General features: G+C 37.2%; 2 protein-coding genes and 1 pseudogene across 3 annotated transcripts; 1 reads left to right on the forward strand and 2 right to left on the reverse strand.

The window, feature by feature from the left end:
* The first annotated feature begins 4,986 nt into the window (after positions 1-4,986).
* On the forward strand, positions 4,987-112,651 carry LOC117721778 (putative ATP-dependent RNA helicase DDX60). Of its 2 annotated transcripts, none has more exons than XM_034520570.2 (38): positions 4,987-5,154; positions 17,557-17,664; positions 17,838-17,904; positions 18,156-18,345; positions 19,832-20,173; positions 22,843-22,959; positions 26,039-26,200; positions 27,054-27,212; positions 28,837-28,978; positions 30,411-30,560; positions 32,386-32,491; positions 32,903-33,018; positions 38,718-38,875; positions 45,413-45,665; positions 47,652-47,818; positions 49,467-49,625; positions 51,172-51,321; positions 53,740-53,859; positions 55,116-55,211; positions 55,929-56,044; positions 57,213-57,352; positions 57,474-57,583; positions 60,854-60,958; positions 64,130-64,258; positions 65,848-65,972; positions 76,174-76,332; positions 81,332-81,479; positions 83,166-83,318; positions 85,024-85,128; positions 86,904-87,104; positions 98,518-98,622; positions 99,143-99,284; positions 102,697-102,818; positions 104,292-104,439; positions 105,982-106,124; positions 108,716-108,867; positions 110,484-110,546; positions 112,382-112,651. In XM_034520570.2, exons 2-38 carry the CDS (start codon positions 17,649-17,651, stop codon positions 112,479-112,481), a joined length of 5,136 nt encoding a protein of 1,711 aa, XP_034376461.1. In that variant the 5' UTR covers positions 4,987-5,154; positions 17,557-17,648; the 3' UTR covers positions 112,482-112,651. The 2 variants fall into 2 exon arrangements, with proteins under 2 accessions (XP_034376461.1, XP_076770308.1); XM_076914193.1 differs by having other exon boundaries at positions 45,416-45,665.
* A 7,262-nt stretch (positions 112,652-119,913) lies between these two features.
* Anxa10 (annexin A10) lies at positions 119,914-186,842 on the reverse strand. The gene is made up of 12 exons (XM_034520577.3): positions 186,775-186,842; positions 161,350-161,431; positions 155,799-155,893; positions 140,445-140,558; positions 138,852-138,942; positions 137,151-137,230; positions 127,444-127,497; positions 127,259-127,352; positions 125,978-126,073; positions 123,979-124,037; positions 123,169-123,291; positions 119,914-120,769 (listed from the first exon to the last, which is right to left on the reverse strand). The coding sequence occupies exons 1-12, from the start codon at positions 186,790-186,792 to the stop codon at positions 120,701-120,703; spliced, it is 975 nt and encodes a 324-aa protein (XP_034376468.1). The 5' UTR covers positions 186,793-186,842; the 3' UTR covers positions 119,914-120,700.
* Positions 186,843-248,569: 61,727 nt separating this feature from the next.
* Positions 248,570-253,592, reverse strand: LOC117721970 (small ribosomal subunit protein eS1-like; annotated as a pseudogene).
* Between the last annotated feature and the right edge of the window lie 34,766 nt (positions 253,593-288,358).

The following is a 288,358-nucleotide window of genomic DNA, read 5'->3' on the forward strand; positions in this document are numbered from 1 at the left end:
GGAGCTGATGCAGAGGCCATGGACAAGTGTTGCTTACTGACTGGTGGCTCCTTATGGCTTGCTCACCCTCTTTTCTTACTACACCCAGGACCACCAGCGAAGGAATGGCACCGCCCACAGTGGGCTGGGCTTTCTCCATCTATCACTAATTAAGAACATGCCCTGTAGGTGTGCACTAGAGGGTAGCCTAGAGTCAGATCCTATGGAGTCATTTTCTCAATTGAAGTTTCCTCCTCTCAGACTGTGCCAAGTTGATATAAAGCCAACCAACACCACAGATAAGTGCAAGGTCCTGCCAAACTTAAATTTCTGAAAATTATTTCCTGTTGGTGGAGGCTGTCTCACCTAAGACCCTGAGCATCTAACAGTGTTCACATTGGGGCCCACAATATGAAAAGTCAAGTACTGTTTAGTTGTTTGAGGCTTGGAGATATAATGTTCTATATTTGAAATTTTACTTAATTAACTACAAACTAGCTTAAGTTAAATGGGGGCCCTGTCCAAATGTTACAAAAGCCATTTAAACTGCAACCAGTGAGCACTCAGATTAGTACCTCCAGAGAGCCTATCACTGCAATGCCAGTTACAGTTTCCTCTGGGTTCAAGGCTGATGAAAGCCCCTAGGGTGCTTCAAAATCAGGTCATTTTTCCTCAATGGTCAAGTATTGAAAAAAAAAAAATACTTATCCAGAGTATCAAACTGTAGGTAAGTACAGAGGGAAGGCATAAGACAGAAGTGTTGACTATGTTATGTAGAGGAAGGTTGAAATGTTAGCTTATGCAATTTACCCTGACAAGATGAATACTCAGGAATTCCAAGAGGTTAAAGTCCAGGCATAAGGTAAAGTGGAAATGGTATGTGTGCTTCTCAACCCACTGGGAAAGGGCAGGGCATGGCCCAGGAGCAGATAGTGCAGGTGGAGAAAAGCAAACAGAAACCTCAAACACCAAAGCATAGAACGTAATCCTCAGCTGCTGAGGGGTGTTTATGCACTATGGGCTACGATGTAGTTTAATTGTGTCACCTAGAATTATGTGTTATGAACACAATCATCGGTGTGATCAAGTGGGAGTGAGGTCCTCAATGGCAGATGTTTGTTGAACTTATAAAGTCTGTACCTTCACAAATGGATTAGTAGCAACTAAAGGACTGTGCATGGGGTTTCACAGGGGTTGCTTATCAGATATCCTGCATAACAAATATTTATATTATGACTCATAACAGTAGCAAAATTACAGATTCGAAGTGGCAACCAAAATAATTTTATGGTTAGGGGTCACCACAACATGAGGGAACTGTATTGAAGGGTCCCAGCATCAGGAAGTTTGAGAACTGCTGTTATAGACGCTACCAACAAAGACTCATTGCTGGATGCTGGCACTCTGGATTTCAAAGTTTCCAAAACTTCAATAAATACATTTTTCCTTATAAATTACCCAGGCTATGTCATGTTATTTTAGTAACACAAAACAGACTAAGCCTAGAAAATTGAGGAGGATGAATCAAAGTTTATTAAATTATTCACTGAAAAATCTGAAGTCACTAAAAGTCAAAATAACTACGGAACTTCACAGAGTTCGCCTACCCCCAAAAAATGCCCACAAGGAACCCCCCCAAATGATAACAACAACACACAAGTTTAATAAAAAAAATAAAACAGTCTATAGGCTGGAAGAATTTCAGTTCTAGAACAAGAAGCATTTGTCAGAGATCATGTAATTGAAAATCCTGTAAGCAGACTTTTGGTTTACACTAAATTTTGAATCATGGCACCATTTATTGTCTCTATATCATTTTAATCCTTACTTAACTCATCTATAAAGCAACACAAAAGTATCCATCTGGTAAAACTGTGGAACAGTATGATAATAAATACAAGGATATTCCCATATCACTGAGCTCACAGGCGTCTTCTGTTTGTAAGGGTCTTAGTTTTGCTACTAGCCAATATGGCATGGTTTTTCTACTATATTAGCTTACACTGCTGTAGTACATTTTGTTTGTTCATTCACTCTTTTTGGCTCAATTTTATGAACTATCCCACACTTAGTCGCTTACAACAAGACAAACTTATTCTTAGTTCTGAAGGTCAGTTTCACTGGGCTCAAATCCAGGTGCCATTAGGAGTGGTTTCTAGATCTAGAAAGAAACATGTTTGCTATAGTACTAGCCTGTCAGATAGGATGTGCCCACTGGTACAACAGTGGTCTGACTGATATGGAGATAACCAACCACTTTCTGATTTTAGGATTTTAGGTCTATTCTACAGAAGAAGCTCATGTCTGACATTGTAAACCTAGTCCAAAGCCCATGACTGGGGAAGTTATAGGCTCTAAAGGGGAAACTACTCCTGTTGTTTTGCTACATGGATATGATGTCAAACTTCCTTCTAAGTATTTGTATCTGTATTCATAGATTTGTGCAGCTCTCAGCCTTGATCACAGAAGCTTCTGTTTGGAGAGAAGATGATGGTTCATGCAGAGATAATCAGTGAATAAGGGACAGCTGGGTGCTCACCCTAAAATGAGACACTGCAATCTTCTCCTCCAAAGCTTAAGGAATATTATGGGAAAAAATTGAGAAAGCATGCTGTGAACATTGTATTCTGCACAGGACATGGCTGTTATACCTGTGAATTCATAGTAACAGTGACTATCTGCACAGGACAAGACTCATCAATACTCCATCATGGATGAGAAAGGGGCTCATGAGATCTCCCCTCTTCCTGAGGACCAGAAAGCAGTTAATGCTTTATGGGGTAGTCATATGGTAGCTGCAGATTTGTCCTTGCTCTAGTAAATAATAGCCATCCATGCCCAGGCTAAGCAATTGTAGTTAAATTCTGTGGAACAGGATCAATAACAAGACAAAGAACCAGATTAGGGACTTGGGAAGAGAAGAAGAAAGGGTTTCAGTGGGAGGGGAAGGAGTTAAGAGGATAAGAGGATAATATAATCAAACTAAATCATATATATATATATATGTATATGTGTGTGTGTGTGTGTGTGTGTGTGTATGTTTATGTATAATTTATGGAGTAATATATTAAAATATAATAGCTAAAAAGAAAGAATTGATTCTGGCTGTCCCACAGCTCAGGTTTGTATCTTCCTTCTTCTAACACAGTAATTTTTTTTCTTCTATAAACCACTTGAGAGTCAAATAAACAATGAAAAGCAGCGAATTATCTAATATGGCCACAATGGAAAGATTGACAAAAAGAGCCAGTGAGTCTGCAAGTACATCTCCAGAGTCTTCATGTGAGGGTAAAGTTTAAATAGGAAGCAAGAGATAATACTTGGCCAAGCAGTTTGGCCATGTGTGGTTCCTCCACCTTTCTACTCTTCCTGCTGTCTGCAAGCTGTCTCTGCCTGCAAGCTGTCTCTTCCACAAGGTCTTATCTTATAAAGTATAAAACCTTTGGAAATCCCTCGGGGCAAATCTTGGGATATCTTGTTTTAATAGTTGGATAACCACATCCAGAAGGTAAACAAATGTTATCTCCTATTTTCTAAATGAAGGGATTCCTCCTTCACTGCTGCCAGATTCGGATCTATCCCAAAGGTTCATTCTTGTATGGTGTTTGACAGATGCAAGGGTCCTTCCCTGTGTATTATGATTGCAGCTTTTTGACTTGAAAAACCTTACCTTGTTTTCTCTACCGAGTGCTTTCCTGAGATGGTAGCTTACTCTTGGTCAACTGGCTATGTCAAGAACTCACAGTGCTCACAGCTGGCTTAGTAAGCATGGTGATTTGTAACCTGAAGTAGATTATTTCAATTTTATTCCTTAGCTTGTGGTTTTCCATCATCGTCACGGACACTTGCTAGAAGACTCCATTTGTAATCAAATTATAAGCCTAGATTTCTGCCTCCGCCACCACATTAAGACCTTGGTTATTATTATTTTGGGTCCTCCTGGGATAATCCACTTACACCATGCTCCTTGGTTTAGGCTATGTGTGCAGTGTCTGTTACTACAGTTACCATGGTCTCAGAATTAGGACACTGACCTCTATTGGAGGAAACAGGAAAGGGTGGCATTTTCTCACCTAGGACAAAGCTTTCTGTGCTTGGGCCCCAACAAAGCCCAGACTACTTTCACCTTTTCAGGTGGTATTTTAATGTAAAGCAGGACAGAAAGGCTGGGACCGGTTCTTAATGTTACCAAGGAAACAGGAGGCAGGATGAAAGCAGACAATGAGGAAAGGCTTCATCCTTAATAGCCTTCAAAACAATGCATGTTTGTCAAGTTACCTCAACACATTGCATTCTGTTGCTCTTTCCCCATGGAATAGAGTTCTGGCAGTTCTTTGACAACATAGCTTTTGGTCCTACTGTTGGTCAAGATCACCCAAATGCAAGAGTCCTCTGCTTTCTAGAATTCCAATACATATTCACATTTAAAGCCCTCCTAAAGTTTGGCAAGCACGGGATACTAAGCAAGTGAGCTTTCAAACCCAAATTGCAGGTATCAACAGGTAAAAACCAAACCAAACCAAACCAAACCAAACCAAACCAAACCAAACCCAAACCAAAACAAAAACAAAGGAAAGAAACAATTATTAAGACAGACAGTAAAAGTAGGGTCCATTATCAGCTTGTTTAGTGGTGACACCAAAGAAGATCCCAAATGATTAATCACAGGCTTCAATAATAAACTCACTTAATCTCAAATTCCTACCTACCCCCACTGTGCTGTTGTTAGCATACTTGTGGGAGAAACAGGCACAATACCTGGAATTCTGTTGCTACAGTCTCTCCAATGTTGTCCTGCTTAGGTATCCCTAGATTTCCCTGCCAAGATCCCCTTCCTTCCTTACCTCAAGAATCCCAAAGCCTCCTTTTTCCCTATAACAGTACTAACTTTACAGAAGGATGCTCAAAGCTACGTTCCCCAAATCCTTTGCAATTAGTGATGAATGGAAATCGAAACTTAAAGCTTCTGGGAGCAGAAGAGAAACCGAAACTCCTTCACACATAAAAGGCAGCCTGGGTGGCTCAGAAGCTTCCACTTTCTGGAGTGAGCGATCTCAGGTCTCCAGCGGGTGATTTTGCTCTCCAGCGGGTGATTTTGCGCGCGCACTCTGTACTTGCAGCGCAGACCAGCGGCTCTCTGCACACAGCAGAGAGGGTTCCCGGTTTGGGCTTGCGGTGAGGCCAGGGGTCTGGGGTGCTTCTGGATTCTCCCGGGGATTGTAGGGAGTGCCAAGGTCAGAGTATATGGAATGAGGGGCTGGAGCGGAGCTGAGGGGACAGGACTAGGAGGTCCATGGGCAGTGGAGCACAGACCTGCCTACCCCAGTGGCCAGCACTAGGTGGACCACAGAGGAAAGGGGCGGGAAGAGGAGTGGGAGGGAAGAAAAAGATGTCTGACTCAGTCTCTTGAGCATTCTTTGTAAACAGGGATCTGGGATGGTGATCAATACGTAGGGGCATCGGAATGTGTGCACAGCCAATAAAAGTTGGGCATCCGCATCAACAGTTTTTCTCCTAGGTGCCAAATCAGGGCCCTACTCCAGACTTGCCAAGCTAGAAGCTGAATGTGAAGAAGAACCCAGATGAATTGTAGTTGCTCTTAAATTCTAGTGGCTACGAAAATTTATGTTTTACTGCAGGACCCCCTCCCCCCCACCCCAATCTCTTTGCAAGCTTCCCCTAGCAGTCTCCTGTGCTTCCTGGTACTCCCTCTGGAGCCCAGGCTGCCAGAGAAATTCGAATAACCCTATTGCCTCAGTCTCCCTGTTTTAATCACCTAAGATTTAAAAATGTACTCATGTATAAAGGAGCAGGTATTGATCGGTATTGGTTTTCTGTTTTCTCATAACAAATTAGCACACACTGAGTTGCTTTAAACACAATGGGTGTTTTATTTTACAGATTCTGTTTAGGCACAGGCTAAGTGCTTTTGTAATGCCCAACATAGAATCTGTCTGAACTCAAGGTGTCTGCCAGGGCTGAGCCAGGTCCCGGGTGCTCATTTTGATTGTCTGGAGTTCTCTGATTTCTTGCAAGTTGCTGGTTAAGGGTGACTCAGAGTCTAATACCTTGCATTGTCACACTCCAGGTCACTTCTCACAGGGGGCTGTACCTTCTTCCAAGGAGGCTTTCTGTCTTAACTAGCATGCTAGTAGACTAATTACCAGAGAGACTGTCCTGTTAAATAAGGGTGTCAGGCCGCCCAACGGAACGAAGTTATGCAAGGCCCAGCAATGGAGCAAAGTGGCCGTGAGCATCTTAAGATTTGACCCACAGGATGAGTCTCCGCTCCTCCTGCACCTTTAGAGGAACGCAGCCTTCTATAGCCACTCACACAGAGGTTCCAATATCCACTACTTTAATGTACTTCCTCTCTTCCCCTCTCCTGTTCCCCATTTTCTACCTCCTCTTATTTTACCAAAGATTTCTTTAAGCACAATCCGAAAATAATTCTGACAATACTGAGTTCAGAGGCTATGCCTTTTGAATTTCCCATTCTATCCCATTGTAATTTATAGAACTGGAGTTATGTGTGTATAATCCCATAGACATCTCCTACTGTGTCATCAATATGTCTACATTCTGATACGTCCTGTAAATGAGTCATAATCTCTAGAGTTTTAGTCAGGTTTGGGTTTTGGCTTTTTTGGAGAGAGGGTGGGTAGGATACTCACATTAGTCTGGGTGCAGACATTTGTCTCTATATTTGCTTTACTGTCATCAAGCTCTGTTCTTGCCCTGGGAGTTGTGTAATGGTGATACGCTACTGGTTATTCCCTCGTTTTATGAGCTAGATTGTTTCTAGGGAAGGGACTGTCCCTTAAGGTGTTTAGAAACTTATTTGTGTAGTCTGTTTCAGAAAGGCAGCTTAACAACTTGCTTTCAGAAATTGTTCTTAATACATTATCTTTAGATATTATATTTACTATGCTGAGGAGAAGGCACATAGCATCCTTTCTTCCCTTTTATGTATTTATCCTTTAACAATACTCCCTATGTGGTTGCTATACACACACACATATACATACATATACACATATAAATATATACACATACATATATGTATATACATATATACATACACATATATACATATATACACACATATACATACATGTATGTGCACATATATGTATATACATATACACACACACACATAGGTATGTGTGTGTCTATGTATGTATCAAGATCTACCATGTTTTACAGGATTTTGTGACAATTCTTCTGATTTGTTTTCAGAGTGAGTAAAAAAATGAGAAACTAGTTTTTAGATTTATTTTTAAGTGTGTGTGTGTGTTGATGTATGGGAATATGCATTTAAGAGCAAATATATTAGGAGTCCAGCATCATTGGATCCCTTGAGCTGCAAGGGCTGTTTTGAGCCTTTGTACTTTCTAGGAGCAGAATTTGGTCCTCTACAACAGCAGTACACAGTGTTAATTACTGTGTAATCTGCCATCTTCCTGGTCCTTATATGTACATACTTCTTAAAGGCACAATGTGCCTGTGGGGATCAGAGGACAATTTGCATGGGTGCATTCTCTTCCTGTCTCATGTAGGTCTCAAGGATGAAGCACAGGTCATGAGGCTAGGTGGCAAGCACCTTTACCCACTGAGCAATTTTATTGTCCTGGTTATATAAATATTATTCACTGTAGACACAGTCTGCATGTTTTGGCTGGAAAATATAGTTCTATATTATTGTGACTACCACTGGAAATAGACTCTTATATAAATAACTCCATTGAATCTTATCTTGCACAGTTTCTCTGTTTTCTGATTTTGTTTTTGCATTTTCCCTCCTCCTTTAAATAGAATTACAATTCAAGATACAGAGTTGGTAGAATTTCTCACTTTTTAATGACAGGTTGTATCCTTTTCCATTCTCAATGAACTAAAATGTGTATTTGATGCAGAATTCTGGCTTCAAGATATTTTCTTTTAGAAATTTAAAAACATGGTTATTTTCCTCCTAAAAGTATCCAGCAATATTACTTCTTTTTATTCTTCTGAGTGGCCTACCAGACACACTTAAAACAATTTTTTTTTATATCAGTTCATGTATGTCTATTGGTTAATGCATAGAGAAGGTAAATACATTGTATAACTTAAAGCTATATAGTATGTTTGCTAATAAGGCTTAAAACTTAGATGTTCTGTCTGCAGTATGAATAACTCTGTCCACTTTTTTATGGGTTAATTTGTAGAATTTTTGTTTTTTTTTTTTTTTTGTTTTCTTGTTATTTTTATTCTTATCTTGTATTTTTCTCCCTAATTGGGAAGGCTTTTCATATGATCTATCTATCTATCTATCTATCTATCTATCTATCTATCTTATCTATCTTATCTATCTATCTATCTATCTATCTATCTATCTATCTATCTATCTCAACATAGCTCTTTTCTAATAATGCATAATACTTGGCTAATTTTATTCCCATCCATTTTGGCTTCTTCATCTGTCATTTTTTTCTTAGTATTTTCCTCTATTTTTCACCTTTGTCTTTCATTTCTGTCTTCTAAGACTTTTCCTCCCATATTTTAATCCTCAGATTACTAAGTCTGACATGGGTAAGACACTTTTATATTTCATTTAATGGAAGTGCTTTTGTATTTCATGTTGTAGAAAAGACCTATACAGACATGTTATTAACAGCTCGCCATGCGCATACTGCTACTAATGACTTGCTTTGTATGAGTTAACAGTCTAGTCCAGTGTTACCTGAAGAAGTCCAGGGTCAATACCAGCAGACACTAAGGAATCGCAGTGTTTCAGGAGGGTTTGCACCAGTGGGGCAAGAGTGAGCTCTGGGATGGCTGTCAGCTCTGGCCTTTGGTTTGTCTCTATGAGGCCTGCTGGTTGGGAATGAGTTGTAAAGCACTTTGTTGATAGGGTGGTAACCAGCAGCGTTTTCGTATCACCATCTCAGAATGAAACACCCTAAGGATAAACTGCAGAGACATACATTTTTAAAACACACAGTAATCCCTTAGAAACACAGACCCAGAAGCCATAATGCATATGCTAAGGACCTGGAAAATGGGGAAAAAAGTTCTGACTCAACATGACAAGACAGAGACCATCCAAAGATGCCTTGAGTTTGTGGTGGCCATCTACTAGTGGGTATGAAGTCTACCCTTAAGAGTGGACCATTTCCTCAGCAAGACTACCTTGGAAAAAACAAATTTTTTGTTTGCAAATGACCGCCTATTAGAGATAGCTTCTAGGTTACTTCTTTCAGCCCTGGGGCTCTATCTGGTGCAGACCCATGTAGGTCCTTGTACACATTGCCAGAGTCTTTGAGTTCACATGTGCCCCAGCCCTGTTGTGTCTAGAAGACCTTGGTTCCTTGGTGTCCTCCATTCCCTCTGGCTCTTACACTCTTTATACCTCCTCTTGGAGTTCCCTGAGGCCCAAGGGAAGGGGTTTGATGAAGACATTCCTTTTACGGCTAAGAATTCCCTCCCTCTAAAAGGATGAGTGTTACCCTTTTTCTACATCTTCTGAAACACGAGCTGTAACTTTAAATTGGTCTCTCCCTCTCTGCATATTGTTTGGCTGTGGGTTTCTATATTTATTCCCATCTGCTGAAAGTGGAAGCTTCTCTGCTGATTGCTTAGTCAGGCACAGATCTATGAGTACAGCAGAATGTTGTTAGGAATCATTTTATTGCCTACATGCCTTTAGCAGAACACTAGTATTTGGTTTTTCCTATTTCCCTGGCCTATCTAGTCTCTTATTCTTGGCCACTCAAGTGGCACTGGGTATGGGTCCTGTCTCATGGAGTGGGTCTTACCTTAAATCAGCTATTGTTCAGTTATTCCACAAGCTTTGTGTCACGATTGTGCTAGCGTTCCTTGCAGGTAGGTCAGTGCTGTAGAAGGAAGGGTTTGTAACTGGTTTGGTGTTAATCTTTCTTCATTGGTAGCTTTCAGAGTACCTTACAGATTGATGACTACTACTCCACAGGTTCGAAGGCTCTGCAGAGGCATTGGCTTGACATCTCCACGTTCAGTGAATTGTTTAGAGGTTGTCTTTAGTAATAGTTTGCAGAGAGCCACCGACAGTTCGGGCAATAGCCAGGGTTATTTGGGTGTTCTCATGGGACTTATGTGGCCAAGAAGTAGCTGTAACACATTAGATGTAACCCATTCCTGGTACTGGAAGCTTCATTTTGAAACAGGAGATGTCAAATTGGGGCTCTAATCCCACCCTTTTATTTGGCAAATTCATTTAGATAGTCATCATTTATGTATTTATGATAGGAAGGTTCTATTGTATTAGGTTTCCATATGACCCCTTCAAATAAATGTTCCTTAGTTTTAGCTGTTCCTCTCCATTTCCTCCCTTGCCTCATCACATTCCTACCCTACCCAACCCAACCCCTCTGCCATCTACCCATAACTAGCTATTCTATTTCCTTCTCCTAGGGCAGTCCGACATCCATCCTAGTCATCCACACTATCTTTAACCCTGGTGGTTATACAGCTTGTAGCTTGCTTATCAATGACTTAACAGCTAGCATCCATATAAGTGAATACATACCATAATTTTCTCTCTCGCTCAGGATGATTTTTTTTCCCTAATTCCGTCCACTTACCTGTGAGTTTCATGGCTTCATTTTTTTTTTTTTTAAACAGTGGAGTAATAACCCATTGTGTACCTGCATAGCATTTTCTTTATCCAGCCATTGATGCTAAAGGATGCTTATCACCAATCTAGGTTGCTTCCAATTTTTGGCTATTATGAATAGAGCAGCAATGAGCTCTGAGCAATGAGCATGGTTGAGCAGTTGTCCCCATTAGTAGGATGAAACATCTTTTGAATATAGCTGGATCTTGAGGTATATTGATTCCCCGCTTTCTGAGGAACTGCCACACTGATTTTTATAGTGGCCGTACAAGTTTTCACTCCCACCAGCAATGGAGGAGTGTTCCCCTTTTTGTACATCTTTGCCAACATGAGTTGTCACTTTTTAAATTGATCTCGCCTATCCTGATTGGTGTAAGAGGAAATCTGAAAGTAGTTTTAATACAAGTTTCCCCAATGATTAAGGGCTTTGAACATTTCTCAGCTTTCTGATTTTTTTTTCTTGTGAAGAATTCTCTGTGTAGATTTGTTCCCATTTTTAATTTGTATATTTTTAAATATTCAGTTTCTTTAGTTTATATATATTGGATATTAGCTCTCTATTGGATGTGTAGTTGGTAAAAAAAAAAAAAACAAAAAACCAACTTCTATTTTGTAGGCTACCACTTTGAATGATGGTGTCCTTTGCCATACAGAAACTTCTTTAAGTTTTATGAGGTCCCATGTATTAATTGTTCTTTTTTTTTTAATTAGATATTTTATTTACACTTCAGATGCCATCCCCTTTCCCCATTCCCCCCCACCCCCCTTAGAAAACCGCTATCACATGCCCCCTTTTCCTTTTTGCATTTATACATTTTTTTAAAAATAATGTTAATCATAAGCGTTATAAGTTTGGAATTGTTCAATCAGAGGTGTAACCCACTGACCGACCTAGATATAACAACTATCTTTGACTGGTGGAGATACATGAATATCTGCCTCCCTGTCTCCCCCCTCTTTCTCTCTTTCATCGTATTAATTGTTCTTAATGTCTGTTTTTATCAGTATTCTATTCAGAAAGTCCTTTTCTGTGCCAATGAGTACAAAGCTGTTTTCTCCTTTCTCTTCTATTAGGTTCAGTTTATCTGGCCTTATGTTGAGGTCTTTGATCCATTTGGAACTGAGTTTTGTGTGGGTGATGAATCTATTTAGATTCTTCTACATGTAGCCATCTAATGTGATCAGCACTATCTGTTGAAGCAGATACTTGTTTGTTTCTATTTTGATTTCAGCCCTGAATTTAAGACCATTCTGTGTCTTTTTACTGGGAAAGTGAGAGAGACCATTGATTTTTTTATTGTGATCCTGTTTGTTGACTCCAGTTACTTCATTGTTGTGCTGTGGGCTTTCTTTTTTCTCCTTCATTTGATATTTTGGTCTGACACTGTTTATTACTTGTGTTTTCTTGAATGTGTTTTCTCAAACCTTCTGTAAGGCTGAATTTGTAGATAAATATTTTTAAAATTTGGTTTTATTCTAGGGTGTCTGGTTTTTCCATGTATTGTGATTACAAGTTTTGCTGAGTAATGTTTGGGCTGGCATCTGTAGTCTCCTCCAGGTCCTTCTGGCTTTGAGTCTCATTGAGAAGCAGGTTTTATTCTAGGTCTGCCGTTATATGTTACTTGGTCTTTCCCCCTTCCATCTTTCACTATTCCTTCTTTGCTCTGTATATTGTAACTATTATGTGACATGGGGAAGTTCTTTTCTGGTCCAGGATACTTGGTGTTCTATATGCTTCTTGATAAGGACCTCCTGCTTTCGGTTGGGGAAATTTTCTTTTATAATTTTGTTGAAAATATTTTCTGTACTTTGGACCTGAGTTTCTTCACCTTCTTTTATTTCCATTATGTATAGATTTTGAATTTTTATAGTGTTTCAGGTTTCCTGGATGCTTTGTGCCTAGATTCCATTAGATTAGCATTGTTTTGTCTGAGTATCCATTACTTCTAATTTGTCTTCAGTGACTGTGATTCTGTGTTCCATCTCTTGTATTGTGTTGGTGATCCTGGCCTCTGAGGTTCCTGTTTGAGTCCTAAATTTTTCAATCCCAGTTTTCCCTCAGTTTGGGTTTTCTTTATTGGTTCTATTTCTATCGTATGTGTTGAACTTTTGTTTTGTTTTAAATTTCTGAATACTGTCTGTGCTTTCATAGATTTCTTTAATCAATTTATGCATTTCTTCTTTAAGGACCTCTAGCATATTCATAAAGGCTGTTTGGAAGACCTTGTCTTGTGCTTCAGCTATATTGCATTTCTTGGGGCCTACTGTGGTAGGGATGATGGGCTCTAGTAGGGACATATTATTCTGGTTGTTATTGATTATGCTTTTTACACTGGCATCTCGGACAGTTTGGGATGATTGTAATTCTAGGTGCTGATATCTGGTCTGGTCTTTGTTTGGTAGATGCTTCGTTTGTTGTATTCTGTTGGAATCCCTGGGTAATGGCTCTGTGCTGCCTGATAGTAAATGCTTCTGAGATCCTGCCTAGTGTGGCCAATGGGGGGTTCACGTTAGAATGTGTTTCTTGGCATTGGTAGTTGACACTTAGAGATGAAAATGGGCTGGGGAATAGGCTAATGGGGCCCACAGGAGGGAGGGAGGCAGGGTGTGCTAGTAAGGTCTGCTTAGTCACTCAGAAATGGAGGCAGACAGGAAGGAGACGCAGCATCCTGCAGTGTACTACAGAGCTGGGTATGAGATTGGGGAATTTGATGGAGCAGAGGATAAAGAGATGATGAGAATAAAGAGATGATGATTGTCTAGCTGCTTCCCTGGCTGGCATGGCTGTAGACATTAAATTTTAAAATTAATATACCAATGCTCTAGGTCCAGCCTTCTAATACTAGACTGAATAGCAAGCCTCCTGCCAATCTTGTACTACAGAACACCCTATTGCTTTATTTTCTTAGGTCTAGAAATGGTTTGCTGTCTCCTCCAGATCTTCAGAGGAATAGATGTCTTTTGTGTCCGAAACTGCAACTACAGGGTTAACATAAAAGAATTTTTAGTTCTCTGTGTATCTCTCTCCTGTTTCCTTTCTTGCTTGTACAAGGTCATTGGAATCTTTGTTATCTTGGCCTGTTCTTGATCAAGTGAAACATTCTATAACTCTCAGACTCATGTGAGACTAGGGAAGATAAAATGTGTAAGAGTCTTTCACAACCCCAGAAACTCTGCGTAGGAATAACAACAGCCTTGTAGTGTGGTTGACTATGGACAGATATTATTAATTTGTTACATTATCTCATAAGTAAAATTTGGGTTCACTCCTACTTATAATAAATTTTGAAAATTTCCTTGTTATGTTGTTCTTTTTTTCTCATGGAACTAGAAGTAAAACAAGAAGGAAACAATAAATAGGAGAGAGAAGGCTGGAACATGAAGTGGGCACACTTCTCAATTTAAAACATAGGTCAAAACAAAAGAGCAATGTTTGTTAACTAAAGAAGTATTTTGTCACATAGTCCAATAAGATTTTGTCCTGAGGCAAAGATGAGATTCTTCCAAGATGAAAGAAGAGAGATGAGGGAGTCCCAGGAGGTTCTCAGGCTTCACAGGAAGTCAGCCAGAGAAGTTGCAAAGGCTTTGAGGAGGACGAAGCCCAGGATGCATGGATTGACGACCATTGAAGGTTATTAATTAGTAGAGTGTAGTTATAAACTTACATTCATGTATGCAAGAATTGTTGTTAAAGAATTAGAAAGAAGCCAGTGCATTTTAGAGGGAATGGAAGGGACAGAGGAGGACTGGAGGGAGGAGAGGAAGAGGGAAAGTGAAGGGAATCCCAGATTCATATATGAAATCCTCAAAAAAAAAAAGTTAAAGATTCCTAAGGTCAAAGTTCAGTCCATTCTTAAAAAACTTGGAACCAGCCCTTTGTTTAAGATTAGAATATAAGTTATTGATCGGCTCTGCTAACAACTGGTTTAAGTAAAGATGGTTAATCAAGATGATTATTTCCATTTTCTGTTGTCAGAAATTTTAGGAAAATGACTTTAAAGTAGTCAAGATTATTTAATTGTCTGTTTAAGTGAGGCCAATGAAATGGCTGAGCAGAGAACTGGCTGACAAGTCTGAGAAAACCTGAATTCTATCTCTGGGACTCACATGTGGAAGGAGAGAGCTGATTCCACAAATTGTTCCCTAATCTCCACATTTGTATGGGCACATATGCACACACACTTAAAGAAATGAAATGCAATAAATTTTTAATTTAAATCTTTGAAATGCCACTTTATAAACAACTATTTTAGCATTACTCTAGATAAGGACAACTATATTACTTTCCCAGTTATTAAGCTTTGTGCAAAACAATAGCTTTTCTAAGTCTTTCTATAACTGTGAGCCTTGCCACCTGCACCCATGAAATGGCGACTCTGAGACTGAATTATTATGAATAACTGCCTAGGCCAAAAGTTAGCTTGTAACTCAAGTAGCTTGTAATTGGCTTGTAACTCAATTATTCTGTTTATTCTATTCTAAGTCCTGTCACATAGAGGTTACCTCTCCTTAGGTTCATGTGACCTTTTCCTCAGGTTCATGCAACCTTCTCCTTCAGTGTTCTAATCTGGCTCCTTTTTCTCTGGCTTGTTCTGTGTTCTGTCTTCCCATGTCTAGCTTGTTCTCTCTATAGCCTGTCCCTGCAAAACTGCCATACACACACACCACACCACCCACTTTTCTACTTTTCTGTCGATTGCTGCTCTTAAGTAGCTTCTGTTTCCTATGCTCTTCTTGTGTGAGTTGAGTGTAGCCATCTCTGGCTCTTTCTGTCAAATCTTTCTCTGATTTGTCACTTTGTCTGCCCCTCAATTAGATGTCACTTTCGGACATAGCTGCTTTCTTCTGAAAACTAACCTTACCTCCATTTTTAGGGATTAAAAGTGTATACTAATAGCATGTCTGTATTTCAGCTAGATTATAAAGTATTCCAGGACATGTTTGCATTCTGGCTGGATCTTATGGACCTAGAAGTTATCTGGGTTTTAATCCCTTGTCAAAGCAGCCCTGTTGCTGGATTAAAATTCCTCTACACCCAAGTGGTTCTTAAACATCCTGGGCCACAGGGATTGCTTCTTTCTTCAGATTTGATCATTTTCACAGACACATATTCTTATTCATTTTAATATTTGTTATTAGTCTTTGGTTCACCACTGTATGTTCCTGTTATATTATGGGATAGAAATCTCTGAATTCTGGCTTCTTTCTCTGCCCACTGATCGATCTATCTATCTATCTATCATCTATCTACCTATTTATCTATCTATCATGTAACTGTCTAGCCATCTTTATTATCTTTCACATATTTATCTATGTATCTTTATAACTATCACATAATAAAGTGTACTTATTAACATACTTAGACATGCTATACAACAGGCATCTGAGCATTTGACTATCCCTCAAAAATATGTCATCTTGGCAGTCTCCTCTTTCCGTCAATTTACTAATGATTAGTAAATTTCAGAGTTATATATTTAGTTCTCTTCACTTCTTCTAGATGTGGACTCTCTACATCCAAGCAGCTCATTTGTCCCAGTGGCCCCTTTTATCATTAATAAGCAAATGACCTATATATTCAGATAGAGTTGAGACCTTGTGTTTGACTTCTAGTCTTTCACATTTAAGAATCTACATTACATGGCTTATTGTGAGTCTCCAAGCCAATCGAATTAAGGAGGACCACAAATGAGTTAGTGACATTTGCTTGATTTGTAGCCTTATTCCAAGATTCTAGAATCAGAGAATGCCTTAATAATCTATCTTGTTGTATAAACTACAATTATCTCTGTGTATGTATGTGTGTGTGTGTTATTGTATGTGTGATACATGCATGTGCATGAGTGCATCCATGTGCCCCTGGATATTCATTTGGAGGTCCAAGGAGGCTACTGAGTGTTTTTTTCAATTATTTTTTTATTGCCTTCAGACAGGATCTATTATGAAACTAGGCGCTTGCTATTTTAGCTAGATTCACTAGTCAGTGGGCTCCTGAGAGCTGCCTGTCTTCATCCCTAATGCTAATTACATAAATATGCAGCCATGCTTGGGTTTTTACATGGGTGCTGGCGTTTTGAACTCAGTTCCTCATGCTTTCATAGCAAGCGCTCTTACCTATGGGAACATCTCTCATCCCTGAATCAGAATCTTCAGAGACATCTTTGATAGCCCACTTCTCTACCCTGATTTGGTTTGTTGTCAAATCTGTGTCCTACTTACCTTTTAACAGCCATCAAACAACCTTTCCAGCCTATTACCTCAACCTGTGATTACACCAAGTTGCCCTTGTTATTTTGCCCAGCAGCAGCTCTCTCTGTGTCTGCTGACAAGAACATTATTTTCACCCCTGTACTGTGCTGGAGTAATCTCTTCAAAATGCAATGCCTTCACACCTTCCAATCCTCAGTAGTTAACTGTAACTTATGCTCAAAGGACCTGCACACTTTGGTGTCTCTCAAGCCCTATCTCCTGAACATCCAAGACTTTCTCCTGCTCTCCACTCCAGACTCCTGGTTTCTTACAGGCACCTGGTTTGGTGTTTATTCCTTCATGCCATAGGCTGTTACATATGTAATATATGATGTTCCTCTCTTCCCTGCCTGGACTGTTACTTTCCTTTGTTTTGCCCAATTCTTGTTTAATCCTTTAGAACTCTTTTTGGTGCTTGATTGTTTTTTTTTTTTTTTTTTTTTTTTTTTTTTTTTTTTTTTTTTTTTTGAAATGTCACACATTTTTGACCTGGTCTCCTTTACAATTTTTCCATTGCATATACAATTATGTGATTAAGGGTTGTGTTCTTGGTTTTTGTTCCTGGAGAACAAGAACACATAGAATTCTCATTCTTGTATTTTGTATTCCTAATGCTTATTGTTTTGTTAGAGATATAGTCATTCTGGACACTTCTGTTGACAGGAAAGTTGATCAGTTTTTCTCTTCCTTTGCAGATACACCATTTCATTAATAACGACCATAGAGAGGAAACAGAGTAAAGGATATTTACATTTTTAATATTTCTCAGTTCAGGTTGGAAGCACAGATGGCAGCAAGAATGGGTAATTTTTGATTCAAAATACTATTTATAGCATTATGAAAATAATATGGTGCACATATTAAATAATTTACATATTAAAATAACTGCATCATTGTTTCTTATTTCTCAAATAAAAAGAATGAGATCCCTTAAAAAAGACTCACTGAAAATGACCCATTCTCTTTCTTTTTTCAGAAAAAAAATGCCCAAGGGTTTTACAAACAATGTCACACTTAATCTTGGAAACTATGGCAAAAGCTGAGTAAGTATTTTGGCAGTAATCAAGAGTTTTGAAATCATGTGTAACATCGCCCCTTCCTGTAGAGTTATTTAGCCTTATATGGCTATTTTAATCTGTATCTGTTTCTGTGGATAAAGACATGTAATTATATGTAACTATGTATTTAATAAGGTAGGAGATTAATGATAATGAAAGAACAACACCACACCCGTTTAGAGGTATGATGTCACACATTTGGATTTTGTTATAATTCTATTTTGTTGTTGTTTTAGCTATTCCAGCTTATTCAATGATTTTGTTGAATCTGAGTTCTTTCTGATTGATGGTGACTCCTTGCTCGTCACATGTGTATATGAGATGTCACTTAAGCCAGGACAGAGTCTCCACTTCTTCTACCTGGTTGAGCGCTACCTGGTGGATGTTATTAGCAAAGGAGCGCACTTTGCCATAGTTTTCTTCAAGGTAACACAGACCAACTGGGTTTTTAATTCTCTAAAGACTAAAACCGGAATTCACTTAATTAATTGGAGACAAGGACTCTTGTTGCTGAAGCTGGCCTTGGACTCAACCATCCTCTCGCCTCTACCTCCCAAGTGAAAAGATTTTAGGTGTTTGCTACCACACCCGGCTATCGCTAATATTGGTTTTATAAAATTTTGTAAATGTTTTCACCTGTCATTGGAAAGTAAAAATATATGTTTAAAAGTGCGGAAAATGATTTGGAGGTTAAGGCCAGGAGGATTGAAGTTTGAAGCCTACCTGAACCTCACACAGTGAGTTGAGTAGTCTAGTCAACTTGAAAAGTTCCTCTTAAAAGAAAAAAAAAATCTGGACATGTAGCTTAATGGTAGAGGACTTGCCTAGTGCATGCATGACCGTGGGTTCAATTTCCAGCACCAAAAAGAAACAAGACAAAACCCAACCAGAACAAAACAAAGTGAGAAAATTTAAAGGGAAGAAGAGAAAGAGCAACAACCTAGCATTGCAATGTTCAAGAATAAACACAATTAGATTATTTTGTCCTGTGCGATGAGCTGTTTGTAGTGTTTACTGAGCAGGCACAGAGTCACAAAAATGGGTGAAATTCTCTACAGTGGCCTCAATTCTACTCCTTCATTCGAGAATTACTCTGCCTTCCAAACTCAGCAGGCAATTTATTAGAGTATGTTGTTGGGTGTATTTGAGCCCACACAAACTAACTAACCCTGCTTTGGTATTATGATTAATAATTATATTAATTTGGTATTATGATTAATAATTAGACCATATTTGGTTTAATTATTACAATTTGGGCAATTTCAAATACAGGTATATGTACCTGCGACCATATCTTCCTCTTCCTATAGTTAGAACAGCTAAGACTCTACATGAGGATTCGGGTGTGGGTTTGTTCAGTTTGGAACTCACATTAGTGTATATTTCTGAGCATTACTGGCCAGCAGAATTTTGCACAAGGAGCCAGGGTTCTGCTCTACATTTACAGTTGGTTGTACAAATTTTGGTTTGCCGAGAAAAACTCATGCTGTTTAAGAAATGTTGTTGCAGCCTGGAATTATTCTCTAGAGTATTGTGTTTTTCTTCAGCTTCCAATTTCAGAAAATTTACAATTGTGAATTACTATTTTCATAGTTTTTATCTACTTTGCCTTCTTGAAGTGGGCTAGGATGGGAGAGTAATTATAATAATACAGGAAGGCAAAGTGTGATGAACTCTGAGTACCATGTTTTCAGGGTACCCATGCTCCTAAGTCCAAAGTGTGATTTATAGAATACATTCGTGATACAGCAAAATTCCAGGGTCAATTTAATGACTATAGGACAGAAAAGAAAACTCAAAAAACAAATGGCCGTATTATATTCCTTCAATGATCTTAATACTATGTGTTAGTAAACTAGTGAAACACTATATGATGCTTTTCAAATAACATACTTTACCTCCTCTGCTATAGGATGCTGAGTATGCATACTTCAATGTCCCTGGACTTCTGACACTGAGGACTGCTTTAATTTTGCATCTTCAGAAGAATACCACCATTGAAGTTTGGACTAACTTTTCTAACTGCTTGTCAGAAGAGTGGAATATTTGCTTGGGTCAGAGTTGCCCATATTTCTTGATACTGGCTGATGAAGGCCTGAACGACCTACAAACACATCTTTTCAACTTTGTAGTCATTCAGGCCTGGGCAGCAAAGGTCAATATTGTGCTCTTCTCAGGGCAAACGTTTGACACCCTTCGTCTTTACGCATACTTTATGCAAAGCTCATATCCAAACCAGATGTTTTTCAAGAAGGTAATGTATATCTAAAAGACCATGTTCTAGAATTTTATAAACATTTCTAAATTAATTCTGGAAAGATGGCTCAGTGATTAAGAGTGCATATTAGTCTTACACCCAATGGTAGGTAGTTCACAACTGCCTATAGCTCCATCTCCAAGGGGATTTGACACCTCTGGCCTCTGTGTGTACTGTATTTACATGCACATACCTACGGACAGACATACACACACACACACACAACTAAAGCTTAAATAAATCTTTAAAAAATGACTCTCTTGATTCAATATTGACTCTACCTGCAATAAAGAAATTATTATAGATTTAATAGGAAGGAATATATACAGTTTAACAGCAAAAACAATGAACTAATATTGACAACATATAGAAATTGTCATACTGTAGTTCTTAACCCATGGGTTATTCACATTTAACCATCACCAAAATCCCTTGAGGCAAGTATAAGAATTATCTATATTTGCAGATAGTGAAATCGTTGCTTAAGCAAGTAGCCTGTTCAAAATCAACACCAAGTGAGTAGTAGAATAGAATTTAAATGTTATGAGAAGCAATATCACCCTGTCCTGTGTGTCCTAACATTGTGTGGTATGTGAAATACAAATTACTGAAGACAGAAAGACATGAAATTGGAGGCCAAGGTGTGGCTCTGTTGCTGAGATCTGCTAGTGAAATGATAGGTTATGTGGTTACCTTTAGTGAGAACACATTGGGGCAGCCTAAAGTAGGAAAGACAGAAATGAATTTATTTCTTAATAAAGAACTTCAGTTAATAAATCATTTGCTTTTCAAACAATTACAATTCAAATTCTATGATGGTATTATTTTTCTATATTGGTATATTTGAGAAATAATTTGTTGAAAATTCCAGAGTAAAGTGTATGTGCAGACTTTATAAATAAATCTAGTTTGCTTATCTTTTACTAGTTAAGGTGAATTCTGCATATGGATATTATTCCATATCTTATCAAAGTAGCTTTAGAACCAGTTGACATGGGTCCTCCATCTTTGAGAATTACATCATATTCAACATCACATATTTGCATACATGCAAATGGTTGTCATGACATGATGGGGTAGTTTATTTTGCTTTTGTTAGAATTCCTATTATTAAAGTATTCCTAACTCTGACTGTTAACTGTGAGCAGTAACAGGCCAGGGCTCCATTTTTATGCCCAGGGGAAGTATTAAATGCAGAATTTATGTTGTAGTTCATTTTTCTTTTCATAGACTAAGTCTCACTGTGTAGCTCAGACTGGCTTAGAATTCATGAATAGCCACTTTTCTCTGAATCCCTAAATGCTGGGATTAAGGGCATGTGCTACCATACTCAGCCTGAGTTTATAGTATTCTGTTCACAGCAATTTCTGAATCTGAGTTCTAAGAAAACTTAGTAAATTTCTGCCTAGAAATGGAGGACTTTATTTATAAAATAGTTTATGCCATAATTCATTAACATTCACCTTAAGTTTTTTTTTTTTACATTAACCTGTAAAAGTAACCTTTATTCACCTGTAATAATTGTCATCTTGTCTTGGAGGCTTACTGCCTCTGTCTGCTGTCCTAGGCCTAGTCCTGGAAGCTGCAAGCCCCCATATAGTATAATCTAGGCCTAGAATGTTTTCAGCCTCTGAGACATACTGTTGAATAAGATCACCCCTTCTTAGTTATTTCTCCATTTCTTCTGAATTGCTCTGATTGGACTCAAACTAATCTGGCTCCTTCAGATTCTCTGGCTCATTCTGTCTTCACCTGTGTCTTTGTAAAACTGTCCCAGTAAACCTCTCTCTCTCTCTCTCTCTCTCTCTCTCTCTCTCTCTCTCTCTCTCTCTCTCTCTCTCTCTCTCTCTCTCTCTCTTCTTCCCTCCCTGCTGCCCCTCAAGAGTCTTGCCATTCACCATTCCTCTCTCCCAAGAGTTGGCATATCCTATTCTGTCAGACCTTTTTCTGATTGGTCACTTTGTCTGCCACTCTATTAGACATCACTTTCAAACATGGCTGCTTTCACCTACAAACTAATTTTACCTCCATTGTTTGGGATTAAAGGTGTGTGCTAAGTGTCTGTCTGTATTCCAGCCAGAGGAATTAAAGGTGTGTGCTAAGGCTGGGCCACACCACAACTAGAAACTGGTTTTTCCAGTAAACAATACAATCTTGAGGTTCATAGTGTGAACAAATATCCTATAACATTAATCAATTTGAGGCCTACTTGAAATAGAATTTAAAACACAGTACCATTGAAACTGTTGTTCAAAATGGTTTCCAGTGCCACTGACGACTATGGAGAGAGACTTTAGTCTCTTCTTAGGTACTTGGTTGAAATTTTTCTTAGTGAAACACAGGGGATTTTTTTTGGAGGGGAGGTTTGCAAATACATTACATTATGGTGACGGTTGATTTTCTAAGTCATTGAATTGTACATTTTATATTACTTTACATTATTTATGCCTTTGCAAAACTGCTAAGATAAGGTGCTATTTTCAAAGGAAAGATAAACAAATATTGCCTGGAAATGTATGTGAACATTGCTGACCATCCTCAATTACACCAGTGTACATTTTAAATTGAGAACTGCATTGCAACATGAGTGTTATGTTAGATTTCTAAGTTTTTTCATTGGGAAATAATAATTTTATTTATGACAATTTTCATACTTTGTTTTGCAGTGCGAGAGAGAGATTATGGTTGCTTATAAAAGCCTGATTCAACAGTTGAAAAAATACAGAGATATGGATTTAACAGCTCTGTTCGGAGATTTAAAATTCAGTGATATGGAAGGAGAGGTAAGAGAACTTGAAAAAACACTTTTTAGTTGAACTATCTTTTTAGAAGTGTGTGTGTGTGTGTGTGTGTGTACACGTGTGCACACACAGACACATGCTGTGTATTTGAAGGTCAGAATATAACTTTGTGTATAACTCCTACTGTTTCACCTTGAGACCAGCAAGCTTCCAGGGTTTCTCTGGTCTAATGGCTATAGTAATAAGCTTACTGTAGCAGTGGAGAGTAGGAAAAATACTAGCCACTTTTCCCCTGTTCCTGATCAGAGTAAAAATGTCTCTCCTTTTAAGTAGGACTAAGATAAATGTTTCAAGACTTGATGTAAGGAATGTGACCCTGAGCTTCTCCTATTTTTCATCTTGAACATATTAATGCAGATATAGCCCAATCCTACACTCCCACAATCCCTTAGCTTTCTTTTTGTCACAATGCCTTAACACATTTTCTAATACTGCATTCCTGGTATGTATATACTTCATCATGGGATATTGTTAATATGGTCTTGGGTTCTGTTTGCTGTATTTTCTGTTCAACTTTTGCCTTAGTTGGCATTGCGATACTTAGATTTTCGTTCATTGTATTGTCTAATATTTATTTGTAAGGTTTTATGTGCCTCATGGAAAATATTAGGATGTTAGCACTTCCTTTTTAGTATTCTGAAATACTGTCTAGATCATTAGAATTATTTAGGCTTCTTTGAAATTCTCTATTTGAAACTTGCTGTTTATTTGTCCAGATGTTTTCTTAGTCATTTTATGTAGCTCATGGATATTGGTTTACTTAAGCCTACTAATTCTAAGAGAATCAGTTTTATAGTTTCTCCCAGGAAATTAGCAACTTCACTTTTTCAAGTTTGTTTCCATCAAAGTTTCTAAAGTAGACTTAAAAAAAAACTTTGCAATTGTTTTCTGACACAGTGTTAGTCTCTCTCCTATTTTTATTTCATACATTTGTCATTTCTCTTATTAGTTTAATAATGTTTCTCTAATTTCAGCTTGAGTTTGAATTAGATATATAGACTTTTATTCTCTTAGGTTATGATTTTGTCTTTTACTTTTGATTTTCTTGTTTCTTTCATCCTTTTTTTCTTTTCACTTTTGCTGTTAAAAATTGTTTAGTGTTAGGTTTTTTCTCTGAACACTACTACTGTTATATCACATAAATTTTGATGTTGAGACAACAACTTTCACTGTTTATAATAAATATTTACTGGTTTTACTATAATTTTAAAGAAATTACATAAGTTCAGTCTGTCTTTTTTTCCCCGTGTATGAATGAGTTAATAGAAAATTTAAAATCTGGGACAGGAATGGTGGGACAGTGGTTAAGAGCAGTGGCTGCTCTCCAGAGGACCTGGGTTTGATTCCCAGGACCCACATGGTGGTTCACAACCATCCATAACTCCAGTAACAGGGGATCTGATACCCCTTTCTGACGTCAGTGGGCATCAAGAACACATATGTGCAAGTAATACGCTCACACTTAAAGTAAAATGAATCAATCTAAAAATAAAAAAAGAAAATTAAAAAATATCTGATGAAATTTTTTTTTTAAAAAGGGCATTTTCATATTTAAGGCAGATTCAGTATTTCTTGCGAGTGTTGTAATTCACCCTTTAATAATATTGGTCCTTTTTATTCTTGCAAGGTTTTGGAATCTCTCCTTGGTCACTACCAAGTAAGACAGGGAATTGGACATCTTCTCCAGCTGTGCCATCTTATTTCTTCTTTATACATATTCTGCATTGCTGTTTTCCGGGACTACTATTTTCCTTTTTTAACTAATGCAGAAGAGGTGATTTTGTGCAAAATACCCATAAAAGCACTCAGTACTTTCAGAAAGTTGATTGCTATTATATGTGTTACTTTTAGTCATGTAGATTACCCACACTGCTATATGTATATATGTGTTTTAAGAAAATGCCTGGAAAGTGTGGCTGAGTGATAAGAGAACCAACTCTTTTGCAGAAGATCCAAGGTCCATGTCTAGTACCCACATAGCAGTTCACAACTCATTTGTACTCCAGTCCCAGGGGATCCAGACTTCCATGGGCACCTAGCACATATGTACACATATATACATATGGTCATATTCATAACCACAAAACGTTGAAAAATAAAGTCTAGAATGCATAAATTTTTTGTGAGTAATCCAGTGCCTTGGTTCACATGGGAATACGGGGTATTTTTAAATTTTATCAATAGAAGTATAGCATTTAGATTCAAGAATGTGATGGTCTTGACATTCTCAATACTTTTTCTTATTATTATGTCTGAGCTGTGTATAGTGTCATTACTCAGAGGCAAGACTCACACTTTTTGACTATCTTTTAAGTGACATCAATGTATTTTACAGTAGCAGGCTATGCTGGATGTACAGCTTTCTTGTTACTTTTCTAAATTATTGCACACCTGTTTTGTGACTTCATTAAAATTCTTATGAGTGTTATTTTATGGACATATGGACATATTTTTTGAGTGGCAAACATTTAAATGGCTTGAAGGTTTGCTTTTACAAATAATTCTGCTATGAACACCTCTGGGCATGTGTCTTTGGGCAGATTTTGGATTACTCTTTTAGTTTAGCTCTTTAGAATTTAAATGAGAAATATTAGTATATTTAATAGCAATTAAATATATTGTCCTATGCCTTTACCTAAACCTTTGTCTGTTTCTAACCTCATTAGGAAAGCATATGAGGAGTGGCATTCCTTAATTTCTGAAATGGTTATTAAACTATTAAAAGATGAAAAAGCACTTGCTAACATGAAAGTAAAAAACCTTGCAGTTGATATATTACTAAAGAATTAAACATTTTTCCTGTTTTCTCATTATTTGTGTTTCATTAGAATAATTATTTAAAGAGTCATGGATTTTCTAGTTGATTTATGGGTATTTTTTATGTGCATGTATTAACAGTTTCATTTAAAAGTTTAAAAATAATATTTTTGCTTGTAATTTTTTTCTTTTTAGTGGAAACAGCTGCAGTTTCCACATCAACCCATTTCTAACTATACAATAACTGATGAATAAATATAGTTTTCTATATGTCACGACCTGTTACCATTTTCTACTCTGCCAGGTATGTGAAACTGTATCTCTGCTGAAGGAACTCTGGCCAGAAGGATCTGATATTCGACGTGTCTTTTGTGTCACCTCATGCTTTCTCTTCTTGGAAATGTACCACTGCTACTTAGAAAACAGAGAAAAGACAGCATCCCCTCAGACATCTGAAGTCAAACAGGTGTGGTTGGTACACTGGGATACAGGTTGTTACACTCGGATACACTATTGATTTCTACTGTTCCTTTTTTTTTATTATTATTTTTTACCTATCATTTTCCCCATGTGGCACAAGTATTATCTCTTGTTTATATAAACTTCAAAATTAGGAAAATCCATATAATTTCTGTTATAAAGAACTATGCTCTTCAATGATGTAGAGTGTTACATATGTATATCTTACGTGATTAGACATCCTATTTTAAATCATCCCAAAATCATGATAGTAAGTCAAACTTTTCTCTTTGGAACTTCTAACCATTAGACCCTCTCTGTCATCCTAGAAACATCCCAATGAAGTCTTCTTGCTCCTCTAACAAGCCAAAAATATTTGACACTATCGAAGATGTCCTTGTCCCATGATGCTAAATATGTCTACATACTTATCCTTGTCATTCTGGAGTTGCACATTTTAGATATATCGCTAGCCTGCTGACCTCATGCTGGTAGTTCATAGTATTGCCTTAGAATATGATACATGGATAGAAGAGAGTACTTATTATGTAGCCCCAACCACTCAATGTCCTATGAAACTTTTCCTTTATTACCTGGTTTGTTAGCTTAAACATGGTGTCCCTGAAATACTGAATCATGCCATATGCCAATTGCTACAAAGCTAGAAGCTTCTTTTCTCCTTTACCTCAAGCATGTTTAAATGCAGCATAGTTTTGGGGTACATACTGACTCTGATGTAGAGAATATGTGATTGCGGAATTCTCACATAGGGAGCTTGGTTACAGAGTTTGTCCTTCTGAAAACGGAGTGTTTCATCTCCCAGCCTGCTGTTCTCGGCTCACCATCTTCATTTCCTCCAGAAAACAGGTAATTGCTTAACCCTGAAGGACATGGAAGACTTTTGTAAGCTACATTGCCTCAGCGTGGCTTTTCTGCTCCATTTACCTCTCTCCCAGAGAGCTCACTCGAGATTCATCACTTCTGGTTGGATTCAGGACCTCAAGACCATCTTAAAAATGGTAAATAGAATCTTCATTCACTTGTACTTCTGTTTGAACTATGTGATACACGAAAAGCACAATAACCTTTGAGGCAGATTTACACAGTGTAGTGTTAAATGTTGAGACCTAGAAAAGTCGACTCACTTCAATCAGTCACTTGGATTAGTTTTCACAACTATATTAGGTAGCAATGACAAGCATCATGGCATGTATCCAACCCCAGGAGCAGCTTCTAGAGATTTTCCTTCTTAAAATTCTTGTCAGGATCAAGGCTTTATTTCATTAATTAGAAAGTTCCCGGTGACCAACACATTATCCGTTGAGAAGGAGTTGAGGGCATCAATACAATGCTTTAATTTTTTTTCCATTACAGATTATGGGTAGAGAGAATATGGAGACCGTAGGAAAACTGAAAGCAAAAATTTCTCTAGAGTCTTCCATGCAAATCTTTTGTTAGAACCTGTTAATCCTCCAGTTTAATCTTTTTCATTTTAAATGCACAGATTTTTCTGTTGGAAAACTGAAACATTCAATATAATAAAAACTGATTCAAAACTGAATATGAAGTGGATGTGGCCATGCTGCAATCCCAGCACTTACGAGCTAAGGCGGGAGGAGTTAATGCTACAAGGTCTCAGCCAGTGTATGTTTACACAGTCTGTCTCAGAACAGGCTCAGCTACACAGTGAGACCTTGTTTCAAAAGAAAAAATATTTTTCAAGCTTCTTTTATTCTATTTTATTTTACTATTATTATTTTTTAATCTATTTTTACAGTCCAGTAGTTATCCTTCTCCTGGTCAGTCCTCTGACTGTTCTTCATCCCATTCCTCCTCCCTTGTCTCCAAGAGGATGTCCCTCCCCCACACCCTGGGGCCTCAAGTTTCTCAAGGGTTAGGCCTGTCTTCTTTCACTGAGGCCAGACCAGGCAGTCCTCTGCTGTATATGTGTGTGGGGGGGTGGGGTGGGGTGGGGTGGGGTGGGAGGGCCTTACATCAGCTAGTTTATGCTGCCTGGTTGATGGCTCAGTGTCTTTCTTTTTCTTATGAGTTAAAGAAATATCTATTAAAATACTATTGATTGTTTCTTCCCATTGTAGTCCAAAATCTCAAAGCCTACATAATTCTTCATCTTTTCAATGCGCCTCTGTTCTTTACTTAGGTTTCCCTGTTCACTTTTGGGCTGTCAAGAGTAGGGTTGCTAAAGGTATCCATATAAATTTTTTTCTCTTTGCATGTTCATATTTTCTTTCCAATAGTTACACCTCTCTCTCTCTCTCTCTCTATATATATATATATATATATATATATATATATATATATATATATATTCCAATGTAACATACACTGGCTGAGACCTTGCAGCACTCCTTTTGCCTTAGCCTCGTAAGTGCTGGGATTACAGCATGGTCACACCCACTTTAAATTCCATTTTTGAATCAGTTTTTATTGTATGCAACACTTCAATTTTTAAGGAACAAGGCATAATCCTTAGTCAGCTTAAATGGGTTTACATCGCTTATAACAATTGTAACGGTCCTTCCATTTTCCTTTCATTAGGATCAGAGAGGTAAATGGAGTCACTTTATATACTACTGTGGATATAAAAACTGTCAATAACTTTGTTTTACTTTTGGTTTTCAGAAAAAGTGGTGCGAGTATTTCATCCTAAGTAATGTGGATATGTTTGAATCTTGGAGTCTGAATTTACTTCACCTTTCTGACTTAAGTGATGAGCCTTTGTTAAAAAATATTGCTTTTTACTATGAAAATGAAAATACAAAAGGTATCAAAGAACTATATAATAAATATCACCGTTCTTTAGAGAGAAAATTCATAAAGAATTTAAATCTTCAAAACCATTTGGTTTTTAAAACATTTTATTTAGTTAGTTTATATCCCAATATCAGCCTCCCCATTATCCCCTTGTGAAGATCCTTCCCCCATTCCTCCTTCCCCTTTTCCTCTGAGAAGGGGGAGCCCCTCTCTGGGTATTCCCACTACCCGCCACAGTGGAACAAAGTGCCTCCTCTCTCACAAGGTGGCCCAGTTAGAGGAACAGAATCCACAGGTAGGCAACAGATTCAGGGATCATAACACTCCAGTGACCCAACACTGGGGGACCCACATGAAGACTAAGGTGCATATCTTCTCTAAATATTTGGGAGAGGGGTGAGGTGGGGTAGGGGTTAGGTCCAGCCTGTGCTGTGCTTGCTCTTTGGTGATTCAATCTCTGAGAGCCACCAAGGGTCCAGGTTAGTTTACTCTGTTGGTCTTCCTGTGGAATCCTGTTCTCTTTGGGTCCCTCAATCCTTCCCCCAACTCTTCATAAAACTCCCGAGCTCCACTTAATGTTTGGCAGTGGGTCTCTGTCAAACCATTTCTTAAATGTCTGTTATATAAATAATAATTACTTTTGAGTTTCCCAGTCTTTGTCTGTTTAAAAGTTTTATTTAGTGGTAATCAAAGTGAATATAGTAATCCAAATATTTTTCAACTTAATATTATTCCATAAGTATTTTTGTTAAAAGCACATGTTTATGTGTTCAGTGTTTCATAACAATTCATTTTCACACATGGTATATACTGTTTATTATAGAATCACTCTCATTAATAAATTATTAGATATTTAGAGATTTTTAAGTCTTTCCAAGAGATAAATGATAATCCTTTCACTTTCTTTGTTTAAGTTTTTTTGTTGTTAGAATAATTTTTCTTGTGTTTTTATTGTCAGTGGAAAATAAGACACATTTTGAGAGAATAGTACTTGAGTGTTATTGAAATATCTTTTACATCAAGATTTGGTTCCTTCATATTGTTCCATAATTATGCATTGGAATAAATTAGCTACTTATAAAGTAATGTTTCTTTGCTAATTTATATTTTAGTTTTATTTAATGTTACTGAGTGCAAGGTTATGTGTTGTATAATATTTTTATTACTTTAAAATAAATCTTTACTGTTGGTTATTACTAGTTAAAACATCTTTAAGTATTAAGTTGTCAAACATAAAAGCAAGATCAATTTTAAGACGCATCAGGGATATTGTCCACAGATTGTTCATTTTTATTTAGATTCAGTCTGAAGCCCACTGAAAATTCCACTGTTTGCCTCATATTTCAGAGTGAGGTGACTTGAGTGAAGATATGTGTGTGTATTTGTTTGCTTCTAGACATAAGTCAATGCTTCTTAACTAAGTATTTTAAATTATGATCCAGGTTTGGATGTAGGAGATGTCATCATGAAAGAGTATGTACATCTCTGGGATACTGTGTCAGAGTTGGTCAGAAAGTTTGATGTGGGAGAACCAATTCCTTTGAGAACAACAAAAGTTCATTTTCTTCAAAAGACCCCATCTCCAATCAAAGGTAATTCATTTCAATTTAATTTTTTTAGGGAAAAAATGTAAAAGCTTCAAGTAGATATAATTTTCTAGCATTTATGTGTTTGAAATAGTTGTTATGTTCATGTGTTGGTGTGTGGTTTGACTCATATTGAAAACTTGTATGTTTTTTTTTTGTAAATAAGTTTGCCAATTTAAAAATAAAAAAACAGATCTGAGTGAATTCTATTTCTAGCAATACAACCTCTGTCAACTGAAAATTTTCTTTGTGTATTAATGGTGGATGGAAGACACTCAGATTCTCTTGCGTAAAGATACTTCCACTTAAAACGATAGAAGCCAGCAAGGTAACTCTGGGGAAGCTGAGAACCACTTAAGCCAGTTTAGAGTCTAGTGTAGCTCCATATTCAGCATCTGCCCTATATAATAACAAAAGCAACCCATAGCCGTGTATTGGAGGGGAAGAAGAGAGTCTGAAGAGTAAAAAGAATCCATCAGTCACTTTAGAAAGCTTTTACCCAAATCACTGCAAGCTACAGATGTAAAGATGGTCGTGTCTTTCCTGGGAGCAGGCACAGGAGCCAAGGCCAGAGCCATGTGGTGGTGGAACTCAGCCTTCACACAGCCCAAGCCGTTAAGAACATAAGTCAAAGGTTAGCTCTCCCTAAACCAGCCTGTAATGAACAGAGGTGGAAAGGAGTCACACTGGGTCTGGAGCATAATAAATTACTCTTGAGGTCTCTACTTAGGAAGACAGGAGGTAGATTGTGTTGGGAATCTTGGGATGGAGTACACACCAGTTTGGAAGCATCTTCTGTGAGGAACAAGAGAGCTAGAGTATTCTCCAGTTCCTATTATGACTCGGGCTGAGGGATATTCTTTTGGTTCTGGCTTGATTTCTGGATGATAAGGAGAAAAGTACTTAAACTAATGGTAACAAAAAGTGTCTGGGCAAACACAGGAACAGAGAGCATTAGGAGAGTTATGATTTTGTTAAATAAAGATTATTCATTATTCCATATAATAGCCACAAAATGCTTCTGATCTATTTATCATCTATCTATCTGTCTGTCTATCTATCTATCTATCTATCTATCTATCTATCTATCTATCTATCTATCTATCTATCTATTTCATACATCTATCTTTTTATTCATCTATCTATCTATCTATCTATCTATCTATCTATCTATCTATCATCTATTGATCTATCATCTATCTGTCTGCCTGTCTGCCTGCCTGTCTTTCTGTCTCATCATTTTTGTCATCTATCTACATGTTATTGCACATAATTGTTTATAAACCAAAGGGAAGTTCAAAGGGGGTACTGTAATAATATCAATCACATAACCTTTGTTTTTCTCACTTTTCTATTTCATTATTTGACACTGTGTATGTGATCTCTCAAATTGCTATCTTTAGATTCCTTTTCTTTTAGTAGACAATGATGAAAGGTTTAAACATTTGCAAGTAAGTGCCATAGGATCTATCTATCTATCTATCTATCTATCATCATCTATTAATAATCTGTCATCTTCACCATCATCATATATCTAGCCTTATATCTATCAATTTATTTATCTAGCCACCCATCTGCCTACCTAATCTACTGATGTATTTCCTTAGATTTATTTATTTATTCATTCATTCATTTATTTATTTATTTTCTACTATGTTCCAAAAGACACAATGTGGGAAGTAGCTTTATGCGTAGGATTGGAATTAGAATATAAAATACAAATTAAGTAAATATAAAATGTTTTTAAATGTGAAAATTTGGAAAACAATTATTGTCTTCCTGTCTGAAAATTTCACACTTAAATTGATGACAGTTTTTTTTTCATTTACAGAAAGTTCCCAGGAGACGATGCCAAATTTAGGTTTTATTCCAATGTCATGTAATTTAGTTGATGAATTTACTGGAGACATTTTGAAAGACTTGCCTTTTTTAAAGAGGTAAGGCCCAAATATGTTTTAATAAATACCTGTTTGGAATGGATAAATTATTTATTAAAGGTTCTTTGAGAAATCCTTTCCTGAATAAACTCCAGAAACATGGCACATTTAAGACAGTAGATTATATGTGCAACATATTGTCTGCTGACCTTCTTTATGACATTTGTGTGATTTTAATTGGAGAACAAAGCACCTCATCATTATTATAAGTTATTGAAACAAGAAATGGTTGAGAATGTTGAAAACATGAGGAGGTCCTGGTTTCTGAAACTTCTAATGAAATGCTCTTTGGATTCTACCACACATGTTGTATCCCAGGAAGAAGAAAAGGAATTATAGTTTTCAAAGTTTCACAAGGTGTTGGATTTGGAGGTGTGAAATTTGAAATATGCTTTTCTTTTTGTCTTACAGTGATGACCCCATTGTTACATCACTGGTGAAGCATAAGGAGTTTGATGAACTTGTGCACTGGCATTCCCACAGACCCCTCAGTGATGATTATGACAGGACGAGGGCCAATTTTGATGGTGAGCTTGCAGATTCAGCCGAAAGAATTTAAATCTACTTCACGCTGCCCTATATTTAAAAGGGAAACATCTTATGAACACAGATGAAAAGTTTTGCGGAAGAACAGTCATTAAGACATTCAGATGTACAACAGGGAGAATGTTAACAGGAAATTATCACTTTGTTTCCTGGTGGTTGGTTATTCATACAGAGCTTGTAGCTGTCTTAGGGAGAGAAATACATATGTGACTTTTGTCTCATGAGCTTGTCACTGTATTGAGGAAAGATGTTTTGTAGTTTAAGGAGTCTGGATGTTCTTTGAAGTCTAATATATGAAGACTAAGCTCACAGCTCTATGATAGTAATTTATGGCCCAGGATAAGGGCTTTATATTTTCCTACATAGTAATTCAAGGAACTGGAATATAGTAGATGATCTTCTTGATTCTGCCTTCTTTAGCTTATCCATAGGGTGCATACTGGGAAATGATTCCAGTCTGTATTAAAAAACAAAAATAAAAACAAAAATCAGCCACCTGGAAGGTTACTCATGGAGCCCAACTCATCACTGCTCAACTATTAGATACTGATGGATTCTGGAGGAAAGGCAGTAATTATCTTCAGTTGTGTACCATTGATAGTTGTTCAAACCCACAGACAAACCAATAGTCATGATTAAAATGAATGGGTCATGAATCAAAATGAAAAGATATGAGTTTGGAAATGAGACTTCTAGGGAATTAGAGAGATGACAGAGTAAAAAGAATATAAAAGAGAATAGGGGTAAGTGTGGTGATTTGAATATGCTTGACCCAGAGAGTGGCACTATCAAGAGGTGTGTCCTTGTTGGAGTAAGTGTGGTCTTCTTGAAGGAAGTGTGTCACTTTGGGGCTGGGGTTGGAGATGCTTCCTTAGCTGCCTGGAAGTCAGTCTTCTCCTAGATGCAGTGAGAATAAGATGTAGAACTCTAAACTGCTTCTCCAGTGCCATGCCTGCCTGGATGCTGCCATGCTTCCTGCCTTAGTGATAATGGTCTGAATCTCTGAACCTGTAAGCAAGCTCCAAGTAAATGTTGGCCTTTATCAGAGTTGCCTTGGTCAGGGTGTTTGTTCACAGCAATGGAAACTCTAACTAAGACAGAAGTTGGTATCAGGAGTAGGGTCTGGCTGTGACAGGCTTGATCATATTTTTGTTTGAAGGAATGTAGATTTTGAGATTTTAGATTTGGAAAGCCATGGAAGGCTTAAAGTGAGACTTAATGGGCCATCCTAGTAGAAATATGGAAGATATTGGTGCTGAGGTTGATTTGAACTCTGGAGATCATTCTTATGCTATTTTGGTGAAGAATGTTGCTGCTTTTGCCCTTATCTGAAGAGTGTCTGAGATTAGATCTGAAGAGTGTCTGAGAGTCTCAGATTAACTGCGTGGACAAAGAATGTCTCACAAATGCCCAGAATAAACTTTGTCTTCTGGTTTACTCTCATGAAAAGCATTTTGAACAAGCATAGCAAGCTTAAAAAGAAAAAGTACAAAATGTATTGTTCAAGTAATAAAGGGGAACCAGGAAGTGAAATTGAGCTAAATCCCAAATTCAAGGAAATAAATAGATTAAGGGAGTGATGATGTCAGTGCAAGATCCCACCCAGCAAAGCTTGTTGTTTGTGTTTGCAGTTGAACAAAGAATAGTTATGTCATGTCAGATGTTATTACCTGGTTGTTGTTTTCATTTGGAATGAACTACAATCCAGAAATGAAGGGCACACTTGTGATCCGGATCTTAAGGCTGGAAGACACAATCTTTTGATTCAGATCTTGAGGACTAGTGGCCATGAAATGCCAGGAACCAGCCTCAGCATTAAGAGGGGTTCTGAGAGAAGGGTTATTTGGGAGCAGTGAAAAGAATGACTGGAAGTCAAATTGTGGGTCCAAGCTGGCAGCCTAGGTTCTGCTTAGATGGCTTTCCAGATTCCCCTCTGTGTGTGTTCTGCTCTGCTCTAGACAGCATTTTTTTTCTTTGCTATTATAAAAACTCTCTGGTTGAGATAGCTGTCTCTGCTAGAAAAATTCTAAAAGCTATCTGGACATTTCATGGATTTTCTCATCAAAGACAGAAAAGCTGCTTATAAAGAGTTACTGGATCTTCTGACCAAGTCAGAAATCTTGTTAGAAAATTCTTGAAGAGCTGTTTTACTTTTCAGAGATCTCCAGACAGCCTAGCTCTTGCTAGAGAAAAATTCTCAAGAACTGCTATCATTTTCTGCTAGCTCATCTCATGCAGACCAAAAGCCCAGTTTTAAATTTACATATCAATTCAGTTGTTTATTCCAGGTTCTCTTTTGCTGATTCTGTGAATCAGCATCCTGTGACCCCCAGCCCTTTGAGTCTTAGGAAACAGCAAGCACATGTTTTCTTTTAACATTGCAAAAGACTTCAGAGATCTTCTTGTCTCTGCTGAGATCGGAGGATAAACTAGCTGGGTGGGACCCAGTCCTGAAATTACCATTTCTGCCACACCAGGGCCTAACCTTGCTGTGTCAGGGGCTGACCTTGGACTCAGGAATCTGTCTGCTTTGTATCTTCCTGCCTTTGTATCTTTCTGACAAGCTGGCTCATTAATGCACCTGCCTTTGTTCCTTTTGACTGGTGAAGCCTCTCATATAATTCATATTGCATCCTTATATTTTTTGCATAGTTGAGAGATTATATATTTTCAAACTCATGTGTATATCCAGAACTCTTTCCCATAGGTTTCAGGGCTGTCCTCAAGGTCCTAGTGTTTTCTATTTTGCTGAGACATTAGCCACACTTTTGACTCCTGGATTCATGCTGTCTTTTATTATCATAGAGTCGTTATTGTTAATAGAGAAGACATTCCTCAGAGGAATGTAAAAACATGTGCATTATAGGCTCTAGGGGCAAGAACCATGTCACTGTCCCCACATGGACTTCGCAGGGCTCAGCAATGAAAAGTTTAGGCCCAGTCATAGTAGTACACACCTTTAATCCCTGCAGACAGAGACACGCAGAACTCTGAGTTAAAGGCCAACCTGGGACAGAACAAGTTCTAGGTGAAGAAAAGCTTAATCCAGACACAGTGAATCTCACCTTTAATCCCAGCATCCAGGAGACAGAGCCTTGCAGATCTCTGAGTTCAAGGTCAGTTTAAAGAGTAAGTTCCAGGTCAGCCAAGCTCAGGCAGTAAAGGAGTTGGAAAAGAAGAGGGCCATGTTTCAGCTCCAACAAGTAGCAGAACTCTGCAGCTTTGACCATGTGGCTCTGGCTTTAGAGTCAAGAATAGAAGGGTCAACTGAGACAGTTGATGCTGGTTAGCTGGAGCTAAGAAGTTAGTAGTGATTAAGAAGAGACCATTTGAAATGTAAATAAAGAAAATATCCAATAAAAGTAAAAGAAAAAAATGTCAGATACCCACAAAAATAAAATAAAATAGTCACTGAAAAATAAAGAGAGAGAGAAAGAAAGAGACCAGCATCACTGAAGTAAAATCTTCTGGGAAGTCTTTTCTGAGAGCTCAAAGAAGCTGTGTTCCAGAGATTGCTGAGGTTATACCGGTGCTTCAGATGGGCTTGATAATGTGCAAAACTCACCCAGGTGACACTGGTTTTGAAGATATGAAGGGGTCATGGAGAACAGTCGAGGCTTGAGACTGTGAAGGTTTGGGCTCAGTTGCAGTTGATGGCCCATGACTGAAGGGGTCATGCAAAGAAGTTGAGGCTTGACACCATGGAGGGAGCCTATGAGAGGCTGTTGGTGAAGCCTAGTTGCAGTTGAAGACCCTAGCATTTTGGAGATGCCAGTACCATGGGATGATCACCAAGAACAGCAGCAGCAGAGGAGTGGATCAACCTGAACTTAGAGTGCTATGGAGGGCAGAGCTGGAGAAGTGATGTCAGCCCCTTGGAGAAGCCTTGAAGATCATGTGTGGATCCTAGACACTGAAACAATAACATGTGAAGTTGAAGAACATGAAAGTGCACTGAAGACCCCCAAACTAGGGAGACCCTTACTCAAGTCTCCAGAAGTTGCGACCACCCACAAACTCCAAGACACTGTACCTGGATGCAATCAGCAGAGGTTTATTAGGGAAGAAAACTGGCACTCCCGGTCAAACTGCACACTCATGCAGGAGTAGAGTTTGACGAAGCCAGCCAGTCTGAGGAGGGTTTTAAAGGGAAAAACCACAAACCAGGGGAGTGGGAAGGAGGGTGAGGGGTTGTCAAGGATACATAACATAAAAATAGTGGAACATTCCAGAGGAACCCACCCCCAAATGATTTAGAGTCATGTGAAAATCACTCTGCACACTCATTCTTCTAAAAAATGTAGTTTTACCATGTCACTGTGCCCTACCCTGTCATTACCAACTATTTCAGGTTAAACTATTTCTTACTTGTCATAGCCCCACCTGGATGACTTGTATCTTTTTCTGTGGTCAGGAATGTTTCTTCTTGCTTTGGGCCTTTCCCACCCTGAGGCTTGAGGAATGTTAATCTAGTAAGTGTCCTCTGATTCAGGGATAATGCCCTCCACCCAGAATGTGTCTCGGGGCAGTGACAGTAAAAGCCTGAAATCTTACATCTAGTTCCTAGTTCTGGAATCTGCACTCTTTCTGCTCAGGTCTAAGGGCAAAGAAAAAGCCTGCATATATTTCACAAAATGGTCTTTATAATTTTTCACTCTACAGCACACTTTGGAATTTGCCCAGCTGTTTTTAGGTTTTGCTTTGGTACAGTATTTTCCCACTATGATGTTTTGGGATTGTCAGATATATCCTGAGAATTACAGTTAAGTGATAAGATGAATCTCAGAAGAGCTTTTGAACTTTGGGCTTTAAACATTGTTGAGACTGTTATAGACTATGGGACTTTGGAAGTTGGACTAAATGTATTTTGCATTATGCTATGGCTAGTTATGTGTTAAAACAAGCCTCTGGGTACCAGGGAGTAGAATGTGGTGTTTTGAATATGACTCAGGGAATAGCACTATTAGGAGGTGTAGACTTGTTGGAGGAAGTGTATTAGTTTTGGGGTGGGCTTTGAGACTTTTCTTTGTGCTGCCTGGAAGCCAGTCTTCTTCTGAATGCAATCAGAAAAGAACATAGAAATCTCAGCTCCTTCTCCAATGCCAAGCCTGCCTGGATGCTGCCATGCTTCCTGCCTTGATGATAATAGACTGAACCTCTGAACTTGTAAGCAAGCCCCAGTTAAGTGTTGCCCTTTATAAGAGTTGACTTGGTCATGCTGTCTCTTCACCACAATGGAAATCCTAACTAAGACAGTAAGTAATTATAGTACATTACATACATATATGAGTTGTCAAAAACCACATTTAATCAATAAAATTAAAACAACATTCTTGGTATGTCTTTTGGAAGTAGGCTATGAAAAATTGTCTAAGACGTGTTAGAGCTGCTGGGAGTTGTTGACCAATCGTAGAGCCCTTAGCCTGTGTGTGTAGAATACTTGCTTTAATTCCATAGGGAAAAAAAAGAAGTTTAAAAAACTGTCACTTTTGTAGATATGTTAAAAGTTGTGCTATGGATGAGATCGCCTAATTCAAGTTATCTTCTCTGACTAAACCAACTATATAAAATGACTGTTCTATAATAGAAAGAATACTGCCTGTATATAGAATGGTGTGAAGATTTAGAGAGATACAACTAAGAAATCATAGAAATTTTATATAAGTTTTTTTTTTTTCAGACAAAAGAGACCCCTATCGTCTTAAAAGTTTGCAGAAGTATCATGTTTTTCAACGATTTTATGGGAGTTCATTAGAATCAGTCACCTCAAAGATCATCACAACTCTAGGTCCTACGCCAAAGAAGGATTGTACTAAGTCCAAGAGCACAAAGGCACATGTATGTTTCTGTCAATTTTATTATTATAAAAAGCTCTTTTGCTGTTTCTTATTGAATTGTTACTTTCTCATCCCCTTGATGGGTTCTTTTCATAGATCTCTTCTTTTCTTACTTACATGGGTGTACTGGTTTGAATGCAGCGTCTCCTACAGTCTCAGTATTTGAATGTGTGACTCTCAGTTGACAGCACTGTTGGATGTGCTCAGGAGACTGTCCTTGCTGGAGAAAGCGTGTCACTGGAGGCTGGCTTTGAGCATTTATAGATTTGCCTCATTGAGTTGGCTTTCTGCTTGCAGTTTATGATGTAAACTTTCAACTTCAACAACTTCCTGCTTACATTCTTGGATGCCCTGCCATCATGGATTCTTTTAAGCTAAAATAACCTTTTTCATCTATAAGTTGTCTTGGTCATGGTGTTTATTGCAGTATAAAAAAGTAACAAACATAAAATTAATCATATTTGTTATCATACCTGCTTAGAAAGTCTTAACACATATAGAAATTATTATATATGATCCCCTTTATATAATGATATATCCATATTTAGAGAAGCAAATAGAGAGTTAGGCAACTAAAGGCTTGGTTTAATATTTTGCAATAACATTAAGATATAGCTTATTAGTTTATAAGAGTCAGAATGTTTTTCATAAATGTAGCAAAAATAAACATGAAACACATAGGTTTCTTGGCTTGAGTTAGATAAATTTTCTGCACCTTTTCCAAAGTATTTAAATAATTACTGCACTGACCATGTTTTTCAGGTGCAAAGTTAAAGCTGTTTGTTTCCTTTTCCTATGCAAATTACATCCCCTTCATTTGACCACTTATCTTACTGTTATCATCCTGTAGAAATTTGTATCCAAACGCCTTTAATTGAGGATAAAATACAGGGGATGAAATCTCAATTTATTTCTACAATAATATACTGATATTGTGTTTGAAAATTACTTGTTAATATTTATGATCATATTACAGTGCAATTATAGATTATTTTTTTAAAACAGACTTACTAATTTGATGACTTTAGATGAAAGTCATCATCTTTTTAATTTTTTTTTTTTTAACTTTTTACGTTTTGGGTACGGTATATATGACAGATGTTTGGAAGAATCCAGAGCAGAGAAAGTACTGAACATGGCCAGCAGACTGACTGGACCTGGCCATGAGACAGGCAGTAGGGATGGGAGGGAGCACAGAGAGGGGGAGAGGGAGAAACAGAGCAGGAAGAGCCTACACAGGATAATGAGTGGCTGGGAGGAAGGCAGCCTTTGAGCTGGGGAAGTCTGGGGAGGGGACTGTGAGAAGAGAGAGGATGCTAGCATGGATTTTGAAATCTATAACAGGTACTTGATACTGAGGGAGCCTGGAGGACAGTATGCAATTTGATATACAAATAGGTACTACAGATAGCCATTTGTCCCGTCTACCCTTTGGAATTTTGGGAAATGAAGTTTCCTTTGAACCTGACAGGATTTTTATGGCTTTAAAATATACTCTCATGCCATATACTCCCTCAGATCTGCAACCTCCATTCTTGCCTTTCCATGTGAAGTATTTACCTCTTTGCTTTCTTTTTACCTGTGTTCTAGTGTTCCTACTTTTTATTATTATTATTTTTTATTGTATTGAATATTTTATTTATTTACATTTCAAATGCTATCCCTTTTCCTGGTTTCCTCTCCAGAAACCCCCTTATCTCCCCTCCTCTCCCCCTGTGTCTATGAGGGTGCTCACCCACCCACCAACCCACTCCTACCTCCCTGCCCTGGCATTCCCCTACAATGGGACATTAAGCCTTCCCAGGACCAAAGGCCTCTCCTCCCATTGATGTCTGACACGGCCATCCTCTGCTACATATGCAGCTGGAGCCATGGATCTCTACATGTGTATTCTTTGGTTGGTGGAGTAGTTCTTGGGAGCTCAGGGGGGTCTGGTTGGTTGACATTGTTGTTCTTCTTTTGGGGCTGCAACCCACTTCAGCTCCTTCAGTCCTTTCTCTAACTCCTCCATTGGGGTCCCCATGCTCAGGTCAATGGTTGGCTGCAACCATCTGCCTCTGTAGTTATCAGGCTCTGGCAGAGCCTCTCAGGAGACAGCTATATCAGGCTCCTGTCAGCAAGCACTTCTTGGCATCCGCAATAAGTGTCTGGGTTTGATGTCTGTATATGGGATGGATTCCCAGGTGGGGCAGTCTCTGGATGGCCTTTCCTTCAGTCTCTGCTCCACATTTTGTCTCCGTATTTGTTCCCCCTTCCAAGAAGGAGTGAAGCACCTACACTTTGGTCTTCCTTTTACTTGAGCTTCACGTAGTCTGTGAATTGTATCTTGGATATTCCAAGCTTTTAGGTTAATATCCACTTATCAATGAATGCATACCATGTGTGTTCTTTTGTGACTGGGTTACCTCACTCAGAATGATATGATTTTATAACCAGCCACTTTGCTGAAGTGTTTTTTTTGTTTTTTTTGTTTTTTGTTTTTTTTTTTAAATCAGGTTTAGTAGTTCTCTGGTGTAAGTTTTGGGGTCACTTAAGTATACTAACATATCATCTGCAAATAGTGATATTTTGACTTCTTCCTTTCCTATTTATATCCCTTTGACTTCTTTTTGTTGTCTAATTGCTCTGGCTAGGACCCTGAGTACTATATTGAATAGGTAGGGAGCGAGTGGGCAGCCTTGCCTAGTCCCTGATCTTAGTGGGATTGCTTCAACTTTCTCTCCATTTAGTTTGATGTTGACTACTGGTTTATTGTATATCGCTTTAACTATGTTTAGGTATGGGTCTTGAATTCCTGATCTTTCCGAGACTTTTACCATGAAGGGATGTTGAATTTTGTCAAATGCTTTCTCAGCATCTAGTGAGATGATCATGTGGTTTTTTTTCCTTTGAGTTTGTTTATATAGTGGATTACATTTATATAGTGATGGATTTTCAAATATTGAACCATCTTTACATTCCTGGGCTAAAGCCCACTTAATTATGATGAATGAGTGTTTTAGTGTGTTCTTGGATTCAGTTTGCTAGAATTTTATTGAGTAGTTTTACATCAATATTCATAAGGGAGATTGGTCTGAAGTTCTCTTTCTTTGTTGGGTCTTTGTGAGGTTTAGGTATGAGCGTGATTGTAGCTTCATAGAATGAATTGGGTAGTGTTGCTTCTGTTTCTATTTTGTGGAATAGTTTGAAGAGAATTGGTATTAGGTCGTCCTTGAAGGTCTGATAGAATTCTTCACTAAAACCATCTGATCCTGGGCTTTTTATGGAGGGGAGACTTTTAACGACTGCTTCTATTTCTTTAGGGGTTATGGGACTGTTTAGATGGTTTATTTGCTCCTGATATAACTTTGGTACCTAGTATCTGTCTAGAAAGTTGACCATTTCATCCAGATTTTCCAGTTTTGTTGAGTATAGACCTTTGTAGCAGGATCTGATGATTTTTTGAATTTCCTCAGTTTCTGTTGGTATGTCTTCCTTTTCAGTTCTGATTTTATTAATTTAGATTCTGTCTCTGTGCCCTCTTGTTAGTCTGGCTAAGGGTTTACCTATCTTGTTGATAAATGGTTGATAAATGTTGATAAATGGTTATCTATCTTGTTGATAAATGTTGATGGTTCTGTTTAATTCCTTCACCTGTTTGATTGCATTTTCTTGCAATTCTTTAAGGGATTTTTGTGTTTCCTTTTTAAGAGCTTCTACTTGTTTACCTGTGTTCTTCTGTATTTCTTTAAGAGAGTTGTTTATGTCTTTCTTAAAGTCCTCTCTCATCCTCATGAGAAGTGATTTTAAATCTGGATCATGCTTTTCAGGTGTGATGGGGTGTCCAGGACTTGCTATGGTAGGAGAACTGGGTTCTGATGATGCCAGATAACTTTGTTTTCTGTTGCTTATATTCTTGCACTTGCCTTTCACCATCTGGTTAACTCTAGTGTTATCTGTTCCCACTGTCTCTGACTGGAGCCTGTCTTTCCAGTTATCTTGCTTGTGTCAGAACTCCTCAGAGTCCAGATGTCTCTGTGATCCTGCGATCCTGAGCTCCTGGGTGGAAGATCTCTTGGGACTCAGGCTTCTTCTGGGATCCTGAAATTCTGCTGCTCTGAGTGCAGTGGTTCCTCAGCAGCTGCTCTAGGAAGGTTCAGGATAAAGTGTCTTCAGGAAGCAGACCAGCCTGGTGTCTGCCCCAGCCAAAAGGACCAAGCAAGGGGTAGAAGGGGAGTAGTTTCCCCACAAAAAGATTTTTAAACTTTTATTTTTGGAGGCTTACATTTTGGAGAATTTTAGCAAGATTAAAAGGAAGAAAAAAAAAAACCCAACAGCGAGTGCTATTTCTTTGCCAAGTATGCAACTAATTAACAGGCAGGGAGTTCAAGCTTCACACTTCTCAAGAACAGCTCATTTGGGGGATTAGCAACAGCTCTCTCATCATAGTTAATAGAAACACACAACATTTCAGGTGCCACATGTTAATGCCAGGGGGAGTCCTCTGTCCTTGAACTACTTCACAGATCCACTGAGGAATGGTGACCAGCTCATTTTTTTTTTTTCCTGGCTCATCAAAAACATGTCTGTAAGTTCCTGCTTGCCATCACTGCCTCTTTCTCACGGTCATGACCTTTTCAGTTTCATACCCAAATCAATGAATCCTTTTCCTGTTCATTTAGGAACATCAGGAGGAAAAGGAAGAAGAGGAAAAGGAGGAAGAGGAGGAAGAGGAAGAGGAGGAGGAAGAAGAGGAGGAGGAAGAAAGGAAGAGTCTTTTCTTCCTTCTGTTCCTTTTCCTCTTCTTCCTCTCCCTCCTCCTCGCTGAGGTTGTCAACCTCTCTGTTATAAAAGTAACAAACTGGCAAATTCTCTCACTGTACAGCACAACTAGATCGAAAGAAAGTGTAAGTTTCACCATTCCCAATCTTAAAAATTAAATGAGTTATCAAAGTTATTCCACATCATTAGTACTTTGTAAATGTCCCCTATGACCAACAGGGTAATGAGTCTTCACATCTCAGACAAAGGGAGCACTGTGCTTGACAAAAATCTAAGGGTCCCCATTGTCTTATATAGAAACACTATGGCAAATGGACCAATAGGGAACACTTACTTGTAAGTTTTAATGATGGGAAACCTCAAATATTATTGATTTGGAATTAAGTAGTTTGAGAAGATGATAACTAGATGTGACCTTATTATAAGTGCATGTTTAAGTATTATTCCCATGACTAACCTGAATAATAGAGTTTTTGTCAGAATTCTTTTCCTAACATAATTTTTTAATTTGTCTTTCAAAAATTATTTTATTTATTATTTCTGTGTGTTTGTATGATGAATGTGGGGGGTGCCATGGTATGTGTATAGAGGTCAATGGGTGGGGATAGGCTATCATGTATATGTGAAAGTCAATGAGGAGAGTGTCATGGTGTGTATGCGGACATCAATGGGGGCAATGCTATGGTGTGTATGTAGACATCAAAGGAGAAGATGCTATGGTGTATATCTGGAGCGCAATGGAGAGATGCTATGGTGTGTATGTGGAGGGCAATGGGGAGATGTTATGGTGTGTATGTGGAGGGCAATGGGGAGATGCTATGGTCTGTACATGCAAGTCAACAGGGCATGCCAGAGCATGTATATGGAGGTCAGAAGAAAGATTTGTGGAGTCCTCTTCTTACACATTTACATAGATTCTGGGGATTGCTCTCCAACATCAGGTTTGCAAGACAATCACCTTTACTTGCTAAGCCATGTCACTGGCCCTTAATTTGTCCATGCAAAGTGAAATAAAACTGGTTGATAAGACCACAATAAAAGTGGGTCTATACTGTTTTTAAATCAGTCAAAATCATTTATTCAGGTAAGTCAAATTATATGTGCATATGTATTGTACACACACACATATATACACACACATAGATGTATACATGCATATGTGTGTGTAAGATCCCTATCCACTCCATGCTGTCAGCCCTGTTCTCTAATTTATTCATTAAACATTAAGGACTTTGGTTTAGGCAATCCAGACAACTTTGGTTCAATTTTATCTCAAGGATCTCAGTCTAGAGAGGAAGAATGATGCATGTATGTACAGACATAGTAAACCTTGAGAAGTTTGATAAATCCTTGGCAGAGGGATGATATACAGGTTCAGAAAGAGATCACAATAGAAATATCATACTCACATAGGGAGTAAGAAGATGACTTGGTAAGAAAGGCAGCAGAAAGTCCCAGAAAATCCTAGAGAGAATAGCAGGTATCACTGCACAGAGACATGAAGGAATCTTTGCAAAGTCTCTTTGATTTTATTACACTTACTCTTTTATCTTTAACACCACCTAGACATTTAAAAAAATTACCTAACAAAGTCTTTACATTCACTGAGTTGAATTGTTATGTTTTCAATCAATAGCATTTTAAAAACATTTTTAATGATTATTCAAGTATAAGATCAAGTCAATCATCAGTGAATTAAAATATCATTTAATTCAAGAAATGTCTGTCTGGAATAGTAATATCTCATCATGAGATACATTTCTTTTCATTTGGGCAGAAGACCAAGGCTGAAATAATTATAAGAGAAAATAAGAAGAGGTTAATTGCTGAGGAAGAACAAAAAGAAGAACAAAGATGGAATGCCCTGTCATTTTCTATCGAGGAGGAGATGAGAAAGAATTTAAACTCTGGAACGAAGAAACTGGAAGAGTTCTTGAAATCATGTAAAAGTAGCTCAGTAAAAGCTCAGGCTGAAAGAGTCGGGTTACAGGCTTGTTTGAAAGCCTGGAAGGAACATTGCCAAACTGAAGGTATGTGGTGTTCCTATCTATTGGCTTACCTTGAACTAGAGAAGTCATAGAGATGCAATGATGGTGTTTTGTCACCCGTTTAATGAGAAATCTGTATAGTAAGACTTACAAAGTATTATTGCCTGTGTTTGCAAACAATGAGCAATGAAATTGCAGAGAGGTGGCCAACAGCAAAAACACAGAACATTCCTAAGTGCAATTAACAATAAGTTTAAACAAACTGCTGACTGGGTAGAGAACACTGTTAACAGACCAAATCATTCAGGCACAAAGGGAAGATCCCATCACTCACTTTTGAGTTCTGAAGTATAAACATTTTCTTTCTGGATAAGTTGCTGTGTATGTTTGCCTACTAACTTAGTTTCCCCTTGGTTGCTGTGGTAAAATATTATGATAAAAGCAACTTAATGGAGAAAGTCGTTATCCTGTCTACCAGCTCAAAGGTATAGGGTTCATCATGAGGTGGCATATATCAAAGTAGCAGGAATTTGAATCACTGGTCACATCATATTCACAATAGGAAGGCAGAGCGGGATGGATAAATGCATACTTACTTCAGTTCCAATTATATATAGCCCAAGATTCCTGCAGAGTGCATGGTTCTACCCACAGTTAAAATGGGGTTTCCTGGGCCAATTAGTTTAATAAAGTTAATCTCTTACAAGCATGTTCAGAGGCCCGTCTTCCAGGTGATTCTAGATCCTGTAAGATTTACTGTCAACACCAACCATGCAGACTTCAACACTGATTACCCCTACTATGCAGACTTCTTCCAAGGTCAATGAGGATTCCACGGATTCTCCTTTGCAATTTCAATGGATGGAAACAGGAAAAGAACACAGAAAGAAGAAGATAAGCATAAAATAGAACTGAGTAGATTGAGATGTGTAAACTGGTTAGAGGTGCATGCTTTACCTTCGCCTATATTTATCTTTCTCTCCAACCAAGACACTGAACCAGGATTTGCAGTTAGATGACTCCAACAGAGATCAGAATTTAGGGTGGCTTAAAGAATATAATGCATTATTTCATTTAAAGGTCACCTGTAGGTGCTGTGAACTCCAGAAGCAAAGTTCCTTCTGGAAGTTTCAGGTTCTTCTGTCCAGTAACAAAAAATTGAGCAGGACTATGGTTGTTGGTAGTGTAGGAAAAAAAATGGCTGGGGAACCGCAAGGTTCCTCATGCCATGCTGTGTGTAGTTAGCTGGGATTGCTCTGGGTTCCTCCAGCTGGAAGTTAGGCCCGGGTGCTCACTAAAGGCCTTTCCACGGCTCCTCACGGCATGGCCCCAACACACAAGGAAGTCCTTGGGTTTCCAAAACTGCCTTATTGGCATGGCAGATGGTGGATGGATCTGGATGCACACCCCCTAAAACCCAGGGTGGACCTGAGTTAAATAGGGAGGGGAAGAGGGGGGAGGGGCTGGGGAGGAATGCTTAATTGACTCCACCCTCTGGCCTCCAGGTACCTCAGTAGTATGTAAATCTCTCTAGGGCCTGGGGCCTGTTTATCACGCCCACCTGGTGATTGAAGGGTGAAGGTGGAATGGAGATTAGACCTCGTGTTAGGCCCAACATGGTAGAAACAGAGGCAGGCTGTTAAGGGACAAAATGCTTCCAGGAGATCTCAGAAATCCAGTGTTCTCATTCCCATGCCCAGAGTTGTGACCTTTTATAAGTCATTTACATAGCTCAGCTTACTCTCCATATGCACACTGAATTCTTTCTTTCTTGAACATAAGAAACATGGAACTATGAGACAGAGCAAAGATGTATAATTCACTATAAAGTTCTACACATGTCACATTTTAATCATATTTTATTTTTTATCTAGTCCTTTCTGTTCTAAAATATCTATTGATAGTGAGTAAGAGTGAGTGTCATTAAATGTAGAAGAATGCTAAGCTAGATGGTTGGGCACTGTTAATTAACATTTATTATTTTGATGGCTTTTATAACCAATTTTATTATTTATATTTTGCACACAGGTGAAACCATGAAAGACTTAAGCATAGCTGTCAATATGATGAAGAGAATCCACTCCTTGTTGGACAAACACTCTGAACTTCTTCGAGAAGCAGATCAGAAACTCATTGCCAGATGTCTTGTGTATTTAGGGTTTGATGAGCTAGCAAATTCTTTATATCCATCTCAGGTAACATTTTTTGATAGCTTCATTTTTGCTGAACTGTTATTTGCTATATACAAAGCTGCCAAGGGCCAGCCTTGTCTTGGGGAGGTGTTCTGAGAGAAGGGGTGTCGGGGGGGGGGGTGGAGAAAACAAGACTCTAGTCTAAGTCAAATTGTGGGTCCAAGCGGGCAGCCTGTGTTCTTCTGGAGATGGCTCCCTAGTCAGCTCTCTGTAGATACTCTTGGCTCTATAGTGTGCTCAAGACAGCTTTTCTGATTACTCTTTCTGTACTCTGCTCTGTTCTAGACAGCTTTTTCTTGCTATTCTAAAAAATTCTCTGCTTGAGATGGCTAGCTTTTACTAGTAAAAATTCTAAAAGTTCTCTGGATAACTCAGGGGCTTTTCTGACCAAAGTCAGAAAAAATTCTAAAAGAGCTGCATTCACTCTTCAGACAGCCTTCTCTGCAAAGGGCTTGCAGACAGCAAACGTTCTGAAAGAGCTGTGTTTGATCTTTAAGTAATTCTTGGAATTTTTGACCAAGGTTAGAAATTCTATTAGAAAAAAATTCTAAAAAAAGTAAAAAAAAAAAAAAAAATTCTAAAAGAGCTGTATATATTCTTCATGGATTTTCCAAGTAAAATCAGAAACCCAGTTAGGATAAATTCTTAAAGAGCTGTGTTTGCTCTCTAGAGATCTCCAGATAGCTCAGCTCTCACTAGAGAAAAATTCTAAAAAGAGCTTTTACTGCTTTCTGCTAGCTCATCTCATGCAGACCAAAAGTACCATCTTTTATTTACATATCAGCTTAATCTTTTACTCCATGTTCCTTTTTGACCATCCCATGAATCAGCATTCCATGATCTTAGCCTCTTGATTCTTAGGAAGATTCAGCAAGCACAAGCACAGAGAAAAAGATAGCTGAGTGGGAGGGACCCCGCCCTGATATTACCTTTTCTTCTATTCCTGGACCTGGACCTAAATTCCCTCTGTCCCAGGCTGATCTGAACTCAGGAATCTGTCTGCCTTTATAAGCATAAACAAAAAAACTTAGCTGGGTGGGATCTTGCCTTGGGATCACCACTCCTTAAATTTCTGGAGCTGGCTCATAGTGCAGCTGCCTCTGTTCCTTTAGCTCTGTGAAGCCCCTCATATAATTCATATTTCATCCTTACTTTTCATCCTGGTCCAAGGGCGGGAACCGTGACATTCCACCTCTACCAAGGTCATGCCAGACATAGCACAAAGCATCCTTCAAATACAGTCATCTCTTTTAGGTTTATTTTTAATATAAAATAGTGTCTTAGTTAATACAACTACCAAGAGTTGAATTAATTAAGTGTTGGAAATATTGTATACAACTTGACTATGCACACTAAATGTCAGATGATTTATGTAGACTTTAAAAATTCACCCTTTACTTACTTTTAGCAAAACAACTCAAATCTATAATGGTTGTTTACTTATTTTAAATATGTCAGGTTGTAGCCACAAATATTAGAATACACATTTGAAAATTTTGAAATCTACTGCTTTATTTGTACTTCAGAAAAGTGGTAAGGTCTTCATGATGTTTAAAGGATGGTTAAAAAATGGTTTTCATATAGAAAAGTTCAGTCATAAACATTTCAACTATTTAAATTGCCTTCAAAATAATCTTTTAAAACAATATAGGATGCAACAAATGACATAAAAACGAAGAAAAAGAATAAATATTCAGTTGGGATTGGGCCGGCTCGGTTCCAACTACAGTATATGGGTCCCTATTTGATACGAGAAGAAAGAAAAGACCCAGACCCCAGGGTCCAAGATTTTATTCCTGACACGTGGCAGGTAAAAAAATGAATAAAAATAATTATTATATTTTGTAATTATGTATGAGTCTAGGAGTTTCTTATTGTTATAGTTGTCTCTCTTTGTGTATGTTAGTGTGTTCATATTTGTCCTTATCACAAACTGCATAATATGAGTTATTTCATTTCAAAATTATTTCCCTTAAAATACTTTGCTGTTTATAAGGTCTTGCTCATACTATTTTTTTCCATTGAAAGACATTTAAGGATTCATTTATTATGTAGATGATTTCCTTGGTGAGGTATTGCATGAATCCATATACATAGATTCAAAGCCTACAGATGTCTGTGCTATGCAGCTATTATCATTTTGTACCAGGCTCTAGGTTATCTCTCTCTGACATTTGAATTTCATATTTAAACAATGTAAATATTTACAAAGAAGTTTGGGTAGTTCAAACAGTGGGAAACTGTTTACAGACTACACATGTTATCATTCTAGATATTTTTCTGTAATATATATATATATTATATGTATATAATATATATCAATCATTCATATATATATCTATATATATATATGAATGATAAATACTATGGCTACAAAATTTGGAAGTAATGACTTCTGCACGCATAGAACAAGAACATTATTTACTTATACAAATGAAATTTTGTAGGTTCAGTCTGACTAGGTAAGCCACTTTTCATTAATGTAATGAACAATTTGAGGCAGCTTGGCTTTAATGTAAAGATGTTTATTTGCCTTCCACTTATAGGGTGTCACAGGGCAGTCAAATTCTCTCCTTTCTATGAATCCCCAAATTCTTTCATTTTGTTTTCACAGTGAAGTGTAGCTTGTGGGGAGGACTAGATTCTTTGGGAGGGCAGGTTGGGATTTGGGAATATTTTGTATCTTCTGTACTTCACATAGGGTTTTTCTTTCTTTTGACTAGTCATCATCTTGATGAATAAAATCATAGGATAACAAAGATAATGCCCCATATAGTCCTGTATAGAGGGTAAGAAGCAAAATGAAGAATTGTTGCTGTTTCTTCCCTTTAACGTTTTGCTTACAGTTGTAAAAATAGGGATTGTCGGTTTCCAACCACTCTATTTCTCCAAAACACTTTGTCCTCCTAACTATTAAAAACAACCTTCCTAATAACATTTGTATTCTGACACTATTTTGAGTGATTTCTCTTTTTTACTATTATACATTCATTGTACAAATGAACAGGTTTGGGGGGGGGTGTCTTTTCCTTCATGTATGTTTTATACTTTGGCCATACTTCCATCAAGTGATTCCCTGCCCTCTTCCATGGATCCCTTTTCCTGAATAGTCCCCTTTCTCTGTGAAGTTAATTTTAATCTTTATACTTCCTTTTCACACATAAAACCATCTCTCAGCTGCTCAGAAGACAAATTGTACCAGTTGAGTAGTCTATCAGATTTTCCTTTTAAGTTTTCTCTGTGTGTTCAGCTCTCTCTTATTGAGGTTCAGAAAAGTCACAATGGAAAATATGGCCCTGTCTGTCTTGGTAACATAGCTTGTTTGATTGACACAAATCATGCTCTGACCCCTGCAGCGAGAGCTCCTGGATGTGGTGGATAACTATGAGTCTGCAGTGATTGTTGCCCCAACATCATCTGGCAAAACTTATGCTTCCTACTACTGCATGGAGAAGGTGCTAAAGGAGAGCGATGAAGGCGTGGTTGTGTACGTTGCACCAACAAAGGTAAGGATCTGGCGGATGTAGTATTTCTCTTCATGATAGAACTTACTCAGAAATACTAGGTGTGGTTATGTGGTTGCATGAAGGAATGGACGTCATTGAGGCATTTTCATACATAGTGTTTTGAGGTTCTGATTCTCCATCACTGCTCCCCTCGCCTATGGCATAGTCCCTGTCGCCTGCTCCCCTTTGCTCTCTTGTAGCCTCCAGCTCACTTTCCTGTCACATGTATTCTGTTACCTTATCTCCCTTCCTCCCTTTATGAATATTTCCCTGCTCATGATTCATTTTCTTCTTACAGGACCTATACCCACATATGTATGCATATACATAATATACACTTATATATACACACATATATATACACTATACACATACACACATATATATATATACACTATACACATATACATACATATACACATAGTACACATACATATATACACATACATATGAATATATACATACATATACACACAGTACACATATACATACATATGCATACAGTACACATACATATGTACACAGTATACATAAACATACACATACACACTGTATGCCTACACACATACATATGTACACATAACACATACACACACATATATATATATACATAAAAATAAAATTTATGATCCAAATATGAGAGAAGACATGTCCTATTTATCCTTCTGAGTTTGTATTATCTTGCTTAATACAATAATTCTCAGCACCATCTATTTTTCTGTGAACAAGTTTTTTTATATTTGAATAGAATTGTATATTTGTGCAATATTTTCTTTATTAATTTGCTGATGGATGTTGAGGCTGCTTCCATTTCTCAGCTATTAGAATAGTGGAAATATAAACATAGATGTGCAAGTATCTCTGTAGCAAGACTGGAAGACTTTTGGTATATACTCAGGAGTGATATAGCTATGTTATGAGGTCAGGTTTTTATTTTATTTTTTTATAAAATCTCAATAATGATTTCTATAATGGGCATACTAATTTATATTTTCCCCAGTAGTGATTAAGAGTTCCTCTTTCCATATATTTCCCCAAATGTTAACATTCATTTCCTTGATTTAACCATTCTAATTGGAATGAGATGGTGTCTCAGTGTTTCTGCTGTTATTCAGTGAGTTTCTGCTACACTCAGAGGTGAGATCCACTTGTATTTAGGTGTACATTTCTCTAATTAGTGATTTGGGTAATATTGGTATGCATTGACATGCATAGACTTTTGTTCTATGGTATTTCTTTATTCATGATCTACTGGAGGATACCCTGGTCTACTTTTATAATGGAGAAGTTGGTCTTTTTATTGATTCATCAAGACATGTATAATATGCCTAATATATCTTTTTCTGAACCACAAAAAATATACAACCATGGATCATATTTTTACCTTAGCTTATTAAGGTTGTTCAGTCCAATGCTAATATTAAATTTTCGAGTAACCATTACTGTCCTCATTTTCATTTGGAGACTCTTCCTGAGTGTTTCCATTGTAGTGATAAAATACCGTGACCAATGAAAAGAAACTTGGGAAGGAAAGGAATGATTTCAGTTTATGTTTACACAACACAGTCCATCACTGAGCGAATCAGGGTAGGAGCTCAAACTGGGTAGGAACCTGGACACAGTAATTGATGCAGAGGTCATGGGAGACTGCTGGGTACTGGCTATCTTTCTAATGTCTTGCTCATCCTGCTTTGTCATAGCAGCCACGACCACTAGTCCAGAAATGGCATTGTCCACAGCGAGCTACACTCCCACCCACATCAAGTATCAATTTAGAAAGTGGACCACAGGCCAGCATAAGAGGGTTGTATGTTCAGATACATTAAAATGGCTGAAATGTTACTTTTAAATGTATTCAGGGTTATAAGATAAATTTTGCATTTTCATCTATATGGTATTTACAATGGGTGGGGTTAAAAAAGCATGAAATAGATGCTTGAAGGTTTACAGATTCCACTGACCAGACTACCTGCTGGAGAGAAGTGAGACTGTATGGAATCATGTATGGATTCAAACTTCTGACATCTGGGAGAGGTTCTGAAAGAAGAGTTACACCTCTATTTGAACTTCCTTCTGTGATCAAGTCAGATTATAACTGGTGATCCTCTGGTTGTGCTATGCATGTTAATTTTTCTGCTATAAAGGATACGTTTGCCATTTTACTTTCTGATGAATGTGTTCCATTTCTGTCTCACTCTCGGTTGTTGTTAGTCAAAGAGGTTCAGAAGTTTAGTTCAGTTGCTCAAAGGGAGAGCTTGTTTGTGTGGAGTGATTGAAGAAAAGGCTCTGTTAAGTTTTCTGGATTCATAGCAGAACAGTTTTTGAGATCTCCATCATTCCAGTAAAATTTGCTTTACAAATTACAAATAAAATTATACTTAATTAGGTAAGTAATACATCTGTTTCTCTGTCAATCAGGCTCTTGTTAATCAAGTGGCAGCAACTGTTCAATATCGTTATACCAAAAATATGCCAGCCGGTGAATCTCTGTGTGGTGTCTTTACTAGGGACTATCGTCACGAAGCCCTCAACTCTCAGGTTTGATATACTATTTGATAAACTTGTTATCAAATTATAAAACAGTATTTTACCTTTTTGACTAGAAATCTAGCATCTTCAAAAGGCCCATGAGAATAATTTCCTTGACTTTGTGAGGGACAAAACTGCTTCAAAGAAAACATGATTGTTACATTGTTAAAGAATGTGATAAATCAAGGTCATTTTCTGTAAAGATGCTTTTGATTTTAAATTTTCGGTTAATAGCTCATTCATTGTGTTGCTTTACATGGGATTCACAATGACCCAAAGATCTTTACAAGCTACCAAATCTTAGTGAATGGCAACTATAATCATAATTACTTTCTCTTGTTAAAAACACTTATTTTAGTTAAAAATGTTATGTTGTAGCAAGCAGGCCTAGTGTGAATGAAGTTATAGTTTTCTTTCTTATTGAATTTTCAGATCAGAGATTAGGATAAAATAGAAAAAATAAGACGTGCTTTTAGAGTGTTATATAGTATGCTTGGTGATGTGCTACCAGGATTACCTTTCAAAGAAACATCTAACACAAATTACGTTAGTGCTAGATTTAAAGAAATCAATATGGTTAAAATAATGACTCTTATTCTTACATCTTTGTAGAAATATTTAGTTAAAACATTTGTATGTCTTCTTTGACACCTTCATACATGCTTGAGATGTATGATGTTGCTGTCCCCTCACTTCTGTTTTCCATGTCTCCCTCCCTGTTCTCCCTCCAACCCTTCTTCCTCGCAATCTCTTTCCCAGCAGCCCTGAGCTGCCAGAAACTTCTCTACTGGGGTGAGGCCTCATGAGCCGTTTCCTCATACCTGCTGGAATTTTGATTGGTTTGATGTTCTGTAGGTCTTGTACAGATGGTCACAGTGGCTGCTGGCTCATGAGTGGAACAGCCATGTTCAGAAGACAGCGGTTCGCGCAGTACTCTACACTTTCCATTTCTGTTTCTCTTGGTTCCCAATGGGTTTAGGAAAGATGTCAATATAGGTGTTCCATTTAGCACTAGACACAGTTGGAATGCTCATGAACAAGAATATGTCTTTTGAATTTGATATTTTGCTGTTTTGTTCCATGAAAATAGAAGTTTCACATGGTTCAAATCAATACATATATCACAAGTATAACAAATCTAATTCATAGAAGCAGCATCAGATTTTAGTTATTGGAAGATACATCCAGGACCCAAGCTTTACTTCATGTAGCTTTAGAATTGTGCACATACTAAGGATTGTGTCACATGGTACTGTTACTTTCAGGTGCTTATTACCGTGCCTGCCTGCTTTGAAATTCTGCTCCTAGCTCCTCATCGCCAAAACTGGGTGAAGAGGATCAGATATGTTATATTTGATGAGGTACGTTCGATATCACTTCTCAGACTATCTTCCTAGTGTTTATATACTGTATGAAGGTCTTTGCAGTTTTGGGACATCTGCCCCTTGGATGAAGTTCAGATGAGGAGGCAATTTTCTTCCAGACATTTACCCCAGCCGAATGACTGTTTGGGCTTGTTTCTTCTGTTGTGACTCAGTAGTGTAGATTGGTATGAGGAGTGGGTCTTCACTGGGGATGCTCTTGTGGAGAGTAAGGAATTAACCTCTCATGACCCACATTTCCCCTGATAGAAAATCCCACTTAATTTCCAAAAGAAAGTTGTTTTTTTTTCCTTAACATATAATATTCTTTTAAATTTCACATCATGTATCCCAACCCCATTTATCTCCCATCCCCTCTTACTTGTTCTTTACCCTTTCAACCTTCCCCTAAGAGAGAAAACATCTTGTAGAAGCTGTAGTGTGTCACAGTGTGTTCCACAGGATACCTGTTTGTTCACACTTCTTAGCCTGCAAATGTTCATTGTAATGAGTTGTTGTTCTGGTTTGAGGCTTGATTGGCAGTGGACATAGCAAGGAATACATAGGCCTTGCATTGTATTGTAGTGAAAACAAAATAAAAGGAGTCATATTTGAATGGTTAAAAATACTTATGACCAGTTTAAGATTCCATATGTTATTTTAATTTGTCATTGTTAAAAATAACTTATCAATTGAGAACATTCCTTTCTTTTATAGGTCCATTGTCTTGGTGGAGAAATCGGAGCAGAAGTCTGGGAGCATCTGCTTGTCATGATCCGATGTCCCTTTTTGGCCCTTTCAGCTACCATTAGCAACCCTCAGCATCTCACTGAGTATGAATTTGGCTTCATTTTGGATCTATTTTGAAAATCTAAATTTCAGACATCCTTTATGGATTTTAGAGTCACTGAAATTTCTGGTTAAGTTATAGCAATCCCTGAATCTTCAAGTTACTGTCTGTTTAGTTCTTTCTGACAAATCTTATCTACTTTCCACAAAGAAATATCCAGACCCTCTTGGGTCTGATCTGAAGTTGAATAGGAAGTATCATGTTATAGCTCGAAAAGTAAAATGATAGCTGTATATTCCTTTTTCCCTTCCCCCTTTAACAAAAATCAAGGTAATAGAATAATAAATTCAGTCATAGATGCCAAGATCATAATTTTGTTGATATATTCAGGAAGAGAAAAAAGCTTCATTAGTTGAAAACCACATATCTTTCTGGTCATTGGAATGGCTTGAATATTGACTACTGATAGCAACATCCCCCATTTCTTCCTAAGTAGTTATTTATTGTAAACATTACTAGTATTTGTATTTGATGCACTAGTATTTCCAAAGTTATCTTTAGATAATGGTACATTTGCTATTATAATAATTTTAAAACATGAAAGGCAAGGCACAGAAATATTAAAGATTCATGCAGGATTCAGAGTTACTAGTAAGGCAGCTAGAATTTTATTTCAGATTATGTGACTCTAGAAGGAATTCCATTTTGTGAAAATTTTAAGACAAAATTTTTAATTATTTAATTAAATAACAATACATTTAACTATTTAATTTTATGTAACTTATGTCTATTTTCTGCTTAAATAACATGAATTAATTTTGTGTTGATGTGACCAAAAAATACCTTCGAAGAGTTATAGCTTTATTTAGATGTATTGTTTTAGAAAGATTTCAACTCATCATAGTGGGGAAGGCAGGAAGGAGAGGGTTCATCCATGGAAGTGGGAGCCTGAGGTGGCAGCTTGTTCACATGGCAACAGACAAGAAGCAGAGTTAAGGTAAGAAAGAGTGACAAGAATAAACTTGTAATGGCTAATATTGATTGTCACCTACAAAGTCCCCTTGCTAGTCCTCTATGCTATGCAGTTCCCACATTTTAATGGCTCCACAGAGTTCAACATAAAACCAAAGACTGAGAACCATGCACTCAAAACATGAACCATTGGAAGCATTGCTGATTAGAAACATAAATCATGTCTGTTTTCCTTTAAGGTGGCTCCAGTCAGTAAAGCGGTATTGGAAGCAAGTAGACAGTACCATGGAGAAAACTGTTTCCAAAGGAAGTGCTGCCTTCCGTGGCAGCTATCACAAAGACCCATCGCAAGCCAGACAGTCATACAAAGTTAGACTTGGTGCGTATGCTCTGTGTACTTGTACCACGGTGTTTTTGTTTGGTTTTCTTACTTGCTTTCCAAATAACCTACTCACTGCATTTCTCTGATCATTTGGAAAATCTCGCTCTTCCCCTTCCAGTGCTCTATGGAGAGAGATACAATGATCTAGAGAAATATCTGTGTTCTGTGAGACAGGGCGATGTTTGCTTTGATCATTTTCATCCATGCGCTTCACTAACCACAGATCACGTAAGTAACAACCTCTGCTGCAGCCATTCCAAGTAACATCACCGTCTGTCTGGCTTATAACTGAAAATAGAGCATTGTGCGGAATGTCGCTGGAGCACAGCTTGATGCTGGAATGCAGAGGAAACACTGCAGCTTGGATTTTCAAAGGAATAGCAAATGTTCTAGTTTCCTTCATTTCTTGATGTCATGTTACCAGGATCATCAAAGCTTAAAAACTACTAAATATTTTAACTTGACAATTGCATTATTTTTTTTTGGGGGGGGTTATTTCTGCCATTTTCCATCCCCTCTCTTTGTTAAGCACCTATGTCTGTAGGAAAAATATGGCTGGGGAACCCAGGGTTCCTCACGCCATGCTGTGGGTAGTTGGCTGGGAACACTCTGGGTTCCTCCAGCTGGAAGTTGGGTCCAGCTGCTCATTAACTAAAGGCCTCTCCATGATTCCTCACGGAGCGGCCCCAACACATGAGGAAGTCCTTGGGTTTCCAAAACCAGTTTATTGACACGGCAGATGGTGGATGGATCTGGATGCACACCCTACAAAACCCAGGGTGGACCTGAGTTAAATAGGGAGGGGAAGAGGGGGGAGGTGCTGGGGAGGAATGTTTAATTGGCTCCACCCTCTGGCCTTCAGGTACCTCATTAGTATGTAAATCTCTCTAGGGCCTGTTCATTGAGCCCTCCATCTGTGTATGTGACTGAAGGGTGCAGGTTGAATGGAGATTAAACCTTGTGACAGGAGCCTGGGTTCTGGGGGCATGGCCGAACCCATAACCCAAGAACCAGGACACCCTTCCATGGCCCGACATATATCTGCATGTCTTTCCTAACTAGTGCACTTCATCACCACTACTGAAGTGTATAGGACAAGCTTTAACTTTTCTCCATGGAGCTTTGTGAATCTATGGCTCATACCTGGGAACATGACTAATGTATATGATTTGTAGGTTCTTAAACTGGGAATACATGCTTTCAGTCTTCATAACCATCATGGTATGACTCTTTGGTAAGGACTCTACAGAAGAGAGACCTTGAAACAATGCCATCTGGGCTACCGAATGGTTAGAGGAGGATACCTTCTTAAATATTTCCTGCATATACCTCTCTTCCTTTCTCCTTCTACTCCCTTGAAAGGTTCATCAAAACTCTCATCAGCCCTCAAAATGACAGCCACTCCTTTCTCTTCCTTCTAAGACCTGAGAAATGAAGTATATTCGACATTCTGACACTGTATTATGGCTCCTTAATTTTAATTCTATTCTTTAAAAGACTTACTTTACTGGACTTCTTCAAAAAGGATAAATATATAACCCTTAACAACTAAAGTCTTCCAGGAGCTGGTGCTGCACTGCATGTGCCGAATGTGTTTTGCTTGGAGCCTTCATGTTACACCTCATTGGTTTCAAATGCCAAATGCTACTCAGTTGACCTTGATGTTTCTTTTGAAGCTCTTATGATGTGAAGCTTTATTTACAGTCCTTCTGTGACTTTCTCAACTGTTAGGTAAACTTCTCCATAGCACTTTATGTTTATGTGCCGGCAAAGTCTGATCACCCCTGAACCTTTGCACATGCATCTTTGAGTGTTCAGAAATAACCACTTTAGGGTGACTTTCTTGTGCTTTTACTAGCGCACTGTTGTCATGAATGCCATTGTTTACCGGCCATTTTTAGAGGATAGCTGATTGGAATTGTGTGTTTAAAATATTTTACCCATTTCCTTTCTTTTAAACATCACAATGGTTATATGATGGAGGCACGACTAGAGTTTTTATTTCACAAGTAATAGAACTGAGATGTAGACAGCTCACTCACTGCAGCAGCACTGAGTAAATGGTTCAGGCCAGCCATCATCAGACCCATTGATGGAGCTGAAAAGTTTTTCTGCCGTCTATATGAATGAGTCTTCACCATGCGATAGTGTTTGGCTGAGTGCTGCAAAGACTTCCTGAAGCAATGAAATGAATCTGAATGTGGGATTTTCTTTAATAAAGAAATCCTTTTGTTTCCTCCCTGTCTTTCTTCCTTTCTCCCTTTCCCTTCCTGATCCCCTCTCCTCTGCTGCACCCCCTTTCTGATATCTACAGAATGTCAGACATTTTCAACATGATCGTATATATTTAAAAATAGCATAGTACTTTAAAAAATGACAGGCTTTGTGTAAAGTGATCAAGGCAGGTTATCTTTAAACAGCCTCAAGTGTACGGGTTCTGTGCTTGCTCCAAGTGCCTTCGCTGTCCTCTCGGTCGCTATTAATGGAGTTGCTGGAAAGTAGTAGAGTAGCTACAGTGTGCTCTGACCTTACGTGACTTCTGAAAAGGTCATACTGTTGTACGAGTCTTGAGACTTTTAGAACTTGGTAGCAAGGATACAGAGTAAATGCTAGGCTTGGGTATTGTTAATGAATTTTAACAACTGCTTGCATGGCATGTGCCATTTCCTAAAAAAAAAAAGAAATGAGTGGAACTTCCAAATTCTAAACATTGTTTAGTATAGTTAGACTAAATGAGAGAGCTAAGCAGTTTTAAGAATGCCCCCAAACTTGACCAATTTTAGCAGCATGAAAAAGAGAAGAATCACCTATGTAGCTGTTTCCTTTATAGCTATGTCAGAGAAATGATTCCAAACGGCAGCGATGAACGGGTACAAACAAGCTGGCCTTAACCCAACAGAAGCAGGGGATCACCAGTGAGGGGTTGCCCTCAGCCATATATGTCTTGTTTCTGGCAAGCCGCAGCCTTGTTTGACCTTTGCCATCAATGATCATGCTGTCCAGGCACAGCTGCTGCTGTCTGGAGGGCTGTCAGCTCCAGGGAAACACTTGAAAGGACTGCCATCTCTGTGTGTATTGATTGATAACGTGGCCTGTGGGAGTAGGGACACTTGCATTTGCAAAATGACGTATCTCATGGTACAATGACTCAGTGTTGCTTCTCTTCCTTCTTTGCTTGGAGTGGTTCAGGTTTTAGCAGTTTGCCAGTTTGTAGTGGGAAACAACTAGATTGAATCCCATCTTGGACCACAGAATTGTTATTTCTTGAAAGTTATGAAGTGTGAATTTGATAAACCGTATTGATGGATCGTGCACCAGTGGTGTGCCAGTCATTTGGCTAAGACTCATATCTATTGTCTAATTTATTTTGCAAATATGTGCAATGCAATGTTCACCATTTTTCCACCTTTGAATGCACAAAGTAACCATTTCTTGTAAATATATACATCCTATAGATAAAATAAAATATTAATAAGTTTGATGTTATTTTAATCATAGATTGAAAAGTATGGATTTCCTTCTGATCTTGCCTTTTCACCCCGAGAAAGCATCCAGCTGTATGATATTATGTGCCAGGTCTGGAAGAGTTGGCCCCAGGCCCAGGTAAAGAATCTTCATGGACTTTGTGCTGTTTTGGTAGAACCTACCATAGCTGTTCAGAAACACTGTCACCACTTGCGTTTGCCCTCTTAGAGGCAAAGGGGATGGAGGATGAGATAGGGGGTTTGCAGAAGAGAGACTGCAAAGAGGGACAACATTTGAAATGTAAGTAAATAAAATAAGCAATAAGAAAAGACTAGAAGATATTTCCCAAAAGGATCTGTCGTCTCACTTTAATGAGCTAGAAATGGTGTTTTATGTCAATGCCAGAAAATATTCTTTCTTTCTCTAGACACTGTGGTATCTGGGTTTCCTTTCCCACACTGGGCTCCTGGCTCTTTTTTCCTCTCTCATTGTTCTGTGTCCTAAGCACTATTTGCTTTCTTCAGAGGCCTCTTGCTCTTTCTGCTTGCCTTTGGAGAGTTCCTATATAATTTATTTATTTATTTTCTTATTTTTAAAATTTTTATTGGATATTTTATTTACATTTCAGATGCCATCACCTTTCCCCAATTCCCCTCTCTAGAAAACCCCTATCCCATGGTCCCTTTTCCTTTTTGCTTTTATACAACTTTTTAAAAATGTTAATCAAAAGCTTTATAAGTTTGGTAATGCTCAATCAGGAATGTAACCCAATACCCAACCTAGATATATCAACTATCTTTGACTGGTGGAGACACGTGAACATCTGCCTCCGTGTCCCCGTCCCCCCTCACTTGTACAAGTGAGGTACAAGATAGTCCTAATATCCAGTTCATCATTTTGTTGACTAACCAGAACCTCTGTCATCTCTCCTAACTAAAGCACTTAGTTCTTTTTTTTTTCTTCTTAGCTTTAGAATGAATGTTGGCTGAAAACCATCCACTCAAATCTTTTCTCTCAATGTAAATAGCCAGGATTGGCTATGAGACTATAAGTTTTCAACCCCGTCAGAAATCCAGAATGACTGAGTTAACTGAAATTATGGGAAGCACAAAGCATAGCTTCTAAAACTTAGCCAATTTATAGAGACCGCTGAACACCTGAAAAGCCCCTATACTACAAAACGTTGAAGCATCTGATCTTCAGCCTTCTGGCCCAGGATCATCTGACAGACCTTAGTGCTGCAGAATTATTAAGGGCTGATTACTCTGTCTAGGCAGATATAATCAGTCAACTATTCTGCAAGTGTGTCCTTTTCTGGACAGTAATTTGTCTGTAGATGGGAAGAGGCAATTCTTGCCTAGTGGCTGTCTCACCACAACTGGAGTAACTCCAAAGATGCTCAATTTCTTCTTAGAATCCACGACAGGAAGCTGTCAGGAGCAGACAGGTCTCAAATCAAAATGAACATTAATATAGAAATGTTTGTAATGTCAATCCTGTGGATTTCTGAAGTTTTGAAAACCAACTATCCATGTAAGGTAATCTGGACTATTGTCTGTTAACTCCTCTCAGCTATTTCTGAATAAAATATTGGAAACCTCCTAATAATAAACTCAAAGCCATGAATTTGCTATAGGCCCTTAACTCACAGGCTAGCCATCTCAAATTAGTTAAGAACGTTAAAGAAGGACTGGGTCTAAGCCTTGTATTCCTAAATGTGTTATACAGGCACAATGCCTATGAGAGTAACAATATTAATCTCACTTTTATATCAATAAGAAGCTTGTACCAATGGAAACCTTAAATTTGAAATCAAAGTAAATTTTGTACCATTTAAGACATTATAACTTCATCTTGATAACAATTATACAGATTTCTTACACTCGGTTATGGCGATGAAATAAATCCTAGCTAATCCTCCCTGTTCCAACAGAACCACTACTTTTCCCTAGGAAGATAGCCCAGTATTAACCACTTTAGTCCCGAAGCCCAGGGCATAGGGGTGCTGACTCTTCATTAACTTCTTCAAGATAATTACGGGCGTTGAGATATTAGAAGAGGGGTTGGGGGAAGAGTAAATTGATAAGCCTCTGATGCTGTGTCTTCACTGCATCCAGATGGAATTCCAGGACCTCAGAGGTTCGAGCTGGTCTGCTCAGCTTGCCTGGTGAATAGATACACCAAGGCTGTGTATTCTGCAATATACAATTCTCAGAACAAATTTTAGTATCAAGATAATTTTTTTAAGAGGGCTGACATTCTATTAAAGATGTTGGTTCTAACAACGTTTTTTCCTTCTTTTTTTATTGGCTATTATATTTACATTTCAAATTTTATCCCCTTACCCCACTCCCTATTGTGAAGGGTGTCATTTCCCTAATTTCTTTCTCAGCCTGTTTATCCTTTGAATACAGGAAGGCTATTGATTTGTTTGAGTTGATTTTCTATCTAGCTACTTTGCTAAAGTAACTTTGGATTCTGTTGCTTATGTTCTTGCGCTTGCCTTTCGCCATCTGGTTAACTCTAGTGCTACTCGCTGTCTCTGACTGAAGCCTGCCTTTCCAGTTATCTTGCTTGCGTTTGATCTCCTTGGGGTCCAGATGTCTCTGTGATCTTCTCAAGCTGCTCTGAGTACAGTGGCACCTCTAGGATGACTCAGGATATAGTGTCTCCAAGGTAGTAGATCAGCTAGGTGTTCGCTGTTCTGGGTGCAGTGTCTCCTCTAGGAAGTCTCAGGATAAGGTGCCCACTATTTTGAGTGCAGTGACTCCTCTAGGATGTCTCAGGATATGTTGTATGTTGCTTTGAGTTCAATTGTTCCTCTGCTGCTCTGGGTTGAGTGGACCCTCTAGGATGTCTCAGGAGAAATCTGGTGTCCACACAGGAGCAGACCAGGCAAGGGTCTGTGCCAAGCCTCAGATCCTGGAGAGGGGCGGAAGGGGAGTGCTATTCCGCAGGGGCAGGGGTTTGGGTATTTTTAGGAATCTGAGCGCTCTAGCACCCAGCTATGGGGCTAGGGCAGTGTGTGGGTCTTCCTACCTACCACTCAGAGTTGAGTGGACCCTCCAGTATGTCTCGGGAGGAATCCGGTGACCACACAGGAGCAGACCGGTCAGGGGCTGTGCCAGGCCTCAGATCCGGGAAAGGGGTGGAAGGGTCCTATATAGTTTTATATACCAAAGGGTATGAGGAAGAATGAGAAGTCTAAACATCTCCAGCCATAAGAGCCTATCAAACTGTCAATGAAAAATATAATTGAGAAATATCTTTCAATTATCTCTCATTATTTGTATGGTCTTCCTTTTCCAGAACCTATGTCCAGAGAACTTCACTCCATTTAAGAATAAAATAGTCATTAAAAAGCTGGATGCTAGAAAATATGAAGAGAGTTTAAAGGAAGAATTCACGAATTGGGTTAAAAATGGGAACGAGGAGGAGGTAACTTCACACGCTTTGGACACGGCATTCTGTATTGTTTCCTTGCATTGTATCGTTCAATCAATAATACAGTTTATTTTTTCCAGTTTTCAATTTTTATCTTAGATTTTAAAGCTTGACTTGATATGTAGTGATTCTGAGCTATAAAAAAAAAAAAAAAAAAAAAAAAAAAGAAAGAAAATTGACTTTTAAAATTCTCCTCCTCAGTGTCTCCTAAAACATAGGCAAGAGGCTACCAGCTCCTCATGGATTTGATGACAGACAAGGGAGAACACAGAGTTCATGTTTGAAATTATTGATTTTTTGGGGGGAGGGGTGGTTGGGGAGCAGCATAGAGATGTGACTCAAGTAACTGAAACAAATTTTTACTTTTTTTTTGTTTTGGAAGTTTTTATTTTTTTATTTTTGTTTGAGGATATCATATACGTATGTGTTTTCAGATCCACTCCCGAATCCTCCCACTCCGATTTCTCCCATATGCCTTCTACTGTTTTCTCCTTCTAATTTTGTGGGCTCCCAGTCAGTGCCGCCAGCGTGTACATGGGTGTGGGATTATCCACTGGGCAGCCTATTCATGAAGAACACTGCCATTCTCCCTCCCATGGCACACATCCTGTGGCAGCAGCTCCTCAGCCAAGGGGGAGGCTTTGGAAATCCTTCCTCATTCAGGCTGAAATCTGTGGGCTTGATCGTACAAGCTTTTTTCCCCAGGTATCCACAGATGCTGTGATTCATTTGTTCAATGTCCCGTCATATCTAGAGACGCTGGTTTGCAACAGCCCTTGGGGTTTTATTCTTTAAGGTTTTAAATTTATTTTAAATTGTAAGAACTATTTAAGTATTCAAATCTTACTACATGCTTACACATTTATTTTAATTAAACTTACTGTCTTATTTTGTCAAGAGAAAACTGTGATTCCAGATTTATATTTTTAGGAACAACCTCCCTAATTTTGCAACCCTTTAATACAGTTCCTTATGTTGTGCTGACCCAAAACCATAAAATTATTTCATTGCTAATTCATAACTGTAATTTTGCTCCTGTTGTGAATTGTAATATAAATACCTGATATGTAGACTAATTTGCAACTCCAAAGGGGTCATGACCCACAGGTTGAGAACCACTGGTATGCATTTTATTTTTCTCATGTAATTTCCCCTTCCCCAACTTTGTACCTTGATTTGTTTTTATTTCATTTGGAAACATAATACAATTAAGTTTCATTTCCCCCCATTTAGTTATCTTGTCACTCAAAACCTCTTAGTCAGGTTTGAGTCTTATTTCCTACGCAGCATGGAGATGTCTCCTTTCTCCTGCTGTCATGGAAACAGCACCAGTGACTGAGCCATGCTTTTCTGCTGGGTTCATGCTGTCTCAGACAATTGCAGATGTGTGCGTACAATACACTGAAAGTTCGTCAACAAGTGTGTGGTGTGTACACGTCCTTGTTGTGCTTATCATGGTCCTGTGACATATTCTCATAGGACTGTATTTTAAAGGATGACAGCTATGAAAGCATTTGAGTCAGAATGCCCATTCCTTTCACTATGAAGAATTTAGTACAAATGCTTGCCGTTTGCTCTCACAGGCCAGGATGGTGCTGGAGAAACTGAGTCCTGATTACCATGACTTCTCAGGGCAGATGTTGGACTTTTTTCCATGTCTTGTTGAAAAGCTAAGGAAAATGGAGAAGTTGCCTGCACTGTTCTTTTTGTAAGTTATTTAATTTTGTGAGGTAATTTGTGTTAGGCCATTCCTTTAAGGTAAAGGAAGTCATATAGACTTTATTGCTATGATCTAGTGTTTATTATTCTCATGTGTTCGTTCATTTGTCAAGACCTTATGATTTATTTAAAGTCATACAATTTTCTAGCTCAACTCTTTGTTGTCCTGCTTCTGTCTGTTTGAGACAGGATCTTGATGTGTGTCCCAGACTGTCTTCCTGCCTCAGATTTCATTGTAAACAGAAATATGACCTAGAACCAGTGATATCTTGCCAAATTTCAGGTTATATAGATTGCAGTACTTTAAAATTGAACATACTAGTTTAATGGATCCAGTTCTGATAAAATGTGATGAGATAATTTAATTAGTAGTTAAGAGTATGTAGAGTAACCTTGTTAGGCTATGTAGCAAGAAGCAAATACTTTATTCACCGTAGATAATTGTAAATTACCCTAACACTATGGAAACATCAAATAAATAAAACTATAGAATTATAAAGTATCATACTTATTAACATGTGCTGAAACATATAGTAATGAATCATAATTGGTGATAGATACTCAAAATAATGGTGGTAGTAGATGCAGGGTCCTATGTATATAAATCGCATATATATGTGTATATATATATATATATATATATATATATATATATATATATGAGATTTAATTGCAGCAAAATTGTTCTTTTTGTTTTTGTATGTAGGACAAGAAAAAACTCTGTGATATGAATAATTCATACAGTTTATTCACTTTTAGGCACAGCTATGGCTGTTAAGAGCAAGAGTGATTCCCTGTCTCTGAGATATGTTTGCAAACTTAACTACAGTGTTGAAATCAGAAAACAAGTCTTTATTATTTATATACTCATATGTATATGAACATATGCTCTTGTCCTGTTCTTTTGAGAGAATTAATATGCTAACAGGTGAAAAGCATATACATTAATTTAGAATAAATAGTTTATGGTGTGAAAGCTTCATGAGGATATCATGACCCAATGACATTATAAATGGACACTTAACCATGAACTGAACAGAGCAGCAAGTTATAAATCTGTGACACAGTAAATGGGCATATGCCATTGAGTTAATGGAGAGGAGAAATGCCTGGGAAGACAGGCTTGTGCAGTTGTCTCTTGTTCCCAACTTCTCATCCTTAATAAAATAAGGCCATTCTCCTTCTGGTTTAAGGGTAGCATGTTTTTAACTGTGAGTGCCTAAGGTATCTGAAAAGGGTAGTATTAACAAATTATGATAGTCAGAATTCTACTTGTGGAACTCCATCTTGGAACTTGTTAAATGAATAATGGGGTATCTGTAAGACAAACTGTGAAAATCCTTTCTTACATGCAGTGTAAGTCTTTGCCTTCACTAGCACCAGACCATAAAAAGATGAAAGATTGGTTTGGGACCAAGCCTTAATTGTCAGAGCTTACTTACCACATTAATGGTAACAGCTCCAACTTTCTGTACCCTGGGTAGAGAAAAGTGTGTAGAACATGTTCAGAGGTTGGAAATGTTGATATGTGTTTAAGGTCATGCATTTCAAGGCTAGGCCAAAGCATATATCCTACTTTTCTCTTCTTTAGCTATGTCATTGATTGGCAACCACTTAATGACTGTGTGATCATACATCATCATACATAGAATTTTGGTGAGACTAAAATCAAAAGGTTATGAACGTGTAATCCAGTGCTATAAAAATATCTATTGCTAATGTGCAATTTCAAGATCACTTTCAATATGTAGTTCAGAGAGACTTAGGAGGCACAGTTATTTCCAAGTAATGTAGATTTTATAAGAGAGTACCACTCTGACGGAAATGACTGTATTTAACAAAGTATGATAGATCCTTCCTCAGGAACTTCCACATCATATAGTCAGAAACATAGATTAGAAGACACACTCTGTTATACACAGGCTGTGTGTACTCATGGGGAGGCCCCTTAATCTCTTCATATCCCCAATTTTTACCTGTAGTACAGGAATAATGGAGCTGGCATAATGCTTGGTGTAATTGTTGATGTATTGTATTCAAGTCACTTAGAATTGCACCTGAGAGTAGTAACTACACTATATTTATTTCTCTTAGTATTTTTTAATTGATGTAGTTGTAGAACATTGTCATTTCTTAGTTTCTACTTTACCAGAGTGCTTATTCTATTTATTTATTTATTTATTTATTTATTTATTTATTTATTTATAGACACTGACAGGAAAACCTTGCACATACTTGAAAACCATTTGGCCACTGAGCAATAACCTCAGCCATTTTTGTTCCTTTTTATTTTCTTAGAAGACCTCACCAATTTACCCAGGCTGGTTTAAAATCCATTCTATATATTAAGCTACACTCAACTGGTGATCCTTCTGCCTTAGCCTCCTTACTAGCTAGAATTATAGACAAGCCAGTGGCAATAGGCCCAACAGTTTTTAAAATACTGTTTTTTTCCCTTTTTTATTGGATATTTTATTTATTTATTATATTTCCCATGCCATCCCATTTCCCCATTTCCTCTCCCTACAACACCCCCATACCATCCCCCTCCTCCTTTTTGCTTTTATACCATTTTAATTACTTGCAAGTATTAAGGGAAGTTCTAGTTTGAGGAACTAGCTATACAATAGCTGCAAGGAACAAGCAAGACAATAATCACAAATAGTCAAAGAACAAGCAAGGCAATAAACAAGGTTCCATGATCACTCCCCCTTGATCACTATTTCTAAAGGCTTATCAAGATGACTAAAATGTCTGAGCCAACTTCCCTGTCCTAGCCCAAAGTCATTTTCATGTCTGAAGCCTACTTCCTTGTTCTAGCCTAAAATTTAGATCCCTGTCTGAAATTATTTCTTTGTTCTAGCCTAATATTTAGATTTCTGCCTGAAATTACTTCTTTGTTCTAGTCGAATGTTAGGTTCCTGCCTAAAGCCCACTTCCTTGTTCTTGGCCAGTGTCAAATTCTCGCCAAGCAGCCCCAAAAGCTCTCTGCCTCTCCCCCTTTCTTTCATAAACAAAACTGAGTCTGTCTTACATTGTTCTGACAAGAATGCCTTTCTTACCTGTCACGGAATATGCATTCTCAAAAACAATGCACTTATGTCTTAGGTTGGTAAGGCTTCGTGCAGAATCTTACCCACCTTTGGCTTGCCAGCCTGTTAATTTAATAACTTTGTCTGGGGGTCCATTTTTAGGTTCAAGCCATGTCCTTTGGCTGCCAACATGTTGATGTTGTTAAAGACAAGGGTTAACACAGCAGTTGTGCTAGCAATTAATGTAATTAAAGCTGTTATACCCGCAATAATCAAGCCCACTACCCTATTGCTTCTTCTTAAAGCCTCACTCACTTCTTCCAGTACTTGCAGGCTTTTTTCAATATACCAAGGTTCTGTGATACTCAGGGCAATAAAACAAAAGCTGGTTGATAGACCTTCATAACTGACATGCAGGATTTCAACACACTAACACAATTAGAAGGTGTACAATCAATGCAACTTACATTAAATACTGTAGAAGTAACAAAAGTAATTTTAACTTGACAATTGAAAGAGCCTTAACACATGTGCTAACATCTGTTTGAAATCCAGATCCTGCTCCAACTTTATCTCATCATAGAGAACTGCAGCTAACTTCCAAATGTGTCTCTCAAAATGTCCAGAACCAGACTTCCAAATGAATCCAATATTGGATTGATTTCTAGATCAGTACATGATTGAGTCTGAATAACTGGTCACCTTTAAGAACAATACAAGAGTCATTATAACTTCTTCTTTTGATTCTCTTTTCCACAAGGTCTAAAAACTTGAGGCAAGGCAGCTTGTCCCATCTGGGGTATAGGTAAGCAATGATGGGCCAGGAATGTATGTCCAATACAGCTTCCAATCACCATTGTCAGGGCACTCAGCTCACAGGTCAGCATCATTCTTTGTTCTAGCAACACCATGTCTCACCTGTCGCTCTGCTAGCCACCATGTTCTTTCAGCATCCTGCAGAAAGGAACACAAACATGCCTTTTCCCTCATATTAAATATATGATCAGGATTATGCCTTATGCCAGTAAGTGGATCCTTCCCTTTCACCTAGGCATAAGTATGCCTAGTTGTAGAGTGCTATAGAAACTCAGGAGAAAGTTCCTTGGCATCCCAAATTAAAAAACAATTAAAATAAAAAGTACATGATTTAAAGAAATTTGTGGTGTATGGAGACATACCTCTCCCTTTTTTATTTAATGAAGATATTGTTTTAAAGTTCCATGAGCCCCATCCACAGTCCCTTGTCCTTGACAATCATAAGGAATTCCAGTAATATAAGTAATATTAAATTGCTGTCAAAAGTCTTAAATGTTTGACTAGGTTAGTCAGTTCCATTATCTGTTTTTTATTTGTTTTCTTTTTTTGTTTTTTAATTATTGGATACTTTATTTATTTACATTTCAGATGTTATCCCCATTCCCTATCCCCCTCTCAGAAACCCCTTAACCCATCCCCTCTCCTCCTATTTCTAGGAGTGTGTGCCCCCACTGATCCACCCACTTCCTTCTCTCTGCCCTCGAATTCCTATTCACTGGTGCATCCAGCCTTCAAGGGATCAAGGCCCTCCTCTCCCACTGATGACCTACAAGGCCATCCTCCACTACATATGCAGCTGGAGCCATGGGTGTTCCATGTGTGTTCCCAGACTAGCTGTTTAGACACTGGGAGCTCTGGTTGGTTGGTTTTATTGCTCTCCCCATGGGGCTACAAGCACCTTCAACTCCTTCAGTCTTCTCCCTAACTCTTCCATTGGGGACTCTGTGATCAGTTCAAGGGTCAGCTGCAAGGATATGCCTCTGTATATGTCAGGCTCTGACAGAGCCTCTCAGGAGACAGGTATATCAGGCTCCTGTCAGCATGCACTTCCTGACATCTACAACAAAGTCTGCATTTGGTGACTGCACATAAGATGGATCCCCAGGTGAAGCAGTCTCTGGACCACCCCTACTCCAGAATCTGTTCCATGCTTTGTCTCATATTTGCTCCTGTGAGTAATTTGTTACTGCTTCTAAGAAGGACCAGAGTGCCCACACTTTGGTCTTTCTTCTTCTTGGGCTACATGTGGTCTGTGAGTTATATCTTGGGTATTGTGAGATTTTTGGCTAATATCCACTTATCAATGAGTGCATACCATGTGCATTCTTTTGTGATTGGGTTACCTCACTCAGGAAGATATTTTCTAGTTCCATCCATTTGCCTAAGAATTTCGTGAATTTATTGTTTTTAATAGCTGAGTAGTACTCTATTGTGTAAATGTACCACATTTTCTGTATCCATTCTTCCTTTGAAGGATATCTGGGTTCTTTCTAGCTTCTGGCTACTATAAATAAGGCTGCTATGAACATAATGGAGCATGTGTCCTTATTATATGTTGAAGCATCTTTGGGTATATGCTCAGCAGTGGTATCACTGGATCCTCAGGTAATACTATGTCTAATTTTCTGAGGAACTGAGAGACAGATTTCCACAGTGGTTGTACCAGCTTACAATCCCATCAACAATGGAGGACTGTTCCTCTTTCTCTACATCCTCGCCAGGATCTGCTATCACCTGTGTTTTTGATCTTAGCCATTCTGACTGGTGTGTGGTATAATCTCAGGGTTGTTTTGATTTGCATTTTCCTGATGATTAAGAATGCTGAACACTTCTTTAGGTGCTTCTCGGCCATCAGATATTCCTTAGTTGAAAATTCTTTGTTGAGCTCTCTACCCCATTTTAATAAGGTTATTTGATTGTTTGGAGTCTAATTTCTTGAGGTCTTTGTATATTTTGGATATTAGCCCTCTATTAGATGTAGAATTGGTAAAGATCTTTTGCCAATCTGTGGATTGCCATTTTGTCCTATTGACAGTGTCCTTTGCCTTCCAGAAGCTTTGCAATTTTATGAGGTCCCATTTGCCAATTCTTGATCTTAGAGCATAAGTCATTGGTGTCCCGTTCAGGAACTATTTTCTTGTGCCCATGTGTTCGAGGCTCTTTCCCACTTTCTCTTCTATTAGTTTCAGTGTCTGGTTTAATGTGGAGGTTCCTACAAGGAGATAAGAATGAATCTATCTGGATTTTCCTACATGCTGACCTCCAGCTGAACTAGCAGCATTTGTTGAAAATGCTGGTTTTTTTCTACCTAATGGCGTTAGCTCCTTTGTCAAAGATCAAGTAACTGTAATTATGTGGGTTCATTTCTGAGTCTTCAATTCTATTCCACTGATCTCCTTGCCTATCTCTGTACCAATACCATGCAGTTTTTAATCACCATTTCTCTGTAGTACAGCTTGAGACATGGTGATTCCCCCAGAATCTTCCATTGTTGAAAATAGTTTTTGCTATTCTGGGTGTTTTGTTATTCCACATGAATTTGAGAATTGCACTTTCTAACTCTGAAGAATTGAGTTGGAATTTTGATGGGGATTGCATTAAATCTGTTGATTGCTCTTGGCAAGATGGCCATTTTTTACTCTATTAATCCTGCAAATCCATGAGCATGGGAGATCTTTCCATCTTCTGAGATCATCTTCCATTTCTTTCTTCAAGACCTGAAGTTCTTGTCATACAGATATGTCACTTGCTCAGTTAGATTCACTCTGACATATCTGACATTATTTGTGATTATTGTGAAGTGTGTCATTTCCATAATTTCTTTCTCACCTTGCTTAGCCTTTATTTATTTATTTATTTTATTTATTTTATTTTATTTTTTTGGTTTTTTTGAGACAGGGTTTCTCTGTATAGTCTTGGCTGTCCTGGAACTCACTCTGTAGACCAGGCTGGCCTCGAACTCAGAAATCTGCCTGCCTCTGCCTCCCAAGTGCTAGGATTAAAGGCGTGCGCCACCACCGCCCGGCTTTGCTTAACCTTTAAGTAGAGGAAGGCTACTGATTTGTTTGAATTAATTTTATATCCAGCCACTTTGCTTTTCAGGGTTAGAAGTTCTCTGGTGGAATTTTTGGGATCATTTAAATATACTATCATATCATCTGCAAATACTAATATTTTGACTTCTTCCTTTCCAATTTGTATCCCTTTTATTTCATTTTGTGTCTAGTTGCTCTGACTAGGACTTCGAGTACTATATTAAATAGGTAGGGAGAGAGTGGGCAGCCTTGTCTAGTCCCTGATATTAGTGGGATTGCTTTAAGTTTTTCTCTATTTAGTTTGATGTTGGCTACTGCTTTGCTATATTTTGCTTTTATTATGTTTAGGTTTAGGCCTTGAATTCCTGTTTTTTTCCAAGACTTATCATGAAGGGGTATTGAATATTGTCAAATGCTCTTTCAGCATCTAGTGAGATGATCACAAGTTTTTTTTTTTTTTTTTTTTTAACTTTGTTTATATATTGAACTGTGCACTCTGGTTAATCTGGCTAAGGGTTTATCTATCTTGTTGATTTTCTCAAAGAACGAGCTCCTGGTTTTGTTGATTCTTTGTATAGTTCTTTTTATTTCTACTTGGTTGATTTCAGCCCTGAGTTTGATTATTTCCTCTGTCTACTCCTCTTGGATGCATTTGCTTCTTTTTTGTTCTAGAGCTTTCAGGTGTGTTGTCAAGTTGCTAGTGTATGCTCTCTCGAGTTTCTTTTTGTAGGCACTTAGAGCTGTGAGTTTTTCTCTTAGCACTGCTTTCATTGTGTCCTAGAAGTTTTCGTATTATGTGTCCTCATTTTTATTAAATTCTAAAAAGTATTTAATTTCTTTATTTCTTTCCTGACCAAGTTATCATTGAGTAGAGCATTGTTTGGTTTCCATGTTTATGTGGGCTTTCCATTGATTATATTGTTATTGAAGACCAGCCTTAGTTCCTGGTGTTCTGATAGGATGCAGGGGATTATTTCAATCTTCTTGTATCTGTTGAGACCTGTTTTGTGACCAATTATATGGTCAATTTTGGAGAAAGTACCATGAGGTGATGAATAGAAGGTATATCCTTTTGTTTTGGATGAAATGTTCTATAAATATCTGCAAAATCCATTTGGCTCATAACTTCTCTTAGTTTCATTGTGTCTCTGTTTAATTTCTGTTTCTATGATCTGTCCATTGATGAAAGTGTGGTATTGAAGTCTTCCACTATTTTTGTGTGAGGTGCAATATGTGCTTTGAGCTTTAGTAAAGTTTCTTTTATGAATGTGGGTGCCCTTGCATTTGAAGCATAGATGTTCAGAATTGAGATTTCATGTTGGTTGATATTTCCTTTGAGGAGTATGAAGTGTCCATCCTTATCTTTATTGAGAACTTCTGGTTGAAGGTTGTTTTTGTTGGTTATTAGAATGGCTACTCCAGCTTGTTTCTTGGGAACATATACTTGGAAAATTGTTTTCCAGCCTTTTATTCTGAGGTACTGTCTGTGTTTTTCACTGAGGTGCCTTTTCTCTATGCAGCAAAATGTTGGGTCCTGTTTACATATCCAGTCCATTAGTCTATGTCTTTTTATTTTTATTGTTTATTGATGTTAAGAGATATTAAGGAAAAGTGCTGTTTTCAGTTATTATTGTTATTAGAGGTGGAGTTACATCTGTGTGGCTATCTTCTTTTGTGTTTGTTGGAAGAAGATTACTTTCTTGCTTTTTCTAGGGTATAATTTCCCTTCTTGTGTTGGAGGTTTCCCTCTATTATCCTTTGTAGGGCTGGATTTGTCCAAAGATATTGTGTAAATTTGGTTTTGTCATGGAGTATCTTGGTTTCTCCATCTATAGTAATTGAGAGTTTTGCTGGGTACAGTAATCTGGGCTGGCACTTTTGTTCTCTAAGTGTCCAAATGATATCTGTCCAGGATCTTTTTGCTTGTATAATCTTGGTGAGAAGTCTGGTATAATTCATATAGGTCTGCCTTTACATGTTACTTGACCTTTTCCCCTTACTGATTTAATTTTTTTTTAGGTGCTTTGGGTGTTTTATTATGTGACAGGGGGAATTTCTTTTCTGGTCTAGTCTTTTTGAAGTTCTGTAGGCCTCTTGTTTGTTCATAGGGATCTCTTTCTTTGGGTTAGGGAAGTTTTCTTCTATAATTTTGTTGAAGATAGTTACTGGTCCTTTACGTTGGGAATCTTCACTCTTCTATATCTATTATCCTTTGGTTTGGCCTTCTCATTGTGTCCTGGATTTCCTGGATGTTTTGGGTTAGGAGTTTTTTGTATTTTGTATTTTCTTTGATAGTTCTGTCAATGTTTTCTATGGTATCTTCTGCATCTGAGATTCTCTCTTCTATCTCTTGTATTCTGTTGGTGATGCTGTGTTTATGACCCCTGATTTCTTTCCTAGGTTTTCTATCTCCAGGGTAGTCTCCCTTTGTGATTTCTTTATTGTTTCTACTTCCATTTTTATGTCCTGAGTTGTTTTGTTCAATTCCTTCACCTGTTTGGTTCTGTTTACTTGCAATTCTCTAAGGGATTTTTGTGTTTCTTCTTTAAAGGCTTTTACTTGTTTACCTGTGTTCTCTTCAATTTCTTTGAGGAAGTTATTTATGTCCTTCTTTAAGTCATCTATCATCATCATGAGAAGTGAGTTTAAATCTGAATCTTGCTTTTCTGGTGTCATGTGCTATTCAACACTTTCTATGGTGGGAGAAGTAGGTTGTGATGATGCCAAGTAACCTTGGTTTCTGTTGCTTATGATCTTGCACTTGCCTTTTTACATCTGGTTATTTCTTGTGCTACCTTCACTCACTGTCTCTGACTGGAACCTGTCTGTCCTGTTATTTGGTTGTGTCAGAACTCCTCAGAGTCCAGCTGTCTCTGTGATCCTGTGATCCTGAGATCCTGGTTGTGATAGCTCCTGGGAGTCAGGCTGCTTCTGGGATCCTGAAATCCTGGTGTGCCCAAGCTCCTATTATCCTATGTTCCTGGGAATGTTAGAGCTCCTGGGAATCAAGCCTCCTCTGGGTTTTGGGGTTTGGGAGCAGAGCTGATGCCCTCGGACTACTCCGGGCACAGGTGCAGACTGAAAGGGTACCGCTCCACTGGCCTTGATTGATTTTCTAGGTGCCTAAGGATCCCAATTACTTCCTGTGTGTGTGTGTGTGTCTGTGTGTGTGTGTGTGTGTGTGTGTGGTGGGGGGGGTGTTGCATCCTACTCATCTACAATCCTGGGTCATGAGAAATGCAACATACAATCAGAACAGAAAGAATGAATCTTGTAATATTTTTTATACATGTTCATTTGTTTCCAGATTTAACAGAAATACTGTAGAAAAGTGTGCTCACAAGGCTTTCGAATTCCTGGAGGAAAAACAGGAGGAGAAAAGACTTCCCAAAGCTGATAAAGAGGCTTATACCATTGCTAACAGACTTCGAAAAGTTAAAAAATCTCTGGAGAAACAAAAGATAATGTAAGTATTTCACTAAGCAAATTTGCTACATATGAGTTTGTACAACCCAAAAATCTTAGTAAGAAGCATGCATTGAAAATGCTATATAATGAATTAGGTTTAATTACTGCTTGGACTGTTTTTGTTTTTAAATTTCAGAGGGAGAATAGGTGAAGACAAGTGACCAGCACTACATATTTCTTATCTGCATAGATCATCTAAATTTATGATTGTTAAAAGCTGATCCAGATTCTATCAGTCCTTGTGTATTGCAGAACTTGACAGGATTATCCCACATTGTCCAGGCATTTTGTCTTGATTCACGACCTACTATTGCAATGTGAGCCATAGAATGTGTTTGCGATTGGATTACAATGCCAGTTTCACACTTGGAAGCTCATTGCTCTCAGCATAGTTCTGCCAACTCTAGGGTGATAATAATAATAATAATAATAATAATAATAATAATAATAATAATAATAATCTCGTTATGTTCCTCTCTACCTTCAGTGATTGTCTGGGCTGAAAACTCATCACATTTTTTTCCAGGTCTTTATCAACTCGAGAATCTCCAGGTTCAGTCTTCTCCTACCTAACTGTTAAGTGCTTATAAATTTGGAAACTGGTTAGATTACCTGGTATGCTGGATGGTCTTTGTCTGTTGCACAGTGGATGGTGGCTAACTTCTACTGTTGGTCATCCAATACGTGTTATTTTTGTTTTTACTTTTCCCATTCATTTTCCATAACTTCCTTTTAGGATATTTATGGCTTTTTTCACTTCAGTTATTCTTCCAACTCTTTCTTTGCATGAGCCTCACTAGCTGCTTCTTCAGTACCTTCACCCTCATTGCTCCCAAAGTATATACTCATAAATTCATTATCGATTGTCTGAATCTTGTACTGATTCTGCAGCTTAGATTTATACTTTCTTGCATGTCCTACTTTGTTTAGTTAGGAAATTAATTATTCTGTATTTTCCAAAATATCCACACTGAGCATCCCTTGTCTGAAAAATCCAAAATCATTTAAAATCTGTGGCTCTGGGTGCCCATGTGACACTCTATATAGAAATTTTTACTTGATACAACTTTGTCATATGTATAAATTTATTTCAAATATATATAAAATTTCTCCAAGGCAGCAAGGTAGAAAGCCAAAGCGAGGTAGAGAATCAGTTCTTATACCAGCTCTTGCTTTTTTTTTTCCTAAGCCCTCTCAAACTCTGTGCATGCTACCTTTTACTGCCCCTGATTTATCTGCAAAGAAGCAGCACTCTTCCTTTAAAGTGGCGCAGAGTCCTTTCTGTTGAAGGAGCATGAGATCTAGGCTTCATCTATTCTGGAGGACAACTTTAGTTAAAGAGGAAAGTGACTCACTAAGGGCGATGCTCTGCTGTCGCTCTCTAACATCTTGATCAATGGTGGCACTAAGCTCAGAGTAGTAGTGGTTGGAGAGCACAAGGAAGGAAATTCCAGTCCCAGCACCCACCACCCCCAGCCCCAAGATGACTGCAATGGTCTCTGCAATGATGGGCTCTTGCTTTTGTTGGAGGAGAACTTCATCGTGTCTTGAGGGTGAGGTCCAGGAAAGGCGCTCTTCTTGGTTCCATAAGTGGAAAAGTCATCTGAGGAGTAATGGACTAACTGCAGGAGAACCTGTACAAAAGATTTTTTGAAGCCTTAAAGGTAGTAAGGTGTATGCATGGGTTGAATCCAGAGAAGCAGGGCTACCACGTATCCTTAAGAGGGATAAGGTAAAAGTCTCCTGTAAGGTTAAAAGAGGGTTGAGTCTGGTTATAATGCAAGCAAAGGTAGGAGGCAGCTTGTTCCCAGGAGGGGTGACATAGGTACCAGATCCTGAGACCATTTCCAAAGAAAATCTTTTAAAGAAGGAATGTTGCCAATGGCAGGAACTATGTTCTGTGGAGAGAGTAAAATTATTATAGGGGATAGCAATTCCTTCATAGAAAGAAAGGGAAGAATAATAACAAAGTCAGCACTCCTGCGTGAGCTTTGTGCGAGAATCATTGATGGCAGCAAATGTCTGTTCTACAAGGGAAAAGACAAGGTGTGAAGAAGAATGATGAAAAACTGTTGTTAATGAGGGAGTTGACTCTGGCGCAGCATGATCCTGTGAAGGAGAAGCGGGAGGAGGAGGTTAAGAGTTGGAAGGTAGGGCAGGTTGGTGAAAGACCACAACTGGATTAGGTCCTCTGGTGACAGAGGAAGTTTTATGCCAGATTTCTCTGATGAGTTTGCTGTGAAGAGATGATGGATGTTAGTCAATGGCCATAAATCTACAACCTGGTGGCCTATCCGGATTGAACCCGGGATGGCCAAATATGTCAGGACACTCAAGTCGACAGTAGCTGTGGTGGAACATGCCTGGTGCTGCGGGGGTTGGGGAGTGGGAGGGTTGTTAGAAAAACTTGATCAAGACTTGATCAAGGAGAGAAGACGGATAGGGTGGCGGGGGATAGAAAGCGGGGAGAAGTTGCTTAGAGAGTGGCTCAGGATTTTGGGAAGTTGAAAGAGCCACAGTTTTCTTGAGAGGGGGGCCAGTCCGGATTGGGATATCGAGCAGCCTCCTTATCAAGGGCGGCTGCATCTTCCTGATCTAGGGGTTCCTCTCTGCCTTCATCCTCAAGACCAATCAAAGAGGAATAAAGAGGGGTAGCTTTAATGGTTTTAGTGGGCAAAGTTGAAGGTACCTTTTGAGAAATTTCTACAAGTGGGGGACTCTCAGAACAGGAATTTTGAGAGGGTTGTGAACAAGGGGATCCGGAGGGAGGGCGTCAACTCTGATGCAGGACCCTCTTTCCCTCTTCAATGACATTTTGAACATCAGGCTAATTATTGTGAATCTTTAATAGGTCATGAATGAGATTCCAGTAAGTAAAAGCTATAACAGGGACCTTTTCTGGACCAAAGGTTTTATAATAATCTTGTAAACTACCACTGACTCTCTTCCACTTCTTATGATTAATAGTTCCTTCTTGGGGTAACCAGGGACAAAGGTAAACCAAAAAAATCAAAAAATGCCTTTAAGTCTTTCTCTTCAACCCTGGCTCCCTGGGTCTCAAGGGAGTCCTTAAACCCTGAAATGAATACATCTTGCTGAGAAATAGTCTGACCCATGTCTATATAATGCACCACCTGATTACTCACCAAATGCCCGTCTCAGGGTCGGGAACTCCCAGAGTCCTGAATGCCAGCTTTGCTGCTGCCACTCGAAGGTGGGGTGGTGGTCCCCTCCAGGGGTCTGAGAGCCCCACGATAGGCGCCACTTGTCCAGGCCAGCTGTATAATCAAGTGGGACCCCCAGACCCTGTAGAGAGGACTGAGATGCGAGAGAAAATAAGGAGGCACAGCAAGTCAAGAAGTCTGATCAAGCTGGCAAAATTTTTATTGTTCACACCGGTTATATACTCTGAAAACAGGATAAGGGGAGGGGTAGGAAAGGAAAGAGGGCTTTGCAGGAGGAGGAAGCTAGCTGCAGTTGTGGGGTCTAAGTTATTCTTACAAAGCCTTTTTGTTACCAGGGGTTCTAAAAACATCTATCTAGCAGGATGTTGTCTAAATCTAGAGATCAGGAGGAAGGGTTACTAAGGTGGGTTGCTTTGAGGCCTTGTTTGAAGTTCTGAGAACTGACAGGTGAATCATGGAAGGTAAGCAGAAAGAATAGTAGATAGGAGAGCCAAGGGTGAATGTTTGCCAAGAGTAAGGCCTTGCCATGGCTTCCCACAATCAACATTCTCACTGTAAGGAGGATGGGTAGCCTGATTCAGACCCTATACATTGGAAATTAACATTCTGATTCTTCTCTATCTGCATTCATTTCAGAAACAGGGGGAACCCCTAAAGAAACACACATACCAAGAGTTCACTTTTACAGGGTCATGTTTGTTGAGCTAAAAGAATATTTCGGCTATTTTCTTCAGCAGTTTTCATTAACTGTTATTTTATTTAATAGTTTAAAAATAGAGTTAGACACTAACCTGTGTTTCTCTGTAAGTACTTTAGCAGATGTTTTGAAAACATAGGCCACAGTCATGCTGTTTCCTTCCTTGTTAAATGCTAGCTGTAGGTGGTGTATTCTGGATATACGATTTATACCACTCTATGGTAGAATGCAAGTAACCTCATCTTCTTATATTAAAAAATGTCTTATTTACATATTTAAGAGACAATTATTATGAAGGAAGTGTATGTGACCCTAGTGAATGTAAACAGCTGGTGTATTCAGGGGTCCTGGGGAATGGGATTACGTAAGAGTCTCAGCCAGGTTTCTGGAGGTGTGTCCTAGGTTTGATTCCCTCGTAGCACATGATGAGAAGGGCTGTGCTCATAATGAACTTATGAGGAGGAACAGGAGGGAGACAGGAAAGCACAGTTAAGAAGATGTGGCTTCTGCTAAGAGAAAGCCTGAACTTGGTCCTTTGAGAACTCCAGAGTATTCCCATCCCATCCCATCCCATCCCATCCCATCCCATCCCATCCCATCCCATCCCATCCCATCCCATCCCAGCTCAGCTGATTGTTTCACAGCAGGTAGTCTCTCAGAAGAGCTTTCATCAACTGAGGCAAATTCTCTAGAGGATAGTACATCTAAGCACCTTTAGCAAACATGCAGAGCAGCTCCAGTGCCCATCACAAGGAAGAAGGAGAATGGCTTGAGCTGGCAAAGCAGACTGGGAAGAAAACATTACCTCCAACTTGAGAGTCAGAATGGTTGAAGGAGAGAATATGATTATTATCGTTAGCAAGATGAAGGAAGAATCATCTGGGGAAAGGGGTTGAGTGGAGAAAAAAATCACATTCATAATGGATTTATCTTGAGGGATCCATTATAGAGGGAAAGTCTCCAGAGGCTTATGAACAAGCACATTGGGGGCAGGGCACTGAGTCATGATAATATAAATGCATGATTCTCTTTGATAAGCAGGACTTAAGATACTTTGGACTTTCTGTAGTGGTTGGATACAAATATTGATTTTCTAAAACTGTATTTTTATAAAGAGATGAAAGGGGCCAGAAATCTCCCAGAAGATTGGATCAAAGCATTATGTATGAAGCTGAACACAATTATCTCCTGAAGAGTTTGGAGAAGAATCTAGAGATTCCCCAGGACTGCACATATGCTGATCAGAAGGCAATAGATGATAAGGTCAGTACCTAGATGGGACCACTGCTACTGGAGAGTATGGGTCATTAGAAAACTTCTCCCAGGCAGGCAGTGTTGGCCACACTGTGTGTAATCTCAACAGGAGTTCTTGGGAGCTGGGAATGTAACAGACAGGACATTTTGCTTCGTACCTCCTCAGTGTTATATACCCCATTGAAAACTTGGATCCTTGTAGAACAATATATTTAGATCCTAACAGCAATTCTTAAAATTAGAGTCTTTCTACATCTCAGCTAAAAGTGTTCATCAAAGTGTCATGAAGATATACAAAATTGATTTGCCCCATCATCTTTAAACTTTTTTCTTTTTGAAATATTGTTTATAAATGACATACTTGATAATAAAAGCAGTTTCAGAAAAAGCAATTGCATACACACACATACACACTTACACATACATTTATGTGTATTCATTGTATCATGAATCTTTTTTTTGGAAGCTTCATAATCTGTTTTCATGACCAAGTATGTACACCATTGTTTTACTTGATCCTTGACATTCTGTCTTATAAAATAGCTAGGTACTAGCCTTTTACTTTTGGAGACTTAAGCTTCTCCCTTCTTTCTGGGTATTGAGATATATACATACATGTATATATAAAAATAACACTGGAAACAACTGGATTTCCTCCTTAGAACATGGGTATTTTTGAAATTTATTTATTTATTTATTTATTTATTTATTTACATCCCACTCACCACCTCCTCCCTATCATCCCCTCCCACAATTCTTTCCCCTTACCCTATCCTCTGAGCAGTTGGATGCCCCCATGGGTATCCCCCCAACCCTGGCACATCAAATATCTCAGAGCCTAGGCACATCCTCTCCCACTGAGGCCCAACAAGGCTGCACAGCTAGAAAAACATATCCAATGTACAGGCAACAGCTTTTTGGATTACCCCTACACCTTCCACATGTTCAGGACCCCCATGAAGACCAACCTTCATATCTGCTATATATGTGCATGGAGGCCTAAGTCTAGTCTGTATATGTTCTTTGGTTGTGGTTCAGTCTCCAAGAGCCCCAAGGGTCTAGGTTAGTTGACTCTGTAGGTATTCTTGTGGAGTTCCTATCCTCTCCAGGGCCTGCAATCCTTCCTACTATTCTTCTATAAGAATCTCCAAGCTCCATCCACTGTTTGTCTGTGGGTGTCTGTATCTGTCTGAGTTAGCCGCTGGGTGGAGCCTCTCAGAGGCCAGCCATGCTAGACTCTGTCTGCAAGCAGAGCAGAGTATCATTAATAGTGACAGGGATTGGTGCTTGAGATGTGGTTATTTAAAAAGTCATTAGTATGTCATTTTCAGTGAGAAATAGGCATTTCATGATCTTACACTGTAAAGGTTTTGCTTTATTTTCTAGGGGAACCTTTAGAAAATTCCACAGTCACTTTATCTTGTTCAGGTGGGAGCGGGCCCCTCTTATACATTCCTTGGAGCTTTGCTCTACTCTTTGTAGATTTTCAGTTACAGAACTGGGTGAGACTGGGTTGGTCCATGCCAAGAGAAGGAAGATTTTTCTTATGGTGACTGTTGTTGCCATAAAATGTTGTTGTTGTATAGAAGAAAGGCCCAATGGTGACATCATTTGGGCAGACAGTTATGTAATATGTTTACTATTTTCATTAGGCATTGGATTGCTCTAAGCAATACTCTAAATCTTTGGTTTTAGTCATTGCAGATGGTGTTTGATCGGCTGAAAAATAAAAGAAATGGTGAGATACTGAAGTGGTTGGCAAGAAGGGGCATTGGCTACCATCACAGCTCCATGAGTGCCAAAGAAAAGCAGGTGGTCGAAATTCTCTTCAGGAAAGGATTCATTAGGGTGGGTAGATTTTTCATTGTAAAAGCTGAGAATGTGAATATATACAGCATAGTATTAATGAAACAAGTGAAATACAGCCACGCCTTTATTTTTTCTCATGTAGCTATGTCTCTTGGGCTGCAGATTTGGTTTCCTGAATGTGACATTTTTGTATATACCTTGTGTGGACTGAAAGTTATTTATGACAATCTTTCTCTTATTCCCCATCAGTAACAGGAGAAGCAACAGTAGCTCCTGACACAGCTACAAGCTCTGTTGAGGTAGACTGAAGCCCCAAGGAGGCCGATATCTGTGCCCCTTTTCAGCTACCACATTAGTAAAAGATCTGCCCCAAACTTGAATATAAATCCACTCCAAATCTTGGAGAGAATATATGTAGCAAAACCACATCAACCAACCTCCCATATGATAACTAAAATGTTCCTCATATGTCATGGGGGAGGCTCATGACAATGATCCAGACAAATATACAGAAAACTATTAGCTCATTACTAACTTAATCTGAATCTTGACTAATATTTAAACATTGACCTTGACTACTAAAAATTATCCACTTTAAATTTTGTGTGGCATAGAGTAAATGAAGGGGAGGATGGAAAGAAGAGAGAGAAAGAGAGAAAGAGGTCTGGCTAAAATAGTATCAGTCAGTAATTTCTTAGTCACTAATAAAGTTATGAATAACCAAACTGATTTAGAACAGATACTAGGGAAATATGACAGCTTCCTCGGAGAGCACATTTTCTGAAGGTAACATAAGGCTGTTCCTATTCTATATGTAAAGCTTCTACTCATTCAATATTTGTGCTTGTTAAGGGGATTTGAAAAAAGCATTTAATAAGTAGCATGCTTTATTTTGACATATGTATAAGCCTTGGTTACAAACCAATTAGAAAACATTGCTTTGCATCCTTAAGAATCATCAGAAAACAGAGAAGAGACAGCACGAGTCAGCATATATTAACTTCATCAGGAAAAAATGAACAAGACGCTAGATAGTATGAATGAACTTCACACTCTCATGTTTCTTTTTAGTAATCATACAGTTTCAGGGCAGAAAAAGAGAATGTACTTTATTTTTATGTCATTTCTAAATGACCTTTGATAGATCAAATACTTACCAGGAAGTAGGCTTATAAAAGATTTATTGCCCTCTCACAGAGAAATTTCTCTTCTCATATTTTACGTATAATGTTTCCTGCAATACTTATCCCATGCGGGAAGTTCTTTGTGACTCTGGAAATACAACTGTCAATAATGCTTGCACTTATATATTTGAAAGGTAAATAAAACCACAACGATGTTGAGGGACACTGAGGTACTAATGCAGAGAGGTAGATGGGGGTGGGAGAAGATAATTATTTTAGATTCGACCCAGAACTTTCTCTGTGACATTTGTGGCATGCAATTAAGGTGTGTGTGTGTGTGTGTGTGTGTGTGTGTGTATGCGTGTGTGTATGCGTGTGTGTATGCGTGTGTGTATGTATGTATATATTTAAATATATATTTCTTGCAAAGCAACTAGTATTATAGTGAACTCCATTAGAGAATGTGCTGTTTGTGTTTACAAAATAGGGAGAAATACTATGTGTCTTGTCCCTTAATTTGCCCATTGTAATTTAACTGGTATCTCAATAGAGTTTTTAGCAATCACATGGAAATACTTGTGAATGCCAGCATGAAGAACCACTGTTTTGTTCCTTTTTAGGTGGTGACAGCTACTTCAACACTTGCTTTGGGAATCAACATGCCCTGTAAATCTGTGGTTTTTGCTCAAAACTCTGTCTATCTGGATGCTTTAAATTACAGACAGGTATTAGAATATATATAACTTACTCAATATATTAATACTGTATAGCTGTGAAATAGAAAAAAAAATTACTTTGTTACTAATTTCGTAACATGCTCTGGTTCCTGGCAGAGCACTAGGTGACTGTCTGTATCGAGGAAACACAGGGCTGTGGGATTATGTGAGCACTGCTAGGATGTGTGTGATCTTGGATATGATATGCAATCTCCTCTCCTATCTGCAGATTGCGGGTGACCATCTCTACCCCACAACAGTCACCCAAACTAAATAGAGTGATTTGCAAAAGAGGATCCATTACAAAGATGATTGGGAAACATTGACTGAGCATGGGTTTTCTCATCTAGATCCATCTTTAATACTTTTCTGAACACTTGATACACATTCTGTTTCCAAAACACCTTCCATACTCCCTGGTTGCTCTGCAAGCTATGCATCCATTATTGCCACACTTTGCCCAGCTCCAGGGACTGACCTCACTAGGGCAGCAAGGTAGTAAGCAAAGGACAGATACACAGACACTCAGAAGATCTGGAATCGGGTGGATTTGGCTTTCTGATGGAGAAATGATATAACTTGGAAGCATAGTGTGTTTATTATCTACAGTTGAACAGGGAAATTGGGTTATTGCATATAGCTGAACAAGGAGGCAGCTTTAACTTATCTCCTTAGGAGCAGTCTCTTTGAAAGAGCAGTCTATAGGCAAAACTATCTGGAAGGAGACAGCTACAGTAGATTGTTTCCGAACACACTATTAACATCTAAACATAAACCAGAGCAAGGATTTTCAATCTCTCTTATGGACTAAAAGGAGCCTTGCCATTCCCATGGGGCTGAAGCATTGAGTCCTTGACATATCTGTTCCCACATCAATGGTATACATTCATATAGGACTTTTTTTCATTTCCCCCAGGGCTTCCTCACCTCCCCACACATTTTCTTCCACTACAAAGTCTAGACCTTGAATATTAAAGCATTTTGCTTGCTTTGGATTCTCCTTATTCTGTTCTATTCTGCAGACAGCAAAGTTTGTCTGCATATAATTTACCTCCTCAGAAATGTTCCATCAATGTTTCTGCAGGCAGCCTCAAATTTAGAATATATCCCCTAACATTCAAATTATATAGAACATGTATAATTATTATTAACAATACATTATTGGTACTGGAGAGATGGATCAGAGGTTAAGAGCACTGGCTGCTTTTCCAGAGGTCCTGAGCTCAATTCCCAGCAACGTAGCTCACAACCATCTGTAATGAGATCTAATGCCCACTTCTGGCCTGCAGGTGTACATGCAAGCAGGATGCTGTATACATAATCAATCAATCAATCAATCAATAAATCTAAAAACAAACCCAGTACATTGTAATATACTGTTATATAATGTTATAGCATATATTATATATCATACATAGAATATTGTATCAAGTAATTGCCAGGAAGTGGCAATTATATATATTATACAGTATATAATATATCTATAGTTTTTATACAAAACTATAATTTTATAAATATGCATAATTTTATAAATATGTATAATTCTATATAGCATTATACAAATACGCGGTTTGGTTAATGATGCATGGGATGCTTGATACATTATTTAAAATAGCTCTGATTCAGATGTGATCAGTTTCTTAGATTTAAAATAGGTTAGTCATTAGTTAACCTCCATAGGCAGCATACTGGCTCAAGAGCAATGTAAAAGGCTTAATCTCTTTACACCCTCTTAGAAAAAATATTCAGGTGATTCTCACAGCATGATTCTGCTATATTTCCAGATGTCTGGTCGGGCCGGAAGACGAGGGCAGGACCTACTGGGTGACGTCTACTTCTTTGATATTCCACGGCCCAAAATAGGAAAACTCATAAAATCCAAAGTCCCTGAGCTGAGAGGACAGTTTCCCCTCAGTATTACACTCATCCTAAGACTCATGTTGCTGGCTACCAAGGCAGATGACGTCGAGGATGGCAAGGCAAAGGTGCTGTGTCCCCTGCTCGAGCCTTGGACTTCACTGCTGGCCTGGCTGAAATCAGCTAGGCTGCGTGCTTTTTTTTTTTTTTTTTTTTTTTTTTTTTGCTTTCCATGTCTTCGGCGTTCTCTGGGGAGGGATGGGGTAAGGAAAGCTGTCGAGCAGAGGGATAAATTTTGTTTGTTTCCATGATCAGACAAAGTTTATGTCTGGGTGGGCACAAAGGTTTGCCCGTGGTCAGTCTCTTCGTGTATGATTACGTTGTACCAAAGGACTCTAGCTACGATCTGTTTCTACAGTTCAGAAACAAGAATGATTTTTTTTTATAATTGTAAAGTAACAGTATTTTTCCTCACAAGACAAAATCCAAATTCATTAAGAGTGTTTAGAAAATATAGAAAACTGTCCACTCAAATCTTTTCTCTCAAAGTAAATAGCCAGGATTGGCTATGAGACTATAAGTTTTCAACCTCGTCAGAAATCCAGAATGACTGAGTTAACTGAAATTATGGGAAGCACAAAGCATAGCTTCTAAAACTTAGCCAATTTAGAGAGACCGTTGAACACCTGGACAGTCACAATACTACAAAAAGTTGGAGGATCTTCAGCCTTCTGGCCCAGGATCATCTGACAGACCTTAGTGATGCAGGATTATTAAGGACTGATTACTCTGTCTAGGCAGATATAATCAGTCGACTATTCTGCAAGTGTGTCCTTTTCTAGACAGACTATTCTGCAAGTGTGTCCTTTTCTAGACAGTAATTTGTCTGTAGATGGAAAGAGGCAATTCTTGCCTAGTGGCTGTCTCACCACAACTGGAGTAACTCCAAAGATGCTCAATTTCTCCTTAGAATTCTATACAGGAAGCTGTCAGGAGCAGACATGTCTCTAATCAAAATGAACATTAATACAGAAATGTTTGTAAGGTCAATTCTGTGGACTTCTGATGGTTTTCAGCTGACATTCATTCTAAAGCCAAGAAAAAAGCCAGGTTCAGAACTAAGTGTTTTAGTTAGGATAGATGACAGAGGTTCTGGTTAGTCAACAAAATGATGGTCTGGGTATTAGGACTATCTCACTGGTACAAATTGGTATAATTATGCTCTAATTGTATTTTAAGAGAAAAGTTTTATTTTAACAGGAAGGGTGGTATGTAGGAGAAGCTAAGGTGAGAGGCAGAGAAGGAGTAAGGAGAGGAGAAGCTAGGTGATAAGAGAGAGAAAGAGAGAGAAAGAGGGGGGGAACATGGAGGCAGTTGTTCACAGGTCTCCACCAGTCAAAGATAGTTGATATATCTAGGTTGGGTATTGGGTTATACTTCTGATTGAGTATTACCATACTTAATAAAGCCTTTGATTAACATTTTAAAAAAATTGTATAAAAGCAAAAAGGAAAAGGGGGCATGGGATAGGGGTTTTCTAGGAAGGGGAATTGGGGGAAGGGGATGGCATCTGAAATGTAAATAAAATATCCAATAAAAAAAGAAAAAACAGAAAAATGGGCGATATTAAAAACCATCCCTATAGGTTTACTATATATATCTGGAAAAAAAAAAACCTGAAACAAAACAAAACAAAACAAAACAAAAAAGTCTTATGCCTGGTTCTACCTAGAGGTCACATGGTTATTATTTTCTTGTTCTTGTTTTTCAGACATTTTTCCAAGGTATGATTGCTCATTTTATAAGGCAGTAGACATCAAAATATAATCAGAACATTGTCTTGATGCTTCACGATCAGATACCAGAGAGTCTGAGACTACTTTCAATTAGATGATTTGATTTCCACTTTAGGAACAAGACACTAAAGGACTTGTATTCATTTTCTCTCGGCTGTAACATACTACCACAGGTTGAGTGAATTATGAAGAGAGGTCTGTTTTGGTTCATGATACAAGAGGTTTGATGCTGAAGGGTAGCATCTACTGAAATTCATTTTGTTTGAGGTGTTCCAAGTCACAAAACATGATAAACAGGAAGCATGCAGGCCTGTTTGCTCCCCCGACTCATTACTGTCCGCGGTCCATTACTCTTGTAAAGTCATGAGGATTCTAACATGGGAACCCTCTAATCTTAGGACTTCTTCTGATATCAGTCTACTTGCTCAAGTCCCAGACCTCAATATCATAGACAGCATGGAGAATAGATTTCAGCATGACCTAGTGACCACATTCAGACCACAGCAGGACCTGTTCTTCCTAATTCTATGTATGAATTATTATAACCAATTTAATCAGAGACTGCTTATGGAAGTAAGAATTCCTAGATAGTCCTAATTCTGGTTTTGCAAGGCATTGTTTTGGGGAACTTTCTTTATTTTTGAGTTTTTTTTAAAATGTCTTCTTTCTCTCTCCCTCTCTCTTTTTCCCTTGCTCCTCTCTCTCTCGTGTGTGTGTGTGTGTGTGTGTGTGTGTATTCCATGTCACATATGTGGCAGGCTAGAGAACAAGCAGAGGACAATTTGCAGGATGGAACCTGTTTCTCTGATTCTTCCTTCTGGGTCCCTGGTCCTGGGTCTTTGGACCTGGTTGTATGTCCTGGTGACAAGTGCCTTTACCCACTGAGCCACTATATTGGCCCGTTTTTCATTTCTTTAGTACATCTTCTAATAAGACTTATTCTTAATTTAGTAGTAGTTTAATATTATAGAATATTTCACTTCACTCATTATTTACTTATTATAAAATAAAACATTTTACTTATTTTTATAGTATATGTATGATTGCGTGTGTACATGTAACTGTCACACAAGTGTCAGAGAGCACACATGGAGTTCAGAAGGCAACTTTTACATGGATTCAAGGGATCAAACTCTCATCTCCAGGCTTGTACACAAGCCCTTTTACCCACTGAGATAGCTTTCTGACCCATTATTATTTTTCAGACACATAATTAGAAGGGTTCATTTTCTGTGCTTTGGCCTATTTCAGAAGCCTGATATGAAACCTCTGCTTACTTGTGCTCACTTTTAAGTGTGAGCAGAAACTCTTTAGACTGAACTTTTTGTTGTTGTTGTTGTTTGGTTTTTTTTTTTTTTTTAGACAGGGTTTCTCTGTATAGCTTTGGCTGTCCTGGAACTCACTCTGTAGACCAGGCTGGCCTTGAACTCAGAAATCCACCTGCCTCCCAAGTGCTGGGATTAAAGGCATGAGCCACCACTGCCCGGCTTCAGACTGCTTTTTAAACTATTCTTTTATCATGGTGTTTCATGACTGTGTGTCATATGCTTTGAACACATACTGTCTCCATTTCTCTGTTGTATTTCTCAATTTCCTACCACTGGTCTCCTTCCCCACAGTAAACACTCTCTCTTCAACCTTCACAAACATACATGTTTAAATCTAGAGACTCAGAGAGAAAGCATCAGTTATGCTGCTCTGCCTACCACCCTTAGGACTGGGTGTTTCCTAGAGCACACTTCCATCTCCTAGCTATGGTAACCAGGAAATCTCATTCCTCATACAGTTTATTTGGCTGTATTTTTTTTCTGCCTACATAGTAATAAGAGTTGTTTGGTTTTTTCTTATTTCAAATTATTTTCCTCAAGCTCTACTTTCTGAAAAACATGACTACTTAGCTGCTTTGTCATGATCTGGTTCTGTCTTGCTTGCTGTGCAGGTTGTTTATTTTTTTTTTATTGGATATTTTCTTTATTTACATTTCAAATGTTACCCACTTTCCAGGTCACCTGTCTGGAACCCCCTACCCTATTTTCCCTCCCCCTGCCTCTATGAAGGTACTCTACCACCCACCACCATACCCTTCTTGCCCTGGCATTCCCCTACACTGGAGCATCGAACCCCCTCAGGCCCAAGGGCTATTCCTCCCACTTAGGTCCAACAAGGCGATCCTCTGCTATATATACGGCTGGAGCCATGGGTGGCTCCATATGTACTCTTTGGTTGGCGGTCCAATCCCCAAGAACTCTGGGGAGGTGTGGCTGCTTGACACTGTTACTCCCCCCATGGAGCTGCAAACTCCTTCATCTAGTTCCATCCCTTATCCAACTCCTACACTGGGGACCCTATGCTCAGTCCAGTGGTTGGCTGAAAGCATCAACCTCTGTATTTGTCAGGCTCTGGCAGAGCCTTTCAAAAGACAGCTATATCAGGCTCCAGTCAGCCAACACTTCCGGACATCCACAATAGTGTCCAGGTTTGGCAACTGTATATGGGATGGATCCCTAGGTGGGGCAGTCTCTGGATGGCCTTTTCTTTAGTCTTGGCTCCACACTTTATCTCCATATTTCCTCCTGTGAGTATTTTGTTCTTCCTTCTAAGAGGCACTGAAGCATCCACACTTTGGCCTTTCTTCTTGAGTTTCATATGGTCTGTGAATTGAATCTTGGGTATTCTGAACTTTTGGGCTAATATCCACTTATCAGTGAGTGCATACCATGTGTGTTCTTTTGTGACTGAGTTACCTCACTCAGGATGATATTTTCAAGTTCCATCCATTTGCCTGAGAATTTTATGAACTAATTGTTTTTAATATCTGAGTAGTACTCTATTGTATAAATGTACCACATTTTCTGTATCCATTCCTCTGTTGAAGGACATCTGGGTTGTTTCCAGCTTCTGACTATTATAAATAAGGCTGCTATGAACATAATGGAACATGTGTCCTTATTACATGTTAGAGCATCTTCTAAGTATATGCCCAGGAATGGTATAGCAGTGTCCTCAGTACTATGTCCAAGTTTCTGAGGACCAGCCAGACTGATTTCCACAGTGGTGGTACCAGTTTGCAATCCCATCAGCAATGAACGAGTGTTCTTCTTTCTCCACATCCTCACCAGCATCTGCTGTCACCTGAGTTTTTGATCTTAGCCATTCTTACTGGGATGAGGTAGAATCTCAGGATCATTTTGATTTGCATTTCCTTGATGACCAAGGATGTTGAACATTTCTTTAGGTGCTTTTCAGCCCTTAAGTATTCCTCAGTTGAGAATTCTTTGTTTAGCTCTGTACTCCATTTTTAAAATAGGGTTATTTGGTTCTCTGGAGTCTAATTTCTTGAGTTCTTTGTGTATATATTGGTTATTAGCCCTTTATTGGGTGTGGAATCGGTAAAGATCGTTTCTCAATCTGCTGGTTGCCATTTTGTCCTATTGACAGTGTCTTTTGCCTTACAGAAGCTTTGAAATTTTATGAGGTTCCCATTTGTCGATTCTTGATCTGAGAGCATAAGCCATTTTCCCCTGTGTTTAAGGATTTTCCCCATTTTCTCTTCTATTAGATCCCAGTGTATCTAGTTTGTGGAGGTCCTTGATCCACTTGGACTTGAGCTTTGTACAGGGGGGATAAGAATGGATTGATTTGCATTCTTCTACATGCTGACCTCCAGTTGAACCAGCACCAGTTGTTGAAAATGTTGTCTCTTTTCCACTGGATGGTTTTAGCTCCTTTCTCAAAGATCAAGTGACCATAGGTGTGTGGATTCATTCTGGGTCTTCAATTCTATTCCATTGTTCTTTCTGCCTGTCTCTGTACCAATATGATGCAGTTTTTTAAATCACTACTGCTCTGTAGTACAGCTTGAGGTCAGGGATGGTGATTCCCCCAGAAGCTCTTTTATTGTTGAGAACTATCTTTTATAGTTTTTGTTATCTTGAGTTTTTTGTTATTCTAAATAAATTTGAGAATTGCTCTTTTTAACTTTATGAAAATTGAATTGGAATTTTGATGGGGATTGCATTGAATCTGTAGATTGCTTTCAGCAAGATGGCCATTTTTACTATATTAATCTAGCCAATCTACAAGCATGGGAGATCTTTCCATCTTCTGAGGTCTTCTTCAGTTTTTTTCTTCAGAGACTTGTAGTCCTTGTCCTACAGATCTTTCACTTGTTTGGTTAGAATCACACCAAGATATTTTATATTGTTTGTGACTATTGTGAAGTTTGTCCTTTCCCTAATTTTCTTCTCAGTTAGTTTATCATTTAAGTATAGAAAGGCTACTGGTTTGTTTGAGTTAATTTTATATCCAGCCACTTTGCTGAAGTTGTTTATCAGGTTTAGAGTTCTGTGGTAGAATTTTTGGGGCCAATTATACTATTATCTGCAAATAGTGATATTTTGACTTCTTCCTTTCTAATTTGTGTCCCTTTGACCTCCTTTTGTTGTGTAATTGCTCTAGGTAGAACTTCAAGTACTATATTGAATAGATAAGGAGAGTGGGCAGCCTGGTCTAATCCCTGATTTTAGTGGGATTGCTTCAAGTTTCTCTCCATTTAGTTTGATGTTGGCTACTGGTTTACTGTATATTGCTTTTACTGTGTTGAAGTATGGACCTTGAATTCCTAACCTTTCCAAGACTTTTACCATGAAAGGGTGTTGAATTTTATCAAATGCTTTTTCAGGATCTATGAAATGATCATGTGGTTTTTTGTTTTGTTTTGTTTATGTAGTGGATTATGTTGATGGATTTTCATATATTGAACTATCCCTGTATCCCTAGGATGAAGCACACTTGATCAAGTTGAATGATTGTTTTGATGTGTTCTTGCATTCAGTTTGTGAGAATTTTATTGAGTTTTTTTGCATTGATATTCATAAGGGAAATTGGTCTGAAATTTTCTTTGTTGGGACTTTGTATGGTTTTGGTATCAGCATAACTGTGGCTTCATAGAACAAATAAGTAGTGTTCTTCCTGTTTCTATTTTGTAGAATAGTTTGAAGAGAATTGGTATTTGGTCTTCTTGGAAGGTCTGATAGAATTCTGTACTAAGCACATCTTGGCCTGGGCTTTTTTGTTTGTTTGTTTGTTTGGGAGACTTTTAATGACTGCTTCTATTTCTTTAGGGGTTATGGGACTGTTTAGATGGGTTATCTGTTCCTGATTTAACTTTGGTACCCAGTATCTGTCTAGAAAACTGTCCATTTCATCCAGATTTTCCAGTTCTGTTGAGTATAGGTTTTTGTAGGAGAATCTGATGAATTTTTAAATTTCCCCAGTTTTTCTTGTTATATCTCCCTTTCCGTTTCTGATTTTGTTAATTTGGGTACTGTCTCTGTGCACTCTGGTTAATCTGGCTAAAGGTTTATCTATCTTGTTGATTTTCTCAAAGAACCAGCTCCTGGTTTTGTTGATTATTATTATTATTATTTTTTACTGGATGTTATATTTACATTTCAGATTTTATCCCCTTACTCCATTCCCCCCACCACCCAGGAACCTCCTATCCCATCCCTCCTCTTCCTGCTTCTATGAGGATGTGCCCCTCACCTTTGTTGATTCTTTCTATAGTTCTTTTTGTTTCTACTTGGTTGATTTTAGCCATCAATTTGATTATTTCCTGCCATTTACTCCTCTTGTGTGCATTTGCTTCTTTTTGTTCTAGAAATTTTAGGTGCGCTGTTAAGCTGCTAGTGTATGTTCTCTCCCGGTTTTTTTTTTTTTTTTTTTTTTTGGCACTTAGAGCTGTGAGTTTTCCTCTTAGTACTGCTTTCATTGTGTCCTATAAGTTTGGGTATATTGTGCCTTCATTTTCAATAAATTCTAAAAAGTCTTTAATTTCTTTCTTGTCAAATTATCATTGAGTAGAGTGTTGTTCAGCTTCCATCTATCTATATGTGAGCTTTCTGTTCTTTTTGTTGTTATTGAAGACCAGCTTTAGTTTGTAGTGATCTGATAGGATGCATGGGATTATTTCAATCTTCTTGTATCTGTTGAGGCCTGTTTTGTGACCAGTTATATGGTCAGTTTTGGAGGAGGTATCATGAGGTGCTGAATAGAAGGTATATTCTTTTGTTTTAGAATAAAATGTTCTATAGATAGCTGCTAAATCTGTTTGGTTCATAACTTTTTTTTAGTTTCACTGTGTCTCTGTTTAGTTTCTGTTTTCATAATCTGTCCATTGTTGAGAGTGGGATGTTGAAGTCTTCTACTATTATTGTGTGAGGTACAATGTGTGCTTTAAGCTTTAATAAAGTTTCTTTTATGATTGTAGATGCCCTTGCATTTAGTGCATAGATATTCAGAATTGAGATTTCATTTGGTTGATTTTTTCTTTGATGAGTATGAAGGGTCCTTCCTTATATTTTTTGATAACTTTTGGTGAAAAGTCAATTTTATTCAATATTAGAATGGCTACTCCAGCTTGTTTCTTGGAACCAGGATCTTTAGCTTTCATAGTCTTTGGTTAGAAATCTGGTGTAATTCTGATAGGTCTGCCTTTATATGTTACTTGACCTTTACTGCTTTTAATATTCTTTCTTTGTTTTGTACATTTGGTGTTTTGACTATTATATAAACAAAGAAATTTCTTTTCTGGTCCAGTGTATTTGGAGTTCTGTATGCTTCTTGTATGTTTATGGGCATCTCTTTCTTTAGGTTAAGGGAGTTTTCTTCTATAATTTTGTTGAAGATATTTAGTGTCCCTTTAAGTTGGGCCTCTTAGCTCTCTTCTATACCTATTATCCTTAGGTTTGGTCTTATCATTGTGTCCTGGATGTTTTAGGTTAGGAGCTTTTTGCATTTTTTGACAGTTGTGTTAATGTTTTGTGTGGTATCTTCTGTACCTCACATTTTCTCTTCTATCTCTTGTATTCCATTGGTGATGCTTGCATCCATGACTCCTGATCTCTTTCCTAGGTTTTCTGTCTCTCTTTGTGATTTTTTTATTGTTTTTATTTCTATTTTTAGATTCTCAATGGTTTTAATTCCTTCACTTGTTTAGTTTTGTTTTTCTGTCAATCTTTATGGTTTTTTTCCCATTTTTAAAGGGCTTCTACCTGTTTACCTGTATTCTCCTGTATCTCTTTAAGAGAAGCATTTTTTATTATTTTTTTAAATTTTATTTTATATTTTATTTACATTTCAGATGCCATCCCCTTTCCCCATTTCCCCTCCCTAGAAAACCCCTGTCCCATGCCCCCCTTCCTTTTTGCTTTTATACATTTTTTAAATGTTAATCAAAGGATTTATAAGTTTGGTAATGCTCAATCAGAAGCGTAACCCAATACCCAACCTAGATATAAAAACTATCTTTGACTGGTGGAGACATGCGAACATCTGCCTCCATGCCCCCTCTCTCTTTCTCTCTCTCATCACCTAGCTTCTCCTCTCCTTCATCTTCTCTCCTTATTCCATATCTTCCTCTCAGTACTCCTTCCCACTTAGCTCCTCCTACATATCATGCTTCCTGTTAAAGTTAAACTTTTCTCTCAAAATACAATTAGAGCATACTCATTCCTAATTGTACCAGTGAGGTACAAGATAGTCCTAATACCCAGTCTATCATTTGCTGACTAACCAGAACCTCTGTCATCTCTTCTAACTAAAACACTTACTTTTGATCCTGGCTTTTTTTTTTTTTTTTTTTTTTTTTTTTTTTTTTTTTTTTTTTTTTTTTTTTTTTTTTTTTTGGCTTTAGAATGAATGTCAGCTGAAAACCATCTACTCTGATCTTTTCTCTCAAAGTAAATAGCCAGGATTGGCTATGAAACTATAGGTCTTCAACCCTGTCAGAAATCTAGAATGACTCAGTTAACTGAAGTTATGGAAAGCACTAAACATAGCTTCTAAAACTTAGCCAATTTATAGAGACCGCTGAATACCTGAAAATCCCCTATACTACAAAACGTTGGAGCATCAAATCTTTAGCCTTCTGGCCCAGAGTCATCTGACAGACCTTAGTGATGCAGAATTATTAAGGGCTGATTACTCTGTCTAGGCAGATATAATCAGTCAACTATTCTGCATGTGTGTCCTTTGTTGGACAGTAATTTGTCTGTAGATGGAAAGAGGCAATTCTTGCCTAGTGGCTGTCACTGAACAACTGGAGTAACTCCAACGATGCTCAATTTCTTCTTAGAATCCATGACAGGAAGCTGTCAGGAGCAGGCAAGTCTCTAATCAGAATGGAGATTAATATATAAATATTTGTAACGTCAATTCTATGGATTTCTGACGTTTTGAAAACCAACTATCCATGTAAGGTAACCTGGACTGTTGCCTGTTAACTCCTCTCAGCTATTTCTAAATAAAATATGGGAAACCTCCTAACAATAAACTCAAAGCCATGAATTTGCTATAGTCCCTTAACTCATAGGTTAACCGTCCCAAATCAGTTAAAAAAGTTAAAGAAGAACTGGGTCTAGGCCTTGTATTCCTAAATGTGTTATACAGGCACAATGCCCATGAGAGTATCAATATTCATCTCACTTTTATATTAATAAGAAGCTCGTACCAATGAAAACTTTAAATTTGAAATCAAAGTAAATTTTGTACCATTTAAGAAATTATAACTTCATCTTGATAATAATTATACAGATTTCTATCAATAGGTTATGGCTATGCAATAAATCCTAGCTAATCCTCCCTGTTCCAACAAAACCACTAGTTTTCCCTAGAAAGACAGACCATTATTAACCACATTAGTCCCCAAGCCCAGGGAATAGGGGCGCTGACTCTTCTTTAACTTCTTCAAGCTGATTACAGGTGTTGAGATATTAGAAGAGGGGTGGGGGTGGGGGAGTAAGTTGATAAGCCTCTGATGCTGTGTCTTCACTGAACCCAGATGGAATTCCAGGACATCAGAGGTTTGGGCAGGTCTGCTCAGTATGCTTGATGAGTACACACCAAGGCTGTGTATTCTGCAATATACAGTTCTCAGAACAAGTTTTAGTATCAAGAAAAAAATTTTTTTTCCCTAGGGGGCTGACATTTTTTAAAAGATGTTGGTTCTAACAACTTTTCTTTTTTTTTTTTTTTCCTTAAGGGAAGTATTTAAGTCCTTCTTAAAGTCTTCTATCATCATCTAGAGATGTGATTTTTAAATAATAGTCTTTCTTTTCCAGTGTGTTGGAGTATTCAGGGCTAGTAGTGGTGGGAGAACTGTGTTCTGATGTTGCCATGTAGACCTGTTTTCTGTTCTGTATGTCCTTGCTCTTGCTTCTCACCATCTGGATATCTCTAGTCTTAGCTGGTCTTTCTGTCTCTGACTGCGGCTTGTGTCTCCTGCAAGCCTGTGTGTCAGCAGTGATGGGTGTGCTCTCCTCACAGCAAGCATACACTAAATAGTTCCCTCTTGTGTAAAATGATGTGCTGTAGAATGAAGGAAATTGTACTAGATCTAATTGAATTTTGTGCATTGCCTCTGTGTTTTATAGTATTCATATACTATACAGTAGGGGACCAGAGGACAAAAAAAGAGTCTTTAAGAACATCCTTTTTTCCTTGTGTGCTGTTGCCAGGGGAGACAGCATTTGAAAAAGTAGAGTGACAATAGGAACACTCACAATATTTCATTGTTCTTTAGAGGCATTGCTCTTATAATTCAAATATATACATACACACACATTTATATTTAAGATATATAATATGTTTGTGTGTATGAGTGACATATAACTAAGCCTGTGTTATTTCTTTTAAAGAAATTTCATTCACTTAATGTTGCTAAATTAAAATGCTTTTTTTGTAGGCGTTGTCAGTGCTGAAGCATTCGTTGTTATCCTTCAAACAACCCAGAGCCACAGACATGTTAAAGCTTTACTTCTTATATTCTTTGCAGTTCCTGGTGAAAGAGGTACGAACCAACATTCCCTTTCTTTTTCCCTCCCCATCCTTTGTCTGCGTGGAATAGATTTGCTACTATCTAATTTTTTTTAAAGTAGCAGATCTTTGATATTTTTTTACATCCATTTTTTAAAGTTTATTTCTGTGTGTGTGTGTGTGTGTGTGTGTGTGCCTGTAGACACAAGAAGAGGATATGAGAAGCCTGAAACTGGAGCTACAACTAAGAAGCTCAGTGTAGATTCTGGAAAACTGAGTTCAAGTCCCCTGGAAGAGAAGAATGTGCTCCTTACTGCTGAGCCATCTCTGTAGCCCTAGATTCTGGGATTTTAACCACATTGCATTGTTGTAATCTTCAGAAGATAATACCCAATGAGTAGTGTCACTTGTAATTCATATAAATATTAAAGTTGGCCCAATTAATAGTTACTACCTTATTAATATTGTAGACTGTTTTAAACTGACAATGCATAATTGACTTGTTGTTAATTCTGTGAGTTGAGCCAAGCTAACAAATTATTTTTGTTCTTTAGGGATATATAGATCAAGAAGGTAATCCTACAGGGTTTGCTGGCCTTGTCTCACATTTGCATTACCACGAACCTTCTAACCTCGTGTTTGTCAGTTTTCTTGTAAAAGGTCTTTTCCATAAACTTTGTCAGCCAACAAGTAATGGTAAGTTTGAAGGTTGTGTTGTCTGTCTGTGAGTATATGTAGCATTAAAGTAATATTGTCACATCATTATTGTATAAATAATATATCCTTATTAGTATATGGGTATATATCAAATATGTAATGTGATATTTATGCAATATATATGTAATATGTATTTTGTACATACACACATATCTTCCCATGGTGATAAAAGATCTGGTGGATTCATAGAAAATAATTTGATGTAAATGTTTATTCAACTGTTACTTAAGAGAATACCAGTTTAGAATAATGATTTTGTATGAAAGTCTCATTATTGTGTACTTAATGTAAAAGTTTAATGATATAAAACAGAATGACATTTTTATACACAAATTATAGGCTTACAAAAATAAGATAAATGAAGTTAATTAATTATTTGTAGGGGTTTTATTTTGTGCCAATAATGTTAATGTATTCACTACTGCAAATTGTAACTTGAAAAGTACATTGCCACTAGGATTCAGAACATATTGAATGATATACAATAATTATAAAACACTTCCTTGTAGTTAAATATAACATATGATCAGTTTTGTGTAACAATTTAAGAAAGCACTGTTAAAAATGTAAGACTCAAAATTCTACCCACAGATAATCACTATTAATATCTGTGAACATTATTTACAACACCATTTTCTTTTATTAAAATTGTATAGTACAGGTCAATAACTAATATTGAATTTGTCATGTGATCTAGGTCAACTTATACATATTAAATTTTTGCCTATATTGGACAAAATCTTTAAAGATAAATTCCATAAAGTTTTTATGGAAAAATCTTTGAATCCTATATTTCAAAACAATTCTTTACACAACATCTCTGAAGTAAATATTACTCTCTCATAATATATGCAGTTAACGATGTGTATGATGCTGGCTTCCGTGCCTCTGACTTTCCCTTCTGTCACTAGCTGATGGAAGTACTTTGTATGACACTTGCAGTCTTTATGCTTTAAAAAAATGTTTCATGTTGTGGCTACTCGGAAAGTTCTATTCCTCCAAAGATGTGTAAGAGGAGAAGTCATTTCAGGCAACAGGAAATGTGGTTGTGTTTATTGTTGTTGATAGGGGAAGCTAAAATGGATAAAGATCCATAGAGAAGTTAAATTGACTGGTTCTTACTTAAACATAACTAGCCTATATGCTATATCCTGACTTACTGGCCATAATAACTTTTTAAGCTCCCGTACTGTTCATGTGCTGTTGGTATGGGGTGCCTCAAGTGAGCCGTGGCTCTGTTTGAGTGCAGGAAGGTTATCTGTGGGTTTAGTTTGGGATATTTTGTTGTTAGGTACTGAGACCTCATAAGAGGTTGTTTGAATAGATGGGAGAGGCTGTGGGGATTTGAATGAGAAGCTCCCATATGCTCAATACTCAGTCACAGGGAGTGGCACTATTTGGAAGAATTAGGAGGTGTAGCCTTGTTGTTGGACATGTGTCACTGGGGAGTGGGCTTTGAGGTTTCTAAAGCCCATGGCAAGTCCACAGTCCCTCTCCTTCCTGCTGCTTGTGGATCTGATGAAGAACGCTTAGCTACATTTCCAGTGCCTGAATACCACCTTGTTCTTCACCATAATGATAATGGGCTAAACCTCTGAAGCTGTAAACAAGCCCCAAGAAAAAAATTTCCTTTTATGAAAGTTGTTATGGTCATGATGTCTCATACAAGAAAACAGTAGCTAAGACAGAAGTTGGTACCAGAAGTGTGGTATGACCAAAAGTGACAAGCCTGACCATTCTGCTTGTGGGTTGAATGTGGACTTTGGATTAGGAAAACTGGTTAACATTTTAAGTAGGGCTTAGTGGACATAGCAATAGGAGAAGAAAAGACAATGGTGCTGATAATAATGTAGATTGCAACAGCTCAGCTCAAGAGGTTTCAGAGGAGAAGAATATTAGTAGCCTGGAGACCATTTTTGTGATATTTTAGCAAAGAATTTTATGCTCTTATTTAAAAAATATTTCAGAGACTAAATTGAACAGTTCTGGATTAGTGACATTAGCAGAGATGTCAAGGCAATCTAGTATTGACTGTGTCTTGTGGTTATTTGTAGTCACTCTTAAGCAGGTATCTAATGACAAGGGGCAAGCTGCACAAAGGAAAAGGCAAACACCAGGAAGTGCAATGGAGCTAAGTCAGGCGCTCAAGGAGATGAAGACTTTAAAGAGAGGCCTGATGCTAAATGGGATAAAGGAAGCCATGACCCCTGAGATGTACTCCACCCTGCTAAGCTTCCAACTTGTGACAAGGAATTAAAGAAAAACTTAAAGCAGTGAAGGGGACCAGCAGTAGCAGGAAGCTAATGCAGATGTAATTTTAAGAGAGGGCCACGTTGTTCCAGCTCTAGCAAGTAGTAGAACTCTGGCAACGTCACTCACATAGTTCTGGTGTTAAAGTCAAGAATACAAGAAAGGGGTTGTGGAATCTCCCTTGGAGACTAAGTCAAGCTGCCGAGGCCAGCCTTGTGTCAGGAGTCAGGGTTGTTACCACATGGAGGCTCCAGGAAACCACTGCATGAAGCTGTGAAGGCGAAGCATGGATTGTGTTGGAGCCCCCCAAGAATAGTGATAAGGCTTTTAAATTGTTTCTTTTATATTGTTTCTGATGAACATTATAGGAATTTCACTCTCCAGAATCTATAGGGCTATTCAGGGAAAGACTCTGCTGTGATTTAGTAGGTAGTAATGCTACAGATGAATCTGATGCAGCTCCTCATTAGTTTGGCAAGTGGCAGTAGCAGGTATCTGAATAGTAGTGGTATCTGAATAGGAATGGCTCCCGCAGGCTCTTATATTTGAATGCTTGGTCAATCAGGAGTAGTACACTACTTGAGAGGGATCAGGAGGTTTATCATTGTTGAAGAAAGTATGTCATTGGGGATGAAACTTGGGGCTTTAAAATCTCAAGCCAGGCCCAGTGGCTCTCTCTTCCTGTTGCCTGATCATTCAGATGTAGAACTCTCAACTGTTTTTCCAGCACCATTGTCTGCCTGAGTGTTACTATGCTCTCTACCATTCTGTTAATGGTCTAGATCTCTAAAACTGTCAACAGCCACAATTCAGTGATTTCTTTTTATAAGAGTTGCCATGGTCATTTTGTCTCTTGGTCATAGCACACTGACCAACACAGAGACATTGTAATAAATTTGCTCATTCACTGGGAGATGGGCCAAAGTGAGCAAAATGTAAATCTGAGCATGAAGAAATTTGAAGCTGGAAAGAGAAGGATGTTAATGAAGGTAATAAGCATAGATGATAAAGCTGAGATGAGAAGCGTCTGCAGGAAAGGTTAAGTCTACAGTTGCTCTGAAATAAACATGACAATTTAAGCATGAAAAACTTAACCTAACCCCCTTATACATATAGAACATGGAACTTTTCTTTTGTACAGGCTCAAAACGTTTTTCTGAAGATGTCATGGAAAAGCTGGTTTTAGTATTGGCAAATCTTTTTGGAAGAATACGTATTCCAGCCAAGTTCTATGAGGTTCACGCCAAGTTTTATCAATCAAAGGTAAAAATCTTCTGATAAAATTAGTCAAAAATAGTACACAGAATCTGTCAGAAATGTGTCAAAAGCAATTGGATTTTACAAATATGGGATAATAAATGTATTTGTATACTAATCTGTTCTTTCCAGAAATACTGTAGGATTTATCTATAACTCCAAGTCCCTCTATGAATCTATTCAAAGTTTACATGCCTTGAGGATAAATATCATGAAAGCACAGTCAACTCTAGTTGACTGCATCAAAATGCAGCATTAATGGGAAGGTATACAGGGCCTGAAAGACGGCTTGGTGAAGTGCTTGCCATGTAGGCATGAGGAGTTGAGTTTGGATTCCTAGTATCCACTTGAAAAGATGTGCATAGTGATGTATATTGCATTCCCAGAGCGAGGGAAGCAAGAGCACATGGATCCCTGGCCCTGGCTAGGGCAGCAGAGCCTATTTGGAGAGTGCCACATGTGGTGGGAAACCTTGCTTCAAAAAAAATAGGGTGAAGAGCACCCATACACATATCATGTGCATATGCCCAAAATATATGCAATTATACATTTAAACACCAAAGCCACCCTCATTGCTGAATGTATGTCTTGTGATAAGACCATATGTCCCTGAGGAAGTGTCGCAAAGTTATCTGGGAAATTGTCCTTTGATTCCTAGAGTCTAAATTTTAGAAACATTGTTTTTCAATTTTACCATTTTCATCTTGCTTGGTCAGTTTTGAAAAAGTGCATTTGTCCATTTAATTAAAACATTTATTTGAATTAATTAAAACATGCATTTATGTGCGTGAGATCATATTCATAGCACCCTTGCCACTCTTCGGTGCTTTGAGTGAGTTCTCACCATAATGACCATGTAACTTCCTAATGAAGCCCTTATGGCATGGCTGACAAAGGCAGAATTATTTTCTTCCCAGTTCTTTAGGTCCAGAAGTCTTAAACGAAGGTGCTTTGTGGGCACATGTTTTTAGGTTGTAGTTTACTATTTAAAAAAATTACAAAAGAAGAAAAAAAAGAAAATTAGACACAGAGCACTTTCATGTGTCTAGGTAAAAGTTTTTAACATTGTTAGCACAGTGAACACAGTTGAAGGTTTCCAGACCTCTCAACCAGGCATAGTTGATTCCCAGCCTGCAAGTATGCTTTATCTTCCTTGCTCTGCAAACGTATCCTAGATCCTTTGAAATTACTCATGAGTCCAATGGCATTTGAGGGCATGCTTCTAGTTTTACAAATGTCATATCACTTTGATTAAGTTGGGTCAGACTAAATGTTCTGAGTAGAGAATTTATATTTACACATGCATATAAGAGCAAGAATAGTTGTTTTATTTATAGCTCAGTTCAACCAAGAAGAGAAGAAAAAGCAGCGTTATTGAAGACAATAAATTATGGTATGGGGTCTTTTGCTTTCATTGATCTAGATATTCAGTGTTTTGAGAAGGTTATTCAACTCTCTGTGAAAAACTGTGGCTTCTAGGTGTTCCTTGATGACCTCCCTGAGGACTTCAGTGATGCCTTGCTTGAGTACAACATGCAAGTGACAAAAGACTTTGCTTCCTTTCTGCTAATTGTATCCCGATTGGCTGATATGAAACAGGAATATCAACTCCCCTTGTCAAAAATACGTAAGTGTGTTTTAGTTCCACTGTGAAGCAGTTTAATGATAGTCCTGCCCAAGGATATGTCAGGTGGATGCTAGGGATGCAGGTTGGTGGTAGGGCTCCATCTCTACCATGTTTACCTCTGAAGGCTGACACTTGAGAAAAGTAAGCCTTCCTGAGAACAATTGGATTCTTTCTGCTAAAAAATGGAAGTTGGTGATTGACAGTTAAAAAGACAGTGGAGAGTGAAACTCAAACCATATTTTATCATTTATAAATCATTTTCAGGGTTGACTCTGGGTAAGTTTTAGAGAGTTGAGTAAGGCTGGCTCTGAGACATTAGAAACAAGAAGAAATCTATGAGTATTTTCAGGACACGCTTAATGTTGATTGTCATAGACCTTGGTCAGGTTCCCTGACTCTGCTACTTCTGACTTCTGGAATTTGGAGAAGTGATTCCCTAATCATGTCCTTGCTTTATTAATGGACATTAAAGACACAGGAGAGTATTATATTGTTTTAGTGTGCTTCAAATAACTGATTTTAAATCATTAGTGCACATGAATATCCTAAAGGAGGGCCTAGCATATGGTAAAATGGTCTGCTTTTGTTGTCCTTATTCATAACCAATAGATGGAAGCTTTCTAAGAGACTATAAACAGAAAAACAGGTAACTGAGATATAAAGTTTTGAGTTGGGGAGAAGTGTCTGTGGTTCACTGTACACTAACCTCTTCAGTTGGAGAAACTCATGGAAGTGGAGTATGTACTCTCTTAGACTCTATAAATGTAAGGGACATGGACAAGAGCAGATAGTAATGGTGGGCACACACCTCTGTGCCAGGTGAGATTGGAGCAGGAGGACAGTCTGTCTCAGTGACACACAAAACCCACATTGCTGTTTTGGATAGTGGACTCTTAGAATAGCATATTTAGTCTATTCCCAAGCTACTCTAAACTTGCCCGATCTTGTCTGATCTGGAAAGCTAAGCAAAGGTGGGTATGGTTAGTGCTTGGGAATATTCTAAGGCCAAGTCTCAGTTCAGTGGACAAAAGGTTATAAACGTAAGAGTTAATTTAGACAACTTTCTAGTTTAATTAACTTTTGACTGACTAAAACTATAGTACATATTTTGCAATAGGAACACTAGGACTAATAGCCTACGTTTAATGAATGTATTTCATCATCCACTGTCTAGGGTTTATGTACCAATTCAGTCTTCACTGGGGTATGGTCATTGCTAGGTTCAATGCCTTCCCTCTAAGCATGGTTTAGCTCTCATAAAGGAAATGAGGTTTGACACTGTGGCTGCATTTAAAAATGAATTTTCCAGGCATTCAGGCATGTGGAGCCTGCCTTAATTTCCAGTATTCAGAGGCAGAGGGAGCTCTATGATCAACTGGCATACACAGAGTTCTAGGCATCCTAAGAATGCATAGTGAGACTTTGTCTCAAGCAAGCAAGCAAGAAAGCAAGCAAGCAAGCAAGCAAGCAAGCAAGCAAGCAAGCAAATAAGAAATTAAAATAACAGGAACAAAAGTGGTTATCTCAACTCATTCTGCTCAGAGTTCACAGGTAAAGAATGTGAAGATTCTCCACTTGTTTCTTACTTGATGAGCAACAAGGAAGGAAGGGTGGCGGTTTCACCCTTTGTTTGTCTGTCTGGAAACTTTGATGTGGATTTGCTTAGTCCAGGAGTTCCAAATCATGTAAGTAATGAGTGATGCTTATTAGTTAGTCTCTGTGGGGCTTTTGCTCTGGCATGTGTGGTGCTTTATCAAACTGCCATCGAAGCTGCAAAACTCTAGCATACAAATGATAAAAATTATACTTTTCATTGAAAGAAAAAAATCATTTTTAAAAGTTTTGATTTCTTTCTTTTTTTCTTTTTTTTTTTTTTTGGTTTGGATGTTTATAAGTGACTAACTGGATATGTAAGAGATTGGTAGTTAAGTATATTGGAAAAAAACTTAATTTTTAAGCATTATAGTTTTTCTTTCCTAAGATGGATGTGATAGCTAATGCCTATAATTCCAGCACTGGAGAGGCTGAGACAGGAGGATGGCTAGAAATTTAAGTAGTACATAACAAGTTTCAGCAATCCTTTTTCAAGACGAGAAGGAGGAAGAGGAGAGCAAATAATTTCCCTTTCCATTTATTATGTAATTAACTCAATTTGTGAAATATAACAATCACCTTTATTTTCTTTTTACATGTAAACTTTTCATGGGGATTCAGAGGGATGCTGATACAATGAGAACAGGGTAGGAAGTTTGTTTCTTGTTGTTGCAAAATCACCATCAATTACAAGGGACCTAGGTGTACACATAAACATATTCCCACTCACCCTTGCTTCCCACGGAGTTCTAGAAAACAGTTTGGGCTTCACTTTCCTTCATTTTGAAGCAGCTGGCATCGGTATTTAGATTCATGTTACTTGATTATGGTCTGGGTTTTGCTTGACCCAATTCACTTCGTATAAATTTTGTTTCCTTCTATTACTTATCACAGTTTAGTTCTGCTTAAATTACATTCTAATTAAATTCACATTCTAATGCTTCTAGATGGCTTATGAAGAGTAGGTACATAGTAGGTACCCATGAACTGAGGCCTTATAAGCTTCTCCTTTATTTATTTCCTTGTGTTCTACTAAAGTTACCTAAATTTTCAAAGTCTTCCAAACCTTTTTATTTTACACATGACTTTTTATTTATGCTTGCATTTTCTTTTTACAGAAGTGAAAAATGGATCTTTGTGGTCTCATGAAAGTATCTTTTCCTGTGTTTACCATTTTGCCTATAAGATCCATCCATGGATCACGTCAAAAGATGTGAATCTCTAGTTCATTCTTCACATGCCACAGTACTTCATAACAGAAAAAACTAGGCATTACTCTGTCTTCAGTCAATGTTTGCTCTGGTTTTAGTTCTTTGTTGCTACAAACAGGGTTGGTATTAATGTCTGTTACATGTGTGCAACTTTCTCTTGGATGCAGGTTTTCTGAGTCATAAGAAAATAAGGTTAAAATGTTCGAGTCTATTACCCATGATTCCAACCCACTCTAGACTGTAGTTGGGCCAGCTTACAGAATGATTAACCCTATATCAAAGCTCCTGTTGATGACATAAGGCAGTTTGCAAAAGTGAACAGACACAGAAAACTACTGATTCGCTGTCTTCATTATTCTGATTTTTCTTTTATCTCCTCTCTACTCTTTTTATTCTGGTTGTTGATTCTGAAGATCATTAGATTTGTTCAGTTGAAAACTCTCTTATGACATGGAAGCCTCCTGCTCTCTGAAATCCCTTTTGCAAAGGTATTCTCTGAATTGTTAAGAAGACTTTAAATTTTTTCAGTTGCCTTTCTTTCCTGGTCAGTCTTGCTATATACTAGCAAAACTGGTGGACTTGCCATCAGCTGCTGCAGGGGCAGTCATCAACACAGGTGGGGCTAAGCCACTCTCTAGATTACACTGTGTCAGTGTGTGCAGATGGCAACAGAGTATGCTTGAAGGGCATTGGTGATGAATGACTGTAAATGTAACTTTTATTTACTGGTTGTAAGTGTTGTCTCTGAAGCTTACTGCTGAATAAGCTCACCCTTTCTAACTCTTTCTGAGTGTGGGCTGGCTGCTTAAACTCAGTTCTTCTGGGCCAAAGTCCTCTCCAAGCTGATTGATTCAATCTGGCTTCTTTGGACTTCTGACTGAATTGTTCTGCTTGGCCTCATAGTAACTTTTCAATGTGTTCTTATCTTCTGGATTTCTCATTCACTGCCTCATTCTGTCTTCACCTGCAACCTGTCTCTGTAAAACTTTCCTGATAAAACTGCCTTCTCTCTCTGTCTCTCTGTCTCTCTTCCTCCTTCCTTCTCTCCTTCTCCATACACTTCCCCCTGTCCCTCTTCCTCTCCCCCATTCTCTCTCAGCTGCTCTCTTAGGTCGCCTCTGTTTTCATGAGAGTTGGGCATATCCTATCTCTGACTCATTCTGCCAAATATTTCTCTGATTTGTCACTTTGTCCCTCAATTAGATGTTACTTTCAAACATGGCTGCTTCCTTCTACAAACAATCTTACCTCCACTGTTAAGGATTCAAGGTGTGTACTGAGCATATTTGTATTCCAGCCATGTCATCCACTATCTGCATTCCAACTGGATCACATAGACCTAGAAGATCTTTGGGTATCACCTCTTGACAGATCAGCCATATTGCTGGATTAAAATTTCTCTACAGATAACTACAAGTTTCAAGTCATAAGTTTCTGTCCATGTGAATAACCAAAAACTTACATTTCTTTAGGTCATTCTACACACACTTGGTATCAATCACACACAAGCCCCAGTGCTGTGGCCACAGAGATTGGACAGTCAAGGAAGAAAAATGCCACTTAATGCCTATGCACTTGATTTCTATAAGCATGGATCCCTTACCGGATTAGTCCAGGACAATAGGTATGTTCTGTCTTTAAAATTTCAAGAAATGATTAGTCCTGTCAAACATATTATGTTTCTACTGTCAAACTGACAGCATAGATGATAGATAATTCTATATAATTTATTTCTAATTTAACAGCAAAAGTTTAGCATTTGGGCCAACTCACTTGACTTAAATATATACTCTAAATGTGTCTTTGTGTATATCAAATATATCTTTACATTACAGTTCTGTTTAGGCACCATTTAGTAGTTTAGATATAATGGCAAATCACAATCTGTTATATATTTTTTTGATGCTTGAGAGACTATAACGTATCTAGTTTACATTATCTGGGTCTGACACTATTGTTTTTGCATGTTGCCAATGAAGCCATTTCTCTATATATAAATAGAAGCAGGCATTATTTATATTGTTCTTCATACAATTAGCATCCATCACTCTCAATATCTAGTGTTGTGGCTGCAAAAATTGGATAGTTGAGGAAGAAAACTGTCAGTGAACACATAGACCTTGACATCTGTAAGCACGCTTCCCTTATGCGATTCGACGAGGTCAGTAGGTATGTTCTCTCTTGATAATTTCAAGAACTAGTTAGTCATGCCAAATATATTAGATATGCACTCCTAAGGAAATATTCAGGAAACTATCTCTGAGCAGGGAGGTACTGGTCTAAGTGCTAAACACATCATCTAGTGGCAGATACACTAAGGAATTAAACATTCAGTAGACATAAAAAATTTGAACAATCCTTACTAAGTTAAGGTATAAAAAGTGTTGATAGTCCTCAGAAAACTAAAACATTTTTGTTTATTAAGACTGATTTATTATTGTGAATAAAGTAGCTGTTCTATTAGTTGCTAATTTTTGATTATTTTTAAAACTTGTTCATTGATAATTTTATAATTTTATATAAAGCATTATGACTATATTCCCCCCCCCACACACATATTCATGTATATCTTCTCAGTTGTATCCCCTAACCTCAGCATTAACCTCACCTCTCATTTTTGCATCATCTTTAAATTTTGCTTTGTTTTTATTTTGAGCCCCACTGAATTTTACTAGGGCTGTCAGCATGAGTATGGTGCCATCTCCTGGAAGCCAGGAGACTCACCAGTGAAAACAATACTTAAGAAAAATGACTCTCCATTCATTTTTCATCCCATAGTGCCCCTGCCTCCCTTGGGAAATAGTTGTCCTAGGAACCTCTCTCTCATTCTTGACTGATGTTAATGGGCCCAATCTTGTGCCCAATCTTGTGCCAACCAGATGCAGGCAGCCTTAGCTGCTGGGGACTCATGAGTCACATCAGGCCCAGATCACAGCATTTCATGGCACTTGCTTTATACTTAGCTCTTAATACTCTCTGTCTCATCTTTTGTGTCCCATCTTGGTGGGGTGACATAGATGTTCCAAATAGGTGTCAGTGCTCAGCAGTCACTTATTCTAAGTAGTCTGATTAATTGTAAGCCACCCATTATAACAACAACAACAACAACAACAACAACAACAACAATAATAACAATAACAATGTTATCTTTCACCATGTCTGAGCCAGCCCTAATTTATGGGTATAAACATCAATAGTAAATAATTCTGTATCATTAATTTCTGTTTTTCTGTCTCTTAGGATACATCCAGGGGATGCTTATGATCTGTTGAAGGATTTTGACCTTACCATTAAATCTATCAGGTATGTTACATGTTTAAATGTTACTTTCATATTTTCCCCAAATTTAATTGTCATTTTGAAATGCCAAAATTATTTTCCCCCATGACCCAGTTATGTAAAAGTGTCACTGATTCTGTTACACAGCATGCATTTCAACTTCCCAGAGGGTCTATAGCGTTCCTCATCCCTACAATCTCTCATTATGGTCTGTAATATAATTAATTTTAAAATGTTTTTGAGATTAAGTTCCATCCAGATAGAGCCTCAGACTCAGGCAGTACTCATAACTCAAAACTATTCCAGAGCATTCCTGATCCCAGATATTCTCAATGATCCCAATTGCAATATCATAGCAAATGCACGATGTTTTACAACTCGGTTCCCGCAAGTCTCCAGTTTATAGCATTTGCTTGCTCTTGAATATCCTGCTACAGCCTTTTTCTTCAGGGTTTGTCTGACTATAAATTCACAGTCACTTCCTGTTCTGATCTGGAACAAATCCCAGTTACTCACAAAGCAATACCAAACTTTATGTGAACACTCATTGTAGGCTCCATTGGCCATCTAATGTCACCTAGTTCAATGACCATCACCTTAACCACTTATATCTGTATGCATTTCAACACTTTAACAATTGTTTTCATTTTGTCAATTGTATACTCAAGTAATCATCATTATAGGGTTCTTAGAAACAGTTCCTTGTTTTATTTCCTTGATCAGAGCTGAATCAGACCTATATATTTTCTATATAGAGAACTTTATTATTTATTTTATTATTTTTATTATTTATTATTTTATCTGATTTATTTATTTTGTATAGTTTTATTATTTATTTGTTATTTTATATGCAGACTTAATTGAGGCATATGAGAGCAGAAGGGAATAGCTTTGTTCATCTATAGCAGTGGTTCTCAATCTTCTTAATGCTGGGACCCATTAATAGAGTGGTGTGTTGCTTCTCCCTTTCTTCATGCCTGTGCACAAGTTTCTTAATGCTAGTGTAACAAATTGTCACTCAATGGTATGAACCTATATAAATGTATCATCTTACCATTTTGGAGGTCAAACATCAAAGTGTGTTTCACCGGACAAAATTAGGTGTATGGATGTTCTAAGGGAAAAATCCTTGGCTATTTTCCAACTGTTAGAGGTTGTCTGAATCTTTGGGTCAGAGCTTCCTTCTGTTTGGATGCCAGGGATGTTCAAATGAGAGACCTGAGGTTATATATCAAATATCCACATCTCACCCCCTTGACTCCCATCTCTCCTTCCTCACACTCATGAACACCTTTGAGAATTTCATTAGTCCTACCTAGAGAATCCAGGATAATCACCTCCACTGAACATTAACTATCATCTGTGGGTTCATCTGTGATGGTAATTCCCCTTTGCCATGGAGCTTAACATGATTCCTGGTTTCTGGGAATTTAGGTGAGGTCATCTGAATCTGATGAGGACTATTATGCAGACAATATCCCATCTTCATTTTTTTCTCCCCTACATAGAGAAAGAAAGGAAGTTTTCTCTATAGTAGTTTTCAGTATATGCTGGACACAGAAGCAGAAAAACCACAAAATGTGTCCATGTGATATATAGAGAAGAGAAATTTGTGTTGTGCATGAAATTTGGTGTCCTTTCAATCACCCTTCAGTGATAAAGACCCTGAATGTGATCTTGTCTTATTTTCTTATTTATTTTTTGTCTAAATATTATTTTGTTAATAAATTTGTTTCTTATCAGCATTCCTTATGATTTGCTAATACTACTTCATAACTTCATAGAACAGCCATTTTTATAATATTCAATGTCACTTAGTTGAATAATATATATATATATATATTTATTTATATTTGTAGTGTCTCCTTGCGTGAACTGTGTGAAAATGAAGAAGACAACGTTGTTTTAGCATTTGAACAATTGTCTACATCTTTTCATGAGAAGTTTGAAGTAGTGTGAAAAGAAAAACTATGTAAACCACTTAAACTATCACCATTGAAGCTTTGTAAATTATATATGTTTACTCTTATGTCTTGATCAAACAATCACATGATGACATGGAATGAACAAGCAGATAGAGTTGCTATCCAACTTCTTGCACTTGCTTCTAAGCACCCTTGGCCAATATACTTGATGGTTTCCTCAAAAAGTTAGCAAAAAATACTTATGTCTCCAAATTATTGAGGATTGAATGAAAAAAATGCAAGGATCTTGCATATATATGTTTGAAGACAGTTTTCACACTCCATGAGACTCATTCAAATATTGCATTTTAAATATTTTTACTGTTAATAGGTGTAAGACAGGTTTTTAACATAGAAAAAAGATGATTGCAGTATCCTGAAAGTGTAATATAATCTACCCAATCAACATAAATGGATTTCGCTGCTTAGATAGCTAGCTATTGAAATAATACATCTTTATACATAAACTACTTGTAAAAATGATTATTTAATTTAATTTTTGTGATGCCTTAAAAGAAAACATGTAGCTAATATTTTTCTTCATTTTAATTGTATATAAATGACTGTTGAAATAATGATGTCATTGGTTTTATTTGTTTGAAATAATATTCCTTTATTAATCCACTTGCACCCTGTCATTCATTCAATATAATTATTTTGGTGGGATTATTCTCTAATTGAGTTCTTATCCTCAATTCTCAGCACTAGAATTTTAAGCTCTCAACTTGAACTTACAGTGGTTAAGCTTCAAAACAAAAGATGTGGTTTTGCTACCAGTCAGGTATCTCACTGAATGATGGTTTTTGTTTGTTTGTTTGTCTGTTTTGTTGTTTTGTTTGTTTGTTTGTTTGTTTGTTTTGCTAGCACTATAAATAGACTTTAGTGGCTTTAAAAACAGTTATGGTTCATCTGTTTTCTGAAGCAGAAAAATTCCAGTTGTTGGAAATAATCTACCATTTCATGATCCTTGTTAGAAATCTCTATGTTGGTGGTGGTGGTGGTAGGAGTGTAGTTTAAACTCTTTCCATTCTTCTTGTTGTTTTGGGGGACAGAGCTTCTTTGAATAGCCTTGGCTATTCTGGAACTTATTCTGTAGACAAGGCTGGCCTTGAACTCAAGGAGATCCACTTGCCTCTGGCTCCTGAGTGCTGGAATAAAAGGCTTGTACCTCTTGGCCTGTGTTTTCATCCTTTAAATGTTACAACAATGCTATAATCCAAAAAACACTACCACCTCCTAGTTGGCACCCACTAGAATGTTACACAATGTGAAAGTTATTATCATGTTAGTTTCAACTTCACATTCGTACTTAGGAATCAGATGAGAAGTGAAGACTCACCTCAATAGATATCCATGAGTTAATCTGTCTTTTAGATTTTTGCAAGAATGAGGGCATTATTTGACATCTGGAATCTTCTTAAAAGTACAGAATTATACGTAACATCTTTGAGATGAATCCACTAGGTGTAGGGCACACTGTTTCTTCAACTTTTAGCTAAATCTGAAGTGTGAGCAGGAGCAATTTCTCAAGCAACAATTTCTCCATTTCTCAAGTGAGTTCGGATGAGAGACAACACAAGAAGGTAAAGCTAATATCTTGCTTTGCTTACTCAGAAAGCCTACAAAAACTATGCACTGGCAATATTTTTACTTAGAATATGTGCGGACTATAGAAATTGTGATGATTCCTTGGGTCTCAGAGAAGAAAATAAAAACTACAAATAGTCAGTAAGAGAAAGGTGTGTCTGTACCCATGGTGCTGGTCCCTCCAACTTGGCAGTTTTCACGCATGGAAAAGTGCCCCAGGCTTATGCAGGTTCTACACTGGAGAAAGTGAGTTCAAGGTAGACATGCATTTCATGTCTCTGGTGTCTCTGCATGGAGTTCCCTCCTACTGCTGTCCACAGAAGCAGAGCAAGTGGCTGTGTTGTTTGAGGCAAAGAATATTTGGATGTAACTCTAAAAGCAACAAGACCATAAATTGACAAGACTATATCTTACTTTAAAGTTCTGCATAGTAAACAACCAACAGAGAGAACACTGTGTAAACGATATATCTGAGAAAGAGGTAAAATATAAAATAACCAAAAAAGTAATAAAAAAAAATCCTCAAACAGAAAATTACTCTAAACAATCATTTTAAAAGGAATATCTCAATAGGCATCTATTGATGGAATGTGTCCAGGTACATGAAAACAGACTCAACTCCAGTAACAACTAAAAAAATGAAAATTAGGGGTACACTGAAATATAATCCCATCCCAATTAGCTATGTTAAAAAAATAACAGAAATAAGTAAGATACAATCCTGCAGCATTTCAGAGAAAAGGGTCTTGTACATTTTTGGTGGAATGTAAATGAGTACAGTTATGAAGAAAATGGATGTTTCTCAAGGAAAAGAGAAAGAAACCCATCATATCACCCCCAAGATTTTACTGCTGGAAAGTCAGGCACCTGCACATTCAGGCTGCTTACAGCATTCCTCACAATAAACCAGATATAGAGTACAATCAAGTGTTGGGTAAATGATTGGTTACAGAAGTATGTCACCAGCAGAAATGAGGACTGGAGATGCACACACACACACACACACACACACACACACCAGTACATACATATGATTACATAGGAGTAGAGAGAGGTATAGAAAAATAAAACGTGCATTAGTGGTTGGTTATTAGAAGCTAGGAAGGGTCTGCAAGGCAGAGTGCAGAGACTATGGGACAAGTAGAAGCATGCAGTTGTTTGGAGCAATACTTTCTATTGCTCTATAGCACAGTAAGACTATGATTGGTGTCAGTTAAGTACACATTTTAAAATAGCAAGTACAGTGTTAAACTTGTTCACTACAAAGAAATGATAAAGGTTTGAGGACAGATATACCAGTTGTCGCAATCTGATTGTGACATATTTGCAATGAATGCCACATTGGATTCCATATATATCTTCATGTGTCAGTTAAAAACTTAATTTAAAACATCAACCTCTTTCTTTCCTTCAAATATATATTTATTTTTGTTTTATGTGTATGATTGTTTGCCTCAAAGTTTGTATGTATTCCACACACATGCTAAGTACCTGCAGAGGACAGAAAAGAGTGTTGGATCTTCTGTGACTGCAGTTATAATTTAGAACCATCATGAAGGTTTTGGGACCCAGATCCAGGTCCTCTGCTATGGCAGCAAGTACTTTTATCCTCTGAGCCATTGCTCCAGCCCCATCCAAGGGCATTTCTTTGTTAAGGTTCTGCTAAAAAGAAAAATCTAGAAAATTCTAGTCGTGTTAGCTATAAAAAGCAAGTATCAATAAATTCAGTGAAAGAAAGAATCTCTATGGAAAAGTATAAAATATGCAAGATATTGAAATAAATACAAATGAATGCAAAAGTATTCCATGCTAATAGATCAGAACGATACTTTTAAAATATTAAAAATATGCAAATTGATCTACAGATTACATATCATACATGGGGAGAGGGAGAGAGAGGCCCAGAGGGCCAGGAGAATGAATGGAAATATGCAACTGCCAGGGGGTTGTAAGGAGCCTCTAGAAAATCACAGAGACATGGGGTGGGGGAGGCTCCCACAACTCGATATGGGTGACCTTAGCTGAAATGCCCAACAGGTGTCAGGGGAAGGAATATGAAACCTGAAGAGACACCTGTAGTGACCAGACAGCGGTTTACCCCTGTGGAGGAATGGAGACATCAACCCACTTAAAAAATTTCTACCCTAAATTGCTCCTGTCTAAAAGAGATGCAGAGACAAAAATGGAGCAGAGACTGAAGGAATGGCTGACAAGTGACCTGCCCAACTTGGGAGCCATCCTATGGACAGGTACCAACTCCTGATGCTATTCATAATACTCTGTTATGCTTGCATACAGAAGCCTAGTATGGCTATTTTCTTGAGAGGCTCTACCTGCAGCTGACTGAGATAGATGCAGATACGTATAGTCAAGCATTAGACTGAGGTTGGGGATCCCTATGCAAGAGTTAGGGGGAGAATTGAAGGAACTGAAGAGGATGGCAACCCTATAGGAAGACCAACAGTATCAATTAACCTGGACCCCTGGGAGCCTCCAGAGGCAGAGCCACCAACCAAAGAGCATACATGGCACTTATGGAGCAAATAGTTGCCTTGTCTGGCCTCAGTGGGAGAAGATGTGCCTAATCCTGTAGAGACTTGATGCTCTAGAGGGGTGATACCTGGGGTGGGGGGGACCCACTCAGAGGCAAAGGGGAGGGAGTAGGGGAAGAACTGTGCAAGGGGCTATGGGAGGGCAGCATTTGGGATGTAAATAAATAAAATAATTAATAATTTTTTTCTAAAAATGAATCTTAAAATGTATGTGGAATGCCAACTGAATTTTAAGCTTAAAGAGAAAAGCTCAGGTTGGGAGATTGCTTAATTGGTAAAGTGCTTAGAGTACAAGCATGATGATTTTATTAGATTTTCCAGAACCATAATAAAAAAAAAGAGACACGGAGAACCACACTTGTAACCACAAACAGAAAAATGGCTGCTGCTTGTAGGTCAGCCAGTCTACCTGATTTAGAGCTTCAGCATCAGTGAGCGATCCTGTTGCCCAATAATGTAGAAAGCAACTGAGAAAGAAAGCACTTGATACTGAATTTTGGCCTCCATATACATGTATACCTGCATGCATCTTCACACATGCAGGCATGCATGCATGTACACATATCCACACAAGTAAAGCATAAGGCATTATACTTCCTGATTTCAATATATTCTATAAAGTTGTAGCAAGGTAAACAGTATGGCACAGGCCTGGAAATATATAAATGGAACAGAACATAAAGCCTAGAAATCTGCCTCCATGTACATGGTTCATTGAGTAAACTCAACAAAGTTGCCAAAAAAGATACTTTGTGGGAAAGGCAGTGGCTTTATTAGAACATGTCGGGGAAACTGAATACTCACAAGAAAAAGCTTGAAATTGTACTGGTGTCTCTCAAAAAGTTAAAACAGATCAACTCAATATGGATTAAAACATGAACTTCAGAGGTCACTAATCATCATGGCAATGCCATTCAAACCCACACTGGGTTAGATCATGTCAAAACTCAAGAGATAGTAGATATTGGTGAAGACAAAGTATTATGATGTGTGTCTATGCATCTATGAAGATGCTGTGATGAAGCCCATGACTTTGGATCCTAAATTAAAATGTTAATTTTAAAAAATAGGAAAAGAATATTCCATTATGTTTAACTCTGATGTTGCTGATCTTTATAAAAATGAATTCTTTTTACTTTTGTTATGAAGCTCCAACTTCTTATGATTATCTTGTTCCTCATTCTAGAACTTATTTTCCATTCTTCAAGGATAAAGTTAGGAAAAAAACCTCCTACTTTCTCCCACTGGGTAGACTTTAGTTTTAAATCTTTATTGTTAAAGATTATTTATATTAGAGAGAAAGACCTTGTCTCAAAGCAAAGAGACAGAGAGTGATAGAGGACACAATAAACATCTATCCGCCCTCTGCATGTGCTGGTATACATGCAAAACACACACACACACACACACACACACACACACACACACACACACACGCATGCACACATACACACACACACACACACATGCACACATACACACACACACACACACACACACACTGTCTCCCACTTTGTCTCCCTCACGTAGACATGTGTGCAAACACACACATTCATACATACACTCTCACACATACACATAGACACACACTCACACAACGCATTCACACACAATAAACACACTTATAGCTACATATACACACATATACTCTTTCACACACTCACACACATACACACATATGCTTACACACATTTAATCACACACTCATATACACAACCTTACACAGTCACACACACTTATGTTCATACTCACATATATGTACACACAAGCACTCACATACACACTCAACTACACAATCCACACCCACAGTCTCACATACCCACACACTCACACACTTAAACACACACTCAGTCTCACACACACACACACACACACACACACACACACACACTCACTCACATATACACTCAACCACACATATTCACATGCATACACATATTCACACACACATGTATATACACTCTCACACACGCGCGCGCGCGCACACACACACACACACACAAAGAAACTCAATTTCAAAAAGTCCTTGATGTCGATTTTAAAACCTGCAAATAAAGATCAATGAGACATTACAAGACCAGCAGATAAGATAACCGTTTCCTTTTCCTTTCCCCTTCTCCAGCATTTGCAGTTCATTGCTTTGTTGATCTGTGTCATTCTGGCTTTGCTTTGTTGATCCCTGACATTCTGACTGGAATAAGTTAGATCTCAAAGTTGATTTGATTTGCATTTCACTAATTGCTATTGATGATGAACATATTTTGAGTTATTTATCCACTGCTAGTAAAATTGCAAGCTGGTACAACCACTCTGGAAATCAGTCTGGCGGTTATTCAGAGAATTGGAAATAGTTCTACCTGAGAACCCAGCTATTCCACTCGTGATTGAAAGAGTCTGAGGATTCAGAGATACTTTGTGAGACTGAGTCTCCTAGAAATGTCAGAAGCTACACTCATGAAGACCCATCTAATCGGATAAAGGATCCGAACAAGGAGGACAGCAATGGACATGCAAACATGAAAGAGGAAAAATCTCATGGAATCCCAGCCCCAGAGAAAGACTAGGCAATTAAGGAATACTTAGAGCAGGAGAAATATGTTTCTGCTGGGAAGAACCCTAACTGGCTATCTGATACCAAGTGGTTAGCACTCATTGCCTATATTTGCAAGTGACAGAAGGAGTGACCAGATTGTATTTATATATTAAGGAATATTCTCTCTCTCTCTCTCTCTCTCTCTCTCTCTCTCTCTCTCTCTCTCTCTCTCTCTTATCCCTCTCCCCCTCTCTTCCCTGCCTCTCTCACACACACACCAATTTAAAAAGGAGGCCATGAATTTTAGAGAGAGCAAGGCCAAGTTGTGGTTGGGGCTTAAAGGGAGAAAAGAGAAGGGGTCATTGATATAAATATATTTTAAATGTAAAATATATATATATATTTATATATATACACATACACACACATATATATATATTTATATATATATACACATACACACATACACACACACACATATATATATGGAGAGAGAGAGAGAGAGAGAGAGAGAGAGAGAGAGAGAGAGAGAGAGAGAAATAACTTTTCTGGCATTTCTTGAACAAGTGATTGATTTTGATCTCAAGAGTCCACAGGGAAACTGCTGCCAGGTAACTGCTGCCAGGTAACTGTCTTAGGCCTTTATATATGTGCCATGGAGCACGTGTGCCACGGTCCATATGTGCCCGTCCTTCCTTCAAAACTAAACAAAGAACTTCCTTTTAAAAAGTAGCTTAACTATTTTTATTGGAGTGGCATTAATACAATCAAGGTATACACATAGATGCATATATTTATTTTTAAATTCAAGTTTCTGTACAAGTAATTCAGGAGTATGCCTCTTGGTACAGTTTATTTGTGATTATCTATTTTCATTAAAAGGCTATTCTAGGCCCTTGCTTCAGCTTAATTGTGTTTGTCCAAGAGTCCAGGCAATTCCTTTGACGATGATCATGCACTGAGGGTGGACACACATGGAGGGTGGTCACACTGAGAGTGCTCATGCACTGAGGGTGGTCAGGGATTAATGGTGGCCACACATGGAGGGTGGTCACACTGACAGTGGTCACACACTGACAGTGGTCATACACTGAAGGTGGTCACACACTGAGGGTGGCCACACATGGAGGGTGGTCACATTGACAGTGGTCACACACTGAGGCGTGGTCACACGCTGAGAGTGATCAGACGCTTCAATTTTACAGATTTCAAACTGATATTAAGACAGATATGAGCAGACTTTCTTGTTGACAGAACTGACAGTTCTCATTTAAGTAAAATTGACTCCAATGCCATGCTTTTCTTATTCCACCATACACAATTTAATGAATTACCAATTGAATAAGGACTACAAATCTAGGATTACACATTTCCAATAGTAGATCTTTTTTGTCTCAGAATAATTGTAGAGTTAGAAGAAAAATACGATTTTATAATTTTGTTCCAGTGACATGACAATGACATTGTCAGTGACAGCACAAGTTCAATAGTCTATATCTGGTGTCTATAAAGAGGATTCCATCATCTTCAACCCTCCCCCATTTAGTAGTCTTCCACATCACCAGCACAGATGGCAAGCAGTGCTTTCTTATAGTGTCCTGAAGCAAAATTCTGAAAAGAAAAAAAAAGACATGTAAAAATCAAATCTCTCCCTGTTTTAAAAGTCAACTGTACATTTTCTAGTTGTAATATCAAAGATTCAGGGACCATTAGCCTTCACTAAAATTATTTAATTTCTTGTCTAAAGATCTTCTAAGTAATTTTCAATAAGTGAAACTTATTGAAAATAGTGCTATGTTATAGTTGATACAATATGTTTTATATAAAGCTGATGGAACTTTAATGTGTATTTGTGAGCAAAATAACATGTTACAGTGAATCTTCTTTTCAGCTTTAAGAATTGATATCTTAATATTACTATTATCATAAGTCAATGTAGAGTCTGGACATTGCCAATGTATCTCAAAAGATTTGAACATATTTATACTGTTTAATTCCATAATTCTATATCAAGAAATACATTGAAAATATTATCAATTATGGATGAGCATGGGATTTATGCTAAAAATATGACCTATAATGTTACATATGACAATGAAAGGTTGAAAAGTGGTAGTCAATCATGTGAGACAGTTATTCCACAGTGCACTTTATAAAGAGGCTGTCCTGGTTTAATAAAATCCTTTCTTTTGACAGCAAAATGTTATTGTTTATGTACTTGTGAAAAAGATCAGTAGTGGCTACCTTAATCCACTGGGGCTGTCACAATCGAGATGGCTTAAAATATCAGAATTTTATGTCTAAGTTAGGGTGGATGGGAAATCTAGGTGACTAAACATTTTGAGAATACTTCTTTATTGACTCCAGCCTTACATGGAAGAAGGGACAAAGAAACATCCTGGAGCTTTTTTTTTTCCCAATAAGGAGAATAATCCTACTTGTGGATTCTGTCTTCATGACTAACCCTCAACTGCCCAGCTCCTAACAGTATCTCCTTAGGGTTAGAGTTTCAGTGTAGGAATCTGGGAAACAATCTTCCCAGCTATAGTGGACCTAGATGTATCTCACTACTGGGTGTCTGCAGTAGAGAATTAGGGCAACTTTATTTCTTTTCCTCTTCTTCCATCATGTCTAAATATTCCAGAATAGGTAGCTGAATGGACTTCATTATAGAATCCATCTTCATAAAAACCGTTTATTGTATTAATGCTCCTGTACACAAAGCTGTATAATTAAGACTCACAGACTTAAAAGCACAGAGTAGCATTGCATTATTATAACTTGTCTTCCATATGGCCAGGAATAATTACAATTAGTATAAACATGCTCGCTCATTCACTTAGAAACTGAGTTCCGAATCAGTGGTACGTGTTGATCACCACTAACAGCTCTCAGTTTTCAAGGTAGACATGATGAACATTTTATCAAAGATTAAAAAACATTTGATTTTAACTGTTGCATCAATTTCTTAGAGCCATTTTGGCTTAGAAAAGCACTCTGGAACTTGTGGCTTCAATCTCTGAGATGCTGAGAGTTGTGTTTTGAATCATACAAAGAGCTAGACTGGTTTTTCTTGTGACTGGGAATTTCAGTTGAAAACAATGTGAGTGTCCAAGGTATAAATTAAAACAGAGTCTCAAGAATTGTGTGTTCTGCTGTTCTATTCTCTCCATCCTAAATACCTTCTTGGTTTTCTTTGGTGAAGAAACTAAATGTAATGATTTTATAATGCACCCACAAATTACATAGATGGTTCATATATTTCATTTTTTGGCCAAGTTATATAAGACATTTAAAAAAATTTGGGAAAATCAAAATAAGAAATTGGCTTGTTTGTTTTTGAATTATTTCCTTGCCCTCTGATTGGTGAAGTGATTGGTCATGTCAAGTTTTACATATTCAGTAATAAATTTCCCCAAATTGTCAGTTGGTGGTATTTGACTGGCTGCCTTGTTTTCCATGATATTACAAAGAGTGTTGCTGGCAGTAGTTAATACATTCCTGTGGCAAAATACTGGTGTTTGTTTTTTTGTTTGTTTGTTTGTTTGTTTGCTTGCTTGCCTGATTGTGTTTTGAGAGGTTTCAAGTAATGGATCCTAGCCTCTAGTTGCTTTGGAGCTGAGGGGACCTTGAAGTGTCGGTCCTCCTACTGCAACCTCAGTAGATTTAGTATAAGGGTTGCAGGTGAAATTACAGGTAAACTAACATACCCAGCCGGTCCTGTGCTTTTCACATCAGAGTGGAATCCTGGGAGCACAGTCATAGGGAGGGAATATTTTCTACAATTACATAAAAATTTTGGTTTAAAAGCAAAGATAAAAAGTTCTGTGGCACAACGGCTTTCCAGGCTGACCTTTGTTAAAGCACTGAATGCTGTCCAAGTTCCTCAAGTCAACCAGCCTTGTGTAGCCTTTTAGATGCCCACAGCCCACAGTTTCAATTAAAGTTTATCTACAGTCCAGAAAGAATAAAATTTGAGAGGTAAAGTCAGTTATGAAGAGAAGACTTACTTTGATATCATGAAAGAGAGATTTTCCAAATCTCTCTTTGTAACGTTTCCTTATGGTCATTAGATCTATTTCACTTCTGGCGATTAGAATCCTGATGACAGTTTTGTTATGGAAACCAAAGTCCTAAAAACAGTAGAAATATGGGTAGAGAAAACGGTACTTTGAAGGCCTGTCCAAAGTGGAAGGAGTTCCTTTTCAGTAGTGATTTGCGTGTGAGCCCACAGGACTTCAACATTGCTGTCACTGATACAGGATGCCTGGGGCCTCCCATCAAGGATGTTTCAAATGCCTTTCAAGTGGAATAATGGTGACATCTGGTGGCCACTCATCATAATCTAATGTTTTTATAGCAGAATGTTTTTGAGTATAAATCTACTAGCGTTTTGTATTTGGGATCTTCACTGAGCATATGACCATTATTATTAATTTTATTAATTATTATTAATTACAACAACAACAAAATATCTGACCAAGTTCCCTGAATCAAGGCATAGCTGGAATCAGAATAACTGTGTTTATTTGCTCAGGTCATACACAGGGAAGGGATTAGGCTGTTGTCACAGTCATGGTGCATTTGAATTATCAGTTTAAATAAACGTTAAACACTAAGATTCTAAACAGCACGAGGGGGATAGACCCTGAAGTCTATCTCTTACATACCCATGTTGTAGAAAGCATAGATTATCTACATTTAATGAATTTTACTTTTGATGCTTAGCTTGTTTCCTTTTTACTTGGACACATTTTCTTTGAAATAAAAATAATAGATATTAATTTTAAATAAATTTAAAAAATATGTGTTGTACTTACATGGATTGCCCTGTATAATTTATAAGCAAAATAGCTTGGTTTGTCCTGGACACAACGAACTAGAGAGGAAGAGAGCAAGGAACAAATTTGAATGACAAGATGTAACTCACCGGAAGTCGGGAAACAAATAGAGCACTTACATATTCTTCGAGAATAATGGTAGCACTAGCCACACTCTATTGAAAAGTATAACATGTCGATATTATATTTTATAATGACAAATGATCTTCACTGAGCATATGACCATTATTAATAATTTTTCAAAATTGTGGTGCTAAATATAAAATCAGATACATACAATCCATTCACCTTCCTGAATGCTACCCATTCCGATAGCCTCTAAAACTGGTCTATACCAGCAGCTCTTCGATCCCTTATAAATTTGTGAATAGAATACAGATCGTTTAAGGAGAAACTGTAACAAATGTAAAGTGTCTCCTCCATTTTTCGATATTATTTGATTGTAATTGCTAGGGCTTTGAACAGATTGGCACTTATCCAACTGTTGTTTCTGGTAAATATCAGTTCAGACTGTAGACAATCAATAAGCCCTTATTTGAAAAGTTAATAGGTTAATTACATAAATGAATAATAGGTGAAGAACTGTAATATCTCTTTAAAATAAAATCACATTAGTATTTCTGTATAGTTTAAGTAATTATTTTAGATCATGAGACCATCTCTTCATCGTTATCTCATTTTTATTGCTGAGACAAGTAAACCTGAGAAGTGATTTCTGGAAGGTGAGCTCCCAGAGAGCAGAGGCTAGTGTTGTTATTCTTGGCTTTGTTAATTCACTATTCCATCTGTATCACCCAAAGTAGAAATAAGAAGGTGCTCATTCAGTTAAGAATGTTCTCATTCAGTATTGATTGATGGAATGAACCAGATAGGTATTTCCTGGTATTGCTGTTATCCACTAACTTTTACCTTATGCCCACTGTTTTCTGACAACAGTTTTGGCTGCCTTGGGATTTTAATGACATGACTTTACTCTAACTCTTTTGTTAATTAGCTGGCATGTGGTGTATAACTATTATATTCATTTGGAATTTGATGGAATCTATCTATCTATCTATCTATCTATCTATCTATCTATCTATCTATCTAAGCATTCTTAGACAAAAGCCATCATATCACATATCTTTAATGGTTTCATAGAATCCACCAAATCTTTTTCATAGGGTGCTTGCTTAAAACTCTCATACTAGATTATTTATAAAAGTGCTGTGACTGACATCTCAGTTCCATGCCAAGACATTCTTGGGATTGAAAGCTCACAACGATTGTTTATTCAGCACATGTCCAAGTATTCATTTGATGCACCTATTATATGATTCTTCAAATGACTATGTACATTTTCTGCAGTCTGTGCTGTCAAATCACAGAGCACAGGGTAAAGACTGAACACTGGAATAATCTGGATGAATGAGAGCCCTGGTCTTTTCTGCAATGGGAATATAATTTCTAACAGCACTGAGAAGACATGCCTGTAGAACTCACTACTAATTAATGATTTAGGGTTTTTTTGATGACAATATTTATTTCTAAAGGGAAATTTATTAAAGACAGTAAAAATGTAATGAACCATTAAAAGCAAAGCTAAAAAAAAAAAAATCACCTTTCTTCTTGGAGACAAGAAACTAGTCACACTGTTAGCATTTATCTGCTTCTGAAACAGGGGTGGAAGTCAATGATAACAGACTTAAAGCTATGAGAAATCACTTATGAGTTTAGGCATCTGAGGTATTTGTTTTCTCATATGGAAAGTAAGCCTGTTCTTAAGTATTTAATGCCAGTTGATTAATGCCTCCAGGTTGCTAGTTCATCGAATTGAACCACTAGCTGACGACTTTCTCAGAGTTTAGGGATCTTTCAAATAATTGCACTGGGAAAAATGCTTCAATTAAGAACCTACTCATGCATATGTAATCCAGAAAGAGCCATTCAATGCTGTGAAAGGCGAAGGCCTCTGTTCATCATATGAAATCCAGCTTACCAATTGCAATCAGCAGCTCCTGGAAGTAGCCATCATAACAGTCATTGATGGCATCCACCAGGTCTTGGCCAGAAATATTTTGAAATTCCTGGAAAACTTCAAGCGATTGATGTGATTCAAAAGGGATTTTCATAAATATCATAAAGTTAAAGCACTAATGCTAGTTAGATTACTCTACATAGCAAAGGTAAGAATGTTCTCTGAAGCATTTCTTGGTACTAATACCCATCATAATGATGTATCTACTCTTAGCGACAAGGACAAGGATAGATCCTATGAGATGCTAAAACTTGCATGAAACTTGGACTCCAAAGAACTACTATTGCTGGGCTGGGGAACGATGGTCATCTTGAGTTGGACTCAATGACTCCAGTGTTGATTTAGAGGGAAGGAAAGCACAGGGTGAACTATTGTCTATGAGGCATCTCCAGAGAACATAAATAATAACCAGTCTAAATTTATTTGTCTACCAAAATTTTCTGTTAAAGCTTAAATATAAAAGTTAAATACAAGATTCTTCTGAGCAATATTGATGATAGAACTTCGAAGAGCTCATTTGAAAAATAGGAGATTACCATGAGAGTCGTTTCACTACTAACATAAAAATAATGTTCAATTAAACTCCCCTCTGTAAAGAGTGTACTCAGCTGGCATTATCCTTGGCAATGTTTTAGTTCTCAGCTATTTCCACTTAGATGTGAAGTGTTGCTATCATTAGTATTAATCTTTAAGTGACACAAAGTAAAAGAGGCATAGTTGAATTAGAGTAGGCTGTTGCCAAAAAATTGATAGGACTTTATGTTTCTTTTAATTGTACTTAATTTGATTTCTAATAAGGGAAAAAGAAAGGTTGCAGAATCTGAAGAAAGTCAACTGTAGGTTAATGTGAGCACATCTTGAAGACCAATAGGTACAACTGATATCTCATAAATCACATTGCCTGTAACAAAGACCTTGACTCATAAGCTGGCCACAGTAAGCTCGCTAGAGACTGTTCAGACACAGTATAATGTGCCTGTTAAGAAAGAGCTCATATATCTAAATAAGTAACTTTTAAATGGCAGCATTTGAAAGCTATGGACTTTAGTTATTGAGAAGAAATTAAAGAGTGGCAGAGCTTCATTCCATTGCAGTATCATTAAATGAAACATATTGTATAGACATAATTCAGAGTAGTAACTGGCTTTTCTATATTTCTGGGTGACATTTCCTTTTTTGTTCTCACTGCTTGTATGTCATTTGATTGGTTAAAGAGGTGGAAAAGAGCCTGTTTCTAGTTACCCAGCCAAAGCTGTGGGTAGCTCTTGTTGCACAGGATCATCTGCATCATGGTTTTATGTTCCCCAGTCTTCTGCTGGCAGGCTTCCCACAGCACCTGCAACATCACACAGCCAGGAAGGAGTGATGAAACAAGCCTCACTTTACCCAAAGTTCTGTTAGTCAGGTGGGGAGTCACAGCCAGTTACCATTGCATCCTGAGCAGCCATTGCAGGATTGGCATATCCTTCCTCCCTGTTGCCCTGTGAAATAAGCAGATTTCCTTTTAGATGGTTTCAGTGCACAATACAGGGTTCTTGGGACAACATTCCCCCAGTCATCAAACACTGGTGACTCTTTATCAATCTGTCTTATTATTTGGGTATTTCCATACATGAGGAATTGTTATGTACTTTTGTAAGGAGATTAGATTTGAGCTTTTCCTCCTAACAGGGGTACTTAGTGAAAAATGTTGAGATGTTTTCCACTTTTCACCTCTCTGTGCTCTGATCAAGCTGATTATCTGTCTCTTGTCAGAGGTGGTAGTAATGGAGCTTAATACTCTTAGAGAAATGATGCAGACATAGTCATGTCTGGCTTGTAAAACATGGCTTATGTAACAATAAAATCATGATGAAATCCGGACTTTGAAAATGAGATTTTTTTGTAAAATTGTTTAACCTCCATTTCTTCAACTACAAATAGCAGAGAGTCCATTTGACCTTTGACACAGAAGAAAGGAGGACCAATCATTAATGCAAAACTCAAAAGTCTCCATGATCAAACAAGAGAGGAAAGAGATGACAGAGGCTTGTGATTAGAGTGCATTTCAGGTTTTGAGGCAAAGGATGGAGGGGTAGATTACTAATTATGAGAGAACATTAAGCATGAGTGCGTTTTCCCTGTCATGAAATGGGCTCATGCCAGTGGAGTCGGTGAGACTGGAAGATGGACAAAGGTGTGTGTGTGTGTGTGTGTGTGTGTGTGTGTGTGTGTTCTGTCTATGTATGTGTATGGTGGGGATAATCTTGGATACAGTTTTCCTGAGTTTGTCTCAGTTCTTATATAGCATGAATAGGACCTCCATTTTCTTACCTGCTTCTTATTAGAGGAACTTACACTTTGGCTGAGGAACTAGGGTTGAAGCTTGAATGAGGATGTTGTTTATGATCATTATGAGGACATTACAAGGACAAAGGTTATAGTGAGATAATATTGACTAGAACCGTATGGGAGACAAGACTAGACATCGGGAGGAATTCTTACGATCCCAAGAAGGTAAAGGTGAAGCTCATTAACTTATTCTATCTCTGACCAAACAGAGTCAGAAAAGCATCATTAATTAACTTGCTATACATATGCAGTTAATACTGAGAAGCATCCACATGTATCATGGACATTACAATCTTACATTATCTATTTAGTGCTTCGAACACCTGTACCTTCATTGTCAAGATCATCAAGGATGCAGATGTTTGCTATTGAAGAACATCATTGCTCTCCTTTGCTAAGACATCCTTTAAGTGATACACACACACACACACACACACACACACACACACACACAAACATTTCCCACCCACTAGCATCTTGAGAGAAGAGGTGATGGTAAGAGCCATGAAATTCTCAATCAAAGTATCAAAAAGTATAAAAGTATCAAAAAGATTTGAAACTGTTCCCATAAATTTTGACTATTCAATGTATTGTGTGAATTAAATTCACCATATTAAATTAAACAATTTCTATGTTCCTTTTGCTAACTCAAAACTAAACCCATCTAGGAAAGTTCAATTATTCGTAGAGAACTAAATCCATATTTTTTATGATTAAGTTTGTAGCCCTGACAATAGCCTGACAAGAAATCAGCATCTGAAGAATGAAAGTGACTTTACTGGCTAGTGGGATTATGGGTTATTTTATCTTTAAGTCATGAACATGTTGCTGTACAAGATCCCTAGAGGTCTTACATCTCTTACTCTTAATTTGGAGATAACAATGAATGAGCTTAGCGTTATGAAATCAATTGCCCTAGGTCTGAGAGTTAAAGAAAGACAATGACTAGATATCAGTGGCTTTACTTGCTCTGGGATCTAGTTACCATACCTGAACTCATTCTTTACAAAGAATATCCTTAGGCTCCCTTTCTAATTATCTGTAATGATTTTAATTTACCAGAAAAATAAATGAAAATAATAGAAGCATTATATCTTCTGTGAATGAATACTATTTATTTGATAAGCATATTGTAGTAACTTATTTTTATCTTATTTGATTTTCTGCAGGCTTTGGTGTAAGTTCATCATTTTTCCTCACAGCATTCCATTACTTGGGTTTATGTAGGTTTTGTATCTTTGCTTCTGTTTCATTGAAAACTCCCCAGTCTTGGGAACTGGTTCCTCTTAATATTCAATCCCTTAACCTACTGAATCTCCTCTCTGTGGTGCTGTGCATTCTTGTCTACCTTTACTCTTCCTAGTCTTCTACTCTCTGCTATTGATAAGGGCTTAGATTTTGTAATGATACTCAAGTTCTCTAGCTGGAATCCATTACAGAATTTTGTATTACGTATATCTATTCCAATGGCTAGCTCATTATCTCTCCATGACCCTTTTTTATGTGTACAATTTCATACACTCAACAACCAGCTTCTGGTCTACCTCTTCCAGGTTTTCACCTCTTGGTGGATGGACACTCCATGCTTATTGCTCAGAGTAAAACCTGAGTCATATTTGACTCTGTTTATTTTGTTTCATATTTCATATAAAATTCCCCAGTAACTAACACAAACACTGTCCCCAAACTCATCCACGAGTGCTCTTGAATCTTACTATGCTGCCACATGGCTCACAGTTAACATTATATCCTAGGTTTCTGCTGAAACTGGCTTCATGTAGGCTTCTGGTTTTGTGCTTGTCTCCATAGTTTTATTCATTATATTTATTAATTATTATTTATGTATTATTATATAATTTATATCATATTAAGATATTATATTACATAATATATTTATACATTGCATTTTATTAAATATAAAATTTATTTAAATATCATAAAATATAGCATCACAGTAGTCATCTTCTCAAAAATCCACATAATATTTACCTAACCCCCATGTCACTCAGAATAAATTTCATGTTTATATAGACCACAGGGTTTGACTGATCCTTAGCATTTGTTGCTTCTTTAACTTTATCTGGTTCTTATCTTGCCTTGGCCTTTTTCACCAGTTCTTAATATTGACTGCTCACTCTATTGCATCCATAAGTGGTTTGATTCACTCTTTCATCCCTGTGTTTGTTTAAATCTTATATATATATATATTTCATGTAAATTAATCTTCATTTATTAGAAGTAAAGTTGGATCATAGTTTAACTTTATAAATTACTATTGAATTGTTTCTTATGAAAAAATATTTTTGGGGGAGGAAAAATGAATCAGAATTAATTTCCTATGTTTAATGAGATCTACTCTGACAAACCTACATCACAATCCAACTTACCCACTCTGCCCAGCCCTACAATTCCTGTTTCCTACATCCTGATTGGTTACATTTTCATCACTTTTCAACTTTTTTTTTTTTATAATGCCCTTATTCATTAGTATCTTATAGTATAATTTACTTTTATTAGATGTGAATTTCATAAGACCTAGAAGTCTCCTCTGTTTTTGGATGATTCCCAGTTGTCAGAAATAATATTTGACACAGCATGAGTATTGAAGAACTCATCATGGGGAAGGTAAAGAATCCTTTTTGAATGTCAGACTTTTATGTTTGTTTGTTTGTTTGTTTGGTTTTTTTTTTTATCATTGAAGTATGATCTTTAACTATGCAGCTAAGTAAACTCCAGCACGTGCAGAGATTGTGAGGACTACTTAGAGATTTTTCTGCCTTTCTATTTATCTGAGCTTTTGCTTAGAAAGGTGATAATCTTGTATATTTAATGTGCAATGGTGTTCATCTGTATGTGAGTAGAGGATCTGAATAACAGGAAAGATCAAAATAACAGAAATTAAAGGCAAGGAAAACTACTTGGAAATTTTTGAGCAGATAAACTGTCTCCAGATGATTACAGAAATCCGTATGATGACAGTGATATTCTGGATACCTCACTGTACAGATTTCAGAAAGGGTCCTCAGGAGAACCCCCGACAGCCAAGGTGAGGAGAGAGGCTGGAGTATTTAATCTGCTAGCTTCCCTTCTTTCTCTTTGAGAAAGCACTTGTTCATAATGTAATTTGCACATGTTGATTAATTAATTTCCAAGAGACCAATTCTTCTTTATTTGACAGATAATTAGGCCCTCCACAAATCTAGTGCAATAAAAGCATGCAGAAAGTGTTGTGGGCCAGCTTAATTACTGGCATCAGTTTTCAAGGGGAGTGTGCTCCCCCTCAGTTGTTTCTTTGCAGAAAACTCTGTGTAGACAAAGTACAAGGTTTCCCTCTCAGAGAGTATAGCAGTGATTTCCCTCCTTTGTAGCTTATGAACACCTTAAATCTCCTATGTTCTATCCCTGTCTTCAATATAATGCCAAAAGGGGTATGTTTGTTCATATTAATTAATTCGGGGAGCAGCAGTCTGACTCTTAAAAAGGTCAAGTGGTAAGTCCAAGGATATACAACTGTAGAGAAAGAGGAAAAGATAATTATCTGTCTGTCTGTCTGTCTGTCTGTCTGTCTGTCTGTTTGTCTTTCTCTGTGTCTCTCTGTGTGTCTGCCTACGCATGTATATGTGTATGAATGTTTCCTATTTATCTATATATATGTCTACCTACCTATTATCTATCTATGTATCTATCTATCATCTATGTATCTATCTATGTATCTATCTATCATCTATCTATCTATCTATCTTCTATCTATCTTCTATCTAACTTTCTACCTTCTATCACCTATCCATCTCTTTTGGGGTGTGTTTCTGTGTGCACGTGTATTAGCGTGCATGTGTGAAAGAGACACAAAGAGAAATAAGCAGAGACAGAGAGATCATGATACCTATTTTAGTGTGGTAAAGACCAGGATAGATAAGATTAATCTAAACTCTAGTATTCCCCTACTGTCTGGTCAGAGGCTATCAGCTCACAGTGGTCCAGAGACCTGATCAACTCTCAATTTCCCAAACCACTGTTTTGGAAATAATAAATTTTAAATCAGGGGACCCAAGAAAGTAGTTACCAAATATGGAAATCAGAAGTCTATAAAATCATATAGTTCAATAAGCATTCTGAATCAACATAGAACTTCTGTGCTTCAAAAGCACTATAAATAAATGAGACTATATTAAATCTGTATTAGTGGAATTTGTTTTCTCAATTTTCTATTAAGCGTTCACTAATCCCCATGAAATATGCATTATTTTATTTTTTGTGTGTTTAGCATTTTGCAGATAATGTACTGTGAAACTATGTAAGCATGTAATATTAAATAAGCATTGCTTGTACAGAATGCTAAGGAAAAGAAACAAGCAAAATAAAAAGAGTCAAGAATTAAGTAAACTTCTCTTGCTTCCTGCAAAATTGAAGTTCCAATTCCCCCTCATTTTATTCTGTTGAGAGTTTTACTATACTTCATGTTGCTTCAGTGTTACACACACACACACACACACACACACACACACACACACACACACACACGAAGAAAGAGAGAGAGAGAATGTTCAGATTCCAGTTATTAAACTTAAGAATTAATACATTATCTTTTCAATTCATAACCATATTAGGTGAAATCCAGTGAGAAAAATCATGCCTTACACCTTACAAATATACACAAAGATTAGATAGACTGATGATAGAGATAATAGATAGATAGATAGATACATAGATATAAGATGGGTGATAAATAGATAATAGATAGATGGATGGATAGACAAATAGAGTAGACAGACAGACAGACAAACACACCAACAGGCAGACAATATTTTTTTCTCTTTGTATTGAAGAATATCTGAATGGAAACTGTTTTAATTTACTGTATGTAGCATCATTACTTTAAAAAAGACAGCCCTAAATTTAGAGAATGTTTTAATCAAAATTAACCTCATGATGGCCAGCAAGATGACTCAAGGGCCTGCCTACATTTCTGATGACCTGAGTTTGATCCCTAAAGCCTCCATGGTGAAAGGAGACAACTGACTTCTTTCTGTAAGCAGCTCTCCCAGATTGCACGTGTGCATTGTGGCATGCAGGCATGTGCTAACCACACAGTGTAGTAAAAATTTACCTTATGAAATGTAAAGTTCAGAAATGAGCTATTGACATAATACTGAGTAAATATCTTAAAACATTATATAATTATCTTCTGATAAAAAAAAACCCCTTCTGTTTCAAATCAAAGTGCTATCATCACCGTGTCACTGTACTCAGAGATCTTAATTTGGGCGATGATAAGCTGCAGTCCATTCTTCATTTTATATGTTACTAGAAGTTAGAATCATCACCCCAGGTCTTGATGAATTAAGGCCGGTGATAGGGACAGTTTTGTGAGCTGTGAATTCACAACAAGCACTCCAAACCAAACCCAGCCAAACCAATAGCACATACAATAAAACAAGTTCTTAATTTCTTAAAATATATAAATTTTAGTTTAACTAATGAGTCAATAGATTTTCTTGGTAATATGCTTCTTTTATTTTTATTAAAAATAGATTAGTTTCCTATACAATACACCCACACCTCAGCTTCTACTCCCTCTACTCCTTCCAGCATGCTCTCTCCCAGATCTACTCCTTCTCCATTTCCTCTTCAGAAAAGAGCAGGCCTCCAAGAGACAACAGTCAAACAGGACAAGACAAAATACAAGACAAGGTGAAAGCCTTTATATTGAGGCTGGACAGTATGCTTTGCTTTTATAAATGGAGAAATTTGAGAGAATCTAACTGGTCTTCCCCAGTGTGAACTCAGTAATATTTGGCTTCATTAACAGTTTACAATAAAAGTGTTTCTCTATTTTTATGTTTTTTTAAATGAAAAAGTTAGGTAATGAAATAATGATGTCATTATGGCATATTCATCCGAATGCCTCATAATAATTTGTTATTTTATTAACTCTCATCTTCTGCTGCCCTCTCTAAAACTGTTTGTACTCTTAGCTGAAAAACAGATAACTTAGAAAGAGAAACATGAGGTAGCAGTAAATGGTCCTCAGGAAAAAAAGGGTGAGAAATGGAGATAGAATACATTTGACACAAAAGTGGACAGGAGGACTCTCAGGGAGGCTCACTGGATACAAACACTTGGCTGTACAACCCTGATGCTCCAAATTAAATCCCTGGAGCCCAATTAAAGATGAAAAGAGAAAAATAACTGCACACAGTTGCACTCTGACCTCTATGTGCATGCCTTGGTGCATTAGCCCCACACCACACATACAGTCGTAGTAGAAGTAGCAAGAGTAGTGATAAAAGAAAATGAAATACTTTTTTTCAGTTTTGATGTTCATTGTAGATGATCACAAAGCTTATTTAAACCTCTTTAAAACCAATGGGATAACACGTTCAGCCACTCCTGATTTTAAGTAGGGCAAGTTTGGCTTAGATTTAACCAATGGAATTTGAGAGAAAAAATTACAGCCATTATAAAAAAAAAAAAAAAGCCCTAAATCTCCCATGAATGACCCTCCACTGTGTTGTTGTTTCTGGAGATGGAATTGACATAATGAACATGGAGATAAGAAGATGGAAGGAGACTGAGCCCCTGGGAGACAACCTCTCTCATCATTATCAGCTGTCCTGATCTTCATGGGACCTTGAGAAATGGAACTTGTCTTATGCCTTTAAGCTCCTGATAGCTTAGAAGAAGGAAGATCCTTCCTTGTAGGTGCCAAGCTATGTCACATGAGAGTTGCAAAGTGCTTGAAATGAAGAACATTACTACTTGGCCTTGCAGTAAAAATGGGCTCATTTCATTATCTGAGAGCCTTGTAGGTGTGAAACAAAGAGACATAAAGGGTTTGCAAGGATTCAAAAACAAGTCCTTTACAGCATATATTTCAGAAAGGCCAGAGCATGTGCAATTGTGCATGAATCTAACTCAGTGGGCAGGTCATCCTTCTTCCAAGTATTTAGGTCAGACACCCATGTTCAAAAAGGAGTGGACTATGCAGTTTTTGAGTAAACTATTGGCCCTTTTAAGTTTGTCAAAATTGAGCTTTCAAGGAAGGTAGACTCCATGGTAACCCTTCACAGAAAAGACAAGTGGAAATGGCCACACTGATGTGCTGGCTACAATAATTCAGTTTAAAAGGCAGCCAGAGAAATTTACAGGTTAAAAACAATTTAGGGAGCTGGTTGGAATAGCTCCATGGGTAAAGAAAGGCATTTGTTGCTAAACATGATGGCATGATTCTGAATCCTGACACCCACATGGCGGAAGGGAAGAACCTGCTTCCACAAATTTTACCCTGACCTTTACACTGGTACAGTAGGATACATGTGCTACTCCTATAAATAAACTTTAATAGAAAAATTCAGGAATGCAAATCCAGTAATTGGCCAAAGAGCTTCTCAGAGAAAAAAAAAAAAAAAAAAAAAAAAAAGAAAGGATGCACAAAGAGTCACATTGTATTTTCATCTGCTGATTCTACAGAAAGAATGTGGGTCTGGGTAGCCACATGGTACACTCTTTTATATTTCTTCAGCTCTCAGAAAACACACATACAAGCAACATTATACAGTCTGAGCTAAATTTATATTTAGGAACACACACACAGACAGACACAGAGAGAGAGAGAGAGAGAGAGAGAGAGAGAGGAGAGAGAGAGAGAGAGAGAGAGAGAGAGAGAGAGCGAGAGAGAGCCAGAACTCACATACCATACCATACATACCAAAACATACATACTGTAACACACATTTTATAAAATTAAAGCCCATGGCCATTAAGATGTCTTCTGAACCTGTGAGGTTTATACTTTTATTATTTAAATTCAGATCACTGATTCCACTTGAATTCTTGAATACCTTTCCTCAATAGAACATTCGAAAGCAGACATAAACTAAAAGGTAATTATACCTTAAGATATTACTGTTATTACAATGCTAATATGTGGAATGTTTTTTAGAAATGTTAATTGGGTAGAAATAATTACATACCATCTAGTCATTATAGAAAAAGAAGATAAACGACAAAATATAACTTTAATTAGAAGTAAGGTTCTTCGTTGGTAATATACAGTATAGTGGAAGTTGTACAAGCAGTGTTGAAATCTTTTGCTGGCAGTGAAATACAATAGGATCTAATTCAATTCTGCATTTCAATGCACTGGCTCTTTGGACAGTCACTGCCCCCCCCCCCCCCCACGCACACACACACGCTCTGACACACATTATTTTTTCTTTAGTGCTGCTAGGCATTCACGTCCTTAACCAGGTCTTTTTGATGACTTGCTTCTTTATTTGCAAATCACTTATAAGAATATTTGTATTATATGATTTTGTTGCATCAGAGGAGAAATTATCTCACCACACAACACTAAGCACAGAGTAGCTGCCTAGGAAACTTTGTGTGTCTCCACCTCATCTAGTAGTTTAAAAAATACAATATAGTCTTGGAGAGATGGCCCAGTGGTTAAGAGCACTGGCTGTTCTTCCCAAAGACCTGGGTTCAATTCTCAGCAACTATCTGTAACCCAAGTTTCAGGTAATATCATGCCTTCCTCTGGCACCTGCTGGCACCAGACATGCATGTGGTTCACAGATATACATGCAGATATAACATCCATGTACATACACATACAGAGATAGTACATATTCATACTTATGTCCAGTTTTAAATTAAGTGACTCAAACTTGGCTGATGTTAAAAGTTATTACATAGAATGTATACAACTATAATACACCTGGACTTTCTGTTCTATTTAGTAAGAATGAAATGTCTCTATTTTATAAAGAGTGTGAAATGGTACAATGTTGTAATGTCATACCTGGACCAAGTTCATGAGAGTATCTCTGAAGTGTCCTGAGGTGTCTGAATAAATGTCCTCTTGAAGGTTATTGCTGTATTCTGGGCAATAAAATATCCATGTTAAAAACGTGACTTATTACAGAACCTCATATCAATGGGCTTTTACTTGGTACTGAATGTTAAGTATGAGGAAGCTGGCTTTTTTTTTTTAAATCATAAACTATGTTAAAGATACCTTCATGTTAATAATATTAGCATAGGTCCGGTTTACTAAACAGATTGTTTTTGAGCCAACATTGTAAAAGAACATTAGAAATCACTTCACAGGGTTATTAATTTCATCCTGTAGACCATCGATGAGGCTAACCATTTTCTCAAGTGCTCTGTCTGCCTCATTGAAATGTTCCAAGTGAAAATTTTTTATTCCACTTAGAAAACCTTTCAGTTTTATTCTGAAGCATAAGGAGTGACTGTGAGACCACTCAATGCTCACAAAACACAGTGGGATGGAAATTAATGCATTATAAATTTTTTTGATATGAAAATAATCATATTTTATTTAAAAAAGTGAAAAAGTTTGATTTTGAGGTAACTTGTTGGGACAGTAACATTTATGTAAAATAAAAAGATGCATTTGTGAGCAATGGTCACCATTTGTTCTATTTTGTTTATATTCAAGATGTCTCTTGGGTAAAGGACAACACTCCCCTGAATTGAGATGCTGGGCACTTCCTGTCATATGAAAGCATCTGCCTCGTAGATATTTGTTATCACACTTGAGCAAAATTTGCTGGATTTTGGGGGGGGAATTATATCCTTTTCGGGGTCATAATCATCAGTTTTATCTATTGAACCAATTGGTTTTGAGTGAGTCAAATTGCTTCATTTTGTTGTCTTTTATATCTTAGTCTTCTGATTGACTATAACTGTATATATTGATGTGGTAAATATAACATTTCAACCCATGCATACATTGTGTGATGCTATCCACCACTTATCATTCCTATTTGATATAGCCGCTCCACTCTGTCAACTACATGGATGTATAAAATACATTATTATTATTTCTCTTCACTGTAATGTGAAGCAGACTATAAGAACTTATTTGTGACAGTGAAGCAGTCGATAAGCTTCTCTGTCCTTCCTTCTACTGACTTTAGAGCTACCAAAAACCTTTACTTTACTCCAGTGAGTCATAGTTTAAATGTAAGAGTGCCTATAATCTTGGTGGTCATCTTGACACATCTGGGAAGAGGGAACATCGTATAAAACATTGATTCCTTTAGACTGGTGTGTGGACTGTGTGTAGTGGACTTTTCTTGTTTGCTAACTGAGGTAGGAGGGTGATTGATGCCTATTGTGGCTGGGGCCATCTGTGGGCAGGTTACCTTAGCTTGACAAGAAAGGTAACTGAACAAGGCAGGGGAAGCAAGCTGGTAAGAAGCGTTTCACTATTATCTCTGCTTCAGCTTCTGCCTCAGGTTTCCATTTGAGTTCCTGCTCTGACTCCCATAAGTGATGGACAGTAATGTGTAGATCAAATAAACTGCCCCTTTCCTTTTGCTTTTGGTCAGCGTTTTATCCCAGCAACAGAGAAATAAGCCAGAACAGTGCCTTAAAAGTATTTAAAATAAATACATGACGTGGAATACTTTTATGTGTTACTTGAAAGTATGGTTGTACACGTGCATAATGTATACATATTTACGTATTTCCTTACGTAAACAGTAGGCTTCTCGTATCTGGAAAATCTCCGCATTTGTTCTCGAAGCTAATATTTCAATGAGGCAATTCTCATCAGTTCCTGCTCCCTAAAAGTCATAGAGAAATATGAAGATACTTTTATTTGGAACAATAGGTCTACTTTATGTACAATAATGAACAAAGCATTCCTGGTGTTCTTACAGTAGGTAGATGGAAAAGGAAGGGCTTTCTGGATAAAAGCCCACTCTCAGGTCGCTATCAGTTGTTCACTGTTTGATGTCCCTAGAAGGTTGATTTTGTCTTCAGGAACTTGGTCCCTTTACTTAGAGCAACACTATGGGCATTGCTAATCAACATGGGAAAACACACTAAATGTGTTTCCTTTGGAGTGGAATTAGAAACTCTGTGTGTTGCTGGAGTATCAGTTCTTAAACAGTTTGAAATTAGAACATAGGTCCCATATTTTTCAAGTCTATTTTGGTGACTCATGCTTGTCTCTCCCTGGCTATGGAACTGTGCTCATATGGACTCAACAGTTGAACTGGCTGTGTTTTGTTATATCATTTAGCACACAATGATACCATTAATCTGTTATTATGATATCATTAATCTGTTATTATGAACTTAAAGGCAACATATCTTTTCCAACAAGTCTTCGGGGGAGCATATCACCATCCTGTGTAGTGTTGAAAGCTTGCTGTTTCCATCTAAACCATAACATGAGGCCTCATACTTACAATTTTCTTATACATGTTTTATAAGTAATTGGAATGTAAAATTTAAAAAATATATGATTAATTGGAATTCCTATGAATTTTATTAAATCACTGTTCTGATCAGTATATATTACAGCCAAAATCCATGTATCTTTAACATTTTGTCTCTTGCCTCATCTCTGTCACACACTAGGGTGATCTGGTCTTTGGCAAGCACTTTATGGAAGTATTTAAATGATCTTAAAGGTGTTTAATGCCAGCAGTTGAAAGAAGTCAAAGGCCATCTTTTCCCCACATCACCATACAATAAAATATGTAATTTATTTCATAAAATGACTTTTTGATAAGATCTTAATTTTTTAGAGAAATAATTTTGATGCATCTGAGCAAGTACTCTCCATATGTATTTAACTTATAAATAAATAAAAAAATAACAGTGTCATTGATATTTTGACTCTGATATAGTATTTTATTTCGATTCTGAGCCAAATGTTTACAAATAAGTTTAAAAGATTCTTATGAATTTAAACACATATTCCTCAACATGAGACCACATCTGGAAGAAAGACAAATCTGAACAGCACCAGAAGCTACCTCATTCATTCCTATTGGACCTGAGTTTGAAGATGCATATGTCTGAGTCTCTATAACTGAAGAATAGGCTGGCCTGGCCCATTGACTCAGACACTCTCCTTTCCCAAAAAGCTGCTTTTACCACAATATTTTCATAGTTTTATGATGGGTTAGATAGTCTCTTTTGTCTCCGTGATCATACAAACTTCAGAACCATTAACAGGAAGTCTGTCCTTTGTTGGACCCTGAGCCTGTCCCTGTCACAGGTGTATTATTGAATCAGCTTGTATCAGATGCAGGTATATTACTGGGCCATTTACCTTCATGGCATGCCAGAGCTCATGAGCATCATAAGATGGTGGAGGATACATCAGGCCCACCATCACTTCTTTGAAGTGAGATGAAAGTTGCTCCTTCAGGTCTGCAATCAGGTCCTATGGAGGAAGAAGTAAACATAAAAATTAAAACATGCACCAAATTTATAAGAGAAACACAACTGTGAGGACTCTTTTATGAAAATACCCTTGTCATATCATCAAACAATAGGTCTGGTTTGATTCACACACATATCTTTGGGTTACACTAGGCAATAGATTTAAGGGTTTGAAATGATTGATTTATTAATCACTTCTGCAAATGACCAAGTGTGGAAATTTTAGTCACAGTTATTTCCATTTTTAATACTCAACCCTCATGCTTCTTTTGGTGTCCTTATGAAAATAAACATTGAACCTGCAAACATTTGAGCTTGCGGTCTTTGGTTTTCCTGAATGTAATTACCATTTATTCTTAAATAAATTATATGTTTTACCTCATTTTCTCATATAAAGTATCTTTTAGGAGGATGTACTTGGTTACTCTATGGACTTAAATTTACATAAACTGATTATCCTTATACATTTTCAAATAATAACCACATTATGTAAAATATTGAATGTTACTTAAATAGAAAAAAAAAACATACATGCTAGATTTTAGTTCTTAGAATACAGGTATAAACATATTAAACTAATACTTTAGCTTGTACTTTCTTGTGAGGAGCCGCATTTGCCATTAAAAGATGGCGCAGGCTTCTGCTTCCTGGTTCTTCACGGAAGCTTTACTTGAGAATGCGCCTGCGCATGGCGCGAAAACCGAGTATGACAATTGGATGAAAGATTTGAGCCAATGAGGGATCTGCACGTCTCCCAAAGCTCTATTTAAGCAGCGGGCTTTCTGAGCTCGGCGTCCTTCCCCTTTTCTCCATCTTGAAGAGCTGTTCAATAAATGCTATCAGAAGAATCCTGAGTGTGGCGTTCTCCTTATCGGCGAGGTAGCGAGCTACAAGTGGAACCGAAACCCGGGATGAAGCCGAACGTCTTGGGGTTTTGACCAGTCACGAAGGACCCTGTTGGCTCGCAGAGGATTCAGAACTGACAGCGCAGAGAGTCTAGACGCTTTTCTGCAAGGAACTCCAGTAAGCGGGATACAGTGGAAGACACCCTGCGCTGGAGAACCAGTGGACTGACAGAGACTGAACGTTTGAACTCCAGTAAGCGGGATATAGTGGAAGACACCCTGCGCTGGAGAACCAGTCGACTGACAGAGCTGGCTGAATTCGGAAGTGAAACAAAGGTAATTGCATAGTAACAAAAATGGGGCAAGAAATAAGTAAATAGAAACAGATGAAAAAGGATTTAAAGATGCAAGGAGTAAATTACAGGCTGCTCTGAGTCAAGAGAGCCAATCAGATAAATAAAGGTTATAGTAACGAAAATGGGGCAAGAAATAAGTGAGTAAAAACAGATGAAAAAGGCTTTAAAGATGCGAGGAATAAATAGAAGGCTGCTCTAGACAGAGAGCTAAGCAGAATGATAATGTTAATTGATTTAACTTTCAAAATGGGTGTGATTCTGAGTTGTATAATATTTTTCTGGATAAAAACTCAATGTAAAGGTTTTTCTGGTTACTGGCTTAAGGAAAGGCTAATTTGGAAAAAAAGGTTTTTCTATGTGTTTTCTGATGAGGTCATTAAGGTAGTAGTTATGTCTTCCAGAATTATATGGATCAGACATGACAGAGGTAGGCCTCCAGAACACTAGATTTCAGAGAATCAAAATAATTATCTAGATACTAAAACTTGTTTTGAGATTTGTATATTGCAGAATACACAGCTTTGGAGAATGAATCTTATCACCTGCATGTTCACTGATGCCCTGGACTTCCAGCTGGATGCAGTTAAGACAGACTTCAGATGCTTATCAATTTACCCTTCCCCTCATTCCTCTTCTAAAAGTCAACGCCCATGTTCAGCTTGAAGAAGTTAATGAGGAGTCAGCGCCCCAATTCCCTGGACTTGGGGACTGAGGTGGGGGTAGGGTTATTTGGCTGCATGATCTTTGGGGGAGTGCTGCTTACTCTCTGGTTGCTCTGCAAATTCAAACAACAACATCAAAAGGATAAGGTGGTGATCATGCAAGCATTGCTTGCAGTGGAGCAGGGAACATCCCCTCAAGCCTGGTTGAATCTGCTTAAACAATGAGACACCATCACTTAACAGGATATCCTGAGGGCTCGTGTTCCCATTGCACCAGGTATCCTAGTGGTGGTCCTCCACACTTCCCTGGGCTCAGGTTCCCATTGCACGGGATAAAAGGTGTGGAGGGTCTCGTACTGTTTAACTGCCTTGAACGCCTATTGGTAGAATGGTGGGCTAGATCGGCAACCTAACAGCCCTCGATTGTTGTTGCAGTTTAATAAGGAAGGGGGAGATGTGAGGAGCCGCATTTGCCATTAAAAGATGGCGCAGGCTTCTGCTTCCTGGTTCTTCACGGAAGCTTTACTTGAGAATGCGCCTGCGCATGGCGCAAAAACTGAGTATGACAATTGGATGAAAGATTTGAGCCAATGAGGGATCTGCACGTCTCCCAAAGCTCTATTTAAGCAGCGGGCTTTCTGAGCTCGGTGTCCTTCCCCTTTTCTCCATCTTGAAGAGCTGTTCAATAAATGCTATCAGAAGAATCCTGAGTGTGGCGTTCTCCTTATCGGCGAGGCTGTGCGCTACACTTTCTATTTTTGTGTTTTGCTAAAATGTATAAAGTATATCTAGTTCTACTTAAAGACGTGCAATAGTATTTAGTATTTTACACTGTTACTATATTACAATAAACTTTATTAGAATAAATTCAATCTTGTCATAATTTATTTGCAAGGCAGAGATATTAAAAAATGAGATAAACTTGAAGGACCAGGAAGACACTGGCTGGAGAAAATAAAATGTGCATATAAAATGGCAAACTAACTTCAAATCAATATCAAGTTGGCTTAAAATCTAAATGTTCATGGAGACTCAGATATTGTTTGTCCCAACCTGTTTTCACGTGCACAGAAGAACTGGGATCTGAGCAAAGCAGACAGAAGAGTCTGAGAATTTAAGTAACCACTATATACTGCTCCTATCTCCCAGGATGCACTCTGAGGATGTGAAAACAATTTTCATTCACTACATCAATTCTGCAATTAGCTGTAAATAAAGCATGGTATAGGTGAGAAATAAGAGGTGGGGCCTGGATGTGACCTCTTTGTAGTTTTTAAACCACAGTCTTATGTATTGCCTATGTTGGCCTTGAGTTGACTATCGTCCTGCTTCAGCCTCCTGACTAGTATAATTACAGGTGCAAGCCATATGCCTAGCTAATCTGTTTTGTAATTTTGTGTAGGGAACAGGGAACCTAGAAAGTGAATACAGCATATCTTTTGAGAGTGAGGAGGTTATGTTCACTTGGATATGATACAGTGGATTGAAATGTTAATGCATACAGACATACTCAATATGCCATTGTGAAGAGATAGCAATGTTCAGACAGTTAATACAAAGGTGTAACACTTGAGCTGCCAGTCTTTCTCTAATCCTAAATCGATCCCGTATTTGATATCTCAATAATTTTGAATTTATTATAACAATCTTGATATCTCAATAATTTTGAATTTATTATAATAATCAAGGTATATGATAAAACTTTATATGTGTATATCTTTCCAGTCTATGAATAGAATCAAAGTATATGATAAAACTTCATAATTTTCCAGTGCCTATTAATATATAGATTGTCTCAAAAAACTACCTAAAGTCAGCATTTAACTATATGATAGTGTTGTAGAACAGATAGAACATACATAATATGTAAGTGGATTCATAAAACTGAAAGAATGAACAAATACATGAATAAATGAGTGTAGAAAGAGAAATGGTTTTCCTTATGTGTAAAGAATAAGTGTACTATTTAAATTGAAGATTACTTGAGTATTCCAAGTTTTTGATTTTATCGTTTAACATATTTGTTTGATCACTGCTTTTATCTCATATGTATATAACAGCATCTTCCCTTCTTTACACAGAATACCAACTCTAGACAAATATTGAATATGTATTCAACTACAAACTGAGGTTAGAATTACCACTAGATGGCAATATATATCTTTATTTTGTTCTCTGTTCTCTCTCTCTCTCTCTCTCTCTCTCTCTCTCTCTCTCTCTCTCTCTCTGTGTGTGTGTGTGTATGTGAGACAGAGAAAAGGAGAGAGTGCTATAGTAAGTTTGTTTTTAAAATTTTAGTTAATAGTTTAGTGAAAGAAGCCATGTTTTTAGAGACCCTTTACTATGTTATAGTTTTAATCTTGTGTATATTACTGGCATGAGATTGAAAGAACTAAATTTCTTTGCATATTTTACCTCTCTGAGTAAAGACAACAAAATCCCTCATCAGTGGACTAGTACAAGTATTGTAAAACTTAGAGGAAATTGTTAAAAATACATTTAACACTCCAAAATGTACTCCAAAAATGTCATTCCCTCCAAAATATTAAAAAAGCCTGTACCTCAGTAGTCTTCAGCTATACACAATGACAATATAGTATGGCTTCTATTTCCTGTCTTCACAGTATGTGTCTCTTACTATCCCCACAGCTCAGAGCTTTGTGTGTTATCTTTCATTTCTTCTATTTTCACCATGCCTGGTGTCAATACAGTCTATTGTCTCTAACTTAGAAACACAGCCATGTTCTGTGGGCTGCACCTATGGTGATTCTTTAAGAACACACGGGAGACCAGAAGTTACCAATGTTTAGTGACTCTCAGGTTCCTGATTTGAGCAAGTGTAGTCAGTCTTTGATGTGCTTGCAGTGAATGAATCTAATGCCTTGCTCAGCCCCGTCCTTGGTAAACAGCATGTGCTTTCAATCCTAGAACTGGCTAACAGTACTGGCCAACTCTGGCCAACGCTTGCTGCTTCCCCTTTTACACGCCTTGGCCAGGCCATCATCTTCTCTCCCCTACAATAACAGAGCAGCCATCTAATGAGCTCTTCTGTGCTTATTCCCCATGTTACCTCTAAAATATTGATGACAAGGTCCTGAAAAAAAAAAAAAAGGCAAATCAGAGTAACTATTTGTCTGCCTTAAATGTTCCCCTACTCAAAAGAAAAACATTGTCATTCTTCTTCATGATTTATCTCAGAAGAAAGCAGGCACTGGATATGTCACTGCATGTAAATATGAGTATAAATTCTTACCAGCATTGAAAAGATTCATAGTACATTCTGATCATTTCTTGGCATGCATTGTTCTTCTCCTAGCTCCTGATTGGTCTACTCTCTAGCTATAGTGGTCTTCTTCCTGTTTCTGGAAAGGCAGATCTGTTCTGATGCTTGACTTTGACCTTCATCTGCCTTTCATGTTCTTCTCCATTGTCTCCCCGACCTTCAGTCCGTCAGACTTCTCAGAGAAAATGTATTGAGCCACTCATTCATGCAGTTTCCCTGCACTTCCTGCATTTCTCACCTGACTTTGTCTTTATTCCACCCCACCCACTTCAAACTGATATATTTTACCAAACAATGATCCTTCCTACCAAGGTAGGAATCAGCTCCACTATGGCGGAGATTTGACCTGCTTTATTCACAGCTTTTTCATCGGCCCATGGAACTGTGCCTGGTAACTACTAAGTACTTGTACAATAATAACAAAGCAAGCAAATGAATGGATAGGACAACATGTAATTCAACAATTATTTGTTTGTAGTCATTCATGGCTAGTGTGAAAATAAACAAGGAAAGCAATCTCTATTCCCAGCAGCTTTCCTTGAGTGGAGGGTACAGAAATCAGGGAAAATAACCAAGGCATAGTGCCCAGCAGGCTGAGGTCTGTAGAGGGAGGGGACAGCATGCTATTATCAGGGCACCAGGAAGGAGACGGTGCCTTCAGCTGGGAAGATAAATATTGAATTGTATGTTTAAATAAGTATACTTTGAAAGTTCAAAGAGGAACATTCAAGTTGGCTTCCTAATTAGACCCTTACATTCTCACTTGGAGTTATATAAATAACTTCGCAGATACAACCTCTGGAGTGTGACTTTCCCCAGCCTCATCGCCTCTGATTTTGTATTTTCTGAAGCCTTGCCCTGAAGCAGGCTCTGTCGGAATCACAGCTTGGCCTTCCATTAAGCTAATGAGTACTTGCCTTTCAAATTGAGATATTCGGTGCCACTGCGGAAACCATCTGACCACTCTGATTAAATTAAAAATGAAACAACAGTTTCTCATCCATGACTTCTTATTCACATCTTCTTATGGATGAAATGGGGGTCAAAAGTGGACTATGATGTTCTACTTGTCTGAATATACTCAGGGGAACACTTTAATATGCTTTTAACTTGTATGCTTCTTCCTAATTAATCATAAGAACAAGACCTATTATTGAAATACTCAAAAGGCGAGCACATAGAGTGAAAGTTTAAATCTGTCTTAATTCTACTTACTGTGAGGTCCCTGTATAAACACACAATTGTGCTTCATTATAAAGACATCTGTGCAAGTTGTATTCCTATTTTTACAGTAAGAAAATATTCTTCTAAACAGTTGTGTTCCACACACATGTTGTTTAATGCTTCAGTTTCTGATGCAGACATGAGTTGTTTTGCTTTGTCTGATGGGAATGATAATAGTTTGATCTTCTAGAGAAACACAGCATATGGAAGTTGATACAGTTTGGATCTTGGGTTTTCTTTGGAGGCTCTTGTGTTAACGCTCAGTGCCCATTTTATCTCTATTAGGAAGTAATGGAGGTAGAACCTACTTAGACTTGTTCTGAAAACTATTTGGTTTGGGCACTAATGTGAAATGTTGGGCAGTGTATGCAGATAGGTCAATGGGTCAGTTGACACAGAAAGTTAAGCCATGTAGAACTGAACCATAATTATACAGGGGCATAACCAAGGCTATTCTCATAGCTCTGGTAAGTGGATTACCACGGTTGATGATTTTATCTTTGTTACTCAAGCTTGAGCTGTTGTGCTGACAGCTTCAGCTTAATACTTGAAAAGTATAAAATGTGTAATTCATTGGGTTGGTAACTGTTGAAAACATTGACTTCTGCTAATACCTTTGATGGCATTCTTGCAGCCATTGAAAGGCATATTCTCTCTGATAAACATGAAATTCTTAGGCACTCATCCTGAGTGAGGTAACCCAGTCACAAAAGAATACACATGGTATGCACTAACTGATTAGTGGCTATTAACCCAAATGCTGGGAACACCCACGATACAACTCACAGACCATAATGAAACCCAAGAAGGAAGTCCAAAGAGTGGATTTCCTTCAGTCTTACTCAGAAGGAAAGAAAATAATCACAAGAGGTAGAGGAAGGGAAGGATCTGTGAGGGAGAAAGGAGGAGGAGGGAAAAAGCAGGCAGGGTCAGGTGTGGGAAGAGTCAAGGGAAAAGTACAGAGGGTCAGGAATTTGAAGGGAGGTGTGTAGCAGTGGAGGATGGGGAACTGGAGATAGCCAGTAGAAAGTCCCAGATGCCAGGGGCCCAAGAGGTTCCCAGGACCCAACAGGGATGATATTAGCTGAAGTACCCAACCAAGGGAAGAAAGAATTGTAGACTATATCCAGTGCATAGGCATGTCCCCTGATTGAGAGATGGGGCCACCTACCCATCTCAAAAAATATCAATCCAGTATTGCTCTTGTAAAAAGGAAATTCAGGGACAAAGAGTGGAGCAGAGACTAAAGGGAAGGCCATCTAGAGACTGCCCCACCTAGGGATCCATCCTATCTGCAGACACCAAACACAGACACTGTTGCTGATGGCAAGAAGTGCTTGCTGACAGGAGCATAATATAGCTGTTCCCTGAGAGGCTCTGCCAGAACCTGACAAATACAGATGCAGATGTTCTCAGTCAACAATAGGACAGAGTGTGGGGACTCCAAAGGAGGAGTTAAGGGAAGAACTGAAGGAGCTGAAGGGGTTTGCAACCCGATAGGAAGAACAAAAATATCAATCAACCAGACCCCTCCAATCTTCCAGGGACTAAACCAATGACCAAAGAGTACACATGGAGGGACCCATGACTCCAGCTTCATATGTAGCAGAGGATTGCCTTATCTGGTATCAATGGGAGGGGAACCTCTTGGTCCTGTGGAGGCACCATGACTCAGCATAAGGGAATGCTAAGGCATTGAGGTGGGAGTGGCTGGGTAGGTGGGGTAGCACCCTCATAGAAGCAGGGTGGGGGAAGGGAGAGGATAGGGACTTTGTGGAGGGGAAACTGTGAAGGGGATAACATTTGAAATGTAAATAAATAAAATAACCATTTTTTTTTTTAAAAAAAATAACATCTGGAGTCTTGCTAGTAATTCACACTACATTTTCCACATTACACTGTTGCCTGTGTGGTCTGTCAGCAAAGTGGACATCATAAAACACACCTCATCATAGAAAAGTTGTGTAGTGAACTCCCCAATTTCTTACATGCTAAGGTTGCCAGTGCTTGCTAATCTTAACACTTCTGTTACATTTGACTTTTTTTTTTCCCACAGAAAGGAAATTATCTCACAGAGCATTGCCCTGCACCCCTAGAGGACTAGATTCTTTTTTTTTTTTTTTTTTTTTTTTTTTTTTTTTTTGAAGCTACCCACAGTTGAACATTTTCAAGTCACAGTGCTGCTATTTATGGTCAATCGGTTGTTTCCAGTCACATGTCACCTTAGTCCTTGACACTAGGCCGTGCTGTGTTTTAGGATTTATGGACTTCATTTGTAGTGTTTAGAAAAGCTTCCGAAATACAGAGTAGGATGCAGGCATCTCATACACCTACAGTGTGCTCCACCAGGTATATACTCTTAACTTATCAGCCTAGGAAGAATGCTCACTCTTATTCCATTTCTTTCTATAGCTGTGCTCAGTGCAGTAGAACACTTGGCCCCTAGATATGGTAGCCCAAGAGAAAACTGGCATATCCACTCAGCCTTTTCCTTGGCAATGCCCATAATGAAAAGGCCAATGTTTATTTATTTATTTTTCTGTTTGATCTCTGGACAAAATGTTTGGTCTACACTCTTATTCTCCTTGGTAGATTAACTAAAAGTGAGTATAGAGATTCTACTGTGATTCTATTTTATCTTCTTATACTCTCTTAGGATTCTTGAAGTCCGGGACTATTTAAGAATATTTCCTCCTCATTGAATATATTGTTTCTCTGTAGGATGTATTGACTTTCTGGGATCATATAAAAATGACTTTGTCTGTCCCACACTTAACAACTGCAAATAGTCCCAGTTTTATGTTGGAGATAATACAAGAGAAGGTGACATTGGAGCTACTGGAATGGAATTTAATGGTTTTCTCTTGGTAAAGGAAGAACAATAGCCTTGCACCTTGGGCTGGGTTGGATTTTATAATTAAACTATCTTGATCTTCTTGAAATGCATTCACAGTGCAGCAGCTAAGGTTATGACAGATGGTAGAGCCACATTAGACATTTTCCTACTGCCAAGGTGAAATCAGTCTGAAAGATAAGATATTTTACTGAATGACCCAGATTAAAATTTCAAGACAAATAGAAGATGTAGAATTTGAAAAGAAGATCACTTGTATATTTTTGGATTAGTCCCCAGTGATATTGTAAGGTTTGAAAATCTAGGACTCAGTGAAAATACTATTAGGAATAATATGCCAGTTTACATTTTTGTGTTGTGCAGACTCCTGTTTATAGGAGCTTTAGCGAAGATTAAGAGAAATTGATGATCTGTCAGACGTTGTTGGTCAGAGCAGTACAAATGAATTGCACTTGGCACAATCGTAACATTTGTCAGTTGTCAACGTTGTATAAAAATTGGGGTTAATACAAGCAGGTGGCAGTTTTCTCTGGGCCTCATATTTAGAAATATTATGCACAGTGAGGCACTGACAGCGTTTCCTTCTGTCTTGCTAAGGATGTTTTTATAACTTCATGGAGATGACAGAGATAAGGTTTCCCTGAAGAGTGAAGGTAGGCATGCATTTTGTCCATTTAAAAAAATCTGATTTTGTGTTCTACTGCTTTTTTGGCTACAGTGCAACCCACTATATCTGACAATGCTCTTCATGTTGGTCACTGGGAATTGCAGTTCAGAGAACTACTGACAACAACTGAAACATGTTTTTACCATTCCTCATGAAAGTACTGAAATGTCTTTTGTTTTTGACTCAAGGGCCTTCTATACCAGCATCTGTGTTATTTTGGTTGATAAACTTGCTGTCCTGTAAAAACGTTAAAATCCTACACTTTTCATAGTTCTTAATGCTTATCTATATAATTATATATTTTATCTATCTATATTATATATTTTATATCATTATAATCATTAAATTAATAATCATGTAATATAAAGTATAACTATATAAATATTTTCAATTAATATAATATCAATTAAGGAGTATGTAAATGTTAATACCTACATATCAATATAAAAGGATAAAATGCTGAAAAAATGCATAGAGAGTGCAGACTGCTAGTAGCCAAGAATCTTGTCTATAAAAGGGACATGGAAAGCTATCCTCCATTACACTTGCCATGGAAAAGAAGGGAAATTAAAAACTACAGTGAGATTTCAGTTGCAGTCATGTGATAGAAGGTTAAAACTGCTGTGAGATTTCACTTGTGCCCACATGATAGACAGGTTGAACTGATGAAGCTTCATATCATCCAGTGTTGCTGATCACCTAAGGGGAACATGAATCATGCACTGTGGGTATAAATGCAAATTCACAGAACTTCATCAGAGAGCAACTTGAAGCCCAGTGAGGCTACTTTTAATGCAGAGGTAACTGTATTCTCATCTTACTTTTCTTTCTTTCCCTGTCCTCTCATTCTTCCTTCCTGTCTTCTCTACTGTATATGTCATTCCAAGGAGAAACAATTTCAGTAAGAAAACTAAAGAGGTGATTTTCTGAAGTCATGAAACTTTGATTCTTTCCTATGTATTTTTTTTTTTAAATTAGAAACTGTTTTTCTTATCTGTTACGTTCTCAGTTTTATCAGGAAGTTTGTTTAATTTATGTTAATACCTATTTAATATTTATAAAATATTTATCTGTGACAAACCATAGAATTAATTTCAGTCTTTGGACTAAAGCTATGTCTATTATTCCTATTCAAACTAGAATTGAGGTGTGAAGGAGAAAGTATTCTTCTATAGGAAGGAGGAACATATCTATAAGGTAGATCAGGTAATTTCTAGAAAACTACTTTTTAGCTATATTATGCTTCAGACATTGATATTTTTAACAATGAAGCTCTGGGATAGAACTGGAAAGTGTAGTTGAGAACACGATGAATTCGAAGAATGAAAGTTTTGTAATTCACATCTATTTATGGAGTACCAGTGGAACTAGACAGATTGGGCTGCCATAAAGGATGCCAGGGGCTTAAATATCAGAGTTTCTGGCTCAGGATGCAAAAGAGCAGAAAGTCAAAGGTCTTGGTGTACAAGCTTGGTTTTTACTGAGATCTATTTCCCTGACGTTACATCTTTTTTTTTTTTTTTTTTTTTTTTTTTTTTTTATCATAAACACACCCTTGGTGACTCTTCTTTTACTTATAAAAGAAATCCTACTAGAAGAGGGATCTATCCTTTTTATGTATTCAGGTTTTTTTTCTCTGAATTATCTCCTTAGAATTCTGTTTTGAGTTATCATAACACTGGGAGATAGGATTCTAACATAGACATTTTGGGGACCTGGGTTCCATCAATAGTGTCAATCATTTCAAATCAGTGGTGGGTATTCTGGACACATTGGTGAATGAAACAAAATATTTTTTCCTTTCTGGAGCTTGTGTTTTAGAGGAAGGTGACACATCATGAATAAGAATAGATGGATATATTAAGATAATAAGTTTTATGGACACCCCCCACACACCCCAAAAAACAGGAGAGGGAGTTATTAGAATCAATATATACCTTGAGTGAGTTACATTGTCAAATATATTAAACTTTCTGGAGCAGCCAACATTGATCGAAACCTTGAAGAAAGTGGGATATTCACTGCCTTTGAGAACTCTTGTGCTTTTTTTAGTTGAGAACAAAGAGCAGTTAGGATATGCTGTGGAAGGCACCATTTAGTCAGATGATTTTGTTTTGACCTTGCACAAAATTACACAACCAATGTTGTAATTAGATATGATTGATAGAAATCAACATATTTCAGAGTTAACCTGTTACAGCTGAAAACTGGGAACACAAATAGCTTTATTGCTTCACCTGAACTCCTTGAGGAACCATTGTCTTGTTGTGAAGCTTGTTGTGGATGAACAACCTTCTCCCCAACTCTTAGGGCAGTTGTATTGTCAACACTGTGGCAGCAAAGACAAGTGGGTAATTTTATTATTTAGACTGACTACTATGCCAAGAAGCTGCACAGTAAACAGCTTTTTAGTTAGATTGAGGGTTTGTTTTCTGTTATACTAAGGAAATCATGATGCCAATGAACTCTCAAAGCCTGGTGCTAACATGGATTATCAGTCAGAAGGTGTTTAGGGAGTGTGCCGCAGATTGTGCTTTCCAAATAGCTAAGGCAACAAGCCTGTTGTTTTCTTGATCATTCTTGTGAGTGAAAATAAAAATATCAACCATTATCATCGAAGATAATCTGTGTTTTCCACTTAGAAAGCAGAATGCAATAAATGTCAAATAGAAGAAGCAATTCTGGATATTATCAGTGGCAGAGGTCAGGTGGACCTACCTGAAGGTTGTGCAGATTAACATGATAGCATCCTCGGCAAGAGGAATGAGGGAAAAGAGAAACTCAGGCAACCATGAGTATATATTAACTCTAGAGCAGATGGTGAGGGGATCCTCCCTTTTAATTAACTTTCTATTTTCAAAGAAGATGGTAGAAAGCAGATGGGCAGAACACAACACACTAGACTGACTTATATTCTAAATAAAGAACTTCTTACATATTAGACCTTGGACTGAGTTCTAGAGGCAAGGTACAAAATATGCCAATCCCTATTTTATTTTAGATGTTATAGTGAACTTGGTAAAACTTAAACACAAACCAATAGCTAGTGTCATGGTATTATGTAGAGAGAGCACTGGGACTCAAACGGGAAGCAACTAGTTCAGACAGAGAGCTTTTCAGGAGCACCCACAGTCTGACTGCAGTTTACTAGAGGGATTTCACTTAGCTCTGTGGTCAGAGTCACCCTACAGACATCAATCAAGCAGTCTTGGTATTAAGCAAGCATTTAGACTATGCTTTGGCCAAACAAAAGTTATTTCAAGTTAGCACACTGGTAATGAGGAACAGATCAAAACAAACTCATGTGTTAGGTTCTACTGAATTTGCGAGTGGGTATCCAGTGTCTGCAAGTTTGATGGGTACAGTCAATGCGAAGAGAAGTGAGTCTACTGAAGATGATGAAACATTGTGATGAAGGAGGGAGAGCAGGCAGGAGTGCTGAGGCAAACTACAGAGGTTTCCTGTGCAACAGGAATACAGTCAAGGTGTGCAAGAGAGATCAAGAGTGATAAAAGAGAGGCAGATGGACTGGGGAGGGAGGGAGGGAGGGAGGGAGGGAGGGAGGGAGGGAGGGAGAAATAGAGGGAGGAAGAGATTGACAGAGGCAGAGAGACATAGAGAGAGACAGATAGAGAAACAGAGACACACACAGAAGATATAAAACAAACATGAAATAAGGAAGGCTGCTTATATTTCAAGAAAAAAAAAATGAAAGGATTCTAGTTTATGCCATGCACAGATACTTATGATTGAGTAATAGAAAAGGTGTTAGAGAACTTTTAAGTTTTTTCATCATTCTGGTTATAGGTGGGCTGATCTAAGTCAAAGAAGGTAGGAGGGAGAGGGGTTTAGAGATTGGGTAGCAGTTGGGTAGGAACCAATTAGGATTAGTCTGGCCTGAAAACCATGGTGATCTAAATTAAGACTCTGTAATGGGTAAAGAGAAGAATGTGAGGGAGTGATGATAACTGGCAGGACTTGACAGCTGACTGAATGTCAATGGTATTTCTGAGGTGAGGAACAAGCCTGGCTCTGTGTTGTCCTATTTCTTCAGCAATTTAGTGATCAGTCATGACATGCCGATTGTTCAGTCAAAGCACAGGATAAACAACCCTAAGACCTCAGTGAAAAGGGGTTCTCTCTAGTGTAAGTTATTTTTTAAAATAGGTTTTAAATCCTACGAGTCTAAGAAACCCATGGCTTATTTTAATCTGCTTTGGCATACTTTCTGCAGAGCTTGATACACAGAAGTTCTTTGGCCAAAATTAACTAGCCATAGGAAAAGAAAGGGTCTATGTACACACTTGGGTGAAAATATGTTCCTGAGAAATAGCACTGCTTATAATACTGTGTACATTTATATCATAATATATTAACAATGGTACTACTTTGAACATTTTTACATATTGTTTGCAAGAAAGGTAGCTCTGCGAGTGTGATCTGAGCTAATAGTTCTGTGTGGACAAAACTTGTAACTGTCTCCTCCTTTGGTTTAATTCAACTCATGTCTCTACTTGCAGAGCTTTCTGGACCATTAACCATTCTAAAACACAGGGCTACTTTCTGTCACATGTGTTATGGTTGTTCAAAGGCTGAGCTTTAGAGACTGAGTCAATTTCTATGGACTAACTCTGTAGAGATAGTTTTATGAGAGTGTTTCATCGATAATGTTCAGTTGACGAAGTAATTGCTGTTCCAGGACCTTTTGTCCTGAAGAGTTTTTGTTCTGAATCTGTGGTTTAAATGCATAACAAAAGCAAAGACTCCTTAATGGTCCTTGCTTTGAAATTAGAATGTGATTACTTTAAAACATGGATAGTTTTATTGCCTTAAACTATTTTTAAACTGCCACTCTTTTTGTTAATGGTCTCCATCCACTGCACGCTGTGGAGAAGAAAAGGTAGAAGAAAATTCATATCGGCTTGAAGCTAGGTTAGGACCTGCAGAGAACTGGAGGAAAAGATGTTATTTTTTGACCCCAGTGATCATTAGTCTGCTCTATGCTTCCTCTAAAGCACCATATAGGCGTTCCCAGCCCAATACTTATAGCCTAATTGGACCAAGTGGAATAAAAGGTTAGCCAATCTTTCTTTTGTCAGATGCTGTATGAATTGGAAAAGCGCAGGTAGCCATTGTGAATGTGAATATACCTCATATTGACACACTTTTCATGATATACCTCTTATCCCTTGAAACACGTAAGAGCAAGACATAATTTTTTAAACTAACATGGAGTTCAGAAATGTTTGTGCTCAGTGCAACTGAGGGAAATAATAGATCCATTTCTCTAGGAAGGGTGTTGACGCTCATGTACTTGACCTAGAAACAGGTTAAGGTGAAGAAGTCTTACCCGGCCATACATGCTTTTATAGGCCTCAGCTGTCATCTGCCGCTGAGCATTGCTGCGTTGTGTTAGGATGTCAATCAGCATGTCTTTGTTGCAGTCTAGGAAGGAACCATAATAAAAAAAAATTAGCTGTTACTCAGTATCTCAGAAGACTACATCCTTTATGGACTAAAACAAATGGGCAGGTGTTAAACCTATTAGTACTTTACATTTTTAAATACTATTGGATATCCATCACATAGCAACATTTGATGAATCCTACAGGCTCCCAAGGCATATTTAATGATGTGGCTTATAATGAATTTGTGTTATACAAATAGGGCTTCTTCTGTAGGACTCACAGGAGGAAGGGGAGAAACACAGAAGGAAATAATGAAAGCACAAGGTGTCTTCACTCTTTAGTTGGGTGAAGTGGGCCTATCAAACTGTGGATGGAACATGGTCTCTTTTATCCATTACCCAGACTGTCTTTCTATGCTGTGTACCCTTCACTTATTCATATCATAATATCACATGGCATGACATAACATGACATGACATTATATATCACATTCCAACACTCATAAGAAGTCATATTTCATAATTGTTTTCTATTGTGCTTTATTTATGACTATTCAGATAGAATGAACAAGATAACTTTAACTTTCGCATCAACTTGACTAAAATATAAACTGACTTATTTTTATCAAAAGCCTCATGACCTCCTTTTTCTTAGGGTTATTATCTTAGAAAACACAGAAGTATAAGTGCCTTCTTCTCTCCTGAGAGACATAAATATCCTTTTCTTATCAGCTTTATAACCTGAAAATAGTTTTATAGTCTATCTATCTATCTATCTATCTATCTATCTATCTACCTATCATCTATCTATTATGTATTATCATCATCATCATCATCTATGTAGTACCTATCTATCATATATCTATTATCATCTATCTATTTATCTATTTATCATATATCATCATCTCATCACCTACCTATCTATCTACCTATTACTCATTCATTCCATCCATCTATCTAAAAAAATACAAAGATTTAGAAAGAGAGAGAAGACTGTGAACATATTTGTAAATAATAAATAAAAGCTTTTTTGATTTCTACTGTTTTTCTTATAATCACAACATTTACTGGATTACGGTACTCATCTGTCTTTGTTGCTCTGTTGAGATTACACATAAATTATTATTCTGATTTATTCTGTGTTTATTAGTTTTTATAGCATTTTTTGTTCACTTACTCTTTATGAGATATTGCTTAATAATTTTCAATGAATCTCAAATATTTTACTTAAGTAGTTTAATTAAAATAAAGAAACAAAATACTGATATAAAAGAAAGAGAGCCCATTATTCATTGTCTTCATTAGAGAGATAATAAAGAAATATTATAAATTACTTTATGCTCCAAATTTTAATTGTCTAGATAATTGAATTAATTTCTTCAAATATATAATTTAATCAAATTTATATAAGGAAATTGACAATCTGAATAGATCTATAGCTATAAAAATTGAATCAATAATTAATAGTGTCTTGAAATCAAAGTATTAAAATTAAATGTTTCAATAATGAATGCAAATTTTAAAAGATGAAAAAAACAGTTGTATATAATTTCTTTCACATACCAGAAATAGTATTTGATGCAAACCCATATTAATTTAATGTTCAAATCAGAGACAGACATTACCAGTAAACTCCAGACAAAGATCTTTCATGAACAAAGACCCATCCTTCCCAAAAAATCCCTCAAAAATTGTATATAATGTATATAAATGTGTATGACGAATTATGCATAGTCTAACAGTAGACAATCAATATAACCTAAGCCATAGACACTTTAAACAAGCAAATTTATATAACAATAAGGAAAGATGTAAAAATGGTATTTGACACAACAAACAACTGTTCAAGGCACAAATTTTAACCAAAGTAGAAATCAAAAGAAACTTCTTCAGTTTGGTGAAGGACATTTGCAAAATCTCATGATTATTGTCATGTTGAGAAAGGTACTCTAAAAGTGAAGGAGGCCACATTAGCTGAGTATATTTCAAAACAGAATACTTTTGACATGTGTACCCCTTTGTTAAAATTTAGTGATATAGGCTATTAATGCTTTCAGTTATCCAGGGTCACATGGAGATTTGGAAAGTATACAGCTTTTAGCTTAAAATATCCACACAGCTCTTCTGAGAATATACATTTATGTAAATAGCTATTAATGGTGGTAAGTTAAGAATCTAACTGTATCATTAGGCCATGCAGAGCTCAAAAGCTCCCTTTACTATACTGAATAGGTAGGGAGAGAGTGGGCAGCCTTGTCTAGTCCCTGATTTTAGTGGGACTGCTTCAAGTTTCTCTCTAAGTTTGATGTTGGCTACTGATTTGCTGTATATTGTGTTTACTATATTTAGGTATGGGCCTTGAATTCCTTATCTTTCCAGGACTTTTAACATGAAGGGATGTTGAATTTTGTCAAATGCTTTCTCAGCATCTAGTGATAGGATCATGTGGTTTTTTTTTCTTTGAGTTTGTTTACATAGTGGATTACATTGATTGATTTCCAAATATTGAACCATCCCTATATCTCTGGGATGAAGCCTAGTTAATCATGATGGATGACTGTTTTAATGTGTTGTTGAATTCGGTTTGTGAGAATTTTATTGAGTATTTTTGCATCAATATTCATGGGGAGATTGGTCTGAACTTCTCTTTCTTTGTTGGGTCTTTGTGTGGTTTAGGTATGAGCATAATTGTGGCTTCATAGAATGAATTGTGTAGTGTTTCTTCTGTTTCTATTTTGTGGAATAGTTTAAAGAGAATTGGTATTAGTCCTTCTTGAAAGGTCTGCGATAATACTACACTCAAACCATTTGGTCCTGGGCTTTTTTGGGGGGTAGAATTTTAATGACTGCTTTTATTTCTTTAGGGGTTATAAGATTATTTATGTGGTTTATCTGCTCCTGATTTAACTTTGGTACCTGGTATCTGTCTAGAAAATTGTCCATTTCATCCACATTTTCCAGTTTTGTTGAATATAGGTTTTTATACTAGGATCTGATATTTTTTTAAAAATTTCCTCAGTTCATCTATTGTTATGTCTCCCTTTTCAGTTCTGATTTTATTAATTTGCAGTCTCAGTGACTTCTGGTTATTCGGGATAGGAGTTCATCTATCCTGTTGATTTTCTCAAAGAACCAGCTCCTAGTATTGTTGATACTTCGTATAGTTATTTTTGTTTCTACTTGGTTAATTTCAGCCCTGAGTTTGAATATTTCCTGCCATCTACTCCTCTTGGGTGTATTTGCTTCTTTTTGCTCTAGAGCTTTTGGGTGTGCTGTCAAGTTGCTAGTGTCTGCTCTTTCTAGTTTCTTTTTGTAGGCACTTAGAGCTATGAGTTTTCCTTTTAACACTGCTTTCATTGTGTCCCTTAAGTTTTGTTTTGAAGAGCCTTCATTTTCATTAAATTCTAAAAAGTCTTTAATTTCTTTCTTTATTTCTTCCTTGACTAAGTTATCATTGAACAGAGCGTTGTTCAGTTTCCAATGTGTATGTGGGCTTTCCATTGGTTTTATTATTATTGAAGATCAGCCTTAATCCATGGTGATCTGATAGAATGCATGGGATTATTTAAATCTTTTCTATCTGTTGAGGCCTGTTTTGTGGCCAATTGTATGGTCTATTTTGGAGAAGGTATCATGAGGTAATGAGAAAAAGGTATATTCCTTTGTTTTATGATGAAATGGTCTACAGATATCTGTTAAATCCATTTGGTTCATAACTTCTCTTAGTTTCACTGTGTCTCTGTTTAGTTTCTGTTTCCATATTCTGTCCATTGATGAGAGTGGGGTGTTCAAGTTCTCATTATTATTGTGTGAGGTGCAATGTAAGCTTTAAGGAATTTTTGTGTTTCCTCTTTAAGGGCTTCTACCTGTTTACCTGTCTTCTCCTGTATTTCTTTAAGGGAGTTATTTATGTCCTTCTTTAAGTTTTTGATCGTCATCATGAGAAGTGATTTTAATTTTGAATCCTGCTTTTCCAATGTGATGTGGTGTCCAGGACTTGCTATGGTGGGAGAACTTGGTTCTGATGATGCCAGGTAACTTTGTTTTCTATTTCTGGTTTCTGTTCTTGCACTTGCCTTTTGCCATCTGATTATTTCTAGTGCTGCCTGCCCTCACTGTCTCTGACTGGAACCTGTCTTCTGTTATCTTGGTTATGTCAGAACTCCTCAGAGTCCAGGTGTTTCTGTGATTCTGTGATCCTGAGATCCTGGGTGAATGAGCTCCTGGGACTCAGACTGTCTCTGGGATCATAAATCTTATGATCCTAGGTGTGTTAGAGCTCCTGAGAATCCAGCTTCCTCTGCTGCTCTGAGTACAGTGATTCCTCTAGGATGGGTCAGTATATGGTGTCTTCAGGGGGGCAGACCAGCTAGTCTGCCTCAGCAGAAATGACCAAGGGAAGGGCCAAGAGTTTGCTTTCTTAATGTTTTCCTGTAATAATTTCTTTTTTGTTGTCTGTGTCTATCTGCTCATTTATAAGTCTTTAAATAAAATCCATTTTGTTCAAGGAAAATATATGTGTCTTTAAGTTTCACATTGAAACTTAAAGAATTCTTATTTATTTATTTATTCTCTTTGTTTCTTTGTTTCTTTCTTCCTTTCTTCTTTCTTTTTTTTTAACTCCAGATTTTATTCCACTCCTGGTCTACCCTCTGACTGTTCTACATCCCATACCTCCTCCCCAACCCACTCTGTCTCCATGAGGATGTCCTCACCTCTCCCACCCCCACCAGACTTCTAAACTTCCTGGGACCTCCAGTCTCTTGAGGGTTAGGTATATCTTCTCTGACTGAACCCAAGAATTATCAAAGAATTAAAAACAAAGTGTTTTCCTTCCTCTGTTTTGTACATTTCTTTTCTAAACTCTGATCTTATCATATGAACATGTTTTCTAAGCAAAGTTGCACATGCTAGGAACTCACAGACAAATCTGCAGGTACAATGGACAGGCACAAGGCAAATGATTAGCAAAGGAGAAGGAGCTATGGAGAACGACGCCTGCCACACCACAGTTGTTAGAGCCTCAGAGAAGGAAGCAGAGAGGATGATCATTTAGAGAACTTAGGTTAAAAACAGACAAGACAGAAAAATAGCATCTCAGGCAAGAAGTATATAGGGACAGTTTATGAGGTGTGGGTAAACAGAGCCATTTTGGACAGCAGGAGACTATTTTTGGGTATAAGAGTAAGTAGCAACAGAAACACTCTAGAAAGAAAAAAACATGCAGAGGTCAACAGAATGTGACCTCTTTTGATTAAGTTTATGGTTTGGAAGCTTATCAAGGAGTCAACAATGAGGCATTTGAGGGCATAAGGAACACATTTAAGGAACCAAGTTGTAATTTCTCTTCAGCATCATGATCTATTATTTTCTTTTAATTCTATATTCTTGTATCTATCTTCTACAAGACCTTAGTTTACGCTCATGATTTTATGTCAACATAATGCTAAAAACAGACAGTACAATAACTAAAGCATGTATTTCCCAGGCTTACCAAATCCTTGGAGTGCTCCTGCTAGCATTTGGGCATCCATCACTGGATTAAAATTTGGAGCTGGGAAGATGGTTCCTTGGACCTGGTGAGGAAAATCAACACTTAAGAGATTGTATCAATTTCCATAAAAAGTTTCAACAAAATGTTCTCTATAAATGCCAACAGAACTATATTTTACATGTTTAAACTAGTGTACCTCACTAATGTTTATCAGCTATGGCATAACTATGTGTTAAATATAGAAAGCTGATTTGATTGAGTGTATTTTATTCAGTGGCTTCCACTATGTTGCCATTATCATCCAAATAAGAAGCTGAGATCTTAGAATCAATAATAAAAATTTTAAAACCAAATTTAAAACATATATTTTCTTAGAAACTGATGACAACTTATAGAAACTTAAAAGAAAACCATAGTGAAAGATTCAGGCCATTCATCTGAACTATAAAGGTTGTTTACCAGTATAGCTTTCCCGCCCCGCCCCCACAAAAGTATATCATATAAAAATTAAAATATGTAAATGTGGGGTTTGGAACTTGTAAAACATGGAGGAACATATATAAGACTGATATTACTTACCCAAAGTACCCAGCTGCAGAGAAAACATAAAAAGATGACCCGTTCATGTCTTGACAATAATAAAATAGCAGAACATTTATGGAAGGTGTTAAGAGTCACATGGTTCTGACTTCAGATAGAGCCAGCTAGACTCTGTGCCCTATGCTCACCCTCAACAGGAAGAACTGTCAATCAGATATTATTAAGAACAAGGGACAGCTCTCTACATTTGTTGTCAATGTGTTTGGAACTCAGAAAAATAAAAAATGCTATCTCATAGTGAATGAGACTATGAGGGTTTAAAAACTCATTTACTAATCTGATGTTTTTGGGAATATTGGATGATTATATAGCTCTCTAGAATCCACTGTCTAATGGAAGATTAATTAATTAATTAATGCTCTCTTTTCTTCAGTTATATGTAGATTTGATTTGAAATGATATTAATAAATAAATAGTTATGAACTTGAAGTAAATAATTATATAATGTGTGGTGTATTCATATTTTTATACTTAGAAGTACATCTGTGAGAGTGAAATGTGCTCCTTGAGCATTCACAAGGACAGATATAAGTCATTAAAATAAGGAACACCAGGTAGGGTAGCTCACTCTTGCCATTTCACCATGTCTCAAGCTTCACTCAAGTATGTGACTTCAAGGCAAGCTTTATCTGCATAGTAATTTCCACATAGCCAGGGTTGTAAAGGAAGACTCTCAAGAAATGAAATACCTATTACCACAAACCCATTCATCTACATTGCTCCAGTGCATTCATTTACAAATGAATTTCCAGTTAACCTCCAAGGTCTCAAGTTTATTATACATGACCTTGAAAGAATATTTTCTTGGGTCAAGCCCGAGTTATAAAGGCTATTTATTAGGTAAAAACATCCAATTTTAATGTACATGTCTAACAAAATGTCATATGGTGACATGCTATTAGGATGACAAATATTTTTTTCATTTATTAAATTTAGCTGAGGTAGCAGATTTTAAGGTAAGTATTTAGATCATCATAATTCAAGCATGTTTGTTTTATTTATTTTTTTATGTGTATGTGTCTCATTTTGAATGTATGTATGTGCAGCATGTATAAACAGGCTTCTTCAGTGGTTAGAGGACGCTGGATCTCCTAACATTGGAGGGGATTATGATCTGTGAAGAGAATCTAAGATCTTTGCATGTATAGCAATGCTCTTAATTACTGTGTCATCTCTCCAGCTCAAACATTTTCTTTTTAATGTTTCAATCCTAGATGAGTTTAGGATTTAAATATTGGAAGTGATAGTCACTTAACTTTAACTGTGAGATTGTGTTACCATCACTATATTTTATGAGATACATATACCTACTTATTTTATTCACTGAGAAAAGAATTTTTAACAATCTATTTCAGGCAATATTAACTTCACAACATATTTAGCTGAATGGATACTGATTTATCATAATGTTCCCTATGCTCATCTCTGTACGTACCTCCTCTCTCATTATCAATATGTATCAGAGTGGTATATTTGATACATAATAATCTTCAGTCCATATTTTTTATTATGGGTCATTTTTTGAGGTGACAAACTTATGGGAGTATGTGAATCATCATCATTATATCCACTGTCATAATATCACACAGTAGCTTCAATGTTGTAAGAGTCTTCTATAGTTTCTTCTCTGCTCTATTAAAAGATTTTTTTTTTGAGAAATAAGTAAGAAGTATCTTCTTTTGTACTATGATAGGAATTGATTGGAAAGTGAACTCAGTACTTGAAAATTAGCATTCGGTACCTTAATAATCTTAAAATTGCTACATGCTATCAGCCAAATACAAACACATTTTGCAATTTAAAAGGAGAAAGAAATTAAAGCATTTAAAAATCATGAGCACTAATATCTAGTGTATTCACTTATTTTTAGTAATGTAACATCTTAGCTGGAACAATATGACAAGTGAAGGCCATAGTGGAGGAAGAAATAAGAAAGGAAGAAGTCAATGTATTTATATTTGCAAATAACATGATTTTATACATTAAATATTCTCAATACTACACAAAAACTTCTATAGCTGATAAACATACTCAAAAAGGAGCAAGATACAAAATTAATACACAGAACTTAGTAGCCTTCAATAGACTAATGATAAATACAGCAATGAAGAAATCAGTGAAACAGTACCACCTTATTTATTTTTCTATTGCTGTGAAGACATCATTACCAACACAACATATACAAGAAAGAATTTATAGGGTGAAACTGACAGTTTCAGAGGGTGAGTCTGTGACTATCATGGTGGGAGACATGGCAGAAAGAAGACAGGCATGACACTGGAGCCATAGCTGAGAACTTACATTTTGAGATAATAATTGGCAACGGGGAGGGGGGATGGTAACTGAAAGTGGCACAGGCTTTTGAAGTCTACCCCAGTGACATACCTTTTCCAACAAGGCCACACCTCCTAATCCTTCCCAAACAGTTCCACATACTGTGGACCAAAGTTTAAGCATAAGAGCCTATAGAGGCTATTATGATTCAAGCCAACACAAATATCAGTCTTCATAGTAAAAAATAAATACAAATATCTTGGAAATGAAAAAATTGCACAGTGGAAATTTCAAGACACTGAAGAAAGAAACAGAAGAAAACACCAAAAGATTGAAGGTCTTCCCATGATCATTGATTGGCATGCTTCATGTGTGAAGATGTCCATCTTATAAAAAAAAAATGTACAGACTCTGTTCAATCCCCCACCAAACATACAATACAATTATTCACATAAATTGAAAACTATAATGTAAAATTTCATATGTCAAGGTACCTGTTATGACAGGTATGATGATCTTGAATAATAGAAATAACAATACAACTCACAATAATAGAACCACTGGAGGAATCACCCTAGATTTTAAGTCATACTATAAAAATCATTCTGAACTTCATTTTTGATGAGAAAATACTGCTTGGAAGGATACCATGTGATGTCAAGCCTACCACAGGGTATAAGGATACCATGTGATGTCAGGCCTACCACAGGAAATAAGGATACCATGTGATGTCAGGCCTACCACAGGGTATAAGGTGTCCTCTCATTAGAAACTGGAGAAAGAAGATTTTTAAAAAATCTATGGGAGCCAAGGAAAAAAGCCAGGTTCAGAACTAAGTGGTTTAGTTAGGAGGGATTACAGAGGTTCTGTTTAGTCAACAAAATGATGGACTGGGTATTAGGTATATCTTCTACCTTACTGACACAAATTGGTATACTTATGCTCTAATTGTACTTTAAGAAAAAAAGTTTTATTTTAACAGGAATGGTGATATGTAGGAGGAGCTAAGGTGGGAGGAGTACAGAGAGGAAGAGGAGGAGTAAGGAGAGGAGGAGGAGAAGGAAAGGAGGAGCTAGGTGACAAGAGAGGTGGGGAACATGGAAGCGGATATTTGTGTGTCTCTGCCAGTCAAAGATAGTTGTTATATCTAGGTTGGGTATTGGGTTACACTTCTAATTGTAAGGACATATTGTTATTGAGCATTACTAAACTCATAAAGCCTTTGATTAACATTAAAAAAATATTATAAAAGCAAAAAGGAGAAGCGGGGACAGGATAGGAGTTTTCTAGGGAGGGGAAATGGGGGAAACAGGATGGCATCTGAAATGTAAATAAAGTATCCAATAAAGATTTTCACATCAAAAGAAAAGAAAAGTTTAAAAAAAATCTATGCCACATATTTATATGATTATATGCTGGGTATGATAGTGAACCAGGAAAAGCTGTATGTAGATAATGTTGCCTTTAGCCCTACTTCTCATATAGCAGATTCTGCCATACAGCACTGGGAAGCTGTTACCATCGAATTGAAGAACTATAAATTTTTCAGGAGACAACAGTTTTACAAAGCATCCACTCTATTTGTTATATACGGAGTTCACCATCTTCACGTACCTAGGTTCGACATTTTAAAGTATGCTTTGTTTTGAAATGAATGCATGACAGGGAGTGTTACATATGTCTTTAGCTGAAGGCCTGTTAACTCTTTGGTTAACAAATGAGCTAAGTTTTAAAAAAATTACAGATTTAAAAATAATTCCCTGTAGTGTACAAAGCACCATGCCTTATAAAGGAAGAATACTGATTGGTTGTGGCCCATAGTAAAATTTTTAGATGATAAAATGTGGCTATAGTAAATCTCATCCACAGCAACATAATTATCTCAAGAGATTAGGAGAGTGTATAGATGAATTGTCTTGGACCTCAGAGAGATATGAATTTAAGTTTCTTCTGTGTCTCTAAGCAACTGTATAGGCACAGAAGTATTTAAATTCAATGTATCTCATTTTCTTTCAGTTACAAAATAGGGATAATATGCTTTTAATATCATAGAGTCCTCTAGCGATGAAATATCTTGTGAGCTAGGACTTGGTGAGGTGCTTAGCATTTTGAAAATGGCAACTATCACAGTAGTCACAACAATCCATGGAAGAAAACATACTTAGATATAAGCACAACAAAAGAGCAGTGAGAGAGATTAATAGATTGTGAAAAATGTCTCCACAGAAAACAATTCAATAAAATTAATTTACTAATAATCAAACAAGCATTATAAATATGAAATGCGTATGAATGTTAGAATTTCTATCATCTTTTATTCTTTCTATAAATGACATTTTTATTATTTAGTTGTTTAGTTATTAAGAAGAGTGTTATAAAATATACAAGACAGAAACATGAATAATATCTTTTATTCAGTATATTATTTAACTCTCAAATAAAGAATAACTGATAACTAATATATTTATATGTTAAGATATCAGATGGAATTCAGAACAAAAGGAACATATCTCCACACAATAAAAGTAATACATGACAAACTACATTTGCTTTTGATTAAATTGGAAGAAACTTGAAAAGTTCCACTAAAATCAAGACCGAAGCAAAGGTGACAGGAAAGTTGGTACTGAGAACGGTCAGTGTGCATATTATTACCATGGGAAAGTTTAAGTACGGTGATCAGAAAATATTTATTGAAGATTGGGTTTGTATAAGATTCTGAACTCTTTGATTTAAGTATAAGTCTTCATGTACTAAGTTCACAGGGAAATCAACATATGGAGGTCTAAGAACAAATTAAATTAATAACTAAAATTAAAGAATATATAATATTTTCACCAATTCTTTATGAATTTCTTACTATTTATACTTTAGCCTGAGTCATGTTGCCATAATAAAGTGGTGACCAAAACTAATTTGGGAAGTAAACGGTTTATTTGACTTAGAGCTTATAGTCTTTCATTGAAGAAGCCAATCCAAAATTTCAAGGTTGGAGCTAGAAGCAGAAAATACAGAAAACTGGGTTATTGGCCTGATCTTTCTTCTACAGTCCAGACCCATTTGCCCAGGACTAATATTATTCAAAGAGGGCTGGGCTCTCTCACATCAATGAATAATTATGAAAATGTTTCATAGGCTAATTTGATGAGGTAGTTCCTTACATAAGGGCTCTTTTCCAGGATGAGTCAAGTTGACAAAACCTAACCTCTATAAAACATTTTGATAATATACACTGCCCATTTTTCTACCAAATTCCTCTAAGAACCTCCTTACTTCCTCAACCCCAACTTGTATTTTGTATTCCCTATTGAGGAGAATTTGTTATGGGCATATACTCTTGGGTGTGGTACCATACACTGTGGCATAGTCAATCAGGGACCACGTCTTTAAAGAAAACCATCTCTTTCTGTCAGAAATTATCAACTTCCCATGATTTCCAGTTAGTGGTGAGGATTCAGAACCTCTTTGTACTCTATGTCATAATGCAATATATAATGCAGTGTATTAATGGCTTGATCTTATGCAGGCCATCATGGCTGCCATGTACTCATTAGTCTACTATTCCTATCATGTTCAGTAGAGACTGTCTCACTACAGTCTTCTCTGACCTCTGGTCATTACAATCTTTCTTCCCCCTCTTTCTTGATAGTTACTGACACTTGGCACATGAATGAGATACAGATGTCCAGTTTCTGCCTCAGTATCCACAGATACTTATTTTCTGGACTTTGCTGGTTGTGCTATTCTTTATTAATCATTGTCCACTGTACAAAGAAACTTCTCTGATAAGTCTGAAAGTTGCACTAGTGCATAGGTAGTTATGAATTTAGAAGGTATTTTGATAATGTTCCCTTTTAGAAGTATAATAGTAGAGGGTTCACTGCAGAGACTATGAGCTCCTCAACCATGAATTCTTGGGTTACATGTATTTCCTCCAGAGAAATGAGACTTAAATGCAATGAGAAAGCACTTGGCTACCCCAAGAACATCCATGCCATTATTCTGGATGTAATTCATAGGATTTGTAGCTGAGAGAGAGTCTTTTTTAAATTTTTAAAAAAAATTTTAAGTTTTTTTTTATTGGATATTTTCTTTATTTATGCTTGGAATACCCACAATACAATTCATAGACCACATGAAGCTCAAGAAGAAGGAAGACCAAAATATGAGTGCTTCTGTCCTTCTTCGAAAGGGGAAAAATACTCAAGGGATCAAAGTGTGAAGCAGAGACTGAAGGAAACTCCATCCAGAGACTGTCCCATCTGGGAGTCCATCCCAGATACAGTCTCTAAACCCAGACACTATTGTGGATGCCAAAAAGTGCATGAGGACAGGGCCTGATATAGCTGTCTCCTGAGAGGCCCTGCCAGAGCCTGACAAATAGAGAGGGGATGCTCCCAGACAATCATTGGGGTGAGCACGGGGTCCCAAATAGGGTCCCAATGGAGGAGTTAGAGGACTGAAGAAGAGAGAGTCTTCATGACTTCCTCAGCCCACCAACCTCCTAAACACCACTTTTTGTTGCTATATAATCTAACCATCTTAGAGGAAGTTTTCTGGTCAATACCATTTGATTTCTCCATGTCCTGTGACAAATACATGTAGCATCTTCAGCCATAGTCTTTTGTTTTGCCTTTTCTTGAATTCTTTATTTTTATTTTTAATTGGATATTTTATGTATTTATATTTCAAATATTATCCAGGTTTCTCCTCTGGCACCTCCTTCTCTCATACCCCCTCCCATTGTTTCTATGAGGATGCTCCCCCTTCTACCCACCCACACCCACTTCACCACCCTGGCATTCTCCTACATTAGGGAATCAAGCCTTCAGAAGAACAAGGGCTTCTCCTCCTATTGATACCAGACAATGTCATCTTCTGCTACATATGTGGCTGGAGTCATGAGTTACTCCATGGGCACTCTTTTGTTGGTGATTTAGTCCCTGGGAGCTCTGGGAGGTCTGGTTGGTCGATATTGTTGTTCTTTCTTTGGGGTTGCAAACCCTTTCAGCTCCTTCAGTCCTTTCTCTAACTCCTCCATTGGGGACCCTGTGCTAAGTCTAATGGTTGGCTTCAAACATCCACCTCTTTATTTGTAAGGCTCTGGGAGAGCCTCTCAGGAAACAGCTATAACAGGCTCTTGTCAGCAAGCACATCTTAGCATCTACAATAGTGTCTAGGTTTGGTGTCTGTTTATGGGATGGATCCCCAGGTGGGGCAGTCTCTGAATGGCCTTTCCTTCAGTCTCTGCTCCATACTTTGTCCCTGCTTTTCCTTTAGACAGGAGCAATTCTGAGTTAAAAATTTGGAGGTGAGTGGGTGGCCCCATCTCTCAACCGGAGGCCTTGCCTAACCTTTAGATATGGTCTCTACAGGTTCACCCTCCCCTTTGTTGGGTGTTTCAGCTAATCTCATCCCTGTTAGATACATTACCCCAGAGTAAAAGGCTGGAAAAAAATTCCAAGCAAATAGTCCCAATAAACAAGCTGAAGTAGCCATTGTAATATCGAATAAAATAAACTTTCAATCAAAAGTTATCAAAAAAGAAAAAGAAAGACACTTCATACTCATCAAAGGAAAAATCTACCAGGATGAACTCTCAATTCTGAGCATCAGTGCTCCCGATGCAAGGGCACCCACATTTATAAAAGAAATTTTACTAAAGCTCAATTGTATCACACACAATAATAGTTGGGGACTTCAACACCCCACTCTCATTAATAAACAGATCATGGAAACAGAAACTAAACAGAGACACAGTGAAACTAACAGAAGTTATGAACCAAATGGATTTAACAGATATTTATAGAACATTTTATCCTAAAACAAAAGAATATACCTTATTCTTGGCAGCTCATGTATATATAATATATACATAATAATTGTATAATAATTGACCATATAATTGACCATATAATCAGTTGTAAATTAATCCTCAACAGATATAAGAAGATTGAAATATTCCAGTGGATCCTACCAGATTACCACGGACTAAGGCTAGTTTTCAATAACAACAGAAAGCCCACATACACATGGAGGCTGAACAACATTCTACTCAAAGTTAACTTGGTCAAGGAAGAAGTAAAGAAAAAAATTAAAGACTTTTTAGAATTCAATGACAATGAAGGCACAGCATACCCAAACTTATGGGACACAATGAAAGCAGTGTTAAGAGGAAAACTCATAGCTCTGAGTGCCTCCAAAATGGAAATTGAGAGAGCAAACACTAGCAACTTGACAGCACATCTGAAAGCTCTAGAACAAAAAGAAGCAAATACACCCAAGGGGAGTAGATGGCAGGAAATCATCAAACTCAGGGCTGAAATCAACTAATTGGAAACAAAAAGAATTATACAAAGAATCAATAAAACCAGGAGCTGGTTCTTTGAGAAAATCAATAAGATAGATAAACCCTTAGCCAGACTAACTGGAAGTCACCAAGACAGAATCCAAATTAATAAAATCAGAACTGAAAGGGAGACATAACAACAGAAAGCAAGGAAATTCAAAAATCATCAGAGTCAACTACAAAAGCCTATACTCAACAAAACTGGAAAATCTAGATGAAATGGACAAATTTCTAGACAGATACCAGATACCAAAGTTAAATCATGATCAGATAAACCATCTAAATGGTCCCATAACCCCTAAAGAAATAGCAGCAGTCATTAAAAGTCTCCCAACCAAAAATAAAGCCCAGGACCAGATGGTTTTAGTGCAGAATACTATCAGACCTTCAAAGAATACCTAATACTAATACTCTTCAAACTATTCCATAAAATAGGAACAGAAGGAACAGGACCCGATTTGTTATTTGCAGTCATAGAGTCTTAGCATCAGTTTTCATGAGTAACTAAAAACAATGGCAATAACAACCTGCCTGGTTTTAGGAATCTAGTTAAATTTCTTTTAAAAAAAATCCCAAAGAAGAAATAATGGTATTCTTATATACTTCAACACATCCAGAATTATTTTATATTTTCTATTAAAAAATACATGCATAAACATAACTTTTAAAAGTCTCTAAGCAGAAGTCTTCTCTACTACTCAACATATTCTGCAAGGTTTCAAAGCTCTCCTCTGGGTGATAGACAAGCCAGGTTCTTAGTAATGTAGGGATGGTTAGGAAACTGTCTATAGTATGACATATTAGAGTAGACAGGACACTCGTCTCATTACAGAGGCTCCCTGTTCCCAGAGAGCAAACATTATAATCATGCCTCCTACATATTTACCTTAAGCAGCTTTTCAGGAGCTAAAATCCCATCATAAATCAAAATTATGGAGAACAGACAGTGTTACAATAGCTTTTGCCCCAGTACAGAAAACATGTGGCTATAACTATTTATTGTGAGAATGAACGTAAGTTATTCTACACTCATATCAGCTGAAAGATATGGAATGTTTATGCTGTTATTAAATCAACATGAAATCTTACTGTTTAGTACCTGTAGTTTCTACTTTGCTGATGCTCCGATAAAATACTATGACCAAATGAATTTAAAGAAGGAAAGATTTATTTTGCATTGTGTTTGTAAAGGGAAAGAGTTCATCATAGTGGAGAAAGCATGGTAACAGATTGCAGGAACACTATTTGCCTTTTCATCCATAAACAGGAACCAGAAGGAACAGGAAGTAGTGATAGACTTAAACCCTCAAAACCTGCCCCCAATGATGTTAATATATTTTTTATTAAGCTCTACCTCTTGAAAATTCCATAATATTCTGAAAGCATGCCACCAACAGGAAACCACTGTTCAAGTACATGAGCCAATAGGGGGTAACTCTTATTGAAACCACCAGAGTAGTCCACTGTTATACGGCTAAGAACACATTACTCTCCTAGTCCTCATAGGTTTGCAACAGCCCATGATATGTTTACCGTGGAATAGGAACATAGATTGACAGGAAGTTCAATATATGTTTTATCAACATAAAACTGTGAACTAATGTGATTTATTTCTGCTAAAAATAAAAAGAGCTGAAAGCATATTTATGTATTTAATTATAAATGTGTTTTTTAAATTTACATTTCAAATGTTGTCTCCTTTCCTGGTTCCCCCCACCCCCAGAAACCTCCTATTACATCTCCCTCCCTCTTCTTCTATGAGGGTGTTTCCCAACCTACCCACTCACTCCTGCCTCCCCACCCTGGCATTCCTCTACACTGGGCATAGAGGCTTCCCAGGACCAAGGGCCTCTCCTCTCATTTATGCCAGATAAGAGGCCATCCTCTGCTACATATGCTGCTGGAGCCATGGGTCTCTCTATGTGTACTCTTTGGTTAGTGGTTTAGTTTCTGGGAGCTATGGGGGGTTTGGTTCATTGATATTATTATTCTTCCTATGTGGTTGCAATATGTCAAATGTTAATGTTTCTGGATGCAATTTTTAATTTAAAAATTGGTGATAAATTGCATTTTTCTTGTGTACTCAAACAACCAAACAACATGAAGAATGTGCATTTGTAAATGTAGATGGGTTTGTTTTCATCTATCCTATTTTTGGAAAATCCTTTGTTTATTTTAGCCCTGACTCAGTTATTTTATATGAAGAATGGTTCTGACTTTTAAGATAATCTTCAAATGACAATGGAAATGTATGTGCTAGCTTTTTAGAACATTTGAAATTTACATATCATAGAATTTTTTCTATAGTATAAAGAAAATATATGCTAATGAAGTACCTTTCCATAAAGTTAGTACAAAGTCTCAGACATGAATTATTTAGTAGCTTGTGAACTTTGGAAAATGTGATTTTTTTTTGAAGAATTTCCAATTGTTCTTCTTTATTGTTATGATGACAAGAGAATGGTGTAACAAACCTCACTTCTGCTATTGAGCCCATATGAAGTACAATCGGCTAGGAGGGAAACTGCAAATTGGTTTTGCTCTGAAGAAGCACAGATCAGAAGTTTCAGTCTTTGAACTTTATTCATATTTGTCAACGATTTCTCAGACATGGTTTTGGAATGCATTTTTTGCATTTGTTCCATCTATGGGAATTATAATTTCCCCAAATTAAGAACTCAGTTCAAGCTTTACTAATTACATGGCATCATTTTAGATTTTATCAAAGAGCGCTTTTTACCTGCACCTGTATTGCACGTGGCCCTCTCTTCTGCATTTCAATATTTTTAAACTGTAACTTTCTAGTGATCAACTAATGTAGTTCCTTAAATATATAATGTGGACTCAAATAATTTTTATATGTCAGAAGGATGCCCAGGTTTCACAAAGACATTAAATTTTTTATTGTAGTGTTAAACATCATGACCTAAAGTAAGTTGGAGAGGAAAGGGTTTATTTCTTCTTATAGCTCACAGTCAATCATGAAGGGAAGACAGTGCAGGACCTCAAGGAACCAACTGGAGGCAAGAACTGAAGCAGAGAGCATTGAGGAAAGCTACTTAGTGACTTGTTTCTCAGGTTTTGTTCATCCTGATATTTTCTACAACATAAGATGACTTACTCAGATGTGATATCACCCACAATGGACTGAGCGCTCTCTTATCAGTCTGTAATCAAGAAAATATCCTACATAGTTGCCTATAGACAATCTGATGGAGACATTTTCTCAATTGAAGTGCCTTTTTCTCACTCTGGTTTCTGTCAAGTTGATGAAGAACAAATCTAACCAGAATGGAGATCTTTAATTTACCCAGTAGTCTTTTTATATATTAATCATTTTATGAATTAATCATTCATATGGGCAGCTTATTTTCTAAGTGTTTCTATTTCCACCTGCATCCCAATGAACAGTCTTAAGGTGCTTATTCTATTTGTCTCTTTCACATATAAAAAGTCTATGATGCTAAGTTGCTTAAGAGCACACTGATGGTGTGTTATGAAGAAAACATTAAAATTCAAATTTAACTTTATATTTTGGCTCCATTTTCATTATAGCAGTAATTATTGTAAGATGAAATAGCATATTCTATGGATGAGGGTATCTCATTTATATAAAAGAAAATATATTTCAATTTCTAAAAGTCTCTACAGGGAAAACAGAAAATTATATAAGTGAAATTTATATGGTTGTATCAGTTTAAAGTGAGAGAAGACAGCAGTGCTGTATGCACATCTGCATGTGTGTGTGCCTGTGTCCGTGTATGCATCTTTCTTTCTCAGTGTTTTGTGTGTGTATGTATGCATATATTGATTTATGTGTGTATGTTAGAGGGAATGTTGGAAAAGGGAAACGTAAATAAATGTAAATCTCCAGTGGTTGAGTTCTCAATATTTTAAAAAATCTAATATTTAATTTAAAATCATCTGTGGCATCCCAATGTGAATTTATCTGCTGTATTAAATCTCCAGTAGATTGGCTGCAGACATATTTTGTTGATGGCACTTGAATGAATGAAAGCACCAGGCTGTTCTACATCAGGATTACCTGTCATTAAGAGGGCATATCATGGCCCTTTCCTTTGAGAGGGTCATGCCAATGTTCTAGCTGTGTCTTCTTTTTTAAACTACTTTTTTTTCACAACCCAAGAGGTTAAAATCTATATTAAATTCTCTTAATAAACTCCAAATCTGCTTCAAGGGTGAAACAAAAAATCAAACCAGGCCTGTGCTGGCTGGCTGGATATTCCCTAAACTAATTAATCTCAGAAAACAAAAATTCAACTTTGAGTGAGAGAAAAATTAACCTTACTTTCTGCATGCTCAAGCATATGAATATTTTTAGGAAAGCAGTCACTGAGATTTTTTTTAATCTAATTTTTGACTAAAAGGACATCATGACTTCAGTTTGTATCTTGCAAAGAAAGTATGTATATTTTATTCAATTAAAGTAAAATTTGACCAACAGATGGTTAGTTTATTAGTATTGCCACAGCTAGTGATATTGAGATGGGGCAATCATATATTTTTTTCAAAATTGATGGAGAGGTATTTACAAATAAGATTCAATTACTAGATTAGTGAATATAAAGTCTTTCTAAGCTATCGGTTAGATGTTCAGGAATTTAAGAGAGACAGAGAAGAGTCTGATCTCATTTACACAGCCTCTTAAAAATTAAGATGCAAAGTATCTAATTTATAGGAAACAATTTTCAGGAAGATGTAATTGCAAATAACTTTAACTCAATAGAAGGATACCTAACTCAAGCTAATTACAGTAAAATAGAAAACTTCAAATGCTGCTTCCTTTTCAAAGCATATGATATCTACTTTCTAATGCCTGGAACCTGTGAATGTTACTTTACACCAAATAGACTTTTGTTTTGTTTTATTTTGTTTTTCGAGACACGGTTTCTCTGTGTAGCTCTGGCTGTCCTGGAACTCACTCTGTAGACCAGGCTAGCCTCGAACTCAGAAATCCGCCCGCCTCTGCCTCCCAAGTGCTGGGATTAAAGGCATGCGCCACCACTGCCTGGCCCAAATAGACTTTTTAAGTACTTTAAAATTAAATGTCACAAAGGTGTAACAGTTGCCTTTGGATTATTTGACTAAGTCATAAATATGACTGGCTTCATAAGATAGAGTCAAGGGGAGATTTGACTGTTAAAACAGAAGGGAGGCACGGGATAATGGAAGCAAAAGTTTCTTCTGCCAACTTTGACTATGAATGGAGGGAACATGATGCGGGAGTATGTGTCCTTCAGAAGCTGGGAAAGGTAAGGAAACTCTTTCTTAGAGTCGCCAACAAAGTTAGTCTTGCTGATACCTTAAGTTCAGTCTAATGGAATTAGCTGTAGATTTTTAGACCCCTGGAACTCGAGGAGCATGAAACTATGTGGCTCTGAGCTGTGGAGTTGTCCTCTGTGATTTGCTATAGGAGTTTAGGAAATGGAATCATTTGCTTGAAATCCTTGTCTCTGAGTCCATCAGTCCTAAACTTCCACTTCACAAGTTTACCTAGCCTCAAGCAGATTCCTTGCACCCACAACAAATACCTGCATACTGGAAATGACAGAGACGCGAAAACAAAGTAAGGGTATAGAAATCTTCAGATAATAAAAAAATCATATCGTTATGACCTAAGACAGACTCAGTCTTGTTAATGAAATAAAAAAAGGGGAAGAGGCAGAGAGTCTTTGGGGCTGCTTGGCAAGAATCTGATATAGGCCAAGGACAAGGAAATGGGCTGCTTGGGAGGAATCTGACTTGAGTATTTGCCAAGGACAAGGAAGTGGGCTTCTGACAGGAATCGGACATTAGGCTAGAGCAAAGAAGTAATTTCAGGTAGGAATCTAAATCTTAGGCTAGAACAAAGAAGTAATTTCATGCAGGCATCTAAATATTAGGCTAAAACAAGGAAGTAGGCTTCAGACATGAAAACGACCTTGAGCTAGGACAGCGAAGTAGGCTCAGATACTTTGGTCATCCTGATAAGCCCTTAGAAACAGTGATCATGGTAGTGTTCACGTAATTGGGTTTAATGCCTTGCTTTTTTTTTTTTTTTTTGACTATTTGTGTTTATTTTCTTGCTTATTCCTTGACTATTTGCTTCTATTGTATTGCTAGACCCTCAACCTAGAACTGACCTTAATATATGCATGTAATTAAAATGGTCTAAAAGCATAAAGGAGGAGGGGGGATAGAATAGGGGGTCCAGGGAGGGAAATGAGGAAAAGGGATGACATCTGTATTGAAAATAAATAAAATATCCAATTAAAAAAGAAAACAAAACAAAAAGGAAACAAACAAAAAGAATGTAGTGTAATAATTTCATATTGGTGAATATTAATGAAAAGAGTAAAGTTAATGTTTATACAATTACATTTAGTCACATTTAGGTCACTTACAAAGGAAATAAATTGGCATCAAAACTCTCTTTCTTATTAAATGTGAATATACACCTGGGTTCTTCTAGAACCCCAAGGAAAAGATTTAGGCCTTAAATGGGGAAAGGGGATGACATTTGAAATTTAAATAAATAAAATATATAATAAAACAAGGGGAAAAATAAAAAAGAAAAGAAAAAACAGAATAAAACCCCTTAAATCCAGCAAAATAACAACTTAAAAGAAAGAGAAAGAAAAAATGCTAATTGCCTATTATTTCATAAATAATACTCAGGAGTGATTTTACCCAATGAAAGTAGAATCAATAGACAGAAGTAAATGGGTGAAACACTTCAATATTATTAATATTTATGTTTAAAAATCAATGCAAATAGCAAGCAATAACTGAACTTTTACTATATAACAAATCATGTGCTAAAGAATGGTAACATTTAAAAAACATTAGATAATGAATGAGTATTTAATATAATCAACTTTATAATGATGAAATCTCTGGAAAACAGTTAAAATAATTTCTCTTCTCAATACAAAGAATTATTGAGACTTTTAATTGAAGACATTAGAAGACAGTGTATCAGGCACTCTTTCATGCTTTTCATATCTTTGGATGTAGTCATACAGAATTTGTTCCCTAGTTGAATAACTTTGACATTTTATTACCCTTTCCTACAATTTTTAAAGTGATTTTTGATGTTGCTAAGTTTTTTTTTTTTTTTTTTTTTTTTTTTTTTACTTTTGAACACAAATACCATAGAATGGTTTTAAACATGCTTCTTAAACTTTCTTATGAGTGATCTAATAAATCATATCAACAAGACAGTATAAAATAAGGTAAGTGTTCCCATTGCAATGATTTATACATGCAAAAATAATAGTTCAATATTTTTACATAGCCATTGGTATAATAATTGGTAACACAGAACAAAAGAGTGATGACTTTAAGTCCAGGGTTTTACAGTGTATTGCACTTGTCTTTCTTTGATTATGAATATTATAATATTAAAAAGAAGTGGTATTAAGTTCCTAATGAGGACATTTGTGCTTTGAGTCCAGCCTTTAAAGACTGGTACAGAAGACAAGGCTACAAAGACAAATACTTTGATATTCCACCTTTAGGTATATTGGCTGTAGGGGTTGTGTATAAGTTTCTTTTTTACAAAGTTAAGGACATTTGATTTTTTTTCAAGTTTATTGAGAATTTTGAACATTAATAGTGCTAAGCTTGTCAAATTCTATTCTTGTATTTTGTATTTTGAAGACCACAAGACTTTTTTTGTTTTAATTTACTAATAAGGTAAATTATATATTTTAATATATTAAATTAATAAAGTAAATTAATAATATACTCACTGATTTTTGACTGTTGATACTGCCATTCTTTATTAAGATAACCCTCATCTTTTCCTTCTAGATTCTTCTTTTTATATATTACCACATTTGGTAATAATTCTATTTATTGAGCTGGATTCAGTCTCTAGTACTCAGAGGGCAGAAGGAGAGAGAAGCAGCTTCTGATAGTTGACTTCCACTTCCTCTCTCTCTCTCTCTCTCTCTCTCTCTCTCTCTCTCTCTCTCTGTCTCTCTCTGTCTCTCTCTCTGTCTCTCTGTCTCTCTGTCTCTCTCTCTCTCTCTTTCTCACAGACACACAGACACACACATACATACACATTCACACTCACACACATATACACACATACATACACACTCACACACACATATACATAGACTCACACACATGTATACACACAACAAATGCAATAAAAATTAAGAGTTGACTTTATAGTTTTGAATAACCATAGGTGGAATAGTTTGAAGAAATAGGTAAGTATGTGTAGGAGAGTGCCTTTACTAAAAGATGGAGATGAATGTCTTTTCACCTTTAATACATTAGTATGTCAGTAAATTCCTATATCTCTTCTTCAAAAAAGTTTTTCAATTATTAAAAATAGAAAAGATAAGAGAATTAGAAAATAAACCTCAGTATGGATGGCTGAAATTGTCAATGTAAAATTTAGAGAGAAAGAAGATTATTGAATATTCTTAAGCATTTATTCCCTAATATATAAGAAAGTCATTCTACTTTTGAGGGACATCTGTACACTGTCATCTTACCAAGTTCCCACAACTAAGTGATCATATCCAGGACTGATGGGTTGATGGTGTGATCCCTCTCATAGCATGCACTGGAAAGGATACAATGCATTCATACTATTCTTTTGAACAAAACACAAGCACAACCTAGTTAAGAAAAATATCAGAGAATGCTACTTTGCAATACATCTTATTCATAATTGAATATTCATTAAAAGAGTCAAGGTCAGAAAATTGAGGGGAAAACTGAGGATTTATTAGAGATTGTTAGAGATGAAAAAATATGAAAATAAGATACAATATTTTTGAATAATTGCTGACACAGCACAGAGAACTTATGAAACATTGGATATAATCCAAATTGTATTGGTGGTTTAGATACTAGTACTCAATTTGTTTGTAATGTTCTAATTTTGATGAATGACTTCAGTAAATCTAAAGAGAGATCTGGCGAAAGGATTATTGGTTATCTAAGTCACTAAAAAGTTATATTTATTTATTTTATGTGTATATGTATGAGTATTTTACATACATGTATGTCTGTTTACAGTATACATGTCTTGTGACCAGGGAAATAAAAAGAAGGTCTTAGGTCCCCTAAAACTGGGCCCACAGAAGGTTGTGAGATGACATGTGATTGCTAGGAATCAAACATGGGTCCTCTGCAAGAGCAAATAGCTTCAACCACAGAGTCATCTTTTCAGTGTTAAATCATTCGTATGATTTTGTATGAATCTAAATGATTCTCAAAAAATGTTAAAAGTATCTAAGTTGTAGGTTCAAGTCCATTTTCATAAATCAATAAATGGGAATCTATTGGCTATGCATTAGCACATTGTTTTGAGTTAAGTTTCTAACAGTGATGTGTCAGTGATGCTGGAGGAGTAAGTCACAGCTTGAAACATGTGAGACAGAGGCATCACAGGGAGAAGATAGGTCACAGCTACATTTAAATGGAGAAAGGTACCAGAATACAGATAAACAAGAATTACCTTGAGTGGAGAACTTCCATAGGAAACAAAAGTTGTGAGTTGAAAGGTGTCACACTACTACAGCCATAACTATCTGAAATATTTTGCTTCTTATATTGCCAGAAGGAAGGGACAGATAATTTCCCAGATTCAATATTCTGCAATGAATCTCTTTTCATCTCAGGCAGAGGTGTGAATTTTTTTTTTTTTTTTTTTTTGTAGAACTAAATGGACTGAGGAAAGAAGAGTTTACATGGCCAGAGAAACTAAAGTTTATAAAAGTTATCCAGTTTGCATGCTTTAATTACAATGTATCTTTCCACCACTCTGAAAAGTTTCCCACACCTACTTAGTTAATTCAAATAACAAAGTTTAAATGACATGAGTTTATCTATGAATATTTTCACAACAATGAAATACAATTATTAAGGAAAACAGAGTCTAGAAAAATTGGTCTTTGTGTAAGATATTTGCAATTGCAAGCTTGAGAGCACCTGAGTTCTTTCCCTGGATTCTATCTGAAATTTAAGGGAATCTCAGGCATATGGTTGGGGTTGGAGGTGTGGATAGAAGAGGTTGGCCATCTAGCCCAACCTACTAGGTGAGCTCCAGATCAATGAGAGATCTTGTCTCACAAAACAAGATAAATGGCATCTGAAGAATAATAACAGAGGTTGCCCTGTGGCCTACACACACACACACACACACACACACACCACGCATGCACACACACACACACAGCACATGTATTCATGCACACATATATACTTCACTATGTGTGTGTGTGTGTGTGCACATACATGGACAAAGAAAGAAGGAAAACAAAATGTGTCATAAATTTGTATTCTTATATCTGTTATAAGAAAGGAAATGTGTTTAATACCTATGAAGGGACAAACCTACTTGTTTATTACTGACATAATATGCTAACTGTCCTCCTGCCCACTAACTTCTGAATTTGTAAATCACTGAATAGCATGAAGAAATATCTGGAGTATCTATGAATACTAACCCTAGCATTTGTAATATCTGGGAAGAAAGAGAGTCGGTGTTGTAAGGGAATAGTTTAGTGAGGAGCTCTACTGATTAGCTGAGGGAGGCTCAGTTGTGACTTTTCTTACACATGCACAACATCCCCATATGCAAACCCCTAGTTCCCTTATCACTCAAGGTTCATGAATGTGACTACTGTGTTCATTGTGAGTATTTGCTTTTCTATATTCCAACTGAAGGCCTGATTATAAACCCAGAAGTCAGCACAGTAGAAATGAAAGATACACAGAAGGAGCCTGTGCCCCGAGGTACTAGAGCCACCTGTTTTTCAGCATGGTTGTCAGTTTTTTGGTTAACCCTTTAAAACAGTAGCATTTTGAGACTGGCCACAGAATGGATGCCTGGGAGAGGATGTATATATATTTTCAATATTTTTGAGGAGTTGAACAATGATTCGAAAAGATTGCTATGGCAGTTATGGTAGTAAGAAAAAGAATGGCCCAGTTTTAAAAGATAATATGATTTGCTTAGTTATTCAAAACACTAGCCACACACAGTATCACATCAATGAGCCTGCTGGGGTTAAAGTGCTTTCCCTTTTCATAACCTGCAAAGTCTAACCATGGGTCTGTCTTTCCAGCTTCTTTGAAATAAAATAGTACCAGTGTTCAATTAAGAATTAGAATAATAAATATACTGATGTATTCTGTTACTTTTTTATAGATTGTCACAATATAAAGATGAAAAAGACATCTGAAGCAGTTTGTGAATGAAACCCATTCTTCCTTGATTCATAACTGCTGTACAAGAAGCACACAATTATGTGTGCAAATTAGTTTATGTTTTGTACATGATACTTGTATGATACTTGTCATGGTCTAATTATTTTTTATTTCTTCCTGGCATAATTAACTAGAATGTCTGAAAGACTTGCGTGAAGCCATAAAGGAAAGAATATATGTAGATAAATACATATATACATACATGCATACATAATAAATGCATGAATACATATGTACATACATGCATAGTTACATACTAATAAATAAGAGAATTCTATAGCACATAGGAGAATATATGAATGGCAATACATGTGACATTGGACCAAAGAAATGGGACTTAGAATTTTCCAACTTCTATTCTTCTTTAGATAAGAAACGCATATTTATAAACTATAAACAAATGTTTGTGAATTATTGAAAAGAATTGACTAAATTAGACTTTGAGATTGACACTATAGACTCCAAAATAATGTTTTAAAATTTCTGTAATTTTTTCTTTTTTGTTGAGTCAGCCTGAGCTACTCCTAATTGTAAGGCACTTCCACTGATAAACAAATTCTATAGTACTTAGAAAGTGGGTGTTGGTCTGTGAGACTATGCTACAAGATGGAAAAAAAATCAATGAGCAATGTCCTGTAACAAACTCTTTCTGCTTTTACCTCCTCACCCAATTACAGAAATGCATGACTCATTAAAGTAACTGGGACTCTTCTTGGCCAAACACAATTTCTCAAGACTTTTATCTTACAACTTTTTAAAAGTTTAAGTTTTTTTTTTAAGTTTATAATTTGTGAGAATGTAATGATTTCTTTCCTGTACTGTTTGTTTGGGATTAATTAATTAGGAAGAACAAAATTGCAGTGTAGTTACATATATTTTCTTTATTCAGATTGAGAACTAAAACTAACATTTAAATGAACACATTATATTAGTGCCAGTAGTAGAGGTATAAATTCAAAATAACTTTCTGGTCCAGCACGATTGCCCATATTTTAACCCCAGTACTTAGGCATTAGAGCTAGGCAGACATCTGAGATTGAGACCCACCTGAGCTACATAGTGAGTCAGAGCTAGGCAGATGTCTGAGTTTGAGGCGCACCTGAGAGGCACCTGAGATGCACCTCAGACTCATAGTGTGTTCCAGGACAGTAAGAACCACCTAGTGAAACTCTACCTCAAACTTTAACATTCTGAAACAAAAGAATGGTGTATCTGGTTTATTTATAAATCTTAGAATTTCAGAAGAGATTATGAATTTAGTGATGTGGGTACCAATTTTTTACAGAAGAGATCCCAGATGAGCAGCAACTGAGGAAAATGAGTCTACAAATGTAATTCACATTATTTTCTTAGTAGTAGAGATCCTCTTAGGAATCGCATCCCGAAACGAAACGTTTGCAGCAGGCAGACTTTGACAGTCTCATTTACTAAATAAAGATCAGGCATCTAGTAGTGCATGATGCTGGCTGAGTGTCATTATGCAGTACAGGATTGTCTTGAACTCTTGCTTCTGTAAATTCTGAGATTGCAGACCTGAAACATTATCCCAAGCTCATATTCTTTAAATAGTTAGAGAAATTGAGACCAGATTCAAAGGATGAAAAAAAGAAAAAAAAAAGTCCTGAGCTACATGGATCCTACATGATGCATGGTAAGTTTCTGCCTGTATACTTAGTTAGCATTCTTATGTTTGCTCAGTTCTTATTTTAAAGGCAAATTAATAGTTGATAAAACAAGCATTTTTTCCTTTCAAAAATATAACAGAGTGCCGACATTTTACTCCAAAAAAAGTTCTTGCACTTAGTTTTTTCATTCCAATGCTTATTAATGCCACCAAGACTTCAGTAAAGGTTGAAGCCATACCCAGCATAACTCCCAACTTTTGTTGAATCATATGTGTAAAGTTCACACAATGTAGTCTTGTGATAGTAAAAAGCAATCTGAAATATGAATAACCTTTTAATAATATTTACTCAGTAAGTCATAGTACAGATAAAGAGTCCAAGATAGATATATGGGAGGGAAGTTTCTCTCAGAAATAACCCTTCTACTTCTGCTTTGAAAATAACCTTGCCATTAAGAACAACCTTGACTCTCACTTGATGTCATCCCAGTCTGTGGTTACTTCTCAATTATATGTTTTCCTGGTTTATGGAATTTGTTGCTAAAAGGAATAAATTTATTCCATCCTGATTGTGCCCAATTATTTAGCATCTCATTGTCCATATAAACACTGCCTTTTGAAATCATTTTGAGACATACTTAGAAGTAGAGGCATCTTTTCAAAACTATTTCTGCTATTTTCTCTCTCAATTGAATTCACAAGAAGTCTTTTCTTTGCCTGATAATGTTTGCATATATAACTTCAGCTATTCAGGAGACTGAGTAGGCCTATTCAATAGGCTAAGATCTATTCCAGAAGACCACAAATTTTGAGGACAGACTGGAAAATTTAGTGAACCTCTCTTGGAGTAAAATACAATAAAGGCTGAGGATGTAGTTTAGTTGTTACCACAAAAAATTAATAGGTAAATAAATCAACCTATGGATCAATTAGCCTACTTTTCCTACATAAAGCTGGAAATTATGTAGAATGATCATATTGGCTTCTCCTTTTTTTCTCTTTCTTCCTCCCTCTCTTTCTGCCTTTCTCCCCTCTGACTTCTCTTACATAAATTATTTTGTGTTAGACATGATTGTGTGTCTGCAACTTTCTGGCTTTTAAGTAATTAATGTTGCAAGTTTTGTATTTTAATCTTGGATATAAGGAGTGGTAGAGGCATACTATATCATGCTAATTTATGTATCAGACATAGGTATATTTGGTGCAAGTATGAATATGCTTTATTGTTTTTAATATTGCAATGATTAATGCTTTTCTGTCAGTCAATAAATGTGGCAGAAATATGTAAAAGTCTCAAGATGAGTAGAAAAGTAACAGAATTAAAATAAACTTATCATCATATCAATAGATCTATAAATAAAATCTTATGCTAAAAAAACACCTGGGACTGGTTGAAGACAGGATAAGACAAAATTAGCAAACATTTCCCTAGACTAATTATCATAATGCATTCTAAAGAGACCATTTTAGTTTTAAGAGGTTGAATTCTGTGTATGTTGGAATGGCTGGGTTTGGATCCTGTTTTGAGCAATGTTTTTTTAAAATAATATTCAGTATAATGTCTTTTATTCCTCCTGAAACATGGGATATCTAATTAATAAGCCAAATGATTTCAGGTTTGCAGTAGCCAATTTAATCTTATCTTCAACAGAAACATTCTTGAACTGCATTAATCACTAGGACATACCTAACTCCACACTTCTAGAAATAATTGAAAAGATTACACATTGTTATTCATAGCAATGTAGCTACTTTTCTATGTTACTGCTTCTTGGTTGGTGTATGTATGACCATGCTGTACTATTCTGCAGATCTCAAAAATGTTATTGTGTGTATATCAAACATATATGTTCAAAAATCAATATGATAAGCCAGAGCTGCTAAGTAGAAGGTTTAGGTGTCTCCTTTCAACTGGTCAGTCAATAGTCAACCTAGTCAGTTTTCATCTCTATTAGAATATAACTCTCTTACTTGATGGAGAACTTGCTTTTTGTTTGAAGACACCTCAATGCAAAATGGAGACTGAATGATGAACTTGCCCTTAAACATTGGCTACCATAATATCAAATCTGAGACACTTGTATCAAGTATCTTTAGACTGGAATTTTGTTCATAATGACCTTGATGATGTAGGACTTAAGTTCATATTATTCTCCATTCATATTGTGATTGTTATAAAAGTTTATAACACTCCTTTACAATACACTTAATGAAAATCTTTAAAATAAGGTGTACATGAGGTTAAATGTACTGCTTTAATTTTCATAATTTATTGGTTCTACAAGTGAAGCAAATTCTATACCTTAAAACTTTTATGTAATGATACTTTTTAATCTCTAATTTAGAACAAATACCTTATAAAAGTTTCTTTTAAAACACTTGGTAACATGGTATAATAGTATAAGACTGCTACAAAATATAATATTAAATATTTTTACATAATTTTGCTCAAATCAAAATGGTAGAAACTAAAGATTTTCATAAATTGATTCATTATGTGTTGGCTTTAAGCTATAGAACACTTTTAATTTTTCCACAGTGAAGTATAGCTATGATATAATTAATGAAGGTGACGACAGCTTCCAACTGTATATGAGATCTTAAAGTTACAGACGTAAACTACCAAACCAACAGTGATAGAAAGTAGCCACATTTGAAGGGCCCATTCAGTGCTTGTCTTGAAAAACGAAATAGATAAACACAGTTTCTAGGAATTAATACTGTGCATATGAGTAAAGAAAATATTTTTGTTCTGCTGAATTCATGAATCGCTGGCATAAAATTTTTCTAGAGAATAGTTTTAGTATAGATTTAAGACAATCATTAATAATATACATATGTATATAAAACTACCATATGAAATGGATACTTATTCATATATGCATATACAGATGACTCTGTTGGTTCTTCCAAAGACAGTGGACTAGCAGAGTACTAGCTGAGTATTGTAGTGAAATAGTTTATATAAAGAAAAATGGAACTAAGTTAAAATGGCACTAAGTTTAACAGATACTCATTCAAAATGAAGAGCTACATTCAACATTATTTTAATTTCCTATATTAAGAAATAAACATGAAGATCAATTTTTAGTATAACCTGCCATGATACTGAGTCAGACTACTTATTAAAGTAGAGGCAATTTAATTATAATAGAATAATATATTAGCATAGATTTAAGGCTTAATAATATTAACTCTATTTAATAGTTATATTGGACAATAACTAATTAAAATTTTAATGAAGACAAAGTAAAACCAATATTTTTCTCTCCAAAATGCCAAGTAACTTAATTCTCAAAAGATTAAAGAGTTTTCGAGAAATAATTAATGTACTCACATATTCCCCGCAGAACATTTTTGAAGAGAGGAAGTAATCAGGGTAGATCGCAAGGATTTCAGTAAAGGTCCTACCTCACAGAGTTGTTCCCTGTGAGGCCAGAATGGCTGAGGTCCCCTAGAGTTTGAAATTTAAATATGTCTGCCTGACCAAGTATCTCAGGCAAGAAAATACAGAGGTAAATCAGGAACAGCATGACTCAAGACACAGTATTTATACTTGGCTATCAATCATATGTAAATAGAATTATCAAACAAAATAAATAGAACCACTAGCCCAAGCCCCTGCTTATGCGTTGATTTCAGGAAATTCATTAACCAAATAATAAAGAAGTTTAACCTTTTGTAAAAATCTGATGACTCACGGGAAAGTAAGCTGATTAAGCACTGGGTTAATGGTTTATTTTCTGATAAATTATTATTAATGCCCAGATGCTTTGATGTGCCCAGCACTAGTTTCATTTCCTTTTCAATTTCTAGGCTGTGATTTTTATGAAGACTTTCCCAAGAAAAATATTTAGTAATATTTATTAATTATTTGGAAATTTCATGCTATGTGTTTTGAACATATTCACTGCCATTAACTATTTCTTTAATTAACATTTTTCATTCCTTCCTTCTGAGCCATCTTTGAGATTTTTGTCTCTTTTTAGTTTTTTTTTTTTTCACCATTGAGTTCAATTTCTGGAGCCCAACTACTGTTGAGAATAGAGCATGTTCTGATGTGTACTTAACCTATTGGGAGCTGTATCATTAAAGAGAGCTATCAGATAGATGCCCATAGCTTCCCATAGCTTCCCATAGCTTCCCAGCTAATGGTGGGATTTCATGTTTACCTTCCCCTCTCTATGATAGGATCTTGTCTGTCTAGGATCTCAAGCCTTGTGCGTACATAACAATAGTTATGAGTTCATATGTGCATCTACCTTGTATTTGGAAAATACTGCCTTCTTTATTTTATCTATCACATCTTTTACAATCATTCTGTTCCCTCTTCCATGAAGATCCCTGAACCCTAGGAGGGAGGATGTCATATAAATATCCCATATAGGACTGAGAACTTCAGAGTATCTCATTATCTTCATGTTGACCATATAGATATCTCTGCTAATTGCCATCTACTACATAAAACTTCTCTGATTTGAGTTGAGGAAGTTCTGATCTATGCATATCACAATAAATCATTAGGAGTCATTTTAATATTATGTCCATTTAGCAGAGCAATAGTTAATGTATAGCTAGTTTTTGTTAAAGTGTACTGTGTTTGTATTTAGTATCCAAGTGGCTGTCTAGTAATAGAAATCTTTGAAGAAGATTTTCTTCTTTGAATATAGGTACTTTTATTTTCAAGTTTCATTATAAAGTGTATTATTTTCATACTTTATTTTATCTGAAGGAAACAAGTACTTAAAACTCTTCAAAACAAAGATTATATTAGGAACTGTCTATTGTCACAAATTTCTTACACTTCGTTCTAAAATATAAAGTAAATTTATGTTATTTTTACTGCTAATTGACATTTAATGAATAAGACATTGTGTTCATTTTGATTTTGTAGTAAATATGAATAACACTTTTCTGAAGAACAGACTATAAAAAGATAATTACAAACAGACCAAAATCTGTTATTCCAAAAATATTGTCTCAAAATATGTAAAATGTTAAAATATGGACACAAATAAATAAGAATAACACATTACTGTAATATATACATTGGTATATAACAATCAGCCAGATATCTAAATTATTCATCCTATTCCTTTACTTTTTCTCCTCTTCCTTCTCTTCTTTTCTCCATTTTTCTTCTCTGTATTTGGAGTTTAATTTAAGTAGATTTCCATTCTACATCAAATGCCAGCCAATTTTGTTCTTCTGTTCATGGATATTCAGTTTTTCCATTGAAGACATTTTCCTTTCCCCACTGTGTTTCCTAATACCTTTGCTGTAAATCATTTAGGTATATAACTTGGCCTCGAGGGTCAGCAAAATGGTTCAAAGGTAAAAGCACTTTGTTTACCACTCCAGAGGAAGTGGGACCTAGGAGAATGGAGCTATCATTTTAAAAAATCAGAGAATTTATACTCCAAGGGTTAAGAGAAGTCACTTGAGTAAAGTGTGTAGTCACAAGGGCAAGCCACATGTGGTAGGTAGGCTGTGCAGGAAAAATATGTTTTCCATAAAGGCATAAAAACAACAGTGAGCTGTAATGAATAATCTGAAGTAAACAGATTTCTATCTTCTACACCTGTGAGGAGCACAAGACCGCACTCCATGAACAAGTCTGTATTTTGAAGAAACGAAAGTCACAAGACTCTTGTCTTATTTTCTTGGAGTTTTCTCACAAGCACTCAGAATTCTCCATGTATGAATCCATTCTAGGACCATGCTCTGTCATCATTTAGTGTTCAAACTTGAGGATCCAAATTCAGTTCCTGGAACGGATATAAAAGTGGAAGAGAGAATGATCTCAATAATTTTGAAATCAGGTTATGTGATTTCTCTCTTTATTTTTGTTCAGGATTATTTAGATTATTTGAGTTATTATCAGTTCCATATATTTCAGGTTATTTTGTTTATTTCTGTGAAAATGCTGTTAATATTTTGTTAGGGATAATATTAATTCTACAACTTGCTTTATTTTTTATTGGTTACATTCATTGACATTATTAAGTCTTCAATCCCACAGGTCCAGGATAGGTTTCTACTTATTTGTGCTGTCTTCAGCTTCTTTCATTAATATTTCTTGGTTTGTAGCTTTTGGAGCTTTCACTTCATTGATAGTCTATGTCAATTATTTCTCCTTGGTGTTATGGTAGATCGAGTTTTAAGTTCATTTTTTCTAGATAGTTCAGTGTCATGCTTTGTTGTTGTTGTTTTTGTTTTTTGTTTTGTTTTGTTTTTGTTTTTGTTTTTTCAAGACAGGGTTTCTCTGTGTAGCTCTGGCTGTCCTGGAACTCACTCTGTAGACCAGGCTGGCCTCAAACTCAGAAATCTGCCCGTCTCTGCCTCCCAAGTGCTGGGATTAAAGGCGTGCGCCACCACTGCCCGGCCAGTGTCAGGCATTCTTATGTTAGTTTGATAACCGGAAAATAACTGGATTTCAAACCAGGTTCCTGAATACAAGAGAGGCAGGATTGTCTCTGTTTCCTCTAGACTCAACTTTTTAACTTTCAGAGAAACTGAAAGTCAGTGTTCTTCTATTCACTCTCCTCTACCGGAAGCAGAGATTCTAATGCAGATTGTTATATTCTATACAGAACATTTTAACGTAGGAAGGGAGATGTGAACATTTACAAGTTTAAAAGTTATCTTTGTTTTATCCTCTGAAGTCTAGGAGTCCAGAGTCCATCACATACCAGAAATTTATTAGCCAATCCCTCAAATAGGGATGTAGAGTTGTGGGTGGCTTGATGTCTATAAAATAACTTCTAGTAAGAGACTAAAAATTCAGACGTTGCCAGACCAAGCCTGGGAAGAAGGTATAGGCTGTGTCTACCATTCTATTCAAACAAGCAGATGTGTTATACCGTCTTTACGAAGGGAGACTTGTGAGCTGAGGCTATGTTAGAGCAAGGTGGTAATACAGGTGTGGGGAATACCTAAACTTTTCATTCAGCCATAGAGAAATCCCAGACTCAGGTATCAGCCAACTTCTCATTGTGACAAAACACCAATAACCTTAAAAGTGGAAAGGTTAATTTTGGCTATGGGTCTTAAAAATATTCTCCATCACTATTCGATAATTTCTTTTAGACATGAAATGAGGCAGTATAATTTGATAGGAGCAAGTAGGCTGCTTATCTTACGGTGGTCAGGAAGCAAGGAGAGAAAGGACACAACTGGTGTTTCAGTATTCATTTCAATGGCCCAATTCTAAGATTATGTGTCATGTGACACATAATTTCCATTTGCTCTTTGTGTTTAATGAGAATCATCTCATATCTCTGATCCTTAAACAGGATGATCTCAGGGCAAAGCACCTGGCAGGGCTTGGAAACTTTGGCATCTTGCATAAAATCCATCTGGGTGTTGGGGATTTTTTTCTGATTTGAGGGTATGGGGCTCAGGATCAAATTAGCATTCCACAAGTCTCTGTTTTTTTCTATCATTTTAATTTTTGAGATAGGATTTCACTATGTAGCATTGGTTGGCCTGGAAATCATTATATAAATTAGACTGGCTTTGAACTCATAGAGATCTGCCTTCCTCTGCCTCTCCTGTTTTGTTATACTTGTTTTGATGTCATTCATCACTGTAGCAGTCTTTGCCATTCTGGTATTCTGTAGGTGACTACTGGTCTGTGTTCAAGTGCTTATGGAGGAAGACCATGGGAGGAGGCAAAGTCAGGAACCATCTGCCACATGGCAGATGTCAGCTTTATAGATGAAAGCTGAAATTCTCTGGTGTACCATATTAAGCAATTGTCTAACCCTTACTGGATTTGTGGTCATGTAATTCAATAGCAAACATTTATTAGACAACTGACTGACAACGTGATAGATATTTGACACGTCATTGAACAAGACACAAATCTCTGCCTCATGTTTCTTTAATTAATGACTTGGGAAATTTTGTACTCAGTGAAGAAGTATGCTTTGTACAAGTAAGCTATATACCACTGACTGGGTCTCTTTGAAGATGAAAATTCACCTAGACTATATAACAATATAGAGAAAACTAGAAAATAATAAATAGAAAATATAGATAATTACATCTTCCAGATATAACAGTTTTGCATCACTATTATTCAGAGTTCTAAAAACTTATTTACTTGTTTATTTCTGTTGACACATAAAGGCATTTTCCTTCAGTTTTAGACAGTTACAATTTATATTTCCACTCCTAAAGTAGGCAGTAGGATCCAAACACTAGAAATTCGAATCTATAATCATTAATGTAAAAGAATAACTCTCCCTCTTATTTAATAGCCAATTATTTTATAGCTTCTAAAAATTCTTTCCATTTTATTTATTAAAATTTATTAGAGTATACTTACATATACTATAAGTTTATGTTAATAAATTTAAATAATTTATGTTAATACATTATTTTTAATTTTTACATTTCTTTTTCTCTGCCTCCTGTACTGTAAGGCCTCCACGAAGGGAGGACCTCACCCAAGTCTCAGGAATTCATGGCCACCCAATAACTGACAAGACACGTAACTTGATGCAATCAGCAAGAGGTATATGTTGATCAACATGTTGAGGTCAAGACCCGTAGCCCACGCAGGGGCAATGGGGTTTGACCCCAGGGCTTTGGAGACAGAGAGAATTTAAAGCCAAAAACTACAACTCAAGGGGGAAACTACAACCCAGGGGGAGTAAAGGAGGGCTATTGGAGAGCATCTGTGGAAAGTCATCTTTATTTTGTTATCAGGTCAAAATGTTACATTTAATTATCTAACTTGGTTTGCACATGATTTCTACTTCACATCTTTTTTGATTTTTAATTCGTTAAGTTTCTTTGACGACTTCAGGCATAGCAATAGTGTATTCTATTTATCCTTACCCTCCCCATCTCTTAAATCCACCTCTGCTATTCCCTGCATCCATTTGCAGATTACTTTCCTTCATTATTGCTCTTTGGTTTGTTTTAAACATTTTCATGTTAACTAGGATACTTGTCTGGCATTCATTTAGAATGACCCATTGGATCCTAGTGGACTTACTGTTTGGTTTATGGGAGAGGCAATGACTTCCCCCTCGCCTGCCCCAATCCTGCAGTTGCCAATAGCTCAGCAGACAAGGGTTCAGGATGAAATTTTGTAAAATAAATTCTGAATATGCACTCTTAATTGTTTTTATTTATAATAACTGTCTTTTATACTATGGCTTGTTTCTCATTTTTGAAGTATATCTTATGAATACATTCAAAAAATTAATAGCCAGGTAAAATTCAATTAATAATTTGACTTGTTACTTTTTTTTTTTTTTGCTTTCAAAAGATATTTCCCTTCTATGATCATGATGTGCCTTGTAGATTAAGTTTATAGTTATACCTTTTAATAAGATATTTGTCTAATTGTAATTACACTTGCTATAGGATACCATCTTTTTTCCCTAAGAATAACCAGTTGCTATGACTTCTTATGACCTCATTTCTCTCTCCCCCCTTTTTTCCTTTGTTTGCTCCTTCTTTCCTTCCTTTCTTTTTCTCTCTTGCCTTCCTTCCTTCCTTTCTTCCTCCCTCCCTCCTTTCCTTCTTTCCTTTCTTTCCTTCCTCTCTCCCTCCCTCTCTCTCCTTCCTTCCTTTTTCTTCCTTTCTGGCCTCTTTCTCTTTCCTTCCTTTCTTTCCCTCCCTCCCTCTCTTTCTCTCTTCCTTTTCCTCCTCCCTTCCTTCCCTCCCTCTTTCTTCCTTCATTTCTTTTTATTTGGGTGTATCAATGCCAGATGAGTAATATGTATGTGGAAGCTAGAGGTAAATCTCAGGGGCCATTTCTCAGGAGCTTTGTACCTTTGCTTATGAGCCAGGGTCTCTTCCTGGGATCTTTCAGAATTTCATGCACTGTATATAATGTGAACATATTCATCAACTTCAACTTGCCTTCCCATGCTCTCAACTTTCTCATCCCTTCCAACCCAATTTAAAATTATTTTTTTGTAAATCCACACATGGAGACAGTTAGAATTAGGCTCCACAAACTCTATAATTGTTGTTTTGAAAGCACAGGATATAAGCAGTAATAGGCATGGAAACCATGGACATTGCTGCACTCTTGTGGGGAGAGTAGGTTTTGTTCTAGTACGTAGTTAATTTTCTTAAACTCTAGCAGTAGACTGTGTCCTCTCCCTACTCTCACTAGCTGATTAGTCTCTCTGATTTTGTTACTTACAACTGCTATATTCCTTGTCTTGTTTCCATTTTTCTGTATTCAGTACTCTGTTCCTTTTAGTTCTTTATACACTTCTACATTCAGTATGTATGGTCCTTTAAATAGGTATGGCTGGATAGACTCATGTGTTTGAATTCTTAGTCCATAGGCAGTGACTCTGTCAAGAGGTATGGCTTTATTGTAATGGGTGTGATCTTATTGGAGGAAGTGTGGCACTGTGGGAGTGGGTTTTGAAGTCCTATATTTGCTCAAGCTACACCCAAGGTAACTCACAGTCTCCTACTGCTTTCAGTTTAAGATGTAGAGCTCTCAGCTCCTTCTCCAGCACTGTATCTTCCTGCACTCTGCCATGTTTCCCACCATGACAATAATGAACTAAACCTCTGAAACTGTAAGCCAGCCCCAGTAAAATATTTTCCTCTATAAGGGTTACCATGGTCATGGTATGTATGTGATCGCCTAATTCCTGTGCTTTATTTGTCTCTAGGAACTCAAATCTAGCTTCCCACTTCTGTTCTGGCCCCAAACTTTCTTCTATTACTCTAAACCAACATGACTGCTACTTTGTCACTCCATTTGCACATGATAAAGGAGTACACACATTCAAGTGGGCATTAGGTAATATATTTTTCAAGAGTGGGCTGGTCTCTAGTTGCTGTCTGGCTTGTCATTGTGACATTCTCACATTGGGTCTTTGCACAAATGCATCTCCTTAAACAAATGTGCTTAGATTCAGGTCCCTATACCTCTGTCTGCTTTCTAATATTTATTTTTCTTAATTTTCTGTAAGTCTTGTGAAAATAGACTTGTAAGTCTAGACAAATAGACTGAAGTGCAATCACTTATAACGTTTAGGTAGACATATTAGTAATTTTACTTCATAATTGGAAACAATATATGTGTTTGTAATTCTAGAAATAGTGGAAGGAATGACCCTTGGTCCTGTGGGGTTTGATGCCCCAGTGTAGAGCAGGAAGGCAGGAGTGGGTGGGTCGGTGGGAAAGCACCCTCATAGAGGCAGGGGAGGGGGAATGGGATGTGGTTTCCAGAGGGGAGACCTTGAAAGGGGATAACATTTGAAATGTAAATAAAGAAAACATCAAATAAAATGAAAAGAAGAAAAAAATGTACATTTATAATTCTGACTGACAGAATTATAACAGTATATCAAATTCTGAGAGAAAGAGAAAGTAATTCTCATTAAATAGCACCGGTTTTCCAAAATGGTAGACATTGTGTCCCTGAGTAGACTGAAGGTTATTTCTGTGCTATAGCCATAACATAAATAAATATTCTCATTTGAATGCAAGTTTATTTTGTTGATACAAACAGTGTATTAACATTACCTATAATAATTTATTGTATAATATATTTAATAATATATCATATATACTAATAATATCAATAGATATCACCAGTATCTGGACTATGAACATCTAATATTGTTCAGTCTCCTATACTTCTTGGCCTTCTTCTACTGTCTCCATTCATACACTTTCTTTAATCATGCTATCTCATTTGTCCAAGACCTTCAATTCTGAGGTGATTTTTCTAGTATTTATTCTCATATTCTCTTATTTCCAGAAGTTCTAAGTCTTGAGAGACCAAGATTTCAAAAGCAAGCAACCAAACAGAAACCAAGGTACCAAATTCTTTTGGGACCATGTTCTCTGTCAGTGGAGTCCATTTTAACATTCTCTTTCTTACCAGAAAACTTTTTCAATTATTCACACCCTCCCTCTACATATGGATGTACTTCACTTCTCCTTCAATCAGGGTTTCCCTCACAACATTAACCTTGCTGTTACTGAGTGATTAGCATCTTTTTAAATTGCATGGATTAGTCTTGCTCTTCTAGACAAATCTGAGAGCATACAATCATTCTTGATATAAATTGTCCTTAAGTACCACAGCCTTTTAGTTTTATTTGTATTTTATTGGTAATATTCTCTCCACCAGTACTGTAAATTCCACTTACCCTTATGTATCTACCTTATTCTGTTTTCTCCTTATATTTTCACTAATAGAAATTATGTTTTTGTTATTTTTAATGAGTTTCCACAGCTAAAGTATAATATGAAAATTGCTCTTTCTATCTCCGTGAAAAATTGAGTTGGAATTTTGATAGAAATTGCATTGACTCTGTAGATTGCTTTTGGTAAGATGGCCATTTTTATTATGTTAATCCTGCCAATCCATGAGCATGGGAGATCTTTCCATCTTCTGAGGTCTTTGATTTCGTTCTTCAGAAACTTGAAGTTATTGTCATATAGATCTTTCATTTGCTTGGTTAGAGTCATACCAAGATATTTTATATTATTTGTGATTTATTGTGAAGGGTGTTGTTTCCCTAATTTTTTTCTCAGCTCATTTATCCTTTGAGTAGAGGAAAGCTACTGATTTGTTTGAGTGGGTGCGTGGGTGGGTAGGGAAGCACTATCATAGAAGCAGATGGGACAGGGGAGGGATCGGTGGTTTGTGGAGGGGAAACTGGAAAGGGAATAATATTTGAAATGTAAATAAATAAAATAACCAATAAAAAAGAAAAAAGAAAATATGAAAGAGTAGAAAAGTCATTGGGCCTGTTTACAATTACAATCAAAGTAGTATTACATTGTTGTTTGTTTGTTTGTTTTTGAAAAAAACACCCAACAACTAGTTTTTGTTTGGTTGAACTTGCAGACAGGAGTAGGATGACCAACTACATTGATAACTCTATCAGTCTTCACCTGTTGAGCATATTTTCTTGTAGGACTCTTGACATCTGATAAACAGAGTAGGTCATCTGTGAGCATATGCATCAAAGCTAGGTCACCACAATTCATTGCTTCTTTCTTTAAAGAACTTTAAAATGATAATATTATCAACCTAGCTGGTAATCACTTTAGTTTCAGTATCTCTATATTTCCATTCCTTTCTAAAACAAAATGGCAAACATTATCTTTTTTTGACTTGTACCATCATGTATAATAATAGATTTTATTGCATTTAGCACAAAGTGTCACTATAATTTTTTTACCACTGGCAAAAATAAATGGTGCCAAATGTCAAGCAGCTTGTCAGCTAAATTTATGTTCAATACATAGTAGGTGTCTATGGTTTAAGTAAATGAACCAAATATGTTTTTAAAGTGTCTGTTCATAAAATTTGTATATATTGTGATATTCTAAAGTTCATTTGTGATTCATTCCCATTGTGAATTTGCATTGACCTTTTTTATTTTAAAGCAATGGAATTGATGAATGAAATTAGTTTTATTATTGTCCAAATCATATTTTTAAATCCCTGTAGATCAAATTTAATTAAAAGTCAAAGAAAAGGTTAACTTACTATAAAGTTATTGTCCCCACTTTAAAAATTAAATTTTGGCTTATTAGTTATGTATATTAATTTAAAACAAAGTTCACAGTCTTAGAATAGTAATTTCTTATATTTCATAGGCATCAGAAGTCAGAAAATTGTTACTAAGGACTAAGAAATACTTGTGCTAAATTGTTCTGTTGAATATTATTACTATTAGGATATCTTAATGTTAAAATCAAAGCATATTGTAAAGCATCATTGAATGTTTTTCTGTCCTATTTTTCTTCGGATTTATGCATGCTTTTTCTTGTATTTTGCAACAAGCTCTATCTTATGACCTTTGTTCATCTTTAGGTCAGAATTTTGGTCATAGAAAAAAATATATTCTAATGGATTTAATGTGGAAAAAGAGCCTCACAATTGCCTGAGTTTCCTTGTAATCAGAGAAAAGAGTTCTTCTTATGATATGAAAATAGTATGTTTTCAGCATGTACATACAAAGTGGAAAACTTAAGGGTTCTTTGAAAAGTTAGTTGTGTTGGATGGTCTTCTGCTAAGGCAAACAAGTGAAGGAATGTTTGGCTGAAGTTGACACAGGTGAAAGGACTTTATTTTAAAGCAAGCACCCGAAAGGACACATAATGAAGGATTTTCGCTAATGACACACATGTATTGGTTTGCCTTACATTGCATAATTGAACTCCATTTGTCAGGACTCCATACAGAGAAATGCACCAAAAAAACTTTTGGTGGTGTGTTCCAGTTTCTTGCTGCTTCCTTGGACTTGTGCTGATTGGCAGATTGATGTCAGCTGTGACAGACACATGCAGAGGCAAGACTTGTGGAAGACACATGATGTTTGGAGTGAATATAAAAGGGACTCCACAGACAGTGATTGAAGCTGAACTTGGCTTGCTAAGAGCTAGCTGTACAATGTAGTCTCATGTCTTGGCTGATCCTTGCTTCGCTGAGAGAGACACAGTTGAGAACTTTTCCTGACATCCCTCTGGTGTCTCCTGCTGACTCATGTCAATTTGGTTGAGGTCTTACTCTCTCTGCTAGGTCATGCCACTGCTGCTGACTCATGCTTGCTATCCCAACTCTACAGAATCGGACTACTGGTGTATCCATAAAGTGTTTGCAAGTAACTGAGCTGCCACTGCTGATCTATGAACTGAATTGCTGATTTCCAGACAACACAGATGGTATTTGCTCCAAAGAACCTTTCTATACAGGTCCACTTCCCCTGTATCCTTTTTTTCTCTACTACCTATCATGGGTGGTGTGCTAGAAGGAAGGTTAAAGTATTTAAGAACCATCATTAAAAGTAGGCTTTGAAAAATTAAAGTTACATACATATTGTAACTTTTTATTAATAGAGGAAACATCTTGTAAAATATAACTCAAAACTCCATTATGATGTGTGACCCTAAGTTAATAATAAATGAATTAAATCTTGTACATCTGAGTGTGTATTGTTTTTAATGTCAAGGATCTCACATGAACTATCACAATGATGCTGTGTTTCCAGGGATAAAAAAAAAATGCTGTTTTAAGCATTGAATGTCACAATACTTTTCTAAATATTTTCTGATTTAGTTTATTGAACAACACATGAATCAATCATGTTTATTACTCTGCAATACACATAAATATCACAAAATATAAAAATTTTATGTAGATAATTGTACAAAACAGTGTTGTATAAGGTTATTTTTTTATTAATTTTGAGGTTATAATATAATTAGAAGTTATTATCTTTCTTTTTTTCTCTTTCCAAACTCTCAAATATACTACTATCTACTCTACTTCAAATTCATAGTCTTCTTTTTAATAGTTGTTATTTCATGGATACATGTATTTGTTCTTAAATATAAACTTTCCATCCTTATAATGCTACTTTTATTTATGTTTTCATGACATAAGGTTTTAAATAATACTAAGTACACAATACAGTATCAGAAAGGGAGTCCAGGCACACACTATGTTCACATATGAAGGTCCATGTCATTAACACAGGATCTTTCATGACAGATTGAACTGTCATTTTTGCAATAGCTTTGCTTAGGAAAATTTAAGAGAATTCTTAGTGTAAATTCCTTCTTTAATATTTCTGTAGCCAAGACAATACATGGGGCTACTACAATGTAATGGAGAACTTCAATTCTATAATAAATTCCTTGATGTGGAAGCCCATGTTCAGCTTCTGTTCTTATGCCTCCTTTTTCATTTCTGATTTTATTAATTTGGATACTGTATTTTTGCTATATAGTTAGTCTGGCTAAGGGTTCGTCTATCTTGTTGATTTTCTCAAAGAAACAGCTCCTGGTTTTATTGACTCTTTGCATAGTTTTCTTTGATTCTACTGATTCCAGTCCTGAGTTTGATTATTTCCTGCCATCTATTCATCTTGTGTGTATTTGCTTCTTTTTGTTCTAGAGCTTTATGATGTGCTGTTAAGCAGTTGGTGTATGCTCTCTTGAATTTCTTTATGGAGGCACTCAGAATTATGAGTTTTCTTCATTTTTGACACTGGTTTCATTGTGTCCCATAAGTTTGGGTATGTTGTTCTTTCATTAAATTCTAGAAAATCTTTAATTTCTTTCTTAATTTCTTCCCTGACCAAGTTACTGTTGAGTAGAGCATTGTTCAGCTTCCATGTGTACATGGGCTTTCTGTTGTTTTTGTTGATATTGAAGAGCAGCCTTGGTCCATGGTGATCTGATTATTAAAATCTTCTTGTATCTGTTGAGGCTTATTTTGTTCATGAATAACAATGCAAAAATACTCAATAAAATTCTTGTAAACTGAATCCAAGAACACATCAAAATGATCATTCACCATGATCAAGTAGGCTTCATCCCAGGGATGCAGGGATGGTTCAATATAAGGAAATCCATCAATGTAATTCACTATATAAAAAACTAATAGAAAATCTGCATGATCATCTCATTGGATGCTGAAAAAGCCTTTGACAAAATACAAACCCATTTACGTTAAAAGTCTTGGAAAGATCAAGAATTCAAGGTACATTACTAAATATAATAAAAGCAATATGCTGAAAGCCAATAGCCAACATCAAACTAAATGGAGAAAAACTTGAAGCAAGCCCACTAAAATCAGGGACTAGACAAGGCTGCCCATTCTCTCTATATATATTCAGAATAGTATTTGAAGTTCTAACCAGAGCAATTAGACAACAGAAGAAGATGAACAGGATACAAATTGAAAAGGAAGAAGGCAAGATATCACTATTCGCAGATGATATGATAGCATATTTAAGTGATACCAAAAATTCCACCAGAAACTCCTACAGCTGATAAATAATTTCAATAAAGTGGCAGGATATAAAATTAACTCAAACAAATCAGTAGCCTTTCTCTACTCAAAGGATAAATGGGCTGAGAAAGACATTAGAACAATAACACCCTTCACAACAATCACAAATAATATAAATATCTTGTTGTGACATCAACTAAGCAAGTGAAAGATCTGTATGACAAGAACTCCAAGTCTCTGAAGAACGAAATTGAAGAAGACCTCAGAGATGGAAAGATCTCCCATGCTCATGGATTGGCAGGATTAATGTAGTAAAAATGGCTATCTTGCCAAAAGCAATCTACAGATTCAATGCAATCCCCATCAAAATTCCACCTCAAGTCTTTATAGAGTTAGAAAGAGCAAATTGCAATTTCATTTGAAATAACAAAAACCCAGGATAGTGAAAACTATTCTCAACAACAAAGTACTTCTGGAGGAATCACCATACCTGACCTCAAACTGTATTACAAAGCAATAGTGATAAAACCTGCATGGATTTGTTACAGAGGCAGGCAGGTAGATAATGGAAAAAAATTGAAAACCCAGAAATGAACCCATACCTATTGTCACTTGATCTTTGATGAAGAAAACAAAATCATCCAGTGGAAAAAACACAGCATATTCAACGAATTGTGCTGGCTCAAATGGCAGTAAGCCTGTAGAAGAATAAAAATGTATTCATTCTTATCTCCTAGTACAAAGCTCAAGTCCAAGTAGATCAAGTACCTCCACATAAAACCAGATACACTGAATCTTATAGAAGAGAAAGTGGGAAAGAGCTTCAAATATATTGGCACAGGGGAAAATTCCCTGAACAGAACACCAATGGCTCAGGCTCTACCATCAGGAATTGACAAATGAGACCTCATGAAACTGAAAAGCTTTTGTAAGGCAAAGGACAATGTCAATAGGACAAAACTGCAACCCACAAATTGGGAAAAGATCTTTACCAACCCTATAACTGATAAAAGATTAACATCCAAAATATATAAAGAACTCCAGAGAACCAGAACCAGATAACCATATTAAAAAATTGGGTGCAGTGCTAAATAATTCTTAACTGAGAAATAGCAAATGACCGAAAAGCACCTAAAGAAATGTTCAGCATCCTTAGTCATTAGGGAAATGCAAATCATAACAATCATAAGACTCCATCTTACATTAGTCAGAATGTCTAAGATCAAAAACTTAGGTGACAGCAGATGCTTGTGAGGATGTGAAGTAAGAGAAACACTCCTCCATTGCTGGTGGGAATACAAGCTGGTACAACTTCCCTGGAAATCAGTCTGGTAGTTCCTCAGAACATTGGAAATAGTTCCACCTGAGGATCCAGATATGCCCTCCTGGGCATATATTCAAAAGATGTTCCAACATATAACAAGGACACATTCTCCACTATGTTCATAGCAGCCTTATTTATAATGACCAGAAACTGGAAAGAACCCAGATCTCCCTCAACTGAAGAATGGATACAGAAAATGTGGTACATTTATACAACAGAGTACTAAGCTATTAAAACAATGACTTCATGAAATTTACAGGCAAATGGATGGAACTAGAAAATATCATTTTGAGTGAAGTAATCCAGTCACAAAAGAACACACATGATATGTACTCACTGATAAGTGGATATTAGCCCAAAAGCTCAGAATACCAAAGATACAACTCACTGATTATGTGAAGCTTAAGAAGAAAGACCAAAGTGTGGATGTGTCCGTCTTACTTAGAAGGGGAACAAAATAATTTACAGGAGGGAGAAGGAAGGAGGGATATGTAAGGTTGAGAGGAGGGTGTGGATAACAGGAGCGTAGGATCACTTGTGGGAGGAGATGGGGAAAAGTACAGAGGGTCAGGAACTTAAATGGAGGTGTGCAGCAGTGGAGAATGAGAATCTGGAGGTAGCCACTAGAATGTCCCAGATGCCAGGGACCCAATGGGAATGACATTAGCCAAAATACCTAACAGACGAAAGATAGAACCTACAAAGACCATTCTCAGTGGATAGGCACAGTTCCTGTTTGAGGGATGGGGCTATCCACCTTTCTCAAAAATCTTAACTCAGAATTGTTCCTGTCTAAAGAAAATACAGGCTCTAAGAGTGAAGCAGAGAGTGAAGGAAAAGCCATCCGAAGGCTGTCCCATCTAGGGATTCATCTCATCTGCACACACCAAACCCAGACACTATAGTGGATGGCAGGGAGTGCTTGCTGACAGGAGCCTGGTATAGCTGTCCCCTGAGAGGCTCTGCCAGACCTGACCAATATAGATGTAGATGCTTGCTGCCAACCATCACATTGAAGACGGGGACCCCAACTGAGGAGTTAGGGGAAGGACTGAAGTAGCTGAAGGGGTTTGCAACCCTATAGGAATAACAACAATATCAACTATCCAGACCACCCAGAGCTCCCAGGGATTAAACCACCAACCAAAGATTACATATGGAGGGAATGATGGCTCCAGCTGCATATGTAGCAGAGGATTGCCTTATCTTGCATCAAGGGGAGAAAAGGCCCTATGTCCTGTGGCGGCTCAATACCCCAACATAAGGGGCTGCTAGGGCAGTGAGGTGGGAGTGGATAGGAGACCACCCTCATAGAGGCATGCGGAGAGGGAATAGGATAGGAGGTTTGCAGAGGGTAAACCAGGAAGGGAGACAACATTTGAAATGTAAACAAATAAAATAACCAATAAAAAAACAAACCAAAAACAAACAAAAAACTATTTGAGTCATTGGTTGGAGACCTTGTGAGTACCAAATAAATGAGAAATTACTCAGAGATAATAGGACACTATCCAAACCTAGAGAAAGACCCAAACATCCAGGTTCAGAAAGATTAAAGGACACTAGTAACATTCAACATAATCAAGTCTATCTCAAGACATATTATAATTTAAAGACAAAGATACTCCAGAAAATACTCACAAACCCAGTCCAAGAACACATCAAAGACATCATCCACCATGATCAAGTAGGCTCCATCCAAAGGATGCAGAGGTGATTAAACATACAAAAATCCATAAACATAATCCACTATATAAACAAACTGAAAGAAAAAAACACATAATCATCTCCTTAGATGCTGAAAAAGCATTTAACAAAAGCCAACAACCTTTTATTATAAAAGCCTTAGAGAGAGCAGGGATCAAAGGTGCATGACTTAACACAGTAAAGCAATATACAGCAAGTCAATAGCCAACATTAAGTTAAATAGAGTGAAACTTAAAACATTTCCACTAAAACTGGGGACAAGACAAGGCTGTATACTCTCCTCAATATAGTACTTGAAGTTCTAGCTAGAGTAATGAGACAACTAAAGGAGATCAAGTGGATATAAATTGGAAAGGAAGAAGTCATAGTATATACATATGTTACCCACCAAATTCTACCAGATTTATTCTCTTACAATTGATAAACACCTTCAATGAAGTGACTGTATAGAAAATTCCTTAAATAAATCAATATCCCTCCTCTACACAAGTGATAAACAGACTGAGACAGAAGTTAGGGACATAGTACCCTTCACAATAGCCACAAATAATATAAAATATCTTGGTATAAATATAACTAAGGGAAAAACCAGTATGATAAGAACTTCAAGTCTCTGACAAAAGAAATTGAGCAAGATATCAGAAGGATTTCCCTTGCTCATGAATTGGTGTAGGAAGCCGTGGTCAGCGGTGATATATGCGTCATTCCAAGATGGCGGGGGCATCGTGTCCTCCACAAGTAAATAACTAACTGCGCAGGTGCAAAAAGGCAAAAGCGTGCCAAAAGTCACTGCCCATCCCGGGGCGTATTATGGGTAATGAGTGAACAGCCAATCAGAAGTGAACACGTCACTCTAGGGTGTATTTAAGCTGTGCCTCTTCCTGTCTTTGCCCCTTCCACATTCTTCACTTCTGCTGATACAAGATTAAACCCTCTCTGTGGTAACTACCCGAATACTGTCTCACGTGTCCTTGTTCGTGGGCGGAGGGGACACAGGAGGCGCTCGGAACAAATTGGTATGATTAACATAGTGAAAATGGCCATCTTACTAAAAGCAATCTACAAATTCAGTGTAATCCACACCAAAACTCCAACACAATGTTTTACCAAATTTGAAAGAAGAATTTTCAATTTCATATTGAAAAACAAAAACCCAAGATAGCTAAACCAAGCCTGAATAATAAAAGAACTCTTGGAGTTATCACCATTCTTGACTTCAAGCTGTACTACAGAGAAATAGTAGTAAAAACTGCATGGAATTGGAATAGAAACAGACAGTTGAATTAATGAATCAAACCAAAGATCCAGAGATGAAGCCATATATCTATGGGCACTTGATATTTGACAAATAAGCCCAAACTATACAATGGACAAGGGAGAATTCTTCAACAAATGATACTGGTCTAACTGCACTTAGAATGCAAATAAATCCATATCTACCAACCTGCACAAAACTCACGTTCAAATGGATCAAAAACATCAGAGTAAAACCAGATACATTAAATTAAATAGACCACAAAATGCAGAATAGCCTTGAACTCGTCAGTACAGGAGACAGCTTCCTGAACAGAGCATCAGTGGCTCAGGCACTATAGTCAAGAATTAATATATGTGACCTTATGAAACCAAAAAGTTTCTCTAAGTTTAAAAGACACTGTCATTAGGACAAATGGCAGCCTACAAATTGGGAAATGAACTTCAGTGACCTCACATCTAACACAGGGCTAATATCTAAACTATATAAAGAATTCAAGAAGTTAAACACCAGTAACACAAACAACCCAATTAAAAGACAGGGTACAGAGCTAAACAGAATTCTCAACAGTGGATTCTTGAGTGTCCGAGAAGCACCTAAAAAATGTTCAACGTCCTTAGTCATCAAGAAAATGCAAATGAAAACAACTTTGAGATTGCATATTACACCTATCAGAGTAGCTAAGATCAAAAACTCAAAAGCCAGCACATATCTGTGAGGTTGTGGAGCAAGGGGGAACACTCCTCTACTACTGGTGGGAGTACAAACTTGTACAACCACTCTGGAAATCAATTTGATGGTTCCTCAGAAGATTGGGAATAGCTCTACCTCAAGACCCAGCTATACCACTCCTGGGCATATACCCAAAAAATGCTCCACAATCCCACAAAATCCCTTACTCAACTATTTTCATAGCACTTCATTCATTATAGGCAGAAACTGGAAACAACCTAGAAGTCCCTCAACTGATGAATGGTTAAGATAATGTAATTAATTTATACAATGGAATACTACACAGCCACTAAAACCAAGGACATCATGAATTTGCCGGCAAATGAACAGAACTAAAAAATATCATCTTGAGTGAGGTAACACAGACACAAGAGACATATGTGGCATTTACTCACTCATAAGTGGTTATTAGCCATAAAGCACAGGATATTCAGACCCAAAGAAGCCAAATAACAAGCATAGCCCAACTGGAAAAAGTTGACTCTTTCTCAGAAGGGGAAACAGAACAGTTATCAAAGTCGATTAAAGAAGGGAACTGCATGGAAGAGAGAATGTGAGGGGAGCAGGGCAGAAGGAGGAGATCACATATGTAGGGAGAGCAGGGGAGAGAGAAAAGGGAGATTGATGGAGGTGGGGCAATCTCTAGAACATGCCAGAGACCTTGGATGAGGGAGGCTCCAGAGGGTCTACAGGGGTGACTTTAGCTGAGAGTCCTAGCAGTAAGAGATATGGATCCTGAAGTGGCCACTTCCTGTAGCCAAGCAGGACTCCCCGTGGGAGGATAAGGACATTAACATACACACACAAAACCTTCAACCTATAATGTGTCCTACCTTTAAGATGAGCGGGAACAAAGATAGAACAGAGAATGAGAGAGTGGCCAACCCCAAGTGCTCCAATTTGAGATCCATTCCATGAGATTATTAATGATAGTCTTTTATACTTGAAGACATGAGCCTAGCATAACTGATCCCTGAGAGGCTCAACCCTGCAGCCAATGAAAAGAGATGCAGAAACTCACACCCAGACATTAGACTGAGCTCAAGGAGTCTTGTGGAAGTGTTTGGAGGATTGAGGGACTGAAGAGGATGGAACTCCTCAGTAAGACCAACAGTGGACCTTTGGAGGCTCCCAGAAACCAAATAACCAACCAAAGAGTGAGCTCAGGTTGGTCCCCCTAGACCCCCATACATATGTAGCTGATGGGCAACTTGGTCTTTATGTGAGTACTTCAACAATTGGAGTGGGGGCTGTCCCTTAGCCTGTTGCCTCCCTGCTTATAGATCCTGTGCCCCTACATGAACTGTCTCATTTTGGCTCAGTGGGAAAGGATGCACCTAGTCTTAAAGTGAGTTGATGTGATGGTGTGGTGGGGTAGTGAGGGGGAGGTGGAATTAGGGGAAGACTTGCATTAGGGGTAGTAAAGAGAAAAGAGGAAGGGGCTAATATTGGGTTGTAAATTGAATAAATAAATTAATGAAAAACGCCAATGAATAAAGTTTTGAAGCAGCAAGGGAAAAGATATAGTACACCAGGGTTTTGCAAGTTATATGAGAGTAGGCTCCTTTGTAGAAACTTTCCAGACCAGAAGGGAGTGGGAAGAAATGTTTTTGACAGTGTTGCTATACAGAAATTGCCAACTGAGATACTGCTCACAGCAAAGCTTTACAAGATGGAGAGAAAAAGACACTCACACAGAAACAAAAGCTGAAAGAACCCACCTCCTACAAGAAACACTAAAGGGAAACAATAAAGACAGACTAGCAAGAAGGAAATATTAGAGATGGTATATTTGTCTGAAAGAATAACTATAGAAATATTTCGAATTCAATAAACACAGTGTGTTTAATATGAAGATAAATAAAGAAATTAAAAAAGTTGTATTCGTATGTTATGAGATAGGCCGTGTGCAAAGATGTAAAACGGGACACCAAAAATTTGCTTGATGAAGGAATGGTGTATACATGGGTTTTGAATGTATTTACTTTCTTCCACATGTGGTTTTGAATCTATTTTCTTCATTCTTTACCTCCCCTAGTTCTTGTCATCTCAGAATAGCTTATTATAGTCAACATTTTGTAAGCCACATGGTAACCACAGGATATGAGTTTATGATCCACAGAGCAAAACCAATAAGCTACTATCAAAACATACAACTAAAAAAAAAGTCACTTACACACAGAGGAAGTCTTTAAAACAAGGAAAAAGTAAAAATTCATAATGAAACTAAAGAAAGTAATACACTAGTAACAATAGGAGCTTAATGCTCAATAATTACCTTAAACAGAAATGTCTTTCACTATGTAATTTAAAGGTCATAAACGAATGAAACTTGCTGCTAGCAATGCACCCAATTCATCTTTCAGGATTCTCATAGGCCAAAAGACGAGAGATAGAAAAAGATATTCCATGCAAATGGAACCCAAAGACGTAACAGACATATGAGCAAAAAGAGCAAAACAACTTACAAAAACTGAGATCTCACATCTGATGCCACAAAAGATCAGTAATCGTTTTTACTTTAAAAAAAAAAAAAAGATTTATTTATTTATTTTATATATGTGAGTACACTGTCACTGTCTTCAGACATACCAGAAGAGGGCATCAGATATGGCAGATGGTTGTGAGCCGCTATGTGGATTCTGTGAATTGAACCTCTGGAAAAGCAGTCAATTCTCTTAACTTCTGAGCCATTTCTCCAGCCCTGGTTTTTACCTTTTAACAAACTTAGAAACTGAGATAGAATCAGTGAAAGTCTTCATCAAAGGAATGGCAGGGATCTGTGACTTTCACAATTCTAGGTACTTAGAGTCAACTAATTCTCATGAATCGTTACAAGTGCACATTAGAGAAAGAGCAATTATTTCAACGGCAACATCCAAGAATATGGGGTCTCTCTATGCAGAAGAACAACTAAACTAATACCTGTCACCACTCACAAGAACCAACCTAAAATGACAAGTGTTGTGCAATGTGTACAATTATGAAGGTACTTAGAAGAAAATAGGTAAAATGGTCAGGACGTTGAAGTGAAAAAAATTTATTCCCCAGTACTCAAGCATAGAAAGTAATACAAAAATAGACATAGGAAATTTCATTAGGCTTAAAAACTTGATCATAAAAGTAGACAGTAAATGGAACAAAGAGAGAAAAATGGGATTAAACTTTGTAAACTATCTCTATCCATGAATTAATATCTAAAATACAAAACAAACTAAAAAAATTCAATACTCTGCTCACTCTGCTCTATAGTCATTCTGGGTTTTTTTTTTTGAGACAGGTTTCTTTGTATAGTCCTGGAACTTACTCTGTAGACCAGGCTGGCCTCAAACTCAGAAATTTGCCTGCCTCTGCCTCCTGTGCTGAGATTAAAGGCGTGTGCCAACACTGCATGACCTATATTCTGGTTTCAAAGTGGGCATTAGACCTATTTAGACATTTCCCAGAAGTCACAGAAGGAGTCAACAAATCTATGAAGGTGCTGAACATCACTAACCACCATGGAGATGCACAAAAAAGAACAGCAAAAGTATCGTGTCACTCTGGTGACAATATAATATATTGCTTGTGCCCAAAAGATAAAAAAAAATGCTGGTGAGACTGTGGAGAAAAGATGAAAGATACATATTAGTTAAGCTGTTGTGGGAGTCTTGCATTTGAGGAAATTAAATATAAAATCACTCAAGACTAGAGATATGGCTCAGTAGTTAGGAGCACTGACTGTTCTTACAGAGGTCCTGAGTTCAATTCCCAGAAACCACATGGTGGTTCACAACAATTTATAATAAAATCTGATGCCCTCTTCTGTCATGCAGGCAGACATGCAAATGGAGTGTACCTACAAACACACACACACACACACACTCACACACACACACACACACCTTAAAAAATAGACTCACTCTACAGTCCAGCTATCCTGTTGTTGGTATATCTAAAAAGAGTATGTGGCTAGATAGGCCCTAGGTGCAAGGCAAGAGCCTGATACTCTTAATACTATTCTGCTAATTTAGTATTGCTAGTGACTTGTAGTCATATCCATAGAACAAGTCCATAGCACCTTTGAACTGTCATCAAAGAAGCTTCTTTTGGCAGTAGATGGTCATTAATACAGAGACTTTCAACTGGTCAGAGTTCAGAGACTAAAAGACTGAGGAATGCTCAGCCATAAATTGAACATAAATATCACACACTTTCCCCAATGGCTTAAGGAACATTGGGAAGAAATAGTAAGAGAAAAGTGGAGGATGACTTTAGGAAAACAGTTTTTCAGACACAACAGGCCAGTTCCATGGATGAATTCCCTCAAGGCAATTTTGACAGTATCTCAAATAAGCTCAATACAAACAAAAGCTCACCCATGGCTGAGAAACTATCAGCATTTCATTGCTGCTTACAGAGGGAGAGTAAGCTTTCTCCATTGACCCATTCCCTAGAAGGCTGAATACACTCCAAGCCATGTGCCACTTCAAGAGTAGTTGATCAATACAGCTTGAACTTGATGGGCCAGTGACTTGGGGAAGAAATTTAAAACTGGGTATGATGGAAGGTGATACTGAAAGCCTGGCTTTTGAGGAGTTGTAGGTGTGTGTGTGTGTGTGTGTGTGTGTGTGTGTGTGTGTGTGTGTGTGTGTGAGAATATACTCAAAATACATTGTATGGTATTCTCAAAGAATTATTAAGCAGAGTATTAAAAATAGAAATGGATGATTTACAGTGGACAAAGTAATGAAAACAAATCAGAGGTCAAGTAATGCATGAAGGAATAAAAGAAAGGCAGTACAAAAATCCATTACAGTCCTGACATTTGAGAACACACTGATGACATAAGATGATATATTTAGTGATATAAGCCAGCACAGGAAGCACATACCACAGTATCTCACAAATACATGACAGTAAAAATATATCAACTCCCAAATCAGTTTATAGAATTCTGTAAAAAAACAGCTTCAACTAAAATTCATATAACAATAACAAATATTTTTCACTAATTTTTGATCATTTCATATATATAATATAATTTTATCATAATTGTGTACCTCTAACTCCTCCCTCTAGTGCTGAGTTTCTTCTCTTTTTTTTTTCCCACGAGATGACGTGGGAGACGGGAGAGACAGCGGGACTCGAACCGGCACACCAAGAGACAGGGCGTCCTCTGCGGGTGGGAGCCTTAAGGGCCAAGCCACCAGCGGTTCACTGAGTTTCTTCTCAACTAGTCTCTGTCCTACTTACCATTGGTTATGTTACTGAAGGAAATGATGTGACTACCCCAGCAACCATTAATGGACAATAGTTCCTCCAGGAAGCAGTAGAACAACATAGCCCAGTCTTGTTCAGGTAGCACAGCTGCCTGTGTACTCATGATTGGTATTTAAGTTAAGAATAGAATTTCAAGACTCTTCTCTGGGTCTCCTGTTTTACATTATTTCTGCCTGCTCTTCAGACATGTCCATTGGGCCTTAGGGGTGGTATGACTTAATGTCACATTTAGAACACTGAAATTGTGCTTGTTTTAATGCTGTCATATTGCTTCACCATTGAAAATGCTTGCAGTTACCTCTGGGTGTCAGTAACGGACTTTTGCCAAACATTCCAGTCCTCTTAGCTGAAGTTTATGAGACACTATCAAATTTATTTGATGGTATTTGGGGGGTGTTGGAGAGTGTAATTGAGTCACAAAGCCTGTTGTTTTGCCATGTTTCTTTGAAATACTAAGAAAGTATTTATTCATATACACACATATACATGTCCATACACATATACAAATATACATATATACATATGCACATGTATACATACATATACATACACACATATATCTATACATGCATACATGAACATGTACACACATGTATACTTGTATGCATATATGTATATATGCACATATTATGCATATATGTATACATTCATATACACATATATGTATATACCTATATACACATCTCTCTATTATACTATACACATAAATACATATATCTATATAATTATATAATATATACATATATAAACACATATACACATGTATACATGTGCACATATACATACATATATATACATAAATACATATATACATGCACATACATATATACATATGCATATATACATATACACATACACATATACATACACAGACATATATATGTATATATATACATATTATACACATACATATATATGTATATATATATAGTTTTTGAGTAGAGGCAAGAATATGTCTCATAAGTTTTGTGTGATTCATCCTGAAACCATAATCTGCTGCTTACTTTGCTTAAAAACCAGAAAATAATTTTGCTTGTTGAAGGTATCCCCTGTTCAGGAACTATCTAGGAGTTTTATCATTTTTCTGGGTATTTGTATTCTAGTTAGGTTAATCAGCCATTCTCTGGGATAATATGATTAATAACCATTTATAATTCAGTTTGGCTTTGTGTTCAGCTCAATCTATAAATATTATTTCATTAATGCAATGAGTTACAGTATTTTCCATTGCATCAAGTTCTGCCACATCTCATCAGGCACGATAGGAAACAGGGAACATAGGAAATGTGTGTGTTTTCATTCATCTCAGGTGAATGCAAATTTACTTTTAATTTCCTTATAAGTAGAGATGAAAAGAAAAACATTAGGCAAATTGGTTGCAGAATAATAGCTTCCTTTTGCTTCTTCACAGCTTGAATAGTTAGTACAATACGGCGCTCTGCTTGTCGCATGGTGTTATTTATTAATATCTCTACAATGTAAAGTGATTCTCAAGGAGTCCTCAGCTTTGCTCATGGGTCATTAAGCAAGGAGTTTGTGGATACTGATATACCCAAGTCTAAAAGATCTCTAATTGAACCCAGAGTTCTTTATGCACCTCAGGTATTCAACCCTAGCCCATTCCACACTATTCTTTAATTGTTTTAAATTAGCCACTTGAGTAAGCTTACATAATTCTAAACTTGCCCATTTGCTATGCTCCATTACAGGATGGCAAAGAATAGACTTTCAGGACAAATTTTTTCAATCATTTAGGTCAGTTAAGAGGCTTTCAAAGCTATGAATCCTATACCCAGAGTCCATTTCTGCAGGCTGAGACAAGTATGCACATATTCACTTAACATAGTGCCTTTACCTGACATCTTAACCACCTGCTCATCTACTTCAATTAGATTGCCTCTTATCATTTATTTTTGAGTCATATTATATTGGGACCAGAGTCAGCATTCTGACTAAGTTTCCTTCACACTCTTGAGTCATTTTACCTCACTTAGATTAAACAGATTGGGACCTTTTGCTGGACCATGAGCCAGATGACCAGGGCCTGTAGATTTACATCCTTCATTTATGTACTGTATCAAAATTGTCACCAACTTTGACAGAATTATACATTCTTTTTTCTACAACAGGGATATTTAAAGAATCTATTAAGGCTATGGAAGTTGAGAAACTCTGTCATAGCTCTCAACCGTTTAGTGAACTGTCATGGCAGCTAGACTACTTTGTTCATATAAGGTAACTCATTACAATATCTGTCCATTCCATCTATCTCCTCTTTGTAAATGCTACTTTAAATCATTGAACTTACACTGTTAAAATTTTTCTGATTTTTCCAACTTTTTAATATCATTTTCCTCTCTTTTGAATAATTTGAATCATTTATCATCATTTTAAGTAGCCAAGCAGAGCTGCCTTTCCATCTCCACAGTAGTTTCCTTTTTACCAGTGACGGCTCTTGGAGAAACAATCACAAAAGGAGTCTAACAATGTATAAAGCGGTATCTGTCATATGTTTACTGTAAGTGTAAAATCAAGAAGACCTTTAGAATTATTGGAATTTAGAAAAGTTGTTTCTTTTCTCCACATTTTAGCTGCCTCTTAACTAGCCTTTTCAAGACAAAAGGCAAATTTAGACAATGTTTCACTTCCATGTAAGTTATGTTGTTTACTTTTGCCTTTGTACAATTTAACAGATTTGTTCACAACTCTAAAAACCTGCACTCAGTGAGGAGCTGAGAGCACTAATGGATAAAATCCGACCTGAAAGAATTGGCCAGGTGATTGCCCATGCACAGCATTGATTTCAGTAGGGATATGAAAATGATGGTCTACAAGCTAAATGACCCATTTCTCAGAATATATTTGTATTTCGGTAATCTAGTAATTCCATCCTGGTGATGCTGCAGCGAGTGGCTCATATTCATTCACCCATCTATTCTGGCTAAAACCTTATTTTTGCAACTGCCACGGGCCATTATACCCAATTGTGAATAAAATGCTATAAATTGGTGGCTCTGAAATTCACCAGCTCTTTTCCTAACTGCAATCTAAGTTTTAAAAACAATTTCATACTTGTATGTAATACATCATTACATTCCTACTCCTGATGCTCTCTGGTTCCTGTTCTTCTCTCTTTGAACCCTTTCTTCTGCTTTCATAGTCTTCTTCCTAGTTTTACAGTTTTGTTTTGTTTTTGATCCATTAAGTTTAGTTAGGGTTGTTTTCATAGATAGGTAAATATAGATAGTTATTTGCTGGTGCAAGGGGAACTACCCAGAAACTACCACCAGAAAAAATAGCCTTTCCCCAAGACATTAAGTGCCAGTATCTTCTCACAAAAAGATGAAGAGAAAGGAAAGAACCATCATTACCAGAATAACTGTTTGTTTATCTCTTGCACAGAGTGTTACAGATCCACAAAGTTCTCAGCAATGTTTGAAGGAAATGAAACTCAGAGCTTCATTGGCCTCATGGGTAAAGAGTATCTACTCTATCCGTGATGTGGATAGACATCCACAAGTAGATGTGTATGTGTATTGTAGACCTTGTGTATGAATAGTGAAGGGAGTTTTTCCTAAGTGTAAATGGGCTCTTCTCTGACACTCATATGTTTATATAGTTTACATGCAGTAGAGTATAGAATTGAATCCACACATTCTACTTTAAGCATGCAGTGGGTCCCAGGTTTTTGTAAACCCCTCTGTAGAATATGCAATATCTTTTAGAGACATTTATTGCCAGATTTTTTTTCAGAGCTAAAAAAGGTAACATCTAACATAATACCACCTGCTGCTTGGCTCAGTCATTTACATCTGCTACAGTACCATTTCCTTATGAAATGTCCTAGTGAAGCTTAGTTATACCAAGTGAAATAATCTATCTCTTGAATTGCCTGTAAATACCTATTAGCAAAATTTATAGTAAGCAAGAGCTACAACTTAATCTTCTTCACAGCTAAATTAGTACAGTCTCTAGCCTATTGTAGGCAATTCATGTTTACTGTAATTATTTGAAATAAAACAAAGTCAATTACTTTATGTTCTCACTTTCTATTATGATCACCCATAAAGAGTCTCAGTGTGGTTTCACTAATCAGGAATAAAGAACGTATACAAACAATTTAGACTCTGTGGTCTGTTCAAATCCCAGCATTCATTTGAGCCATGAAGTAATTCAAGTGAAGTAATTCCTTTTGGAAGGTAGAACTAGTTTTTACAGAATCCCATGAGCCCTCTTCACTGCATGGGTGAGCTCTGTGAAGGAGACATAGTTCTGGATTTCAACTATATAACATGTTACTTCAGCATTTTACACACAGAGAAAACTGTAATGCATTTGTGTGTGTGTGTGTGTGTGTGATATGAAGGTGCCTCCTATACCATAATAAAATTATTTCCTCATGTACTTAGTATGATGACAAGGAAGATGAATGTGTGTAATTATCATTAATCATTGTAAATGATTAATGTTTAGAGGCTATGCCAAGTATAAAGGAGTCTTATTTTGGTGGAGTGATCAGGAATACAGCATTGTAGTGTGATAAAAAAATAGCATACTTAACTTGACTAAGGACTGCTGCAGGTGTCAAAAAAAAAAAAAAAAAAACAAAAAACAAAACAGAAAAATTTCAGATCTTGTGCACAGAAAAACTTGTTACCTGGGGTGAAGTCTTTAACAGAGTTGATGCATTTACTATGAAAATCATTGGGTCACAGCTTGTCATTGCTAGACGGAATTATTGTGTGTCAAATTGTTCTTTTGAGATTATAGTAAAACGGCATAAGATGCTAGACAAGGCAAATCTAGCATTTTTTAAAGTGTGAGAGGCTAAAAACACCCCCACTATGAATAAAAATATAATAAGATGGTTAAAAAAAATCACCAACACCAAGAAAACTGGAGAACTTTCTGGAAAGGCTAAGCTTTCTAGACGAATTCCACTTTCTGCTGACTCTGTTTTAGAAAGGTGTTTGTTTAACCAATTCTTCAAATGATTTTAATGCAGAATTGTGGGACCACAAAAGCATAGCTTGGTTCTTGGTTGGGCACAGGTCTCGAACCCTAGACCCTGATGGGACAAATCAGGGACAATGGCAGGTGTTCGGCCACATCCCCAGAACCCAGGGTCCTGACACATGGTCTAAGATCTCTATTGACTTGAGCCATTCAGTCATGTAGGGCAATGCAGCCCCTCCTAAAGAGGTGTCACCTAGCACAGGTAGAGGGCTTGACTACAGGCTTCAGCCTCAAGAGATTTCCATATTACTGAGATACTTAAAGGCCAGAGGGCTTAGCTAACTCAGTGTTCTTTCCCAGACCCTCCTACTTCCCTCCCTATTTAAGTCAGGTCCGCACTGACCTAAAGGGGGGGTGCACACAGATCCATCTACCATCTGTCATGAAAATAAAGCCATTTTGGAACCATAGACTCCCTCGTGTCATTGGGACCTGCTGTCCTGGAGAGCTTCTCTGCGTTCCGCAGCGGAAGCCCACCTGATGCCTTTCAGCCAAGCGAGTAACCAGAGTCCTCTCCCACAGGGCAGTCAGGGCTTCCTTCTTTTTCCCTCATTTCTCTTGGAGTGCCAGCTGGTAATGCCTGCACGTCCCCATTCTTCGTTCTGCTGAGGCGTCTGGGAGCCCCAGAATGGAGACCAGTCAGTCTCCAGCTGCCTCCTGGACAGGGGATCCTCAACTCGAGAACCCTGCCCACCCCCCCAACAAACTTCAAACTGAGTGAGAACTCCCCACACCAGGCGGGGCCCCAGCAGTGCTCACCTAGTGCTGGTGGAACCAACTTAGTCAAAGATCATGAGCTTCTGCCATGCTGAGCTGCAGTTCCAGCCAACTGAGCCATGACATTCACGCGGGAATCACAACTCAGCCCAACAGAACAAACCCACGCCCACTCGTGAGCCATCACCCCCCCCACTCCCCACACAGAATCAGTTTTAGAGGATTAACTGTAGAGAACTAGTGATTTGTAATTCCAGAAGAACGGCCCTGAACATTCATTTCTACAATTATTGCATACTGTATTTCTCTTCAGACTCTTCTTATCATGAACTTGCTCATGAACAAGCTGGTGTCATTGTCTTATGTCCCTGTAAAATGTAAGGCTGGGCAATGACAATTGTGTTTGGGGATGAGAAAGAAAGGGGTGTGTTGTTATAAACCAAGGGCAAGATCTTAAACTCGTCTATGGCTTCATGAAGCTTTTGTTCTCAAGCCAAGAACATTCTGCGTAAGACACATGAATGATAGATGGTTAGGTTTACATTCTTTCTATCATTCCTATTTTTACCTAGGAATTTCAGTCACTTCAGGGAGTGTTTGGACACAACAAATGACAATTGGACCTATCACTTTAGCCTGGGAATTTCTACACTTCCTGTCTGCATATTTTTGTCTAGGTAATGAAACATCTCTAACTCTAGTTATCAAATTCGTCATGATGTACTGTGTACCTCCCAGCTGATTTGCTCTAAGCTCTTCAGTGTCATTTGTATAGCCACACAGCTTAATTTATTTAATCCATTGCAAATTGCACACCTACCTACTTAAAATAATATGCATGGGCATCTATCTGTGCAACAAACTATTATTTATAAGTAATTCTACCTGAGTCATTTTTTCCCACTGGGAATGCAAATGATATCCTAGGGTGAAAGGCACAGGTAGCAAAACTACAGTTAGGAAAGAACAATTTAATTTTGAGAGATGATCTTTTGGTTACACTGTATTATTGTGGTAAAGATAAAGCCAACAGTGTAGAAAATATTAACCAACAAAAACAACAATTTTAAGACACGAGAAATGCAAGTGCACATGTTGAATTCAAATTTACTTTATTTGAAGGGGGAAGTGAAACAACTCTCTTTCTCTGCATGAAAACATTCTGGCTAGCCCTTAAAGCTTTAATTGATTAACTTTAAATGTCTTTCTTTTTTATATTAACATATAAAAATATTTTTATATTAACATACACCAAAGTTATCTTATTCTTCTGGAAACATCTATAGGAATATGTACTTTCATTATAGATTTATTTACTGCTCCTTCCAACATCAAAAATTTTATTAAAATATAGATATCTAAATGTGCAAAGGGGCCTTGCAATATTGCTGCATTTAGAATTCTAGAGACCACATGGGAAACACATTAAGACTTTTGTATTTTTTAATTTAACTGAACTTGAATGAGCACACAAATAAAATGAGAAACCAAATTTCTACTTTATTTATTTTTATTTTTGAAACAAGATTCTGCCATGTTGGCCATGTTAACTTCAATCCAGTATGCTGAAAGGTTTGAATATATATAGTAGATATTGTATACATTTGTATGTTTATATATTTAATATTCCTGATTTATTTCAACTTAAGGCACTTTTTAATTTTGTGCTTATTTCTTATCATTTGTTGTACTTTTATTTTTCATTTTAGACAGAGTTTCTTTGTGTATCTCTATCCTGAAACTCATTCTGAAGATCAAGCTGACCTGGAATTAAAGGCATGTGCCAGCACCACCTGGTCTTGTTGAATTTCTGAAATGTTTAAATTTATGCAATGTGAAAATTTCTGGGTCACTTACATTCAAGTATTCTTTTCTAGATATTAGACATATTTTCTGCCCACTTTGTTTCCTCAAATTATTCATATCTCTACACAAGTGACAGGAGTCTAATCATGAGATTTTGGTGTAGGCCATTAATGACCTCTGGGAAAGCAGTCTTTGGGGGGAGTTGAAAGTCAAATCCTAATTAAGGAAGTTCAAAACCTTACAACCCTGGTCATCAGCAACAAATCCTGTGAAGAGCCAGGAGGAAGAAGAAGGCAAGCAAGGACCATTTTCCAGCTGCCTGTGTTTCTTCAGTGACCTCTCTTACATCTACTACATTTGGTGGGTTGTAATCTTGTATTGTTTTTGTTGTGAAAGAAGACAAAAGTAAACCTGTTAACACTTAATATCACTACACTAGTAAGGTACATTTCTACTGAAAAATAAAATTCCTATGAGAGTATAGAAGAAAATCAATTCTTAACATATAGAAAATCATCTACAACACAATCCGGCACTCAGGGCTTAGGGAACACAAATGGAAAGATTGCAAGAAGCAGAAAATTTTGCTACTGTGAGTTTACATTTCCTAGAAATGACATGGCAGCTACACTCATGATGTATCAATCATGTACTGCCTAAACAAGACCTGAACATGATGATAATCGACAGCCAATATGGAAAGAGGAAATTGTAAGCATCCCTACCCCCAGACAAAGAATTACAGGCACTAAAGAATGCCGAAAGAGGGAGAATTAATCTTTCCCAGGGACGAGCCCCCTACCTGGTTATCATACCACAATACTATGTAGATTTATCATGTTGTATTTATATATGTATGCATCTGTATATGTATATATCTAACAGTAATAATTAAAGAAAAAGAGGCTATGAATTTGAGACAGTGAGTGAGAGATGGGAAGGGTTGGGTGGATGAGAAAAAGAGGAGAATTTATAATTATATTTAAGTTACACTTTGAAAAGATAATAAAAATGATTAAATTACACTTATTCCACTAGAAAAAACAAAACTCTGAGCTGGGCAGTGGTGGCACACACCTTTAATCCCAGCACATGGGAGGCAGAAGCAGGCAGATTTCTGAGTTTGAGGCCAGCCTGGTCTACAGAGTTAGTTCCAGGACAGCCAGGACTACACAGAGAAACCCTGTCTCAAAAAACAAAACAAAAACAAAAACAACAACAACAAAAAACTTTGAATAATTGGGAGGAAATTGTTTTTATAAGAAAGTTTCAGAATGCTTCTTTTCAGACTATCAGGCAAACATAACTTTCATCCTCACAGGGATGCTCACAGGAGACACTAGGAAGGTTCTATCTCAGATATTTGGTTTCACTTCCGGTCTTGTATAGAAATACTGAATGGAAACAACTGTGTGTTTAAACAGATTGAACCCATGTGAAGTCAAATAGCTTTCAACTATTTATTAAATGCATTTTCTTTTCTCAAAATATCTGGTTTTCAGTGAAGTCATCTGGTAGACAGGCTGATTTACCTTTGTGTTGTCTCTTAGCTTTGCATGAGATCATATACTTGATCCTGTGAAGCATAAGGTAACTACATACATTTATAATATTTTCCACTCAGTGAGAATTTATATAAGTAAGAAAAATTATGTCCTAATAAAATTACTTGTTTGCATTTTGGGCCTATTGTATCTCATTTTTAATACATTTTTAATATTAACTATACATAGTATTGAGTTTAGAAAGCTATAGGGAGAATGTTTGGTTTGTAAAGAGAAAGAAGTCTAGCAAGAAATAGCTAGCAAAATCTGCCATACAAACATGTTCCAGTGTGAGCCCACACTCTATCCCACAGGATTTTACTGTGTTGATATACTTGTTTTGCAGAGCTGAGACAAAAACATATTCTTAGATACTTCAAGCAAGTGTTCTGCACTGAATTACATTCTAAGCCTTCCTACCATTGCTTCTCCTTTATCCTAAGACAATTTTAATTTGATCAACATAATCCACCAGTAATATAAACTATCTGGATGCATAAAGCTCATTTGAGTTAAGTTATAAAGCAAAGTAGTATACACTCTTGTTCTAATTGAGTCTATTTTTAATCCAACATGTTTTCCTTCACTTTATTATGCTATCCAATACTATTTAAATATATTTCAGACTTGAGGTAGATTTGCATTAGTTATATTTAAATTTATCTGCACCTTTCTTTAAATTTTTATTGAAAATAGATTCTTACCTTACACAATACAACCTGACCACAGTCTCTCCTCATTCTACTCCTTCCAGTTCCTCTCCCACCTCCACTCTCCCTGAGATCTACTCCCCTTCTGTTTCCTCTTCAGAAAGGAGGAGGCCTTTATGAGATGGAGAGGCAAGCAAGACACAACAATATACAGTAAGACAAGCCCTCATACTGATTCTGGCCAAGGCAACCCAATAGGAGGAAGTGTCTAAAATTCAGGCAAAAAGAGTTAGAGATATACCCCTAATTGTTAGGAGTCTTTCAAAGACACTATGCTAACAGACATAACATATTCATAAAACCTGCTGAAGACTCATGTAGGTCTTCTGTTTGTAAATTTGGTCTCTGTGAGCCTGTGTGAACCCTCGTTAGTGAATTCAATGGGCTGTGTTCTCTTGGTGTCTTTTATCCCTTCTGACTTCTACAATCCTTTCTCCCATCATCATAGGGTCTCTAGGGAGGGACCCAATGATGAGATTCCATTTAGACTTTCTGCATAATATCTGCTGTGAATTTCTGTACCTGCTCTCATCTGCTGCTGGAGGAAACCTCTCTAGTGATGACTGGACAATGAACCAATCTATGAATATAGAAGAATGTCCTTAGACATTATTTCATTGTGTTTGTTTGTTTGCTTTTTGAGACTAGTTAGCTCAGAGACCTAGTACAGAACCAAATACAACTGGCAAAAACAAAATAATTAATTATTTACACATTAAAAGAAATATTTTATGTTTTCTAACCCAAGTTTAAAAAACAGTATTTCATTTAAACTTTCTATGTAGCACAGCATGCAGAGAAAAAGAGTTAGATTTAAAAGTCAACAAAATGTAGGTGAAATTGCACACTTGTGAGGGTCTTCGTTAAGTTGTATGCTTCCTTGTGGTCTCATTACTTGGCTTACCTCTAATTGATTCATAAGGGCATGTCTTTTATGATCTACACTATGGATGCCACAAAATCCTACCATGCCACAGATCTTATGTGGGAGCTTTATTGGGGTTGTCAGAGGTTGCCTCTCAGAAAGTGCTGGAGGGAAAAAAAGAGTGAGGAGAGGAGGCACTGGCTTTTTATAAAGGGATATGGTACACACACATGTGGAAGATATGAGACTCATGATGACATTGGGAGTATGTCACATCTTGGCAGCTAGTGATGACATATCCTGCTGTAGCTAGGTTCCTAGGGCAGGTGGTGGAGATGTTTGGTTGATAACATTTCTCCTTTGTTTATTATAACAGACAAGGAATTATGAAGGGATGATGTTGAGGCAGGGATGAGGGTGTGGTGCTCCTCATACTACTTTCTGCTGTCTGTGTGCATAGTTATTTTGAGGGCACTTGTTGGTCCTCACAATCAGGGCACACTCAGTAGTCTGAGTCTCAGGCTCTGTGGCTAGTTGTTGATAGTCTTGCAACAGTAACTGACTGTTTAATCAGAGATCTTTTAAAATTTGATCATTGGAAAAATGTAGAGAACAAATTGATAAAACAGGGTACTATTAGTAAAAGCATGAACATGAAGAGGAGATGGGTCAGGAAGGGCAATATTTTCTTCCATATGAGGCTTTCAAAGGCCTAGGGGTTAGAGGCATTGAGTTGTTCCTTTCATTTTTGGAGGTCTATTTGAAGTTGTCAGATTTTTTTTTTTAACTATACCAGATTGTTGACATGGAAGCACTAATCCTCTTGGAGGAAGAAGCAAAGGTCACCTTTTTCAATTGTAAGAAAATCTACTCCTCTTTGGTTTCAGAATACCACCACAGCTAGGGAGTCAATTTTTTTCTTGAAGTGTGAGTGTGGTTTGGACCACATGCTGGAGTTCTTGGATGAACTGGGAAGACAACTAATGATACAAGGTGAGAGAATTGTTAGTTCTGCTGTCCTCATGGCGACACCTACAGTTATTCCCAGGACAGCCAAGAGGGGCAAAATTTGAAATGCTGGTTTATTATATTGGGCAGCTATTGAGTCCAGGACCAGAGTTGGTAGGGCCTCTTCTCCATGTGTTACCCCCAATTGGGGAAGAGAAATACTAGCATGCAAACTCCTGACTAACTAGCAGGTAAGCTACGGTAGACTTGAGTACCACAAAGATTGGAATGTTATGGATTGTAGGGTCCTAGGGCTGAAATAACATATCAAGGGTCGCTGTTTGTTGCAGACTAGGGAATTTAATGTCATCACAGAATATGTCCCAGATGCCTTAGAAGAGTTTGCCATGCCAAAGAGGTTGATGTGAAAAATGTAGGGAGTCATGGCAACACCAGGCTCAGAGCAGCGGTGAATGGCAAGGTAAGGTCATTTGATGGGAGAGGCTATAAGTAGCAGTTGTTAGTTCCAGAAGGAATAAACAACTAGCATTCTCCAAAGCAGCTAGGTTGAGTGACATTAAGGAGTTGGTAGGCTGAGGTCAGAGTCTGAAGCGTTAGACAAAATGACAGGTTTGTATTATTAAAGAGAGGAGATGGATGTCAACGAGGCAATGACCTTGGGGGAGTGTTTAATTATCCCTTCTACTTTCCCTATCTCCAGGGGTTACATAATTGGGATATACATTCTTTGGCTATTAATCATGCTCTCTGGGTGTCTGTGGTCAAAGCATCAGTAGAGTTTGCTAGCAATAACTATTTTCCACCTGGAATTCCATGGGTTCTGGATATAGAGTGGGATTCCATGTGCCGTGGATGTAGAGGTAGAGGGTCCCATTTTGTTGATAGAAGAGATTATCATGTATGGTTAATGGTATTGGCAAGACCAATATGGGCAGCTTCCATATCTGTCTGGCCATTCTTTACAACAACCTTCTGTCTGGTCATAGAGGAAGCAGACAAACAGTCATTATATAAAGGAGGAGGAATAGATGTAAGAGTGGTGGGAATTCTAATCGGCTCCTGACAGCCTGCTATGGAACAGTTTCCAGATCTTATTTGGAGGGACTGTTGGTTATAAGTGAGGGTTTTTTGAACCTCAAGTTTCCATATATAAGCATTACCCTTGACAGAAGCAAACAAGAGGGAAAGGAGAAACAAGTATCTATGTTTAATCCAGTAGAGTCAAGCATGCCTTCCAAAGTGAATGAAGGTTCATTCTTCTGGAACTGGGGACCAAGTAGTTGATCTCAGCATCCTCTGAAAGTTATCAGATCAGGGTCTTGTTGAAGTTGATGTGTAGGAAGGGAAATTATCTTGAGGCTGGGGAGTAAAGGACTTGAGGTGTGATAGGTGAATCCAACAAGGGAGGCCTTCAAGCTTGGCAGCTATCAGGGTCTCAAGAATTACCTCTAAGGAGCTGGCTATATAAGGAAAAGGGGTGATAAATGACAGTCTGGAGGGAAGAGAAGGACCTGATCTCCAATGTTGATGGGGTGTGGACAGGAGTTAGTGTGTGGCCGAGATGGAGAAAGGTCAGTAAAGTTCCATGGAAAGGAATAGAAATGACAGAGTAGGTGGGTAAGTAGGTGATCAGGAAGAGGCAAAGGTTTCGGTGAAAGACTGGGAGTCAGAAATGGTGATCCATACATGAGCTCAAATGGTGAGACAGAAAAGGGTGGCTTGAGGAGAGTTTGTAGCTTGAAAATGTCCAGTGGCAGGGGCTTTGTCAACCTGAGGTTACGTTCTTGTGACAGTTTGACAAGGGTGCTTTTCTAAGGAACAGTTAGATCATTCTATCTTTCTGAGGACTGGAGATGGTATGGGATATAGAAATGCCAAGAAATGTTGAGGACTTTAGGGTTTGAGAAATAAAGGAGGTGAATTTAGGACCATTGTCTCATTGGAGGTAGGGGGATATTCCAAAGTGAAGTGACCTCAGAGGAGGTCAGAGCCCTTTTGATGGTAGTGGGAAAAGCCTCCACCCACCCTGAGAATGTGGTCACCAAGACCAGGAGGTACTTAACAAGTTTGACTCTGGGCATGTGGGTGTCTGGGAAGAGAGCCTCTGGCCTGGTGGGTAGAAAAAAGGGGGGGGGGGCTGGAGTTGGGGTCAAAATTTGACAGATTTTACAAGAAACAGTAATAGTCCTTATGAAATGCAGGTAGGTTGCAGGCAGAAAATTGGACATAATATTACCTGAGGACCCAGCTATACCACTCCTGGGCATATACCCAAAAGATGCTCAAACATTTAACTCCACTATGTTCATAGCATTCTTAATTATAATAGCCAGAAACTGGAAAGAACCCAGGTGTCCTTCAACAGAGGAATGGATACAGAAAATGTGGTACATTTACACAATGGACTATTACTCAGCTATTAAAAACAATGAATTGGAGAAATTCTTAGGTAAATGGATGGAACTAGAAAATATTATCCTGACTGAGGTAACCCAATCACAAAAGAATACACATGATATTCACTCATTGATAATTGGGTATTAGCCCAGAAGCTCACAATACCCTAGATTCAACTCAGACCACACGAAGCTCATGAAGAAGGAAGACCAAGTATGGGTGCTTCAGTCCTTCTTAGAAGAAGTAACAAAATACTCAAGGGAGCTATTATGGAGACAAAGTGTGTCTGCTCCAGGCACAAGGCCCAGGCGAGAGGGGAAGAGAAGTGGTATTCTGCAGGGGTGGGGGTTTGGGTGTCTGGTGGGTCCTGAGCTCTCCCTACTCCTAGTTGTAGCTCTGGGGCAGGCCTAGGGCAGTGGGTGACTGTTCTTACCTGCAGCTCTGAGTTCAATGGCCCCTCTAGGATATCTTGGGATATGGTGTCCACATGGGAGCTTGTATACATTCTCATAGCAAGTAGGATTTTCTAATCAGATTGTCAGATTCTACCTATAAAATTTGTAATCTGAACCCATAGTTCTGTCTAGGGCAGAGAAGGTTTGTTTTCCTTCTTACTGTGTTCCTCTATAGGATATTGATGTTTCTCTGGTCTATGCTATAAGCGCTACCAGTCTGTGTTCTAATATCCTTACCATAAATATCCTCATCATGATTGTGCTAATTATTTTTAAATTATTCACAAAAAGTGGTAAAAATATCAAATTTTTTATGATAGATTAATACAGACAAAATAATAAAGCACAATACAAGTACTAAAGATTTTAAACAGTTCAATTTAAACAGTAAATTTATATAATATATTCTGGTAAAAGAAAGTTATCTTTTGTTACACCAGAGATATAAATCTACCATTTAGAAATGTAAAAATAATTTCATAAAAATAACTTTCAGACAAATGTTATGTGTTTGTTAAAGTTCAAAAATCAGAAAACAATAAAATTACAATAAAAGATTTTTTGAAGGTTTCCTGTGATACTAATTTGAGTTTTGTATATGATTCATGTGAAAGGCAAATGGCTGCATGAACCATCTTTTTAACATTAAAAAAATGAGTATTTTGAAAATACAATCTCACAATATTAGAAAGAATATTTTTCTGACTAGCAATATAGGGAAGTTGTAGAATATAAATAACTCTATAATTATGTGCTTTCAAAGCTAGACAAGGAGACAAAAAAGGCTAATTAGTAGTGTTGCAAGATAATGTTAATGTGTAAAGGCTAAGGAGGAAAGATCTGACCCCAGCATTATAATTTTATAGATGCTTAACTTCATATTCTTTGCCCCATGTAGGTAGCTAACTGAATAAGCTAAAGGAGCAAAATGCCCACCTTTGTGTATTCAGCTGTTGCCTTGACAACTGGTAATTGGTACTAACCTTGGTTTCATTTGTAAAGTGAACTGATTTTCTTTTTAAGCAAGTACTTTTATTAAGAGCACTTAGTTTAAATGTAGAACTGTGACTGTCTCAGCACAATGGTTACAGCACATGCAGATAACTGCAAAATGTAATTGATTTTTATGATGTTAACTAAGTATTCATTCATCAAGCAAATTAAATGCTCTTAATGTTCTGAGGATTGAGAAGATGAAAGTAATTTCCCTTTTTTGTTTTCCATGTTTCTCTTTCTGTGATTTTATCATTGATTGCATACACACAATTATATGAATGTGGTAGTTCACAATTGCCTGTAATTCAAGTTCCAGGGAACATGACACTGGCTTCCTCAGGCACCAGACATGCATGTGGTACACAGAAATACATAAAGGCAAAACACATAAAGACAAATAGAAATTTAGTTAATCAAAATGAAACTTGTGTCATAAAAAGTTGTTTGTGGTTGATGTTTCCAAGATTAATGTAGACATAGTAACTTGCCTGTATTGAAAGGCTGACAAATTCTACAAACATCTTATAGGAAATAGTTAAGGGCAGGATATATTTGTTTTCAGTGCTCAGGATTGAATTACAGACCTTGTCTATCTAAGCAAATTCTACACCTCTAAGCTTTATCCATTCAAGTTCCAGATGATATTAATGAAGGAAAGGACAGGCTTAACCCTGCAAAAAAATTTTTATGTTATCATTAGCTCAGAAAAACAAAAAGAAACTGATAAAGTCACAGTGTCCAACTGGCATGCATCTGTGAACACTGGTGATGGTGGACTATTCCTGTACTGTAGTGAGGAAATATTAGAGGGGATTCTGGTAGTGGCCTCTGATATAAAGTTTGGTATTTCTCGATTCAAACAATCAGAAGTAGCTTGAAAACAAAGACAAAAATCTCCAGTGAACCATTTAATTCAAGTGGGAAATAGTGACTTCGCCACAGAAGAAAGATAGAGAAAAGGATCCAAAGGCATTTTGTAGGTATGTTTATAAGATATGGGACATTAGCTATGAGGTGGGTGCAGAGCAGGGTGGGTGGATCCATGATTCTGTGTGCAACTAGGTGGTTTTTGTCAGAACAACACTGATTAGATATTTTGGGTATTTCAGATGTCAGTGACTAGCTAAGGAAACAGTTCTGGAGCTAGAAAGACGTCTCAGTGAGAGTGTGTGCTATTACAGTAGGCCCAAGTTGTGTTCCCAGCAACCATTTTAGTCTACATACAACTGCTGGCAGCTCCTGTTACAGGGGATCTAACATCCTTTTTTGGTGTCTGCAGGCATGTGCACTAACACGCGCGCACACACACACACACACACACACACACACACACACACACACAGACAGACACACACACACACACTTTGAAATGAAAAAAACCATTAAAGATAGATTACAAATTTACAAACTCTTCAGATAGGTGGAAAGTGAAATATGGAAATTAAGAGGAAAGTTTGAATTGGAGATGTGAATTTAGATATGCACGGCTTGTAAACTCCTAGTTGATAGAATGTTCGGGTATAGAAGGGGAAGAACATAAAACAAAACAAAACAAAACAAAATAAAAAAAAAAAAAAAAACTAAAAGCTTGAAAATTCCTTTTGGTCAACCCTGAGGCAGAAGTTTTGGAATTTTCCTGGAAATAATTCTTCTTAAAATGAACGGAAAATATGTGTAATTGTTAAATGGGCTGGTGAGTGCTTACAGTTAGAACTGTTCGATTTCATTAGGCCATTTCTTTTTACCTTAAATATGATATTTTTCCTTTTAGAGCTGAAAGTGTGGTGACTTTTCACTCTACATTATGAAGGTATTTGTTCATAAAAGAAAAATCAGACTGAATGTGTATTATTTATATTTTTATTATTTTATGAGTTATATAATACATAATTTTATTAAATCGACTAACAGTGGTACTTTATAGCATGTGTGTATGTTTGTATTCATGTATATATATGCATATTTGAGTTTATTTGTGTGTATCTGTGTATGTATTTATTTGTGTATTACTTGGGGGTCATGTGTGCCATGGTGTAATGTGGAATTCATCAGGATTTGTGGCATGGCAAAATCTCTTAGCAGCTAAGCTATCTTGCTGTACCCAGAACTACAGATTTTTACTGTATAAATGTATATTATGTATGGTTCTCTGGTATTCTGTATTGTCTACACATAGAAATTTTATCTCTTTAAAACACTGTTTATTCCAATGATGATGATGATGTTTACTCAAGAGAGTTAAAGTTAATGAAATATTTATAAGAGAGTACTGTTGTGCCCATAGATTCTAAACATTTAGATTGGATGTTAAATCCAGGCTTATTTGTAAAACTAAGTGTCATAACATGCTTTAGAAATCAAAACAATATAGTCCCAGGTCTTTATGTCTATTCTTCATATTCCTTCATATTCTTCTCTGTGTTGTATTTTTGGCTGACATATCAAATATTTATTTAACTTCATGATTTAAATTTTAAATTGTTATATATATATATATATATATATATATATATATATATATATATAAAACTTTGTTTCTAAATTTAGGTTATTCATCTATCTATCTATCTGTCTATCTATCTATCTATCATTTCATCTATCTATTTTTGAACTTCACTTTGAAGTGTGTGTTTCTCTATATAAATGTGTCTGTATATCTGTCTGACTGCAAGTCAACATAAGATAAATGAAGAAGTGATCTAACTTGCTAACACTTAACTTTTTTTTTTTAAAAAAAGACACAGTCTCACTGTGAGTCTCAGGTTGGATTAAAAGTTTTAATTCCTCCAGTTCATCCATTAGAATGCTGGGATCACAGAAAGTCTCTATTATAATAGGTCTTCTCTTAACAAACTTTGGGGTTTATAATAAACTTCTGTCATCAAAATACTAGGGAGCCAATCTAGAGGAATGATTCATCTCAACTAACTTGGATATTGATCTTTTATAATTATAGTAAAGGTGAAATTGTATACAAAGGGGGGGGAAGCCAATTTTCCTCAGTTACTTTGCTTTCAGAGTGTTGAAATGCCTACTGAAATTTTTGATTTAAATTTGAGAGATAAGGAAAGCCATTATAATTGTAATAATTCACAGGAAAAATTGTTTTTTATTCTCTCAAACCCTTAAACAAAGTCATTTTTATAGCATAGGTCATGTTAGCAAATACAAAAATACTTACACATTTGATTTACCAACACATGGAACATATAGCTGCTTTTCCATGAAAATGAGAAACCAGTCAGTGTTTACCTTTGTTCTAGTATCACACAATAACTCAAGGTTACTTATGGAATACCAAAGGAAAAGTATAAAGAGTACATCTGAAATAGTCAAATAAAGAGAATCTCAAGGAAGCCCTTTATTTATTCCATGACCTAATAATATGTTTTAGAAGCTAATTTGAAAACACACACACAAAAACACACAAACACCCAAATACACACACAAACCACACCACATACACCATACATACCACACCATATACACCATACACACCACACACAACATACACACACACACAAACAACACCACATACACCACACACACCACACCATATACACCACACACAGTACATACAACACACACACAACATACACACACTATCATTTATAGATATTTCTGAAACAAAATTTATTCATAGGGGGTCACATTGAAGTTGAGAATCTTCCTGTTGTGGATTTGATACAAATGATTTAATATCTAGAAATAGTGTGACAGTAGTAGCCTATTAAATATAAATTTACTGTGTGCCTTTCAGTTTTTCTTAAAACCTGTTTTCCTTTGTTCGTTTGCTTGCCTGTTTGTTTGTTTTGTAAGACCTGGTCTCACTAAATAACCTGGGCTGGCCTGGAACCGACTATGTAGAACAGGCTGGTTTCTAGTTTATTGATATACCAATACCCTTTCTGGGATTAATATTTTTTTTAATGTTTGCTTCACCAAACATCTTTATTTTTTATTGGATATTTTATTTACATTTCAGATACCATTCGCTTTCCCCATTTCCCCTCCCTAGAAAACCCTTATCCCATACCCCCTTCTTCTTTTTTGCTTTTATACAAATTTTTAAATGTTAATCAAAGGCTTTATAAGTTTGGTAATGTTCAATAACAAGATACCCATACAAACAGAAGTGTAATCCAATACCCAACCTAGATATATCAACTGTCTTTGACTGGCGGAGACAGGAGAACATCTGCCTTTCTCTCTCTCTCTCTCTCTCTCTCTCTCTCTCTCTCTCTCTCTCTCTCTCTCTCTCTCTCTTTCTCTCTCTCTCTCATCACCTAGCTCTTCCTCTCCTACTCCTCCTCTCCTTATTCCTCCTCTTCCTCTCCTTATTCCTCCCACCTTAGCTCCTCCTACATATCACCCTTTCTGTTAAAATAAAACTTTTCTCTCAAAATACAATTAGAGCATAACTATACCAATTTGTGTCAGTAAGGTACAAAATAAACCTAATACTCAGTCCATCATTTTGTTGACTAACCAGAACCTCTGTTATCTCTCCTAACTAAAAGACTTAGTTCTGAACCTGGCTTTTTTCTTGGCTTTAGAATGAATGTCAGCTGAAAACCATCCTCTCAAATCTTTTCTCTCAAAGTAAATAGCCAGGAATGTCTATGAGACTACAAGTTTTCAACCCCATCAGAAATCCAGAATGACTGAGTTAACTGAAATTATGGGAATCACAAAGCATAGCTTCTAAAACTTAGCCAATTTATAGAGATAACTGAATACCTGGACAGTCCCTAAACTACAAAAAGTTGGAATATCCGATCTTCATCCGTCTGACCCAGGATCATCTGACAGACCTAGTGATGCAGAATTATTAAGGGCTGATTACTCTGTCTTGGCAGATATAATCAGTCAACTATTCCTCAAGTGTGTCCTTTTCTGGACAGTAATTTGTTTGTAGATGAAAAAAGGTAATTCTTGCCTAATGGCTGTCTTACTACAACTGGAGTAACTCCAAAGATTCTCAATTTCTTCTTAGAATCCAAGACAGGAAGCTGTCAGGAGTAGACAGGTCTCTAATCAAAATGAACATTAATACAGAAATGTTTGTAACGTCAATTCTGTAGACTTCTGACATTTTGAAAACCAACTACCCATGTAAGGCAATCTGGACTGTTGTCTGTTAATTCCTCTCAGCTATTTCTAAATATAATATAGAAAACACTGTAACAATAAACTCAAAGCCATGATTTTGCTATAGGCCCTTAACTCATAGGGTAACCAACTCAAATCAGTTAAAAAAGTTAAAGAAGAACTGGGTCTAAGCCTTGTATTTCTAAATGTGTTACATAGGCACAATGCCTATGAGAGTAACAATATTAATCTCACTTTTATATCAATAAGAAGCTCATACCAATGAAAATCTTAAATTTGAAATCAAAGTAAATTTTGTACCATTTAAGAAATTATAACTTCATCTTGATAATAATTATACAGATTTCTATCAATAGGTTATGGCTATGCAATAAATCCTAGCTAATCCTCCCTGTTCCAACAAAACCACTACTTTCCCCTAGAAAGACAGCCCAATATTAATCACCTCAGTCCTCAAGCCCAGGCAATAGGGGCGCTGAATCTTCATTAACTTCTTCAATCTGATTGTGGGCACTGAGATATTAGAAGAGGGGCAAGGGGAAGAGTAAATTGATAAGCCTCTGACGCTGTGTCTTCACTGCATCCAGCTGGAATTCCAGGACATTAGAGGTTCAAGCATGTCTGCTCAGGTTGCTTGATGAGTAGATACACCAAGGCTGTGTATTCTGCAATATACAATTCTCAAAACAAATTTTAGTATCAAGATAATTTTTGTTTTGAAAGAGTTAAAAATTTCCAAAAACTCCTAGCAGGCTGAGCAGAACCAAAAGTGCAGGTCAGCTTGGTCATGAGCTCTGTGTTTCAGAAACTTGCCTGCCACAAGATAGATGGTTGAATACAAATAGGTGCTTTGAGAATAGTCTATACAAAATATTCCCCATGACTTTTCCTTGGACCATGTCACAAACTGAATAATGGACTGGGACTTTCCACAGGTACTCTCCAATAACCCACCTTCAGTCCCCCTGGGTTGTGGTTCCCCTACTAGGTTGTGATTTTTTCCTTGTGGTTTTTGCCTTTAAATTTTCTCTGTCTCCAAAGCCCGGGGTCAGACCCCACTGTCCCTGTGTGGGTCACAGGTCTTGACCTCAGCATGCTGATCGAAATATACTTCTTGCTGATTGCATCAAGTTTCGTGTCTTGTGAGTTATTAGGTGGCCGTGAATTCCTGAGACTTAGGTGAGGTCCTCCCTTCGTGGGGGCCTTACAGTTTGAATTCTGGAATCTAATCTCCTGGCAGCCTGCCTCTGTCATGTCTAATCCATATAATTCTGGGAGTTTCTATTAGGGTGTGCTCCCACAATCCTCTCATTCCTGCCTCCCTGCTCTTGAAATTTCCCAACACTAGGGAATCCAAACATTCAGGCACCAAGGCCATCTACTTCCACTGATACCTGGCAAGGCCACCCTCAACTACCTATACAGGTGGAGCCATGAGTCCTTCCCTTTGTGTTCTCGGGCTGGAGATTTTAGAACGGCTAAATTTCTTAGGATCATTTGCTTGAAAAATTGTTTTCCAGCCTTTTATTCTAAGGTAGAGTCTGACTTTGTCACTGAGGTGGGTTTCCTGTATGCAGCAAAATGCTGGGTCCTGTTTACAAATCCAGTCAATTAGCCTATGTCTTTTAATTGGGGAATTGAGTCCATTGATGTTAAGAGATATTAAGGAACAGTGATTGTTGCTTCCTATTATTTTTGTTATTAGAGGTAGAATTATCTTTGTGGGTTATCTTCTTTTGGATTTGTTGGAAGAGGATTACTTTCTTGCTCTTTCTAGGGTATAATTTCCCTCCTTGTATTGGAGCTTTCCCGCAATTTTGTGGAAAGATATTGTGTAAATTTGGTTTTGTTGTGGAATATCTTGGTCTCTCCATCTGTGGTAATTGAGAGTTTTGATGGGTATAGTAGCCTAGGCTGGCATTTGTGTTCTCTTGGGGTCTGTATGACATCTGTCCAGCGTCTTCCAGCTTTTATAGTATCTAATGAGAAGTCTGGTGTAATTCTGATAGGTCTGCCTTTATATGTTACCTGGCCTTTTTCCCTTACTGCATTTAATATTCTGCCTTTGTTTTGTGCACTTGGTGTTTTGATTATTATGTGACTGGAGGTATTTCTTTTCTGGTCTAGTCTATTTGGCATTCTATAGGCTTCTTGTACGTTTATGGGCATCTCGTTCTTTAGATTAGGGAAGTTTTCTTCTATTATTTTGTTGAAGATATTTATTGGCCCTTTAAGTTGGGAATCTTCACTCTCATCTATACCTATTATCCTTAGGTTTGGTCTTCTCATTGTATCCTGGATTTCCTGGATATTTTGTGTTAAGAACTTTTTGCATTTTGCATTTTTTGACAGTTGTATCAATATTTTCTATGGTATCTTCTGCACCTGAGATTCTTTCTTCTATCTCTTGTATTCTGTTGGTGATGCTTGCATCTGACTCCTAATTTCTTTCCTAGGTTTTCTATCTTCAGGGTAGTCTCTCTTTGTGATTTCTTTATTGTTTTTACTTCCATTTTTATGTCCTGGATGGTTTAGTTCAATTCCTTTACCTGTTTGGTTGTGTTCTCTTGTAATTCTTTAAGGGATTTTTGTGTTTTATCTTTAAGGGCTTCTACCTGTTTACCTGTGTTTTTCTCAAATTCATTGAGAGTGTTATTTATGTCCTTTTAAACTCCTCTATCATCATTATTAGAAGTGATTTTAAATCTGAATTTTGCTTTCCTAGTGATATGGGGAATTCAGGACTTTCTTGTGTGGGAGAACTAGGTTCTAAAGATGACAAGTACCCTGGGTTGCTGATGCTTATGTTCTTGTGCTTGCCTTTCACCATCTGGATCTCCTTAGTGCTACCTGTCCTGTCTCTGACTGGATTCTGTCTTTCCTATTATTTTGGTTGTATCAGAACTGTGTGGGGTGGGTTATAGCTGGGGCCCAAGATCTGCTCAGTGCTCAGGCACAGACAGGAAGGAACCAGTGCTCCAGGCCAGGAATGACTTCCTGAGTCCTAGTTGTTCCCAGTTACTCCCTGTTTGGGGCCGGTGTTGTTGTGTCTTTACCTGAGATATTGCCCAGGTTAGAGCTCCTAAAAGGCCCACTTCCTCTGGGTTCTGTGAGATTGGGGGCAGAGTTGCTGCCCAGGAACTGCTCAGTGCTCGGGCCCAGACCAGAAGGGGGATTGATAAATTTTAACCAAACGTCACTTGGTAGATTTTGTCTTTCTTAATTTCAAACTTGTATCTACTCTGTGTATGTTTGAGAGAGGAAGAGAGAGAGAGAGAGAGAGAGAGAGAGAGAGAGAGAGAGAGAGAGAGAAATTGGAGAGTTCAGAGGACAACTGTAAAAGTTTCTTCTATTATGTGGGCCTTGGAATCTAACTCAGGTTTTAAAGTTGGTAGTTAGGAACTTTACCCACGGAGTCATACTGTCATTAAATAGTAAATGTTAACTGTTATCAAAACAAATACCCAAGAGTGTAGAGTACTGCAGATGTTTGCTAATTAGCTTGATTTCTACAGTCTGTGTAATGTGTGTATTTCCAAGAAAAGTTTTGTTAATTGAATTAAAAATGCCTAAGGCAGGTCCAGGTTTTTCTTTTCCAGCTTAATTGTGTCAAATAAAAGTGTATGATTTTTTTAATTCAAAATTACTGTGTAAAGTTGAATTTAAATTCTCTGTGAACAGTAAAATAGTGCTTTCTTATCCAGGGTTTGAAGCATAAGTAAATAGTGGCGGCTGCCATGTCTCTTATTTGTAAAATCTATAGCATGTGGGCCTTCCAATGGTGACAAAGCATAGTAAATATTTCAAAAATATTTAACCGATCTTTATCATTCCTCTGGATGAAGATATAAATGACAAGGTCATGTTACAGTTAAGTCAATATAGTCCAGAAGGGCAAAGCCAGTCACTAGCCTTTAGCTTCTGATTGTGTTGAGGTTACATGCACACAATCTACAACAAGGATATTGTCTTAGGGTTTCCATTGCTATGAAGAGATACCATGACCAAGGCAACTCTTTATTATCATTATTATTTTTATTAATCATTCTACTTGTTTACATCTCAAATGATATCCCACTTTCCAGTTACTCCTTCACAATACCCCCATCTCATGTTCCTCCTTATCCCCTCCCCTTTGCCTCTATGAAGGTGCTTCCTCACTTACCCTCCCTCTCCGACCCTACTGCCCCAGCATCCCCCTATGCTGGGGCATCAAACCTCCACAGGATCAAGGGCCTCCCCTTCCATTGATGTCAGACAAGGCCATCCTCTGTTATATTTTTATCTGCAGCCATGGATCCCTCCCTGTACACTCCTCTCACCAATGGACAGATCATGGAACCAAGGCAACTCTTATAAAGGCAAATAATTCACTGTGGCTGGCTTATACTTTCAGAGGTTTAGTCCTCTGGCAGAAATCATGGCAGCATGCAAACAAACATGTTTCTGGAGAAGGAGCCGAGAGTTCTGCATCTTGATCTGAAGACAACCATAAGAGACTGTCTCATGGGCAGATAGGAGGAAGGTTTCTTCTGTACTGGGTGGAGCCTGAGCCTAGGAATACAAAGCCCATCTACACAGTGACATACTTCCTCCAACAAGACCTCACCTACTTTTTTATTATTATTATTTTCTTTAAATTTTTACAGTCCATTTGTTATCCCACTCCCATTCTGCCCTCTGACAGGTCCTGATTCCATTCCTCCTCCCCAAGAGGATGTCCCCACCCTCTCACTTGTCCCCATACCCTGCCAGGCCTTGCCACTCCCTGGGGCCTCAAGTCTCTCAAGGATTAGGTGACCATACTTTAACAAGGCCACATCACCTAATTGTCACTTCCTTTTGTTGGAATTAATGTTATAATAAGCCAATATAAAAGACACAAAAGCCAGATATTTTATTTATAAACCAAATGTCTAGATTGGGCAGACTGGGCAGATTTAGGGAGATTTTAAGTTATTCTCCAGCTATAAAGTCTCTTGTTAATTGATGTTTGTCCTGGCCACTTGATTCTGGCCAATAGCAGCTTCCTTCTATCTTTCCTTTGGCTTGCTGACAAGCATCATTACACATTTTACTGAAATTTTACTGGTCCTAATTTACACACACACACACACACACACACACACACGTATATGTATGTATATAAAAATTTTAATAGCTATTTTAGAATTCTACCAAAAGTCATTATATTACTTACTTTTATTGTTTCTATAACCAACCATCTGGCAAGACACAATTTAAGGGTATATTTTGGTTTATTTATTTAGCTCAAAGAGATCATTCTATCATTGCAGGGAAACATAGTTATGGACAAGGCAGTCATGGGGCCAAGGTAATGACTGGTCACATTGCATCCACGCTCAGGAAGAAGACTAGATGGAAAGTGGATCCAGGCCATAATGCAGGGAGGCCAGCACCTCCCATCAGGTAGCCTCCACCTTCTAAATGTTCTGTAACTTCCCAAACAACCTCACTAGCTTATGGTCCATTTAAACTCATGAGCTTCTGGGAAATATTTCTCATTCAAGGCACAAACCATAATAATACAATAAATATTAAATATATTATAAGGTTATATGATAAGAATAATATAAATACATAGCATAGGAGTCATTTCCCATGATTCTTTGTATTATAAGTAATCCCAATACTTGACTTGAATAAAATGCCAGCAATGATTATGGTGGGTTTTCTTTAAAGTATCCTGCTACATTTATATTCTATAATTATCAAAAATTCCTCTCTTTGAATGAAGCAATTTTTTTTTATTTTTCTCAATCTGCTTTTATACCATTTTATTTACATGCAAGTATTAAGGTCAGTTCTATGTTGAGGAACTAGCAATACAATTAATACAAATAGTCAAGAAACAAGCAAGACAATAAACACAAATAGTCAAAGAACAAGCAAAGCAATAAACAAAGTTCTGGGATTACTCCTCCATGATCACTGTTTCTAAAGGCTAGTCAGGATGATCAAAATATCTGAGCCTATTTCCCTTTCCTAGCCCAAAGTCATTTTCATGTCTACAAGCCTACTTTCTTGTTCTAGCCTAAGATTTAGATTTCTGCCTGGAATAACTTCTTTGTTTTAGTCTTATATTTAGATTCCTATCTGAAATACTTCTTTGTTCTAGCCTAATGTCAGATTCCTGCCTTGAGGCCTACTTCCTTGTCCTTGGCCAATGTCAGATTCCTGCCAAGCAGCCACAAACAGTCTCCACATCTCTCACTTTTTTTTATTTTATAAACAAGATTGACCCTGATTTAGGTCATTCTGAAAAACAATGCCTTCCTTACCAGTCATGGAATATACATTATCAAAAGCAATGAATGCACTGCTGTCTTAGGTTGGTAAGGCTCTCTGCAGAATCTTACCTGTCCTTGTCTTGCCAGCCCAATTCACCTCTCCCAGTACTTGCAAGCTTTTTTTTTTTTTTTTTTTTTTTTTTTTTCAGAATACCAAGTTTCTGTAATACTCAGGGCAATAAACAGAAGCTGGTTGATAAATGCCCATAACAGACATGCCATATTTCAACACACTAACACAATTAGAAGGTGTACAACCAATGCAACTTACATTAAATACTATAGATGAAACAAAAGTAATTTTAACTTGACAATTAAAAGTGACAATTAAAAGAGCCTTAACACATGTGCTAACACTTGTTTGAAATCTAGATCCTGCCCCAACTTTATCTCTTGCTAACATAACATTATAGAGAACTGCAGTTAACTTCCAAATATGTCTCTGAAAATGTCCAGAACCAGACTTCCAAATGAAGACTGTTATTTCCAATATTGGATTGATTTCTAGACCAGTTCGTGATATGTCCGAATAACTGGTCACATTTAAGAAAAATAGAAGAGTCATAATAACTTCTCTTTTTGATTCTCTGTCCCACAAGGTATAAAAACTTGAAGCAAGGCAGCTTGTCTCATCTGGGATATAGGCAAGCAAAGGTGGGTCAGAAACATAAGTCCAATACAGCTTTCCAGTCACCATTGTCAGGGGACTCAGTAAGCTCACAGGTCAGCATCATTCTTTGTCCTAGAATCAGCATGTCTCAGCAATCACTCTGGCAGCCACCATGCTCCTTCAGCATCCTGCAGAAAAAAACAAACATGCCCTCTTCCTCATATTAAATACCTGATCGGGATCATGCCATGTACCAGTAAGTAGATTCTTCCTTTTCACCTAGGCATAAGTATGCCTAGTTGTGGGGTGCCATAGACACTCAGCAGAAAGATCCATGGCATCCAAAATTTTAAAAAAAGTTAAAATAAAAAGAACACGATTTAAATAAATTTGTGGTTCATGGGGATATACCTCCCCTTTTTTATTTTATGAAGATATTGTTTCAAAGTTCCATGGGCCCCTTCCACAATACCTTGTCCTTGAGGATTATAAGGAATACTAGTAATATGGGTAATACTAAATTGTTGACAAAAAGTCTTAAATGCTTGACTGCAATAGCCAGTTGCATTATCTGTTATTTTGGATATTTTATTTATATTATTTCATGTTATCCCTTTTCTTCATTCACCCCCCCCCAAGAAACCCCTTATCCCATCCCCCTTCTACTTATATGAGGATGTGACCCTACCCATCAATCCATCCCTGTGTCCTCACCCTCAAAGTCCCCCACATTGGGCATCCAGCCTTCACTGAATCAAGGCCCTCCTCTCCTACTGATACCTGACAAGGCCATCTTCCACTACATATACAGCTGGAGACATGGGTCCCTCCATATGTGTTCCCAGGCTGGTGGTTTAGATCCTGGGAGCTCTGGTTGATTGGTATTGTTGCTCTCACCATGAGTCTGTAAGCTCCTTCAGCTCTTTCAGTCTTCTCTCTAACTCCTCTATTGGGATCCTGTGATCAGTTCAATGGTTAGCTGCCAGTATCTGCCTCTGTATATCTCAGGCTCTGGCAGAGCCTCTCAGTATCAGGTATATCAGGCTTCTGTCAGCACTACACTTCCTGACATCCACAACGTTGTCTACATTTGGTAACTGCACATAGGATGGATCTCCAGGTGGGGCAGTCTCTGGATGGTCGCTCCTTCAGTTTCTGTTCCACTCTGTCTCCATATTTACTCCCATGACTATTTTGTTACTTTTTCTAAGAAGGACCAAAGCACCTACAATTTGGTCTTCCTTCTGCTTTAGCTTCATGTGGTCTGAGTTGTATCTTGGTTATTGTGAGCTTTTGGGCTAATAGGCAATTATCAGTGAGTATTCTTTTGTGATTGGGTTACCTCACTCAGGATATTTTCTAGTTCCATCCATTTACTTAAGAATTTTTTGAATTCATTGCTTTTAATAGCTGAGTAATAGTCCATTGTGTAAAGTACCACATTTTCTGTATTCATTCTTCTGTTGAAGGACATCTATGCTCTTTCCAGTTTCTTGCTACTATAAATAAGGATGCTATGAACATAGTGAAGCATGTGTCCTTATTAGATGTTGGAGCATCTTCTGGATATATTTCCAGGAGTGGTATAGTGGGTCCTCAGGTAATATTATGTCCAGTTTTCTGAGGAACTGCCAGACTGCTTTCCAGAGTGGTTATACCACCTTACAATCCCACCAACAATTGAAGAGTGTTTCTCTTTCTTTACATCTTTGCCAGCATCTGCTATCACCTGAGTTTTTGATCTTAGCTATTCTGATTGGTGTGAGGTGGTATGTCAGGGTTGTTTTGATTTGCATTTCCCTGATGACTAAGAATGTCGAACATATCTTTAGATGCCTTTCAACCATTTGAGTTTCCTCAGTTGAGAACTCTTTGTTTTGCTCTGCACCCCATTTTTTGATAGGCTTATTTGATTATCTGGAGTCTAATTTCTTGAGTTCTTTGTATATACTGGATATTAGCAGTCTCAGATGTAGGATTGGTAAAGATATTTTCCCAATCTGTTGGTTGGCATTTTGTCCTATTGACAGTGTCCTTAGTTTACAGAAGCTTTGCAATTTTATGAGGTCCCATTTGTCAATTCTTGATCTTAGAGCATAAGCCATTGGTATTCTGTTCAGGAACTTTCCTTTTGTCCCCCTGTGTTGGAGGCTTTTTCCCACTTTGTTTTCTATTAGTTTCAGTGTATCTGGTTTTAGGTGGAGGTCATTGATCCACTTGGATTTGAGCTTTGTACAAGGAGTTAAGTATGGATCAATTTTCATTCTTCTACATGCTGACCTTTAGTTGAAACAGCACCATTTTTGAAAATTCAGTCTTTTTATCTCTACTGCTCTTTAGTACAGCTTGAGATACTGGATGGTGATTCCCCCAGAAGTTCTTTCATTCTTGAGTATTGGGAGCCGACTTTTAGCAGAAATCGGCTATCCACTTTGCAGCCATCTTGAGCCATATACCTTGACATGAGACTTGGATTACAATAGCCTACAGCTCTGAGCACACTCTGATAACATCTTGCTTTAGATACCCAGGACTTTCCTTGGGTGTGTGAGATTAAAGGTGTGTCAGATTAAAGATGTGTGACTTACGAGTGTGACTTAGAGATCCGATTTAGAGACAAGACCTAAGGGCATGATTAAAGGTGTGACTTAGAGGCATGGCTTAGAAGTGAGACATATAAAAGAAGAACAATTTGAAGATCAGAGAGTCAGACACTTTAGAGAGTATAAAGCAGAACAACTTGGAGTAAGAGAGATTCAGACACTAGGAGTAGGAGTAGACATTAGACACTCGGAAGAGAACAAGATGAGTACAACTAGGAACTAGGAACTAGGAACTCAAAACTTGGGACTTGGACTAGGAAGAGAGACTGAACAATAAATGAGATTGAGACACACTCTGTCTGGTCTCCATTCTTCGAGTCTGTCTTCACTCTCTCTCTCTCTTGCTGAACCCTGACCTGCAGACCAGAGCGGCAGCTTGGGCTGGGATACAGTGGCCGCCAAGCTCGGAGTGGAGAGGGCCTCAACATTTTAGGCCACCCAAAGTGGGCCAGCCTAGGCCCCAACATTTTTTGGCACCCAAATGTGGGACTAGTGCGGTTCCCAACAGAGTATAGTTCTCTCTATCCTGGTTTTTTGTTATTCCAAATGAATTTGCAAATTGCTCTTTTATCTCTATGAAGAATCAATTTGGAATTTTGATGGGGATTGCATTGAATCTGTAGATTCCTTTTGGCAAGATGGCCATTTTTACAATATTAATCCTGCCAATTCATGAGCATGGGAGATCATTCCATCCTCTGAGGTCTTTTTCGATTTTCTTCTTCAGAGACTTGAAGTTCTTTAATACAGATATTTCACTTGCTTTGTTAGAGGCACAAAAGTATTTTATATTTTTTGTGGCTATTGTGAAGGGTATAGTTTCCCTAATTTTTTCTCAGACTGTTTATCTTTTGAGTAGAGGAAGGCTACTGATTTGTTTGAATTAATTTTATATCTAGTCATTTTGCTGAAGTTGTTTATCAGGTTTAGGAGTTCTCTGATGGAAGTTTTGGGTCAGTTAAGTATACTATCATATCATCTTTAAATAGTGAAATTTTGACTTATTTATTTTCAACTTGTAGTCCTTTGATCTCCTTTTGTTGTCTAATTGATCCTTGTAGGACTTGAGTACTATATTGAATAGGTGGGGGGAAAGTGGGCAGCCTTGTCTAGTCCCTGAACAGGTAGGGAGAGAGTGGGTAGCTTTGTCTACTTAACTGATTTTAATTGGATTGCTTCATGTTTCTCTCCATTTAGTTTGATGTTGGCTAATGATTTGCTGTATATTGCTTTTACTATGTTTAGGCATGGGCCTTGAATTCCTGTTTTTTCCAAGACTTTTACCATGAAGAAGTGTTGAATTTTGTCAAATGCTATCTCAGCATCTAATGAGATGATCATGTCGGTTTTTTTTCTTTGAGTTTGTTTATATAGTAGATTATGTTGTTGAATTTCCAAATATTGAACCATCCCTGCATTCCTGGGATAAAGCCTACTTAATCATGATGGATGATTGTTTTGATGTGTTCTTAGATTTGGTTTGCAAGAATTTTATTGAGTATTTTGCATCAATATTCATAAGGGAGATTGGACTGAAGTTCTCTTTCTTTGTTGGGTCTTTGTGTGGTTTAGGTATGATCATAATTGTGGCTTCATAGAACGAATTGGGTATTGTTCCTTCTGTGTCTATTTTGTGGAATAGTTTGAAGAGAATTGGTATTAGGTCTTCCTTGAAGGTCTGATAGAATTCTGCACTAAAACCATCTGGTCTGGGCTTTTTTTTTTTGGTGGGGAGACCTTTAATGACTGTCGCTATTTCTTTAGGGGTTATGAGAGTGTTTAGATGGTTTATCTGCTCCTGATTTAACTTTGGTACCTGGTATCTGTCTAGAAAATTGTCCATTTCATCCAGATTTTCCAGTTTTGTTGAGTATAAGCTTTTGTAGTAGGATCTCATGAGTATTTGAATTTATTTGGTTTCTGTTGTTATGGGTCCCTTTTCAGTTGTGATTTTATTAATTTGGATACTGTCTCTGTGCCCTCTGGGTTAGTCTGGCTAAGGGTTTAATCTACCTTGTTGATTTTCTCAAAGAACCAGCTTCTGGTTTTGTTGATTCTTTGTATAGTTTTTTTTTTTTTTTTTTTTTTTTTTTGTTGTTGTTGTTGTTGTTGTTGTTGTTGCTACTTGGTTGATTTCAGCCCTGAGTTTGATTATTTCCTGCTGTCTACTTCTCTTTGGTGTTTGCTTCTTTTTGTTCTAGAGCTTTGAGGTGTGTTGTCAAGCTGCTGGTGTGTACTCTCTCCAGTTTCTTTTTGTAGACACTTAGAGCTATGCGTTTTTCTTATAGCACTCCTTTCATTGTGTCCCACATGTTTTGGTATGATGTGCCTTCGTTTTCATTAAATTCAAAATGACTGTAATTTCATTCTTTATTTCTTCCTTTACCGAGTTATCATTGAGTAAATCTTTGTTCTGTTTCCATGTGTATGTGGGCTTTCTATTGTTTTTGTTGTTATTGAAAACCAGTCTTAGTTTGTGGTAATCTGATAGAATGCATGGAATTATTTGAAACTTCTTGTATCTGTTGAGGCCTGCTTTGTGACTAATTATATCGTCAATTTTTGATAAGGTACTATGAGGCGATGAGAAGGTATATTCTTTTGTTTTAGGGTGAAATGGTCTATAGATATCTGTTAAATCCATTTGGTTCATAACTTCCCTTAGTTTCACTATGTCTCTGTTCAGTTTCTGTTTCAATGATCTGTCTATTGCTGAGAATGGGGTATTGAAGTCTCCCACTATTATTGTGTGAGGTGCAATGCATACTTTGAGCTTTACTAAAGTTTCTTTTATGAACGTGGTTGCCCTTGCATTTGGAGCACAGATGTTCAGAATTGAGAGTCCATCTTGGTTGATTTTTCATTTGATGAGTATGAGGTGTCCTTCCTTATGGTTTTTGATAACTTTTGGTTGTAAGTTGATTTTATTCAATATTATAATGGCTACTCCAGCTTGTTTCTTAGGACCATTACTTTTTCCAGCTATTTACTCTAAGGTAATCTCTGTCTTTGTCACTGAGGTGCATTTCCTGTATGTAAGAAAATGCTGGGTCCTGTTTATGTATCCAGTCTGTTAGTCTATGTCTTTTTATTGGGGAATTGAGTCCATTGATTTTAATAGATTTTAAGGCATAGTGATTGTTGCTTCCTGCTATTTTTGTTATTAGAGGTAGAATTATGTTTGTATGACTAGGTTCTTTTGAGTTTATTGAAAGATTACTTTCTTGCTTTATCTAGGGTATAATTTCCCTCATGGTATTGGAGTTTTCCCTTGATTATCTTTTGTAGTGCTGTATTTGTGGAAAGATATTGTGTAAATTTGGTTTTGTCATGGAATATCTTGTTTCCCCATCTATGGTAACTGAGAATTTTGCTGGGCATAGTAGCCTAGGATGGCATTTGTGTTCTCTTAAAGTCTGTATGACATCTGTCCAGGATCTTCTGGCTTTTATAGTCTTTGGTGAGAAGTCTGGTGTAATTTTGATAGGTCTACCTTTATAGTTACTTGGCCTTTTTCCCTTACTGCTTTTAATATTCTTTCTTTGAATTGTGCATTTGTTTATTATTATTATTATTATTATTATTATTATTATTATTATTGTTACATGTCATGGCTAATTTCTTTTCTTTTCTAGTCTATTTGGAGTTCTGTAGTCTTCTTGTCTGTTCATGAGCATCTCTTTCTTTAGGTTAGGGAAGTTTGCTTCCACAATTTTGTTGAAGATATTTACTGGCCCTTTAATTTGGAAATCTTCACTCTCATCTATACCTATTTTGTGTCCTGGATTTCCTGAATGTTTTGAGTTAGGAGCTTTTTGCATTTTGCATTTTCTTTATCTACTGTGTCAATGCTTTCTATGATATCTTCTGCACCTGAGATTCTCTCTTCTATCTCTTGTATTCTGTTGGTGATGCTTGCATCTACCACCTCTGATCTGTTTTCTAGGTTTTCTATCTCCAGAGTTGTGTCCCTTTGTGATTTCTTTATTGTTTCTACTTCCATTTTTATGTTCTGGATGGTCCATTTTTATGTTCAATTCTTTCACCTATTTGGTTGTGTTCTCTTTTAATTCTTTAAGGGATTTTTGTGTTTCTTCTTTAAGGGCTTCTACCTGTTTGCTTGTGTTCTCTTGAATTTCTTTGAGGGAGTTATTTATATTCTTCTTAAAGTCTTCTATCATTATCATGAGAAGTGATTTTAAATTCAAATCTTGCCTTTCCTATATGATTCCGGGCTTGCTATGGTAAGAGAACTAGGTTCTGATGATGCCAAGTAACCTTGGTTTCTGTTGTTTATGTTCTTGTGCTTGCTTTTTGCCATCTGATTATCTCCAGTGCTACCTGCACTTATTGTCTCTGACTGGAGCCTGTCTCTCCTGTTATCTTGATTGTGTTAGAACTCCTCAGAGTTCAGCTGTCTCTATGATATTGTGATCCTGATATACTAGGTGTAAGAGCTTTTGGGAGTCAGGCTGTCTCTGGGACCCTGAAATCCTAGTGTGACAAAGCTCCTGAGATCCTGTGATCCTATGATTCTATGTTATTGGGTGTGTTAGGGCTCTTGGGAATCTAGCTTTCTCTGAGTGTTGTGGGATTGTGTGCAGAGCTATGTTTCTGGGTAGGTTAGAGCTCCTGGGAGTCCAGCCTCTTCTGCGTGTTATGGAATGAGGTGCTGTGCTGGCACTCAAGGTCTGATCAGGGTACCAGAAGGAATGAAACAATATGTAATCAGCAATTTCAACACTGCATCCTATAGTTCAAAGTAATTCAGATAATTGAACAAATAATATTTACTTATGTCTTTTAAATTATCATAGAAAAATCATTTTGAATATAAAAAACTATAGTTAATTCTTGTATGAAATAATTTAGAATTTAACATTCTTGTAGCATGATATTTTGATTTCATGTTTTACTTTTGTAACATAGGGATGGTTTTCTTATCAATTTAAGGCATTAGGTTAAAAGTCTATATAAGTAAAACATTGAGTTTTAAGCCTAAATGCTTGGTTTTAGAGTAACTATGAAAATTCCTCATGTAATAATTTTCGAGCATCCATATAATTGTGATTACCATGGCGAAACTGTTCAGAGAAAAGTTAGTTTCCTATAACATCTGTATATATGTCTACATAACTTATTCTCACAAGTTTATAATATACTTAGCCGAAAGTCTTGGAAATACCAGGTTCTTACTTCAATAATTTTTGAAGGGAAAATTGTTTCATATAATTGAAAAGTTACAGAAAAATTATAGGGTGAAAACAAATGAAAAGAACATCCATTCAATGTTTGCCTATATCATTTACCAAATTTCTTTCATTTTGCATCCTCACTTGTAGTCTTTTTCCTTGTCCTTTTCTCTCATATTTTAAATTTTTTCTGCATACATACTGTCCTATGTGCATATGCCTACATTCTGTGTCATTTGAATGCACAGAAATTCACCCTAAGTCTGCACTTTTATCCGTACATCTCGTACATCTTTTTTTTTTTTTTTATTACCTAAGGACAAAGAAGTGCTTTGTGACTCTTGGTGCAAGGCTCTGGATGATGAAATGTAACACAGCATGCTCTTGCCTGATCCTCATGCCATGCTTAGTCTTGCCAGGAGTTCCATTAATGGCATTTATGTCTATTTTTGTACTTTCCTTAGGATCTAATCAAGGAACCTGAATTACTTTCCGCTGTAGTGTTTTTAATTCTCTTCTAATTTGAAAAACTTCTCAAGATTCTTGTGCTGTATGACCTTGACATTTTGGTAACATGGGCCAGTTAATTCATTAATATTTTAATATATGTTTGTCTAAGAGTTACTTTGGCTTTTACAAAGTTAGACTTTTTTATTCTTTTGGCTAGAAATATACAATGAATTTTGTTTATAGTGTATTATATGAGGTCAGGCTTTAGTTGTTACGGTGATGCCTGGTATCTTAGAATCAAGTTGCAGTCTGCGATTATGAACATCAGGAAGGGAAAACTTCATTAAAATAATAAGCAGACATTGTGCAGCTATAAAATTGTTGCTTGGGTTTTAGGAGGCTTTTCTCTGTGTTTAATGTTAATCCTTGTCCCAGGTAAGTCACAGGAGAAGGAGACATGGCAGAAGCTCTCATGCACTGGGGTTAAAGAACACAAAGGGACCCCCCAGGACCAATGGCACCTACATGGAGAAGCCTGAGCCGGCATCAGATACTGTCTCCATCTTTTCTGTCAAGACTGAGTTTTATGCTTGGCATGTTTCCTTTTCTGTTATAATGTGGCTGTCAGAAACTTTAGATGACATCATTAAGTAGAGGTTGGGAAGTGGAGGGGTGATCATCCATACCCATACTGAAACACCACCCATCACCTGTGTTGATACAATGTTCTGGTTCTAGAGTTCTGAAGGTCCCATGAAAATATCTGCTACTCCAGTTTGACATTTCTAATATTACACTTGAGGAACTCTAACCTTGACCCACATGTGAAAAGGAACTTAACAATAGTTCCAACTTAGCTAAAATGGCATGTACATCACTTTAGTGTGAGTGAGTGTGTTTGTGTATGTGTGTGCATACACATGTATAATGGTAATTATATTCATACATATACAGGTCATAAGTGTGTGGGGATTATATTATGCATAAGTGAATTTAGAAGAATTGAGAAATTTACAGCAGTGAATCACACTTTCCAGATTGTTCAAAAACAGTTTTAGACTTTCTCGGGTTTGTCATAGACTGGCTTTGTTCATGTTCATAATTCTAGTCACACATTTGAGGTTTTCTCCATTGAATTTCCTCAACATTGGTATGTTTAATATTTTCCTCAAATAAATCAAATAGAATTAATGGAATAGCTTTAGTTACCAAAGTGTACCTGTAAAAATCAGAATTGTATTATAAAATTTTTGACCAGATAAATTTGATAATTTCTTTGTGGCTTAAATCTATTGCCCCATGGAGTGTCGAGGCAGGTAGACAAAATACTTTTCTAAGGGGTGTCTATGAGGGTACTCTGGATGAGAGCAACATTTAAATTGAAAGATTGAGAAATATACATGCTTTTTCTTACTCTGAGTGTCTTCTCTAAACAATTAAAGTATTGAATTGAGGGCATCTCCCTCTACTGGTGTGTTTGAAGAGGGCAACAGTGCACTCAGCATACATAAAATAAATCTTTAAAAAATTAGAGCAAATGCTTCTTTGTACATTTCTTTCTCAATAGAAGTTAGTAACTCTCTATTCAAGTTGATCTGGAATCAATGTGATATACATTTTTGATTTTATGTTTATGTTCAGAATATCTTTAAACCTAAATGAACTTTTTCTTTCTACTAAGTTTAGAGTAATATTTTGGGGGATAAAATGATTCTAAGAGCTTCTTTATTATAATTACAGATTTAAAAGACAAGCTTACAGCAATGTGTGCACTAAACTACATCTGTCACAATTTTATTTTAATAAAATTTAAGAAAAAAATTCACCTAATCACACACATAAGTTATTTTCATATGTGAAAGGAAATAAATTATCAACTCTCTGGAATACAACTACTGTTGTATAGTCTATACTTAGCTTATCATCTACAAATTCACTTAAAATGAAACAATAACTGGTTAAAGATTTGCATGCATACGAATATTATTTGATGTAATTAGAGAAAAGTTAAAATGTTCTACTGAAGGAAGAGTTAGTATTTCTTTTTAGGAGAAGCTTCTTCATCTTTGGTATTTCACTCTGATTCTATAAGATGGAAACTTCTAAACTTTATATAGATGCTCTTACACTTGTCTGTCAGTGACATCTCCAGTTCATGTATGTGCTTGCAGATTCCTGCTCCTATGGCCTCCTGAAAGCCATTCTCTAAATTGCCCACACATATACGCAGGTCCTGGCTTTATTTGTTCAAACTTTCTAAGCAAAGTTGATTTTAGCATTCATCTTTATTTATTTAATTATTTTTACAAACAGGACTTTTATTTGTCACTATTAAAAATCAGGATTTTAAACAGATTCTTGGACTAGGGGTTCATATCCTCCAGCTTGTTGAGCTTTGGCACCTGTCTAGTCTCTAGTTGTTTCCCCAGAACTACTACCTTCACTGTGGAACTCTGTGAGTTTCCCAATTCAAGCTATCATTTTTTCACCATTTTTACTTTTCTTCTTTTTAAATTTTTTTTATTGGATATTTTAAAATTTCAGATATAATCACCTTTCCCCATTTCCCCCACTCAGAAACCCCCTATTCTATCCCCCCTCCTTCTTCTTCTATGAGGATATGCCCAACTCACCCTCCGACTCCCACCTCCCCACCCATGATTTCCCCCACACTGAGGAATCCAGCCTTTACTGGACCAAGGACTTCCTCACCCACCTATGCCTAACAATGTATACAGCTGGGGCCAAGGCTCCCAGGCTGGTGGTTCAGACCCTGGGATCTCTGGTTGGTTGGTATTGTTGCTCTCCTCATGGGGCCACAAACCTTTTCAGCTTCTTCAGCTCCTTCAGCTCCTACTCTCTAATGGCTTGGTTAGATTCACACCAAGGTATTTTATATTATTTGTGACTATTGTGAAGGGTGTCATTTCCCTAATTTCTTTCTTTGCTAGCTACTAATTTGTTTGAGTTGATTTTATATCCAGCTACTTTGCTGAAGTTGTTTATCAGGTTTAGGAGTTCTCTGGTAGAAGTTTTAGGGTCACTTAAGTATACTACAATATAATCTGCAAATAGTGAAATTTTGACTTCTTCCTTTTCAATTTGTATCCCTTTGACTTCCTTTTGTTGTCTAATTGCTCGTTGTAGGACTTCCAGTACTATATTGAATAGGTAGGGAGAGAGTGGGCAGCCTTTTCTAGTCTCCGATTTTAATGGGATTGCTTCAAGTTTCTCTCCATTTAGTTTGATGTTGGCTATAGGCTTGCTGTATATTGCTTTTACTATGTATAGGAATGGTCCTTGATATCTTGCTTTTTCCAAGACTTTAACCATGAAGAGATGTTGAATTTTGTCAAATGTTTTCTCAGCATCTAGTGAGATGATCATGTCTTTTTTTTCTTTGAGTTTGTTTATATAGTGGATTATGTTGATGAATTTCCAAATATTGAACCATCCCTGCATTCCTGGGATAAAGCTTACTTAATAATGATGGATTATTGTTTTGATGTGTTCTTGGATTCAGTTTGCAAGAATTTTGTTGAGTATTTTTGCATCAATATTCATAAGGGAGATTGGTCTGAAGTTCTCTTTCTTTGTTGTGTCTTTGTGAGGCTTAGGTGTGATCATAATTGTGGCTTCATAGAACAAATTGGGTAGTGTTCCTTCTGTTTCTATTTTGTGGAATAGTTTGAAGAGAACTGGTATTAGGTCTTCCTTGAAGGTCTGAAAGAAGTTTGCACTAAAACCATCTGGTCCTGGGCTTATTTTTGGTGGGGAGACCTTTAATGACTGTCGCTATTTCTTTAGGGGTTATGAGACTGTTTAGATGGTTTATGTGCTCCTGATTTAACTTTGGTACCTGGTATTTGTCTAGAAAGTTGTCCATTTCATCCAAATTTTCCAGTTTTGTTGAGTATAAGTTTTTGTTGTAGGATCTCATGATTTTTAAAAAATTTCTTCAGTTTCTGTTGTTATGGGTCCCTTTTCAGTTAATTTGGATACTGTTTCTGTGACCTCTTGTTAGTCTGGCTAAGGGTTTATCTATCTTGTTGATTTTCTCAAAAAACCAGCTTCTGGTTTTATTGATACTTTATATAATTCTTTTTGTTTCTACTTGGTAGATTTCAGCCCTAAGTTTGATTATTTCCTGCTGTTTACTCCTCTTAGAGCTATGAGTTTCCTCTTAGCACTGCTTTCATTGTGTTTCATACGTTTTGGTATGATGTGTCTTCATTTTCATTAAATTCTAAATAGACTTTAATTTCTTTCTTTATTTCTTCCTTGACCAAGACATCATTGAGTAGAGCAGTGTTCAGTATCCACATGTATGTGGGCTTTCCATTTTTTGTCACTATTGAAGAGCAGCCTTAGTCTGTGGTGATCTGATAAAATTCAAGGGATCATTTCAATCTTTTTGTATCTGTTGAGGCTTGTTTTGTGTCCAAGTATATGTTTTATTTTGGAGAAGGGACCATGAGGTGCTGAGAAAAAGGTATATTCTTTTGTTTTAGGATGAAATATTCTATAAATATCTGTTAAATTCATTTGGTTCATAACTTCTGTTAATTTCATTGTGTCTCTGTTTAGTTTCTGTTTCCATGATCATTGCTGGGAGTTGGGTGTTAAAATCCCACACTCTTATTTGTGAGGTGCAATGTGTGCTTTGTGGTTTAGTAAAGTTTCTTTCATGAATGTGGGTGCCCTTGCATTTGGAGTATAGATGTTCAGAATTGAGAGTTCATCTTGGTAGATTTTTCCTTTGATAAGTATGAAGTGTTCTTTCTTATCTTTTTTGATTACTTTTGGTTGAAAGTTGATTTTATTAGATAGTAGAATGGCTACTCCAGCTTGTTTCTTGGGATCATTTGCTTGGAAAATTGATCCGTCCTTTTACTCTGAGGTAGTATCTGTCTTTGTCACTGAGGTGTGTTTCCTGTATGCAGCAAAATTCTGGGTCTTGTTTATGTATCTAGTCTGATAGTGTATGTATTTTTATTGGGGAATTGTGTCCATTGATGTTAAGAGATATTAAGGAAAAATGATTGTTACTTCCTGTTATTTTTGTTATTAGAGGTGGAATTATGTTTGTGTAACTATCTTTTTTTGTGGGGCTGTTGGAAGATTATGTTCTTGCTTTTTTTAGGTTGTTGTTTCCCTCCTTGTGTTGGAGTTTTTCATAAATTATTCTTTGAAGTGCTGGATTTGTGGGAAGATATTGTGTAAATTTGGTTTTTGTCATACAATATCCTGGTTTCCCCATCTCTGGTAATTGAGAGTTTTGGTGGGTTTAGTAGTCTGGGCTGGCATTTGTGCTTTTTTAGGGTCTGTGTGATACCTGTCCAGGATCTTTTCTGGCTTTTATAGTCTGTGGTAAGAAGTCTGGTGTAGTTCTTATAGGTCTGCCTTTATATGTTACTTGCCCTTTTTTCCTTACTATTTTTAGTATTTTTTCTTTGTTTTGTGCATTTGATGATTTGATTATTATGTGACAGGAGATATTTCTTTTCTGGTCTAATCTATTTGGGGTTCTGTAGGCTTCTAGTATGTTCATGGACATTTTTTTCTTTAGGTTAGGGAAGTTTTCCTTTATAATTTTGTTGAAGATATTTACTGGCTCTTTAAGTTGGGAATCTTCACTCTCATCTATACCTATTTTCCTTAGGTTTGGCCTTCCCATTGTGTCCTAAATTTCCTACATGTTTTGGGTTAGGACCTTTTTGCATTTTGCATTTTCTTTGACAGTTGTGTCAATGTTTTCCATGGTATCTTCTTCACATGAGACTCTCTTCTCTATCTCTTGTATTCTGTTGGTGATGCTTGTGTCTATGACTCCTGATGTCTTTTTTAGGTTTTCTATCTTCAGGGTAGTCTCCCTTTGAGATTTCTTTATTGTTTCTACTTCTATTTTTAAATCCTGAATCTTTTTGTTTAATTTCTTCACCTGTTTGGTAGTGTTTTCTTGCAGTTTTTTAAGGGATTTTTGTGTTTCCTCTTTAAGGGCTTGTACCTGTTTACCTGTGTTCTCCTGTACTTCTTTAAGGGAATTTTTAATGTCCTTCTTAAAGTCCTCTATCATCCTCATGAGAAGTGATTTTAATTCTAAATCTTGCTTTTCTGGTATGATGGGGTTTCCAGGGCTTGCTATGGTGGGAGAACTGGGTTCTGGTGATGCAAAGTAACTTTGGTTTTTGTTGCTTATTTTTTTATGCTTGCCTTTCAATCTGTTTAACTCTAGTGCTACTTGCAGTCACTGTTTCTGACTGGAGCCTGTCTTTCCAGTTATCTTGCTTGTGTTAGAACTCCTCAGAGTCCAGATACCTCTGTGATCCTGTGATCCTGGGCTCCTGAAAGAACTGCTGGGACTCAGGCCTCCTCTGGGATCCTGAAATTCTGCTGCTCTGAGTGCAGTGGTTCCTTCTCTGTATTAGTGCACTGGTTCCTCTAGGATGGCTCAGGGTATGGTGTCTTTATGGGAGCAGATCAGCTAGGTGTCTGCCTCAGCCAAAATGACCAAGCAAGGGGTAGAATGGGGGTGGTATCCCAGAGGGGTGGGCTTTTGGTGGCTGATGGGTCCTGAGTGCCCCAGGCTTCTAGTTGTAGCTCTGGGGCATAGGGTAGTAGGAGAAGGTTCTTACCCACTGCTCTAAGTGCAGTGGTTCCTCCAGGATGACTCAGGATATGGTGTTTTCATGCGAGCAGAACAGTTAGGTGTCTGTCCCAGCCAAAAGGCTATTTTTACTTTTCAAACAAAGGCATGGAGAGGATGAATAGACTGGCAATCTTTTCCTATGTCTTTCTCAATGCTGTCTGGAATCAGTTAACTACTTTCTTCAGGTCATTTGTCTGCGCTTCTTGGGTCATGATTTTCATCATCCTTTTCCAGATCTGGCAGAACTATTAGTGCTGTGAAAAAGATGTCTTGTGCATCTGATTGTTACGTTTTTTACTGAATCCAACACAGAATAGTTGGAGCAAATACATATTGGTCGTCTTGACATCAAAATGAGCTTCAATTATGGCCTGCCTCTTTTTGACCATGGAAGACACTTTGCTCTGGGTAAGATATATGTCATAGAAGTTAGTCAGACAGTTTTTGCACTGAATGCCCTCAGTAATTGGCTTGAATTTTCCAAATGCAACTTTGTTATTCTGTAGATTGGCAAGGCTCACTTCAAAAGCATGACCCTTGAAGAAATTAGATGTAATTTTGGTTCCTTGAGTCCTTGTGACATTTTTACCAATGTTACAATATTGAACATGGGCAGAGCTTTCACATCATACCAGTCATTCTTAGAAAATGGATCAACCACTTTCTTCTTGGCCCCTTCTTGCTGCCTTTCATCAAGCACTTGTTCTTGCTGACTGCCATGGTGCCACTCAGAAAGCCAAAAATGCACCGTCAGTTTTGTATGTCACTAACAACTATTTATCCTTAGGTTTTTGGATGGCTTTTGCTTATGTAAGCAACTTTTTCATAGTTACTGTTTGTCATAAACTGTGTACCTATAATGTGGGATTATTACTTCATTGAAAGGTATTCCCTGTTCCTGCCTACTGTATGGATTGATAACATCACTTACACAGAGATAAGGTAAACTCAGAGACATTTGGCTTGAAAAGATTTTTAACTCATGCTACCAATATTTTTCTTTCTCTCTTTACTTTGAATGATGTAACTCACACTGAATTTCTTCTTTGTTGTTGTTGTTGTGAGCCTAGCCTTTAATGGCTGAGCCATTTCTCCAGCCCGAAGTTTCCTTTTTAACATTATCATAGATTAGGTGCTTGAGCCCACATTTTATATGTTAAGGAATCAGCTTTTCTTTTTTTAACTTAATGCAAAACCGACAAATGAAATTATTGCCAGGATGTGAATTTCCTACAAGTGAAGGAAAACTATTTCAACGATTGTGATAAATGTTTGCTAATGAAGACAACTTTTAAAATCTGAAGCTTCAAACTCTTCTAATTTAAAAAAAATACACACTTAGCTAAAGAAAAACAGTACTGTTCACATCCCAACAGCTTCTTTTCCTTCATTAGATGATGCTTGGCAAGCTAACTGTGTTGCGAACACTGCAGATATGTTCCTTCTGAGGTGCCTCCCAAGCCTTCTGTTTGTTACAAACTTGCTTATACACAAAGCTTCAGGCTCTTTTGTTGGGGAGGGGGATACAGAAGCTGTTGGTGTCATAATTAAAACTGTCAGATCTAACATGAGTTTTCCCTCTGTGTACTGTTTATAATTGATATTTTCCTCCTTGTTTATGATTATTCTTAGCGAGGAGCTCATGACCTGTTAGCAATGGATAACGTTTATGAGGTTCCTCATTTTAGATTTAGAATGGCATTAAGTGAACATGCTTGAATAAGGTGATCTCTAAAGCTGCACCAAAATTCTCATCCAGATGTCTTTGTTTTATTAAGCCTTTGACAATTTCATACAATGATTTTTTTCTCTTCCTCCAACCCTTCCCAGATCCACCCTCATGTTCTAACCCACCCGCCTCTCAATTCCTTACTCACACAAACTTGGTAAACTGCTGCCTCTTCATCATCCTCTAACTCTTTCATTTGTAAAATCCAGTTTTTGTTAGTCAGCTACTCCTGAGTGTGAATCTCGCCTATGGACTACAGTTAACCTACTTGACTCTCTTCCCAGAAGCTATCAAATACCAATAGCTCCTCATCTAGTGGTAGGATTTACTGACCCCACCAACCTTCATGCTGGAATTTAGTCTGGCTTGACCTTATGTAGAATTTGTGCATGCTCTTGCAATTGCTGTGAGTTCATAGATGCAAATGCCTTGCTAAGTCTGGAAAACACTGTTTCTCTGAAGTCATCCACCATTTTTTCTTTATTCTCAGATGCAGTTTCCCCTCCCTTCTCTCTTCCTATTTTCTCCCCTCCTCAGTTTCCTCTCTCCACCAGATTCATGCCCCTCTGAACATCCATCAGCAAAGAGCAGGACTCTCAGGGACATCAATCAAAGGCCACACAAGCTACAATGAGACTGTGCACAAACTATCATTATCAAGGCTGGATGACACAAACCAGTAGGAAGAAAAGGGTTCCACAAGCAAGCAAAAGAGTCAGGGACATCCTCCCTCCCTCTGTTAGCATTCTCGTAAGAACACCAAGCTACTGAGCCATAGCATATATGCAGATAATCTAGGTCAAATCCATACAGACTCCCTGATCTCTACTTGCCTCAATAAGTCCAGATCAGTTGATTCTGAGAGCCACATTCTCATCATGTTCTTGACCCCTCTGATTCCTCTGATTCCCTCTCCTTCTCAGGATGCTCCAGCTCCACCTAATATTTGCCTGTGGGACTCTCCCTGGATGGAGTCTCTCTGGTCTGTTTGATTATGATTCTGCTAGGCTCCAGACTCAAAACACTCTGCAGGCAGGACAAACTGTAGGTCCAAGCTTTTGTGGCTAGATTAGTGTCCCAATCCTTCCACATGAGACCTTTCTTGGTTACAGAAGATGACTAGGTCAGGCTCTGTGAATGCCATTATTAGGACTCTTTGCTAGGGTCGCTTTCATAGATTTCCAAGTTTCAATTGCACTAGATTTCCATTTCATCCCAGAAATGGCCCCAATCCCACTTGTTTCTCCCAGTGTTTTCTCCTTCCCTCCCAGACCTGATCCCTCCTGTTCTCACCCCCACCAACCCCCAGTCTACCCATGAAATCTATTACATTTCCCCTTCCTACTAAGATCCTTCTATTCTCCCTTAAGCCCTCTTGTTACTTAGCCTCTTTAGGTCTGTGGACAGTACAGCTAATGTCTATTTATAAATGAATAAGTTTGTCTTTCTTTTGTTCTGAGCTACCCCCTTTAGGATAATTTTTCTAGTTCCATCCATTTGCCTGCAAATTTCATGATGCCATGGTTTTTACCAGCTGAGTAGCACTCCATTATGTAATGTACCACATTTTCTCTATCCATCTCTGGTTTCTTCTGTGAAGACTTATGAACCCTAAGTAGTGCTGTTGCAGTGGTTATGAGTTTCTCATTTAGGGCTTTGCATTCCACAGTTACTTGTTCACTGAATTTTGACAAGATAGCAGTCTCTATGATAATTTCTATTTACTAAAAGAAAGGCTTCTCTGATGAGGACAGAGAGAACTGATCCATGGGTATAGACACAAATCATCAGTAATTATTTTAATTCTATGTCCATTTGGTGGAATAATGGTGATAAGTTCTCCTCTAGGGCCTATGACTCAGATAGTCACAGGTTCTTAGCTATATTAACAGTGGCAGGTATAAGTTTTACTTCATAAAGTAGGGGCTTAGAGCCAACTGGAAGGTGGTTGGTTACTCCCATAATATTAATGCCACTATTGTATATCTGCGGGCCTATCTTGGCTGTCCAGACATTATTTTAGCTTGGAGGGTTTACTGGTAGGTGAGATTACCTTTTTCTTACAGAAATGCACATAAAACTTCCAGCATCTTGAAGGCTAGCCATTGCAGATGAAGCTTCCAGATGAATCCCAGCTGATTCTATTCGTATTTTATGACTCTGTCAAGTTCTGTAGGGCAGCCAAAAGTAAAGCATTGGCATTGCCCTGTCATGTTTTATACACTACAAGCTATCAAATAATAATAACAAAAGAATAACAGGGATGGTTTACCTCCTTTTGAGTTTTGCCCAAAACATCAGGATTTCTTTTTCAAATAAATATTCAGTAGGCAAACAGAGTGAATGAAAGACACTAAAATTTGAAAGCAATGGTCAGAAAATCAGAGCCCCTAAAGAAATAGAGATAGGAGCTACTCAGCCTAAATTATACATATAAGTAGGAAAGTACATTAAAAAGATGTTCATTAGCCACATGTGGGACAGCATTACTGAATTAGCATGTATACCTGCTGTTTTAATTTTTACATTTTAATTTTATTATTATTGTGTGTATATATATATGATGTGGGAAGTATGTGATTGCCTGGGTTTGAGTGCAAGTCTGTATAGCTTCATGGAATTGGTTCTATCTTTACACATTTATGTGGGTTCAGATGATTGAACTCCAGTTGATAGGCTTGTGGCAGGCACCCTTATCCACTGAGTCATTCCATGAGCCCACAAGTAGTGTTCTAAAAGGAATAGCATTATGGCATAAAATATTTGAAGCCAAAATTTTTATTGGTACCAATAATCTACAAATCAGCAAACTGAGTATGATATATAATTATAGACATTATTATATAAAGTACATGTTAATACCTTTTCTATAATGCAAATATCATTTAAATGTTAAATTTAGAAGTAGACACACACCAAAGAGAGTATAGATAAGTTAGGTTTAACGAGCAAAGTTTAACTGAAACAGAGCACCCTAACTAATAGCCAATTGTTGGAAAAAGTATATAAAAACATGAAAAATTGGAATTTGGGGATTTTGTATCTCATATAGGAATGTCTAAAATTACTCTGAAGCTGGTCATGGCGGCATGTTTGCATTTCCAGCAACTGTGAGGATGAAGATTATACATTTCAGACCATTTTTGATTACATAGATATATACTATCTCAGACATATGAGAAGCAGGGAACAAGAGGAAAGGGAAATATAAAACACAGGATAATTTAAACACATAGGAGCTGATAAAATTAGCTATTGTAAGTTAAAAGAAAAATTCTCTCCAGGATATATACTCATTGTTCTATTACAATGTAGAATGCTGCGATTAATGGCATTTATAAAGGTTAAGTGATTAGAAAGCTTATATACCTATCATTAAAGTATAATCCAAGTATGTTTTTAAGTAAAAAGAACTCTGAAAATGAATGTGTCTTACTCAAGGTTAACACATGAAAACAACCAAGAGTATGAAAAAAATAACTGTAGACTGATTCACAATTTTAAAGGATATCAATATTCCTATCTTAGTAATTCTTACTAGAAAACCAGTCTAAATCATTAACAGCAGCAGCAACAACAAAACAACAACAACAAACAACAACCACAAAGATACCTTGCAAAAACCCACAACAACCTGAGCAGTAGACCAACAATGAACGAAAGTTTATGTCTTATTAGTGAATGTGCTGAGTTCATGGAGCTGTACCTCACCAGAGAAAACGTCTCAGATGTCAGGTGATCGAAGTCAGAGCAGCATGGCTTTCTAATCACAGTAAATGGGAACAAACAACAAAGCTATGTGGAAGATCCTAAAATATGTAGAAATCAAGCCACAAAATTCTAAGTTAAAATAAAATTAAGAAACTCAAAAGGGAGATGAGCTCAGTATTGGAATGAAGGATATCAAAAAAGGAACCTCATATAAATGAAATGATTCTGCAAACCAAAACACACCATCATTTGGACAAAGTGGTAGTCTACAGAACAGGAAAAGATTTTTGTCAACTACACAAACAAACATAAAGATTACAAAAGGCTTGATATCAAGAAAATAATTCAATTAGAAATGTGCTACAGATCTAAATAAAGAGTTTTCAAAAGAGGAAAATCAATGGCTGAGAAACACTTAAAGATATTTTTAGGACTGTTAGTTGTTAGGGAAATGCAAATAAAAATTATTTTGAAATTTTATATTACACAAGTCAGCATGGCTAAGATCATCAAATTGGTGACAGCTCATACTGTCATGAATGTGGAGTAAGGGCAATGCCCATCCATTGTCAGTCAGAGTGAAACCATGTACAACCTTTATAAAAATCATTGTCATAGTTCCTCAAACAGATGGAATTGATCTATTTTAAGGTACAGACATTTCTCTCCTGGGCATATACCCAAAGAATATTCTATCTTACCACACGGACATTTGTTCACCCATGTTCATTGTCTATTTATTCATCATAGCTAAAAATTAGAAACAGCCTAGATATCATTTAATAGAAAAATAAAGAAAATGTGGTACTTTTGCAAAATTGAATTTTTGTCAGCTGTTAGAACACAAGAAAATACGCAATTCAAAGATAAATTGGTAGATCTAGAAAAAAATCATCCTGAATGAGGTAATCCAAACCCAGAAAAGACAAATGAAGTATGTATTCACTCGTATGTAGATGTTAGCTGTTAAGTATTCTGTAAGCCATCTATAATCTATATAACCACAAAGGTTAGATACAGAGTAAGGGACAAGGGAGGAGCAATTGGTCTCCATAGGAAGGAAAAATAAAATATCTCATTATGGATAGATAGAGGCAGCAGGGGTAAGGGAATGGGAGGATCAAATGGGGACAGGAAGATGAGGGAAGGAATATGAGGAAGGACAGTAAAATTAAGGGATATTTAAGGGGTTAACTGGGAACCTAATACAGTAGAGGCCTCCTAAATACATATATATTTATGTATGAATGTCATTTAAATGAAATCACCAGATAAGAAGGGAGACAGAGCTCCAGTTGAGCATCTAGCATCACCAAATAAAGTTTTCATTACCAAGATGGAGTTACTGCAATTGAATTGTTGGCCAAAGATTCCTTATAAGAACTCTGAAACAATCATGGTTATTGCTAAGGCTATTGGTTATCTTCCACAAAGGGAAGACAAATCCCTATTGCTCCAGACAATACTTATACTTTTATTGAACATGAACAAGCCAAGCTATTATCCATCTACAGCTCTCACCACTACAAAACAGTGTTGATAGTACAGGAAGGTACTCTTCATGCTAGCTAGTGAAGGAGACAGGTACACACTAACCCAGCTACAAACTTTTCCATCTAGGATCAAATTACCCATTTTGTACCTGGTACTACAGTGGCATAAAGCTTGTAGGAGTAACCAATAAATATCTGATTGTATTTAGGGACCATTTCATGAGATGGAGCCCATCTCCAACACTGCTTAGGTGGCCAAAAACCTGAAATCAGATAGGCCATGGACCCAGAAGAATATCACTACTATCATTCTTCTAAAGGAACATAACAGCAAAGTGACTCCTAATGACATTCTGCTATACTCATAGATGAGTGTCTCGTTCAGCCATCATCAGAGAAGCTTCCTCCTGCTACAGATGGAAAAACATACAGAGACATGTAACTGGGCAATGTGCAGAGAGTGAGAGACTTTAGAATACTCAGCACTGAAATGAATATCTCCATCAAATTCCTCCTGTCATGTCTAAGGGAACTCTGCAGAAAAGTAGTCAGAAAGAGCATAAGAGCCTGAGGGGATGAAGGGTGGACACCTAATAAATAAGGCCTTCTAAATACAGCAAGATATATATATATATATATATATATATATATATATATATATACTCACATAGACTTATGGCAGCAGAAACAGGGCCTGCAGGAGTCTGTGCCAGGTAGGGCCCTACCACAGAAAGGAAAGGTGGATACAAGCCTCCATCCATAAGCCAGAGGCTATTTCCAATTGTCAATCAGTCTCAAAGGAGAAAATTAGTTTTCTTCAAGGGATTGTCCCTGGGTATACAAACCACTCTTAAAGATACACCACATGCTCAGCACTAGATAGACAAAACAAGAAGAACTCAGTGGTATCTTTGGGTGTTTTTTGCCTGACAATGTTGTATCTGGAAATATATTTACTTGGTTTTAACATTTTTAATTAGTCCTTTATTTTTTGCTTCCTTACGTATCCTTGTGTACAGCTTACACTTTTATGCTTTCGTGGGATTTCTGTGTAGGCAAACGTGTGTCTGTGACTATTTTAATGTTTCTAGAGCTTTTTCTTTGACTATTTTTTCCTGGTCGATTGTTTTGTCCTAGTCCAATTTTTATTTTATTTTATTTTAATTGTTTACATGTTTGCTTTTTTTTTTCTCAACAGAAGCAAAAAGGGGCTGGGTTCAGTTAGGAGGGGAGGTGGAAAGGATCAAGGAGGAGCCAGGGAGGGAATATGCTGTGTTAAAAAAACCAATTTTCAATAAAATAAAAGTAAAAAAAAAAAAAACCCAAAAATAACAAAAAGGAATACGAAGAAAAAAGTGCACATGTAAATACAAGAATAAACACAAACTATCATGATTCTTGTGATGAACACGTTTGTAAAGGAATTGCTAGCTTTAGGGAAGAAGAGTAAACTTCTAAAAGTGAATTTCATTTCACTGTGTTGGAGGAGGCAAGACTCAGCACTACTCTGTGTAACAGGTCTTGACTGAGTGTTCTTTGCATTGTCCTTCCTTCTACTGCTTTGTTAGAATATAGTGTTTCTTGCTCTGAGAAGATGCTGAATTGTTCTAGAAGCATATACTGGACCTTCATTACATAACAAAATTTCTATTGCCCTGACATTTCATGCAGCTTCCAGCATCATGAAAGTAATAATCCAGTCCTTAGACTATTGTTACAACAATACAAAATACCCAAACACAATCTTTCCCAAACAAACAAAACAAAATAATAACAACAAAAGAAAAAGTAAAAAAAAAAAAAAAAAAATCAAGCAGATACTCATTTAGTACACAAACTCCAAGGATTTGTTTAAATGTCACCTCGACCCAGAATAGCAACATTGAAGTGTTTTACTGAGGATGAGCAAAGATGAGCAGCAGAGTGTATTTTGGAGTCTTTGTTGAAGACCTGAAGCCAAGATGTGTAGACCAGACAGCTGGTCTCACAGTAGAGATGAAGTCAAAGGAGAGACACATGAATTAATGGAACATGACCAGATGAGGGAGTGGAGGAGTAATGAAGGACAGTGTAGTTTGCTTTTGCTGCATAGTTTCCCGATTCATAATCTAGGGAGGGTAGACATCTAGAGGGATACAAGAAAAGCAAGTAAGAACTGTTAATGTGCACTTGTTATTCATAGGATTAGTTCCACTTACGGGTGTGTGCATGTGATTAGGTGATTGACAGGAATATTCAAGAAAGGAAATTGATGGTATCCTCTACATTATAATCAGGTGATGAATTTTCAGACATCAGGACAAGAAGACATTTTAGATTAGTACATGAAAATCCATGCCTAATCTTCACTAACAGTCAGTCACTAAGTATAGCAGTGCTCAGATAAAAGGGATGAGGAATGAATACCTGGGGAGGTAAAGAATCTGAGGACAGAGTGTTACAAAAGTGAGCAGAGCCCAGATTCTAGACTCTTCATGCTATTCATTCCAATTTTGCAAAGTACAGGCAAAATGATGAGGAGAGAGGGAGAATTCATTGCTGCTTTGTGACAACATATTTCATAATCGTAGTCTATTTGATGGCCTTTTATGCTATGCATGATCACACTTGCATAGACGAACTGTTCCAGGAAAATAGAGACTGGGGACACAGACGTGATCAGGGCACAGAAAAAGGCTGTTCACTGAGAAAGCAGCCTTTTTACTTCTCTTTGAAGTGAAAACTTTCCCAAAGAGGAGTGGATTCTGAAGATAACGCTGATTACGTATCTCTTGTAAATGTAACTCTGAATAGAGAAGATGGTTTTCATTCCTTTCTGACACATCTGTTTTTCAAAAAAGAATATTGTTTAATAGTAAGCTGGGGGATGTAGTTTGACTATGCAGCTGCAAGACTAGAATATTACATTGAGGGACCTATGAACAGAATTCATCATGAAAAACCTATAACTTGAAAAAAAAAGACATACACAAAGCGGTTCTGTAGCTGCAAGGCTTTTACTAAGGATTTTAGTAAGTTGCTGAATGTAGTAGTCATCAATATGGGCTTCTCTAATCCCATGACTTAATGATTAGATGGCATTGTACACTCCACCCCCATGTTCAAGGTTATGAAGTGGCTATACTCTTTATGAGTTGGTATCTGCCACTGAATATGGCAATGATACAAGTCAGGTTCATTCCTATGAGCTGTGAGGCTCAAGGACTGCATTGAACTTCTCTAAACTAGTGTAAACATGTAACCCAGCACTTGAGACACTGAGGCAGACAGACCATAAGTTCAGGCTAGTTGTACGTAGCAAGGCTAGGTTTTAAAAACAGATTGATTTTTGAAAGACAGCAGTACAAACTCTTTATGAGTCCTCTCTTCTGTCCTTTACCCCTTTGTGGGATACAGTTCTCTAATGTTGTCTACTGCACAAGGCATGCTTTTAACATCCCTTGGCTCTTGTGTTATGCTCATTGATTATTTTCTTCAACAAGCCACTTATAAATCTACCCCTGCCACCTTCTTAGAAGAACTGGACTTGCATACCATATAGCTATGATTCAAGAAGACAGACAGCAGGACGAGACTCTGGAACTGACTCACTGCTTCTTTAGGGCTAAAAATCCAATACACAAACAGAAGAAGACACAATGAAAATCCCTAAACCTATTTTGTTGTTGTGGTGGTGGTGGTGGTTGTTGTTGAAGACCCTACTAGAGGTATTGAGAGAAATATACCACTGGAAAGGAATGTCCTCATAGATGTAATGATTGAAATCTAGGGAGCAAAATTTTCCACAACTAGTACGAAAGTTATTGTTTTGTGCATACATTGTTTTGGTGCTTGCCCAAGATCAGCATAACAAGGTGATCTTAGGCAAGGTAAAAGCAGTAAGTTCTAAGTGTGAACATTAGATGCTTTGTTTGATCACATAAATTGCTCAGTACCTTCTGGCATGTTGTTGTGGGTTCAGCTGAGCAACTGAGATAAGCTTTGAATGAGTTAGAGAGCAGTGAGACTGAAAGGCTTTATTCAAGATGATGCTTCTTGATAAACCCAGGATCCTGGTTGCAAACCTGAGGCTGAGAAATATGGTTGGAGCCTTTAAGTTGACACAGTGAGGATACTGGCTAGTATACTGGAGAGCAGAGCACCAACAAAGAGAAGAGACAGATTTTTTTCTGTGAAGATTTTGGGCATCAAGGTGCAGACTCATACCGAGATATCTAAAATGATGAAATTAACACATATAACACACACACACACACACACACACACACACACACACACAGCATACACACATGGGCACACACATACCTACCTCTTAGTAGTGTCTTGGTTTTGTAGGCAAGACATTCTGCACCAAGAAATGTTACAGTCTAAATAACAGTCAACATGGATATTGGTTAGTATTGATTCAAATTTAGAGTAGAAAATCTAACAAGTCCAGAATTGTGTATATTCTGCTTATTCCAGAAAAAATAAAAGGAGACCCATAAGAGCCTCCCAGCATGGCAGAAGCTGTGGGAACTCAGACCGAATGTGTAAAGAGTAGATGAAGTTCTGAAAGCATGTGTGCTGTAGTCATGGGAATAGCCATGTCAAGGACCCAAGGCCTAAGGTAGATAGGAGTGGCAAATCCTCTACTCCATGAGTTAGGCTCAGAGAGATAGCAAAGTCTTCCTCTGGTTCTAGGCCAAATGTTGCCATTGCATAGAACAACTATTAATCAAGGTCTTCCCCTTCCCAGTGACTGTACCCTGAAATTGTTCTTTATAGAGACCTATTAAGTCTGGATATCCCACTTCCATGTGCTGTACATAATTCTTGGGTGTTTCATAATTGGTACCACTCTGTTGTTGAAATACGTATACCACTGTGATCTTGGGTTTTAAAAGCCTCATCCTAACTGCCTGGAAGCAGTCTTCTCCTAGAGGCCTTCAGATGAAGATGTTGAACTCCCAGCTTCTCCTGCCTAGATGCTGCCATGCCTTGATGATAATGAACTGAACCTCTGAACCAGTAAGCCAACCCCAATTAAACTTTGTCCTTGTAAGAGTTGCCTTGTTCATGGTATCTGTTCACAGAAGTAAAACTGTAACTAGGATACACTCCATAAGTGTGTGTGTTCTCATCTGAACCCAGATTTTTTTGTATGTGTATCTTTGTATCAATTCCCTTTTTATTATACAGTCACACCAATAAGGTCACGTCCAAAATTATGCAGGATGTTGCATTCATGAGGAACGTAGCATAAGCTTGCAACATTCTGAAGCAGGGTCATAATCTGTTTTTCTGTTTCTCTCTCTCTTTCTTGTGTCTATGTGTGGTACATGTGTATGTTTATAAGATGGGCACATACACATACATGTTTTCAAGTGCCTGTGCATACGTCTACACAAGTATGTAGAGGCCAGAAGTTGATGTTAGGTATCTTCCTCAGTACCTCTCCACCTTATTTTATGAGACAGGGTCTTTCTCTAGATTTGGGAGTTATCAGTTTGGCTGGACTCCCTGGTCAGTGAGCTCTATGGAGCTGTCTGTCTCCAATTTCTCATTTGGGGATAACAGACTTGTCCTACTGTGCCTGGCTTTTATCTAAGTGCTGAGTATTTGTCAAGAACATTACCAGCTGGCCCATCGTAGCAGTTCTTTTAATAGCTTTAATAGAGGATTATAAACACATTGAATGATCTTGGTTGAAAATCATATTTTCCTCTGAATGCTAAGTAACAATAAACTTGAATTTTCCTACTAGTGATTTATTTCTCTCTGGCCTACCAATTTCAAAAGAGAGTAGTATTAGGAGCCACTTAAGAAAGGCAAAAGGCAAGGTAAGTAGATTTTCTGGAGATGGCCCACTTCTTTGCATGGCTGCGATGGGTAAGCTCTGAACTGCAGGGCCTTCAGAGACTTTTGTCCCAGGATTGCTTCTTGCTACTGATAATGCTTTTCCTCTTGCTATTGCATCATCTAATGGCATTAGCCCACCCTATTGGGCAGATTTTCTGCAGATCAACAAGGATGTACTCTCATGTAGCAATGCTGTGTAGACAAATTGATAATTACATAATTTCTATAATGATTTTATAGAATTTCCAAATTTATACAAGTAATTTTCAGCCCCCTAAAAAGCTGCAAATAGGACTCTGTTAACTTTCATGGGTCATTGGCTCATTGCACTAGGATAAAAAGTGAGCTTGGAATAAAATTTATGATCAGGAAAAAACATTCCTTCTAGGTTAGCTGTGAGACCACTATCTGTTAACTGAAGATCATAACCTGGGAATAGACAATTTATTGTAGGTTCAAGGAGAGAAAATGAAATGTTGACTGGTTTATTTAAGCAAAACTTCAAAGCTAATGAAACAGAATGTAGATGATTTGCCACTTAACAAAACTGTGCTAACTTATGATGTAAGAATTAGTTGTTTTTTAAAAATTAATCATTCCATTCATTTACATTTCAAATGATATCCCCTTTCTCTATGACCCCTCCTCAATAACTCCCACATCCCATATGCCCTCTCCCCTCTCCCCTTTGCGTCTATGAGGGTGCTCCCCCACTCACCCTCTCCTGCCTCACTACCCTAGCATTTCCCTACTCTGGGGCATCAAACCTCCACAGGACCAAGGGCCTCTCCTCCCACTGATGTCAGACAAGGCCACCCTCTGCTAAATATGTATCTGGAGCTATGAATTCCTCACTGTACACTCCTTGGTTGGTGGTCAAGTCCCTGGGAGTACCCGGTGGTCTGGCCAGCAGACATTATTCTTCATATGGGGTTGCAATCCCCCTCTACTCCTCCAGTCCTTCCACCAGCTCTCCCACTGGGGTCCTTGAGCTCAGTCTGATGATTGACAGCAAGCATCCACATCCGCATTGGTCAGGTACTGGCAGAACCTCCCAGGGAGCAGCCTCACCAGGTTCCTGTCAGCAAGTGCCTCTTGTCAATAGCAACAGTGTTGGGGTTAGTTGTTGTTGTTGTTGTTGTTGTTGTTGTTTTAAAAAAAACTTTTAATGAACTTATGGAGCTAGTAACAGATAATGAATGTTTAGACAGGCACTAGTCTTAATGGAAATACATGTAAACATTTATGCTGTGACTCCTTATCAACTTAAGAGTTGAATTAGTGTCTTAAACTTGCTATGAACTTACAGAAAGTAAATGTGCTTGGAAGACAATGTGCTCTACCATCCATCTATCATCCTGGGAACATGTAAGTACTAAGAACAATAAGGAAGTCTTGTTTGTTTTGTTTTTTTCTTACTTGCAGCAGTAAAAGGGTAGAAGCCTATTCTTTCCCTGAGCAATAAAAGAGTTTTTTTTTTTTCTTACTTGAAACAATAAAATGGTAGAAGCCTTTTCTTTTTCTCTGAAATATAGGTTAGAGTTTCTTTTTCATTCAGAATGAGTGGGTTTTTTTCTGCATTGGTGTTTGCTCATTGGAACTTGCTCATGGGAATTTTTGCTCCATCCATTAAATATGAATATGTGAGTATATATGTGTGTGTGTGTGTGTGTGTGTGTGTGTGTGTGTGTGTGTAAGTATATATGAACACCTCTGGAGTTGATGAGATAGGTAGTTGAGCCAAATTAGAATGTGTGTGTGTGTGTGTGTGTGTGTGTGTGTGTGTGTGTGAGTTTGTGTATGTGTATCTGTGTGAGTTGCCAGTGTAAAAGTCTTTAATTCCTTTGCTTCATTTTCTCTCTGGTTCACAAAGAGTTCCAAGCCTCTCACCTGGCCAGAGAGAACTCCTTGAGTGAGACAGAAAAGAATCTAACACTTATTAGCACAGAATACTAAGAGAGAGTTGCAGAGAAAGAAGTCTGTACTCATTAAAGCACAAAATCTTATGAGAAAGGAAACCAGTGCTTATTAAAGCACAAATAAGATGATAAGGCCAGGGATCATTAGTCTTTAACCTTTGTCTTACACTGTGTTCTACTTTAGCCCATTCCCCAGACAGAGCAAGCTTCCAGCAGAGTAGCCACTAGTAATCCATAATGAGATATCAGTTAGGTTTTTAAGATTGAGCTGAGCAAGAATAGCGTGCATGAACAAACTTCAGGGACAGATAGCCATGCCTTCTTCCCAGATCTGCAAATTGTACTATGTCTTGTGCTCATGACTATATGCAGATTCTTTGGAACCAACTGAAAGTGAGGAAAAATTATGGAGGTGAGTTCGCCCACGAGATGGATTGATTCATTTGTACAAGATGGAAATGATCAGCATAGTATCCGTTTTCAGAGATTTTTTTTTTTAACACATGGCAAAGCTAAAACTTTTCCCACACTAAAGATGCAAGTTGATTCTGTTGGTATTCCTATGGAGTTCCTATCTCCTCTGGGACCTGCAATTCTTCCTCCTATTCTTCCATAAGAGTCCCCAAGCTCCATCCACTGTTTGGCCTTAGGTATCTGTATTTACCTGAGTCAGCTGCTGGGTAGAACCTCTCAAGACTTAATTTATGCTAGATTCCTAAGAGTTTATTCATGCTAGATTCCACTATGGAACATAGCAGAGTATCATTAATAGTGTCAGAGGTAGGACCTTGCCCATGGGATGGGTGTCATGTTGAGTTAGTTATTGGTTGGCCATTCCCTCAGTCTCTGCTCCAAATCTCATCCCTGCACTTTTTATAGACAGGATAAATTTAGGGTTGAAAGTTTTGTGAATGGGTTGATGTCCCTATCAATCCACTCAGCTATATACCTAGAGGTGGCTTCTTCAGGTTCCATATCACCCCCATTTATTCTTGGGCACCTCCCCTATCCCAAGTCTCTGTCACATCCTCACCAAGCTCATCAGTTACAGATTTCCACTGATTCTCATGGCCATCTAGCCATCTCTCCTGTCCCTCCCTACACCTGATCCTGAATTCCTCCATTCACTTCTTCATATACTTTCCCACCCAGTTCCTTCCCCATACCTGTCTTCTATGACTATTTTATTCTCTGTTCTAATTTAGATTCAAGAATCATTGCTTGGACCTTTCTTCTTGTTTAGCTTCTTTGGATCTGTGGAATGTAGTGCAGGTATCCTGTACATTATGGTAATATCCACTTATAAGTGAGTGCATACAATGCATGTCTTTTTGGGTCTGAGTTACCTCACTCAGGATGATACTCTCAAGTTCCAATCATTTGCCTGCAAAATTCACGATGTCTTTGTTTTTAATAACTAAATAATATCACTGTGTAGATGTATCACATTTTCTTCATTCTTCAGTTGAGGTTTATCTAGGTTGTTTCCAGTGTCTGGCTATTATGAATAAAGCTGTTATTAACATATCTGAGCAAGTGTAACTGTGGTATAGTAGGGCAACTTTTGGATATATATCCAAGAGTAGTATAGCTCAGTCTTGAGGTAGAACTATTTCCAGGTTTTGGAGAAACTGGCAAATTGATTTCCAGGATGGTTGTTCAAGTTTGCATCCCCACCAGCAATGGAGAAGTGTTCACCTTTCTCTGCACCCTCACCAGTATGTGCTATCACTTGAGTTTTTGATATTAGCCATTTTGACTAGTGTATCAGAGTTTTTTAGATTTGCATTTTTTGGAAGACTAAAGAACTTGAACATTTTCTCAAGCCATTATCCAAGTGAGAATTCTCTGTTTAGTTCTGTACCCTATTTTAAAATTGGATTATTTGGGTTATTGGCATCTAGCTTACTGAGTTTTTTTTTTTTTTAATTTCTTTGTTGGATATTTTATTTACATTTCAGATATTATCCCCTTACCCCATCCCCCTGCTACCCAGGAATCCCCTATACCATACCCTCTCTTCCTGCTTCTATAAGAATGTACCCCCACCTATACCCCACTCTTACCTCCCCACCCTCGAATTTTTCCACACTTGGTGTCCAGCCTTCATGGGACCAAGGATCTCCTCTCCCACCTATGCCTGACAAGGCCATCTTCCCCTACATATACAGCTGGAGTCATGGGTCCCTCCCTATGTGCTCCCAGGCTGGTAGGTTAGGCCCTGGGAGCTCTGGTGGGTTGGTATTATTGCTTTCCTTATGGAGTTGCAAATCCTTCCAGCTCCTTCTGTCTTCTCTTTAACTCCTCCACTGGGATCCTCTTGATCAGTTCAATGGTTAGCTGTGAGCATCCACCTCTGAATATGTCAGATTCTGGCAGACCTCTAAGGAGACAGATATATCAGGCTTCTGTCAGCATTCACTTCCTGACATCCACATCAGTGGACTCCACTCTCAGCAATGGACAGATCATGGTAACAGAAACTAAACAAAGACACAATGAAATTATCAGAAGTTATGAACCAAATGGATTTAACAGGTATCTATAGACCATTTCATCCTAAAACAAAAGAATATACCTTTTTCTTAGCACCTCATAGTACCTTCTCCAAAATAGACCATATAATTGGTCACAAAACAGGCCTCAACTGATACAAGTAGATTTAAATAATCCCATGCATCCTATCAAATCACCACAGACTAAGGCTGGTCTTCAATAATGACAAAAAACAATGGAAAGCCCACATACACGTGGAAACTGAACAACTCTCTACTCAATGATGACTTAGTCGAGGAAAAAATAAAGAAATTAAAGACTTTTTAGAAGTTAATGAAAATGAGGACACATTATATCAAAACTTGTGGGACTCTATGAAAGTAGTGCTAAGCGGAAAACTCATAGCTCTAAGTGCCTACAAAAAGAAACTGGAGAGAGCATACACTAACAATTTTCAGCACACTGGAAAGCTCTAGAACAAAAAGAAGCAAATACATCCAAGGGGAGTAGATGGCAGGAAATACTCAAACTCAGTGCTGAAATCAACCAAGTAGAAACAGAAAGAACTATAGAAAATATCAACAAAACCAGGAGCTGAGTTATTCATAAATTTGATTATTAGCCCTCTCCTAGAGGTAAGGGTGGTGAAGATACTTTTCCAGTCTGTTGGCTGCCGCTTTGTCCTGTTGACACTGTGCTTTGCCTTAGTGAAGCTTTTCAGTTTTATGAGGTCCCATTTATCAATTGTTGATCTTAAACTCTAAGCCATTGGTCTTCTGAACAGTTTTCTCTTAAACCAATGAGTTCAAAGCTGTCCCCACTTTCTTCTCTATTAGATTTAGTATATACAATTTTATGTTGAGATCTTTGAGTTTTGTGCAGTGTGATAGATATGGATCTATTTGCACTTTTTCTACATGCAAACATCTAGTTCTATCAGCATCTTTAGTTGAAGATGCTTTCTTTTTTCATTGTATGGTTTTTGCCATCTTTGTCAAAAATCAAGTTTCCATATGCTTGTGCCAGGGAGTGGCACTATTAGGTGTGGCCTTGTGGAAGTAGATGAGTCACTGTGGGCATGGGCTCAAGACCCTCATCCTAACTGCCTGGAAGTAAGTCTTCTCTTTGAGACCTAGAGATGAAGATGTAGAACTCGCAGCTCTGATTGCATCATGCCTGCCTGAATGCTGCCATGCTCCTGCTTTGACAATTATAGACTGAACCTGTAAGCCACCTCCAGTTAAATGCTATCCTTATAAACGTTGCCTTGGTCATGGTGTCTGTTCATAGCAGTAAAATCTAAGACACTATGGTTGTATTGGTTTATGTCAGGGTGTTCATTTCCATTTCATTAATCAACCTGTCTATTCATATACTAATTTCATGTATACTATTGCTCTGTAGTATAACTTGAGATCAGGGATGGTGATATCTGTGGAAGTTCTTTTATTTCTTAGGATGTTTTTTTGCTATCTTTGAATTTTTGTTTTCTCATATGAAGTTGAGAATTTCTCTGTCAAAGTCTGTAAAGAATTCTGTTGGAATTTTGATGGGAATTGTATTGAATCTGTAAATTATTCTTGCTAAAATGTCTGTTTTCACTATTTTAGTTCTACAGATCCATGAGCATGGGAGATCTTCTCATTTTCTGATATTTTCCTCAATGTATTTCTTCAGTGACTTGAAGTTCTTGTCATATAGATCTTTTACTTGCTTGGTTAGAGTTACAACAAGATCTTTTATATTATTTGTGGCTATTGTAAAAGGTGTTGTTTTCCAATTTCTTTCTCAATCTCTTTATCATTTGTATAAAGGAGGGCTACTGATTTCTTTGAATTAATGTATCCAGCCACTTTCCTGAACATGTTTATCAGCTGTAAAAGTTCTCCAGTAGAATTTTTGGAGTCACTTATGTTTACTATCATAATATCCACAAATAGCAATTCTTTGACCCCATGATCTTCTTTAGTTATCTTATTGCTCTGGCTAGAATTTCAAGTAATATAGGGAGAAAGTGGCCAGCCTTGTATAGTCCCTGATTTTAGTAAAATCAGTAGAATAGTTCTGTAAGTGTCTCTTCATTTAGTTTGATGTTGGCTATTGGCTTGCTGTGTATTGCTTTAATTATGTTTCTGTATGTGCCTTGTATCCCTGGTCTTTCTAATTCTTTTAATTTTTTTTTTTTTTTTTTTTGGTTTTTTTGAGACAGGGTTTCTCTGAGTAGCCCTGTCTGTCCTGGAACTCACTCTGTAGACCAGGCTGGCCTCAAACTCAGAAATCTGCCTGCTTCTGCCTCCCAAGTGCTGGGATTAAAGGCATGTGCCACCACTGCCTGGCTCTAATACTTTTAACATGAAGGGGTTTGAATCTTTTTTTTCCCACTTTATTTATCAGTATTTGTATATACATACATACTTATACATGTATACATATATACATACATATATGAACAATAATTAAATAAGATATATTTGAAAAGTATTGGGGGTCAGGAAGAGTGGGAGGAAGGAGAGAAAGAAAAAATTATATAAATACAGTACTCATATATGAAATTCTCAAAAAGGAATCCATTTTAAAAAAAATGTTCAACAAATTAACTTGCATTTTACAATATGAAAATAAATATGACCTATAATTATGTTGAAGGACATTTTAACTCACTACAAACTTTGAAATTTAATATGAAATCAATAAAAATTATTTTACCCAGCATACTAACAAAAACCACAATAACATTTTATAATTCAAAGTATTTCTGAGAACAAGAAAATGGATTGTCAGAAGCTAAGTCAGCAGAGCTAGGGGGACACTGTGTGTTATTTCTTTTCTTTTCATTTCTTTTTTTCATTTTTTCTTCTTTTTTTATTATCAAATCATAATTTTTACTTTATAACACAGGGGTTATAAACACAAAAATGCAGGATGTGGGGAAGGGGATGACACAGGAGCATAGATGTTCAGGGGGAGTACAGATATCTTTCAGAACAGGGTATCAGCTGGGTGAAGGTTCAGGGGTCACGTCACTATGACTTCGCCTATGCTTCACTTGTCCTTATCAAAGTTGGTACTATCCTCCAAGGCTGCCTATTTACAAGGTCTATAACTACTCAAGCTGGTAGATTTCCACAAAAGCTGCCTGTTTACAATAGTTTATAGACATCTGCTTCAGTGTTTTCCATAGAGACCCAAGACTTTGTGTTAGCAGGCATGTATGTCAGGCCTATTGCTGATTTTAGGCTTATGGCTGATTTTAGGCCTTCAGTGTACAAGCAGGGCTGCCCCTGACATCTCCTCCCTTCTCCAAATATAGAAGGGTTGTGGCGATTCTAATCTTGCCAAGGCGGGGATAGAGGCCTGACCTCCAGTAATTAAAGGGGACCTTGTAATGGCTCCAGTCTTCCTGTCGTTGTCCAGTGAGGCATGAGGCCCATACCCGTCCCGATGTCTTTTTCCTGGAGAGGGGATACTTTTGACATCAACCCCTATGCAGTCAGGCTTGTCCCTCAGGGAACCCAGAAACATATTTTTAACTTTTATTTATATTCCCTTTCAGTGCTTAGCCTCGCAGCCTAAGCAAGAATTCAGATCGCCAGACAGATGGGGTTCTGGATGGCCCCTCACTGCTTGGTCTAGGGGCAGAAGTCCCCTCTTTTAGGTTGGGTGGAGATGAGACTTGGGAGCACCCATGAGGTGGAGCATCCTCATCTAGAGTCTTGTGGTCCTCCATAGCTAACTTATGATAATGTATCTGAATAGATTTTGCTATCAGATTATCTAACTGTTGTTTCACAAAGTTAGTCAGTCTATTTAAGGCCCACGGACCAAAACAAATAAGCAGAAATAACCTAATTATTGGTCCCAAGATGGAAGGAAGTAGGGTTAACAATCGTGGAGAGGTTGAAGACCAATTCTTCTACAAGCTCTCATTTTCTTCTTTCTCTCTCTGTCTTTTCTCAAGACCTTCTCTGGCCTTTTCCATGCTCTCTCTAATCATCCCTGTTTTGTCTATGTAAAAGCAGCATTCTTCTTTAAGGGTTGTACACAGTCTAAAGCTGTACACAATCTTTTCTATTGTAAAAGAGAACATCAAGTCCAATAAAGTCCTTTGCAATTTGGGGGGATTGCATCAGACAGCGAAACAAGGGATTTCTTCAGATTAGTGATGTCAGTCTATAGCTGTTTGACGTCCTTGTCAAAGGCCCATTGGAGGTCTGAGTAGTGTAAGTCCAGAAGCCAGCATCAGGATTAGATCTTCCAACAGCAGACATTACCAGTGATTAATTTTTTATCTGGAAAGGAAAAAAGAAGGGAATTCTCAGGGAAATTTCTCTTCCCTGAATGTCAATTGTTATTCATCTTATTTATATTTGGGCCTGGTTTTGTGGGGGGTATCTTTTTGATGGCCATTTAGCTGTGTCTTCTGTGGTATCAAACATGCATATCAATCCTCGGCCCCATGTAGGAACTGGGTCCTGGCCATTCCATTTAAGAGTAAAAGGGTCCTTCCACATAGTTGTGGCTTAGTTTTTATTGGTCTCAGCGATGCCAGAGGCAATCAGCAGCAGATTTGCCATGAGTTTTCAGTTTTAGAAAGTTAAGAGTAAACAAGGCATGCCCCTTCCACACTCAGATAGTCATGAAGACACTATTTAATAAATATAATTCTTTATTAATAATTTCTTTTATCAAAAGTTTGAATCTTATCAAAGGCCTTTTCAGTGTCTAGAGAGATAATCATGTGATTTTTTTCAGTTTGTTTATATGATGGATTATGTTGATGGGTTTTTGTATTTCAAACCACCCTTGTGTCCCTGGGATGAAGCCTACTTGGTCTTGATGGATGATGTGTTTTATGTGTTCTTGGATTGGGTTTGACAAGTATTTTACTGAGTATTTTTGCATCAATGTTCATAAAATAAATCAAATGGACGTTCTCTTTTTGTGTTGAGTCTTTGTGGAGTTTAGATAGCAGAGTGACTGTGGTCTCATAGAATGAGTTTGACAAGTATTCCTCTATTTTACGAAATAGTTTGAGGAGTATTGGAATTAGGTCTTCCTGGAAAGTCTGGTAGAATTCTGCACCAAAACAACCTGGCCCTGGGCTTTTTTTTTTTTTTTTTTTTTTTTTTTTCTGTTAAGAGACTTTTAAAGACTGCTTCTATTTCTTTAGAAGATATGAGGCTGTTTAGTTTATAAGATCTTGATTTAACTTTGGTTAGTGGTATCTGTCTAGAAAATCACCCATTTCCTTAAGATTTCCCAATTATATGAAGAAGTAGAGGTTTTTGAAGTAAGACCTAATGATTCTTTGAACTTCCTTAGTGCCGGTTGTTGTGTCTCCCTTTTCATTATTGATTTTGTTTATTTGGATGCTGTCTCCATGGCTCTTGGTTAGTTTGGATAAGAGTTTGTCTATCTTGTAGATTTTATCAAAGAATCAGTTCTTGTCTTTTTGATTCTTTGTATTTTTTTTTTCTAACAGATTCATTTCAACCCTGATTTTGATCATTTCCTATCTTCTATTTCTCTTTGGTATGCTTGCTTCTTTTTTTTCCCTAGAGCTTTCAGGTGTACTTTCAAATTGCTGACATGAGAGCTTTCTAATTTCTTAATAAAGGCACTTAATGCTATGAACTTTCCTTTTAGGAGTGCTTTTATTGTGTCTCATATATTTGTGTATGTTGTGCCTTCAGTTTTATTGAATTTTAGAAAGATTTTTTATTTCTTTCTTTATTTCTTTTCTGATCCAGAGATCATTGAGTAAACAGTTGTTCAATTTCTAAGAGTGTGTAGGCTTTCTGTTTTTGTGGTTTTTGAAGTACAGCTTTAATCCATGGTGGTCTGATAAGATACAAGGCATTATTTCAATTTTCTTGTATCTGTTGAGGTATGCTTTATGATGGACTATATGTTCAGTTTTGGAGAAGTATCCATGAGGTGCTGAAAAGTATATTCTTTGGTATTTGGGTAAAATATATGGTAGATGTCTAGTTGGTCTATTTGATTTATAATATTGGTTAGTTTCATTTTTCTGTTTAGATTTTGTCTGGATGTCTTGTCAATTGTTGAGAGTAGGGAATTGAACTCTCCCACTGTTAATGTATGGAGTATGATGTGCAATTGAAGCTTTAGCAATATATCTTTTACAAAAGTGGGTGCCCTTGTGCTTGGGGCATAGATTTTCAGAATTGAGATATCATCTTGGTAGATTTTTTTCTTTGATAAATATTAAGTTTTCTTCCCTGTCTTTTTTTAGTTAATTTTGGTTGAAAGTCTATTTTATTAGGTATTAGAATGGCTACTCCAGCTTGCTTCTTGTGTCCATTTGCTTGCGAAACTCTTTTCCAGTCATTTGTTCTGAGGTAATGCCTATGATTATGGCTGTGTTTCTTGTATGCAGCATAATGATGGATCCTTTTGTTTGTTTCTTTTTTCATTTTATTTTAAAAATTAATTAATAAACTAATTAACATTTAAAATGTTGTCCCCTTTCCTGGTTACCCTTCTGCAAACTCCCATCACATCCTCCTCCATTTTGCCTATAAAAGAATTCTCCCCCACTCACCCACACACTTCTACCTCAAATCTTTATCATCCCCTTTTGCTGGGGCAATAAGCCTCCACAGGACCAAGCACCTTCCCTCCCATTGATGTCAGATAAGGCAGTCATCTACTACATATGTAGCAGGAGCCATAAACCCATTCATTTATACTCTTTGGTTGGTGGTTTAGTCTTTGGGAACTCTTAGGATTCCAGTTAGTTGATATTGTTGTTCTTCCTATGGGGTTGCAATCCCCTTCTACTTCTTCAGTCTTCCCTCTAACTCATCCATTGGGGGCCTGGTGCTCAGCTAAATGGTTGGTTGTGGATATCCACATCTGTCTTAATCAGGTGCTGGCAGAGCCTCTCAAAGGACAGCTATACCAGGCTCCTGTCTGCAACCACTTGACATCAGCAATAGTGTCAGTGTTTGGTGTCTGAGAATGGGATGTATCCTAAGGTGAGGAGGTATCTGGATGGTCTTTCCTTTAGTTTCTGCTCCATTTTTGTCCCTAATTACCTTTAGCCAGGAATAATTCTAGGTTAAAGATTTTGAGATGAGTGGGTGACCCCATCACTAAACTGGGTACCATGTTTATCTACTGGAGGTGATCTCTTCAAGTTCTAGCTCCCAGATGATGGGTGTTTTGGCTAGTGTCATCTGCATTGTATCTGGGGAGCCTCTCTTATCCTTGGCTTTTGGAACTTTATAGTGGTTCCCCATCACCCCCATTCCCTACTCCCCACTGCTACATATTTCTATTCATTCTCCCCCGGCCCTCTGGATTTTTCTCTTGTCTCTTACCATATCTGATCCTGCCCCCTTTTTTCTTCACTCTCCCCTCTCCACCCAAGTCCTTCCTTCCCTTTGCCTCCCATGATTATTGTGTTCTTCCTTCAAAGTGGGATTGAAGCACCCACACTTTGGCCTTCCTTCTTGTTAAGCTCCATATAGTCTGTGAGTGGTTTTGTAGGTATTCTGAGATTTTGGGATAATGTCTACTTATCAGTAAGTAAATATCTTGTATATCCTTTTGGGTCTGGGTTGCCTCATTCAGGATATTTTTTAGTTCCCTACATTTGCCTACAAAATTCATGAAGCTGTTGTTTTTAAAAGCTGAATAGTATTCTGTTGGGTAATAAGTGTACCACACTTTCTGTATCCATCCTTCAGTTGAGGGACATCCAGGTTGTTTCCAGTTTCTGGGTATTAAAAATAATACTGTTATGAAAATATTAGAGCATGAGCATGAGTCCTTGTTATATGTTGGAGCATCTTCTGAATATATGTCTCATAGACGTATAGCTAAGTCTTCAGGTAGAACTATTTCCAATTTTCTAAGGAACAACCAGTTTAATTTCCAAAGTAGTTGTACCAGCTTGTAATCTACCAACAATGGAGAAGTGTTCCTCTTTCTCCACAAACTTGCCAGCATCTGTTGTCATCTGAGGGTTTTTTTTTTTTTTTTTTTTTTTTTGTAGTCATTATTGGTGAATTCTCTGATGACTAAGAATGTTGAACATTTCTTTAAGTGCTTCTCTGACACTTGAGATTCCTCAGTTGAGAATTCTTTGTTTAGCTCTATTTGTTTCTAGCGACCATTTGAATAAAAAAAATTTTCTTGCCTTTTAGTCTGAGGCAGTGTCTGTCTTTGTCACTAAGGTGTGTTTGCTGTATGCAGCAAAATTCTGTGTCCTGTTTTCATATCCAGTCTGTTAGCCTATATCTTTTTATTGGTGAATTGAATCCATTGATGTTGAGAGATATTAAAGACCAAAGATTGTTGGTTCCTGTTTTATTGTTGTTAGAAGTGGTATGATGTTTGTGTGGTTCTCTTCTTTTAGGTTTGTTGTGAGATGATTAATTTCTTGATATTCCTTGGGTGTAGTTTTCCTCCTTCTGTTGGATTTTCCTATTATCCTGTGAAGGGATGGATTAGTGGAAAGATGGTGTTTTAACTTGGTTTTGTCATGGAATATCTTGGATTCTCCATCTATAGTGATTGAGAGTTTTGCTGGGTATAGTAGCCTCAGCTGGCATTTATGTTCTCTTAAGATCTACATGGCATCTGTTCAAGATCATCTGTTTTTTATAGTCTCTGTTGCAAGTCTGGTATAATTCTGATAGCTCTGTCTGTATATGTTACTTGACCTTTTTTCTCTTACCACTTTTAATATTCTTTGTTCTGTTTATTTATTGTTTTAATTATTATATGATGGGAGGGATTTCTTTTCTGGTCCAATCAATTTGGTGTTTCATAGACTTCTTATATGTTTATGGCTACCGCTTTCTTTATGTTAGAGAAGTTTTATTCTATGATGTTGAATATGTTTTCTGGCCCTTTGAACTGAGAATCTTAATTCTCTTCTATACCTATTATTCTTAGGTTTTGTCTTTTCATTTTGTCCCGGATTCCCTGGATTTTGGGGTTAGGAGCTTTTTGCACTCTGTATTTTCTTTAACTGATGTGTCAATATCTTCTATGGTACCTTTTATGTCTGAGATTCTCTCTTCTATCTTATATTCTGTTGGTGGTGCTTGCATCTCTGACTCTTGATCTCTTTCCTAGGTTTTCCATCTTTAGGGTTGCCTCCCTTTGTGATTTCTTTGTTCTTTCTATTTCCATTTTCAGATTATGAACATTTTTTTTCAATTCCTTCACCTCTTTGATTGTGTTTTCCTGTGTTTCTTTAAGGGATTTATGTGTTTTCTTTTTAAGGGCTTCTACCTGTTTTCCTGTGTTCTCCTGTATTCTTTAAGGGAGTTATTTATGTCTTCCTTAAGGTCCTCTATTATCTTCATGAGATGGGATTTTAGGTCAGATCTTGGTTTTCAGGTGTTTTAGGTTATCCAGAGCTTGCTATGATGAAAGAACTGGGTTCTGATGATGCCAAGTGGCATTGGTTTCTGTTGCTAATGTTTTTACATTTGCCTCTTGCCATCTGGTTATCTCTGGTGTTAACTGGCCTTGCTGACTCTGATTGGAGCTTGTCCCTCCTGTGAACCTGGTTATGATCAACCTCCTTGAGTCAGCTGTCTCTGGGTTTGGGAGGGGGTGTAGATTTCCTGATCTGCCCTGGGCATTGTTACACACTGGAATCAGGATGTGTTTCCGGCATGGAAGATAGTTCCTGCTTCTGCTGGGGCCCACTGGGGTCCTAGTTAGCCCAGGTATTGGGTCAGGGTGGGTGTCTCACTTGAGAACCGGTTATGACAGACCTCAGATTTGCATCCATTCTATTAGCTCATGGCATTTTATTGGGGAATTGAGTCCACTTATGTTGAAAGATATCTATGACCAGCAATTATTATTTCTTGTTATTTTGATTTTGGTGGTGGTGATGTTGATGGTAGTGATGATGTGTGTATGCTTTTCTTAATTTTGCTGGTATGAAATTACCTATTTTATGTGTTTTCTTGGTTGTAGTTATTCAACTTGGGTTGAAAATTTTTCTGGTGTTTTTATGTAGGGTTGAATTTGTGTATAGATATTGTTTGAATTTGGATTTGTCTTGAAATATGTTTTCTTCATCTATGGTGATTGAAAATTTTCTTGGGTATAGTAATCTAGTTTGACATCTGTGGTGTTTTAGAGGTTGAACTCTATCTGTCCTGGCCCTTTTAGCTTTGAGAATCTCTGTTGAGAAGTTGGGTGTAATTCTGATAGATCTGATTTTTATGTTACCTGGACTTTTTCCCTTGCCACTTTTAGTATTCTCTCTTTGTTCTGCAGATTTTATGTTTTGATTATTATGTGCTGGGAGAAACTAATTTCTATTTGTCTAATTGGTGTTTTATAAGCTTCTTGTATATTCATAGGCATCTCTTTCCTTATTTTGGGAAGGAAAGTTTTCTTCTACGGTATTATTGAGTATATTTTTGGTAAAATCCTCTCAGAATTGGGAGGCTTTACCTTTTTCAATTTCTACTATTCTTAAGTTAGGTCTTTTTATGGTATCTCAGATTTCCTAGATGTTTTGCTTCAGGAATTTTTTTAGCTGTAACATTTTCTTTGACTAATGTACTAATTTCTTCTATTGTATCTTCTATGCCACAGATTCTCTCTTATATCTCCCATTTGTTGTTCCTGTTTTCTTTCCTACACTTTCCATGTCCAGGATTTCCTCAGTTTGTATTTTCTTTATTGCCTCCTTTTCAATTTTCAAGGTATGAAGAGTTTTGTTTATTTCTTTCTCCTGTGTTATTGTATTTTCTGGTATATCTTTGATAGACTTATTTGTTTCCTCTCTAAATACTCTTCTTGTTTGACTGTATTTTTCTGTATTTTTTAAGGGATTCATTCATTTTCTCTTTAAAGGCTCTATCATCGTTATAATATTTGATTTAAGGTAATTATCTTGTTCTTTGTTTGTGTAATCATATCTAGGGTTTGCTGTATGTAGCAGGGTAGCTGTGCTATGATGGTGTCACATAGTCCTGGCTTTGCTGATTGTGTTCTTTTGTGGTCTTTTAGACATTTTGATGGCTTTGGTCCTGGGATGTTCCTGTTGTAGTAGGTATTGGGAGTGTGTTTAACCTCAATAGTCCTGGTGTGGCAAGTCTCTGATGGGTATCCTTGGGCTCTATGTTTCTGCATCAGCAGGTGTCAGATCTGTATGGTTTAAGATCCAAAGGTCTGATGGACTTGAGTGAAAAGGTAGCAGGAGAACGGCAGACTGCTGGCCATAGCAGACAGTTTAGCCCAGAATCTTCTTAAACATTATGTTTTTATTGATTCTTTGAGAAGTTTATATCATGCTCTGTGGTCACATTCATTTTCCATTTCTTCCATGTCTGTGTCACCATCCTTGTGATCCGCCCTCCTTCAAATGCATACATCCGTCTGTCTGTCTGTCAATATGGCAGGGGGTAATATTGATGGAATTGTTCTGAGCTGCCACCTGAGATTATGGTAATCTACCAGTCTGTGCTGCCACTGAGGGCTTTTATTAGTATTCAGATGAGAATATCACAAGCATAATAAAAGAAAGAACATACATTGCTGGTGTGAATGTGTGAGGATGATAAGCTGAGTATATGATTAAAAGGACACCACAAAATGTTAAAGTTTGAGGGTTAGAAACTACAGCTTTAATTTCGTCATCAGTGTTACTGAAAAATCTTGAATTTTTTTCTGATTTGATTCCTTCTTTATATAAGAAAAAATTGATTGAAAAAAATATAATGTTCCATTATGGGGTTACTGATGTGAGAGAAGCTCCCAGTAAACCCCAGTAAATATGACCAATTTTCTCACTTTATAATAAGTTTATTTAGTAGATTATATTTAAATTTTATTTTTAAATTTATATTTTATATTAATTAAATTTTATATTTAAATTTAATTTTTGTAATCCATATATGCCTAAAATAGTATATCATCATTATTATTCTATATGTTACTTGTTTTTAAAAGTTGATTCTTTAAAATAGTAGATCAATTATCTGTTTTGATGGCTTGACTATAGCATATTAAACATGATGTTTTTCTATATAGTATTGATATATTCTTTATATTATAAGACTATCTGTTGTCACTTGCTAATTTATATTTTCAGGGATAAATTGATTGATTTGTGAGAACTTAGTTCTGATGTTTCAATTGTGCACTTTGTTCTTTCTCAGACATCACTAATCAGTGTTAGTATTTATTTTCTTTATACATACCAGTACTTCTATATTTATGGTGGGGCTATGTCTTGATGATCCCATAAAAACTTTTAAGCATCATAAGACAAGGCAGTTAATGCATCAATTTACTAAGCCACATAGATGAGATAAGATTCTCTCTAACATAGAGTGATGAGCCAATAGTTGGGCAAAAGGCTTTAAAACTAATCTTATTTTATAACAAGGTGTTGAGTAGTTGTGTAATTTATGATAGCTTGAAGTGAGAATGAAAAACAGAATGATTTTATAACTATGCTTTCAATCCATCAGAAAATTAAAAATTATAAGTTATGACTGTCAGTATATAAAATATATATGATGTTAGGAATATAAATCTATATCTATGTAAGTAGTTATTGTGTCTTTTTGATATATTAAGATTAAAATGAGTTTTCTTTTCTCTGAAAAATGTTAGTTGGTACAAAACAACACATCCATTTTAAAGTGTATTCTAAAATCTTCCCTTATTCTTAATATCTAAACCTTCAAAAAATTTCAAATAATCTTAGTAATATTTACAATGCAGAGAACCAAATTTCCAGTATGTGGTTGTGGTGGCAGGGTGAATGATGCTACCAAGATACTTGAATAGGAGATGCAAGTCATTTCTTCCCATAGAGAAAGACCAATCGCTAACAATTTGTAAATGTTCATGAAACTTCCATTCACAAGGCTATGATGGAGTCCAGATTCAGATTATTTACTGACGAATTTGTCTAGCATTTAGTAATAACTAATACTGCCTCCATCCAGGGAAGCAGGTAGGCTAACTACAGATAACTACTTGTCTCTCTCCTTCTTCTCCTCCAAGTACAATCCCCAGTCTTATTCACAGCTCTGTAGCAGACCACTTACTAGAGCTTCCTCTTGCTCTCTGCTGCCATCTCCAATGAATCAGTAGATTTTTCTCCTCCAATCTTCCCCTTGTTCCTCCCTTTATCACAGCCTTTACCTCCAGTAAACATTCCCTGGGAACCTGCAGGTCACTTAGCCAGGAAGCAGGTAGGCTAACTACAGATTTTCACCTCTCCTTCTTTTCTTACAATTCCAGTTCCCCAGTCTCATCCCCAGCTCTGTAACAGACTGCCTGCTGTGGCCTCCCCTTCCTCTCTGGACCTGTCTTCAAGTGGTCATGCAGATTTTCCCCTCCTACCTCCCTTTGTACTCATTCTTTTATATTAACCCTCAAGCCAAACAGGAATTCTTGGATACTCTCTAGCCAAGTTTGCCAGGAAAGCAAATGAGTCATTGAGCAGGTACTTAACTTTAGATTTTCACTCTCCCTCCCCTTCCACATATCTAACCCTCCATTTTCCATTTCAGCTCTGTTGCAGACTTCTGTTGTAGCCTCTCCTCACTCTCTGACTCCATTCCTAGGAAACTAGCAAATTCTGGTGGAGCACTCTGCTTTTCTTCCTCTTATGGACCACCTCATTCCCCTTGTCAGTTCATCCTCATTTCTAAGTGTCAGCTCACAATACAAAACGCATTATTTTGTTTGTGGAATATCTGATAGCACCCTCAATGTCAAATGGTACCAGAGAACTATAATAATAACCATCATAGTACTGGCACAAAAGTAGACATATTGATTAGTGGAATCAAATTGAATAGTAGTATGTAAGTGCATATAGTTACGGCCACTTGGTATTCGATAAAGAAACCAGAACTATACACTGGAGAAAAGGCAGCTTATGCAACAACAGATATTGGTCAAACTGGGTGTCTACATGTGAAAGAATGCACAGAGAACCATACTTATCACTCTCACAAAACTCTACTCCAAATGGACCAAAAACCTTACCATAAAAGCAGATACACTGAACCTAAAGAGGAGACAGTGGAGAATAGCCTTGAACTCATTAGCACAGGAAACTTCTGTCTGAACAGAACATTATCAGCACGAGCAGTAAGAGCAACAATTAATAGATGTGACCTCATGAAACCAAAAAGCTTTTACATTGCAAAGGTTACCATGATTTAGACAAGAAGCAGCTACCGAGTGGAAAAGTGGAGTTACACATTCAGTAGAGGGATAGTATCTAAAATATATAAAAACTCAAAATATGAGATATCAAGAAAACAAATAATCCATTGTGGAAATCATTTTGGTGATTCCTCAGGAAACCGGAATTGATCTACCTCACAATCCAACTATACCACTCTTGGGCATATACCCAAAGGATGATTTATTCTACCATAGTGACACTTGGTCAATCATCCTTGGTATTTCTCTATTCATAATAGCCAGGGATTAGAAACATCCTGGTTGTCCCTCAACAGATGAATGGATAAAGAAAATGTGGTACATTCTCATAAGACAATATTACTTAGCTGTAAAAATGAAAGTATGAAATTTTCAGATAAATGAATGGGACTAGAAAAAAATCTTGAGTATGATATCCTTGACCGAGAAAGCCAAATGCGGCATGCATTAACTTATATGTGGATATTAGCTCTTAAGTCAATTATAGCCAAGTTACAGTCTATAGAACCACAGAGTCAGTGACTAGGAGGGGACAAATAGCTCTCATTAGGAAAGAAAAATTAGAATAGATAATTATAGATAACACAGAATAAGGGGAGTAGAGGAGTGGGTTTGAAATGGAAGGTGTAGGAAGAGGAAATAAGGGAAGGAATATGGGGAGAGACAGCTAAAATCAAATGCCTTTAAGAGGTAGGATGAAAACCTAATACAGTAGAAGCTTCATAAAATATGTGCATATGTGAAGGAGATCTAATTGAATTAGCTAATTAATTGAATAATGAGGAGATAGAGCACCAACTAGATATCTCTTGTCACCAAGTGATGCTTCAGCTACAAAGATTAGGTTATTTCTAATTGAGTTGTTGGCCAAACTGATTACCATGGGAATCAGTTCTCCAACAAAACCTAGGTTGTTGTCAAGACTATAGGTTGCTCTTCAAAAAGTGATGGCAAGGCTTCATTGTTGAAGATAATACCTCCACTACTAATTGAACTCAGAAAAGTTGAGCTTGTGCCTAGAAAATTTTTTTTCAGTGTGCTAATGTCTTTAATATAGGAAGCTACTATGCAGGCTATCAAGGGAGAAACATAATCACCAACCCAGACACAGAACCTTTGGCTTACAATATGCTGGTGCAATGGTTACACACAGGCTTTGTGCAAGTAACCAACCTATATTTGATTTGACTTAAGATCCACTCTTTCAGATGGAACCCACATCATATTTTGCTTAGGTAACAAAGACTCAGACTAGATCGCCCAGAGACCTAGTATAAAACTAAATAATACTGTTCTAAAAAAAGGAATAGAAATAAAATGACTCCTAATGACATTCTGTTATAATCATAGACCAGTCTCTTGTTCAGCCATCATCAGATCATCAGAGATGCTTTCTCCTGCAGCAGATGGGAACAAATACAGAGACCTATAGCCAGACATTATGCAGAGGATGATAGACCTTGAAACACACTGCCCTAAATGGGATGTCTCTGCCAAATTCCTCCCCTCAGGGTTCAGGGAACTCTGTGGAAGAGGAGGTGGAAAGAATGTCCTTTGCATAAGTACAATGGCTTCCAGGTTAGTGTTTTTATGGGATCTCTGAATGTACAAATGAGTAAGTCTCTGTTTCTTACACCCTCTATTGGGCTCTCTTCCTTCTGATTGTTTGGTCAAATTTGTTAGTTTTTTTCATTATATATTGTATTATATTATATTATATTATATTATATTATATTATTTATATTATATTATATTACCTTAGAAGCCCATTTATTTCCTAATGAGATGCACAAAAGGCTGGATCCAGATAGCAGGGGAACTGTGGCAAAACTGGCTTAAGTGAGGCAGAAACCTTAATCAAGATATTATGATGTGAGAAAAAATTATTTTTCATAAAAATAACTAACAGTATTATTTCTCAAATGATTCCATGAACTATGAAAGAAGTTGGGAAGTTGGCTCAGATATTTTGGTCATCCTGATAAGCCCTTAGAAATCGTGATCATGGGAGTGATCACAGGACTTTGTTTATTGCTTTGCTTGCTCTTTGACAATTTGTGGTTATTGTCTTGCTTCTTCCTTGACTGTTTGCATCTATTGTATTTCTAGTTCCTTGACTTAGAACTGACCTTAATAACTACATGTAATTAAAATGGTATAAGAGCAGATTGGGGGATAAAGAATACTTTCAGAGTAATTGTATGAAGAGGGATACAACATTAAAATAAATGTCTAGGTTAATTTCCCAATGTACATAGATAGAAAGGATCCTCAAAAGTATTGCAAGCCAAAATCAATGATACATTAAGAGATGATATATGTATATTGGATTCACTAGAAACGAAAAAAGGGTTCAACTCATATAAATCAATAATGTCAGTCAAAAAAATATGATACAATTGTGTGTGTGTGTGTGTGTGTGTGTGTGTAATATACATGTCTGTTGAGACTGGAGTCAGATATCATGCAACCTTTTCTGTTGCTGCTCCTGGACCCCCATAACCTCCTGAGCCAACCTTTCACTGCACTTGTATCTCAGTATATTTAGCTAGACTTACTGGCTGGGAAGTTTCAGAAATATTCCTATCTCTGATTGCACCCAAACCCAATGCTAGGGATACAGATGCATACAGCCATCCCTAGATTTTCATATAGGTGGTGAGATTCCCAACTCAGGTTATCATGATTTCTCAGCAATGTCTTTATCCACCAAGTCATGTCCATACTTCCCATACAATTGTATTAATTGAAGCAGGGAATGGCTAGGATAAGATATGACCTCCTTTCATGATGAGATTCTGAAAAAAGTAAGACAAGAGGATTTCACTTTGACATAATAGAAGCTATAGTTAAAGATTGATGGCCACCATCATATGGCAGGGAGAAAAATCTGAAAGCATTTCATCCCAAATGCTAAGACCAAGTTAGCTGCCATCAGTAAGTGCTTGAAATCTAATCCAGAAGAATATGACAAAGACAAAGATATAAATGGGAAATAACAAATCTAATTGTTTCTATTTGTGGATGATATGAAACAATATATAAAAAACTCTTTGAAGACTTCATTAGAACACTCTTAAGTCTGATAAGCAAGTTCAGTAATGTAGCAGGATAAAATATCATTCAATAATAATTAATTTTCTCTAATAATGTTAATAATGGCCACCCCCAAGCAAACAACTAGGAATAAACCAAAGTCATAAAAGTCATAATGAAAATTATTTTAAAAACTTTAAAAATAAAATATTAGAATAAAGATAACATTCCATGTTGACAGAATTTATACATTGAAAATGGCTACATAGCTAAAAGCAATATAGAGAATCATTGCAATACCCATAAATCTCTGATGATATTATTCACATAAATAGAAGAAAAATTCCAAATTCATATGGAAACACAGAAGACCTTTTTGTTATGAGCAGAAAGTATCGGTATTGATAAAATCACTTCACTTCATATTTTAAATTTTTATTGGTTATTTTATTTATTTACATTTCAAAGTTATCCCACTTGCTGGTTTCCCCTCTGCAAACCCCCTATCCCATCCCTCTCTCTCTGCTTCTATGAGAGTGTTACCCCACCCGCTCACTCCTGCCTTAACACCCTATCATTCCCCTATGCTGAAGCATCAGGCCTCCACAGGACCAAGGGTCCCCCTTCCCATTAATGCCAGATAAGGCCATTGTCTGCTACATATGCAGCTGGAGCCATGAGTCCCTCATGTGACTCTTTGGTTGGTGGTTTAGTCCATGGGAGCTCGGGGGGGGGGGGCGGGGGGAGCTCTGTTGTTCTTCCTCTGGGGTTAAAACCCTTCAGCTCCTTCAGTTCTTCCCATAACTCCTTCATTGGGGTCCCTGAAGTATTTTCTACGGATAGGTATTTTGCCTACATATATGAATGTATACTACTTGTATGCTTAGTATGTGTGGAATCAGAAAGGGGTGTCAAATCTTCTGGAATTACAGATGGTTGTAAGTGCCATGTGAGTTTTGGAAATATAATCCTGGTCCACTGTAAGAGCAACAAGTGCTCTTAACCACTGAACCATTTCTTCAACTCCTATTATTCATCTGCTTTTAAATTATAATATAGATC

This window comes from Arvicanthis niloticus, chromosome 16 (assembly GCF_011762505.2).
Source record: "Arvicanthis niloticus isolate mArvNil1 chromosome 16, mArvNil1.pat.X, whole genome shotgun sequence".
In the NCBI taxonomy this organism is placed as follows: domain Eukaryota; kingdom Metazoa; phylum Chordata; class Mammalia; order Rodentia; family Muridae; genus Arvicanthis; species Arvicanthis niloticus.

What these genes read in the sequence shown, in the direction of transcription:
- Anxa10 (XM_034520577.3), bottom strand. An exon ending in AGGAGCACTCCAAGGATTTG is followed by an intron (nt 155,894 to 161,349) that starts GTAAGCCTGGGA and finishes GTTCCTTCCTAG; the next exon opens with ACTGCAACAAAGACATGCTG. An exon ending in AGCTCTGGCATGCCATGAAG is followed by an intron (nt 138,943 to 140,444) that starts GTAAATGGCCCA and finishes TATGACTTTTAG; the next exon opens with GGAGCAGGAACTGATGAGAA.
- LOC117721778 (XM_034520570.2), top strand. An exon ending in AGACATCTGAAGTCAAACAG is followed by an intron (nt 26,201 to 27,053) that starts GTGTGGTTGGTA and finishes CATTTCCTCCAG; the next exon opens with AAAACAGGTAATTGCTTAAC. An exon ending in TGTACGTTGCACCAACAAAG is followed by an intron (nt 51,322 to 53,739) that starts GTAAGGATCTGG and finishes TCTGTCAATCAG; the next exon opens with GCTCTTGTTAATCAAGTGGC.